Source organism: Paramisgurnus dabryanus, chromosome 4 (assembly GCF_030506205.2).
Source record: "Paramisgurnus dabryanus chromosome 4, PD_genome_1.1, whole genome shotgun sequence".
Taxonomy (NCBI): Eukaryota; Metazoa; Chordata; class Actinopteri; order Cypriniformes; family Cobitidae; genus Paramisgurnus; species Paramisgurnus dabryanus.
Genome location: NC_133340.1, coordinates 33,536,818 through 33,789,253, shown reverse-complemented (window position 1 = coordinate 33,789,253; position 252,436 = coordinate 33,536,818). Strand labels below are relative to the sequence as shown.

The 252,436-nt window shown below is 37.3% G+C and overlaps 7 protein-coding genes and 2 long non-coding RNA genes across 13 annotated transcripts; 4 read left to right on the top strand and 5 right to left on the bottom strand.

Annotated features, from left to right (window-relative positions):
• Positions 1 to 11,701: 11,701 nt before the first annotated feature.
• On the top strand, positions 11,702 to 16,205 carry LOC135735758 (uncharacterized). 2 transcript variants are annotated; one of them, XR_010527697.1, is made up of 5 exons: positions 11,702 to 11,995; positions 12,257 to 12,350; positions 13,168 to 13,234; positions 14,191 to 14,367; positions 15,339 to 16,205. It is a non-coding gene; the product is annotated as an uncharacterized lncRNA (long non-coding RNA). The 2 variants fall into 2 exon arrangements; XR_010527696.2 differs by having other exon boundaries at positions 11,702 to 12,350.
• Positions 16,206 to 16,215: 10 nt separating this feature from the next.
• On the bottom strand, positions 16,216 to 23,607 carry LOC135735756 (endonuclease domain-containing 1 protein-like). The gene is made up of 3 exons (XM_065254273.1): positions 23,548 to 23,607; positions 18,213 to 18,533; positions 16,216 to 17,750 (listed from the first exon to the last, which is right to left on the bottom strand). Exons 2-3 carry the CDS (start codon positions 18,507 to 18,509, stop codon positions 17,121 to 17,123), a joined length of 927 nt encoding a protein of 308 aa, XP_065110345.1. The 5' UTR covers positions 18,510 to 18,533; positions 23,548 to 23,607; the 3' UTR covers positions 16,216 to 17,120.
• Positions 20,143 to 22,581, top strand: LOC135735487 (uncharacterized). Its single transcript, XR_010527614.2, has 5 exons — positions 20,143 to 21,028; positions 21,366 to 21,463; positions 21,604 to 21,688; positions 21,769 to 21,884; positions 22,022 to 22,581. It is a non-coding gene; the product is annotated as an uncharacterized lncRNA (long non-coding RNA).
• Positions 23,608 to 28,479: 4,872 nt separating the features above from the next.
• On the bottom strand, positions 28,480 to 40,880 carry fbxl18 (F-box and leucine-rich repeat protein 18). 2 transcript variants are annotated; one of them, XM_073814387.1, is made up of 7 exons: positions 40,697 to 40,880; positions 40,100 to 40,297; positions 36,863 to 38,433; positions 35,149 to 35,367; positions 31,830 to 32,974; positions 31,249 to 31,547; positions 28,480 to 29,606 (listed from the first exon to the last, which is right to left on the bottom strand). In XM_073814387.1, exons 1-5 carry the CDS (start codon positions 40,742 to 40,744, stop codon positions 32,824 to 32,826), a joined length of 2,187 nt encoding a protein of 728 aa, XP_073670488.1. In that variant the 5' UTR covers positions 40,745 to 40,880; the 3' UTR covers positions 28,480 to 29,606; positions 31,249 to 31,547; positions 31,830 to 32,823. The 2 variants fall into 2 exon arrangements, with proteins under 2 accessions (XP_073670488.1, XP_065110343.1); XM_065254271.2 differs by having other exon boundaries at positions 31,852 to 32,974.
• Positions 40,881 to 42,247: 1,367 nt separating this feature from the next.
• On the bottom strand, positions 42,248 to 45,757 carry actb1 (actin, beta 1). The gene is made up of 6 exons (XM_065254272.1): positions 45,640 to 45,757; positions 44,475 to 44,599; positions 44,011 to 44,250; positions 43,249 to 43,687; positions 42,966 to 43,147; positions 42,248 to 42,884 (listed from the first exon to the last, which is right to left on the bottom strand). Exons 2-6 carry the CDS (start codon positions 44,595 to 44,597, stop codon positions 42,741 to 42,743), a joined length of 1,128 nt encoding a protein of 375 aa, XP_065110344.1. The 5' UTR covers positions 44,598 to 44,599; positions 45,640 to 45,757; the 3' UTR covers positions 42,248 to 42,740.
• A 7,547-nt stretch (positions 45,758 to 53,304) lies between these two features.
• fscn1b (fascin actin-bundling protein 1b) lies at positions 53,305 to 59,708 on the top strand. The gene is made up of 5 exons (XM_065254270.2): positions 53,305 to 54,229; positions 54,659 to 54,815; positions 55,765 to 55,886; positions 58,066 to 58,236; positions 58,500 to 59,708. The coding sequence occupies exons 1-5, from the start codon at positions 53,404 to 53,406 to the stop codon at positions 58,703 to 58,705; spliced, it is 1,482 nt and encodes a 493-aa protein (XP_065110342.1). The 5' UTR covers positions 53,305 to 53,403; the 3' UTR covers positions 58,706 to 59,708.
• Positions 59,709 to 62,555: 2,847 nt separating this feature from the next.
• On the bottom strand, positions 62,556 to 73,564 carry abcg2b (ATP-binding cassette, sub-family G (WHITE), member 2b). The gene is made up of 15 exons (XM_065254268.1): positions 73,388 to 73,564; positions 71,661 to 71,720; positions 71,465 to 71,582; positions 71,111 to 71,266; positions 70,765 to 70,922; positions 70,482 to 70,633; positions 68,743 to 68,826; positions 68,512 to 68,654; positions 68,116 to 68,267; positions 67,846 to 67,935; positions 67,077 to 67,201; positions 66,794 to 66,948; positions 66,628 to 66,717; positions 66,435 to 66,478; positions 62,556 to 62,703 (listed from the first exon to the last, which is right to left on the bottom strand). Exons 1-15 carry the CDS (start codon positions 73,558 to 73,560, stop codon positions 62,556 to 62,558), a joined length of 1,848 nt encoding a protein of 615 aa, XP_065110340.1. The 5' UTR covers positions 73,561 to 73,564.
• Positions 73,565 to 76,659: 3,095 nt separating this feature from the next.
• hapstr1b (HUWE1 associated protein modifying stress responses b) lies at positions 76,660 to 84,714 on the top strand. The gene is made up of 4 exons (XM_065254269.2): positions 76,660 to 77,048; positions 78,182 to 78,262; positions 81,944 to 82,219; positions 83,538 to 84,714. The coding sequence occupies exons 1-4, from the start codon at positions 76,853 to 76,855 to the stop codon at positions 83,777 to 83,779; spliced, it is 795 nt and encodes a 264-aa protein (XP_065110341.1). The 5' UTR covers positions 76,660 to 76,852; the 3' UTR covers positions 83,780 to 84,714.
• A 26,479-nt stretch (positions 84,715 to 111,193) lies between these two features.
• On the bottom strand, positions 111,194 to 243,985 carry grin2ab (glutamate receptor, ionotropic, N-methyl D-aspartate 2A, b). 3 transcript variants are annotated; one of them, XR_010527692.2, is made up of 15 exons: positions 243,062 to 243,985; positions 242,319 to 242,502; positions 235,925 to 236,320; positions 151,557 to 152,152; positions 131,044 to 131,158; positions 124,915 to 125,117; positions 124,460 to 124,625; positions 124,208 to 124,361; positions 123,983 to 124,108; positions 123,582 to 123,811; positions 122,574 to 122,734; positions 121,296 to 121,483; positions 120,682 to 120,920; positions 118,116 to 120,257; positions 111,194 to 111,952 (listed from the first exon to the last, which is right to left on the bottom strand). XR_010527692.2 is itself a non-coding variant. In XM_065254267.2 (14 exons), exons 3-14 carry the CDS (start codon positions 236,303 to 236,305, stop codon positions 118,473 to 118,475), a joined length of 4,344 nt encoding a protein of 1,447 aa, XP_065110339.1. In that variant the 5' UTR covers positions 236,306 to 236,320; positions 242,319 to 242,502; positions 243,062 to 243,985; the 3' UTR covers positions 116,629 to 118,472. The 3 variants fall into 3 exon arrangements, 1 of the variants encoding a protein (XP_065110339.1); XR_010527693.2 differs by lacking the exon at positions 111,194 to 111,952 and adding an exon at positions 116,304 to 116,600; XM_065254267.2 differs by lacking the exon at positions 111,194 to 111,952 and having other exon boundaries at positions 116,629 to 120,257.
• Positions 243,986 to 252,436: the final 8,451 nt, after the last annotated feature.

Here is a 252,436-nt window from a genome sequence, read left to right as displayed (position 1 = left end):
TGGATAATTACAACAAGGACTAATCTTCAATCACCTAAAGGATTATTAGGAAAACCATACTAATACTGTGTTTGACCCCCTTTCGCCTTCAGAACTGCCTTAATTCTATTCAACAAGCTGATGAAAGCATTCTTTAGAAATGTTGGCCCATATTGATAGGACAGCATCTTGCAGTTGATGGAGATTTGTGGGATGCACATCCAAGGCACAAAGCTCCCGTTTCACCACATCCCAAAGATGCTCTATTGGGTTGAGATCTGGTGACTGTGGGGGCCATTTTAATACAGTGAACTCATTGTCATGTTCAAGAAACCAATTTGAAATGATTCGAGCTTTGTGACATAGTACATTATCCTGCTGGAAGGTTAGGGTTAGGGATGGACATGGTCAGAAACAATGCTCAGGTAGGCCGTGGCATTTAAATGATGCCCAATTGGCACTAAGGGGCCTGAAATGTGCCAAGAAAACATCCCCTATTACACCACCAGCAGCAGCCTGCACAGTGGTAATAAAGCATGATGGATTATAATAATTGGAATAATTCCTTACATTTATATAGCGCTTTTCTCAGTACTCAAAGCGCTTTACATATGAACGGGGGAATCTCCTCAACCACCACCAATGTGCAGCATCCACCTGGATGATGCGACGGCAGCCATATTGCACCAGAACGCTCACCACACATCAGCTTATTAGTGGAGAGGAGATAGAGTGATATAGCCAATTAGGATGAGGGGATGATTAGTAGGCCAATGGGCAAGTTTGGCCAGGGCACACCCCTACTCTTTTCGAAGGACATCCTGGGATTTTTAATGACCACAGAGAGTCAGGACCTCGGTTTAACGTCTCATCCAAAGGACGGTGCTTTTTGACAGTATAGTGTCGCCATCACTATACTGGGGTGTTAGGACCCACACAGACCACAGGGTGAGCACCCCCTGCTGGTCTCACTAACACCACTACCAGCAGCAACCTGGTTTTCCCAGGTGGTCTCCCATCCAAGTACTGACCAGGCTCAGTCCTGCTTAGCTACAGTGGGCAAGCTGTCTTGGGCTACAGGGTGATATGTCTGCTGGTATCCATGGATCCATGTTCTCATTCTGTTTACGCCAAAGTCTGATCTACCATCTGAATATCTCAACAGAAATCAAGACTCATCAGACCACGCATTTTTCCAGTCTTCAACTGTCCAATTTTGGTGAGCTCATGCAAATTGTAGCCTCTTTTTCGTATTTGTAGTGGAGATGAGTGGTACCGGTGGGGTCTTCTGCTGTTGTAGCCCATCCGCCTCAAGGTTGTGCATGTTGTGGCTTCACAAATGCTTTGCTGCATACCTCGGTTGTAACGAGTGGCTATTTCAGTCAAAGTTGCTCTTCTATCAGCTTGAATCAGTCGGCCCATTCTCCTCTGACCTCTAGCATCAACAAGGCATTTTCGCCCACAGGACTGCCACAAACTGGATGTTTTTCTCTTTTCACACCATTCTTTGTAAACCCTAGAAATGGTTGTGCGTGAAAATCCCAGTAGCTGAGCAGATTGTGAAATACTGAGACCGGCCTGTCTGGAACCAACAACCGTGCCACGCTAAAAATTGCTTAAATCACCCCAATAATTCCCATTCTGACATTCAGTTTGGAGTTTAGGAGATCGTCTTGACCAGGACCACACCCCTAAATGCATTGAAGCAACTGCTATATGATTGGTTGATTAGATAATTGCATTAATGAGAAATTGAACAGGTGTTCCTAAAAATCTGTTAGGTGGGTTTAGAACCCTTTTTTTGATGGTTCTTTATAGAACATTGCCTATTTTCTCTATACATCTCATGGCTGTGGTCATCATTTAGTGGACTGTACAAGGTTGAGCATCAGGCCAAACAAGATTTGGGTCTGTCAGTCATGGGTGATAGAAAAGACATGGAGGCCAATAGTTAATATTAGCCTGCATGGAGTTTTCTTACATACTTTATGTAAAGCATGATTTGACACAAGTTTTACAGTTTTTTTCAATTGTTTACACGCAATTTTGAAAACCAGGTTCTTTTTTTCACAATATAATCACAGTTATCCAAACACCACACTCAATTTGCATAATTCCTAGATTGTTTGCAAAATGACACATTTCAGTCAAAACATATACACATATTTGTGAAAATGCTATTAGTTTTCATTTAACCAACACAGTCCTCAATGATCAGACACTATTGCAGCCAGTTTCACACTGCTGTGATAAATAAAAAACATAATCAGTAATAATCAACCAACAGTAATCATTGAAACAAATAACATCTATAGACCAATTTAGAGTAGACGTCACAGTTACGTCACTGCAAGCTGCGCGCGCAATGCGGTTGCAGAAAAACAGTGGAAATGAATTAGACACGAGTGAAAAGAGCAAGATAACTCACTGGAAAATGTCCGGTTGTGCTGTTAAGTGTCAGAATAAGAATGCAAAAAAAGATGGCTTTCATTTTTATAGAATACCATCGTCAAAGACATCATTTGAAGATAAACGTAGGTGTTTATGATTACAATAAGCCCTTAAACGGACAGAATGGAGCGAGGAAATCATCTGGAAATCTTTTAATAATTAGATTAGAAAATAAGTAGAGAAGATGTCCGGTGTTCTGTCGAAGTCTGTTCCCTCCATGTGTTTCTTATAGCGTTTTTATCATGTTACAATTATAATTTATTAAGGAAGAAATAATAAAAAACAGGAAAATTATGAAATATTTAATAAACGCTATTATATATAATACATGATAGTATTGCTTTTACATGTACTTTAGCGATTCAGACCGTAAAAATATTTGATTTAGCAAAAAAGAACAATACATATACATTACATACATGCATATCAGTAGCCAAGCCATTTAAACTTTTTATCTATCTAAAAAAATAAACGTAATGTGATTAAAACGCTATAAGAAACATTGCACTAAAGGGAAACATAAAGGAATCAGACTTCGACAGAACACCGGATCCATAAAGATCACGGTTTAATGCTAAAACACTTCACAACCCTACTGCGGAGCAGTCACTTTCTGCAACCAGTTTGGCTCCGCCCACAAAAAACGTCATCTCTGTTTGCAAACACGAAATTGGTCTATAGAGAAATAAAAAATAATGTATGAAGTACATACACTTTGACTATGAAGAAAAACTACTGTAAAAGCAACAAGTATACTGTAACTACTCATCATCTCTCAGTCTGGCTGCATCAGGCCATAAGATTTCATCCACATCACAGGCTATATCTTTATTGGGAAGGCACCTTTGGAAGAATCGCCTAATGTGACGAATCCACCCCTGCACAGAAGCTGCTTATGATCACAGGCCTCCTCCATGGCCTGAATGAAGGGCACACGGTAATAGGGCCACAGGTCATATACCTTCCACCGCCATGCTGAAAAAAAACTCTTTTATTGGATTCAGGAAGGGGGAGTATGGGGGAAGGTATAAGACTTTAAATTCAGGGTGCTCATGGAACCAATTATGGACCAGAGCAGCCGGATGTTCCAAATGAAAATCTTGTGCAATCTGTTAAGAAATGCAAGTACTAGATTGCATTATAGGATCCCATATTTGCATGGTGGTGGAGGACCCCATTTTATGTGGTAGCAGCGCAAAGGGTGATGTTACCCCCTCGCTGCCCTGGCACATTGGTGATTGTCCTGTGTCCAATTACATTTCTTTCTTTTCTTCTTTTTCTTCTTCTTCTTCTTCTAGTCTTTCCATTTTTATTAAAGTTTCCTTTTATAGCACAACTGAGTGCTGCGTTTTCAAATTTGCACATATGTGCTTCCACACTTGGTGGATGTGACTTTCCAATTCATTCATTGGTGTTGTAATTGGCAATCCAGGGCTTTGTAATGACAAGGAAGTAACCTTACAATCCTTATCTGTGTATAAGGTGTGAAAATGTGTGTGGAGTTTTACAAATCACTGTGTGTAATGTTTTGCAAAAAGGGTGAAGCAAACATTGTGTGTAATGTTGTGCAAATCTGTGGAGGTGTTTTGCTCATTGGAGTAGAATTTTGCAAACTGTGTGGAAATGTACATTTTAGTGTGTAAACAATCATAAAAAAAACTGTAATATGATTCTGGTCAAGCTACCTGTTTTTGAGTAAATTAGGTGCTTGGTGAAAGATATATTTATAAATTTCCTTGACCTCTCTCTTACATGTGAATGTGTCACTTAATTCACATAAACCACTGTTTTCAAGCCAATGGCCAACCTGTTGCTATCCAACAATTTTTAAAGCTTCACTCATGATTCACCTACAACAGATAGACAAAAATAATAAGTAATGCTGCTTTTACATGTAAATGTGCCATAAGAACACACACACACACACACACAAAATCTCAAAAATGTTTAAACAGTAAATAACTATTATTATTTTAATGGCAGCATTGAAAGAAACATGCATGCATCAACTTTAAAAACAGGATGTGTCTCTCATATCAAGTGATCATACGCACTGCCTTCACTTCCAGCATAAGCAAGATTACCTCATATATGAAAACTCTGATCAATAAAAAAACCTAAACACATGTTGTACCACATTCTTTTCATAATTAGTTTAATAAACTTTATGTAAAATGTACATGTATATGCTTTTTAACACTTTAACAAATCATTACCCTAAGTTAAAGTCCCTTAAATATATCATTTAAAACAGAAGCTTACCTGTTATAAAGGGAATGAAGCTTACAGTATAAGGTTAACCTGTAATAAAAGAAATAAAGTAAAATAAGATCACACATAACTTTAGTTTTTAAAATGTTTTTAACATTAAATGATGATAATTTTACTCTCTTACCTGTTTGTCTTGTTAGTCTGCAGGCGGTTTAGCAGGACTGATGATTCAGGGATTTTACAGGTGAAAATTATCAGGAGGCAGCTTGAAAAGAACTGACTATATTTAAAATAAAAAAGACGGGAATTAAAGAACCATTTAGCAGAATCAAAGAATCATTTCAGGAAAAAAAAGGGTTCTTCATTAAGCTATGGTTCTATATAGAACCATTATCATTGTTTAAGAACCTTTGAAGAACCATTTTTCTTAGGAGTGTAGAGGACATTTATTAACAATATGGTTGGATAGTGCAGATTAAGGTGCGGTATTATTATAATAAGATCCCCTTATGACATAACAAGGGGAGCCAAATGTCAATGACCTAATTTTTCACGTGCCTGCAGAGAATGCTTTACCAAAACTAAGTTACTAGGTTGATCTTGTTCACATTTTCTAGGTTACTAGAAACACTGGGGACCCAATTAAATCACTTAAACATGGAAAAGTCAGATTTTCATGGTTTGTCCCCTTTAAGATAACTGCGGACCCTGAATGTACACCAGTTACTCTGTCAATACAGTAAACATTATGGTGCTGCCCTCTACTGGAAAGCTAAATAAGTCTAAATCTAAACCAACAGAACTAGAACTACATTGCACTTTGTAAGTCTGAGATGATTTGTTTTATGTTGTAAATTTTGTTTGACATTCTGAAATATTTGAGAGCCATTGGTGTATTGTTGAACCAAAAATAAAAATAAACCATTCTTTCATTCAAAAGTCATTATTTACTTACCCTCATGTTGTTCTAAACCTGTTTGAATTTTTATTCTGATGAATTTTGATAAATGATGGTAAGCACAATTGCCCACAGACTTCCATATATTTGGATCTTTCTGGTGAAGCCAATACAGAAGTGATGTAAACTGCAATTCATCGACTGGCCGCTAGAGGCTGGCTCCAAAAGGGAGTCAATTCTCATGACCCAACTTAAGAGCAGAAAAAAAAATGTTTACAGACTGGTACCAAATTGGTTTTTGGTCTGTTTAGATAATTTTGCCCTTCATGACAACTGTGAGGGGGGTGAATTTTTTGTAACTTATCCGTTTAAATTATACTTACTTACTTATCTCCTTGGATTCCCCGTGGAACAAAGGGCCTCAACAACAGCTCTCCAACGCAGTCTATTCTGGACAGCCTTTTTCAGTTCACCCCACGACAGGTTGCACTTCTTCATTTCCTCTTCGCAGGATCGTCTCCAGGTGGTCTTAGGGCGACCAACCCGTCTCTTTCCCTGAGGATTCCACTGCAAAGCCTGCCGGGTGATGGGGGCTTCCGCAGGGTGTGTCCTATCCATCGCCATTTACGCCTGGCAATCTGCTGCTTGATGGGATCTTGGTTTGTCCGCTGCCACAAATCAGTGTTTGTTAGTTTGTCTGTCCACCTAATCTTCAGTAAGCTGCGAAGGCAGCCATTGACAAATACTTGGAGTTTGTTGGTTAGGGTGTTGGTGACTCTCCAGTAGAGATGCGCGGATGGGCTATTATTTCATCCGCAACCGCATCACAAAACTCATCATCCGTCCGCCATCCATCCGCACCAACGTTTCTGACCAGTTTTCAAAACCGCACCCGCCCGCCATCCGCTGAATGGGCGATGCAAGACGCTGATGATGACAGCCGCGAGACTAGAAAGCTCTAGAATATCAGCAGTGAGCTCAGTCTCCGATCGGCGCACACGGGACAAAAATAAATAAGTAATGCCTAAATTAAACGCACAAATTACATAGTCTGCACTGGTGTCATCCTGATTTACCACTTTGTAAAACTTATTCCAGGCAAACCTTTTCTGACCTTCTATTTCCTTTGTTTTTAATTCTCATTTTTTGAGTTTGCCACGTACCTCGCCGGCGTTGATAAGAGCTACTGTATGTCAAAATGCGTCCTCATTTCTCTGCGCTGTTAATGATAGAACGAATGGATTCTTAACATGCCGAGGCTATCCCAAACAATTAAAACCTTTATTAAATAAAAGTGTATTAGAAAACTTTTTCTTGTCACTGTTTTAGTATTATAAGTTATGTTTTGTGTTAATATTATTCTGTTTATGTTTCGTTTATTTCTAAGGTTGATTATTTGATATACTGTTGAATAGTTTAATCTACATCAATGTGTCATATTTTCTAAAATAAATTAATATTTTTGATTACATATTTATTTTAATAAGTCAGAAATGTCTCCGCTGTTTTCTGCTGACAGGCGCGGTGGGGGCTACTGGGGGCGCGTGCAACAGGTGACGCAAATTATGGGTCCTCAGAAGGCTAGACCGTCTCATTTCAGTTCTCTTTGAGAACTTCTGAGGCTGTCACCCTGAAAGCCAGAGTGCTCACCTTTTAAGGTTGCATGCTTAGAAGGACACAGCTAAGAAGCAGTCGATCCGCCACCCGCCCGAATTTAATTAAAATATTATTTTTCGTCACGTCATCCGCCCGATCCGCGGTTTATCCGCGGAGTCCGCGGCTGTAACCGCCAACCGCGCATCTCTACTCTCCAGGTCTCTGAGCCATAAAGGAGGACAGATTTAACGTTGCTGTTGAAAATTCGTATTTTGTTACGGACAGATAGGGATGTTGACCTCCAGACTGGTCTCAAGGTAATAAAGGCGTATCTAGCTTTCCCAATTCTGGCTTTGATGTCCTCATCAGAACCTCCTCTTGCAGATACCATGCTGCCCAGGTAGGTGAAAGAAGTGACTTCTTTCAGCTCGCTGTCTCCAAGGGTGATTGGCTGCTGCTGCTTTTTAAACAGTGTCATGATAACAGTCTTTTCTAAGTTGATCTGCAGTCCAGTCTTGGATGCTTCATGGACTAGGTTATCGGTTTTCTGTTGCATATGTTGGCATTTCTGTGACATTAGGCACAAGTCATCTGCAAAGTCCAAGTCTTCAAGAGATTGATTAATGGACCACTGGATTCCGGTTTTTCCTGTTTTAGTTGTCTGATGCATCACCCAGTCGACCACTAACAGAAAGATCATTGGGGAGAGCATGCATCCTTGCCGGACTCCTGTTCTCACCTCAAATTCCTCTGTCAATTTGCCGTTATGGATAATTTGGCACGTGGCGCCTTCATAAAGTTGCTGGATCAGTGTGATGAAACTTTGAGGGATTCCATAATGGTTAAGGAGCTGCCAGATGGTTTCCCTGTCCACACTGTCGAACGCTTGACGAAAGTCAATGAAGTTAAGGTACAATGGTGACTGCCACTCCAAGGATTGTTCGATAATGATTCGGAGTGTGGCTATCTGATCTGTACATGACTTTTCTTTCCTGAAGCCGGCTTGTTCTGGCCTAAGTTTTTCTTCCACTGCGTCTTTCAGCCGGTCAAGAATAATGCGGGTCAGTACTTTGCTCGGTACTGAAAGTAGCATGATGCCTCGCCAATTATTGCAGGATCCTAGATCTCCTTTTTTGGGAAGTTTTACCATGTGTCCTTTTTTCCAGTCTGCTGGTACTCTTCCTACCCTCCAAACCTTCTGCAGTAGAGGCAGCAGCATGTTGACTGTGGTTGAAAGGTCTGCCTTGAGCGCCTCTGGGGGAATTTCATCTGGGCCGGCTGCTTTCCCATTTTTTCAAGATCTTCAAGGCTTTTAGGATTTCTGCTTTCGTAGGTGGGTTGGTGTTGACTTTGAGCGGTGAGTCTGCAGGGGGGATGTCTGGCCTTTCTGATGGCAGGGGTTGATTTAGGAGTTCTTTAAAGTGATCAGCCCATCGTTGCCTCTGGTCTTTCTCTTTACTGATGGGGTTTCCTACTCTGTCTTTAACCGGTTTGTCCACATTTGTTTTCTTAGTCGAGAGAGTCTTAGTGACCTTATACAGAGTACTGAGGTCCCTCTTTCCTGCTGCCTGTTCTGCCTCCGTTGCTAGCGCATCATAAAAGAGCCTCTTGTCTTTTCTGGCACTTTTCTTAACTTTCTTGTTTATTTGGGTATATTTATCTCGAAGAACTTTCTTTTCCTCTTCGTTCTTGTTGCTGTTAATCTGCTGTTTGATGTCTTTTCTGCTCTTTATCAGTTGCCATGTGTCACTGGAGAGCCATTCCTTGGTTGTCCATTCTCTTTTGCCCAGCACTTCTTGGCACGTGTCTGTCAATGTGTCTCTTAGGGAGCTCCAGTGTTCTTCCAATGGTGTTTCTTCTGTCACCAAGTTCAAGGCTTCAAATCTGTTTTTCAGGGAGGCTGAAAAGGTGTCTCTGTAGTCTTTCTCTTTCAGCCACTGGGTGTTAAACTTGATGTGAGGTCGGTTGGCTATGTCTCTGAAGGCTCGTAGCTTGACTTTGATAGTTCCAATCACCAAGTGATGGTCTGAGGCTACATCTGCCCCTCGTTGGGATCTTGTGTCTTGCAGGCTTCTTCTCCCGTTTAAATTATATTAACCCTTAAAGTTCTGCATAATTAAGGGCGTGGCCACTTGAGTGACGGTTGAACAGCCACTTCTGTCACTAGAGAGTTGAGCTTGGTGGTTTCAGCAACTTAATTTTCTACCGATTTCCAAACGGTTTGGTTTGTTATAAACGTCAAAGATGTAGCTGTGAGCTGCATATAAAGCATCCAGAATTATTGAATTATAGCCACGTTAATAACGTTTGTAAGAAACCAAACCATTTGAAAATCAGTAGAAAATTTAGCAAGTTATGGTCATTTAAAAGTGCATGCATTATTAAAACACAATAGGTGTGTTCGACTTTATGCGGCGCTGCGCAGACCGATCGGCGGCTGACTTGAAGCAGTGCATTCCGGTTAGTATTTTTGTCCGACTTCAGCTGGCGCTGCAGGCATGTGACTGTGTCATATGGTTTTTAAGTACTGCAAGAGCGTTTCGAGAGTAGCCGGCTAGCTCAGTCGGTGCAGCTTCTCCAGAGCGGCAGCACAGCGTTGTGATGACGTAACAGCTTAACGTGATTGGTCGCCTCCCTGATGACAACGATCACGTGCGTTTCAAGTTTAATCCAACCTTTATTTCCACTAATAAACATTATCAATTCATGTTTTAAAAAAGGAAAAAAACACTTTAATATGCTTAAATATGTTATATTGTGTCGTGTAATAAAATAAAAATGAAAATAACAAACTCTATTGGTATTTTAATAAAATAGGCTTGTTTCCCGTTATTTTCGGGTATACAGTATAATCAGCAATTAAAATATTCGATATAAAATGTTTCTGGTTGCAACTTTTTATTAAAAGGTTTGTTTTTATCAAATTCAGCATCTAATTCACTTCATTTGCGATTAAAAACAAGGAAACACGGCGCACACGTCACTACGGCAAGCAGCAGGTGCCTGGCTTGACGGCTCCGTCTTCAGTTCCTCCCTCGACTGCAAGCGGCAAACCTCGCCGATCGGTCTGCGCAGCGCCGGATGATCTCGAAAACACCTAGGCTGCATATGAAACCGCATACTGTATAGTAGGTACTGAATTAGATGAAGTACCTACTTACTTGGCGTTAAAACAGTAGGTACTGTATAGTATGAATCCGGGTAGTATGAATGAGATTCGGACGTACTACATCCGCCATGTTGCTACATCACGTGACATATAGTGAAGCGTCCATCGTATGCACACTGCAAAATCAAACCGGAAGTAGTAGGTCATCCGGGTACTTTTCGCATACTGTTTTTCGAATACTATGTATTCGGACATACTATTCGCCTCGCCTACTGCTTTTCGCGACCTATATAGTATGTAGTAGGCGGTTTCGGACGCAGCACTAATGCTACGAGTGAGCGAGTGCCCTGTGGTAGATGGCCGCCACGTGATGACGTTAGAGACGGAACACATCTAGTTCCACTCCAGTTTTAGACACACACTCGCAAACTTCCCTAAACACTTCCCCTCGGTGGAATCCCTGTCGCCATTTTGAAGTGCGTTCCACTTCGTAAAGTGGACGAGGGAAGTTTGTATGGACAGTATCGATTTTGACAGAGGGAGCGAGTCTGCTTCATATGTACACTTCATGCAGCTTCATATCCCATAATGCAACACGATTGTGACGTCACTTCAGCAACTCGCGCTTTGCACAATTTAAATGATTGAGGGGGCGGTCTCCACTTTCCATGTGATCAAGGGCTTAGGGTGATCCATTTGAACCTACTTCAAGTGTTCCAGCAGTAGCGGGCACTTGTACAACGTAAGCAATGACGTACATCCGAGTGAACAAGAAAAAAACGAACTGTAATGCAGGGCTAGTCTTTATACATATTTATGGTCTCCAGCAGGGCCTGTGTGTAATTCATGGTCTTTATGGATCCAAGATTTGCCAGCGACAACAACTGAAGTTCAATCAACCCTGTCCTCTTCAATACTCAAGGTAAGTGCGCAAGGGTGAGCTTGCGTAAAAATGTCATTCCTCCTAAAGCAACCAGCTCGCTATTTCTGACACTGTAAGAGGGTGTCCTAACTTTTAGCTAAAGGGGGAAACACTAGGGTATCCTAACATTTTCCTCATTCGAAATATGCATTTTCGTTTATTTATTTTGTTTAATAAGTGGAAACTGCTCTATAGAGCACGTCTTGTTACTACGTTGTCTCAGACATGACATGTTTGTCTTGTGGCAGCTACTGTAGCTGTTGTTGGTTGTATTTCACACCAACCACTAGATGCCGCTAAAAATCTATACAGTGAACCTTGAATAGTTTTCATGACAATTCAGCTCATTTATACCAAAGTGCAGATTTTCACAAGTCGAGTCTGACTTAAATTAGACACACACTGACTTTTTAAAATTGCTTATGTTTTATTTCAAAGCTTTAATTTGTAGCTAGCAAACAACCAATCAATGAAATAGTACATAAAATTAAGCAAATCACTTGCCTCCTATAAAATTCTTTAAAGCACAACACAACACTGTAACAAATTGCTGTAGTTTCTACAGCAAAATTTTACAGGAAATTCCTGTTTTAACATTTTACAAGATTTTAGTGTAGTTCACAATGCATTATGGGTAAAAGAAAGTATTACAGCTGTTAACAGTATATTTTCATTTAAACTGTAATTGAATTTACAGGCAGGAGGTGTTGCCACTGTATATCATATGTTTTTACAAAAATTAATTGTGAAATGGCATCATGGGATTGCGTGGGTGTATTTACGTTTGAAATGGACTTGAACACTGAAGAGTCATCATTCAAAATTGTTGGTAAGTTCACGTAAATCATTCAAAAATAGTACAGTATTAAACTAATATAGTACTATTATGGTCATTTAAATAGTGATATCTGGTATGCGACCGCTATACCAGATATTATTAACATAACAGATGTTAATAATTTGTATTTCACAACAGCGTGTCATTAAGACATGTAGCAAAATATAAAATTAAATTCTTTACATTATTTTAAATGTTACATTTGGTAGTTATGTGTCATTAACTTTATAACGTTTCAGATGTTTGTTTCAGGCATGAGCGAGGCAGCAAAAAGCGCGAGGGGTCCGTAACGGCTGGACTGCATGGTGGCAAAGAGTGGTGGGGAGACGAATCTTCGAACTTACAGGTAAAAAACATTGTACATGCTGTGCATTTTATCATGGATGCGTGCTAAAGTGTTTTTAAACCATTGCTGTTAATTAAACGCGACACTGAATTGCTTGTTAAAGAAAACTACGTTATAAACGCGTACGTTATTTGCTGCCAGTTTAAAAAATAAGATATGGTTGGATATCATGCAAATTTCTAGTTTATTTCGCCAGCTTATACTCCTTACTAAGGGCACGTCAACATGTTTAACATAATACCCGCGTTATATCTGAGTTGAATGTGCAGGAGTTCAGGCGCAAGGCAGCAAAGATGTCACGTCATACGGGTCAACTTCAGGGTGGTGGTGAGACTAAAGAAGCACCAACAGAAACATCATACAGGACGTTTTATTTTTGCATACGGCTGTAGTTTGTTGCCATTTTGTTAAAGTATTTTGGATTGCTGTTAAATGAACGTGATATTTAAACGGAATTGCTTGTGAAAGAAAACGAACGTAAGGTTACACGATAAATGCGTATTTGCTCTCATCTTAGAAAATATGTTAACATGGTTGGATGCTGCGATTTTCTATTCTAGTTTACTTCGTCAGTTTATTTTCCTTACTTAAGGTAGTGTTTAACATATTGTGTCATACTTAAGTTAATGTGAAGCAATTTGATGCCTGTTATTTCGACCAGAAATATTTTATAACATTAGCCAACATAGTCAGATGTAATTAATTTTCCAGTTTGTAGTTCACTTTTTACATGTAAGTATAGGTGCTTTTGCAGTGTTGTTTTAAACGTGAAATTTGGTTAGGTTGGAGTGTAATTAAGTTTAACATTGTTTTTCAGGCACGAGACAGCAAAGATTGCAACTCTTAACCTGATAGGACTGGTGGTGTGAGACAAATGAGAAAAGGTGAAAAACCCACTGTGTACACTGCACTTTTTCATGGATGGATGCTATACTTCACTGTTGACTTTGCTATTTTATAAAGTATTTTTAGACATGTATCACTGCAAGTTGTGTCAGCATGAGAGCAATACTTTACTCAGCATATGAAAGTACACAGTAATGTTCGTAACTTGTTCCTTTACATGTGGAGTACCTGAATGCTCCAGTGCATTCAAAAAATTTCAGCATTCAAGTCTCATTTAAACAGAGACCTAAGAGGGTATCGTAGAAGTGTCAGATTTGACCAAACAGGCACCACATTGACTTGACAAATTTAAGTTTGTAATTTCACATGTACAAGCCTAAAGGACTTTATTGGACAATTAAAGGAACGCGCCCAAATTTTGGGAATTTAGCCTATTCACCGTATCCCCCAGAGTTAGATAAGTCCATACATACCTTTCTCATCTCTGTGCGTGCTGTAACTCTGTCTGACGAGTATATTGTATACTGTTAAAAGATAGTTGTGTCTCATATCACCTTGTTATTTATACAAATCACAACACATAAATAGGAAAATGTTTGCGTTATTTTGTCACTTATTAGAAGCAGTATACTAGCTGGAGCCATTTGCTTCCAGTCTTTGTGCTAAGCTTAGCTAGCGGGGGCTGCGTCAAACAGAGTTACAGCACGCATAAAAATGATAAAGGTATTTATGGACTTATCTAACTCTGGGGGATACGGTGAATAAGCTAAATTCCCAAAATCTGGGCGTGTTCCTTTAAAAGACCATATAGATGAAGGCAGGGAGATAAAATGCCCTTTTAAGAGCTGTGAGAGGACATTTAGTGTTAACTTCATATTTGCTTCTCATGTCTCAAGAATACATAAAAACAACAATGTTTTGAAATCTGTTGTATTTGTTCAATAAATGTTGACTGTTATATTTTCTCTTACATTTTATATTTCTTGTTTTCAAGATTATTTTTAGGTGAAATCCTCAATGCAACTCAGTGGATGCCGAGTATGGACGGTCAGGTGGTTGTGAATCCACACCCCAACCTTGTGGCTGGATTTGCAGCTTTGTTCGCATCATACTACAACTTCAACCTGGTTTATTAGGAGGAGGCATCCTCCACACTTGAATTTGTTCTAAGGTAATTATATTCACATAGGTAGCTATTTGTTTTATAGCAGTGTTTCTCAACCAGGGGGATGGGACCCCCCAAGTAGGCCTTAAGACTTTTAAATGACAGAATGACAAAATACAACGAAACAAGCATGATAAGCTAAAACAATCAAAAATCATGAGATTTCTTACTGTTTGGATGTTTTTGTAACAAATTTACATTGTGTAGACACGCCAAGCTCTAGTACAGAGGTGCCCAACCCTGCTCCTGGAGGGCTACCGTCCTACAGACTTCAGTTCCAACCCAGCTCCAACACCAATACCTGTCTGTAATTATCAAGCAACCCTGAACACCTTGATTAGCTGCTTCAGCTGTGTTTGATTGGGGTTTGAGCTAAAATCTACAGAATGGTAGCCCTCCAGGAACAGGGTTGGGCACCCCTGCTCTAGTATATTTTATTTGGTAGAAATAAGACTTTTGACATTGTTTTGGACAATAGGTTGAAAAGAAAAAAGGTTGACAACCACTTTTTTAAAATGTGTACTTTCCTGGTGTATATGTTGTATTTATAGATAAATATGGTAACATAAGGTTCTTACTTTAGAGTATGAACAGGTTAATTAAAAGAGACCATTCTTGTCCTCAGATAAACAAAACAGTGCTGTGGCTGCGTTTGTAATTATTTTTGTTGGTGAAAAAACAGGAAATATGCTGTCTAAAATGTAAGCCTTTTAATACTAACTTCTTCACAATTTTTGTTTAATTTTTTCTTACTGGATTTCATCACGTAACGTAACGTTATGTGGGCACTCTGTAGATGTGTTTTTTTCCTGCATTATACTTTTCTCATTTGAAAAATAAAATTATATATACACACACACCAGGAAAGTACCCATGCCACCATATGATATTTAAGTGTTTATATGTACATTTGTCTGTAAATGTACATATATGTACATGTATATTCTAAAATTTATTTTTGTTTGTTCTTTGTGCAGATGTTTTGTTGGAATCACACCTACCACTGGCATCAAGACAGCCAAAACAAAGGTTGGAGGCAAAAAAGTGGAAACGCCTCTGAGAAGAGAAACAACACCATCAACCCTCATGTGTGTACTCTTTTCAGAAAATTATTGGACTTTGAATGGTTACGCATGTAAGTTCTTGTTCATGTATTAAGACCAAAACATATTGTAAATAGGCCAGTTCTGTGATTGAGCACTTGTGTTTCTAGACATACAAGTTATGTTATGTTCTAACACAGATTCAACAAGATCTTAAATGTAACACAAACCGTGTTTAGATGTTTTATAGATGCCATTGTTTTAGAATATTAAGGATTGAGTGGAATATTTGCTGAAACAACATAATTTTTTTGAAAATACTTTGCTGTCAGTTTTAATAAATGTTGTTCTTGAAGCACCTTTGACTTTGGTTGCATTATTCTGTAAATTACATTTAATTCAGTTTTCATTCTCATGTATTTACAGGAATAGATTTGGTAAATATATTACAGTGTAATAATGTAGTAAAAATTCTTTACAGCATTTGAATGTAAAACTATTACAATATCATCTTGGGTTTTGGGGAATTTACAGGATTTTATTGGCAACTCTAGTTGCCAACTATATACTGTAATTTATTGGAATTACAAAAAAATACTGTAACTTATAATACAAGTATAATTCATTATAACTGTAAAATAAACAACAAAGTACTGTATTTTACAAACAACAATTAGCTGTAAATTGCTTTACAGTATAATGCTGCAGTCCATTTTACAGCAATTAATAATTTTTTTACAGAACTTTATTGGCAACTTTTTTGCCAGCTAAATCCTGTAAATTCTACAGTCAATTTTTTACAGTGAATATAACAGTTTGTAATTTGTTAACCAGGTTGCTATTTTGCTTGAATTTGTATGAAACTGTATGTATTTTTCAGCATGATCTCTATACGCCCCAGTGACGTTGGGTGGTGGAGTCACATTCTTGCCATTTATTTTTATTGCTAAATGGATAGACTATATACAAATGTTATCTAATAATCATACACCTTTGTATTTACGTCACACAAATTCATATAAAATTGCCATTTCGTAAAACAGTATACGTTTAACTGTGAGATTGGGTTACAAATACATGTCACTTTTTTCGTTCTCTGTTCTTTGTGATATAAGACATGGCTTTTCAACTACAATGTAAAAAAAATGCATGCAACATTAAGTAAAAACAACTTGGTTTTGTAAGTCAATTCAGCCTATTTTAAGTTTTGACCTGTGACAAGTTGACATAAAAATATGTTCATTTGACAAAAATGCTGCTTTTTTACAGTGTAAAATCTCAGTTTACAGATGCTGCTAAAATACATAGCGAACTCACCAGTTCGAACACCACTTTTGATTGTTATATTTCTTAAAGTACATAAAAGTCAAATGCATCCTTTAACTCAATGAAAAACACATGTTGCCTAAGAATGTATATGCACCAATATAAAAAGTTAAACAATTTGCTTTAAAAACAAACATAAGAATTAGAGGCTATATCAGAATTAAATCATCCCTGTGCACAAAGTGATAATAAAGAAAGACCAAAACCCCATTGAACACCTATGGGATAAATTTTGATGTTGACTGGCTATCAATTTAAATGGTAGTAGGCAATGTAATATGTACATGCATATTGCCCAGATGCTTGGTTTGAAAATGTATACAGGTTTGAAACAACTTGAGGGTGAGTAAATGATGACAGATTTCTCATTTTTGGGTGAACAATTAGACCTTAAAATAAAAGGTCTTTATGTCGACTGCACGGCATTGAACTTAATATACAATGCTGAGATATGTTAGGTCTTCGTTGTTTGGGAATTGTCACTGGAACATAGTAGGCATTTCTGCAACCATCATAAAACAAACTGAAAGACTGAACATTGTAAAGGTATTTCAACCTACGTTCTAAACGTTTCACAGACCTTTGGTGAGGAGTAACGTTGTCCTCAGAGTTGACCCCAATGACACCCCCTGAGATTAGTCTGTTTGTTATGAGCTCCTTGCAACAGTATGCGGTCCAGAAATGACTAGGCACGCTCACTCTATTGTTAATGACATTATTACCTGGTACAACTCCTGTTACAATGAAAGCAGTACTATCCTCACAACGTCCCTCCACAGTTGATGCCATATCATTTTCTACCTTCTTCCATTGACCTCTGTTAAATGATCTGTATTGAGGAGCAGCATTAGTAAGAGTGAATGTGGCATCTGAACATCCCTGTGAATTTGCTTGATAGACTGGAGCCAAGTGTCCTTTGTCAAAGATATTGCTTACTGTCCTATAGTCTTCATTGGAAGCTTGGTAAGTTACCCATCTGTCCCATCGTTCCATGTTTATTCCTTGATTATTATCCTCAAGCTGCAATATAAAATCAAATTAAAAGTTGAACCTGAGAACCATTCAATTCACAAAAAAGTATATAGAGCTTTGTCAGAGTATTTGTATGTCTGTTTGTATGTTCATTATGTGTTAATAACTGAAAAAGCTGAAACTGAAAAGCAACTTTTCTATCATACTGTTAAATGTTACAATTTAAAGTAGATAAATGTTGATCATTTAATTATAAAATAAGTTCCAAACAAAAAAGTATAAAAATATATAATCAAAGAAAAATCAGCAAATTTTACAAAATGTTGATTTTAAACATTTTCACTAAAAATATAATGTCCCAATTCAACACAGTTTCATTAATCGGACAACATCAAAAGGTAGCCTACAGTAGGCGTAGATTTTTGTTCCTGTTTTCCAGTGACAAGCTAAAATTACACGTTTTGCACATTTGTTTTTCTGACACTGTTACACAGAGTAATATTCACTTACCTGAGGTTCAATGTACCAGTAGCTTTTTCTTCTGCAGTCCATCCACCCTTCAAACACATAGGCTGAGTACACAGGGATCTTGTTGGTGGTATCATAAAGCGTGGCATAATACTGTGTGTCATATAGAGTCTGGCAGATCTGTGTGTACCGTTCTGGGAACTCAGGATCATAAAGTACTGTTGGTGCTATTCCATAATAAAAAAAATCACCAAATTCACCACATTCCATTTCGAAATTCTGCACAACTTCAGTCGAACCACCAGAGAGAAGTGACAGCATCACCAGAAGAAGAATCATGATGAATGTGAGATGAAGAATTCTCTGCAAGTAAAGGAACCAAAATGATATATCTGAATAGGTTAAATCTAAAGTTTTTATATTGTGCTGCTCATATTATAAAATAACATGTTTTACAAAAAATATACATTTGAATTCAGTTACTGTTATAAAAGTTAAAGCAAATCATAAATCTGTGTAAACGAAAGAAAAGAAAATTCAGATCAATTATAATAAAATTAGCTGAGGACAAGCAATAAAAAACACAGATGCATCTATTAAAATGATATACTCTACAGTAGCAAATTTGTTTTCTCACTTCTCTTAACAACAGGTTATACAGTAGGTCTTTGGTTCGCCCTTCTTTATCCAGTGCTTGTATCCCTCCCTTAACCTGCATATATATATATAACATTGAAATAAATAAAATGTGCTCCGCCTACTGTTTCATTTTTATTGACACTGCTAAAATACAAACAGAACTATTTTTTTAATACTCACTATTCAATTTGTTATGTTTTAAGTTCGTTAAGGACTTCTGTTTTATCCTTCTGATTTCCTAAAAGTACATACTGCATAAAGTTCAATGCATGCTTTAATCATATCAGGAAATATAACATAAGTTTTCACTGCTATGCAGATGATATATAAATATATACCTGTACTGCTTTGGTGAATTTCTCAGTAAAAATGTGACTCTGTCTGTGAAATCCAGGCTAAAGTCTCATAATGTAATTATGAGATTAGGACAATGAAAGTTTGATTTCATTTATAAATTTCAAATTGATTTTAACCTTGACCAAACATGACCTTAGTCAATGTTTAATATATTAAGGTTATATTTTCACAGGATGTTCTTTACATCACACTCAAAAAATGTTGGGTTATTTTTAACCCATGGTCAAAAAGGGATGAACCCAGACCATAATTTTAGACCAATCTCAAATCTCCCTTTTCTTTCTAAAATATTAGAAAAAGAAAGTTGTAATGGCAAGCTAGATTTGCACATTCTTATTGAATAATAATACGTATCTTCATCTCCTCACATGCTAGCAAAACACACCAGTTTTCTATGCTAACAGACTATATTAGTGATATTAGTGGCTGGATAGCAAATAACCTCTTATGCTAAACTGCAATAAGACAGAGATACTTATTATTGAACTGAATTGCTCCAAACTAAATATGTCAGATTACTGGTCACTTAATTATCTCTAGATAGAATATCAAAAGTAAGTGTCTAAGATCATTTTCCTTTTTAGCCCCTAAGCTCTGGAATGATTTACCAAAAAATTTTTGAGAATCAGACTTAGTTGATCACTTTAAGTCTTAACATAAATATGTCATATATTCTGTCTGCTATTTGGGAGTTCATTTAATTTGAAGAGTGAACTTGACAATTTACACAGCCAAATCGCTAGGATTAAATGTACACAGACCTGGTGATACACAGCAAAATCACCAGTGTTAAATTTTCAGGGATGGTGTTAAATACACAGTGTTGATGCTGTTTTAACACTATCTGGTAATAAAATAACACTGCCATTGCTAGGCCAGTGTTATATTCACGACAGTGTCAGTGTTAAACAAGGGTGTTATCAGATTTCACTCTGAGCGGTGTAAATCAAGCCACGCCTCCAAATTTCCTGTCAGGGATTTTACCGCCATTTTCTTTCACAGGAGGACTGAAGAGATCAGGTAAATCAGTCTCATAATATTCACATGGTTTAGCTAAATTAAACTGTTATTTCTCTGTCTGACTCTACGCAGCCATATGCCAAAAAACCTAAATAAGATATTTTTCCCATTTTATTTCCCCTTTGTTCGTTATTTGGTTCAGTTTAATCAGAGCTACCTTGTGTTACGTTGTTCCCTTGTTAGTTTAGTATAAAGTTAAACTGCTAGCTAAAAGTTTAAAACCAAGAAGGGTAATTTTAACAGGAGATATGAACGAAAAAATTGAACCATGATAAAATGCGACATGCACTACAAATTGAAGGTATGAAATTAAGTTAAATGAAAGCTCGTTTATTCACCATATGATGCTCGTTATAAGGTAATCATATAGGCTAGATACCGTGAGTTAACGAGGTGGTTTACATGCACGTGAGTGCACGGATATCGGTTAATTATTCAAATTACTGAAAAACACGGAGAAAACCGCAACCGCATCGTCATGTGTTTTTCTAAGATGTATGCAAACAGGGGAAATATCGCCAAACCAACAATTAATTTGACCAAAACCTCACAATATATCATCATTTGTATGCACAGATTGGATGCATTGTGTGTTGTAAGCTTTTCGTGGTGCTAGATGTCAGACAGATGCAAATGGCAAATACATACGGAAGTGTAAAACGTGTATGGCGAACATTTGTTTTTCTGTCATTATAGATGCTAGTTTGGTGAAAGTACACACTGAGTGCTTCAAATCATTCAGACGAGATGCTGTTTTTAGGGCAGTTTATTAAAGAAGACCTGACATGGATGACTTCCAATGAGAAACGACTGCTAATACTTATATAAATTCATTACAGAAGGTAAGTTTATATATTTATACATATAAATCATTTTATTTGACATAACTGAACAGTTAACCAATCTTTTTAGTATATGTAGTTTTGTACATATTATTATTATTATTATTATTATTATTATTATTAATCTGGAAAGAAACTCACATGACCTGCTGCCAACTTTAATTAAAATATATTATCTTCTCATACATCGTTTTGCTATTGATGTCATATTAAATAGCAATCAAATTGATTACTATTTTGAAAATGTATAAATGAAGATTCATATTGTCTTGAGTGCTGTTTTTAATATAAAAAGAATGTTGAGTTTTCAGAGTCTTTATTGTCATTTTTGTGATAGGACCCTACCAGACTATATTTGAATACGGCATACCCATGAATTCTGGAACTGTTATTCCTTAACCCAGTTTGGAGGATTAGAGCTTACCAACTAGTTATGTGAGTACACACAGTACATTTGTACTGTACACTGTCTCTAACATGATTTATTATACTGAGATGATTTTGATTCAAATAACGGTTAAAACTGCACCCTTTTTGGTATTTTCTTGACTCTTTTTGTCTTTGAAAATCTGCAGAAATATGCTGAGGTGATGTATTGCAAAATAGCCAACTACAACAATATGGATGACCCTCTGTCTGGTCAACAGGAGTTTAAATATGGTAAGTGTACATGGGTTTGCTACTTTTACGGTTTTAAAGTTTAACTGTATACTCATGGTGTTTAAATTCTGTTTTGCTAGGACGGGACAGTGATGTGGCAGCTCTTCCCTGGCTCATTCACCTCTTGCCTTTCATTTGTGAAAGGAAGAAAGAAGAAAGAGGGTCAATGTGCAACTGAAGCTACTGATTGTGCTGTGTAAGTTTTTTAGTATTTTGTTCTAGTTATTTATTCAGCAGTTAGTTTGCTTGCATTGTTCACCCCATGTAAATGCATACAAGTTCATAAATACACATCAAATACATTCATCAAATACACTCTTTTAAAACACTTAGGTGATGAGCATCAATCCATGCTTTGAGGGGGATGAATCAGCACAGCCCTGCCTGCACTGCGTTGGGAACAGAAGTTGCATCCAGAATTTTTGCATCATTCTGGACCAAAAAGCCATTCCCTCCATGATGAAGACCACTGATGCAGCCTTCCACTACATCATGAGTAAAACAACTACAGAACTAAATACCAGGTTGGAACGTATTTAAGAAAAATGAAACGTCTTTTGAATTGAAATGTCTGTTTTGTTATGGAAAAATCTTTAGTATTGTGAAGGATAAGCATTTCTGCCTGCCAGTAAGGTAATTGCAGTGTATTTTAATGTTCAAGTTTTGAGTAGGGTGGCTAATTTTTTTTTAACTCTCATTTGATTTATTAAAGACCTTTATAATAAGTGGTTTTCATGTCACTGCGCTGTGGTATAAGATAACTTTCATTATTCCATACTGTATTCTGTTTCTAATTGTAGCTGAGGTATTTAAATAAGCAGTGTTAAATGCGTGTTGTGTGTATCAATGTAAATATTAAATGTGATGTACTTTAATAAAAAGAGGTTTTGCAATATTTCTTGTCATTTGTCTTTTATAGAAACAACCCATTAGCAACAAAAGTGGCTATTAATCAGTATTTTAACACTTAACATTGTTGAATTCACATTACACCGGTGTTGACTTTAAATTAGGAGTGTTAATTTTTAACACTGTATTTCTGTGCCAACACCAGTGTAGTGTGGAAACAACAATGAACAGTGTTGAACAAAGTGTAAAATTTAACAATATTGAGTGTTAAATTAACATATAATGAGTGTTGTTAAATTAACACTACACTTTTGACTAAATTAACACAGTGTAGTGTGGACACATATACACACTTTTCCAGTGTTAAATTTGACACCCTGGGTGTTATTTTAACACCAGTGATTTTGCTGTGTACCCATATATACACCAGCAGTGTACATTTAACACTGGTGATTTTGCTGTGTACCATATCTACTCTAACGAATTAAATCAATAATTTTGGAAACAAACTAACAGAACGATTATACCCTCAATAGTGTATTTATTGATAATGTACTGCTAAGTTTTCACCATTCGCCCTATCTTCTTGCGAAGGGTTGTCTTCACTGATTTCCTTAAGTAAATTGTATACAGAAAAATTGTGATTGATTTACAGTATACAGATGCAGTTAATCTCTTAATGATTTTGATAACTTTGTTAATTTTCATAAATGATGTGACTGGTGTGAAGTCTGCAGAAGTCTGCAAATGAGTTTTTCAAAAATTACAACAAAAACAAAACAATAATACAGTAACTCAATACAGAAAATAATAGCAAAAAAGTATCAAAACCAAAAGATAAAATATCATAGTATTGACATAACAAAATACTGTACAAATCAATTAAAATTCATAAAATTTTTGATATCAGTTCTAAAATTTTCATCCGATAAACAAGCAAAAGGTTAAACATACAAAAACACAGATGTGTTAAGGTATATACAGTAGCAAAACAAATTTTGTTTTCTTACCTCTCTTTATCACTGATTATACAGTCTGTGTTTGCCCTTCTTCATTAAGTGTCAATTCCCTCCCTTTACTAGCACATATAAATCCATAAAATAAAAAAAGAAGCTACGCCTACCAACCAATTGTTTTTTTTTATGTTGCAAAACGATGTGGAACTAAAACCAGCTTAGTTTGTTTTGTTTTATCCTTCCCTTTTCCTGAAAGTGTAAAACAAACTGCCGAAGGTCTAAAAATGTACTTTTCCACAAAGTGATAAAATTGAAAGGCCGATAGGGTCAACTTTGCTGAAATGTGTTTTTTTGCCGTTTTTATTCTTAAAATGTATTAAATTGTACAATATTATGCCTTAAAGGTAATATTAAATGTATGGTTTTAAAACCAAATTATAAGTAAACTGTTTGTGTTTCTTAAAAAATATTGATTTAATGAATGTTTTGCAGCTTATAAGACGAAAGTGATTTTCTAGAATTAGAAGCTTCTATCTGCAGTTCACCTCTTCCAAAAATCTCCATTAAAAATGTAAGAGAATTTTTAATATTCTACATTTATAATACATTTAGGGTCTCATGGCATTTTCATGTAAAAAAAACAAACTTGTTCCTCTTATAATTTTTGCCATAGCCTAGAATTCAAAACTACTCAGAATGTTTGAAAATGGTAGCGTAACTTTACTTTAATGTTCAGACAACCCAGAAACGTTCTTTGAACATTTTAAAAACTGGACACTTTTCATGTTGGTAGAATGTTTTTGGGAACGTTGGGAACTTTTAAGGAACGTTCTTAGAACTTTTTTCTGTTAGCTGGATGGACACCATAACAGAGAGCATATGTTTGGCGTAAACCAAAAGCATTTCAGCAAAAGAACTGTAAAGCATGGTGGTGGTTGTTTGAGGATGCTTTGCTGCAGCAGGACAAGGCCCGATCACCATCCCCACTTTGAATTCTGCAGTGTCAGAATGTGCTTGAGGCACATCTCAAAGCTGTGAGGCCATCTGTAAAAAACCTAAAGTCAAAACTTAATGGGCCTTGCAACATGACAATGAGCGCAATAATAAAAGTTAATCCATCTATGACTGTGGCTGAAAATGAGTTTTAAAAAGTTTTCCAGGCGATGACAAAAACCTCTCATTAAAGCATGAGTGGGGAACCCTGGGTCCTGGAGGGCCACTGTCCTGCAGAGTTTAGTTCCAACCCTAATCAAACACACCTGAATTTCATTTCCAAGTAATCCTGAAGACTTGAATTAGATTTTTCAGGTGTGTTTAATTAGGGTTGGAACTAAACTCTGAAGGACAGTGGCCCTCCAGGATCAGGGTTCCCCACCCCTGCATTAAAGGGACAGTAAGTAGGATTTACCCCCAAACGAATAGTGCTCTCTAGCGCCTCGCCTTTCCAAATGCGTGTTTCAACTACGGTAGCCGTTATGTAATCACTAATCTCCTTGTCCTTTTCAGCTAGTTCATGTGTTCTGAATGAAAATGCGTTGTGGAAACGCGTTGGTAGGCTAGTGCTTTTTGTCCCTCTCTGCTATTATAGTTTATCAATATGGCGGAACAACATGGAAGCCTCCTTGGACTTACCCGTTCAATGTAAGTAAAGAGAAAAAATTCTAAGCTTAAGAAAAGTCATTTAACTGGCAGAGGTCATTTGACACCACCGAGGACATATTTAGACATTGATTTTGATTAATAAAACACTTAAAATCCTACTTACAGTCCCTTTAAGGATATTTTAGCTATAGGGGAAACTAGGTTGTCCTAACTTTTTACATATTTGAAAAGTTTTTTTTGTTTAATAATAAAAAAAGAGAATTTTCTTTGTTGTTTACATGCTTTTCATAATATTCATCTTCATGCACAAATTAAAGCAAGATCAGAAATTGATATGTTGACATTAAAGATCCCGGTTGCATGAAACTCCTTAAGTGAGGGTTTCCCTGAGGGAGAAAAAATCCCTGAGGTAAGTGATTTATTTAAGAGCGTTGCAACAAAGGTCTTAACTGTCACCCTTACCTAGTGTTTATACTAAGTATTTTACAGTAGTCTCTGCCAAAACACGGCAGCGGAGAAGCGGTTGCTATAGTTACAAAATCTCACAGCGTACACAAATCAACGCACGCAGCTCAACAGACGGCGGATTTGTGTACAATGAAACATTGCAAATAACAGACTGTAAAGTACCGCATGTATAAAACCTCAAAGCAATTCAAACTTAAAGCACTTTAGATTGACGGATGATCAAACCGCTATTCTCACTTTTCTCTAAGGGATTATTTTGATCATTAGAAATGCGCGTTGGTACTTAATTTTCTTAAATAACCATAAAATCAGCCATCGCGTGTGACGTTAAGGGACCTCTTATAGTCCCTTAAGTTTTTAAGGGAAAATGGGACTTAAATACTTTGTTGCAACGCATATCAGAACTTAAAGTATACTTTAGCATTTAAGGGTAAATACTTATTGACAGCCTTAAGGTTCACTTAAGGTTTTTTCTTGCAACCCATTTTTTATTAAGGGCACCCTTAACCTTATATTTAAGGGATTTCTTAGCTTAAGGACTTTCATGCAACCGGGCACAGGATATATAATGGTATGTCCTAATCTTTTCACATGACTGTATTTAAAGACTTATCTGATTTAAGTTTTTTTAATAAAATGTGATCTTTTGTTGGCCAAAACATTACCGGTTACTTGTATTTCCCAGAATTCATGTGATCAGTAACTTTGCATTTACTTCATAAACAGTCAAGAGAAAACAGGAATTAAAGCACTTATTTATGTGGTAATTATTTAAAATGCCATATTTTTAATACTTGGAAATGTGTTCACTTCTGTTTCTATGTTCCTTATATCAAAAATCTGCGTATTTTACAGATTTCTTATTTTAGAAGTGCAGCTCTGTGCAGTAAATTCCTTGAAGCACTTTTCTTTGTATACTTTGTATTTTAAACCCTTTAGCTTACATAAGCAGATTGCAACATTAGTGAAATGGCATCAAAACAAAGTTTATTTTTTTAGTACACACTCAAGTTTACTAACTGATGTTTAGGATTCTGTTATAACATTTGTCTTTAAGGCACAAGTACTGTAGACACCCAACTTTTTCAAAACTAGTATCTTTTAGAATATACGAAACATTTGATCTACTTTATTTCTGAATAATCATATCAGAAAACATTTCTCTTCACATTTAATAGTTTCCCCGTTTCTTTTCTATATGTAAACGAGAGTTTAGCTGGTGTTTTACATTTTTCATGTATAGTGTTTTCTTTATCTGTGTTCTATTTAATTTGCCTTTCCTTTTAATCGTGTTACTCAATTTGTTCTATTATGCTCTATTTTTTATTTTTTCTGTACAGCACTTTGAGAAGCACCTTTTAATGGTGCTACATTTTAATAAAAAAATAGCCCACTGCATGAAGTTAAAACAACTTGATTTTGCATTCAACCTACTATTTTAATTTTTGATAAGTAGACTTATAAAAACGAGTTGAAATGGTTAAACTTATATTTCTATGTTACATCAACTTAAGAAATTATGTTAATTTGACAAAATGTTGCATTTTTTACGGTGTATATAAAATAAGGTTTATAATTATTTTTAAATTAGTGTCAACTTTTGTTTGAATATTCTGATAATAATATGTAATATACATGATATAACATGTTTCTTCATATGTTATCTGGCATTATACAATAGGGTTTGTGATTATAAATACTGTTTCCATTTCCTCATTTTAACTGAATTGACTCAAGTTTAGAAAAGATAACGCAGAGCACAGAGGTAAAATAATCATAAACTACACCTGTCTGTTTTTAAGTAATACCTACATTTCAAAATTATTTCATATGACATATTTCCCAACAGAAAGAGAATTAAATATCAACAATGGGGACAAAAAAATGTAAAGTTTCATGCTGCAATGCATGCTGGGTATCGATAAATTACAAATCACACAGGATTCCCAGCATGCTATGCGTTGTGAATAAATTAGCTTTATTACCATTTTCTTTGTCACCATTGTTGAGATCCATACTCTGATTCTTGATGTTTCTGTGTCTGAATGGCACAGTGGTTTCTTTTTTATGTGCAAATTGTCTTAAAACCTGTCAACAACTGATATGGGAGCGCTGGATCTCCTACTGTAGTATCACAAACATCAGTAACAGAAAGAGATACTTTTGGTTGATCAAACAGTGAATGAAGAAATCAACTCACTAGATGACGATCTTAAACATCAGATATAACTACCACTGTGATTATTAGATTATTGGCTTCTTTTTACCACAACAAACCTGTTTAAACACAAAGTTGTAGGAGCCAAAGGATAAGCTAGCAAACTCAAAGTCAAGAGTCCAACTAAAACAAACACTGATCACCAAAATGGTGGTTTTAAATGAAACAAAACCAAAATTTAAACCTAATACGTGAATAGTGTTTTCTACAGCAATGTTTTACAGAACATTAAGAAATTTATAACCGTTGGAAAATAATAAAATGTAACATTCCTCTAACGTTCACATCAACAAACGAAACTCGACTAAAATTACATATAAGGCACTTTCTTCAACAAGAATAAAAAACTTTTAGCCAGGTTTTCGTAGACATAGAAAATTATTTAGGGCAACTTGTCTATTTTTCATTAGCTCAAGTTTTAAAATATAGATGTGAATGGTTTTTTTTATTAAATAAAGGAAAAACATTTTAACAGAATGAAAATTTGTTTTTGTACATGAGACAGTAAAAGCTTAAAATTTTACGTTGAAATGAACAAATAAAGAAATTGCAAGTTGTGGCAACTTAAAAATAAATTAAGCTGAAACAGCAGCACCACAAAATCCTTTTAAGGGTAGTCGGATGAGGACACGGGTGATTCCTTCTTTAAATGCTAAATTTCTTCATAATATGGATGACAATAAATACAATAATATACGCTTGTTCATATATTTATTACTATTGCCAGTTTACAATTTACATATTTTAAATCATTGTGAACATATTCAGCATAAAAACATTCCATGAAAAAAGCAGACAATGTTAATACAATACTAAAATATAAAATGTGATGTAACATCTCAATCAGCAGACTTGTTTAATTTGAAACACAGCATTTACTAAACATAAATGTTTAAAAATACATCAGATGGGTTATATTAACACTTAAAGATTGTATGAAATAAAGGCAGTGCAACTGTTACTGAATATGCAGACTTTATATTGTGTTTTGTTCAATTGCCCATTTTTGATTTTTTTGTTTAATTTAATTAGAATATTGAGAGTGCAGGAGTTTTAGTCATTTTCTACTCTTTGCCAGACACGGACCACAATCCTAAAAATTCCCCAAACTGTAAACTAGATAGTAAAGCTTGTAGACAAACTTTATGTTGGCTTGACAAAGCCTGGCCTGAGTGTTTAAAACATTCAGAAAAATGTGGTCTTAGAATAATAATAATAAGAAGAAGAAGCTTAAATACAACAACAGTATGTTGGCTTTGTTCAAGCCAACATAATTATTCTCAGTATTTTGTATCACAGGAACATAGCCAGCATCTCTGCAATTATTATCAAATAGAAAGAAAGACTCAACTTGATAAAGGTTTTTCAACTCTGTCTCTAAATCTTTCACAGTCTTTGAGTCAATAATACTGCCCTTAGAGTTTTCTCCAATGAAACCCCCTGAGATCAGTTGGTTTGTTTCATTCTTGCAACAGTATGCAGACCAGAAATGACTAGGCACTCTCACTCTATTTTTTATGATATTATTACCTGGAACAACACCTGTAACAATGTGAGAATTATTTAGTGCACCATGTTTTTTCAAAGTTTCCACCATAATTCTTTCTACCTTCTGATACCATTTGCTGTTAAATGATCCATCTTGAGGAGCAGCATTAGTAAGAGTGAATGTGGCATTAACACATGCCTGTGAAACTGCATGACAGACTGGAGCCAAGTGTCCTTTATGATAGCCCGAGTTCTCATAGTCATCATTGGAAGCTTGGTTGTTTAAAACACGCCTGCCCTTCAGTTCCATGTTTATTCCTGCCTTATTATCCTCAAGCTGCAACATTACATCAAACAGAAAGAACTTATAATTTTACAGTCTTGAAGTACATAAATGTTGATAAAAAAAAATGAAGTTACACACACAAAATAAAAAATATCGAATGAATGTGAAATTAATTATTTTCCAATTACCTATAGCTTGTGACTCGGGCAGTAACATGAAAAGCAACACCTTTTATCTACCCATAAGGGTTTAGTTTCATACATCTTAAAGGGATATGATTCACCCAAAAATAAAAAATGTCATTAAAATTTAACAAAGATTTTATTGTTGAAGAGGGTCCATTTATAATTTTGTGTTTAATGAATGAAATAAGCATCCAGTTAACAAATATTATTTTGTTGACCTTTCTGTGTGGAGTTTGCTGGTTCACTCACACAGTCCAAAACATGTATAGGTTAGCGGAACTGGCTATACTAAATTGCTTTTTACCCAACTTGCGTGTGGTTAACATAGACTGTAAAAAAAGATGGACGACACCCGTTCGCTCACTTCCATTGGTGAAAAGTGAAGCTGCCGGTGTCCCGATACGGCACTTCGGATTTCGGGACCAGTCTTGTGCAGTAGTGAGCAGGAAGTAAAGCCGCGAAATAAAGACCCCGCCCTCGCAGAATGCGCATATCACAGCTGTCAATCATGATGTGACACCACCGTTTTTAGAGCATTAAATAACTAACTAAACACAAAACAAACATTTTAATTTACATCAGCGTGATAAAAACTACAGTAAATGACAGAAACCAGCTTCGAATAAAAGATAATTGAAGTGTAATTAAATTGTTTAGTTGGTCTCAAGTCCCATTGAATAACATGGAGAGGCGGGGTTTATGACCTATACTGGGACCAGTCACTGGGGGGCGATCGAGACGTTTTGGCTTCACTTTCAGGGCTTGTGCGGCACACTTGGTGGTTAACTTTATAGATAGATGCTGGAATGGTGTTCATACAGTTGTAATCTTAGTTGAGAGGACTTAGGGGGTGTGCACACCAAAACTTTTAAACGCGGCTGAAAACACATGGAGGACACCAATTCCCAGCTGTTTTTCAGCTGAGTGCCAGCTTTCTTGATCTGGGTGCTTTGGTAGCTGTGATACTTCAGATGTGAACCGGTTGATTGGTGTGGTAATGTCCCGCCCCTCCTCCACTGTGATTGGACGCCCGTGTGAGAACTGACATTGACGAGCGGAGCTTTTCTCCCAAAGTTGATTCTCTTTTAACTCTCGATACTCAGCATGGAAAAAACCCGCTGGCTGCTGGCTTATTTGAAAAACGCAGAGCTTCCATTGGAAACAACTGAAAACATGCGCCGGCCGCGGGCGTAAAAGCTTTGGTGTGCACGCCCCCTTAAGTCACTACTTGAGTTAAGTCAGAAATTTGCTTATTGCCTAATAAGTTTAAGCTGGCATTACTTAGTAAACTGAGTTAGGTGAACTACATCACCCAAGAGTTCAGTAATTAGTTTTCTTAAATGTTTACATCACAAAAAAGAAATGTATACAGGCTTGTAACAACAAAAATTTTCATTTTTGGGTGAACTATCCCTTTAAGGTGTTAAAAAACACAGCAGGCGTAGCTTGTTAGCAGTCACAAGCAAAAGGGAAAAATATTGTACAATATTGAGTAATGTTTCACATACCTGAGGCTCAATGTACCAGCTGCCCGGTCTTTTGCACTGCTCTTTTCCTATATACTTATAAGCAGAATAGACAGGGATCTTATTGTTGGTATCATAAAGTGTGGCATAATATTTTGTGTCATTTAGAGTCTGGCAGATCTGTTTGTACTGAGCTCCACGTAGGACTGTCGGTGGTATTCCGTTCATGAAATACTGAGGACATTTACTTTTAAAATTATCCACAACTTCAGCCGAACCACCAGAGAAAACCGCCAGCATCACCGGAAGAAGAAACATGATGAATGTAAGATGAAAATTCTCTAAAAGTACACAAAACATAAAATGATCTTTGAGTGAATCTAACATTTCTAGACTGTGCTTATAAAAAAATTACAAGAATATTTTACAAATGATATCAATTTTAATTCATTAACTATATTTAGTATAGATAAAGTGGAAGCAAACAAATACAAAAAAACAAATACCAAAATTGCTGTTCAAAATACAATTATTATCTCTTTTCCAGTTTTCATCTGAAGCCAGCAAAGGTACAACCATACAAAAAACAGTAAACTTATACTATGCAGTAGCAAAATACCAACCTGTACCAATCATATTACCAACCTGGTAAAAAAAGCTCTTCAGCGTCTTTACCACCTCACGCTCTTTAAAGACTTTAAACTGCCCTTCAAAGTACTGACTTTACACCTGCACCATCGGAAGCACACTGACGGAAAACATCCCAGCCCGGTTCGGGAGGGTGGTGCGATCAGCTGAGCGCATCATCTGCAATGCAGACCTCTCTGACTTGCAATCCATTTACGGGAAACGATGCTGAACCAAAGCCAGAATATCCTGATAACTGTTAGAACAAGGACTTAACCAGGAAGTGTCTACAATCACAAAGATGTATCAATGTGCCACACAAAACCAATGTAAGGTCACTTAGCAACACATGTAGAGGACATTTATTAAGAATATCCATGAAGTAAAAGACACTTATGGTTTTATTGGATATACCATATCACCCCTTTTCCAACCTGTGTGTGAATTAACCTGTGTATATCGCCATGAATATAGCAATAGATTCTGGAATGGCGTGAAGAATAAAGAAAGAAAATGTGAACTCTCTAAATTGAAAATATTTGGTAATTTGCTAATGATATTTGGATATTTTAATGCAAAAATCTTACATATTGTGCCTTTAATTGTGAAACAATGGCTGTCTGATGACTGAAAGGGCCAAAGATCCAATAAAAGTTTAAGTACAGTTTAAAGTTTAAGATTAAACTGAGGTAGAGATTGTAATGTACACAATGCATTGAGATGTAAAGTGGGTTTAATTTTGGCACATTCACAAAGATGACATTTCAAATAGGTGCAGAGTTTGTTCATACGGGCTCTTTACTGGAAAACATAGACCTTGGGATTTTCGGTTTGCGTTGAGGATATCTCGTGCTTACACAACCCTGACCAGACCACTAATATTTCACTTTTTAAACAACATGAGAGTTCCTACAATGCCAAATATTTGTGTTAAAGATATCCCTGGTCATGCATTTCCCAAGTAAAATCACCAGGAAATGAATAGTTCAATCAAAGTTTCACTGGCTCCTCGGCAATGCGGCTTTTGAAAAGCGTGATCTCGTCCAAGTGACACAGTGGCATTCCTCTGATCACATTGGCCAGGTCCTCGTGCAGTAAAGGGTAAATCACAACACTGAGGGCTGGACGAGATGATGAATAACTGCAGGAATGGGGAAGAGAAAGAACAGGTAAACATTACAGATGAAATTTATAAAACAAATCACTACTGTTCAAAGGAGGAGGAAATGTATTTTAAAGGGCACCTATTATGCAATTTTGTAAATAAATGTGTATTGGCAGTGTGTGAACAAAACGATCCTACAATGAAAAACTCAATCCACTTCTTTTTTAATCTCCATTAAACCAAAGCAGTCTTGTTAGACATGCAGTTTTGATTCTCTTGTTAATGTGACATCACACTGATAAAGCCCCGCACACATCCACTGACTGACTGGTTGATTTTACACAAAAGCTTGTCTAAATGTCTCTGTTAGCATGCTGTAGCGCTAATGCGGCTAAAGGTATTATTACTAATAAAGACACTAGTGCTCACCGTCTGTTGTTTAAGAAGTGAGCGCAGTAGCACATTTGCATTTAAAGGTACACACATTAAAACAGCGTGCGTGTGCTCCCACCAAAATTGGGGCATTTTGAACATGTAATAATTAATTATCTGTGGGGTATTTTGAGCTGAAACCACACAAAAACATTCTAGAGACACCTGAGACTTATATTACATCTTGTAAAAATTTACATAATATGTGCCCTTTAAAATGAATGCATAGGGCAGCTTTGTGTCCCTAAGGGGGCGTGCACACCAAATCATTTAAACGCTTCTAAAAAAAATAGAGCTGGGCATAGATTAATCTAGATTAATCTCATACAAAATAAAAGTATTTTTTTAAATTTAGAATATAATTTAGATTAATCTCATTAATCTAGATTAATCTCATACAAAATAATAGTAATTTGTATAATTTAGAATATATAAAAATATAAATAAATATATATACACATGTAAATGTTTCTTAAATACATACATGAATGTGTGTGTATTTATATATACATAATAATTACACACAGCACAAACTCATATGTTATGCAAAAAAAATACTTTTATTTTTGCATGAGATTAATTTAGATTAATCCATGCACAGCTCTAAAAAAAACCCAGGTGGATCCGACTGTAAACGCTTGCCAGCTTTTTACAGCTGAGCGCTTTGGTTGCTATGATACTTCTGCTATGTTTATCAGTTGTTGAACGATACACCAGTTGGTTGTTGTGATATTTGACCCGCCCCTACTCGACTGTGATTTGAAGACCGAGTGAGAAGTGACATTTTTGAAAAGCTGAGCATTTCACCCAAAGTTGAACATTTGTCAACTTCCGGCGCTCATTGCTGAGTGCGTAAAAACCGCCAAATGTGCCAGCGCTCAGCGTGAACAAAACCTGCCAGCTGCTGCCATTTTTTTTTTAAGTGCTGCGCTTTCATTTGAAACAATTGATAATATACGCAAGCCACTAGCGTAAACGGCTTGGTGTGGACGCTAGGGCTGTCAAGATTATTAAATAATCGTCTCATGCGATTATATGACCTCATCGCAGTAATTTCAGATCACCACAATGATTGCACATCTCTCTAAAAAACACAAGGGGGAGCTGCAGCGCCTGTATAAACGAGACCGTATCAGATGGCGTTGCCTACTGACAGTGTAACGCGATACATTGCAAAGGTAATGCAGCCATTCAATACAGTAGAAAAAAACATTTAAATAAATGTTGCAAAACTTCCATAAGCAGTATGAAATAAAAGGTAAAACATGCCTACATCCCAAAATACAAGTGAATAATGCTATTCTTAAGGATTTGTAAGGAATTAATTTTTTTGCAGCCACTACAGACATATGGTCCAGTACTTATATGACCTTAGTAGGAATGGCTACTATTTAAGGCCTGTTCTGGTATAGTCAGTTTATTTTGATTGCATTTTTATTTTCTGTTATCTTACAGACACTTTATTTGTGTTTCACCGTTCTAATGAAGAATGTTCAGTTTTTGAAAGATATATTCATTAAAAAATTACTTTTAAATATGTGTTGTGTCTATTAATATGTACTTCCAGGAAAAACTTGCAAAAGATTTAATCATTGAATTAAATTATTTAATGAACATAAAATATATGAGAATTCATAATTGTCATGATTTATTAGACAACTAACTGTCAGCCAAATTTCATAATCGTGACAGCCCTAGTGCAAGCCCCCTTAGAGTCGAACCCATGACATTGGCAGTGTTACTGTCATTCTCTACCAGTTTAGCTACAGTATACTAACCTGTCCAACAGGGTTTTCTGCAGCAATTTACAGGTGACAAGGGTCCCGCTCATGAACATGTGACACATGATGACATCAGCGCAGCTCTGCATAAAAGCAATCACAGAGGACGGCTGGAAGGTTCCCTGTCGAGAAACTAAACACAGACGCCGCAGCCGCTGACACTTACTGAGTGCTTCGAAAAACGCAGCGCTCGCATTAAAGTAAGGCTGCTCCAGCCTGTAAAGTTAAACATACACAAAGATAAATACATGAATAAATCACAAATGTATTTGCACCACAAGCCAAATTGCACAATCCTCTCGTTTTTTAGCAAAATAATTTTTTTTGTTTATGATTTTTTAATTTGACCCATACCTGACACTGAAAATAAATGTATTCCTCCCTGGCAAGTTTGTAATAACTTTACATAATAATTATTAAATAATAATTTTTATATAAAATATTACACAATTATACTATAGCAGAATAAAAGTTTTTGTTTACATCATATATGTGTGTAAACTGTATATAATAATTATGTATAAATATGCACACATGCATGTATAATTTTAAGAAAAAAAAATATTTATAAATTAAGTATTTATATATTACCGGTATATAAATTATACATTAACATACAAATGTTTATACACACGTAAACATTTCTTAAATATTAATTTATAGCAGAATAAAAGTTTTTGTTAACATCATATATGGGTGTAAACGGTGTATAATAATTAAGTATAAATATGCACACATGCATGTATAATTTTAAGAAAAAAAATACAATTATATATATTAAGTATTTATATTTATATATAATATAAATTATACATTAATGTACAAATGTATATACACATGTAAATATTTCCTAAATATAAACATGCATGTGTGTGCACTGTGCATTTATCTATACCAAGTTATATTATACACATTTCACACAAATATATGATGTAAACAAAAACTTTTATTCTTCTATAGATTCATTGTTATCCATCCCTAGGTATACATTTTAATATTTAAGAGACAGAAAATCTCTCTGTCAAAGGTCTATGCAACAGTAGTAACATTTTAACTAGTTTTGTCACCAAGTGGTTAAAACCAAGTGCCACAAAATATAAGACCTGGCAAACATAAAGTATCAATTTGAATGTAATCTCAAACATCATTTTGAATATGAAAATAACCAACTTCGTTATCTAGCAAAAATATGTAATGTCTTCAATTATATTTCCTCCACTGGATACTTTTAAGATAACTGTATTCAGATACTGCCCTCTACTGGAAAGCTAAATAAGTTTAAATCTAAACAGATTTGTGAAATTTTAAAGGTATAGTCACCAAAAAATGTAAATCATTTTCATTTTCTCATCCTCATGTTGTTCTAAATCTGTATGAATTTTTTTTTCTGATGAACACAAAAGAAGATATTTTGATCAATGAAGGTAAGCACACATCTGATTGTAACCATTGACTTCCATAGTAGGAAAAACTAATATTATGGAGGTATTGTTGTGATAAATGCAAATTTTTTGGACTTTAAGGACGTGGACCCCGTAACTTTACATTTTATTAAGTGAAAGATCCGAAACACTTTCTAAAATAACTAAAAATGTGTTTGTCTGAAAACTGATGGACATCTCAGACGGCTTAGGGGTGAGTAAATCATGGGTTTAATATCATTTTTGGGTGATCTATCCCTTTAAGAGTATGTTTTGGAGTGCGTGTTCACCTCAAGTCCCTGAGTTGTGTGCAGTATGTGAGGGTCTCCAGCAGGGCCTGTGTGTAATTCATGGTCTTTAAGGATCCAAGATTTGCCAGCGACAACAACTGAAGGTCCTTGCACCCCTGAACAAGTTCAATCAAACCCGTCCCCTTCAATACTCCAGGTAAGTGCGCAAGGGTGAGCTTGCGTAAAAATTTCAGTCCTCCTAAAGCAGCTAGTTCGCCATCTCCGACACTGTAAGACCATGGACAAGCAGCAGGATCCTTGCGCATGGCCGGCTCATTTCGTGGCATGGCGGAGGAAAAGCCTGCGCCGATAAGCTCCAGCTCTACCAGGTGTGGGCAACCTTTAAGCAGTGGTTGAATGCACAGTCCCCTCTCCTGTTGATCTTCACCCAGACCCCCCGAGACATCGGTTTTGGGTCGATATGTGGGCACACCGATGCGGTTGCTCTTCTTAAGTCCAAGCAGTAGCGACCCCGAAGTGACATTCGTGTTGGAGTCGGTTGTGTTCATAGGTGTTGGTGAGGATTGCGCCAAGGCACAGACAGGAAGTGCCAGTGTGCGCAAAAAGGCAAGACGTCCTAAAGCTCCACATAGGTGCCCATCCTGTCCTGCAGGAACAGTATGATGGTAGTGTGTGGCAGAGAGATTGAGATGAATTAGATGAGGACAACATTCAGTAATTGCTTTGACGCTCTCCGCGTCCATTTCCTCCTCGGCCTTCCCACAGCTGTCCGGGACAGGGCCTCTGCCGCAGCCTCTTAGGTTGAGAGTCCGTAGGGGTGAGAGATCGCGACCCGCACTAAGCAACACATGTAGAGGGTTGAACCCAGGAGCAGAACACCGTGAGACGTTTAGGTAAGCGGGACAGCCGTGCGCAAGCACCCGCCCTAACATAGCACCGTCCAACCACGTACGTGGAAGCTGAAGTGCACTAACCGTATTTCTTGACACCATGCTCTCCATCAGTGCCATCATGGCAACTGGCCTAGGTGGGGCGGGCCCTGGCACAAACAGAACCAGTCCTGCAAGACCCTCTGGCACTCTCATACTGAACACCGCCAAGTAGAGCGCCAAAAGAGTACGATTTACCTCACCGGGTGCCAGGCGTGCAGAAAACCAGCGCAGGTTTTGGTAGTGTGGCACGCTGCTTTGTCCCACCATCAGCTGCGTGCAGCCACCCGCTTCACTCCAGCTCTCGCTGGCCTCCAGATAGAGCCGCAAACTGCGCAGCGCACTGCAGCATGGCACCACGCCATACGAGGGTGTCAGCAATGTCTGCTTAAGCTCCAGCAGGCGTGACAATGCAGCCTTCCCCTCGGCGCTAACCAGATGGAGGTCGAAACCCGGGCCCACATCCAGAGCCAGGGAGCGCAGAAATCGGAGGGTGGTCAGCAGATGCGACAGACGAACTGGTGTCAGGCGACAGCCCGAAAGGTCCAGATTGACCAGGTTCTTACAGCGAGTAACCTGGTCCACTGTAGAGCCAGCCAACCAGTAACAGCCATTTAGGTCCAATGTCTGGATGTCACTGGAAAGGTTCTTCAAGATCTGTTTCACAGCATCATCGTTTGCCTGAGAACGAGAGAGGAATTCAAATGTAAGGAAAGGGCTGAACAATAATTCATTATTTTTCAATAACGGTGATATGGTTTCTAAACACATTTATATTTTGATAAAAAATTACAGCATCCCATGGCCATTCACGTCATGTCTAAACGTGTTAAATGCGGGCGAAGGCACTTCTTCCTTGCAAAATGCGCTTTCGTATGAACCATGCTCACCGGGACGGAGAGGAAAACATAATGCCTGATTATGTCAAATCATATCATAAAAATTTATTTTTATTTGACGGTTTTACATTTATATATGAAGTTATGTATGAAGTTATACATTTATTGTATGAAAGGTATAAGATAACCATCCATTTATTTATACAATTTTTAAATATTATATTGTTTCATAGGAGGAGCTTTCATAGACGTGGCAAATGTATTTGTTAGTTGTGGGCATTCTTTGCAGTTTATCCCAAGGCTTTTATAACATTCATATCGTAATCGAATTTATATCATATTGACCGAAAATGAATTGGTGATAGAAAGTTTGGCCTTATTGTCCAGTCCAAGGATTTTTGCGTTCTTTCTCTTCACTTTGGCGAGGAAAATGCTGTTTCACCTGTCCACTAGTCTCATATAAAACCTTTCAATACCTATAACTTAAAGGCACTATATGTAAGATATTTGCATAAAAAAAAAACACTATCACACACTGCAAAAATGATTTTCAAGAAAATATGTTCTTAGTAGTTTGTCTTGTTTTCAGTAAAAATATCTACAAATTCTTAAATTAAGATGCTTTTCTTTGATGAGCAAAAAAATCAATGGGGGTTAGCAAAAAATCTTGAACATTTTTCTTAAACACTAAATTCAAGAAAATTTCAAGAAAAATGTGCTTACCCCATAGGCAGATTTGTTTGCTTGTTTAATGCACAAAATCACTTAAATTTGATATTTTTGGTCTAAAAACTAGACTTATTTTCTTGGGTCGTTTTGCTCATCAAGAAAAAGCTTCTTAATTTAAGAATTTTTTATATATTTTTACTGAAAACAAGACAAAAATACTAATAAAATATTTTCTTGAAAATCATTTTTGCAGTGCAGTATTATATTTTTTCAAAGTATTGTGAGAGCAATTTAAAAGTACTGTTGCTTTGCTCTCGTGATACTTCGATGTCATACGCTGATCGATCTGCGCAGTATCGCATGCAGAAGTAGCGATTGAAGCGTCTAGCAAAATTTTGATTTTGGGCTGAGACCTTTAACAGTATGTATAACATTGGCTGATAAGTAGGGTGACCATACGTGCCATTCTTCCCAGACGCATCCCGTCCAGGATTTCGGTGTGTCTTCCGGAAGTCGTATTTGTTGACCGCATACGCCATTCAGTTAAAAACATAAGCTATACAATCATAGTTTCATTTTTACCTTAAAATGTAACGGTTGCTTTTCTGTAATAATAATAATAATCCTCTATGATGTATGCGGTCGACAAATACGACTTCCGGAAGACGAACCCAAAATCCTAGATGGGATGCATCCGGGAATAATGGCACGTATGGTCACCCTACTGATAAGAGTCTGTGATATATCATCTATCTTTACAGGTGGTTGTAAATTCACTACTCTGTGTATTTCAGAAACACCCTAAAGAGAAGGTCAAAGGGTGTGCTGTCCATCCTCACCGTGTAATTTTTATGCAGGTGTATATGGGCTGTCAAGCTCTTATCCAGACACAGTGTTCTGAACTTCCGGCAAACTCTGTTCACACTGAGCATCAGATCATGGCTCGGGATGAATCGCAGAATGTTCAATAAAATCTCATCTGAGAAGTCTGATATGCTGACAGAGGTCTGAGACACACTGGCTGAGCAGCACTGAGCCTGTAGGGCAACAAGAAGAAAGTCATTCATACTTGCTCCCATACTGACTTAAATGATGATAAAAGTTATTGATTGTAAACATATATTTCATTACATCAAGCAGCATTTTTACAGTTTAACATGAGCTATGCCAATTCACATATCATTTCAGTTACTATTACTTTTCGCATTGTAGTTTTTGTTAAGATATTTTAGTAAACTGCTTTATATGTGCTTGTCGCGTCCTGAATAGCTCTGTGTCATAAAAATAAAACAATAAATGATTTAAAACATAATCTCTCATTCTTATCAAAACACCATTACTGACATTTGTAAATTATTTGTTTTACGCAACAAAATACATAAGATTGCTAGCCTGTCAAGTAGCATGCCTTATATCAGTCCTCTGCTTCAACTTACCGATTCGATTTGATAATCCATGCTGTTTCGTCGAAATGTTTTGGACATTTACTTCGGTAATATGTTTAATAAAAACTCTTGCCATGTCAATGAATTTATTATCATTTATCCATTGACAACTATGTGGTCTAGCTGCAGCACACCGCAGCACACACATAGCGGGAACAAGGTACAGCAATTTAGTACCGTCGGAACTTTTGAGTGTCGTACTCGTTTCCGGTACGATGCAACTCAAATAAAAGTCCCTGGGCGCGGTCCATTCGATAAAAATGATTTCTTTATTATAATATTTATATGTTTCGGGTTTTATTAAACACACATATTAGGACATACTTGGATTAATAAACATCAGATATTGCATTTAATTGCAGCCTGACGTATATACTTTGTTTCAGCAATGTATGCGTTTCAAGCCAAGTTTTTTTTTTTTTTTTTACCGTCAATGCACCAACTGCCCAAAGCCACACCAATCTATCACAAATCTACACACAGTTTAGGCTTTTTTTAATACACCTAATACACAGTACGTATCAACTTCAATTTTACAAGTGATTAAAAGGCAATAATATCCATATTATCGCCTACTACAGATAGCATAGTGCTACCAATACGGAAGTAAGATGGCAAACTGCCTGCAGTCCATCCGATTTAAAAATGGTCATGATGTCGGATAACTGAAGCCATGAACAGTTTAAAGGAGTAATCAGAACATAAATGCCTTTAGTTTACTGTAACGCATAACATTGACTATTCATCATGCTCTTTCAACAGGAATTCAAAGTCTAAATACAGTAAAAGCATGACCATGAGGGTATTGTGAAAAGAGAAATGGGTCAGATGCAAATTAAAAGTCATGTTATGTACATTAGCTATATAGCCTGTGATTTAGAATTGCAAACTATTTATTGGAAACCTCATAGATGTCCCACATAAACACCATTTCTGGTAGAATGTTCCCCCACAAGCAAACTTGTAACAATAGGAACTGTCAAAAAGGAATCCATTTTAGTATATACAGATTTTTTATTTTTGGGAGATAATTTTACTAAAATATGACCATGTCTGTGAAACTAAGGCTTTAGTTTAAATTTGAGAGATTAGGAGCATGAAAGTGATTTTAATCTGAGACATAACCTTAAGTCAGTTTTAAAGATATCCAGGTTATTTTTCAATGGGATTTTATATTATGTAGTATGATTATGTAAAAATAATTAACCCTTAGTAGAGGTCTCAAGGTTAAGGTCACAAATAGTAGCTGTGGTAGTGTTAATTTACTATAAACAAAGACCAGTAGAGGAAAATGCAGATACCATAACAAACAATCACATTGAAATTTTATATTTTCATAGTTTATTAATACAAATCATACAGTTCTGAAACAGGAACATTGCTGAAGTTTTTATGTTTATGACATATGCAAATATACTCAATGATTTAGCTACCCAAATTCCTAAAGCCCTTTGCTAAGGTAGTCACTCCACTTCATTCAAAGCAGTTTCACTGCAGTCAATTTAACCCCTCAGCCCAACCCCAAAAAGACAGTAGTCAGTGTGTGGTTTTTCATGTGCACGTTTTATTTGGGTTCACTTGTCAGTGTACAGAAACACCCTGGCTTACATAGGCAAGGGATACCCCTCATTCACATAGCCTAGGGGACTCCTGCAAGATCTTCACTAAAAGGTAAAGCTTTCCCCATCATTGCAACAATAACAAACTGGGCCAAGATTAAGGCTGAAGTACAAAAAAGAAAAAACAAATGTATCGAGTACATAACTTACATAAACACTATAACAAGTCATGTAAGCCCACTGTGACGAGGGCAAAGTGGCAGACGCTCTGGAATGACTAAAAGAAGAAATGTACATTGAAGTCCTCTCGGGGAAAGCTCATCCTCCTGTAAGACAACTACCTCCCTTTCCAGTTTCCGCATCCTAAGTCAATGCGTCAGAGCAAAAGCCATGCTGATGTCATCTTTTCCGAGAGGTTTAGGTTGGTCGTTTGTTTAAATCCTGCTGCATGGCCAGGTATGGTGGTAAGAGTTCGTTTAGAAGCACTTCCTGTGGACGATGGATGGGCCGGACTCATCGTACTCCTGCTTGCTGATCCACATCTGCTGGAAGGTGGAGAGGGAAGCCAGGATAGAGCCACCAATCCAGACGGAGTATTTACGCTCAGGGGGAGCAATGATCTGCAAGAGAACAAGACGTTAGCACACAAAATCAAATAAATGCAACTGCATGTATACTGTGCAACCGCTATGGGCATTCACCTTGATCTTCATGGTGGAGGGAGCCAGGGAAGTGATCTCCTTCTGCATACGATCAGCAATGCCAGGGTACATGGTGGTACCACCAGACAGCACTGTGTTGGCATACAGATCCTTACGGATGTCCACATCACACTTCATGATTGAGTTGAAGGTGGTTTCGTGGATACCGCAAGACTCCATACCTACAAGAAGGGACAATTAATTTAGTATGCGTCTGACAAAAGTGCAGGAATCTGCTAAAAAGAAAGCACTTAAAAATATGTGCATTAACAAGAAAACCCACCCAGGAAGGAAGGCTGGAAGAGAGCCTCAGGGCAACGGAAACGCTCATTGCCAATGGTGATGACCTGTCCGTCAGGAAGCTCGTAGCTCTTCTCCAGGGATGAAGAGGAGGCAGCGGTACCCATCTCCTGCTCGAAGTCCAGGGCAACATAGCACAGCTTCTCCTTGATGTCACGGACAATTTCTCTCTCAGCTGTGGTGGTGAAGCTGTAGCCACGCTCGGTCAAGATCTTCATCAGGTAGTCTGTCAGGTCACGACCAGCCAGATCCAGACGCAGGATGGCGTGGGGAAGAGCATAACCCTCGTAGATGGGCACGGTGTGGGTAACACCATCACCAGAGTCCATCACGATACCGGTAGTACGACCAGAAGCGTACAGAGAGAGCACAGCCTGGATGGCCACGTACATGGCAGGGGTGTTGAAGGTCTCGAACATGATCTGCATGAAGAGAATCAGTTTCCAGTTAGTTAAACACGCTTTTGAAGTGGTCACTAAATCAATCAACACACGTGTGGTTAAAAGGAGAAAAACTGTGCAAGCAGGTCTCCTTAACACACCATGCTAAAAACTTTAAACCAGTGTTAAAAGAGCTGCCATGCAGGAAAATAAAGTAGAAAGGATGAACCTTTTGAACCTCTTAACAGGAAATCAAGGTAGAAAACAGAGAGCCTGAGAGGAAAATGTATAGGAAGGAAATGAACAAAGGGAAAAAAAGTGGAACAGAATGGTATAATCATAACTAGAGAAATGTGAAGTCACACCTGTGTCATCTTCTCTCTGTTGGCTTTGGGATTAAGGGGGGCTTCTGTCAGCAGGACAGGGTGCTCCTCGGGGGCAACACGCAGCTCGTTGTAGAAGGTGTGATGCCAGATCTTCTCCATGTCATCCCAGTTGGTCACAATACCGTGCTCAATGGGATACTTGAGGGTCAGGATACCTCTCTTGCTCTGTGCCTCATCTCCAACATAGGAATCCTTCTGTCCCATACCAACCATCACTCCCTGGAAAAGATAGATACAATTAGGCACCCACTCACAGCACAAGAAATTAAAGTAACTCCTAAAAAAGATTACTAAATGGCATTAAAAGCATAGCTTAAACCTAAATCATACAAGCAAAATAAGTGGTTTGGAATTTTACTATTATTATTATAAAAGTACCACTTAAATTGCATAAAACTTTTAGATATTCAAAAATTTTAATTCTGTAAAAAACCTGATCATACCTGATGTCTGGGTCTGCCAACAATGGAGGGGAACACAGCACGAGGGGCGTCATCTCCAGCGAAACCGGCTTTGCACATACCGGAGCCGTTATCAACGACGAGGGCGGCGATATCATCATCCATGGCTGTAAAGCGAATAAAATCGTTAAATTGATGGTAATCTCCCTCCTTGAGTGTTGCAAGACTACAAACGCACTTCTGTAGTGTCACGGTCTGCCAGTAGGCGGCGCAAAAGCGCAACCGAGCGATCTGAGACAAAGGAAGTAGTCAGGGAGACTCAGTATTGCCTTATATGGCAATAAGTACGAAAGGCTCAATGCCGCCGATTCAGCGCGTGGACTCAGCCCAACAGACACGACCACTCCCTATTTCAAAGGCCGAGATATGCGCGTTACAAAACTACCTTCCCTATGACCAAACAAATCGCAAAATTTAACCCTTATTTAGCCTTAATGCTAGAGTAAATGAAATAATGTGAGCAAATGCACTTAGTATGCGAAGTACAAAAGCAGAAAGTATGAATGACCCCTCGAGTGTCTGACGCATATTTTTCACTGTTGCAATAAAGCCCTTCCCTACTGAAAAATCCAGCTAAGACCAGCATGGCCTCCCAGCTTGGTTTTAGCTGGTATTGCTCCTCAAAATAATCTTAACAATTGCAATGTTTAGTACCGTAATACATTTAACATTTTACACGTTAAGGATAACTTCAATAGGCTGTGAAGGGCAGAGACGCCGGTTAGTGTGGTACGTTAGTAACCACACCCACAATTCATAATGCCAGGAGCCATTGAGACGCTTAATATTTTAAATATCCATTTAAATAAAAATAACAAACACATTAACTCGAAATAATTACAAATGCCACAAACTACTAGTTGTTAAATCGCATTTCGTTTCAAAGCTGTACAAGTTAATTCAATACAACAGCTGATAGGAAGTTATTTTAAAAGCATATTAATAACCAAACGTGTATTAAATGCATGATTTAAATCTTAACAAGTACTATTAAAACTTAGCATCACCAGAAATTAAACAAAATCACAAGAATCAAAATGTACGCATGTTAAGTTTGTGTAAAATAAACTTGTATATCAAAATAAACATTTCCTCTATTGTAGAGTAGAAATATTACTCATTGTATAGCTGATAAATTGATTCTCACCTGTGATTTAGTAGGTTATTGTGAACAAGGAAAGGAAAGCTCTTCTCAGCGTGCACTGAAAACTCACAATACCGAGCGTGAGGCGGGTCACTATTTTTATACCCGGTGCGGCGGTCGACTCCTTCCATATAAGGTAAACTTTCGGCATCGAGCGATGTGATTGGCCAGTCGTCGTCCACTTGGCGAGTTACAAGCTTATTGCCTGAAATTCAAGTTTCGAGTTGAAATAACGTATGACAGGGTCAATCGAACAGGCAATATTAAAAGATAAATGAATAACTGAGCAGTCGATTTTACACAGCACAGTACTATATTTCCTTGCATTTAGGATATTTCACTAACTGGGAACAGGGCACAGTTCAGTTATCATTCGTAAGCTAAGGAGTGTGAAATACTCAGTTGACTTTGTTTTAGGTTATCAGTATCATTTAGCGATTGTATAACTAACCAAACTAACAGTAATCGAAGGTTAAAGTGCATTTCTGTACTTTCTTATTCAGGTTACAGACGTGGTAAACAATGACAACATGTTGCCTTATTTTACAGTGATATAGAAACATCTGAACTATTTAAAGTATTTACTATAATCGATCATTCTACCTGCATGTCTACGTAAAATTTGTAATATTAATAACGTAACACTGACGCAAATATTTTTAGAGGATTGAGCTGGTCAATGATCTATGGTTATTTTGCATGCTACCTTACAAGTGATTCATTAAGATTTAATAAATAAAATATACTTTTAGATCGCCTATGCATATATGACTTAATTTGGACATTTATTACAGTTTAAGGTTCAACGAACTGGGTGGGCGTAGCACTATGCGGATGTCTCAGTGCAGGAATGAATGAGACATGCACGATGCATTGTCAGGTCGTTTTCATCTGGATGCATCATTATCCATTATTGTACTCGATATTGTGTTTATTATTGGCATTATACCGGTTATCGATATGACAGTAAAGCTGCTGGACACAAAAGAACTGCCTGAACTGCCTGGACTTGCTTGCTAAGGACCACTTCCGGTGAACCCGGCTTTGCGTATTACGTCATAGCTGATTACGTTTTACACAATACACATCCTTTGCCCTGCTGCATGCACTGCGGCTTTAGATAGATATAAAAAAATGTTATTTCGCATTTACTTTGTGACATTTTTTTATATTGTTACACATTGCATTGTAGGAATGCAATTACAAAATACCGTGACTACAATTTAAAGGATATAACTTAGTAAAGGCTACTACTGACATAAAAACAAAGACAACTTTTTTTTACACAATAGATTCCATATTTATTTTTTGTTATTTTTACTAAAAACTATGATTATACCATGGGGAGCTGTTATAAAGGCGTGGTGATAGGGCTAATCCTTAATAAATGTAAAGCCTGGTTGTCAAAAGCAGCAATAATCCCTGCACATGACATGCAGAAACAGGTCTTGGTTGAATACAGCTAAAACTAAAAAAAAAAAGTTTTTAAAGTAATTTGCTATTCATAAGTTGGTCATCAAGCAACACATCTTCACAATATTCATATATGTGTCCAGATTCCCAACTTTTACATTTGGTCAGCCTATACTGAATTTGTGATAATATCATTATATTGGTATGTTGCCACAGTGCAGTGATTGGTCAACAGACTTTATCTGATTGATGTATTATGTGTTGTCAAGAATGATCCTCCTAACTGCAATGACATCCAATTCGTCCCCCCACCTCCCAAAATACACTGACAATGGCAAGCACGTGCCTAGGCATGCAACATCATTTATAGTGAATTTTGTCCATATGGACTATTTCCCACAGTGTACATGTGACACAACCATGTATTTTTTATATAAACAGCTTCTTTTCATATCTGAAACTCAGCGAGTCATTGATAATAGATAACTGTAGTCACAGAGGTTAATGAGTCATAGTTACACCTCATTACCACACAATTTAACAAATTTACTATGATCCATTACACATTCCTAGCATACAGCATGGGTATGGCATTTTTATCTTATTTTCTGGGTGTGTATGAGTGAGTATCTGCTGTATTTGGGGGGAGGGGTTCCTTTGTTATTATAAATAAGATTCGCATATGGTGTTATGTTTATCAGTTTTGGTTTTCATCATGTTTCTTTCATCAGCAGATGTCCAAAGACCTTATAAGGATGTTTCAAACAAAAAGAGGAAGAGGAAAAGCGACAAGTCTCACAGCCACGGCACAATGTGACAAATCTGAGAGGAAGTCTTACTTGTGTAAGCAGAATGGAGCTTAGTGCACTTTGAAATATTACAAACACATTAACTTTGGTGGTAGACTTCTAACTCATTCACTTTTTAATTCATTAATTATCTAAAGGATAAATATACACAGACAAAAAAAACAATAAACTAACTTTTCCTCTATATAGCCATATATGGGAGAAAATATACAGTAGCTGCCTCATTTTAATGAAATTAGAGCTTTGTGTTGTGTCTTGTTAACAGGGACACTTTATTCAGAGGCTGTGCCCCTTTAAGAGATATTCAGCCCATCTCCTTATATGGAAATCTTTGGGTGCGTCACGTGGTGCTTTGGACCGCTTAAGCTGTGTCATGTGACTCATATAGCGGAAATTAGTGAGTGAGTGGTTGAGTGATTGAAAATATCTCTCTCTCTCTCTCTTTCTCTCCGTTGTATATTTTTCAGTAAGTTTCTCTTTCGTTATTGTTATATTATTTAACCATTTTGTAATATAGAATGACACTATATACACATATTACATACAGAACCACTCTCTCTTATTGTTCTACTGATATACTGTCTCCACCCATCAGACCTAAAGGACCCTATAAGGAAACAGAGACAGGTAGTACACTCATATGCAAAAACCTGATAAGATTGACTGATGGATACTCCTCACTCTGAACAACAGCAACAGGTAGACTCCTAATATGGAAATATAAGCAAAATGGCTGAGTTTGACTTAGGGCAATTCAGATTGACTTTGTAAGGTAAACTAACTATATAATGCAATGTAAGCTATAATGTATTTCCAATACAGCTCTATTAAAGCTTTCAGAGTTGGGTTGAATCAAACTTTACATTCCCTAACTTGGCTACATTTTGACAATGTAGGCTAACTTAAAATAATAAGAAATGCTCATTATGCAACACAATGTACGCATTATGCACCAGGTGAGCTCTCTGTTTTTAGCATACTAAATAAGGAAAGGCGGGTGGATCCTTACTTGGATGCCATGTCAGGAATGTATATGTGTTGGAACACGCACAAACACACATTTATAAGGATAGCTCTTTACCTTGCACGCTTGAACATAATCTTAAAATCTGATTTGAACTTATATGAAATATAAGTTTTTATTTTATCTAGAGCAGGTGTTTTATAACTTTATGATTTCAAGGACCCCCAAACAGCAGCTTTACAAGTAATCCTGCCTTATAAACCCCAATATGTGAGATAAAGGCGACTGTTATAACACACACACACACTAAAATGTATGTAGCAAGAAATGAGAAATAAACTATTAAAAATAAAAATCTTCACTTTTCTGGGGACCCCCTACCTTATAGAGGCCCCCTGGGTCTCCCCGTACCCTGAAAACCGCTGTTCTTGAGGAGAATTGTGTTTAACTTATACAGGATCATCAGCAGAGAGAGCTGTTGAGTCTGAGAGGAAAAATCTGATATAATTCAAGATTTATGCAAAATAAATGTGACCTTTATGACACAACGATGGATTCGGTTCCACTACTGAACTACAGGGTGAAACAGTCCAGGCACATTTCTGACCTTCAGATCAAACATCCCTGCATGGAAACTCACTTAACACTTAGGCCAGAAGCTCAAGAATACACCACATTGTTTATAGTGGGCGGGGCTCGTGACTGCTCATCCGAGGGGCGCAAATTCAAAATATGTGCCGGGGTGTCATGTGTGTTGCTCGTGTTTTCAAAATATGTGTTTGTTTCATCATGTGAACCGTGTGCATCAAGTGTTTTGTCAAAATAAGGGCCTGCTGCACACATGTCAAAATCGTTTATGATAAAAAAGACGCTCACATTTACAAAATACACGCAAGACACTCCCTTAACAGTAAACTCTGATTATGCATAAGATTATGTAAGTATCTGACAAACACTAGCGTCTCTTTTATCATAAACCATTTAGACGCATCTGCAGCAGGCACTTATTTTGACAAGAAATGTGATGCACATGGTTCACATGACGCGCAGAAAACATATTTTAAAATTACGAACCACACACATGAAATGCTATAGACATGTTGTGACGAACTTCGCATCGAGCGTCCTCGAAAAAAGAAGTCACCGGCCGCCACTGATTGTTTCTATAAAGAGAGCAAATTTAAGAGAAAAGGGAAATCTGGCTTGCAGCATTTTACTAAATGATCCTTTTGGTTGACTCTTGTAGATGAAGCTCATCAATTCAACACATTGTCCATTACTTACGATTCATTAGACAATGGTTTAAGGCGCGTTTAGTCAAATCTTTTTTTGAACTTATTTTGACAGAATCTAAATGCAAATGTACAGTATAGCTTTGGGCTGCGTAAGTATTTGGTTCATTAAGATAATAATGGAGATTTGATTGGTGTTATGTATATAAAGGCAACATTAACTGTTTTTTAAATTACTTATGGAAGGCTGTGTCATCTTGGGGCAAATGACTATGTAAAGTGTAATGCTTTGCTTTAATAAATTTTAGTGCAACTTGTGCTTTCCTCACAGTTCACTAAGATTGTCATTCTTTATCCTCACAAGAAGAAAGGCACTGCAAACTGGTGACCCAGGACCACAAAAGGGGTCATTTTTTATTGAGATTTATACATCATATGACAATATTTGGGAGAGATACAACTTACCTCAACCTCAGCACTTCAACCTCTGCGTGCAGTAACATCATGACTCCTGACTTCTCCCCCCTCCCATCAATATTACTGCGCCCAAGGTCGAAGTGCTGCAAACTAAAAACTTTTAAAATCCCCATGTTTTATTTTGTGCCACCATACTTACTCGTGTAACTACTCATGTAACAGTCTTTAAATAGGGAAAACATGAAAGTTTTTGGTGACTTCTAAATTCATCCCTGTTTGGATCCTAAGGAATGAATGGGGCTAGGCTAAATGCTAACACATTCACAATGCGCTGTACAAAGGTTAAGTGCACACATTGATAAAAGAGAGGTATGTATTAATTTGTCTAAGTTGAGGTAAGAACACAGTAAAATGTTAAAAAGCTGTGGTGTTTTCCTTTGAAGCTGTCTAAATGAAGTCCTTAGCAAATGCACCACTCACAAAAATAATGTTTTTATATATTTATGGTAGGAAATTTACTAAATATCTTTAAAAAGATCTTTACTATCCTAATGATTTTTGGGATAAATGAATAATCAATCATTTTGACCCATCAAATCTATTTTTGGCTTTTGCTACAAATATACCTGTGCATCTTAAGACTTTAAGGTTTTTTTTTTTTTTTTTTTTTAGATATATTTTGGGCCATTTTTGCCTTTATTGGATAGTAATTTAGGAGACGACAGGAAAGTATAGGGTGAAGAGAGGGGTATGGGATTGGCAAAGGACCTCGAGTCGGGATTCGAACTCGGGTCGCCAGAAGTGCGTCTGCACCATATGTCGGAGCACCGTCCACTACACCATCGGCTCCGACAGACTTTAAGGTTTTGTGGTCAAGGGTCACATATATATTATACTTTATTCAAAATGTTTACTATACCCATTCACCTAATCTTTATTGTTTCAGGATCTGAATTAATTGGCGGAATTATCAAGGGCAAAAGAAAATACAGATCCGTGAAGATGGGAAAACGTTTTTAATCAATAAAAATTAGAGAAAAAATACAGAAAACTAATTTATACATCAATAAGATTTTTTTGATAGGATACATTGGTGTTAGCTCAAATAAGCCAAAATAAAGTAATAAGTATAAGTATCAAGTTGAGTGTATAATTTTTTTATTTTGAAATAGGCATTGTAATTTGCTGTTTTTTAGACTAAACATATTAAGTACATAAACATATTGCATAACCTATTTGTCTTTTGCAGGCAGCAATGTCTGTGACTTTATTTGCATACTACACTGTTATCTTTTCTATGGAGTTGTGTATTGTATGTGTAGTAGTACATCTTTGTTTTTTATGAGTCAGAGACACCAAATTGTGACCATGGACCACAGTCATCCGGGTCAATTTTTTAAATGTAATTTATACATCATCTGAAAGCTGAGTAAAAAAGATTTCTATTGATGTATGGTTTGTTAAGACAACTATTTGAAGATATACAACTATTTGAAATCTTAGGGTGCAAAAAATTTCCTGTAAAGTTGTCCAAATAAAGTCAGCAAATGCATCCACTCACAAAAATAAAGTTTTGCTATATTTAAATAGGAAATTTACAAAATGTCTTCATGGAACATGATCTTTACTATCCTAATGATTTTTGGCATAAAAGAAAAATCTATAATTTTGACCCATTAAAATTATTTTATTTGCTACAAATGTGCTACTTATGACTGGTTTGGTGGTCCAGGGTCACAAATGTGATTTATCAAAATAAATATAAACACATCAATAATAAACATGGTGTTTGTAAACACATGTGGAGAAATGGAGATCACATAATGGAGAGATTTATTTAAACAATCAGCGTAGAAGACTCATTCAGTATCCTGGCCTTTAGAAGAGGAAGAGGAAAGCTGTTGTTTGCCCTGAAAATAACCTTTGCAACTTCCTGCTTCCTTCATCCTTTCTTAATTTCAGCTAAACAGACAAACTGTTTTGGTTTACCTATATTATAAATATTTTCCTCAGCCTTTTTTAAAGTTATAAATAAAGAGAGTTATAGCCGTTCTGCAAGTACTGATTCATCACATACACTTTTAAAAATAAAGGTGCTTAGTTCACCCAAAAAATAAATTTCTGTCATATTTTTTCATTCTCATGTTGTTCTAAACCTGTATGAATTGATGAAAACAAAAGCATATATTTTGATAAATGATAATAAGCACACAGGTGATCCATTGACGTGCACGGGGAAAACAACATGAGGATGAGAAAATAATGACAATTTTGGGGTGAACTATCTCTTAAAAAGGTTCTTCATAGCAAAAAACGATTTTTGGTTCTCCAAAGAACCTTTCAGTTAAAGATTCTTAAAAAGCCATTTCTTTCATACGTTTTCATAGTCTGAAGAACCTTTCAAAGGACCTTTTGTGCAACAGATGTAAACGATTATTTATTGAGCCATATAACCAGCCTATGTTTGGGACCTTTATTAGCCTATTTAAAGGTATCAGGTGCTTTGCCTTTCAGATCAGCTTCTTCCCATAGCAACAGTGGTTATGCTGATGTGAGTAACTGTAGTCTGCATTTCATTTTACTATGGTAAATTAAGTAGAACAGACAGGTAACCAGAACTGCTTTTAAGTGGAAAAATTTAATTAAAAAATTCAAAGAGGTTTACATATAGCCTAGGCTTTTTTCCCACCAGAACGCTCTCTCTCTCTTTCTCTCTCTTTCTCTCTCTCTCACTCTCTCTCTCTCTCTCTCTCTCTGTGCTCTCTCTCTCTGTGTGCTCTCTCTCTCTCTCTCTCTCTCTCTCTCTCTCTCTCTCTCTCTCTCTTTGCGTCTCGGTCTCTCTCTCACGCGCCATCCTGTATCACTTGACACACCCACCCAGAACCGTTCGTTACTGATTCCCACCGAACTGTAAAGCCCAAACAATAAAGCCATGTCTTCTGAAGGTTTAGGTGAAACCCTGGTGATCCGGTTCGGCCTCATAAATGCCGGTAACAAATATCTCACAGCGGAGACGTTCGGCTTTAAAATCAACGCCTCTGCATCCTCCATGAAGAAAAAGCAGGTGTGGACCCTCGAACAGTCTGGGGATCACGGAGACTCCAATGCAGTGTTCATCAAAAGCCACCTGGGTCGATTTCTCGCCACCGACAAGGACGGCAACGTGACCGCAGACAGCGAGCATCCCGACCCGGATTGTCGGTTCCTAGTCATCGCTCACGACGACGGCCGGTGGTCCCTGCAGTCCGAGCCCCACGCGCGGTACCTAGGCGGGACCGAGGACCGAATCTCGTGCTTTGCGCAGAGCATCACGCCCGCGGAAAAGTGGAACGTGCACCTGGCGGTCCATCCTCAGGTGAACATCTACAGCGTCGCGCGCAAACGGTACGCGCATCTGTCCGAGCGCAACGAGCTCTCCGTGGACCGGGACGTACCGTGGGGCGTGGATTCGCTCCTCACGCTCGTGTACCTGGATCACCGGTACCATCTGCAGACCGCCGACAACCGCTTTCTGTCGTGCAGCGGTGCCCTGGTTGGCAAACCGGACACCGTGACCGGTTTTACGCTTGAGTTTCGGGCGGGTAAGGTCGCTTTCCGCGATGCCACGGGAAAATACATCGCGCCCACTGGACCCACCGGGACCATGAAGTCCGGCAAGAGCGCGCGTGTCGGCAAAGACGAGCTTTTTGTCCTCGAGCAAAGTCACGGGCAAGTGGTGCTGACAGCCAGCAATGAGAGAAACATTTCCATGCGTCAGGGTATGAATGGATTTAACAAACATTTGTATCTTTTTAAATTATAAATGATGTCTTAATTTATATTAAAACACACATGCATATGCAGAATTTTTAAATAGCCCACGTAGTGATATTAAAATAGGCCTACATGCACGTGTCGTGCATCCTTATTGAATAAGTCATAAGTTTGTAAGTTTTCAGTCCTAATGCAGAACAGATTTTCATTTTTTCCTTTTCCTTTTTTTTTTTTTGAATAAACAAAATTTCCTTCAGTCCTTAACTTTTGTTTCGTATTCTGCTGTTGGCCCATTACAGAATAGCCACATGTATTTCAAAAACGTATGTGGTCCGTGAAACATCTGGTTTCATGTGGCTTTTCTTTGAAAACTGAGTAACTACAGTGTTACAGTGTGTAAGATGAAAGCACTTTCTGTTTGAATGGTGTTTTAGGGGTTGATTTATCAGCCAATCAGGATGAGGAGTCAGACCTGGAGGTGTTTCAGATGGAGATGGATAGCCAGACAAAGCATTGTTCCTTCCGATCTTGCAATGGGAAGTATTGGAGCCTCACCCCTAGTGGAGCTATCCAGTGTACTGCCTCCACCAAGTAAGAGAGGCTAAATATGCTTTTTAAACAGTTCACCACAAAATATAAATCTATGCATAATTCATAATGTATTCTAAATATTGAAATGACATCATGATTTTTGCAGTTTTTATGATTTGTGGTGGGATGCAGAGAAAACTGGCATGGGATATCCTAAAATTTGGAAGATTATATCAGTACGTTCCTGTCAAACTTTAGTAACTTATTTTGTATACTTTCAAACGACTGAATATTTACATTTATTTACTTAGCACATGCTTTTTTGATTTCATTTTCGTCTAAAATATGTGCCCCAACATTGAAAACATAAGTCATAAAATCATAAAAAAATTACATAAAAATCATCCTAAATAAAAATAACATTCTGTGAAAAATATAACCTTGATATGTTAAATATTGACTGAGTAAGGTCATATTAAAGATTAAAATCAATGGATGAAATCAAACTTTGATGCTCCTAAACTTATAATTAGATTATGATAATTTTAGCCTGGATTTCACAGGGTGAAAGCTAGCCATTTAAGTGTTGAAAAAACAGATAATACATCCTGTAACTAAGCCAAGGACATTAAAATAAATCAGTCAGAATATATCTGAAAGATACCTACTGCAGAAAGTATTTGTATGCATGTTTTACAAGGTTAAGTTCAAATAGTTTAGCACCCTAAAGATTGTGGGATCGAACTGGAAAAAATGCAGCATGTTAAGTTATATCAACTTGGTTTTGCAACCAACTATTTAAAATTTTGGCTTGTAACAAATTGACATAACTTATAAATTCAAGTCGAAATTGTTTAACTTAATTTTTTAAGGTAAAGTTACATAAACATATATGTTGATTTGACAATAATGCTGCACAGGGAACATACTGATAAAATGAACAGCTTGGAAGGCCGCTTTGGATAAAAGTGTCTGCTAGGTGTATAAATGCACAACTTTTTTAAACCAGGTCACCCAGCTGTTTCTTTGACCTTGAGTGGAAGGGGACAAAAGTTGCACTGAAGGCCATTAATGGGAAATACCTGGCAGCCAAGAAAAACGGACAGCTGGCAGCTGCTGTGGACACTGCAGGTTAGTGTTTGAGGCTTTGCTAAGCTTTCTCTATTTTTTTTTTATATTTGTTACAATCTTCTTGCCTTTAGGTTTCATATAAAATAGTTTTTTTCATTAAAGCATTAGGCAGAAAAAAACATAAAAATACTAAGTGGTTCTTTTGTATACACTGTTAATGTTATAGGTGCAATGTCGGACTAGAAGGATCTCTTGACCGAAATGCAATATAATAAACCAAACTCAAACAGTTATATCTTTAAATCTGAAAGTCATAGTGACATGGGGGATGGTTTATATCATTCATACTGGCAAGCAGCTTATGGAGTCTCATCATTGGCAGCTACCAAGCCACTATAGCAGGGGTGGGGAACCCTGGTCCTGGAGGGCCATTGTCCTACAGAGTTTAGTTCCAACCCTAAATAAACACACCTGAAAAATCTAATTAAAGCCTTCAGGATTACTTGGAAATGAAATTCAGGTGTGTTTGATTAGGGTTGGAACTAAACTCTGCAGGACAGTGGCCCTCCAGGACCCAGGGTTCCCCACTCCTGCACTATAGCAACCAAAGTCAGCTAAGCTAGCAACTGATTAACAAAGCCTATATCTCTGCATCAGAGCATTGTAGAGGCATGATGGGTGGGTCTTTTAATAATGCTAGCTTTATGTGTTAAATCATGTTAGCTTCATGTTAGTTTCATGTTAAAACAGGCCAACATTATGCTAACTATCATCTTGATAAATAACATTATGCTATCGTCATGGTAGCATCATGTTAGCTTAATGTTAAATCATACTAACATCATGCTAGCTTCAAGCAGAATCATGCTAATTTCAAGCTAAATCATGTTAGCTTCATGCTATATCATACAAGCATCATGCTAGCTTTAAGCTAAATTATGTTAGCTTCAAGCTAAACCATGCTAGCTTCAAGCTAAATCAAGCTAGCTTCAAGCTAAATCATGCTAGCCAAATGTTAAATTGTGCTAATCTCATGTTAAATCATGCTAGCTTTACGCTAAATAATGTTGGCTATGTTAGCATCATGTTAAATCTTCCTAGCATCATGTTAGCTTCATGTTAAATCGTGTTAACATCATATTAGCTTCATGTTAAATCATGTTAACTTTATGTTAAATCATACAAGCATCATGCTAGCTTCAAGATGAATCATGTTAATTTCAAGCTAAATCATGTTATCCTCATGCTAAATCATACTAGCATCATGTTAGCTTCAAGCTAAATTATGCTAGCTTCAAGCTAAATTATGCTAGCTTCAAGCTAAACCATGCTAGCTTCAAGCTTAATCATACTTGCATCATGCTAGATTCCAGCTAAATCATGCTAGCTTCAAGCTAAATCAAGCTAGCTTCAAGCTAAAGCATGCTAGCTTCATGCTAAATCATGCTAGCCAAATGTTAAATTGTGCTAATCTTATGTTAAATCATGCTAGCTTTACGCTAAATAATGTTGGCTATGTTAACATCATGTTAAATCCTCCTAGCATCATGTTAGCTTCATGTTAAATCGTGTTAACATCATATTAGCTTCATGTTAAATCATGTTAACTTTATGTTAAATCATACAAGCATCATGCTAGCTTCAAGATGAATCATGTTAATTTCAAGCTAAATGTTATCCTCATGCTAAATCATACTAGCATCATGTTAGCTTCAAGCTAAATTATGTTAGCTTCAAGCTTAACCATGCTAGCTTCAAGCTAAATCAAGCTAGCTTCAAGCTAAATCATGCTAGCTTGCTAAATCATGCTAGCCAAATGTTAAATTGTGCTAACCTCATAAATCATGCTAGCTTTACTATCAATAATGTTGGCTATGTTAGCATCATGTTAAATCTTCCTAGCATCATGTTAGCTTCATGTTAAATCATGCTAACATCCTGCTAGCTTTACGTTAAATAATGTTAACTTCATGTTAACATAATGTAATATCTTCCTAGCATCATGTTAGCTTCATGTTAAATCGTGTTAACATCATATTAGCTTCATGTTAAATCATGTTACCTTTATGTTAAATCATGCTAGCATCATGTTAAATCATATTAGCTTCATGCTAAATCTTGCTAGCTTCATGCTAAATAATGTTAACTTCATGCTAAATTGCCATTGTAGCAGCCCTCATAAACATTTTATAATGTGAAAATGAGCAATCAGATAAGCGGATCTGGTTTTCTTTTACAGGCGAGCAGGAGGAGTTTGTGTTGAAGCTCATTAACAGACCATTGATCGTATTGCGAGGTGAACACGGCTTCATAGGTTGTCGCAAACAAGGAACTGGGACCCTTGATTCCAATCGCTCATCTTATGACGTCTTCCAGTTGGAGTACAATAACAATGCTTACAGCCTAAGAGGTGAGTGAGACAATCCAGCTCTATAATGACTACATTCCCATAAAGTTGTTTTTACTGTCAGAAAAAATAGTCACAAGCGTCACTGGGGCAGTACCCTTTAAAGATGTACCATTTAGTTACAGAAATGGTACCACTATGCATCTCTGTGGTACTTATATAAACTCCATAGGTGCAAATGTGCACTTTTTTAAAGGGTGTCGCCCCCAATAGTGACTGCAAGGGACCAATTTTTTAAACTATTTTTCTTTTATTCCCCTCCTCAGACTCAGTTGGAAAGTATTGGACAGTGGAGGCAGACGGTTCTGTGGTTAGCAGCAGTGACGCGCCCATCTTCTTCCACTTTGAGTTCTGCGATTATAATAAAGTAGCCATTAAGACAAAGGATGGCAAGTATCTTAAGGGAGATCACGCTGGGGTGTTAAAAGCCAGTGGTCAGCGCATCGCAGACGCCACATTGTGGGAATACTGAGTATACAGCGTAACACCTTTTACATCCACACATACTAAATAAACAACGTGTGTCTGTAAACTATCTTTAAACGTAAGCAAAAAGCATCGTCTGCGGCATAAGCACAAGATAATAACATGCATTGTATAGCACACAACACCCTTAAGCATCTCTGAATAATCTAATGGTTCAAAAACACATAGTTGAGTTAAGAAAGAGATGTTTTGCACAAAATGCACAAAGACTTAAGAGAAGCACAAATGAATATTAAGGATATAAACTGGATTATTGTTGGATAAACTTGATAGACACATCGACGTCCAAATGGATGTCCCGGTTGTCTCAATGATTTGATAACGTGTAGTAATATTAATGGGGTAAAATACAACTCACAGGCATCTAAGATGTTTTCTTTTTTCTGATTTTAATAGTTCTTACTAAGAAATCGGTAGTGTTACATAATATCCAATCATTTGTTTATGCTAAAAAAGCACACTGACGTATCTGTCACAAGCTGAGCCCTCGAGTTATAGAGTTTGTTCCTAGTGATGATCCAAAAACAGTTTTAGATTGAACTGTGCTTCTGTAATGAGGCCAAGGTTTTAAATAGCAGCTCTGTGTTAAAAATTCATTGTTCATATAAGAGAGGCTCTCATTTTCAAAGACATAAAAGTCTCTTTCACCCGCACACACATCCATACAAAGTGAGTCCAAAGCAAACTTGATTTGTTTGTCAAATTGTCATGTATCGTGTTTGCCATGTTTGGTTGTGCTTGGCAAGGACCAAATACAACCATTACAGAAATAACAGTGTTTTTAATGCAACTCTAGCTTAATATTCATGTGATTTGCACTTTTTCGGCTAAAGCTTTTTCATGTGAATGTGTTTTGAAGGAAAAGATGAAATATTGCTTGTGCCTTTTTTGAGTGGGATAATGCTTATTTAAAAGTCATTTGATTGTCATTATGTGCCATTTGCAACTGGACATCAAGAGAAAATGAATGAATAAAATGTTGTCAAATAGTAAAAGACTGGTTTCTTATGTAATCTTTTTATTTTTAGATGTAATTTGATCTCAATACAATAATAAAACCATCAGTTAGTGAGCCATGGAGATATGATTTATTGGGGGGGAGTGGCAATCTGGAGAGTCGGGACTTTTCCCGGTGGGCCAGTAGTGTTTGAGGCCGCGAGGGCCGGTCTGATAATAGCCGGGTTTTCAGTTTTTTGTCATGCACTCCCGCCACACATTATATTTATCACGCAGAAAAAAATATAATATATTTAATATGCTGCAGTGCCCAAAATGTATTTGGTCGCACCGCTCTGTCTATCATACCCATACAGTTCTAGTCGAGCGTGCCACTTAACAGCCAATCAAAAAAAAAGGAAGAGGCTACACAATAGCCAATCAGAAAATAGAACTGTTGTATCTGGGTAAGATTTAACGCAACAACCAATAAAAAAGCTGTTGGTCTACGTAATTTCCCGGTAGATTTTTGGTCCCACTCCGCCCCTGTAATTATTAGTCAGTGTTTGTTTTAATGTAACAAAAATTGTATGATGCTAATACAAATCTGCATTTTATATATGTAAACAACTTTTCATAACACTAACAGGATTGAAAATATTAAAATGAAAAAAGAACAGATGAATACAAAATGAATACCAAAGTTGTTACTGGGGCAGTACCTTTTTAAAAAGAATACTTTTGTACCTAAAAGGTGCATATTGGTACCTCAAAGGTACATATTAGGACGTTTTAAAAGGTCCCACCCCAGTAGTAAATTTAGTACACGTTTTTCTGAGAGAGTAGACAATGTAAATATTAATACAATATTCACTGTATTAATATTGAAGGGGTTGTACATTTAGGTCTTTTTTGGGTGGGTGGGGGTTAATAATCTACACCACTGGTTCATATCACATTTAGCTGACCTGCTGAAATTGATGATCAGTGTTTTCTTCCCTAAGTATAAAAAAATATTTTATCAGTAATATTAAATATTATATAGCGATACTTTTCGCTCTCTTTTGTTTTTTTACTTTAATTCTATTCTTTCTCTGTTTTGGTATATTAACTTTGTTTAATTCTCTTCATCCCAACCTTGCAGAATTTCTACAATTTCACATGGTGACAGTGACTGGCCGTAACTCAATAAGACTGCAATACATACACAGACACCCACTCTCTCACACACTTACACACTTATACACACAGAAACTAACATCTCACAGATGTGAATGTAACTGTGTGGCAGAGAAGCTGCTTTCTGACCTTATGGCAACAATTAAAAGGAGAAAATTACCATTTTACAAAAAATATTCAAACAAAGCAAGTTGAACTGAGAACTAAGGGTGTGAGAGATTAAAGCGAAGCTGATTTTATATCTTTAGGACATTTCAGGTACGGTATAACTGATATCCTCCTGTAGTATAGCCTTTGTGGGTTTTTTACACATGTGCATCCTATATAAAGTCAAGCACAGTAGAACAGTGGTTCCCAAACTTTTTCAGCGTGTGGCCCCCATTGTGTACAAAAATTTGTGGCAAAAAACATGGTAATAAAAAAAAATGAAATTATATAATAGTAGTGCTTTTGGTTAGTAGCCTTATTTTTTAAGGTTTAATTACACAGAATTCATGATAAATTAATATATTTCATAAAATGTCATAAAACTGGGGACCCCCTGGGACACCATCTCGCGGCCCCCAGTTTGAAAACCACTGCAGTAGAATACAATGCAGACACAATTGTAGTACCATGGTGTATATCAAAGTACTATGATATTGCCAACCAATATTATCAATGGTATATACACAGTTTTTTATTGGAAAGCTTGCTGTTAATGTCTCGGCGTTTAAGAGAGAGAAAGAGATGGAGAGATTCAACAGTTTGAAACATTTATTAGGAAATTATTACTGTCTATACTTTATAACAGGGCAATGGAAAAAAACAAAGGGTTATGAATATAAATCACATTGGTTAGACTTAGATCAGTGCTGCCACCTAGTGGTTAGAACACACAGGTGTAAATACAGCATATCAGACTTTACCTACACGATTATTGTGGTCAAAATAAATCCTGATCAATATTATTGGGATAGCCACTGAACTGTTCTTTAAACATAAATAAACAATACTATGAGGAAAATATATCTTTTATTTGGTTAATTTGGTTTTATTCTGGGTTTTGGCAATTAATAATATTATTTATAATATTATTGTATATGTGTAGTACTGACATGATTTTTTTAATGAATATCAGGGTTAATGCCAATATCAGTATACTGTGAAAACCCTATTTTTGGAGAACACAGATTTTCATTATCGTGACCAAAACATATAGATTTAAAAAAAAAATTGTATTAAAAATATTTACAATTTACATAGAAGAGCATTTTGTTAAATACAACAAACTCTATTATGAAAATAATGTGGTGGTACCATATAAATTAAATTATTTTATTCAAGTAAAAAATATACATTTGCATTACTTAATCAACATAAATACTATTTTGTTTGTGGCGCAAAATCATTCAATGCCCATGAAGAGTTATACACATAACATTATGTAATAAACTGGACACTGGGGCTAGTTGTCACATGGGTCATATCTATATCTAAGTAAGGGATAGGTTTTAAGTCAAAAGTCTGATGCACAAGTGCCTGTTTATTATTATTATTTTTTAGTTTGTATAGTTTCATACAAGTAGTTTATCAAATATCATTTCCACAGCAGTGTTAGGGTTAAAATAAATATTACAATGTAATATTTATTGTTAAAATATGTTAAACTTTATGTTAAAATTTTACAATGTACAGTGTAATAAATATACAACAAAAATGCACAATTACAATTAAAAATGCTATTTCCAGCGGTTAATTCTACGTAGCTGTACGTATGCCAACGTCATACATATGAGTATAATGCCCAGCAGAGCCACCTGATTTTGCCAGAAGCCCCATGTGCTGTAATCGATTCCCTGAGATTCGAGATACATCTCTCCTGTCATTCTGATGATGAGAAAAAGAGAGACAGACAGTGTGACTTGAATTTCAATTTATATCAAGAGTTAAATTATTACCATTTGTCAGTGGTGTTTGCCAAAACAAGCATCACTTTAAATATGTCTCAGGAATAATCAAGGGCAGTCATTTGTTGTAAACCCTTAAATGTGAGATATTGTCATTAATCTTACTATGATGAATAATCGAGGTGCCATATTATTTTCTAAGCATTTATTTTAATGGTCCTGCTGTGTCATCTTTAAAGGTGCCATAGAAAGTAAAACTGTATTTACCTAGGCATAGATGAATAATAAGAGTTCAGTACATGGTAATTACATATTGTGAGCCTCAAACACGATTGTTTCCTCCTTCTTTCAAAAGACTGCTGGAAAACAGACCAATCTCAACATAACACCAACTGTTACGTTACAGTCGAGATGTATGACCCAACATTAAAATACATATAAAATTTATTACAATGTTGTTACAATGCTAAAAACAAAGTTGTGACTGCTAAGTTAGCGCTATATGCTAGTTAATACTATATGCTAGCGTTTAGACCAGGGGTCTCCAACGTGGTCCCCTCAATTGCCAGAGCAGACCTCAACATTATTATTCATGACCCTTTCAAATAAGGTAATAATAGACCGTTTCATTCTAAGGGCAAATCCTATGGTTGTGAATGGACATGTAAAACCCTCTTTGGATATTTTTGGCACTTAAAGGCGGGGTGAATGATCTCTGAAAGCCAATGTTGACATTTGAAAATGCTTAAACAAACACGCCCCTACCCCAATAGAATCTGGACCTTCTTTTGATAGACCCACCCCACACATATGCAACCAGGCAACGATGTGGGTTAGTAGACACGCCCCTTATTGCTGATTGGCTACAAGTGTGTTCTGGTAGTCGGCCCAACTCCATTTCCAAAGTGTTTTTCAATGGAAATCACGCACCTCACCTTTAATAAAGTCACACACCTTCTATGTAGATATCAGAGAACAATTGTACATATTATTTTAATGCATTCTTTGGCACCTTTAATATAAATAAATAATGTAATTTAATGACAAAATGTGTAATGCTCTCTTATTTGTAAGTCGCTTTGGAATAAATATAAATGTCATAAAAGCTATACTGCCCTACAAAGCCAAAGCGCAGTAACTACGCATTTGGTCAAAATTGAATTAAGGGTTGAAATGGGCTTTGTAAGATCTGTTGTGTCTTGTGACAAAGTCTCCTGGTTCAATTTTGTCCCATTTCAGAGAAACGTTTGTGCCAAAATTGCAGTAACATGTTTGACTGGCTGGTGTAAAAAACTTTAAGGGCGTTTTTCTGTTTCAGTTGTTGCGTAGTTACTGCACTTAGCCTTTGTAGGGCAGTATACATTAATAATACCATGGGAAAATAAGTCAAAAATGGTCCCTGGGTGTCACTAGTGCTCTTTAAAATGGTCCTTAAATACCATTTAGGTACAGATATGCATACATTTGGTACCTCTGAGGCACTTATATGAACTCTTTAGGTATAAAACAGCTAGGGAACATTTTTGTCTGACAGTGTAATAATTCCTACGGAAAATTTTCAAAATAATTTGGATAAAATATTGGATGTTTCGTCAGTACAGGGGCGCCGTAAGGGGGGGAAAAGTTAGGACGATTCTAAGGGCCCATGAACTTTTGAGGGCCCCAGCCAAGGACTGTGCCGCAAACGCAACCCCCTTAAGCTGAGCCCTCTTAGCTCCGCCCCGTCTTTACTCTCTGCGTGTTAGCGCCGTCTTCAATCCACGGTCTCACAGTGCGCGTGAACTTCACAAGAGAGCAAGGTGTGTGTATTTACTGCTATTTGCTATGATATCTGCATATGTGCACTTCCTTACTATAAATGCAGTTTACACAATGTGACGCTGAAGCAATACAATGCAGTTTTCTTTCCACTGTAAAGTCTTCGCTCTGTCCACCTCAGTTTAAAAATAAACAAGGTGATTTACGTTCCCTGTTTTATGTTATGATTCTAACGCGAAGTCAGCCCTTATAAGCTGTTTTAATCAACGTAGCCCGTATTAATTAACATAAACTAGAAATGCGATCGGTTACACACTGTTTTGTTTTGTAACGCAATATGCCAAGGAAGGATTTTTATGCAGTCGTAAATCGAGTTGATTGTGATAAAAATGAAATGCAACTAAGGCTAAACTAGTCCAGTTATGTGTATTAAAGCTTCTCACCTTGCAACAGGTTTAAGAAATCAATGGAAATCTGTCGTAATCTGTTATAGTTGTTCATTTTAGAGCCCCGTTGATTAATAAACAGTCTGAAGACTCATTTAATAACAGTAAAGCTGTTTTCTCAAGTTCACAGTTTCAATGATCTGTTGTTATTTTTGCTTTAATGAAGCTGCTGGTGTGTGAAACTTGTTCTTTACCTTATAAATAATGCTAATAATTATAATACAAGCTTTGGTCAAGCATTGTTGACCCAGTCTTATTTGAGGCAGAATGTAAATGTATAGAAAAGATGCATTGTTGTTGTTCGCCATTTTTAAATGTTACAATGTTATTGGTGTGTGTAACAGCTCAAGTATACAGTATGTCACTGAGACTGCCTGTGAAAATCAGACTAAAGTCTCAAATCTTATTGTTAGATAAAAAGCATCACAGTTTAATTTCAAGCATTAATTTCACTATGATTTCAATCGCTGACATGACATTACTCAGTCAATATTAAAGATATCAAGTTTATATTTTCACAAAATGTTCTTTACATTATGTAGGATGAATTTACGTGGAAAACAGTAAATCACAAAGAAATACTTCAGCTGGGTTTTCACAGGCATGGTCACATTTATCTTTAATCTTTAAGAACATTGCATTTTCTCTGAATATTCGATTAATGTAATGTATTTTTCAATTAAATTTATATTGCACAATAAATTATCTTAGCTGCAGACATTGTAGGTGTCTATAAATACTGATAATTGTGGTCATAACAATAGCAAAATAAATAGTTCTGTATTATTAAATTACAGACAAAGATTTTGAATAGCTACAGTAGGTTGGATTGTATGTTTGGTGCGAAATGGGTTTGGTGGGGGCCTGACCCCTATTCTTTCATAGGGCCCAAAATTGCTAGCGGCGCCCCTGCGTCAGTAGGACATATTAACATGCCCAATGCAAAACAAAAATGTTATGCACTGTAAAAAAGATCTGTTCAACTTAAACCTGGCTGTTACCTGGTTGCCTTAAAATCTTTAGTTAATTTAACTTGAAAAATATTAGCTAAGCATTTGTAATATTTCATTCTACAGCTAGAGGTCATTATATCTTAAGTTACAGACACTGTGAACTTATATTGAACTATCATTAAACAATAATCTCACCTTTATCCTACTTTCTGTTTTTATAGGTGTAAAGGGCATCTGCTTTTTTCAGAAAAATAGACAGTAGATGATGGTGTGGAGGGGGTGGGACTCGAATTGGGACTTGCAAAGCAACTTTAAACCTGCATTTCTTGGCTATAAGCAATGGTTTGCTTGTCTATGCATGGTCTCTATTTTATCTGTGCCAGGTCTTTGTTACTCTTTGCCGTACGTAAATAAATTTGTGGTTTTTAATTTGTATTTGTGATTATTTACGTATTCATATTGTTCTGTAACTGAATCCAACCTCTGCCTTATCATCAGAAACATTACAAAACCAGTTGTTACATAAGCCTCTTATGGTTGTATAATCAACTTACGTAGCATTGAAGACCAGCCCTTTCATTTCATTTATAGTCACAGCCTACAAAAAAACAGCACACTATTATAATCAGCACTGCTGATATGAACTGATATGAATTTAAAGTGCACATAAACAACAAATTACATCTTGTCGAAAGCAAGTATGTTGTATTTTGTTCCTCTTTATAATACCAGTTTGGTTGTTCTTACATTTAGCCCGTATTTAAAGATACTGGCCCACTGGAGCCAGGACAACCAGCTGAGCATGGAGTTGAGGTTCACGAGGAACCCGCCGAAAACCTGCAATATAGAAAAAGATAGTTAAGCAGAGGAATACTTTACATAAAGACTTCAGAGGAGATGTTTATAATCTAACCATCATGAAGATAAAAGGAATGGCGATGAGAGCGTTGGCCATGGCGAACGAGTTCACGCTGGCACTGACCAGAAACGCCAAACTGACTCCTGCCAGGCTGACCAAAGACAAGGTCAATGCAAAGCACAGGAACGCTGTAAATGCCGGCTTCAACCCTGTTTACATACACACACACACACAGATACAGAACATGCACTTACTATAGTTGGGAAGGTTAGGATGTCCTATGAGTCAATAGATATGCATTCAAGATTTGTTTAACTACTGTTCAAAATGTTCTCACCCATCATATAATATGCAATGGAAGCGAAGGCGAGAAGTGGTATGATGCGATTTGGTAACAAATCCACAAACACCTTAGACAGGAAATACACAGATGTCCGGTAATATCCTCCAGAGTTCTCGTGTCTTGAACACACACACAAAAACCCACAATATAATTTGTAAAATTAAAAGGATGGGATCTTCTTTTATACATACAGAATGGACACTTGATACACAAAATCTTTTATTATAATCATAAATGAAGAGTTTTGTTGCAAAACGAGATAAATCCGTTTTTTAACATTTTTGTCAATACATGTTTATTATTATGTTATCATGTTATTATTTTGTTTTATGGTGTTACTTAGCTGTATTTTAAGTTATAAATGTTTAAATCCAACTGCAGTTGAATTGATATTAATTGGAATGCACAACCAAAAAACAAGATTTCTGAAAAATTTAAAAACGAAGTTATCTCGTTTTGCAATGAAACTCTTTAAATATTTTGTATAGAAAGTATCATAAATGAATCTGTAATTATGCACTGGAAAAAGGTTGCTGTAAATTTTACAGTAACTACTGCCAGTTATGCCAGTAAGTTACTGTAAAATCATATACTGTAATTTCACTTTATTTTTTAACTTACAGTACCATTGCTGTATATTCATTAACATTACAAGAAAACCTACTGTATTTTCTTCTGTATTTTCTACTGTATATTCTCCTATTTCTGAAATTAAATATTACACATAAATATATTTAATTCTAATTTATAATAATATACTCACACAAAGATCTTTCTTTCATTGATGAAGAGCTCCACCGCTGATAGGTTGCCAAACACCATATTGATGATGAGGAAGAAGAAAGCTCCGATCCTACAAACACACACACACAGTAATACAAAAACATTGCCCATTTCACAAATGCATTTACCTTCAAAATAGCCTAATTCTTTTCACATGAATGTATGCGGTGAATGTAAAGCTACACAACCTTAATTGTAAGTGATGGATAAACAAATGGATGGATGGATGGATGTATAGATATGTCAGTACCTGTTTTGTATGGCTTCAGGAAGAGTTTTGGGCATTTGGTAGTAGATGAGGCCGATCAAAATAGCAAAGATAATGTTCAGACCAAATTGAGCATACGAGGTCTGAGGATTCCTGATAATGTTCAGTGCTGTCCTCCAACACACCACCTTCATCTAAACACAAAAACACACATGCCATGTTAACAAAATCCCACACACAAATATACTGCACACAAAAGACAAAAAACATCCAACAGACATAGTTTATGGATATAATCTGCAATTCACCCATAACTGACCTGATAACAGCTGCGTGACTAAGTTGAACAGCGGGTCAATTTAACATTACAAATTAACCATTTACTAGCATGCACAGGGAACCACACATGATTGAAAACTGTTTGCTTATGGCACGCACCTGGTAAAAAAAAGGTGTGACATAGGATGGTGCCTTTTTGTTGGTTTCAAATGAGGAACCCGATGGGCCGGTAATACATTTCAATTCCTCTACGACGGCATCACAGAACTGAGATTCTCTGTACTGCTCAGCCAACGACTTCTCTAAAGAAGAGATCAAACAGTATCATCGCCCATATCGCATCAACTGTTTTATGTAAGCCTCGGTTTAAAGATCACTGGTTTGTTTTACCTGTTGGCGTGGACAGAAAAGTTTCCCCGTTTGTTATGTCCAGAAAAAAATCTGCAGGATTGTTGAAAGCCTCACATGTGTAACCTTAACAACAAAAAAGTATTTCAATTATTTGCCATTAGTCATTTTAGTTGTCTATTGTCTAAGATGACAATAATTGATATTGGAGTATTTACTGTACACATTCTTTACAGACAGACCAACCGACAGACAGACAGGCAGATGGATAGACAGGCAGACAGATGAACAGACAAACAGATAGACAGGTAGATGAACAGGCAGACAGATAGATGGATAGATAGATAAATAAATAGACAGACAAAGACAGGCAGGCAAACAGATAGATAAACGGACAGACAGGCAGATGGATAGACAGACAGACATGTAGATGGATAGACAAACAGACAGGTAGATGGATAGATAGACAGACGGATAGATAAATAGATAGACAGATGGAAAAAAGGATAGACAGAAAGACAGACAGACAGATCAACAGGTAGATGAACAAACAGACAGGCAGATGGGTAGACAGGTAGACAGACAGGCAGATGGGTAGACAGGTAGACAGACAGGCAGATGGGTAGACAGGTAGACAGACAAATAGATAGATAGATAGATAGATAGATAGATAGATAGATAGATAGATAGATAGATAGATAGATAGATAGATAGATAGATAGATAGATAGATAGATAGATGGACAGATGGATAGATGGACAGACAGACATGCAGATGGATAGACAGATAGACAGGTTGATGAACAGAAAGACAGGTCGACATATAGATAGTATTTATCTAGACAGACAGACAGACAGACAGAAAGACAAACAGGCAGGCAGGCAGACAGATAGATAAACAAACGGGGAAGTGGATAGACAGACAGATAGACAGGCAGTCAGACAGACAGGTAGATGGATAGTCAGACAGACAGACACATAGACACGCAGACAGACAGACAGACAGATAGATAAACAAACAAACAAACGGGGAAGTGGATAGACAGACAGATAGACAGGCAGTCAGACAGACAGACAGGTAGATGGATGGTCAGACAGACAGACAGACAGACAGACAGACAGACAGACAGACAGACAGACAGACAGACAGACACATAGACACGCAGACAGACAGACAGACAGACAGACAGACAGACAGACAGACAGACAGACAGAAAGTAGATAGATAGATAGATAGATAGATAGATAGATAGATAGATAGATAGATAGATAGATAGATAGATAGATAGATAGATAGATAGATAGATAGATAAACAGATAGTTGGCAGATGGATAGTTAGACAGACAGATAGACATACAGACAGACAGACAGATAGATAAACAGACAGACAGGCAGGCAGATAGACAGGTAGATAAACAGAAAATAAACAGACAGACCGGCAGACAGGAAAATGGATAGACAGGGAGGCAGGCAGACAGACAGGTAGATAGATAGAGAAATAGACAGGTAGATGAACAGATAGACAGGCAGACAGATAGATAGATAAATAGATAGACAGACAGACAGGGAAGTGAATAGACAGACAGATAGACAGGCAGTCAGACAGACAGACAGGTAGATGGATAGGCAGACAGACAGACAGACACATAGACAGGCAGACAGACAGATAGACAGATAAACAGATAGACAGGCAGATTGAAAGTTAGACAGACAGACAGACAGACAATGATGGTTTATTGATTTTATTTTATTTGTAACCAATAACGTGGAACATATTGTACCCAGACTCTGAAAGTAGTCCATGGCTTTGCCAGCAGGGCCGGCATAAACCATCTCGCCTTTATGGAGGAGCGTCAGGTGATCAAACAGCTTGAAAATGGAATAACGTGGCTGGTGGATGGAGAAAATGATAGTTTTACCACCCCGTGACAACCTGAAGAAGTCAGAAGAGATGAAATCAAATTAGATCAGAATAAAAGTCACACATTCTTCTGGCTATGTAAAGGTTATGTAGGCACTATAGAATCAGTCAGAGGTGTAATTAAATCAGGCATGAGTTTGTACCTGTGCAATAGACCAATGATGCTGTTGGCTGTATTGGAGTCAAGGCCTGTGGTCGGCTCATCCAGGAACAGAAGAGTAGGAGATGTAATGAGCTCCATACCGATGCTACAACGCTTTCTTTCTCCTCCTGATACACCCCTTAAAAACTCTGTACCAATCTGGAGAAAAGGCAATATACAATACTGCAGTTTAAAGGTGCCATAGAATATTTAAAAAAAAAAAAAATTCTTTAAAAACTGATTAAATGTATATGTAGGAGAGGTAAATTTAAGTAAAACTGCAAATATATCTGAACACAAAAATGCGTTAATTAATCGTTATTAACCCAGTAGCATTTTTGACCAACCTTTGTGTCTGCGCAGTCCTCCAGCCCAAGCTCATGGATGATGCTCTCCACTTTCTTTTTCTTATCACCAGTGGAATACTGTTGCCTTGGCAACCGCAAATTTCCAGAGAATGAGAGATTCTCTCGCACAGTAAGCGTGCCCATCAGGATATCATCCTACAGACAAACAGACAACATTGTCTGACAGCAAAACATTTTTTTAAATGAAACCAAATAAATGCAACCTAGTAAATCTTTTGATTTGTAAACAACAACAACAAATTATAGTACACTTTGATCTGTCCTTTTAACATAGAGTGCCAAAACCCACATTTAACCTTAATGAAAGACTGCCAGAGAGCTCAGCATACTGACCTGCACAACATAGGCCGACATAAGCCGGAGTTCAGAGGTCACAACCTTGTTGTCAACCAGAACTTGACCTGAACGCAAACCACGTGGATCCTTTCTCCCAGAAATCACGTCCAACAACCTTCACAAGCAGATCAGTATTAGAAATTCTACTTCGATGCTGTTATATAGTTTTCAGGTAATTTTGTGGATGTCTTACGATGTTTTGCCGCTTCCTGTTGCTCCCATGATAGCGTTTAATCCCGTCTTCATGATGCCACTGACATTAGCAATTAAAGGAACAGATGTGTAAAGTAGTAAAGTATTTTTACTCAAGTATTTGTACTTTATCAGAGTGGTTTTCTTTGGCATACTTCTACTTCACTAGATTCCAATGCATTATATTGTACTTTTTACTCCACTACATTTAAATAAATACAAGCTGTTTCTTACTCTTAATACTTAAAGGTGCCATACAATGTAAAACTGTATTGACCTAGGCATAGATTAATAATAAGAGTTTTGTATAGGACATATTATGAGCCTCAAACACGATTGTTTCCTCCTTTTTATCTAAACCTTGTGCAAAGATTGCTGGAAAACCGACCAATCTCAACATAACACCGACTGTAACGTTACAGTCGAGATGTACACCCCAACATTAAATTGCATTTTAAATTAATTAAAATTTTGTTTCAATACCAAAAACTGCTTGTTAATGCTACATGCTAGCGTTTAGGCTAAAATTCTACTATTGGCATTAACGTTTTGCAGGTACATACTGAAAAAACACAAACTTACCCTCAGAAAAGTCCATTAATATTAAAGAAAAAGTAATTAACTAGATTTTTTATGTAATTAACTATTAAGTGAAATTTAATATGAAGTGGATTCAAAAGTTAAAAATTATTCAAAATGTACTTGTTTAAAAATGTTATTAATTAAAGTAAAAAGGAGTACTTTACACTTCTGAAAATAAATATTTAATAAAATAAATAAAACAATTTGGTCAGTATTTGAGAGTTGATAGTATTATGTGAACTTAAAAGGTTGTCAACCATGTAATTCAAATGAAATATGACTCATACCTTTAAAAGTGTGAGAACAAAAATTCCAGTCAATGTTATATATACAATTCATATTAAATTACATATAAATATATATGTTATGTGTGTATAAAATTGATAATCATATACACACATAATTTACCATATTTTACCACATTTATTTACCATATGTGACCCTGGACCACAAAGTCATAAGGGTATTTTTTTATTATTTAGATTTATTCATCCTCTGAAAGCTGAATAAATAAGTTTCCATTGGATAAGACAATATTTTGTTGAGATACAACTATTTAAAAATCTGGACTCTAAGGGTTCAAAAAAATCTAAATATTGAGAAAAATCACCTTTAAAGTCCTTAACAACACATAATGATATATACATTTTTATATATTTATGGTAGGAAATGTACCAAATATCTTCATGGAACATGATCTTCACTTGATATATTTATATATATTTTCGACATAAAATTAATAAATTTGAACCATGTATTTTTGGCTATTGCTACACTTTTGTGACTGGTTTTGTGGTCCAGGGTCACATATGATCAAAAACATTGTCAGGGTCATTGAAATATCATTAAACAATTGTTTATATTGCTTGTGTTCTTAAAAGCATAACTTATACCCAACCACTATAAATAAGAAAGCGATTGCTGCATGCAATTCAAATAAGCAAATATAAAGTAACAACTAATCCTGGAGATGTACCAATTTAACACTTCTTTCCTTATTTGTAAACACAAGCTTTTTGTTATCCCTTGATTCCAATAATCCATTCAAATCTAGTTAAAAACTAAAACAACATAGTTTTACCATCTTGTCCAAACACTCCAAAACCAATACCTGAACCAGAGTAAGCTTTCTGAACAAATGTATACCTGACATTTTTTAGGATGTCTTTCTCAGGTCCTCTCTTACGGCAAAGTCCACGGCTTTCTCTAACACAATAGTGAATGTTCTGGAATGTCAAAGTTGGACCAGGTACCTCTACATGCACCATTTTATCCCCATTCTCCCCAGATGAGAACATTTTCATCTGACATACGTCCATGGAGAGACTGAGACAGAAGAAAGCACAGAAAAAATGATAACGAAAATGACAAACTCCCAGGTAGAATGTATATTCAGAAGTATATAGATGCCCCTCCCTTTCAGGGCCTTTTCAAGCCGTTAATTATCCGACGAGTTATATCACTGTATGACCTTACCAAAGTCCTTCTGAGTATTTTGCATGGTCAGATGCTATGTAACACACGCTGCTATTGTATGTAACACCTTCACTAAGGTAAGAACATATAAGGGCAGTTTCAAATACTAGGATAAGATCTTAGTTACATTAGGATATTTAAGTAGTTTTTACAAACATACAAAAAAACATTACTGGCATGCATTTTGAGAAAAAACAATAGCACTGATATATTTTCAGTTAAAACAGCTCAAGTTAGGACTAGATTTAAGCATACTGAAACAGACTGAAAAAGTTAATTTCGATAAAGCCCAAAGTTTTGCATGTATGAAATATTTCATACTGAGTAATTTTTGTGTTTTCCTCTTCAGATGCTAGCTTGTTTATGCATACTTAAGGGATTCAAGAAAGTTTGGGGGTTGTTGTTGGGTCTTTTTGCGTTATTCCACAATATAGTTTGATTTATTTATTAATATTAATATTTAATAATAAAACTTTTGTAGCAATAATAATATAACTGTTATACTAAGAATAACTTAGAATACATAACACTATCAAATTTTGAATATGTTACCTATGATAGTAATATTGATAACTTTAAATAGCATACACTGCATATACAGTAAAGTATCCATCTATATTGACATCTGGTGCAACTGAGGGCAGGTAGTCTGACAAAGGGAGTAAACAACAAGTATATTTAATTCAAGCATAACTCAACCAGTTATCTAACAAGAAATTCAAAACTCTGCCATCTAGTGGAAATCATGGCACATCTCATGTCATTGCCAACATGGGTTGAGCTGAACTTTATATTGATTCTACAAAATTCTCTTTATTTATTTATTTATTTAAGTTTATTTGTATAGGGACAGATACAATAAACATAGACAAACTGGAGATACAGTCCTCAAATGCATGTCCCATATTGCTTGTAGCTGAAACTAATTTGCAGCACTTGTCCCTTTAAAGCAAAAGGCACTGAAAACTTTGAAAAATCTGTACTTTATTTAATATTTTATTGTAAATTCCCCCTAGCATACTTTGTATTTGTATTGTTACTGTCAAGTTTTTTTTATTGATGTTTGTGGTAAATTTAATTCAATAAAAAAGAAAAAAAAACATGGGTTGAGCTTCTATTAATTCATCTATAAAATAAATTAACAAGTATTGCAAGACATCCTCTTAAGCAATCTTTTAAACTATGCAGGATGGGTTAAATGTCTATTTATTGAATATAATTTCATATATAAAGATGGCATGTTATACACTAAAAGTATATATTTTAATATTATCAGTAAATATTAAACTGATAGTTCACCAAAAACTGAAAATTGGATTGAAATTATATACTATATGCTTCCTGGTTAGCTACAAATATTTACATTTTACACAGGTAGAACAGAATTTAAGGGTGGTAAATGATGACGCATTCATTTTTGGGGGAACTATCCCTAATAATAATGAATAAAACTTGAAATATTTTTCCTGCATCCTGTTTGCAGTGATTGACTAGTCACAACAACATTATGACTGGCTGTTAAAACATCTTAATATGTTTTTTGTTTTTTTTTTGGTCACTGATGTTATGAAATAAAGAATATAAATGAATCAATGTACAGTGTGTATAATTAATTCAATTGAAGAATAATTGTATGATGTTTTAATAAGATGAATGATCTTACACATTGTGAAAATATGTTGTATATCACATTAAAATAAAGCCATCAAGTTAAAGGGGCCATGGCACAAGACTTTTTTAAGATGTCAAATAAATATTTGGTGTCCCCAGAAACATATGTGAAGTTTTAGCTCAAAATACAATATAAATAATTTATTATAGCATTTTAAAATTGCCACTTTGTAGGTGTGTGCAAAAATGTGCCGTTTTGGGTGCGTCCTTTAAAATGCAAATGAGCGGATTAAGTGCAAACACTGATCACAATGATGGTGGTTTGTTGCAATTGAAACTCAATTGTGCTTTGAATTACTTTCTCTCTCTCTCTTTTTCTCTGCACTAAATGGCTGTGATTTGATTGGATAGTGCAGATTAAGGGGTGGTACTATTATAATAAGAGCTCCTTATGACATCATAAGGAGAGACAAATTTCAACAACCTATTTTTTCATGTGCTTGTAGAGAATGGTTTACCAAAAATTAAAGTACTGGGTTGATCTTTTTCACATTTTCTAGGTTGATAGAAGCACTGGGGACCTAATAGCACCTAAACATGGAAAAAGTCCGATTTTCATGCCATGGCCCCTTTATAGTCTATACATTTTTCACTAAATTAGTTTAGCTCCTATAACATCCGTAGCCTTAATTTAATTTCCACCATGGATTATAGTAGATGCATTAAAAGTTATATTAAAGCTTAAATGTATTTAAAGCAAGTAAAAAAATATGTTGATAGCTCTCTAAACACATACTTCTGGTCTATATGCACAGTTTATGTGTATTCTAATTCACAATTATTAGTCACCAACATAAAAGTAACATGTAATGGGCTAATAACAACCATTTCTGTAATGGTTTCTATTGTTATTTTCTGCTGAACTACTGCGGTTGAAAGGTGTTTATAAAATTCTGACGCCCCCTGTAGGCTACTGAAAGTAATCACAACAGGCTGTAAAAAACAAATTCAGTACTCTTTGTTCAAGTGACGCCTACTTTAATGAATCGAAGTAACCGGAAAACACTATGTAAAAGGTTTCATCGCACGAACAGCGGTTTATTATGGACTTGCGCAATCCAGCATTCCTAGTGTGCTTCACGGTCAAGTATTTGGTGTGGCACTTCACATCCACATAGGCGTGGTCTGCATTCATTGTCGCCCCATGACAGATGACATACAGTTGACACATCTAATAAACAGTCGAGCTTGTGTCGCCAAGGCACGCCCCGCACTCCAACGGCCAATGAGAGTCGAGTATAACTCAAAAAGGCGGGGCATGAGGGCAGTCAACGTTAAGTTGTTTTCATCGACTGTGTGGCGTCGCAGGTCGCGGAGAAGTGCACGGTTCGCTATGCAGACGTAAACTAACAGCTGTCGATGAGGCCGCCGCCGACAAACGACCACGGTCGGGTTTAATCGTCACGGAGAACTTAAAGAAGCACTTTGCAACGTTATAGCAGCCGTTTTAGCTTTTTTGCGGCCATGGAGGAGAAGAAGGAGGAGGGGGAAGCGGAGATCCAGGAACACGGACCCGAGCACTGGTTCTCCAAATGGGAGCGGCAGTGCCTAGCGGAGGCCGAGCAGGAGGAACCGAGCGAGGAGGAAACCGAGCAGAGCCAACAAAAACTCTGGCATCTCTTCCAAAATTCCGCCACAGCCGTCGCCCAATTGTATAAAGGTGTGAAATATATAACAGTTAATGGTGCGTCGCTATAGCGAGCTAACCAGCTAATTGTGACATACTGGCAAACAAAGGACACTAACTCGTATGCCAAACGGTTAATCAGCGCAATTTAGTTTAACATAACTGTGTTAAGACGATAAGGAAGTGTTTTGTAACAAAACACGTTTAGTGTTCATTTTGTTTGTTTTTTTCTATTTTTTTGTTGTTTTGAAGGTCGGTGGCGTTTACGAGATTAGCATCGATGCTAGGTGTCTGTGAAGTGACAATACTGGCGGATCAGTCCGCTTTATGTGGCGATAAAGTACAAAATATCACATTTTCTTATTCACTGTCCTTAATAATACGTCTTATGGCGTATCTAAACACTTTTGGTGATATTTGGTTGTTTGGTTAAGCTTTCCCCGGCAGGTTGTCTGTCGGCAAAACAAAATGGCGAAGCGCAGGGAGGAGTTCGTCTCATGAAAATAACTCTCTTTATTCCCTAAAGCCTCATTGTTTTAAAGTCTCGTGCCATGCGTGACTATAAACAACAATTTAGATACCGTAGGTTTAATAGACGTTTAAAACATGACGTTTTTAAAAAACAATAATGGGATGCGAAACAAAATGGCGAGCGAAGGCAGGATTAGCAAGCTAAGTTTAAAGACTTGAGTTATTGTGTCAGCGCTGTACACTTAACAGTGCTTTTATATTGTGTGTTTGTCATAAACTACACATAAAATGTAATAAAGTTGACGTAAATTATGAGTATTACAATGATTTATAGAAGTTGGTGCAATCAGATAAACGAAAGGTAGTCAACAAAATGGCGTAGTCTTCTAGCAACATATCAAATATAGACGTCGTGTCTAATTTATGACTGTGACTCAAAACTTGTGTGCTGTCTATATAAGTAGCATTTCTGGGCATCATGGACTCGTAGACAAAATCTTAAAAGCAAGCTTGTGATGTCTATAAGTGCTTTATAGGATGACAGCTCACTGGGTTTTGATACAAACTGTGTAGGGTTGTAAAGATACCTAAAACTTGAAGCTGAAAGTTCAGATCTTTGTTATGAACGTGTTTTGGACGGGATATGACGTGTGTCTAAATGTAATGTAAACATTTCCTTTGCTTTCTGTTCACAGATAGAGTATGTCAACAACAGGGGCTTTCCTTGTGGGTTCCCTTTCAAAATGCTGCAACTGCCGTTACTAACCTATACAAAGGTAAGTTATTGTTGTATGTCTTGAAAACCTTTGTGTTTAATCTGAGTTTCTCCCTTTGTTTTGACTCAAAGCATGACCATGTGAGGGTGATGGTAAACATTTGTATGTCAAGGTTTTGTGGTATTTATCCTTGCAATACGCCATTTTCTGTTCACCAGGAATTTATAGGAAAGTTGAGAGCCATTAGCCTGCAGATTTACGCTAAACTTTTTCAATATTTATTAAAAAGTTAGGTTGATATGATGGCTTTCCATTACCAGAAAGTATATTTTCTTCTCACGATAAAGAGGCGGTCACACTACACTTCCATTCATTCGCACACGAATGCGTGAGGCTAAAAACGCAAGCTCACGAGAAGATATTTCGCTGAGTACTAAACTTCAAGTCTGGTGAACTCTGACCTGCGAATTTGTCTCACATGGAGATGTGACCAGTAGAAAACTGATTCTTCACAGTGAGATCTTTTTACTAAAAAATCAAAGATGGATGGAGCCAAATAACTTACATTGTCTAGCTTATGAAAGCTTAGGAAGAGGCAATGAAATCCGGACACGAAGGCAGCTCCAGGAAATGCATTCGGACAGACTTCACAGGCAGCAAAATGGAGCACCTTTGGAGTGCGTTTGTGATAACTAATCCCCTAATTGAAAACTACAATAATAATTTCTCGTATTGTAAAAAAAAGTGTAAAAAATGAAAATTTAACTAGTTACACTAAATTTGTGCTCCAGCTGCTTCGTTAGCCGCCATTTTATTTTTTTCAAACTCAACCAGGCCCGACCAATCACATTCTCTGTGCATGCCCATGCATAGAATTGTGGGACAAAGACCATGAAGGTATCTCAGGAAGTAGGAAGTAAACAAACTTTGTATTCGGAAGTGTCGTCATGCCTGGAAATGAGCTTCCCGCCCATATTCGCATTAATATCTGAAAAATATTTGCATGCGGAAAATCATGAAGATGGATGTTTTACATGTATCGCAGCCACTGCGAAAGCCATTATTTTAATCGAAGCAGACGCATCCAAGCGTTATGGGAAAGGAAAGCCCCTAAAACTTGGGAGTGGCCATGTATGAGGCGTTTAAGTGTATGGTTTCTCATCTTTGGCGAGTAATCAGGTTCCTGACCTGTGAATGTGAAAAAAATACTTTTCAGTTTCCACTGCAGTGTTGTGATATGCCTTTATTTTAATTTGAAAAAGCACCTCAAGCATAATTTTTTGCGATACTGGTATATGGTTTTTGAGAAGTTGACGAATTTTTCAAATTGCAATTTCAGTTATGTAATGGAAAAGCAACTATTGTGATTTCGGCTAACTTTTTTTTCTACAGACATCTAGTATCAGCAAAATACAGCAAAACGGTATTCAGTAGCTTGTTCACAAGTTAAAAACATGTTGGACAATGGGCTTCAGCCACTTTTCATATTTCTATCGATTTCTTTCCGTTTGCAGCACTGCAGTTCAGTTGTAGCATTGTGTTAGCAACACAAACGTCTTGAGTTTAAGCCCCAGGGAAAATGCATACTGACAAAAAATGTATAGCTTGAATGCAATAAAAGTCGTTTCGGATAGAAGTGTCTGCTAGATGCATAAATGTAATGTAATGTAAATGATGGATATAGTTCTGATGTTGAACATAGGAACTGCAGCGGTTGCTGGTGTTAATGCAAAATAATGAATGGAGAAATGTTTGGTGTGTCATGGGTGATTTGTCTTGTTATTAGAAGCTGTCAAAAACAGGGAGGTGTTTACTGGACGTGACTGCTTGTGTATTGACTGTTTTGGTATTTTTTCATCTTCAGCTTATATAAGCAAGTTTGACAGGATGTGGTGACACTGGTGAGTGGTGTTTGTTATCCCCCGATAGGGACTTGCGTGTTGGATACATGCAGCTCGAGTATGTTTCATTCTGTCCCCAGATGATGATCAACTTTCTAGTTGATTCATCTCTTCCTCACAGATAACAGCACCGCCGACATGTCCTTGAGGTCTCTAGTACGTTATTTATATTATGTTCTCGGCGAGATGTTTTAGTACCAGACTGTTTAGTTAGTACCTGCCTGTTAGTAATTGGGTTGTGAATTTCCCCGGTGAAGTACAGATCCTTATATTCAAACAGAGTGGGGACAGACCAGAAATACAAGCTTTTTTTATAGAAATGTTGTACGCTTGATGAAAGTTCAAGTTTGGTGAATTCAAATGCCAAGCTATTCGTTTATCGCTGTGTCCGTAAAAAGTTAGCATTCACGCAGACTAGTGTGACTGTGGCTTTATTTAAGTAACACTTAAGCTGTGTTGTGTAGGGCTGGACCAAAAAATTCGAATATTCGAATATTCGTTCCGTGGGTTGACATTCGATTTTCAGTTTTGAGATTCGAATATATATATATATATAAATATTTTTCAGCGTTAATGCAGAGCTTTTGCCAAGCAGGAAGTGCGCTTCACGCTCCCGCTCTGTAGGTGGCGCAGAGAGACCAACATCCATAGTCAACAGCCATCAAACAGCACCAGTGGAAGAGATCGCCTCGAACGAGAGATCGCCTCTGCTTTGGCATTCACGCTAATAGTGTTGTAAATAACGTTCAGTTTCTTGCAAAAACTGATTGATTTGCTTCACAAGACGTCAATATGTCACACAGAGTTATGGGGGATTACTTTTGTATTGGATATATATGCTTTAGCTCTTAAAGTGTGCGGATCGGTTGACTTGCATGACGGAGCACTGGGGTTTCTGCAAAATATCTTCTTTATTGTTCTGCTGATGAAAAAAAACATATTGATGGTGTAAGTGTTATAAATAAACTTGATTTTGAAAGTATGCTACCGTTTTATTACAGTTTGTTGAACTTCGTTCATTTATTTTCGTTGTTTTATTTAAATAGCCTACCCTACGTTGTCAGTAATTACTGTGCTGCTAATTTCTGATACGGGAATGTTTATTTGTTAAAAAAATGTTAGGCTACCTTATTAAAAGTATTGCTTTGTGTTTTGTTTCACTAATGCTGTTCTCGCAGGACGCGTGACAGGCACGCCGCTTCCAGCTTGCGCTGTTCTGTAGTATTTTTAAAGTTTATTTCTTAAAGTTTATTCTTAACGTGTCACATGTCCATATTGCACGAAAAAAAGGCACTACACTCCCTTGAGTCCGCAGCAACACATCCGCCACATAATAAAACTGTGGATAAACAGACACACACACACAGATTCCTGCCTTTATTAAAGAGAAAAATATGTTCAGCCCCTCCTTCCGAAGCTTCGAATATTCGATTTTATTTCTACTAGAGCTTCGAAGCTCAAAAAATGGTATTCGGAACAGCCCTAGTGTTGTGAAGTTTTATTTATAACCAGGAATATTTAGGACACGAGTTAATCAATGCCAATGTCTATTATGATGATATTATAGCTTTTTCATGATTACCAACTTGAAGAATTTCTCTGTAGTAAGTCCCTGCTTTTACGCTTCATAGCTTTTTATCTTCTTGATTGTGTCATTTGCATATTTACATTATTTAAAGCTTGATGGCGGGATAATAATTAATGGCAGCTTTTGAGTTTAGAAATTGTCATGTGAGACCTTCGGCACGAAACGCAGTGGCATTGATAAAGATCTGTAGTGTATGGGCACAAATTATGTCTCACCTGCAAAGAAACGCTCACACATGTTTCTGTCTTACAGAGAGCGTTGATGCCCATCAGCGCAGTTACGAGCTGGGTATCCAGATTGGTCATCAGCGACGAAACAAAGACGTCCTGGCATGGGTGAAGAAAAGGAGGCGGACGATTCGACGCGAGGATCTCATCAGCTTCCTTTGTGGTAAAGCCCCACCACCACGTAGCTCCAGAGCTCCTCCAAGACTTACAGTGGTGTCGCCAAGCCGACCCGCTTCCTCCGAGACGAGTTCATCTGTAGAAACTGATCTGCAGCCCTTCAGGGAGGCCATTGCTCTTCATGGTGAGTGTAGTCCGTTGCTGTCGTTCTGTAAGATGCAAATGTTTGTACTAATAAGTATGATAGTATTTAATATGAAGTGCTTGCTTGCTTTGAGCTACTTTATATTTCATGTACTACCACAAAATGATGTCACTGAGAGTACAGAACTGGAACAGACCCTTTCTCTACATGATGAATTGTCTAGAGGTATTAGCAATTAGGGGTGCACGGGACAAAAACTCAGGGTTAGTTGTAACACGGACTGTTTACATTGTTGCAAAAGGTTGAGCCCTCAAATTGTTGGAAATGTATAATGTTTTTCCAGAGAGTTATTGATGAACGAGTGTTTTGGTGGCATGTAAGTAAATTTTTTCATCATATGTTTTTTTGTTTTGTTTCTAAGTCGGGTTTTTAAGATACCAAATCCAATCCTATGTCATATTAATTAGTGTCTTGCTGACTAAAACATAGCATAGTTAGTTTTGAAATATATCTGCAGCCCAACTTTTTTGGTGGGCTTGGAAATATTTTGACCCAGCAGGGTTAATTGTAACGCTGTGTTACAACTAACCCCTAAGCACTTACGATACGTAAACCCCTAATGTTAGCGTTCTCCTTGCCGTTGTTTTAAATAGGCTACACACAAATGATTGCTGGCTGCCAAGAAAATAAATGTGCCTGTCTTATCAAAAATCGTGTGTCGAATTTATTTTTGTTCATATCTTTAATATTGATCGAATAAGGTCACGTCAAAGATTGAAATCATAATAAAATGAATGGCTTAAATCAGATTTTGATGCTCATTTTCTCAGAATTTGATTTTGAAACTGTAGTATGGTTATTACAGACTGGGTCACATATAAAAAAAAATTTTTTATTGCTTTTTCTCACATATTTAGACATTTGTATCCATTTATAATTGAACTGTTGTTAGAAAAGGGCTGGATGAATAAATACAATGTGGATATCTGTCTATTACAGACAGATATATAAACAATATCCACTTCAAGTATATAGACAAAATAGTGTTGAAATATTTGCCTGCAAACTTAATTTTTTGCAAGTGTTACAACTAATCCCCTGCCTGTTACAATGAACCCCACCTATGTGATAAGTTGTAACGTTTGCACTTCTGTCACGTTTGGTGTAATTGTCCAAGAATGGTAAGTACTAGAAACAAACTTCAAATGTTCATTTGTAGCAGAGATGTGTGTAAAATTATAATAAATCAAACTCAAATTTTTTTTGAATGATTGAGCCAAAAAGCGTTAGGTTGTGCCCCGCTCTCCCCTAATACTTGAATCATTTATACAATGTCTTTGTTTCTGCGCATTTAAAGGTCTAAGCGGTGCAATGGCAAGTATCAGCATGCGCTCCGGAGCCCCTGGTTCACCTACACACCTGAGCGCCGGCTCTGCTCCTGGCCGTCGCAGAAACGGCCTTCACGATGTGGACCTCAACACTTTCATTGCCGAGGAGATGGCGCTCCACCTCGACAACGGAACTCGGAAACGAAGCTCCGCCCAGTGCAATGACGTCATAACAGACTCGCCCACTCACAAACGCAATAGGATGATCTGAGCTCTTAAGAAAAGTGAAATGCAACTGCGAAATGAGAAAACGCCACTCCTCACTCATCCTCGCATCTTTATTCAGACCAGGAAATGAAAGCAACCAATAACAGTGCTCACACCACAGCCCAGCACATTCTCCGATTTCGTCACAAGAGCCCAGTGAGGTCGTCAGTGGGAGGCGGTGCTCAGTGCAGAGGCCTAAGTGCCCTTCCATAGGATTCTGTCAACAAACACACGACACCGTTCACTATATTGTTGTGTGAGTTGACTGTTTGTGTGTGTGTGTGTGTGTGTGCGTGTAAGGTTTGTGTTAAAGGCCGAACTGACACAGTTGAACGCAGGAACAAGAAAAGAAACATCTTTGTGTGCATGTTCGCAATATAATGAGCTACATTTGTTCGATTGTGCGTGTATGTAGGAGACTGACATGTGTGTATGTGACTGATGCGTGCAAGGGTGCAAATGGTCAGTTTTGTGTTGGTGTGTCTGCGTGTGGTACCTGCCTCTTCCTCCAGCATCTGTCACTGCCCGAGCTCTCCGTTACCACACACAGCGGCTTCAAAGCAACAAGTTTTATTTTTAAATATTATTGACAATGTTATTCATGATTTTCTTTTGCCTTCTCTTAATTCTGCTCAAGTAGCAGGCACAAGTGCTGCAATAGCCGTACGTCTGCTGTCATGCACATCTTATTTTTCTTCAGTACTTGCTTCAATGTCTCAGCATTCTTCCTGAGCATCTCTCTCTCTTTTGTTCATTTTTCCTGTTTCGACACACTTTCCCCAGCACCTTTGTCTCCAGTGTAACATTATGTAATGTAAATACCTGTAGGTGCTGACATAGACTTGTGGTACATATTGTAAAAAAAGCTGTGCAGAGACCATTGAATTGTTAATGTACAATAATGATTCTTGCATTAAAGAAATCAAGCTTTTAACTACATCTTTTTCTGCCATCTTATGTCATTGCACATTGTTCACTTTTATGGCCAATTATCTATTTTTTTTTTTTCTCTGTAAAATGGGATTAAGATGGCAGTATGCTGAACACACACAATGTTGTGTTGAATGTACAATCTGTTACTGTTTAATGGACAGCCTGTCAACAACAGCTGTTAATAACAATGATTTTAAAATGGCTGCCATCACTTGTGTTCAGCTTTTATTTAGCATTTAATGAAAGTATCTGCAGAAGTAAAAAAGCACTTAAACTTGACTAGAAGCTATGTTTTACAACAATAAATGAGTTAAGCTAGAGAGAGATGAACAATATGTGGCAGTTTCCTGAATGGGGCTCATCCTAGTCCTAGCTACTATAGTTTAAAAACGCATATCTTAACACATTTCTGTGCCATTGGTTTGGCTCTCTGAGACAAAACAATGGCACAGACATATGTTAAGATATACCTTAAAAAACATTACTGGTGTCTCAAGATGCACACCAGTAATTTTTTTTTTTAAGGTATGTTTGTAAAAACTAATTTGAATGTCCTAATATAACTCTGGCTTAGTCGTGAATTAAACTAAACCCTGTCCGGGAAACTGCCTCATAAGTGTTTAAACAAAGGAGAGTTTAAGGGTTACAGAAGTGAATGCAGGTTCATCATGCAAAACTGGTAGAAAAACAAAATTTTTCTAGTTCTTGTTTAATTATGCATGCAAGTTTAATAAGCTTATATTAATAGTCTAATTCAATGAATATATCTAAAAATCATATAACAGGACTTTTAAAGAAAACTGAGTGGCCTGCACACATTTTCTTGATAAGAAAGAAGCCAGTGTTCATCTTTAAATTAAATTAAATTTGCTTGATAACAAGGCAAAAACAAAAAAAAAAACTTTAAAAAAAAATACATTTTTGGAAGAGCATACACATATTTAATACTAACCCTTGGTTTCACAGACAAGGCTTAAAGGAAAACACCACCGTTTTTTTATATTTTACTATGTTCTTAAATCAACTTAGACAAATTAAACCATACCTATCTTTTTTCAATGCGTGCAATTAATCTTTGTACAGCGTGTCGTGAATGTGTTAGCATTTAGCCTAGCCCCATTCATTCCTTAGGATCCAAACAGGGATGAATTCAGAAGCCACCAAACACTTCCATGTTTTCCCTATTTAAAGACATTTAATTTCTGTAAATTCCCTATTTAAAGATTTACAAGGGTAAGTATGGTGGCACAAAATAAAACCGGGCGATATTGTATGGCGGAAGAGCACTTAGTTTGCAGCACTTAGATCTCGGGCGCAGTAATCGCAGCCATGTTTTATTTTGTGCCACCGTACTTACTCGTGTAACTCTTTAAATAGGGAAAACATGGAAGTGTTTAGTGGCTTCCAAATTGATCCCTGTTTGGATCCTACATAATGAACGGGGCTAGGCTAAATGCTAACACATTCACGACGCGCTGTACAATAATTAAGTGCACGCATGGAAAACAGATAGGTATGTGTTAATTTGTCTAAGTTGAGGTAAGAACATAGTAAAATATTTAAAAAACGGTGATGTTTTCCTTTAATGCTAGTCCTTAACTAAGACACATATTTAGCTGTCTCTACTGAAAATAACTTGCACTGACAGATCTTAAAATAAGCCAGTGCCATTGATTTGTCTTGGGATCAACACAGCAATGTCTTTTTCTAAGGCATAATTATTAAAGATGCTTAAACATCTTAGTTTAACTGAGGCCTAGTCCTAGCCTTTTCTGTGAAACAGGCCTAAATCTTTTGTTGAAGCAAAACATTTTGCCATTTAATCACATCATCTATCATTCGATGCTAGTTAAATTCTGTAAAGTCGTCTAGAAGAGTTCAATTGGTTCAGTTCAACTGATCCTTTGCGGAAGTTTGATTGACAGGCGACCTGACCAATGACGCGATTTATTATTTTGTCCGACATTCAAACTACAGAGTAGAGTTAAAGGGGACCTATTGTGATACTTTTTTAAAGATGTAAAATAAATATTGGTGTCCCCAGAAAACATATGTGAAGTTTTGGCTCAAAATAGCCAACAGATAATTTAACATATTAAAATGGCCTCTCTGTAGGTGTGAGCAAAAATGTGCCGTTCCCTTTTGATGCAAATGAGCTGATGAAATGCAATGAAATGGTGGTTTGTTGAAATTGAAACTCAATTATTTTTTTTCTCTATGGCCGTTTCTCAATCTGAAGGCTGCAGCCTCCGGAGGTCGTATTTGTAGGCTGCATACGTCATCAAGTCTTATTTCAGAAAATTAACAATTATAAAGTTGACTATTATTCTTAGTTAATCATAAATTGTTATAATATACTTATGACTTGCGAATGTAATGCTCAGTTAACTTAAATAAACCAGGCTTGATGACGTACGAAGCCTGCATAGGCTACCTCTGCAGGCTGCACAACAGGAGCGAAATGACCTAATTTTTCCCATGCTTGCAGGGAATGGTTTACCAAAACTAAGTTGACTTACTGAGTTGTTCTTTTTCACGTTTTCTAGGTTGAAAAAGCCTGTAGTCCTACCCTGTGACTTGTAGGAATAGCTGCAATTTATTTATTTATTCAAATTACGCTCACATCCTGAATAATCTCTCAAATGCAAATCGCAGATCTTCCAATTTTCCAAAAATGTGTCACTATTGTATTTACCCAGGGAGTGCGCAAATTGACGATGAGACTGAGAGCCCCATGGATGATATTGTAGTTTATGAAGGGGCGGGGTTTTGCGAAAGGTCAATGATTCTTTCTGATTCGCCGGCTGATTTCAAAGAATGCTAGGGACAGGACAAAAACATTTTTTTTTATAGTTTATTTGGTAACCCCAGGTTTAAGAGCATGAAGTAAAACTAATACACATCTGCCAAACAACATGGTTACACGTTTACTATGTAGTAAAACTTTAGTTAATTTTCCGAAAAGATAATTTCAGAGACTGCAGAAACTATACTAAGTTACTATACAGTTGGTTTTTCCGAATTATCATTTGGATTTAAACGTAATTTAAAGAAAATACTCTTTGACAAAACACCAGTATTTAAAAATGAGTTTTTAAACAATGTTCTACCCACCTTTAATTTCCTCTGTACGTCTGAATCCGATTTTTTTATTAATTTGATTTGATTTATTTCAGACAGACAACACAGTTTAGCTAACAACACATATTTACATCAGTCTGAAACAGGTGTAGGCTGAAGCCCTTGCTTTTAAAACATCTCAAATTTTAACAAATAAAAAAAGTATTGCCTTACAATATAAGGTTGTCAAACAAATATAAATAGATATAAACATTAATTTTGCCTATGTAATACAGTTGCACAATCCAAAATACAACAGAAGCAGCTTGTTCATTTATTACTCTTTAAATAGTTTCATATAGTTGCAATGCATTACTTTTAAAATAATTTATTTAATTTACTAAGTGTCCCACATTTTTTTAATTCCTCATGACAGCTGTTCCATAGGTTTACACCTTTAACTGAAAGACAATAGTTTTTTGAATTAGTCCTCACTTGTTTCTTTTTAAACAATTTTTTTCTCCACATATTTACTTCCCACCGTGTCAACCTGTTGTTTCATTGATAAAATACCCGTTCACGTTCGTCGTGGGCGCGCATCAGGGGCGTAACGATCCTCTATCACTATGGCAACAGTCCGCCGCTCCGTGCGATGTCATCGGCTCTGCATTCCTTTACACCGCCATCCTCTGAATCATCTTTAGTTTCAGTCTCTGTAAAGAGGATAGCGAGCCCGTCGCCATAGCAACACGTTACATATCAAGCTATAATATTTATCATTTACAGCAAAGCGAATCTGACGGCGTTTTTTGTCTGTAATGTTGACGGATCACCGCTAGGGGGCAGCAGTTAACAACACAAAGACGCGTGACGAAGACGGCGTGAAAAATCACATACGTATAAAATTGACCGTGCTGATTGCTTCTCGACGACATAGGTAGGGTGTAAATGAGCTAATAGAGTCTTTTGTGAGTAGTTTGTGTAAAAAGGGAATTAGAGGTGAGGTTGAACCTTTTTGAAGGAAAATGTGAACGAGAGAGAGAGAGAGAGATTAGAGAGCTACATTTCTGTAAAGATTATGAGCTCACTGGTGCTGTGCTGAATGAGAAAAATCATAAACAAAGCTTTATGAGTGGGTAGAGAGAGAGAAAGAGGGAGAGAGACTGTTTAGCCTTTATATAAACTTTTTGCTATCTTGTTATTTTATATTTTCCACCCTTAAGCATCCTATTTTTTACTATAGTAAAATACTACAGAAATTGACATTCACGTCTGCTTGAGAGAACGAGAAAGAGAGAGAGAGAAGAAAGAGAGAGAGAGAGAGAGAGAGAGAGAGAGAGAGAGAGAGAGATTCTCTGATTGCGACTATAGCCTTCCCTAATGAAAAATCCAGTAAAGACCAGCATAAGCTGGTTTAAGGTGGTCCCCCCAGCCTGGCAAGGGTGATGGGTCAGCTGGTCTTCCAGCCTGATAAGCCAAGTCCAGCTAGACCAGCTTAAAAAGTGACAAAAACATAGTTAGATCAGCTTACTACATCAGCAAAAGCTAAACGCACCAAGCTGGGAGACCAGCTTAAACCAGCTCACCAGCTTATGATGGTCTTAGCTGGATTTTTACTAGGATTTGTGTAAACTTTTGCAGTCTTGTTATTTTATATTTTCAATAAGCATCCTATTTTTTACTATAGTAAAATGTACTACAGAAATGGAAAATCATGTCAACTTCACCTATGAGAGAGAGAGAGAGAGTCTCAGTTCTGATTGTGACAAGTAGCCTTTGTGTAAACTTTTGCAATCTTTTTTCCACCCACAAGCATCCTTCTTTCCCTCTGTCTGCAAAACTCATTTTTACTATAGTAAAATGACATGGGAATATAGTACACGCAAAAAAAGAATGAAACTTCTGCCATCATTTACTCACCTTGGCTTGGAATGCAGAATGAGATTTTAGGCTGCATGTCCTGCATAATATTTTTCTTGCAATGAAATCTGTGGAGACTGAGGATGTCTAACTCAACAAATGAGATAAAAGGACATTAAAATGTGTCATGACAAGATTGACACGCCACTACGGGTGCAATGTGTCTAGAGGTGCCATATCTAAATGTATTTGAATATAACTGGGATTTGAGAGATGTATTGAAAAGAAAAATGACTCATTCGAATGACTTTTGAAGACATGGAATGTAGGACATGGACTATTGTGTGGACTATCTTTATGGTTATTATTGTGCCATTTTTTAAGCTCAGCAGGCTCAGTCCCTATTCAATTCCATTGAATGATTCATGACTGTTTTTATTATTTTTACTTTTGAAAAAAAAAAAGGTTTGCAACAAAACAAGGATGATTGAATGATGACAGAACTTTCATGTTTCTTAAACCTCAGGATGGCCTCATCTTTCCTCCCAAATGTTTCTTCCTCCATCTTTCATTCATACCCGGGGTCCTTTCATCCATCTTGGCTGTGGTCCAGCTGCAAACACACATACAAACAAACACTATCGCTCCTCTTGTGTATTGAATGGTCTGTTAGACCAAGCCCCGAGGCGCATCCAAAATATTATTATGTCTGTCTAAAGTCTGACTCTATCTCTGCCATACAGACAAGACAAGGACCTGAGGCCGGTTCTGTGAAATTACTTGCATGTCAGAAAGAAAGAGTGAACATAAGACAACAGGATCTTTCCAGGTCCATATCTACATGTAGGACACAGTTGTTGTGTCTATTTACAAAAAACAATATGTTTAATATCATGTAAAGTCAAAATGTAATTTCTATTTCTATGTACTTTATAATAGTTTTTATCAGTGGCGGCTTGTGACTGCTCATCCGCAAATTCAAAATATGAGTGTCATGTGTGTTGCTCGTGTTTTCACAAAATTTATTTTATGTAAATAATAATTAAAATGTTTTCATAAGAAACCTTAATGTATATGAACTTGATTTGTAAGTGTACTTTGGGGTTGGACCTTGCTTGCGTTTCTTGGGTCCGATTTCAAAGCCCCCAAACCCTTTCAGCGGGTGGACGCAGCGATGTCCTCTGCTGGCGTCAGGTCCTGAGGCAGATCCACCTCCCGTTACATGGCGTGGCCGATATATGCTGGCAAGCTTGGGATTCCCCCGTCCCCTGACATCATTGTAGCGCTTGGTGCAACGATGGGGATGCCAGCTGATGAGACTGTGGCTATTTCCTCTCACGCCTGTTTAACCTACGCTGATTTGGGCGGGTTTCTCCTATCCCCATACAAAACAACTTCTCTGTGTTTGACTGCTCTTACAAGAACGTCGGTCTCCTCGGCTGTGAACAGCTTCTGGCGTGTTCCTGGTAAATCCGTCATAATAATAGCAACCCGCCATGGAACTTGTGCCCTTGCGTTTAAAGGGAATGTTGGATAGCGTTCTGATTGGTTTATTTGACGTTACGCCCAAACCACACCTATGAATAATGAACCTACTTCAGACCAACCCCTTATTGATTTGCGCCTGGCGCAAGAGTTATTTCTCCCGCCGGGAAAATAGCAACAGCGCCCAAGATCCGCCCACAAAGTCACTTGCGTTTTGCGCTTCGCACTTGGGTTTCAGATCGTTAAAATAGGGCCCCATATGTTTTGTCAAAATAAGTAACTTTCAAAGGCAGGGTGCTATTCTCGGGCACTGCGTAATATCATTGCGCCTTCTGCAGCCATGTTACAGCAGCAAAGTCCTTGATTATTACGCCAGAATAAGAGTTTAGTCCTAACCATATCTGCCTAGAAAATTGCAACTTTTAATTTTTGGCGGTCTTAGTAGTACAAGATGTTACTACAGAAGAGTCAAGTTTTAAATAGGAACATTTTCCAAACTCTTTGGTTATTATTTAGCGCATTTATTATTTAGTGTCCCTTTAACGGTAAACTCTGATTACGCATGAGATTATGCGAGTAAACCCTTTAGACGCGTCTGCAGCAGGCACTTATTTTGACAAGACACGTGATGCACATAGGATCACTCGACGCGCAGAACACATATTTTGAAATGACGAACCACACACATGACGGGCTACATACATGTTGTGACGAACTTCACATCGTGCGCCCTCGAAAAAAGAAGTCACCGGCCGCCACTGGTCAGCACAGTGATTGTGCTAAAGTACGGCGATAATATTTTAAGTCTTACCACAATCTCAAGGGTGAACTTGACCTTCAGCCTCTATGTCCGAGTCTCTTCAAAAGTGTATGACAGCTGGGTTGCAGGAGGGGGGTAGATTACCACAATCCGCACTCACGTTACCCACTATCACAATCTGATCACTTTCTAATGAACATAATCAAGCTGAATTTGAGTTTTAGTTTATTCTTGTATGCTTTTACCAAACCTGTAGTGACAGTTATGGTCACAGAGCGGCTTTTCGTGGATTTATTATTCTTATAATTTAAAACCGACCGATTTGCGACTGCTAGATTCAGGCCATTCGGCTGTTCTATCCGAGACAAAGTTTTTCTCTGCAATCTGGGTTAGCAGAGCTGGCCAACACACACACACACACACACACACACACACACACACACACACACACACACACACACACACACACACACACATGCACACACTATAGAGGGTGGGCACTTATCAGAATAGACAGAAAATAACTTTGAGTTTTGCATTCTCTCTCTCTCTCTCTCTCTCTCTCTCTCTCTCTCTTCCCTTATCTCCCGCAGGGTGTGCTGTCTGGGATGAGAGCTCTCGCAGCAAGAACATTCCCTCTCTTTCTTTCTCTCTCTCACACACACACACATTCACCAGACTCAGCATGAACCTATGCACTATATTTTGAATAATATATGTTGACCACGGGAGCAGCCTGAGATGATCATCCTGCGTTTAGCAGAGAGGAAAAATAAGCAAGTCTGACCTCATAACGCTTCCGGGGCCATCGTAGGCTGGATGTGGAGTTTTAGATGCTGTAATACGATTTGACCCTGTATTGCTCATCATAGGAGTGTAGTTTATATCTGACAGTTTAGGAATGCCTTTTAAAGCCTTTTTCATCATATAAACAAAACGTTTTATTTGTCTTCTTTTTTGTAAGGGAAACTGTACATCAAATACAATGCACTTGTTGAACTACTTATACATATATATCTATCCATGTGTTTATACTAGTGCATTCAAGCTATAGCTTTTATAAGTATGTGTGTTCAATGGGGATGCAACGCTCTACCAACTGAGCTTCAGCAAGACTGTAACACAATTAATGCAAATAAATATTAAGTAAATAAATACAAAGTGATGCACTTTATATAACATTTCCCCTAGAGCAGTGGTTCTCAAACGGGGTTGTGCGATGGTGCCAAGGGGGCCGAGGAAGGGCACACGGCAGAAAGTTTGAGAACCACTGAGAGCGGCTTGCAGTTTGTTGGCTTGCTTAAGGGCACAATGGTTTATTCACCACCCCATTACAGGTCTGAATCTGCAAATTATCTTTATCCACTCTCAAAACAATAGCTATTTCTGTTCAATAGCTATTAAAAAAAATGTGTCTTCTGCTCTTCTTTCAAATTCATAATTTTTCAAGACACACATAAATAGGCACAAACTACAGTATATTCTTCAATGATATTTACATGGTAATAGCAAGAATACCATGGCTTTACTCTGAAACATGGAGCATGGCACATGCTTTATGATTCCTATAAATGTTGAAAATGCAAAATTTGTGAAAGAGTATAACAGCTTGACAAAAAACAGAGAAGACAGGAACCATAAAACTGCCAATGGCCGTCGGCTGCTGATGGTTTTGTATAATGAAGGCCCCAGTGCAAATTCAGGTTTACTTATTGAAGCTGGGATTTCATAGATTACAACAAATCCCGAAAGCACTGGCACATATTGAAGGCTGTGTCGGCCCCTATGATTTCTGATCCATTTTAATCGAATTCAAGAATTAGGAATTCTGGTTAAAGAATAATTATAGCATAAAGAGACGGGCAGCTGGTGATCCTACAAGCTCTTCCTGGTTGGCCAGATAAAACTGCCTCAGACAACAGGCAGAAGTATAATTTAAAAGTGGGAAAAACTAATAATAATTTTCTATAATGCGCAAAGAATAAACATTGCAATTTCATTTTGTGTTCGACATATCCCCTGCAGTAGAAATCATAGATACGTTCCTGCCAAACCTCCCAATCTGGAGGAAGCAGGAAAAACCATAAATACTGCGTTCTGAAGTATTTTATCCCGGCTAAGGCGCTACATGGGTGCAACTGCATCTTTTAGACATTTATGCCTCTCATTTGGTATGAATGGAAGTGATTTGAATCTTTTTGAAATGGGATGGTGAAATTCAGCCAAACAGCTGGTCTTGGGGAGATGCTGGTGATTCTGACCCAGTGTGAACCCTCAAGGAAGGAAGGCAACTTTTCAAATTATATTTCTCTGTTGGAGCCGTGGCATACTGGGTAGTGCACATGCTCAAGAGGAAGCAGGTTCAAGTTTGATTCTTTCTCATGTGTTCATTTTAATAATATAATTTTAATCATAATAGTAAAAAGTAAAAGTACCAAGGGTCAAATGTTTTTACAAGAGCCTTTCACTGACCTTGACAATGCTTTTTTGTTGTTACAATCTCGGGATGTTTTCACCCAAGTTGACATTTATTACTTTTGTTACACAAAATGTTTTTTATTTTTTATTTAAAAAAATCACTATACACATGCTCATAAGAGGTGACCAAGTCCATATTTGTGTAAATTGCATTTTTATAATAAAATCCCACAAAAGTGCCATTAACCCATATCTTGCTTTTTACCAAAGTACCTTTAGGAAAGTCGGGTTGTGTCTAGAAGGGATACAGCTATGGCCAAAATCTTGTGAAATCTTGCCATATAAGCACTGTTTTTATCCTAATCCTAAACCCAACATTTCACGTATTGTGGCCGTAGCTGTATCCGGTCTAGCCAGAACCGCTGTTTTCATCCTAAACCCAACATCTTGTGAGATTTGGCCATAGCTTTATCCACTCTAGCCAGAACCAGGAAGTCATGCCACTACCACTGGTTCTGGTCAGTTATTTTAGTCCAAGGGGCAATCTTTCGATCTCTATCATGAAGCCAACATGAAAGTGACTCAAATTGCAATTAATCGACTGGCCGCTAGAGGCTGGCTACAAAATAGAGTCAAGCCCATAGATCCCCATGCCCAACCTTAAATCAGAAATAAATGTGTTTATAGCCTGGTACAAAAAAGTGTTTTTGGTCTTTATAGCTAATTTTGCCCTTCATGACAACTGTGAGGGTTTGAATATTTTTGTAACTTATCCGTTTAAATTTTATAAAGCCTTAAAGTTTTGCATAATTAAGCGCATGTCCACTTGCAGTGTTGGGGAAAGTAACTTTTAAAAGTAATGCATTACAATATTTAGTTACTCCCCTAAAAAGTAACTAAATGCGTTACTTAGTTACTTATCATGGAAAGTAATACATGCATTACTTTTAAGTTACTTTTAAGTTACTTTTTCTTACTTAGGCTAAGGCTTGATCTCTTTTAGTTTTATGACTTAGAAGTTCTGCATTCAGAAATTCTCATATTTCCATCACAAAAATGTCAAGCTCTGGCCTGCCATCTCCGTTTTCTGTTTCTCAAACGTGACTACATTCAGTTTAATTCAGTACATTATTTTTTTATTAATATTTTTTTTGAATTAATTAACATGAAAAGTAACTTGCATTACTTTTTAAAAAAAAGTAACTAAAATATTAATGTGTATATTTATAAAGTAATGCGTTACTTTACTCGTTACTTTAGAAAAGTAATATTATTACTTAATGCACGTTACTTGTAATGCGTTACCCCCAACACTGTCCACTTGAGTGAGCAACCAGCCACTTCAGCTTCACCAATGTCCCGCCTCGTTTACCATTTGCGGTTATCCACGGGTGATGCGTGGCGATGCGATGCAAAGATGCCGACGTCAGGCTCTGCCAACTATTAGGCTTGTTCGACTTCATGCGGCGCCACAAAACCGACAGGCGACAGCCATATGATGTCTAAGTTCTGCAATAGCAATTTTAAAGCAAACTCCTTTGTTGGATTTCGCGAATCGCTCTCGCGGTACTTTGACGTCACCCGACTGTCGATTCTTGCGGCGCCGCATGAAGTCGAACAAGCCTATTGGCTTCAAAAAGGCTCTTCACAAACCTATGGGTGACGTCACTGGAACTACATCAATTTTTGTTTCAGTCATGCAAGACTAAAGTCCTATCTGCTTGAATGGGCAAAGACAGATATCATAAAATTGCATGCTAAATAATCATAATTGAACAACATAATTCTGACCAACAATAAAACCGGACATCAGCTGTACCATAACTTTTGTTTCTTAAGCTCAAATTTTGCTAAATCACCTTTTATTGAAGTGATTGTTTAAGCTTCAGCGCATACACGTGACTTTGTACAGAGCTCCTCTCCCAGAAAATCATCAGTCTTTCTTTATTGATTAATGATTGGTTCTTTTAACTGGAAGGCGGGACTTCCATCACATCATCCCTTATTGCATTGCTCAATCTTGTTATATCTAATATCTTTGTTTTTACTTTGTGAGCAATTCATGTCATCGAATTACAGTTCATTCTTTTAACTTTTTTAACTTCCTGGTACATTATGTTTTTATAGTATAATTAGATTATTTTCATTACTGTTAAATAGTTTAGACTTGCAAATCTAATCTAACTTGAAGTTGAAACTTTGTACTTTTCCATTATTAACTTATTAATACCCAACCAAAAAAAACTATATTATTTAACATAATGGAAAGTCAGTAAAATACACTACATATACATAAAACCAGAGATTAGTATGCAGGCTAATGGGTTTGAGAAACAATGATAACACTGAATACTGTATGTGTCTAAAACTTTATGTACCTTTTCATAAATACGTTAATGTGCATTTAAGCATGTGAAAGCTTGTAGGTGTGGGAATTTGTGTCCGTCTTTCATAAATATATAATTACATGTCAAAGTCTGTGTGCTCATGTATGTGTAGGAGCAGAGTCCATCATAAATATGTGACTATGTGTCTAAAATGAGTGTGCATAGTATTATGAATAATGTAGTTAGATGGTGTCCGACTGAATAAATATCATTCTGTTAACGGTTCATGCAATGTATGTGCGTGTGCTTGTTAAAGCAGTGCTCGGTCTGTTTATTAAAATACAACCAGAAAATATGGAAATTTGTATGCAGTATTACAAAACAGAGTAAAAGTATAAGCTAAAGTGTTATTTATATAGTATGAGCACATTGAGCAATAGCAGGAACCTGCAGGATCTCTTAAACCTAGATTAAATGAAATCATTATTTCTAATCTAATGACATCAAAACTTCAGTCTCCTCATGAAGAGTTCAAAATGTACCAAGAGAAAAAATTATTAATTTCATTAGAAATGTTTGAATACATATTTAAAATGTATATTTCTTATCTTTCACATTTTTAGACTCTCAATCTTTGGATGACCCACTGATGGAGGTTGCAGAAGAAAATCCAGTGTTTCGACTTTTTGGGCAAGTCAACATGACATACTTACGGTTGTCTTTACATCCCATACGGACAGTAAGGTGTTTTCCCTCCACTAAAACCACTTGCTTTCTAGGAGGAACCAATAAGATTTCTTTGTGATATTTCGTTCTCATAGGAAGCAAACAGAACTGATCTAAGAAAACCCCACTTTTATCTCTCCCAAGTCCACTGTCAATAAAATCTTAAAACAGGGTTTTACCTTTTATAACACAACTTCGACATTCGAAATCCAGCTTTATACCGTATGTTGCGCTGGACTGGTTTTGTTCATTGTTGGTGCAAAATCCAGCTCCATTTCCAGTGACAGAAAAAGCCTCCATCAAGTTCTCCCACGCATACGTTTTTCCCATCCAAATGTCTCCGAAACCCCACAGTAATCTCAAACTCTAATATATGTTTAATGATTTAGCGCGACTGAGACAACCTCTAACTTTAGTACAGTAATTGCCCACTGCCAATTAAAGAAGTACAGGCTTCCCAAGGGTCTGATTCCTCACTCGGGTTGTGCTCATCGTGCCTCTCAATGGGAATCAATCCTCCCACAGGTCGCTTAAAGGTACCCTGCAGCATTCTCCGAGGGTTTCTGGCCCATCGTTCTGTGAAGTTGCTCTCTGACAAGATCCATTTGAAGATGCATCGCACTAGGAAGAAATTTAATAATGCATGCAGTGGAATTGTTGGAAACAAGCTGTTGTATAGGGCCAGACGTCTGACTGAGGTGACCCACCTCAATTTTATGTGAGGGGACGTCATTCTGAACAAACATTTTGTGAAAGTATAACTTTGATATCTTTAATATTGACTGAGTAAGGTCATGCTTTGATGCTCCTAATCTTATGGTACAGTCACACGAAGCGTAAGCGATAAAGGTGCAGTGTGTAGATTTTAGCGGCATCTAGCAGTGAGATTGTGAATTGCAACCAACGGCTCAGTCCACCATTCACTGAAACGCATAGAAAATCTACGGTAGCCGCCACAGGACAAACATGTTGTTGTCTAAGACAAAATAGGCTAAAGTAGTGATAAAACGTGCTCTGTACAACAGTTTGTCCATTTAGGGCACCTGTAGAAACATGATGGCACAAAATGGCGACTTTCATATAAGGGCACCCGCAGTGTATGTAGATAAAAACAGCTCATTTCAAGGTAATAAACACATAAGAGTTCATTATGTGTGTTCTTTATACACCACTGATTATATAGGTATGTATTTTATATTGCATTTCTGTCATTAGATCCTTCTAAAAGTTACACACTGCACCTTTAATGCTTCCCATTCACTTTTAATTGGTGACGTCAAAAGTTGCTGAACTGAATTGTGGATCCATCGGCGCGGCGTCACTGCCGTTGCTCACGGCAGAAGTTGAACATTTCTCAACTTTTCAAGCGGCGATGCGAGCATCAGCCAATCAGATCGCCATATGCATATAACCTAGGCAGAGTCAGCCAATTACGTTTATGGAAGACCGGAGCATGTGTTACGGCCACTGTGATTGTCTGTTGGCCACGCTTCAGACAAGCTTCCGTCAAGCGTTAACGCTTCCGTCCCGTGTGAATGTAACGTTAGGGTCCACTAACTGTGCGTTCACACCAGACGCGGGAGAGGCATCAAAAATGCGCTATTTGCGCGTAGTTGGATGCTTAAACATGAGACATTGAGTTTATTTGCTTCATTTTTGCGCATGAAATTCTAGTCATTCAAGACATTCACGCGTAAATACGCGTCATGGGAGTGGCTTATATAGCTCAATATACTAATTGACTTACCAGATTGTTCGACCTCCTCACTCACTTTCTTCCAAACAAGATCCTTTTAATTCCTGTAAAAGTACGAAGATGTGTCGTATAGCGATGATGATTATCCTTCATTGTTGTTGTTTTTTTGCCTCCTCTCGCTTCCTGTAATCACGTCACTGCTAGAGCAAGCTCCCGATTGGTTAACGCAGGGCGAAAATCTGCCAAAGTTCAGATTTTTCAACTCAATTTGCACAGAGTGCCATCCACGCCATAGGATGCCTATTTGTGTCTTTGCATTGACTTAACATGTAAATCCCTTGGCCTTGCTGCCTCTTCCGCATCTGGTGTGAACGCACCATTACACTATGCATACTGTATAGGCCGAAGTGTAGTCAATTTTTTACACGTATACGAAGGTCCATGTACAGTTTGCGCGGTGCCACATTTTTAAAATCCCATGTACATTGTATGCGAGAGTCGGCAATGCGCCTACAGGTGAATGTAGTATGGAACCCAGGATGTGCAATGCGCATGCACTGAACGTCTGTGTACACGTACAAGCCAAATAAACTATACTTTGCAAGGACGTCAGAGCTATTCAGGCCAATCACAATGTACAGATTAGCTGGTCAATCAGGGACACAGCGCTTTTTAAATCCGTGCGTTTTAAGGAAGAGAGAGAAATCTGGAGCTACAAAAATGTACGGTATGTGAAAAATAATGTGTTGTTTAACCATAAACCACGCAAACACATTGTATTATACCAAATACACAAAATAACGTTGCACTTTAACTCGGCGTAAGCGTACGGATCATAGAGTGTAGTGTAAGTGCAGACCAGCGGGGTATACAATCATATCTATACAATTAGATCTGTATTTCACAGACAGGATCACATATTTATTAATCGCTTTAGGGCCAAAAGTATAAATTAGGGAATACACATTAAAATACACGTTGGTGAGCACCTAACAAACTTGAAAATCACACTGCAATAAAACTGGAAATTTAGTGTGTGTTCTCATTTTCAGCCTTACGTCAGGTTGTCCTACATAAGTGTCCGTGTGTGTGTGTGTGTGTGTGTGTGTGTGTGTGTGTGTGTGTGTGTGTGTTTGGGCCAGTATTGCAGACCAGTAATCCAGAAATGTTGGTCCATCTGTTTATAAAATGTGTTCTCTACACAATTAGGTCTAATAGAGACTCTCTGCAAGAGAAGTTCTAAGTGCTGACCTCGGCTCTGCCCTATTAAAGCCTGCTTAAACACACACACACACACACACACACACACACACACACCACTACCACCACCAGAAGTAATTAGCTGTGACCAATGCTTCACACTAGTCAAATTACTGATAGACCTTTATTTCGTCCCGTACTCCAGGACGGGATTCACTCATTATAGGTAAGTCTGAATAAATGAACTAAAAGTGAACTCAGGGGTTAGATATCTATCCACCAGAGAACAATTAGTGAGACTTTTATGGAATTTTAAGCAGAAATCATAAGGGGGATATTTAAGAAATAAGTTATCTGGATCAAAACCCCTTGCCTGACTGTTTCCAAATTACAACATTTTGGAAAGTTAAAAAAGTCACTTTAATGTTGAGAAATGCATCCTATAGCATCAATGCAAAAATTCTTAGCAGCCGATCGCACCAAATGTGTTTTAAATGCTTGAAAACGTGATGCGGACAACACTGCATTTATTTAAAGGGATAGTTCGGCCAAAAATGATATTAAACCCATGATTTACTCACCCCCAAGCTGTCCGAGTTGCATATGTCCATCGTTTTTCAGACAAACACATTTTCCGATATTTTAGAAAATGTTTTAGATCTTTCAGTTGATTAAATGTAAAGTTACGGGGTCCACGACCTTCAAGTCCAAAAAAAGTGCGTCCATCCTTCACAAATTAAATCCAAACGGCTCCAGGATGATAAACAAAGGTCTTCTGAGGGTAATCCGCACGGTGTTGTTGTAGAAATATCCATATTTAAAACTTTATTAACGAAAATAAATACCTTCCGGTAGCGCCGCCATCTTAGTCGCGTACGCATTCAGGATGAGAGCTTACGCAGCCTACGGAGGCTACTCTGCTGCTGCTCTGTGCCCCCGCCCTCCGAATTTGTCATACGTCACTAAGAAAAGTGCGTACACTACGCTAATAGTCTCTCCTGAATACAGAGGAGTCTAAGATGGCAGCGCTACCGGAAGTGACTTCAGAAAAGAGCAGTGCGCTGCGTTTTTTAGGCAAACAACGAGGCAGCTGTCCTGTCAATTAAATATTGAGGCGTGAGCACTCTTTTGCTGTTAACTGTCATATTAGCAACTTTGACCTTGATCGAGCGTGAGAGGTGCACAAACACGCAGGAGACAGCAGCAGCATTTCCATTGCAGATTTGAACAAAAATATTTTCTAAATGTTGACAAAATTATTTTTTTCCTCTGGCAATAAGTCATTTCAAACATCACGTTGACTGATGTTCGTAAGTTTACTAATATCACATCCAAAGCACTAGGCCAGGGGTCTTCAACTATTCTTCTTCGGCGGCCAGATTTTAAAATAGGAAATATGATGCGGGCCAAACTTTTACCCCGATTTTAAAGGTGACATAGAATGATTGAACGGGATATTTATCCGTGTTCTGTGATGTGACATGTAGACAAAACATTTTTTGTTTGGGTCTGTAATGCCTTAGAAGCTTCCTAAAAACCTCTCTCAGATAGCTCTATTAGGGTGGGGGATTTTAAACAAGTGGTTTTGCACCTATTTGGCTCCCCCTACTGGTTTAACTTGCAATCTCATTACTGATTGGCTGACTTTGCTGCCACTCAAAAAATGTAGCCAATTATTTTAAAGTGGAGGGGCAGTTAGATGCCTGTGATGTCATAAGCATAATTTTTTCAGATTGGGCTGTTTTCTGGCTGACATTTCTAAAAGAGGAATTTCTATGAGACTGAGATGTTTAGCATGTCTAGCTCTTTTTGTATGTTTGTGAATGCGGGTAGACTACCATTATTCAACAAAGACAAGGTAAAAATGGTTTTTCATTCTCTGTCCCCTTTAACCTATTTTTTACTGATAAAGTCAAACAAAAAGGATTAATAATTTTCACCTTGCACACAGTGTTTTGACTAGAACACACTGACATACATTACTTTCAGTGCGGAGTAGTCGCACAAGATTATTTTATTAAGCATCTAAAGCTCGAATTGGATCACATAATTATGCACATACATGCTTGGCACCCCACGCAGCCACTTTACGACTATCTTTCTGTGTTTCCGGCCGCTTTTGTCATGTGTGTAAAGGTAAAAGTAACCACGGTGACTTTAAATCAGACAAAGATGACCGGTGGGCCGGATAGATTTGATTGTAGGGCCACACTTGGCCTGCGGGCCGGCCGTTTACTAGCCATGCACTAGGCATTATTTTTAACCGAAGGATACATAAGAGTATTATCCAAACAATAATGCCAAGGAAAGCCCCTTATACTTAGGATTGGCAACGTATAGGTGTTTCTTGGAGGTAATGGTACATTATTTTAAATTAAAAGAGATGTAGAAGTGTTACCGCATTGTCTTCAAATAATAATTATGCGGCTTACTTGCATCAGGTGACTTGAAAATGTTTCCATTGCAGTTTTGCCAAATACACAATTTTCGAATTGCCTAAACAACCATGATATATGGGAGTTTTTGCAAAATGTACATGTTTCCATTGGTCATATTTTCAATTTGCAATGTCAATTTGCGCAAATTAAAGGGTAATGGAAATGCAGCTAGTAAGTGAATGCAGTCTCCAGTTGTTCCAAGCAATTAAGAAAATTTAAGAAAAGCCCACCTCTCTTTGTATTCAACTGGACAATGAAGAAATGCGAATGACGTTGGGCGCTTTTCCTCCTGCAAAAACTTGTGGCGCAGGACACAGCCAAAGTGCGAGGCGCTTAGCGCAGATAAACACTGCGCATAACGCACACTGCCTATAGAAAATCATTCAAAAAAGGCGCCTGCCACTGCCATAAACGCATTCTGTGTGATCTGCCCCAACTTTTCTAAAAATAAAGATGCTACATGATAAGCCGTAGAAGAACCGTTTTTGGTTCCACAATGAATCTTTAACATCAGAAGAACCTTTCTGTTTTACAAAAGGTTCTTTAGATTATACAAAGAAAAAACAGTTAAAGGGTCCTTTGAGGAACCAAAAATGGTTGTTCGCTGTGAAGAACCTTTCAAGCCCCTTTTTACTTATTATTTTTAAGAGTGTAGAGTGCTCTTGTGGGGATTCAGGATCGAGTCTGGCGTGTTTTGTGCTCTCAAGTCCATTTTGTGCTCTCAAGCTAAATACATAAATATATTAAACATGGAACGCTTGTAGAAAAGCTGTCAGTCATCCCACAACCGCTTCTGCCCATGTAACCGAATACTTTTTTCATTTGCCATGTACCTCGCCTGTGTTGTCGGGATGTCAAGATGACATCATCACCACAGCCCACACTCAAGTCAACGCTCAGGAGATGCATATTAAATCTTAAGATATCACATTAAAAAATTAATGTATAACGCTCGTCATGAATTAAACACGTTGGGGGGCACCTGTGTAAAACTCCAGACATTTCCACGGTCTCATCACATCCCTCAACATCTTTTCTTTCTTTTATGAGAGAGAAAAACAAGGCTTTGGCATCTGCTGATGGATACGTGAAATGCCCGATTTTGCACAGCAAATAGCAACAAGAATTATTGCTTACTTATCCCCAAAAGGCATGAGGAAAAAAGCCATAACAAGTAAGAGTAATGAAGTGTGAGATGAAATCTTTATATCTTTATACAGTAGCAGAAAAAGCTGTTTCTCTTGATCCAATAAAGTTATCTGTTTGCACGTTGCAGGCTTACCTATCAAACACACACACATCCGCTTATGGCAGGCTTGTATACGTATGCCTATACCATTTCACAATGCATTAGTCTTTTGTAGCATGTCTAATGGTGCTATATTTAACCTAAACATTTTGACTTCTTCCTTCAACTGGGAACTCACCTAAAATAACGCTCATTTGCATGCGCATTTGCATAAATAGTTCCCATTTGCTATGTTTTTGAACCCATAATTAGAGTCATAACTTTGCTTTATTTCTGCAGTCCCTTCCCAAGTGACTTTTATGAATGAACATGGACTGACATTCTCCTGGTGCTGCACAACAGTCACATATACTTTTTGAAGAGGGCATTGAAAACAAACAAACAAATAAATAAATAAATAAATACTTGTAAGAACATGAGAGTCTATTCTGATGTCATATTGACTCATATGATCCAATGTCCTGTCTTTTGATTCATCACATAAAGTGACGTGGGATTTTGGTTACACGCATTTTTGGAGCCTGAATGGAAAGTCGCACGCACACATGCACAAGACCACAATTTAAAAGCAGAACCCTTACGCAGAACCCTTGCGTTCCACGTGTGTGATGGTCTTCCTCTCTTTCTTTCTCTCTCATCCTCTCTTCCTCTTCTGCCTCCAACTATCTCCTCTTTATTTTTAGTATTGGCGAGTAGGCGTCGCGCCCTTATGAATTTTCATGGTTTCTTCTCTGTGTAGGCAGAGCGCGCTCTTCTGGCAAAAGCTCAGAAATACTCGCGCGCAAACGCGTGCGCGCGTATACGCGCTTATTCATTCGCACCGCAGCCCAGATCACTCATCATGATCATCAACTCTTACTTGGCACAAACACACACATACACCCACACGAGTTACAGTACACACCTAACCCTACATGAACGTTCGGTGTCTCACAGTGAATTAAGCCAATGAGAAATGACTTCTGTTTAAATATGGATAGATCTGGTGCTGCGCGTCCTAATTCGCCTACTTATAATATCCGTTAAAAGTATACTGATTTTGTTATGGGAAAGTACATGTGTTTTAGTGTGTAGCAGTATGCACGTACTGGGACATACTAAATGCGCAATGGACGCGAACTTTGTTGCGCAGACGCACACTGATTCTGTGATTGTTAAAATATCCAAAGCAAAATACATTTCAGTGTTTTTTCTCTTATGTAGTTTTTAGTATATATTTTCATTTATTAATTCAGTAAGAAATCATTTTTTTCCACTTAATTGCTTCATATAATTCACTTATTAATTCAGTGAAGCATCACTAAAATAAAAAAAGATTTTTGTATTAAAATGTCTAAAAACCACTTGCACAGTGATATATATTTAATTTGTAAATCTAGAGAAATTCCTATTTTAAATAATGCCTTGTCTCCCTTAATTGTCACACTTTTTAGTGACTTAACATCTGCGCTATCCTCAGTTTGTGGTTGTAGAAACTATGGCAACATAAGTGGACAAATGCGGTAGTGGTGGTTATACAGCATCTAACAAGCAGCTGTTGTGCCTTGCAGCTAATTCATTACAATGGCATACAATAATGTAAAGGGATAGTTCACCCCAAAATGATAATTTTATCATAAATCACTTACCCCTGTGTCGTTCTAAATCACAAAGTGCGCCGATTGTCTTCAGAACACATTTTTTAGAAATTTTTGATAAAACCCGGGAGGCTTTTGTCTGTCCCATCGACAGAAAGTTCCCCAGAAAAAATAAAAGACATCCCCAAAAAGGTCCATATGTTCCATCAGTCGTTCAATAATAATATTATGAAGCGACGAGAACACTTTTGTGAAAACAAAACAAATGATTTTATTCAACAATTTGTTCTCCTCACGACCAGACTATGGCACATGCTGCTGACATCACCTGCTGATGTAATTGCCAATGCTTATAGTTTTTTTTCTGTTTGTTATTTCCGGTTTCTGTTTGTTTAATGGTCTGACTAGTTATAAAAACTGAACTCTTGAACAAATACCTTTTAGAAAATAACAAATGTTTTGGTTTTCTAGGTAATCTACGTGTTGTTTATTTTGCTTCTTATATAAATAAACTATACATCAAAAGCACTTTGTTGTTATTTATTCTTCGCAGAAGTTGCGTGTTTCCACGAAAGCCGTTTCTTTTTGTCGTTACTGCTGAAACTGTCTATACACTACGTCATATGCGCGATAGTCTGGTCGCGAACGCGCTATGAACTACCAAATTGTTAAATACAATTTTTATTTGTTTTTCTTTATGCACAAAGTGTTCTCATTGCTTCATAGTACCGGTATTATTATTAAACGACTGATGGAACATGGACCTTTTTGGCGATGTCTTTTATTCTTTTCTGGGAAATGGATTGTAAACCTAACTGAAGTCAATGGGACAAACAGAATTCAGTCTTGCTTAAGCCTCCTGGTTTTCATCAAAAATATCTAACAATGTGTTCTGAAGACAATCGAAGCACTTGGTGGTTTAGAACCACACAATGGTAAGTGATTTATAATAAAATTATCATTTTGGGGTGAATTAACCCTTTAAATCATTACCTCATGAACATGATTAGCTAATTCCATACGTCTCTCTGGATGGTGAAATCAACATCTTTCCACTATCCTTAATAACGTCATTAAACTTCGCCTTCGTTACTGTTATTGTGAATATAGCGACCCCTAGTGGTGACAATCTAAAAATTGTGGCTTTAAAGGCGGGGTGCACGATCTCTGAAAGCCAATGTTGATATTTGAAATCATCTAACAAACCCCAAGAGAATCTGGACCCACAACCCAGGCAACGATGTTGGTTAGTAGACACGCCCCTTACTGCTGATTGGCTACAAGTCTGTTTTGGTACTCGGCCGGACTCCCTTTTTTCAAAGTGTTTTTCAAAAATCATGCACCCCACCTTTAACTGTCCAAAAAACGTACGATTATTAGAAAAAATACAGTAATGAAACCCCACCCACAGGGGGGAAAGTAGATCGTACAAAAACATAAGGATTTGTTCATACGAATTTACACAATCTTGTAAATTGCGAATTGCGCTGACCAGATTGTGTTGACGTTCTAATTTCGAAAACACTATTCTTGGGCGAATAGTAGATCTGTATAAGAAAATAATATTTTTTCCTTCTTTATAAGCTTCATGTTAGTGACATGATGGTAATGGAGTTGTACAGCACACTTCTGAGATTCATTGACCTCTCATTTAAGATCAAACGCGTGTGCACTTGCACATACTCGATTACACGCAGTATGAACATGCTTCGTATTAAATGATCACGATTTGGCATGCGAAATCGATGTCTGTGTGTATAAATTATCATGCGTTATGGATGTTATTTTGCTCAAGGGCACATTACATATGACTTTAGTTGCTCCAATTCCTCACATATGATTCGTTTGTAAAAACACAGCTCAAAAAGTCATTTTTGTGATTTTACATAAAATCATCTTACATAATGTAAAGAACATATAACCTTTGTATCTTTAATACTGACCTGTGACTGAATTTAAACTTTGATGCTCCTAATCTCATCATTAGATTATGAGACCCTAGCCTTGATTTCACAGACAGGGTCACATTTAGTAATTCTGAGTATGTGGCTTTGTGAAATTAATAACATCATTGTAAATGTGCTTATAATTCCTACAGAAAAACTATAGAATGGTTATAACGGTTATTTTATTAAATTTGACAGGAATGGTCTCAGTGTGTCTCTACTAGTAATGTGTTGGGTTCTATTGGTGGGATAAGAATCAATAGCAACACTAAATCCTACTGGAATAAGGCCCAAAACAAACAAAGGAATTTTGTAATGGCTTTATTGATAAACAGCTGATGATACATAATTGTATTTCTATAGGAAACCAATGAAATGTGTGTTGTTTATTCAGCAGTGTGTGTGTGTGCATTCTGTTACTGTGCATATGGATTATGTCAGAATTCATCAGATTAGCAAGATTTGACAGGGCATTAACTCTTGTGTATTTGTGCATGTTTATTTAAACCAGTACACACGATGCGAACTTACTTGATGGACCGTCTTCAAATTTTATTCTCCATTGCACCGCCTCGGCCGACTCGCTACATCTGGACCTTTTAGTGCCCAGTGATGAGTAAAAGCAATGCTTTCACCCGTGTTCATAACTAAACACGCTCTGACACATGCGTGTGCAGCGAGCGAGAGACAGACTCCAGATTTCCTGAGTGAGAACGTTTGTATGGAGGCATAAAGTGTAAAAAATTCCTGTAGTTATGCAGCTGTTTGCCAGTAACTTACCGTAGATTTAAATTTATGATATTTACTGGCAACAGTTTGTTTAAAGTTAAATGAACATTAAACTGCACCTGTTTCATTGCTAAAAAACATTATTTTGTGTATTTGGGATAATACAATGTGGTTTATGGTTAAAAAACTAATTATTTTCCACATACCGTACATTTTTGTAGCTCCAGATATCCTGCCTTCCTCAAATGCTTTGATTTTGTACAAAACTCATTGATCTGAAAAGCTCTGTGTGCCTGTTTGACCAGATAATCTGTACGTTTGGATTGGCCTGAATACCACTGACGTCAGATGGACATGTGACGCTCCTTACCATGTTTGAAAGATTCGCTCACACTGCAATGCTAAGAGGAGTTAACTTACAGGCTGTGAGTTAAAGCGGGAAAAATTAGGATAATGTCGGTCTTGTCTACATCACCAATCCAAGAAGTAAACTGTTGCCTACAATCTGTAGTCCAAGAAAAGAGATTTACGTTGGGGACGATAACTCGCGTCATTTTTTACTTTGGGGTTTGTACCTTTTGCATATCGTTAACATGTACTAATACACACTTACACGCCAAAGGAAATGTACAATTGTAAATTGCACCATAGTTGTTCTTTAAACATTAACAATTATTTGTTATTACAGAATAAAACTATAAAATACCAGTCTTCAGATTTTATTTCCCAGAATGCTTTGCATGAGGCTCTTATTTTAGTTTCATTCTGTAAAGATGAAGACTTGTTAATGTTTAAAGGTCATTTAACTTTAACTGTTGGCAGTAAATAATAGTTAAAGGGATTGTTCGGCAAAAATGATTTTAAACCCATGATTTACTCACCCCCAAGCTGTCTGAGTTGCATATGTCCATCGTTTTTCAGACAAACACATTTTCGGATATTTTAGAAAATGTTTTAGATCTTTCAGTTGATTAAATGTAATGTTACGGGGTTCACGACCTTCAAGTCCAAAAAAAGTGCGTCCATCCTTCACAAATTAAATCCAAACGGCTCCAGGATGATAAACAAAGGTCTTCTGAGGGTAATCCGCGCGGTGTTGTTGTAGAAATATCCATATTTAAAACTTTATTAACGAAAATAACTACCTTCCGGTAGCGCCGCCATCTTAGACTCCTCTGTATTGAGGAGAGACTATTAGCGTAGTGTACGCACTTTTCTTAGTGACGTATGACAAATTCGGAGGGCGGGGGCACAGAGCAGCAGCAGAGTAACGTCCGTAGGCTGCGTAAGCTCTCATCCTGAATGCGGACGCGACTAAGATGGGGGCGCTACCGGAAGGTATTTATTTTAGTTAATAAAGTTTTAAATATGGATATTTCTACAACAACACAGCGCGGATTACCCTCAGAAGACCTTTGTTTATCATCCTGGAGCCGTTTGGATTTAATTTGTGAAGGATGGACGCACTTTTTTTGGACTTGAAGGTCGTGGACCCTGTAACCTTACATTTAATCAACTGAAAGATCTAAAACATTTTCTAAAATATCCGAAAATGTGTTTGTCTGAAAAATGATGGACATATGCAACTCGGACAGCTTGGGAGTGAGTAAATCATGGGTTTAATATCGTTTTTGGCCGAACTATCCCTTTAAAGGCGGGGTGCATGACCTCTGAAAGCCAATGCTGATATCTGAAATCACCTAAACAAACACACCCCTACCCCAATAGAATCTGGACCTTCTTTTGATAGACCCGCCCCACACATACGCAACCCAGGCAACGATGTCGGTTAGTAAACACGCCCCTTACTGCTGATTGGCTACAAGTGTGTTTTGGTACTCAGCCCGACTCCCTTTTCCGAAGTGTTTTTCAAAAATCATGCACCCTGCCTTTAACAGTTTTAAACAGTGAGGTCCTTGATTTGCATTCAAACATAACAGAGATTATAAATAAAACTGTCGAAATTAAGAAAACATGAGAATTAAAAAAATATATAACAGAAAGGGAATAGATAACCAGACCGGGCTAGTTGTCACACTTCACACTCCATCCCAGATAGCAGACGACTTTGGTGCAGATCCGGTTCGGAGTCGTCTGCTGTCTAGAATCTAACATTTCTTATCAATTTAAGTATGAGGCCTTGGCCTAAATAAGCTATTGAACATTTATACTCTTATTGCCCTGAAATCAACATACAGTTCACTGCATTGCCCTTTTGTGATAACTTGCCCTCAATCGGTTGTCTACTCAAAATAGGATACAAATTATTTATGATATCATGATTTTTTTATGATATAAAAACCTTACTCGGATATAATGTAGTATTTTTACAAGCCCCAGTCTGTCCTATTTATATATAAATGTAAATCATACGCTACAAAAAAAAAATGTTGGGTGGTTTTATCCAGTAGTTTTTTTTAGCCTGGGTTGTTTCAGTTGGGTTTTTCCTTATTTGACCCAAATATGAGTTGAATCAACACAATACTTTTTTGTTTAAGTGTTTATAAATGTAACTTTGAAAAGTAACTGATCTGAATACACAATCACAAATTTAAAAGCATTAAAATATTTCTGAATATATAAACATAATTTTATGCTCAGTAATGTTTTACTCATTTTCCATCTTTCATTAAAACAGTAGGCATGTTTCGTATCATTAGGTATGTGGGCTGAAATCCTATCATCCTTCAGTATGACCTACTATGTGTCAAATGACAAGTCGACTTCCATTATTAAATCATCTGAATTATAGCATTTAAAATCAGGTAGTGCACTTACTGCCTCCCATTAACGTACTCTCACGAAGTCAGTTCTCTGCCATTAAAGTGCTCTCGAGAAATACTAGGTCACGTCTCATCGCAATCTTTAAAGCATCCATTAAAAACATTGAAGAAATACTGCTACCAATTGTCACCCTTCTTTATTTATCCGACCAAAGGGTCTCAATAAATACAAAAACATGCATGTAGACATTATGAAGGAAAATAGAGGTCATTACATGGCATAAATTCGGTCAAAGGCAACAGAATGCTCATCACAACATTCAAAAAATCTTAAGTCTGCCTTTCACTGAATGTCGATGGGAAAAATACAAATGTAGTAGTTACATTGTGCATATAAATCTTGATTTAAAATAAAATATATATTTGATCATGATCTAAACGTAGTGTAAATGGCTGGATTTCATGCAGAAAAAATGATAAATGCACAAAATTGGATTGTTTAGTGAAATCATGGTCCTCCTACGACACACATACTGTACTTTTTTTTATATATGACACACGCTTTTGTATTTATCCACACACACACACAGTGCACACATACTCTGAAGTATTTAGGAAGTTGAGGCACGTACACAGTGAACTACATAAACAGCATCTGTCAACTGCCAGTGTATACACACACACACACACACACACAATACAGTCTCTAAGACACTAACCTATACTTATACAGTATATATACACACACTACCTGGCACAAACACACACTTTCTGACCGTTATGTGTAGTATAACAAAGATTGACATCTTTCCTTTATTGCACACGACGAGAATTAACATACAAGTGACCCAATGTTATTTCCAGCAATTTTGCATCCGGACGATTTATATCTGTGCGAAATTGCTGCTATTCTCCATACGACAGTGTTGAAAGTGCTGATACAGTCACTATTAAGGACAGAAGTGCTTGTGCTGGATTCAAAGCGTCGCTTGGTTTTCGGAGCCAATTGTTGTGCCACGAGATGCCAGATTTGTCAGGGTCTTTTGGCAACTAGAAATTACAGAAAAGTTGTTTTGAAAGATCTGCCAAAACCTCACGGCATAGCTGTTATGATTCTGTTTAATTTAAAGTGAATGGGTTGTTTCGAATCATACGGTTCTCTGTAACAACATGACCGTGCGAATGATAGGATCGTATGAGGCAATGCAACTTTAGCTGCAATGCTGATGCAGGAAAAAAGTGCTTTAGGTGACTCGTGCTATTATTTTTCTAAGCCATCAAACTTGCCTGAAGAAAAGTTGGGCGGAAATGTATAGATGCCTGGAGAAAGAGACAACAACAAAAACACAAGAGACTCATAGGGTTGAGTTGACTTGGGTAAGCAGACGCACAGAACATCTTATCAACTGCATAGAAAAAACCCTATCACTACAATGTGTTTTTATTTATCATGATTATCTGTTTGACAGTATCCTGATTTATTTGTATCACCTCAAAGAGTGAAACATATCAGGGGCACAGTTCACCCAAAAACTCATCATTTACTCGAATGACATTCGAAACTTATTTGACTTTCTTTCAAGGGGAAAACTGAGAAACGTTTTCACTGTTCTTTTATCGTGCACAAAAACTGAATAGAGACATATTGTTTCTGTTTCACAAAAGAAGTCAATTTTGATTTTTGGATAAATCTCTTTCATCTTAACAGTGCATGCATTGTTGTCTTCGTGATGAATAATGCCATCCCTCCCTTCCTTTAAAAACTTTAAAGGAACACTCCACTTTTTTGAAAATAGGCTCATTTTTCAGCTCCCCTACAGTTTTACCATTTGGAATCCATTCAACCAATCTCCGGGTCTGGTGGTACCACTTTTAGCATAGCCAAGCATAATCCATTGAATCGAATTAGACCATTAGCATCGTGCTCAAAAATGACCAAAGAGGTTTGAAATTTTACTATATTACTTCTGTAGTTACTTTGTGTACTAAGAACGACGGAACATTAAAAGTTGTGATTTTCTTGGCTGATATGGCTAGAAACAATACTCCCATTTCGGCGTAATAATCAAGTAACTTTGCTGCCGGACCATGGGTGCAGCAGGCGCAGTGATATTATGCAGGGCACGAAAAAGTACCCAGCTAGATAACATAAAGTAGGGATGCACCGAATATTCGGCCACTGAAAATTTTCGGCCGAAAATAGCCCAAAAGAGAAAGACTTTTATCACCGAAACAATACGGCCGAAATGTTGTGATGACGCAAACAGAAACCGCGACCTGCACGTGCTTGTCTGAGCAACATGTACATGTATGCGGGGTGGATGTATTTAACCGCAAAAAGGCGCTAAAGTACGCACAGAGGCACATGCGGTTGTGTCCGGTCCAGACGTGATCATCACAGTGAGTACGCCCTTCAAAGATCAGAACTCTTGATATGTAAACTTTAGAGAGAGTCGCGCAAATGTGTCTCATACTGTATAGTCCATTAACATACATGTGCCGAATAAAGCAATGAAAAACAACGTAACGTTTTTATGCTGCGCTGTTTGGGATTCGCCTTCGTTCTCTGTCTGCGCGCGCGTTTAAGTGCCCTCAATAGTGCACACACGAGTGAGACGCAAACAAGCGAACGTAAAATCTTTCTGTTATTAACAGGGCACATATAAACAAAATTATCTCCAAAGTATTCTTTTTCTAATAAAAACATTTGTTTATGTCTTAAGTGTATGTATAGATTACAGTCATAAACCAGTCTCTGCTTTTTTGAAGAGACCTCAATTAACCTACTTAAGTCTAACAAAGAGACAAATAGCTCTAAAAATAATAATTATGTTTAATTTATACAATAAAGACAGTGTTATGACTCATTTAATTCGATTTCTGTACCTAATGCTAATGTTAGCCCTTATTAATGTGCAGCTTTGTTCTTTTTTATAAATGTTTGTGCTTTATTTGTTATTAGATTTTCCCCACCCCCTTTTTGCTGATCTGAAAAATAATCCGATCCGTGCCTCAAAAACTGTAATGTGGTCGGAGCCGATGGTGTAGTGGGCAGCGCTCCGACATATGTGCAAACGCACTTCCGGCGACCCGAGTTCGAATCCCGGCTCGAGGTCCTTTGCCGATCCCATACCCCTCTCTCCACCCTCTACTTTCCTGTCGTCTCTCAAAACTACTGTGTATCAATAAAGGCAAAAATGGCCCAAAAAAAATTATATATAAAAAAAAAAAAACTGTAATGTGATCTGAACCGTGAGTTTTGTGATCTGTCACACACCCCTAGTAAAGTTAGTACACAGTGATAGCCATAAATGCGTTTGTACTAATAATTGGCATAATAATTTATTTCGGTGTTTCGGTTTCAGTTTTTCACCTTGGTTTCCTCATTTTCGGTTTTCGGCCAAGAATTTTCATTTCGGTGCATCCTTAATAGAAAGGACTATTTCGGGCATTCCAAAATATGTAACTACAGAAGAGTCAAGTTTTAAAGGGGCCATGGCATTAAAATCTGACTTTTTCCATGTTTCAGTGCTATAATTGGGTTCCCAGTGCTTATATCAACCTTAGAAAATGTGATAAAGATCAACCCAGTAACTTAGTTTGGTAAACCATTCTCTGCAAACACATGAAAAATTAGGTCATTGAAATTTGGCTCTCCTTATGATGTCATAAGGAGCTTTTATTATAATAATACAGCCTCTTAAAGGCATTTTTGCTCACACCAACAAAGTGGCAATTTTAACATGCTATAATAAATTATCTTATGGTATTTTGAGCTAAAACTTCACATGCTCTGGGGACACCAAAGATTTAGCTTATTTTCAAAAACGTGGAGTGTTCCTTTAAGCATGTTTGAATATTGTGTTCCATTTCACATCTTGTACTAACATTTCTACATGTGCTTTTAGTAAACACACATTTCATAATTTTAAAACACAATACCTTTTGGATTTCGTGAGAAACTATAATTCAACATGGGAAAATGAAGGAAAACAAAGCAACATTTGTGAAGAATAAAAGATAAACGTTAATATAAAGAATGCACAGACATTTCAGCCTATAATCGGTATTGGCAAATAAAAGCATTTTTTCCAACTAACGGACAGCGGGCGCTGTAAAATCATCACTCCTGACTTTGGAAGTTTGAGCGAGGGAGTAGTGATGATGTTACTGCCCCCGAGGTCGAAGTGCTGCGAAGGGCTTTTCCACCATACAATAGTTCTCATTTTTTATCCGCCATGTTTTATTTTGTGCCACCATATTAACTTGTATGTAACAGTCTTTAAAAAGGGAAAACATGGAAGTGTTTGGTGGCATCTAAAGTCATCCCTGTTTGGATCCTAATAAATGGACGCGGTGTTCAACGATTAAGTTCACGCATTGAGAAAAGAGAGGTATGTATTAATTCTTCTAAGTCGAGGGAAGAACATTGAAAAACGGTTGCATAAAAATGTTGGCAATTTCGCAAAATTCCCATTTATCGCAAAAATGTTTTGAAGCCTCATTTGAGATGGTTTTTCAAGCAATTTGAAAAAGGAATATAATGCAAAACTATTTTTTTCACATTTACAGTTCACCTGACATGCATAAAAGTAACATGATCATTCTTTAAATATGGCGCGGTATGTTTGGTTGGAGGACAAAACAGGAGAGGTGTGTCCAACTTCATGTGGCGTCACAAGAACCGACAACCAAAATACCGCGATTCATCTGCTCTGTATGCTTTCGAGTCACTCTCGTTGTTTTTGATGTCATCTGCATGTCGGTCTGCAAAGTGTCGTATGAAGTCGAACACACTCGTCACCATGGTTTTTGGCATGATGTTTTAGATGCGTAACATTGGTTAAATAATTTTATGCCGAAAATAACGCTAAAGTTTTGCGGAAATCTTTAATGGAAACGCAGCTAATAACAACGCAATTGCAGTTTGTACGCTCTGCACTTCTACGATTTTATGACATAATACTGTAATTTGGAACGAAGAGTTAAAAGTAGTGCTGGGCATAGATTAATCTCATACAAAATAAAAGTAATTTTTTGCATGTATGTATTTAAGAAACATTTACATGTGTATATATATTTATTTATATTTTTATATATTTTATATTATATATAAATAAAAAAATTATATATTATATATATATATATATATATATATATATATATATATATATATATATGTGTGTGTGTATGTGTGTGTGTGTGTGTGTGTTTAAATATACATAATAATTACACACAGCACAAACTCATATATTATGCAAAAAAGTACTTTTATTTTGTATGAGATTAATCTAGATTAATCTATGCCCAGCACTAGTTTAAAGCAAAACTATCAGTATCTATCGGTATTGGTAGATGTATATTTTGTATCAATGCATTCCTAATTAACATAATTCAACATTACAAAACAACAGTTTTATATAATCTTTTGGTGATCAAGCAGATGTAAATGAGTCTAACTTGTATAATGAAAGTGATGTAAATGATGTAAAACAGATCAATGTGCAAATAGATTTATTCAGATGAAAGTCAAATCTACCTGTAAATACAAAGTCATACAGGTTGCATAAATCACAACCATCTAGCCACAACCCATCTACTCATGACATAAAATGTACGACAGCGTCTTGGATCCGGATGGTGTCTACATTCAAGCGAGATGTTGATGAACACGTCTGCGCGGCCTACTCCATGGATGCTGATGTAGACAATAAGAAAATTATGAATATGCATTTCATGTTTATTAAGTAGGTTAAAAACAACCAGCTGATCGGAAAGTTTCTAATGTTGATAGAAAAGCTGGACTGATATGTTTTGAGGCAAACATGTCGCATATGATACAGACCGGGCCTGAGTGATAGACTGACCATCTGCAAAAGGCTTTATCAATAGCCACACTGTATACTCCAGTATTGATTTCAAGCCACTCGAGTTAAAAACCCAGTATATACCCTGAAATATAGACACGGAAAAAAACGTACAATCCAGTCGACAGTTTTCGATACGACAGTTTTATGTTTGTATTCAAATGAGAATCAAAAATCACATCTGAGATGAATCCATATTTTCACATTCACTGTAAACATATACTCCCATTCACATCGAAATCAAAAAGAACAATTCTAAAAGTTCGACCATAGAGAAGATTAACATGCTGTTATCTTTTGTTTTTAAATATATACGCAATTAAATCACATTTATAAATGAATTCCACGTGTATAACAATTCATAAATAAAGGAACTAATAATAAAACTAGGAAATTTCATACATAAATATAATATTGCAACCTGATATTGTGCATATCGCTGGAACGACCATAATATTTCAAAACGACCCAAATAATCGTGAAGTATGACCGCGTGGTTGGATTCTACAGGAAGTGATGTGCTTGTGTGTTCGAGGCAAACAGGTACGTTTTTATATCTCTGCATTGACATCATTAAGTTGGTGTGGGGTTTTAAATTATTTTTTTGTCCTCCGACGAGTCCCTCTTTCCTTCACCTCTTTCCTATTTATATTTTCCATAACACTACAGATATGCTTCGCACACCCTTCCGAATATTTGGCAGTGTATAAAACTGTAAAAATTGACTATCACACTTCAATATTCTAGACAACTATAGAAATATGCTCGAGATGATACAATTTGGATGAATTAACACTGACACTTTACTACACTGTTGTGCTGTGAGCAGAGGAGTGCCGTTCTGCGCTTTGCATGCCGCTTAGGTCAGATTCAAATGTGGGGAGGGGCGAAGACCTTTTCCTCCGTTGATGTCCTCGAACAAGTCCAAGCAATCGCAGGTCTTGTCTGGGGTTTCCTTCTTCTGAAACTCTCTAACGTACTTGATTTCACCCAAGGCTAATCAATCAGGTAGTGCATTTTATCACAGTTCAGGCTGGAATGGAAATCTAATCTTTGAACTCTCTAAGCAGTCTTTGTGGTTCGTGCCTCAGTGCAGATTCGACACCGAAATGCATTTGTACATGCATTTATAAGTCGTTTGAACACAATGACAAACGTTCTTCCGCCTCTCCAAAAACTCGGATCTGATCGAATTATGTGTACGCCTGTCGTTTATTTTACTGTACGCTGCTTTCGTTTTTTGGTCAGGAGAGATTTTATTCTTACATCTAACTTTGTGCCTCTTGTGTACGAGTGTGTTTGTGTGTAAAAGTGCAGAATGTGGATACTCGTTTATTTCAATTTACTTTTTGGTTGCTCGTGTTGGTTGAAAAAGGAAACTCTTTGGAGCTGCCCCTGTTCTTCCAAACAGCTTCCGCTGCTCTTTCTTTGCTCTGAGGCGCAAGAGCGTCCTGCCCACCAACGTCAATGTTTTCTGGAAGACGCAGAGCTGCTGCTCGACTAGAGGGGACCTGATGTAAAAACTGAACTCTGACTTTTGTTTAGACAGATAAGTCCAAGAAGGAAAACGAAGTTACTTTCTCGCCCTACAGTCACAGAGCTTTAGAAGCCGGCGAACAGTTCCGGTTTTGAATCATATCCCGTTGGAAGTATCCATGCATGTCTTTTCAGAGTTTTTTATACTCTCTGTCAAGCGCTCTCTATCAGACATCAGATTCGATGCTCGGCATCCTCTTGTAGATACGTCGAGCGCCCCCAGCACTCAATGCTCTAGGGGCGGTGTACGTGCCGACGGGTGGAGGGGCTACATAAGGCATGACATGCTCGGTGTAATAGAGGTCAGGGGTCACCATCCCCATGCCGAGCACGTTGCCGTCAACCTGGCCTAATGTGAGCGGCACCAGCTGCTTATAAATGTCTGTGGAGCTGCGGCCATGGGCCAGACGCTGGTCGTCACGGAGCGTCTGCAGAAAAGGATTATCTGTAGGTTGGGCTGGATACATCGACTTGCTGCGACGGCCGATCCCCAGCCCGCTGACGCCCACCCCGGCAAGTGTGTGGTTTAGATGCGCCGACTGTTTTTTGGGGTGCTTGTCCGGGATCAAAGTCGAGGAGGGAATGTTGGCGTATGGAGTGTTGTCTTGGAGGCTGACGCGTCGTGACGAACTCTTCTGGGGCAGGTTCTCGTAAGAGTGCTGGCGGTGAATGATCACGCCTTCATTCTGGTAGTGGCTAATAAGACCGTCACCTTCCTGGTCACTCTGGGGAAGATAGGCTGTAAAGGAAGCATCAGGCTGGGGAAGAAAAGGAGAGAAGGCCCTGTCAACACTTCCACCTCCGATTCCCCTTCCATCTGGACGGAGGAATTGATCTTCGCTGATGTCATAGAGGTTTCCGGAGTGCAGACAAGCCTCGCAACGATACTGAGGAGACCGTACAGTGTAAAGTCCAGAGTAATTGGACATCTTCGACAAGCAACTACGGCAGTGTGTCTGTCGTGGATCCTGAGTAGAAGCAGGCCCACCGGTGATGCCCCCCACTCCCCCAGGCTTGCAGTACGTGTTGTACTTTTTATCCTTAGCAATTGCAGTTTGCATTACATCTGGTTCATGGGCCTGGGAAAGCAGACTGCTGTTGAGCTGCAGGATTGGCTGTTGCTCAGAGGAAGAGGAAGGCCGGTGCTTGTTGTCACGGTGATCACTGAAGATATCCGGGTAGTGAAGTCCATTCTCGTGATCAATGGAGTCAATTGTATATATTTGACTTCCCTGGCTGCTCTGAGAGAATATCTGAGCGCTGTGATTGCTCTGCTGGCTGGGCTGACTCCTCAGAGTCGACAGCTCCACATCGCTCAGGTCTCGCGGTAGGCGGTTCCTTTTTCTAAGAGTCTCTTTCAATTTCTGCTGCTTCTGCAAGTCCACTCGGCCAGAGCAATCTGACACATCGGAGCGGGCGGGTGCATCTTCGGGTAGGTATCGCTGACTCTTCATAGGCAGGGTCTCAACAGCCGGCACTGCTGCAGACGGAGGGGAACTTTCTCCCGGGCCTTGGGTCTGTCGGAGCGTCTCAACTGATTTCTTCCACAGAGCACGTGGTTTGGAAGCAGGAGGTCGTGCTGTCTCACCTCCACCTCCCGAGCCACCGTTCCCAGCCACACCTGGCTGAGCATCCGTCAAGCTCAGGGCACGTTGCCCTGGCAACAGAGTATTGTTAAGTGGCTCTTTGTGACGGTTGCTGATCATGGTGCTGGCGTTGTTATAGGGTGCATTTTTCTGAGACAGGTTGTTGCCTTTACCTCCACCCATTAAATCCAACAGGCCCGAACTGTTGGGGAGAAGACTAGTCGGGCGTTTGGGCGAGGTAACTCCGAGGGTGGTGATCTCTTTTGCTGATTTCAGAAGGTGCAACATGTTGGCCTGAGGGCTAAAGTCTAACTCTGGGGATTTTTTCATCTCGATGTGGACGCCGTGAATACAGCTCCAAATTCCCTGTGGGCAGAACGGAGGAGGAGAGGTTAAAGGAAAGAGGTTGAGTAACACATAAGTGGAATGTAACAACAAAAGATATATTAGAGCAATATTTCTCAATATAGTCTCGCCCCATTTTTTACTTGATGTTATGAGCCGAGTTCCGAAACGCTGTAAACCGATGGAATAAAATTATACATCCTGCTGTGACAAACAACCGTGCCCTATAACTTTATTCAAGAGACAGTGGCTGGTGCTTTTATATTGTGTTTTATGAGCTCCGTCTTATTTTGCTGCAAAAAAGATGCTTGTAAGCATATAAACAGCAATTCCTACACAGATGAAGGGCAAACAGGCACCGTGACACGTTAATACGTCAAGATAACGGTCGCCTTCAGCAACTAAATCTCCGTAGTTAATTTACCATAATGTTTACGTCACATACCCTGCTGATAGTGAAGAGCATTCCTGGTCGACCAGAACACAGACCAGTGAAACAGTATCGTAGCCTCCAGTAGAAGAGGTGCTCCCAGACAAAAGTAATTAGCGACAGAGCCATGGCTGCCGCTAGCATATAGAACACACCAGCCATATTATCCACATCCAGCTGACTGCTCATCACTTCGTTCTTCTCATTATGACAGATACCAGTGAGCCACTGGGCCTCCAGCTCCTCCATCTCACCTAATGCACAACACAAAAATCACACAGTTAACATTCACAGCGCACATTCACACACACACACACACACACACACACACACACACACACACACACACACACACACACACACACACACACAGATAAACACTGACTGACATACTGGCTGTGTACCAAACTCCGGTGAGCTGCCTACGTTCTAGCTCATATGTGCACTTCTGATGCTCTGGCTGCTCAAGGCAGCAACAATATTCTGGTTTAATAAGATACCCAATTAGAGCACTATAGGAAGATTGCATATATTCTTGGCTCATATGGCAATCCCACAAAGCATTGTGGCTGTAAAAATATTCTATAATCGAGACAATAGTAAAACAAAAGCCAAAACAACAGGTATACCATCTCCAATTATCCCAAGGATAGCGAGGTCGACCAGGCGTTTCCAGTAGGATCCCTTTTGCAGAGCAATTCCATATCCTGTTGTGGCAAAGATGTAGCCGCTGCCGATAGTTACCAGCTTACAGCCGTCATCACGTCCCGCCATATAGTTGAGCACAGCGGCATCGTATATGAAAGCATCCAGCTTTCTGTATAAATCAACAAGGAACAGTTAACCTCGTATGTTCTTGACACAACAAAAAATCAACATTAAAACAACCTATAGCAAGTAAAGATTGAGAGTTTATAAAGTAGATATGGGTGATTCTTGCGAAATTAGACTTATGAGGTGTCATGAAACATTTTGATAAAAAAAAGTAAATGCAAAGAGTATCAAAATATGAAACATACAGTTAGAAACATCTCTTCATGTACTATTTTGCACATGATTTCAAATGACATCATACAAACAAATTTTGTTGTTTTTCCACATTTAAGGAGGAAATTTTCATTACCGCAATGTGGCCATGACTGGATTTGGGTTCTTTGACATGGAAATATTTATAATTAAAAAAATCTAAAAAAGAAAAAGCTTCAGTGCATGTTATACTATAAACATTTACAGTAAAGAAACATGTGGTATTTGGTGATCATTAGTAAATGTAGAGACAATAATAAGAAATATAAATGTGTCCAAGACCAATTTTCTCATCATCCGCAACAATTTTCAATCATTGTTTAAGCCCTCAAGGAACTAAAATTTTCAGAAAAAAATTGTTGGAAGGGACATAATTGACTGTGACACTCAAGATGGCTACCAGGTAGGCAGTTCTTATTTTTTTCTCCAGATAAAAGTTGAAATTTTGTTTGTAATAGTACCTAGACAACTTTTTAGTTCTCATTACCGAAACATGAGTTTGTAAATGCATATATTTAATGTAATATCATGTTGCGGTAATGACAATTTTTGATAATGATAATTTAAAAAATTTAAATAAATCTAAAGAAATATTTTTAAAATCCTCTAAAAAGAATGGTTATAGTAAGTTCAGACCTTAATCTTATAATTATGTGCAAAAAAAAACTTGGCTTTTTAAAAATTCTGAAGCTGGACACCTTCTAAATTTCGATTTTGTGAGAATTACCCATATGCAGTGGGATTGTGGATTAAAATCTGGTAAAAAAATATTTTAATTTAAGAAACAAAATAATTACAATGTAAGGGAAAAAGTGTTTTCTACGTGTGACCTCACACCCCAGTAAATACACAAATAAACTGCATTACAATTCCAGCCGTACCCAGTTTTAAGGCTGACCAGTGCATCCTGAACTCCAGTTTGATGGTATTTGACCATGTACTGGTGCATGTCAGGGTAGTTCTTCCTGATGTTTCGTTCTGTGCTCCCGTTGGGGACCGTCCCAAAGCGAAATGGTGGCGAGTAAGAATAGGGACTTTGAAACTATGAAGAAAGTAAAAATAAATGCAGCAATTATATCGAAGGACTGTGAAGGCATAAAATAAAGATACAGTATACTCAGAGTTAAACCTCAAAACCACATCAGACATTCTGTCGTAAATATATAATGATGGAAGGGCCCTGGTGAACTGCCAATCAATACAGCACAGTGTAAAAATTGTTTTTGTCAGGTAGCTTAAAATACGTGCCTCTAGTGGTAACATCTAAGTGAACTGGTAGTATTCAAGTTTAAGAAATAATTTATTATGAGGCATGGTTAAAATGACAGATGGAGCTGAGTTAAATGCAGAAGATATTTTAACTCTAAAGCGAGTTACATAAAGAGGCATTATTTCGCGTGATATGCTTAAATCATAGGTTGGGCTCACACTAAAATCCTGGCCGATTATGAAATCTGGTTGCAGCACACACATAATCTTGACAGATTTTCTTAAACATGCTCACACTTCAAGATTTGAAAAACAAAACATGCTGCATTACACATTAAAAGACATTACTACAAGATATTATTAAGATTATTGTGCCAATTAGCAACTTTCTACACTCCCCCATGTGTTTAAAACCGAGGCGATTTCTTCTCAGCCATTGTTTATGAGCCAACAGTTATGATACGTTTTCACAGACGTGTTATTTAGCCAGTCGTGTTGTTTCCACACTTCCACAAGCCGTTTCTTCATCTCCGCTCCTTACTGGACCCGTACAGCAGCTTGTTTTGTGGTCAATGTTTTAAAAGGTCATTCACCTCTGTCTCATTAGCTATTGTGAAAGTACTGATGTAATCATCCTGATTTAAAAACCTACAGCATATTTTACACAATGCAAAAATTACCTTTCGATCACTAAGGCCTGTGACTTGGTCCACAAATTCTTCCTGGATCATAAAGGCGGCCAAGTTGGCAGTGTAGCTAGCCAGGAAGATCACAGCGAAAAAGGCCCACACGGACACAATGAATTTACTTGTGGTGCCCCTCGGGTTCTGTACGGGGACGGAGTTGTTGAACACCAGACCCCACAGTAGCCAGATGGCCTTACCGATGGTGAAGGAGGGCCCGTGGGGGTCTGTTAGAAAATGAAAAGAAAATGTTAGCGAGAAGCGAGTTGAAAGTGTAAAAGCTCTGTGGTTTCACAGCGCTTGTTTCTTAAATGTTCACATTTTTAAACTGTAACCACGATTTGTTTAGGATTAAAGCAGAGGTTTGTTGATTGTGTGGATGAGGTTGCGTTTCGTACCTTTGCCCTGTGCCAAGTTTCTATTGAAACCGAGAGGACTGATGAATTCAAAGAGAAAAACAGCGATTGCCGTCACGATGAGCAACATGACAAACATCATAACCCACACCGAAGCACTGAAGGGTTCTGAGGGAGAAAAGAGAGACCAAAGGATTTATTGGTGACAGCAGAGCTAAAAAAACAAAATCCAGAGGGAATTCAAAGGGAATGTCATTTATTTATTACCTAGAAATGCTGACGGTGACACCGTTCCGTTGCTACGGGACACCATCACGCTGATGCCCGTCTCCACGAATGGGACGGAGAAGTCTATGGCCTCTGAACGTTCTTCGTTTATGGTCAATGAGCCGACGGCCATTATGGCCTTTTTATAGACAACCTGCAGAGATAGACACAAAAAGAGATGGATAAATGGAAAAATTATTATATAGTTGATTGATAGATGTTAGTAAAGCATAGATAGACAGACAGACTAACCTCCCCCACCATGCCATTCCATACGTTATTGATCTTTTTGCCATGTTTACCGTTAGTGACCAAGTAAAGGTCATAGGTAAATTTCACATTCCTTGCAATCTTCTTCAATATGTCTATACAGAAGCCCTTGCAGCACTGCTTGATGTAGGAACCCTCCGTGGTGTTACTGCGGCAAACAGAGTTATTGAAACACAGCTGATGCTGTACAAGTTTTAAGATATAAACATTTATTGTGTTTGGAAAGCTCAATCTAATACAGTCCAAGTATTACATCCAAAACTGAGCGTTAACCGCATTAGAGACAGCACAATAATTCCCGTCTTCCCAGAAAAGTAAGCTCCCCGGCTAAAGGTTAACAAAGATAGAATGCACGATGCCTGGGGTGCAAGCTAGTTTATTCAAAGCTGGTGTTATCTTCCCGGGTCCTTCTGTAATGTTGCTGTAATAAAACTCACTCTTTAATGTGCTTCCTGCATGGTACCGAGTTACGCATGCAGGTGCCTGTGAGAATGTCCACGTCATCCACTATGACGAAGGGTCTTTCCTCAAGAGTCACAATGCTCAAGTGGTTCTCATCCGCGTCCATGTCCCCGAACGAGTTGTAACGTGGCCACACCGGAAACTTCAACTTCAATGAGTGGTGCTCCCATCGTCCCATCTGAAATCACATTTACACAAGCATTGGCTCATGCAAGCTTATGGTTCGTCAAACACGGCATTTTGTGTAAGTTTTGGGAGAAACATGGGATTCTTTGCGCATCAAAACCTTTTCCTTAAAATAACATATTGAGACTTTTAAAGAGACTTTCAGACCTGCTTGCCGGCAGCGTAATTGTTCCCAAAGATTATACCCTTCTACACTAACTGCATATAGAGACTAGGGATGGGCATTCGATTAAGTTTTCTTTGTCGATCGTCGGGAGAATTAACGATCGACTATCGATTAATCATTAATATTTTTATAATAAAATTTGTTATTTAACTTTTATACTTAAAAAATGCAATGAATACAAACATACAGCGTGCTTTTCCTCGATGAGACCTTTATTACAAGATCAACTTGTGGCAGACAGTTAAACTATGTTTCAAACATATATGTGCGTGCATGTGCGGTGCTGTAAAGCAGCGGAACCTGCAGCTGCGAGCCAGCGTTCTTAAACAGAGACCTCATTATTTCCAAAATAAATAAAAAAACAGATTCATGTTTAACATTAAATTAAACAAAAAACATAATACTTAGATCTGAAAGGTTTTGTCAAAATGTAACTCAAAATTATTCAAGCCAGAAGAAAGTGCAAGATATTAGCCTTTCTAACATTATGGCTATAACAAATTAGGCATTAAAGCCTCGTGAAAAATAACTAACTTTAGTAACTCGCATAAAACTTCTGCACCAGTCTATTGATTTTTTTTTTGAGAAATAAAAGCATGTTTTGGGGTCAGACGCGACCGCAACCCATGGTGACCGTCAGTCCAGCCGCCGCCGAAAACAGCTGCTCAGAGAAGACTGGCCGGGATGCACAGGTACCTCAGCGCTAACTTGGCTTATTCCGCATACAGAGTATGTGTGAAACAGCGTGCGTTTTGTGAGCTCCATTCACAATTGTTTAATTATACTAACATAGTCTTTTAGTTTTTATTCGTTGTAAAACAACAGTAGACACAAATTTACTATGGTCTCCAACTCCACAATATACCATAACCATGGTATTTGTAGTAAAATTGCGGAAATACAAATCGTTTTTAATCTGCAAAAAAAAAAAAACATTTTCACAATGATAAAATCATGGCTAATTTTCCTAAGGTAGTAATTACAAAATTATATATGTTTGAAAGACGGGGATGCGCAGCTGTCAATCTATTACATAACAGAGCGAGGCCAGAGACAAACGTGCTCATAAACGGGAGTAATATGGAATAATGTGTGCATCTTTGAATAACTGTAAGTATACATTTCTTTAAAATATATTTTGTCATATAAAGTTTTGAGACATGGCCTAATAATGTTTGTTTCACTTTTATTGCTCATTTAGACTTATTGTGCGGGTAACATCGTTTTTGACGCATTTACCTCAGAGATTATTTTAGCAATATTGCTTTTTTCCGGTAATAATAATACAATTTATATTTCAATCCTGTTTCATTGTCTGTTTATTCATTTCATTGTGCTGTTATGTTAATGTGAGGATATTTATTTTCCATATGAGACGTGCCGTTATATGAATACTTTTGTATAATATTTAAATATATGCGGAATAATGTGTGCATCTTTGAATAACTGTAGGAATACAGTTGCTTATTTTTGTCATAAAGTTTTGAGAAATAATAATATTGTGAGGATTTATTTCCATATGATACGCTTTTTTGTCGTTGAATACTCTCGTTTATTATTTGGAAATCATATACATACATAGTAGGAAATATATAATGTGGAAGGGTAGACTTGCAAAGTTACTCTGCTTATTTTTATTTATGATATGTGGAGATAAATAAAGCATTGCAAAACTGCAACGGGTGCTTGACGGATTCCGCACACGTACGCAAACGCACTGCATACGGAGTATTTGTGAAACAGGAGTTAGATAAAAAAAATGCATTCGATTAATTGATAACAAATTAACGTTATCGACGAAATTCTTAACAATCAATTGTCGATCGTCGATTAATTATGCCCATCCCTAATAGAGACGTTGCTCAAGTGGTTCATAAAATTGCAAAACACTAATAATGAAATGCAACTATGCATATAATCGTACATAGTTAAGATAGAACAATAAATAGGCTCATAAAATTTTAAAAAGGGACAAGAAAACTGTGTTTTTTGGTAATTATTAGTCAATAACAGCATTGGATGGCATTTTTTATACACACTGAAATATGTTTGTATTATATATATAAGTAATTATATAAATTCATCTTTTTAAAGGACAAGTTCGGTATTTTAGACTTAAAGCCCTGTTTTCAGATTGTTTATGGTGAAATAGAATGGTTTTGACTGAAATTTCGACATTTTCGGCTGCCCTGAGAATTTTCGCTTGTTTGTGTTTCAGCTCAGACCTCTACAATGGGTTTAATGGTGCACTGGAACAATCCTTCCTAAAATGCATTAAACTTTCGTTTACAAAGACGTGAAACTCACCGAGTGGTCAGGGGTGTTCACTGGTATGCTCACACAAAAATCGCTCCAAAAGACGCATTCCAACAGGTTTTATCGTAGTTTTTACCAACTCCATTGACTGTATTAGACGTCCTGTGAGGTACGGTATTACTCCGAGCCGGAAACTTTGTTTCTATTCTTGCAATTGGCAAAGGCGGATTAGCGCCACTACCTGGGCTGGAGTGTTTATTATTCAAGCTCTAAGCGGAAGAATGTACGGGTGTGAGGCGTTTGGGGAAATAGGTCCACAAGTTAACAACGAATGCTAAAACAGCTGTTGGAAAGCATCTTTTGCAGCGATTTTTGTGTGAGCATATCAGTGAACACCCCTGACCACTCGGTGAGTTTCTCGTCTTTGTAAACGAAAGTTTAATGCATTTTAGGAAGGATTGTTCCAGTGCACCATTAAACCCATTGTAGAGGTCTGAGCTGAAACACAAACACGCGAAAATTCTCAGGGCAGCCAAAAATGTCGAAATTTCAGTCAAAACCATTCTATTTGACCATAAACAATCTGAAAACAGGGCTTTAAGTCTAAAATACCGAACTTGTCCTTTAAGTGAAATCTGCTAATATGTGAGAATTAGGCAGGTGTTACCTGTCTTGTTAACATTTTAGACTTTAAATCAATTTACAATTTCTATACTATGGACAAAAGTATTGGAATGCTACACTCTAAAAAACAAACGGTGCTATATAGCACCAAAACAGTTGCTTTGGATCGTAACGATAGAAGAACCATTTTTAGTGCCATATAGCACCGTTGAAGAACCAGTGAAGCACCAGTGAAGCACCAGTGAAGCACCTGTGTAGAACCATATAGTGCTATGTAGAACCATATGTGGTGCTATATGGCCCCTATATGGTTCTACACTGGTGCTTCACTGGTGCTTCACTGGTGCTTCACTGGTTCTTCACCGGTGCTATATGGCACTAAAATGGTTCTTCTATCGTTACGATCCAAAGCAACTGTTTTGGTGCTATATAGCACCGTTTGTTTTTTTAGAGTGTACCTGTACAGATTTAACCACTTTAGTTATTTCTGTGAGCACAAATTTTAATACTACAACATAGGTAATTCCTCAAGGGGTCCCCCACAAGGTATTAAGAGGGTCCCCAGAAAATTTCAAGAGATGAAAGTAAAAAAAAAAATGTAGTTCACTGTGCGGCCAATTAATTAAGTTTGTAAACGATTTGCTCTCTTTAAAATATCACATTTACTACATTCAAAGTAGAAATAGTTCCTTAAAGTCTCCCTGTAGTCATGTTTGAGTATCATAATAGCATACATAAAAGTTTTACCTGTCACAATAATTTCTTCATGCTTTAAAACAGCTTTAATGCAACTCTACACTCTTGCCTCATTTAGTATATGCAGATCTATAAATATGCAAATTACGCGGACCATAAATATGAATATGTGGATTAGTCGCCGCCTCCACTTTTTCGCACCACCTCGGACCATAGATATACAATGCTGTGCAAAAGTCTTAGGCCACCACCACCAGCAGCTTTGTTGTTTTAGCAAAGATTTAATGTCCATCCATATTTATGTTTCACTTTTTTTTAAGATACAAACAGAAAATATGAACACAAAATTAAAAACAAAAAAATTTCTTCTTCAGGCATCAGTCAGTATTTAGTGTGACCTCTCTTGGCACGATGCATACGTGAACTGCGCCTTTGCAGCTCTTATCTTTTAATGCTGATGTTAAAGGAAAACTACACCATTTTTCAATATTTTACTATGTTCTTACCTCAACTTAGGTTAATTAATTCATGCCTATCTTTTTATCTTTTTTCAATGCGTGCACTTTTAATCTTTATACAGCGTTTCTTGAATGTGTTAGCATTTAGCCTAGCCCCATTCATTTCTATGGCTCCAAACGAAAGTTTTATTGTGTGCCACCAAACTTACTCATGTAACAGTCTTTAAATAGGGAAAACATGCAAGTTTTTGGTGGCTTCTAAATTCATTCCTGTTTGGAGCCATAGGAATGAATGGGGCTAGGCTAAATGCTAAAACATTCAAGAAGCGCCATACAAAGATTAAAAGTGCACGCATTGAAAAAATATAGGTATGTATTAATTAGTCTAAGTTGAGGTAAGAACATAGTAAAATATTGAAAAACGGTGGTGTTTTCAGGTGTGAGCATAGGAAGAGCTGAAGCAGCTGTGGTGAAATTGTACCGAGTCTATGCATCATCCATACATAACATCTATGACTCGAACTGATCCAAGCGTTCAACTGTTGATGTGATTGGTTAGATGTTTGTGGAAACCAAGGCGACTGGAAACCAAAATCTCCAATTATACGGAGAAAAGACTCAGCAGTGGTGTTGAATAATGAATTTGGCTTGTCTTATCATATTAGAAACAGCACATAGACATATAAACAACAATAAAAACCTGATTTTCCCCACAGGTGGACTTACGATTAAGATTACAAAATTGTCAATATTCCCATTCAGCCTCACAACACTTTTCTAATTCTTGTAAAATTATATCATATTGAACTCTAAAACACAGCTGTCTAGTTAAGATCTGAGTTTTTTAAGTGTATTATCTGAGAAGTGTTCTGGCATATAACAATGTTGGAAATGTCATTTCATCTACCCATGTAACATCAAGTAAGGCAGGTATGTTTACCCCATGTAAAAATGATCTTTTGTCACAAGTCGTGCGTTCTGTTCATCTATAAGCTCCGACAACGCGATCTGCTCGCACCCTTTTCTAGCCACGCTGCAGTGAGAAATGATTAGTGTCACACATTTCACACAATCACTGCAGGATTTTTATGTGTGTGTGTCTTTTCACGCACACTGCGGGCCATTGTCAAAACACACTGCATCTAACGCACCTTAGAGAAATAACAACTCATTAAACGAACGCGTGAGTGAGCAAACCATTAAGAAAACGAGTGTGTGAAGCTCCGAGATAAAGTTGGAGAACATGTGAAGCTAATTAAAGAAAGCGAGTGAAAGAAAGGGCAACTAGATGAGTGTAAAGGAAACAAGCAAATTGTTTATGTTAATAGCCTAAATAGAAATACAAATAAAAAGGAACAAGTCGCACGTTTCGATATGACAGAGACACATTGCTCTGCTCCGGTTTAGTGGTGGAAATAATTTTGTTATACCATAATAGTTTAATAAGGGAAGGGACATTTTCGCCGCTTTAGACTAAGTAAACAATGTTTGAAGTTATAAAGCATTAAAAAAACCTGAGGCTGTGAAATGAAAAGTATAAATGAAATGTCCTTTTTTCTTATAGTGAAGGCCACTGCATTTTCACTGACAGCCACGAAAAGCTTCGAGCTAGAAAACAGAATATTGATTGCTTATGGTCTCCAAAGCCCCTTACAGGCGAAGGCATGGAAGAAAATTAAGATTCAGGGGATATAGAGATTAAAAGCTCTTTATCTTACCTTCTCCCATTCCCTCTGTGTGTTCAGAACAATGACAACCAGTTTGGGGTTGACTTGGTAGCCATCGTCCATGAATGAATGATCTTTACCCCCTAGACGTACTCCCATCATATATCTGTAACAAACAAATTCCACAGTAGATCAATATCAAATACGGTAAAAAGATGCTTTGAGGTTATAATATTGTTATAAGATGCAAATTTTGCCAAATTTTAAGGAAGCAATGCACATATGTACACTGAAAAAAATTTATCATTCAATTGACTAAATTTTTTAAGGTAAGTGGTTACTATCAATATATTTAAGCTACCTTTCAACAAAAGTTTTTTTTTTTGTATTTCTAATTTTTTTGTTTAAATGTAGCTTAAATAAATTGATTGCGACAACTTACCTTAAAAAAATTTGTAAATTGAATGAATCATTTTTTTTTCAGTGTATAGCATTTCTTTTAAAATGCTAAAATAAATGACTTCCCAAAAATGCATCACAATAAATTGAAATCACCTAAACAAACATGCCCCTACCCCAATAAAATGTAGATCTTCTTTTGATAGACCCGCCCCATACATATGCAACCCAGGCAACGATGTCGTTTAGTAGACACGGCCCTTACTGCTGATTGGCTACAATTGTGTTTTGATAGTCGGCCTGACTCCCTTGTCCAAAGTGTTTTTCAAAAATCACGCACCCCGCCTTTAAAGATCCTTCAATTCTTGCCTGACTGCCAAACCATTCTTCACACTGTGGTCTATGGACGCTCTCTCCTCGTCTTTATTTTCAACAAAGGATTTGTTCCAAAGGTCAGTTTTGCCCCTAACCAAACCGATAACAGACATAGAACACAAGTTAACTTACGGCCAGCCGCGCATAACCATGTCAACATGTGTGCATCCTATGTAACGGTCTATAAGGAGCAATGGTGATTATAAAGATAATAATTTATTTATTATTATACATTATGTTTTCTAAAATGTAAAAATGAATAAATTCCCATAATGCATTGTGATAAAATGTGTACAAGAATATAGAATTGGTGATTAAAATGAACATTTATGTAGCAACATTCTAATGGTGAACTCTGTATTGAAATCAATTGCGGCTTTTTGCAACAGAGCTATAGTATGGTTTCTGGACACAAAGTTGTTTTTGTTTACTAAAAGTGCTTTCATACAGCTGTGGACCAGCATAAAAGCCTTTTAATGAAATTAAAAGTGAAACGTGCTCTAAGTGAGGTAAACACCCATGCAACATCAACCAAATAACGTCTGATTTAACCCCATTAGCCGCATTATCTTTTTTCTTGAGACATTAAAATGCCTTGGTGAACTAAAATGACTAACACAAATCAATCTATTACAGCGTTACAAGCATCTGTACCCATAACAGAAAACTTAAATGAGCCAGTAAAAACATATGCACTGGCGCGGACAGTGTCTTACAAACAAATTAAAGCCTGCGATTTATTCATTTGAATGGACAAATTCTGCATAATATTTATTTGCTGCTATCCATCAAAGCACTAAAACTTCAAATTTTCATCATGAGGAGAATATTCTGAAAGACAATAAAAAACTCAGATGTGTAATCTGGATGTTATCTAGCTGTTAAAAATTCTGCTAATATTTTTTATGAACACTTTTGGTGTTATTTTGCCTTGTTTGTTCAGGCAGACGTGTTCCAGGTTGTTCAGATTAATAGGATGATACAGATTGCTATTTGAGAACCACAGACTCTGAGTGGTTTATTTCACTTTGGGTTTTGGGATCAATCTGTTCCTGAAAATTAAACCTTCTTCCAAACTTCTTTTTTTTAACTTGTATTTTGCATCATCTGTTCCATTATTATATCTTTCAAATATATGTTTTTTGGATACTATGAATTCACACATACTACTCACCTTGCCTACTACTATATAGTTTGGAAGTACAGTAGGTGGTTTCAGATGGAGAGGCTGTCTAAAACCATTCAATCATTCCCTATATAGAGAATGACATATGGTGAAGAAGTGAACAAAAATGAGTGCGTCAGAGAGCTGTCGCAGAGATTCGTCATAAACCCGTACACGTGTGGATTTATGGATTGTACTGTTGATAATAAAGACAACAACACAACTGCTTGTCATATTTATTTACTATTATGTTTATTTATTATATTTAATAAAATCTGTATTATATTTTAAATAATAAGTATTTCATTTTTTTATTTGTTTATTTTTGAAAAGTAGTAAATAACTGACAACAAGAATTAGCAAGAGTGTATAAACGTAAACTTGTGGTATACTGTCAGTATCCTTTAGCTGGATCCAGTTATGTTGTATCATGGGAAACAGTAAGTGAGCGAGTTTACAGGTGTTTCTTAAACGCGAGGATGTGTCCTAGAAATGCTGCATAACTCAGCTACGACATCATCACGCATCATTGAAGGACATCTCAATCCAAAGGATGCTTTCTAAAGCTGCAGTCACACCAAAAGCGCTTTAAACGCTTGCAAACGCAAGGCGTGACGCACTGCCTTTTTAAAAAAAAGAGCAGTGCGACGCGGCTTTTCATATTGCTAAGCAACCACCGAGTCAGCTGTCTTGTCAATCAAATATTGAAGCGTGAGCGCTCTTTTGCTGTTAACTATCATATTAGCAGAAACTTTAAAGGGCGCTTGCTCTGACCTTGTTTGAGGGTGAGAGGTGCACAAACACACAGGAGAGAGTGAGCGAGTGGTGTCCGGTTCTTCAAAGCAACTGTAAACTTCCCTCACCACAACGTAAGGCCCGCCTCTCCCCTCATTCGATTGGACAATGGAAAGACACGAATGACGTCGGGCGCTTCTCCGCTCTCAGTGCTCCTTCAAAAACACGTGCGCGGCAGGCGGCAAAAAACCGCAAGGCGCTCGGCGCGCATAAACAGCACGCAAACGCGCCCTGCCCATAGAATATCATTCAAAAAAGGCGCCTGCAACTGCCATAAACGCTTTTGGTGTGACTGGCCCCTAAGGCAGCCCCTTGCCCTTCATTTGGCCACTTTTAAAGGATGCCTGAACTGTATCCTTCATGCCCTCAAATCACCCAAAATCCTTTACACACATTCAAAAAACATTGCGAGAATCAAATTGGCACTTTTGTCATCCAATTTCATTCTAAAATATAATACAAACATTAGTAGGAAACGAGTGGACACAGAGCTCACCCAATTTCAGTATGAAATGTAAGACAAAAACATGTTTTACACCGTGAACACCACAAACCACTCGGTGAGTAGCTAGCACAGTTTTGAAAATGAACGTTAAGTGTTGTTTTAATGACATGTTTGTGCCTGGCCCTTGACTTCCATTCTGAAGCAGTCAAGAGACGCTTCTAAACGAGTCAAAAAGTCAAGGCACGACCCATTGTCAAAATTTCTGTGTCCATCACTGTAGTTCATCCAAAACAAACAAGAAATGAGACTCAAAGGGCCCTATTTTAACGATCTGAAACGCAAGTGCGAAGCGCAAAGCGCAAGTGACTTTGTGGGCTGATCTTGGCAGCTGTTGCTATTTTCCCGTCGGGAGAAATAGCTTTTGCGCCAGGCACAAATCAGTAAGGGGTTGGTCTGAAGTAGGTACATTATTCATAGGTGTGGTTTGGGCGTAACGTCAAATAAACCAATCAGAACGTCATCCAACATTCCCTTTAAACGCACGTGCGCAAGTTCCATGGCGGGTTGCTATTATTATGACGGATTTACCAGGCGCACGCCAGGAGCGGTTCACAGCCGAGGAGACCGACGTTCTTGTAAGAGCAGTCAAAGACAGAGAAGTTGTTTTGTATGGGGATGGGAGAAACCCGCCCAAATCAGCGTCGGTTAAACAGGCATGGGAGGAAATATCCACAATTGTCTCATCAGCTGGCATCCCCAGGACGTTGCGCCGCAAGCGCTACAATGATGTCAGGAGACGGGGGAATCCCAAGCTTGCCAGCATAAATCGGGCACGCCATGTAACGGGAGGTGGATCTGCCTCTACACAGGACCTGACGCCAGCAGAGGACATCGCTGCGTCCACCCTCACCGCTGAAAGCCAAGAAACGCAAGCATTCCAACCCCATCAAGTTAACATACATTAAGGTTTCTTATGAAAACATTTTAATTATGATTTACATAAAATAAACGTAATACAGGCACACAACAAACTTATGAAAATATTTTAATCGTTATTTGCATGAGAATTTTTTAACGCCGCCACACAATAAATAAAAACTATCACCACAATGCTCACCACTATGATTCCCCTTATCTCATGTGTTAATATTTTTTATTGTAACAATTTATGACTTGCAAAAATAACTGTTGCATCTGTGTAGATTAGATAAGCAAAGTGTGTGCGCGTTGTGCACGCTATACATTATGGTCAAGCATGCGCCCTTAAAATAGCATAATGAACAACGCACAACGCGCCACTAACTTTAAACTTTTTTTTTCTGGTCAGTGGCGCAATTGTTTTTTGAAACTGTAAAATAGCATCAAGGGATGGTTTGCGCTGGAACACGCCTCTTTTTTTGCGCTGAACCGCCTAGGGAGCGCAAGTTGATTCCCTAGTTTGCCGACGTTCGTCTGTGGAGGGAAAATACGAATGATACATGCGTCACTGACAAAGTCAATTGCGCTGGGTGCAAGATAGGGACCTTTGAGTCTCATTTCTGGTTTGTTTTGGATGAACTACAGTGATGGACACAGAAATTTTGACAATGGGTCGTGTCTTGAGTTTTTGACTCGTTTAGAAGCGTCTCTTGACTGCTTCAGAATGGAAGTCAATGATCATGCACAAACATGTAATTAAAACAACACTTAATGTTAATTTTCAAAACTGTGCTACTCACCGAGTGGTTTGTGGTGTTCGTTGATGATTAAAAACAAATATATCGGGGCAATGTATGATTTCAATCTGTGTTATTTGCTATAGTGGAACTATTTTTTCAGATACCTCACAACCGCGTATATACTTCCGCTCTATATTTGAGTCTGAAGCGTTAGCACACTCCCGACCACTTGATGGCGACAACCACATTGCCATACAAGGACGCTGAACGGAAACGTGGAGTGATATATCAGTATCAGCGCGCAATGAGTCTTCCAAGAGAAGAATGGAATTTTACAAAATGCCAAATAAAACACGACAGAAACTGTGTTTCGCTACACTACTTGTTTTTAATCATCAACGAACACCACGAACCACTCGGTGAGTAGCACAGTTTTGAAAATGAACGTTAAGTGTTGTTTTAATGACATGTTTGTGCATGGTCATTGACTTCCATTCTGAAGCAGTCAAGAGACGCTTCTAAACGAGTCAAAAACTCAAGACACGACCCATTGTCAAAATTTCTGTGTCCATCACTGTAGTTCATCCAAAACAAACAAGAAATGAGACTCAAAGTGTTAAATACCGGAATTATCCTTTAACTTAAAAATTCATTATGAACACGTTTTTAATGCAAATGTTTTCTCTTAATTCACAAGATAACTCATCAATGGTGGGGAAAGAATTAAACTACAAATTCTGTCTAGAACTGGGAGACCACAAACGGTTGAAAAATGATTCTCATTCACAGTTCTGAATTAATGGAAAGTAAATAACTTTCTATGGTGATACATTGCATTATCTTCAACTTCTCACTTTGAAGTTGTCATGACAAGACCATGGGGGCGGGAACCGTTATGACGTTGCCATGGGCACTTATAAGACCGTCTCATTCTAGCATTTAAAATTGTGGAGGACTCTAACCTTGAACTGTCTGAAGGACTGTACTAAAAAGGAAACAGGGTAAAAAGTAGTGAACGAATGTAGGGGAATGAAGTTGTTCACTCAGGTTTCGAAACAGCACTAAAAATGGGTGGATGCCAAATATAGTGCACTACTGTATAGGGAGTGATTTCAAACACAGTCAGTGTTTGGGTTCAGGTGTGTCTTGTTACCCTTGATAGCCATGTTTATATATACACACCTCTGTTTTGCCATTGTCTCTTGTTGATTATTTCTTATTGTCCTCATGTTTTGGATTATGGTCTTCATGTCGTGTTTATTAAACTTAATATCTGCACTTAGATTCATGTTTTGGACAGCTACAATACAATATGGTATTCACCTGGGATTATTTCTAAACCCTGCTTGAATGAGTTCCCAAAATCTGTGTGTTGTGTGAGAACAAAATATCATTAAAATATTTGAAAAAAGATTCATACACAGTCACTACTACATGCAAAAAGAAACAGTGATGCGCCAAAAAGAATCATTTTGGCTGAAATTGCTGGGCACAAATTTCAATTGGCCCAATTCGAAGGGTAATAAAACGCAATCATTAAAACACTGGTTATTGTTTTTGGTTATATTTGACTCAAAATACAGATACCCTGTTAGGCTGTATGAGAGACTTAAAAATAAATAAATAAAAGAATTATAATACAAATCCACAATCAAAAGCCTTTAAATGCATATTTTCCTTCTGCTGTACCTTCTGTACTACTTTTTCGAACCGTGGCATTGAAGTATTGCGAGTATTGTTACATATTATGTGATAAATGGCCAGCGATGTTTTTCATTTGCAAGCCGCTTTGGATAAAAGTGTCTGCTAAATGACTAAACATAAAAGTTCAATTGAATTCAATATCGCAATTATTACATTCATAGTGTTTATGGCCCTGAAGCTGTGAGCCTGAGGTTATGTTAATTTAATATTTTTTTTAAACTATTCAGACTTTTTCTGCTTTTCATTTCCCAAGAATGGTCACGTCCCGGTCTCATTTGCCCGTGTAACACTCTTCCACATAGCAGCTGGCTCACCATTACTGTTTGCTTGTTTGGCAAATGCCAGATGTCCTTTGACACAATGCGTTTTGAATTGCGCCTTCTCCCATATGGTGCTATGCAAAGCTTTTAATAATGTTGTTTGTTTCACCTTATAGTCTATTCTCAACCGCTGGACTCTGTGTCTCGTTCGAAGTGATCATTGGACCCCTCTGTGACTTCGCTCACAAATCTCCTTGTTTGTGCAGAGTTTTGAGGGATGACCTTTTCTCGACAGCGTCTGGGGGGTTTGCAGTAGTTTCCACTTCCTAATAATTGAACCAACACCGCTGGGACGAGCAAAGACTTGAATATTGTTCAGTAACCTTTTCCTAAAGCATTTGTTTAACATTATCTCTGACATATATAGAATGCTCTTTAGTCTTCATTGTCACAGTTGTCCTTTAGATTAACAACCATAATAATTATTCATCTGTATGAGCAATAGCAACCCTCCCCTAAGCAACCACTGGCTAAGATTTGAGGCAAAGCACATTTTTGTGCCTGTGCCTCGTTTGCGATCGTACGCTTCCGCGCACAGAAAGATTAATAACAATCGCGGCTCCACGTGAAACTATTAACACCTAATACGCATTTAACTTCATCTAATCTCTGGATACCAATTAACCGTTAATTGAGATCATGCGAAAAGGAGCTCTGTGTACAAAAAGTCATTTGAATCGCCACTTATGACATTTTACAAACCATGAACTCAATACGGCATAATTAGAATTAAGCTTTCAATTATTTCCAAAAGACCAGGAGAAAAGGTTACCTCTAGTATATTAAACTCAGTTTCTTTATTTTTCAATCATTGAGATTAGATACACAGATTTATGCGTTTATTTGAGACAGCTGTGGGAAAAAAATCAATTTTCATTTTTCTGCTGTGGAAATCTTTAATATATAAATAAGACACACTTACAACAGAAGTTGTATCCGAGTAGCAGGTGTAGCTCTGACCCCGTTCTCTATATTTCTGCCTGAAGCCAAACCCCATTTCCTTGTTATGTTTCTGTTTCTTAATTAAATCCCAACAAGAGATTGTGTGTGTTTGTGCCATCTGAGTAGCGCACAGCTGAGCTAATCTTTCTTGTGCACTTTATAGTGAAGACAGAGATACAATATTGTGCTAATGTTTTTCTGGAGTGTATTTGATTTGGACAGTAGTTCAAGACGATTCATTTTTACTCAATTACAGACCTTTATATAGTTATCTGTGATAACTGTGATGAGGCAAATGTTTATATAAACTAATAATAGATGCTCTCTGCAAAGCAATGATACGCTTACTGTACCCTGTAAAAATGCTGCATGAACTTAATTATGCAAGTCAATTCAACCTACTTTTTTAAGTTTTGACTTGGTCAAAAAGGTTGAGATTGTTTAACTTTCAAAATTTGTTAAAGTAACTATTAAAATATATGTTGTTATGACATAATTTTTTACTGTGTACTTTCGATGACGTACAGGTCTACTGTAAATAAAACCAACAATATATATGAAGCACTTATAGTAACGTTTGGTAATAAAAATTTGACTTTACTTTGGGGATTTTCTTCACAAATATGTGATTACTCACAATTACTTTGATTAAATTGCACATCGCATAATGAATTCGCTTAAAATTAATTGACAGTCCTAACAAACAAACTGTCCACACAAGGATATAATTACCATACAATTAGATTCCTACTGTGAGTCATTATAACCTTTCTTAAAGGGACAGTTCCCCCCAAAAGATGAATTTTCCCATCACTCACCCTCATGTTGTTACAAACCTGGATACATTTTTTTGCTTTAAAGAACATGGAGGAAGATATTTTGAGGAATGTTTGTAACCAAACCGTTAGCCCCATTCACTTTAATAGTAGTACTTCCTACTATGGAAGTAAATGGGGTTCATAATCAGTTAGGTGATTCTCACGAAATTTTGCACATGATTTCAAATGACATCATACAAACCAAATATTTTTTTTTCACATTTAATGGGAAAATTTTAATTACCGCAACGTGTCCATGACTGGATTTGGGTTCTTTGAAATGGAAATATTTATAATAAAAAAATCTAAAAAAATAAAAAGCTTCAGTGCATGTTATACTTTAAACATTTACAGTAAAGAAACATGTGGTATTTGGTGATCATTGGTAAATGTAGAGACAATAATAAGAAATATAAATGTGTCCAATAAATTTTTTTTTCATCCTCCGCAACAATTTTCAATCTTTGTTTAAGCCCTTAAGGAACTAACATTTTCAAAAAAAAAAGTTGGACATAATTGACTGTGACACTCAAGATGGCTATAAGGTAAGCAGTTCTTATTTTTCTCTCCAGATAAAGTTGAACTTTTTATTGTCATAGTACCTAGACAACTTTTTAGTTCTCATTACCGAAACATGGGTTTGTAAATGCATATATTTAATGAAAAATCATGTTGCGGTAATGATAATTTTTGATAATGATAATCTAAAAAATGTAAATTAATCTAAGTAAATATTTTTAAAATCCTCTAAAAATAATGATTATAGTAAGTTCAGACCTTAATCTTATATGTGCAAAAAAAAAATTGGCTTCAAGAGCTTTGTTAAAAAATCTGATGCTGGACACCTTGGATTTCGTGAGAATCACCCAGTTTGGTTACAAACATTCCTTAAAATATTTTCATACAGAAATTTATACAGGTTTTTAACAACATCAGGGTGAGTAAATGATGACAGAATTTTCATTTAATTTCAACAATATGATTTCAACAAAAAAATGTTGTAAGGGTTTAGAGATTTGAATGCATAACTCATCAGGGGCTGTTTGTGCAATGCACCTGAATCACACATTTGTGCAGTTTGCAGAATCAAACATAAAAAATTTTTTTTTGATTTACTTAAGTGCACCTATTTAATTGCTAAACAACAACGTTATATGCGTGTATTTGGTATAATATAATGTGTTTGCGTGGTTTATGGTTAAAAAAAAACATTATTTTCCACATACTGTTAATATTTTGTATCTCCAGATTTCCCTCTCTTCCTGAAACGCACAGATTTTGTACAAAACTCATGGATTTGAAAAGCTCTGTGTCCCTTATTGGCCAGCTATTCTGTACGTTGTGATTGGCCTGAATACCTCTGATGTCATGCGGAAATGTGATGCTTCTTACCATGTTTGAAAGATTAGTTCACAATGCAATGCTAAGAGGAGGCTGTGAGTCAAAGCAGAAGGAATTATGATAATGTCTGTCTTTACTACATCACCAATCCCAGGAAGTAAACTGTTGCCTACAATCCGTGTGTTTGTTGTAGTCCAAAAAAAGAGATTTATGTGGGAGACAATAACTCGTGTCATCTTTTACTTTGGGGTATGTACCTTTTGCATATCGTTAACATGTACTAATACACAAAGGAAATGTAAAGTTGTGAATCAGACCATTGATGCATTGATTTAACCGCATGTCATTCCAAAACCGTACAACTGTCTTCAAATCTAAGCAAAATGAGACATTTTGAAAGATTCTGCTCCATATAATTAAAGTGAATGGTGACTGGAGCTGTCAATCACTTACATTCAACATTATCTTCTCCACAGAAGGAAGTCACATGGGTCTGAAAAAACATGAAAGTGAGGACATGATGACAGTTTTCATTTTGGCCTGAACTACCCTTTGACACTGAGAGGGGGTCATGTGCCAACCTAGGAAACAGACTAATATAGTGACTTGACGCCTTAGGGACTACACATCAATACCATTGCAATACCTTAGTAATTTTTTTTTTTTTACAAATTGTTTGGATTAATGTATTGTGTTGTATTTGAAACAGGATTTACAATCATCAACAAATATATATAAATTAAAACTTACGAGACTCCATCAAATCAGAAATGACAACAAATGCTGAATTATTAACTGAATAGCATGAACCTTTAAATGGCATTTTGATAACACCTAAGATTTATGTTATGTAATCACACCGGGGCTGACATCTCCAATGCATCCAAAAGAACTACCCCAGCAGTTATTATGTTGTTTTGAGTGCTGGAAGACAATAAATAGGAGGTCAACAACAAGGGAGGGCTACAACATAATGCTTCAGAATCGATTTTCAGCAATCTTGACTTGTGAAGCAAATAAACAAGGCTCGAATCAAAGGACACGAAACGTCTCATGGAAAACAGATTTGTGCTCACATAACACGGTGCTCACAACGCCGAGGTGTTTAATGTTTTATAAGTATATCAAACACGGAAAATACCCTTAGATGAAATCCTCGCAGAATTAGCATCTGCGTCACACCATACAGTAAGAAATGCAGTTTTTGATATAATATGACATCGAGCACTACATTAGCAGACCGCATGAGTTCGATTTTAAAGGGAATGCACATTGGGATCAAATGTATAGCTTGAATGAACTATAAGTCACTTTGGAGAAAGGTGGCATATGCATATGTAAATACCATATAAAATTGATATTTTGAACACCTTGAAGATCCTTGCTTAAAAGGATAGATCACCAAAAAATACAAATTTGCTGATATTTACTCACCCTCAGGCCATCCGATATGTTGCTGACATTATTTCTTCAGTAGAACAATAAAGAAGATATTTAGCAGAAACCACAGTGCTGTGAGATTCATATAATGCAGGTAAGTGGTTTCCGCCACTTTGAGAGTTCAAAAAACAGATATGAAGAGTTTAGTTCCAAAATGCAATAAATCCATTTTGACTAATTGTGGTAAAAACAAGTTTTCTATACCAAGAAAGTGACAAGATGAACACCACAATTTTCTGTTACAAACTTTCACATAGCATCTTTAGGTTATAAATACATAAAAATTTAAATCCATTATTTGATTTTCAAATATTTATTATAAAAACTGATATTATTTTATGCAATGAATCCAAATGTTTTTTTTAAATGTTATTAATCTGTTAAATCAATATATAAATGTGCATTCATTTTTGCCATGTCATATTCATTTGGATGGCTAGTGGTATACACTGATTTTACGAGTTCGCATTAACATGTAATCGATAGGGAATGAGATAAAGCATCTTTGGCGTGCTGTCTGAGGAGAGGGCTCCGAGCTCGGAATTTTAGCTCGAACCAATAGTCCTCCCCCCTCTTTAACTGGGATAAATGAAACTAGATGAGAGTAAGGTGAGGAGGTGGAGGAGGGATGCTGCAAAAAATCTGTCACGGCACAGAGGTGAGGGACTGCTATTTATAGGCACCTCTTTGCACTGATTGGTGGATTACATTAGCATGCTCCTCCTGAACTTAGTTAAATAAACTTCTTTAAAAAAATAAACATTAATGGCATTAATCCAAACCCTTACTTTGTCATATTACGAACACTGTCATTGCTGCTGTCATCCTTGGGACGTCATCGCTGAACTTTTTTGACAGCGATCAGCTGGAAAATGTTTTGGTCCTGCTCGATTTTCATTGACTTTGAGTAAAATAATGGTACATTTTTCATAAGATCCCCTGGGGTCAATGTGTTGGCATGACAGAAGCTTGATGCTGTTTGGAGAATAAGCAACAGCCGGCATTTTTCCTTCACCGGAGTGCCTCTCACATAAATTATTCGATTTTGATGGCTTACATTTCTTCCCGGCCACAGAAAACCACCACAGGTTTATCAATGCCATCAAAATTACTATTTTGTTTTTGTTTGTTTGTTGATCACGAAGTAAAAAGTAGATGAGGAAAACTACGATTCTGTGTGTATTCAAAGCACCGCACTTACTGTTTACAATGCGTGGAATGGTGATTTGTTAAGCGTATTTATTGCTTCTGCAGAGAAGGAGGACTTGCGGTTTGGAAAAAAGGGATAAAAGATGACAGAATAACACAACTGATATCGGATTTTGCGTAAAATGAAGAATTGACTTTTTAATACCGACCGATACAATACTGATTTTGGCGGTAACAAAAAATGTTTAAATGCTGTTTATTGCGTTTTTGAACCAAACTCTTTACAGGGCTTGACATTAACTTTTTGAGGAACTTGTCATTCGGACAAGTACATTTATGTTTCACTTGTCCATGCACAAAAGTCACTTGTCCGGGTAAAGATTTATAATATAATATATTTTTTGTGTTTTGCTAATCAGTGGCGGAGCCAGGGATTTTTCATAGGGGTGGCCAGGCAGGTGCCAGCAGTAACTCTGGGGTGGCACATAAAATCTCTATCCAACCTTAAAATACTTTTAAGTATTATAGGTGCGTTAATCACAATGATGTATAACATACAATTGCTACAATACTTTAATTTCAATTAAAAATGAATTGAGATTAACATACAATTTATACTCATAATTCAACCTAATTTTTTAACTATTTAATCAAATAAAACTTTTGAAATTTACTTTGAAACCAGAATTTATATCTCCAATTGCTGGAAAAAAACTATAGAGACCAGAAATTCACCAGTGAATTTTTAGGCCACTGAAATGTATTTTACTAAGATTCATTTGGCTGCTTCTTGCTACTATTTTTCCCACATTTCAATGATTGTCTGACATTAAAACACTAAAGCAAAACATTAAAACATTACCATGTTTTAAAAAACGTATTGGGGTAAATGTATCTAGATTACCTGTTATATATAAAATCAATCTTAATTCTAGCATTTACGCTGTAATGTTTGTGTGGGATTTTTTAATGTACAGTGACGAACTCTGTCAGATTCAAATCGGCTGTCGCGCGGCGCACACACACACACACATAGGCGCGCTGAAAGAGAGATTCTCATTATAAAACAGATTCTTAAAAAAGATTTTAAGCCCATTATGTGTTTTTACCGAACTTTAGAAGAGAAAAAATACGGACTTAAATCGGCTTTTTTGACGAAAACGCGGTTGAAGTGTCTGTCATTTATACACTTCAATATTCCGCTCGGTGTTTGCGCTGCGTGTTCTGCACTGTCGTTAACCACACATAACGCTAAGTAACATTGTTTGAAATTTAACTTGTCCAGTCGGACAACAAATTTTCTCTTACACTTGTCCTTCAAAAAATCCACAAGCGGACAAGCCTTAATGTCGAGCCCTGCTTTATATATATTTAATACAAAAGTATTCCCCACGACTCTTGGTGATATATTGACATCTTGTAAAGCCAATCCATCATGTAATTTACAACATTATTAGTCTTAATGCAGAGACGGTTGGCAAACCAGCCTCTCACTGCCACATGAACAGCAGAAGGGGAAAGAGAGGGCGCCACAAAACACCAAAAGAAGAAGATCGCATTCATGTTTGGCAGAAGCTCGGCATTAATGCTAATACTGTTGTAAATAACATACAACTTCTTGCAAAAAATGTTGGATTGGCTTAACAAGACACCAATATGTCACCAATATGTAACCAGGAGTCGTAAGGATTATTGCGTATCTACTTTTTGAACTCTTAAAGTCGTGGAAACCATTTACTTGCATTATAGTTTACTTGCATAATAAAATGTCTCCTGAAAAACAAATTTTCATTTTTGGGTAAACTATCCCTTGAATGCATAAATTTAACTTTAATGTAGTATAGTTGAGTTGCATTCAGAAGTGAGCATCGCTATTTTGTATACACATCGGAGAGCAAAACAATTACAGTGAATAATCTGAATTATTGTCTCATATGCATTCATCTAAACGCTATACAAAAGAAATCGTAATGTTGCTTTGAAAAAGTAGTTGAAGAAGTCACGTATAGCTTTTTTAAACTAGATTTCAACTTGTTTGCTGTCTTAAAAACAAACAAACATGAAAGGAAGCAAGGAAAATTTCCCACTGAGTCTTTGGGTACATGAGCGCAAATTAAGATTAAAATTGAAAAGCATATTAAATCTTAAATAAGATCTTGAATAAATTTCAAATTAGGTTTGAAAATGAATCATAAAGATGTGCCACCCAGGAGATCCCATTATGATAAATGGCAAAATGACTTTCTTTGAAGTGATTATGCTATATAGACGCATTCTTTCGTGAAGTTTCTAAGTTTCGACCTTACGAGTAGCTTCGCCTTTCAAGGTCACAAAAGCGCCATTTAGATTTCGCCCCGCGTGCGACTACATTAAGCCTGAGCGAGACAATAACAAAACACAACAGCGTTGATGATGATACTATCTCGATGCTATTAACAGTTAATGTGTCAGACTGTGAATAATTTCGACTGAAGGAGTCACCACAGCTCTGGCATAACAAAAGGATGCCTTAGGCTGCGAAATCAGTCAAGCGCTTTGAAGACGAGACCTGTCGATGGCATGGGAGCGTCTTCTGTGTAAAGGTGATAATGTTGCAGGAAGAGCTCATGAAAGGAGCTGTTATGTTTGCGCTCGAATAGATACGGCAAGTCTGTTGGGCTCACAACACACAGCAAAAGGTCTCGGATAAACATAAACCTAGGCAGAGCTTTCCAAATAACTACAGTTTAACCCATCACAACCAGGACTGCACAAATTATTAATGACTATATTGGCATTAGTCAACATATAACACATAGGCCTATTTCCATATTATTATTATATTGCCATACTCTATTTGTTTTAAAATGAATGTTATTTCTGTATGAACATGAAATGAGCTTAGTTAGAGTGCATGGCAGATTTAATTTAAGTGAAAAACACAGCTATGAGCAGGGTACAAACTGTGCCAAGGGCAAAATGTTTGCAAAAATGGGCACTGGCAAGTAACAGGCTTATGGCCAGTTTGCCCGCAGCTTCAAAAGGACCATAATACATTGATAATGTGACCTTTGATAATCTGAACATTAAGGGCTCGACAATAAGCAGTGCACAAAGGCCCAGGGCCAGCGTGAATGATGCTCGGGACAGTTGACAGAACTGTCACGTGTCTGACTGGGCCAAAAAGTCCATGTGCACAAGATAAATGATTTTAGGCCTTGGCCATTTTTAATATTCAAGCAAAGAAGACGCAATAGATATTTTAATATGCTACCCATACTTATCTGTTTGAGACCTTTTTTTTGGCCGGAAAGCCAAGGTTTCAGGCAGCACATGAATGCGCACAAATAATTCAGACGATGCGTAAATACTAAGTTTACATGCTTGGACGGATACATTTACACAAAATGATCTTAAAATGCTGTGAATAATCACTTAAATCATAGTCTGTTATGCCTTAAATAAATGGGAACAATTTTTAGCAGTAACAACATAAACAAGCGGCTTTTGTGGAAAACACATAACTTTCGGTAAACTCCGCGAAGAATAAATAACAACAAAGTCCTTTTAAAGTAGTTTAATTATATAACAAGCAAAATAAACAAAATGTAGACTACCTAGGAAACCAAAACATTTGTTATTTTCCACAAGGTATTTGTTTAAAGGAGACATATCATGCTAAATCCACTTTCTTAGCTCTTAAATGCATTTTGTTGTATATTTGTAGTGTTTAGAAGTACATAAAAGTTGAAATTAGTCTCTTCAGGTGCTTTGTTGATATCTTTTTATTCTGTTTTGGTCATATTTTCCAACCTGTTCTGATTTTTCTATGATCTATTACGTTTTTTGAACAATTACGTCACAGTATTTGCAGCGGAACTGCCAAATAAGGACATCGACTCCCAGCCCAATACTTCGCGCAATCCGCCATTTTTTATTTCTCGCTGCGATATTGTAGTCCAAGCTCAAGGATGCAGGAGTTACGAGAGAGTAAGAAATGTACCCACATCTGTGGGTAAAGTCATTTTTGTGTGCCCGAAGCACTTCAAGGATAACTACTTCACCAATCTCCGCCAGTATAAAGAAGGATTTGCCGATAGACTTCGTCTGATTGAGGGGTCAATTACTTCTATCTTTGGAGACGACGAGCAGAGCACTTCGTTAAGCTGTAAATAACTTAAAGTAAAAAAAGTAAAGTGCACGATGGTCATGGTTTAGCAGTGCCGTTTCTCAATCCGAAAGCTGCAGCCTGCGGAGATCGCTTTTGGTCATCAAGCCTGGTTTAAGTTAACTGAGCATTACATTTGCAAGTCATGAGCATAATACAGCAACTTACGATTAACTAAGAATAATAGTCAACTTTATAATTCTTAATAATCTGAAATATGACCGTCTTGATGACGTGTGCAGCCTAGAAATGCGACCTCCGGAGCATGCAGCCTTCCGATTGACAAACGGCAGTAACACACCATTGTGATACCTCCATGAAGACATTGTTCTGCAGGTTCGTTGTCTTCATTATCATCTCGCTCCGTTTCCGACTCTGGCTCGAACATGTAAGACTAGATTGACAAGTCTTCCGTTGTTGACATTTTGTGAATAACGAGTGAATAAAAAGTTTCTGTGCCGCTAGATATTCATATCTCTGCTATAAAACTACAAAAATGGCCGAAAGGGGTGGAGTTTAACCGAGTGTCACCTCTGCAACCTGGAGAGGGGGCAGGGTATGACGTGCATTTAAAAAGACAGTACCAAAACGAGTTGCTCTCAGATGCACATCAGAAAAGGGGTAGAAAGGGGGCCTGTGGGGCTATAATAATGAGGAATTCAGACCCAAGCATTGCAGTTTCGCTTTATATAGACCACAAATAGATGATTTATATGTAAAAAGGACAGATTTAAAATCATGATATGTCTGCTTTAAGACTTCAGTTTCAGCAACTAGTCAGACCATTAAACAAAGAGAAACAGGAAGTAAAGTTCCAACCAGACGCGTAATTGCGTCACTGCACGTGCGTCCGATGAAACGGTCTATACAGCAAAGTGTAAATAAGTGGCCGTGGCTAACTCAGCACTGCATGTTATACTGAATGTGACAGAGAAACATGCAAAATAATCTACACATAACAAATGAATGAGTAATTACTCGTAAATTCATAATAAGCGCAAATGAATCCACAGTGTCTCTCTTTCTCTATGCGCTCGTGTTATTATATTCACTGTTATTGTCTGATTAACTTTTGTAACTTTAATAAGGATTAATCTGTATTTCATTTATACAGTGAAGACTGCAGTATTACTTTACATTTGATTACTTCATTTCATTTCTGTACCTGAATAACAGGATACTGTTAGATCAATCTGAAAAACCCAAACAGCACTGTTTATTTTATTTATTTATGTTGGTTCTGTTGCATTTATTTGTGCTATTCCTCCTAATTTTATTACCTTTATCATTACTTGACTTTAACAATTATATGTGGGTAAAAAGCAATGAAAATAATATTCAGGCAGGCCTACTTCATTTTAATGCTTTTTTGTGGCATTGCAAGTAAAAATCTGAACCAGTGGCCTAACACCTAGAAAAAGGTCCTTAGCGTCGAGCCAATACTATATCGTGGGAATTAATACGTATTTTACGAGGTGGCTATTTCGTAATTTGCACGACCACATTCGTACATTTTGTCCGATTTGCATTTGCCCCAGTGACGTAAGGGTTAGGGGCGGGGTTTCAATATCGTTTTTATAATAATAGTATGTTTGGTACGATTAACTTTGTACAAATTAGCCAACTTGTAAAATACATATAAATTCTCGTAAGATCAGGCTGGTCGAGCCCTGACATTGGCAAACAATTTGCATTTACTTGTAAGCAATGTGAGCATAGAAAACGCAGATAGAAAATTGACTGATATTTTTTCTTTTACAGTACATTCATGTTACAATAAATATGGTGTCTATTCTTGCTACGCTGTCATCACAGGTAGTGTCTGCCAGTAGAATTACATAAAGACTCATCCAAATCCAGTTTTTATATAACATCCTTTCTACAGTACTATGATGCCTCCATCTCTTCGTGTTTTTTCACAGCAAAGATGTCTCCTTTTTTGCCTATGCTGCACTATGATAATCCTCTGGTTGGTTGAATAAATGAAATGTTAAAAAATATTAATGCCCATTTCTTTACTGTAGGCTTTATTATCGCAGATGCTCACTTGAATAATTGAATCCGATACTGTTTGAGTGCAGCTGTGTAGTATGTATACATATGTGTGTCTATTGGGAAGACTAACAGACTTAATTAAGCCAACACATACATTTGTCAGAAATTGGGTTTAGCCCCTGGGCGAGCAGAAGGAACGCACTCCGAACTACACCTGCTACTCATAAACAGTCTTGGGGTTTATGCATATGATTGCCTTAAGACGTATATCTGATATACAGCCAACTAATGTGGTACTGTATAATAATCTGCAGCTTTAACTGTAATCTTTATGTGAACACGAGTCATTGCAACATTCTTTATGAAAAATAAAGCTGCTTACAATTTTAAATTCGTGTCCTCTGCTATAACAACCAGCACAATGCATCTATGCATCGATGTTTCAGGCATTAAGAAGGTTAATTCTGGCTCATTTGGATGGTGGCGTCATGCAAAATGTTCTCACATTGAAGAGTCTGCAGTGTCCCAGATACAGACAGCCTTAGCAACGAGGGAGAGATCAAAAGGAACACCTACTCGGAGCAGACGGATACCAACACTGCAAACAGCTACTGATGGTAACCCATGGCAACTCCTGATAACTGTGCGTTCCGGAAAATAGCCAAAGTGAGCGCTGTTCCAATCTAAACTAACAGTAGCTTATGTTTCAGTCTACCGGGTTGATATGGACATCTTCCTGGCCGGAACAGACTTCACAATGTTACCCGGAATTGAAATCAATCCGATAGCCGAGATATAAAAAGGAATCAGGGAGAAGGAATTATATGGGCCCCGAAATAGAAATCTTTGTGTCTTTTTATATATCCAGCATCTCTCAAATGAAACAAGCAATCTGTTGCCTGAAAGTGCTCCTTGTTTATCGCTGCTTAGGCTATTAAGATGCAGAAAGATTTGCAGAGATCAGAAAAACTCATTCAAAGAAAAATGCAACATCTATTTGACTTTTTTCAAAAACATCATATAAAAGTGCTAAGGTTTAGCCTGAATGCTACCCAGATAGCAAACAGCCACTGAATCAAAGTTAAATACTGTTTGCACCCTCCATTAATGAAAGAATATAGAAATTTAAACAAACCACCATTATGGTGATCAGTGTTTGCTTAAGTTGGGCTGTTGACATTGATTTAATGGTTTCTGTCTTGTCTCCTGCTATCTGGGTAGTGCACGGCATTAGCAGCGCAAAGGTGGTGGGTTCGATTACCAAGGAACAGACATACTGATAAGAAATCCATACCTTGAATGCACTGCAAGTCACTTCTGATAAAAGCGGCAGCTTGCAAATGTAATGTTTATTAACTATGCATTGCAAAACTCCTGGATATGTGATTTCAATCTAATGAACACCGTTAAAGAGAGCCATACCCTTAATTTAAAAACAGCTTTTTATAGATACATCACTTATATGACTGGATTCATCACCCACATTTTTCAAAAGTACTATTCATTTAAGTACTATGCTCATTTCTAAGTGCTCCCTCAATCCTATAGCTAACTAACAAATAGCACTCTTGAAAGCTTAGCCTGCTCCTTTGTGTTATAGATCTGTTAGCCAGTGAAAAACACTTGTACAAGCAACTGTTGCCCAGAGAAGTAGGTGGCCAAGCTGTAGTACGACTTGACAAGCCAAAAGACACAGCATGTAGGCCCTGCACTACTAAGCTGTGATCACACAGTCTAAAAATGATTGTCGTTTATCATGTCAAGACTAATGAAATCAGTAGGTGTCAAAGTTAATCCATGAGAACATACAGGATCAGTTTGTGGTATGTATAAAGGCATTACTACTTTTAAGTGCACAAGGTATAGCTTACCTTCGTAGAGCACTTGGTGGCACTTCCGGCTTCTCTGACTGGCTGCTGCAGCTAGCTGTTCCATCAGGTATCCGACCTTCCTCCCGAAACATGGCAGCGGCTGCAGAACTGATGATTCCCACAGCATCCTGCACACGCGTCTCCAAGGGATAATCCCACTCGTCGTATGCCACAGATATCATCCCAGTTGGAAAAGCTTCTGGGGTATGTTCGATATTTCCTGTTGTGAGGCTAGGAACAATCCACACGAAACCAGCCCCAGTGAGACCCAACGAACGAGCTTCATCTAAGACCAACGCCGCTTCGTCTTTGGAACAGTATAGAAGTATGACGGGCGACTGGATGCGTTTCAGCTGTACGTGGGCTCGGTCCTCGGGCTCGCCGACCCCATCCAGCGTCACTACGCTCTGAAGGTCCCAACGTACAAAGCTGTGGTCCACCGTGACACGTACAGTGGCTATGAACTCCTGGAAACCTGGGAACTTGGTGGTGACCACAGAAAAGACGTGCCAGTCGTACTCCTCCATAATGGCAAGCATCAACAGTGCCTCCTGCTGGAGGGAGGCTCCAAACTGGAAAAATGAAGAACCGGCATCCTAGAAGAGATGAGAGAAAGAGATGGCAAAAGAGAAAGGTGGCAGAAGAGACAAAGAGAAAGGTTAACATTTTAAAATGGGAAAATATTAACATAAATTCAAGATAACACATAGATCAGTGGTTTTTTAAACTTCCAACCACCTCTTGTGTAGGGTGCATCCCTTCGCGCCCCCCCTTAAGAAAATTAATGACATAAAAAATCTCAAACTTAGAATTAAAATTAAACAAAACATATTAAATAATACAATGTAGTGCTGCTGGTTAGTAGCCTAATTAATGTTTTTAAACATTTCATAAAACTGGGGCCCCATGGCACCATATGGTCCCCCCTAGGGAGTCCCCCCAGTTTGAGAACTACTGACATAGATACACAGTATATTTGCAATAAATACACAAAATTGACTAATCATTATAGACATCAAACCAAACTAGATTGGGTCAGCAACCCATGTGGGGTTGGCACCAAGGGGCAACCTTCCGGTCTCTATCGTTATGCCAGTAAATCCTATAGACCTCAATGTTAAAATGCCCAACTTACAGCAGAAATAAATATGTTTGGGTCCATATAGTTAATTTTTACCCTCATGACAACTGTTAGGGGTGTGAATTTTTTTGTAACAAATAAATAAATTATATTAAGCCTTAACGTTCGGCATAATTAATGGCATGTCCATTAGAGTGACAGGTGAACTGCCGTTGCTGTCACTACCGTTGAGCTAGGCGGGCGTGGTTTCAGCAACTAGGCACCTGAGTTTCACCCACGTCCCGCCTCTTTGCCCATTTATCCGCAAGCGATGTGCAGTGATGCGCTGCCAAGATGGTGACAGCAGGCTATGGGTGAGGTTATGGACACTATGTCTATATTTTTTACAGTCTATGGTTGGCACAAATGTGGACAGGGTTGTCAGAGATTTCTATGAACTTTATTATGTAATAATAAATAAATATTTTAAGCATAACTTTTATAGTTATATAGGAGCCATATACAGTAGGCCATTACTGTTATGTAGCAAACTTTTAAAGGATTAGCCATGTCATCCAAAATGTTGATGTCTTTCTTTGTTCAGTCGAGAAGAAATTATGTTTTTTGAGGAAAACATTCCAAGATTTTTCTCATTTTAATGGACTTTAATGGACCCCAACACTTAACAGTTTTAATGCAGTTTAAAATTGCAGTTTCAAAGGACTCTAAATGATGTCAAACGAGGCATAAGGCTCTTATCTAGTGAAACGATTTATTTTGGCAATAAAAATAAAAATATGTACTTTTAAACCACAACTTCTCGTCTTCCTCTGGTCCTGTGATGCGCCAGTGCGACCTCACGTAATTGCGTAATGACGTCGAAAGGTCACATGTTACATATATGAAACGCACATTTGGAGACCATATTAAACAATAAACTGACAGAAAGACATTAATTAGTATCATTCCACATACAACAACGTCGGAATGGTCATCTTTCTCCACACTTGTAAACACTGGGGCGTAGTTTCGCATACGTCATCCGTCACCTCTTAACGTGATGACGTATTACGTGAGGTCGTGTTGGCTTGTCACACGACCGGAGGAAGACGAGAAGTTGTGGTTTAAAAGTGCAAGTGCATATTTTAAAGTGCATATTTTTTTATTTTTCTTGCCAAAAATGCTAATCGTTTGCTAGATAAGACCCTTATCCCTCGTTTGGGATCGTTTAGAGTCCTTTGAAACTGCAATTTTAAACTGCATTAAAACTGTTAAGTTTTGGGGTCCAATAAAGTCCATAAAAATCCTGTTATGTTTTTCTCATAAAACATAATTTCTTCTCACCTGAACGAAGAAAGACATCAACATTTTGGATGACATAGTGGTGATTAAATTATCTGAATTTTTTTAAAGAAAATTGAATAATCCTTTAAGCTTTTTGAAAGGAAATATTTCTATAAAAGGATATATTAGACTTAAAACTTCGTCAATTAAACTTTGACTTTTAACACAAAGGCAAGAGGATCTAAGCATCATGGGCTTGTGAGTCAGATTAGGAAATGTTGACAACATCGTACAGATTTCTATCATTTTAACACGACGAAACGAATGAAAAATGAGTTACCCAAATCATGGCAATATCCCATCCATTTTTTACTATGTGCTGTTGTTTTCCCACCAAAAATGGTCTCTTCCTAAAAAGAGTGATGTCATTAAGCGCCTAGCTTTGTTTTATACAAAAAAGAGATAATGAAAGTCTAACAGGATGAAAAGAGAACACAAGAAAAACCTTTTAAATGATTACTCTCATGCAAGAAAACATGTTGTTTTAAAATAGTGATGCCATATGGTAAACTACAATGCCTGCCATTCACAAAGCTGCCTTTGAGCAAATACTACCGGCGAATGTTACCTCACCCAATTAATATTCATGAGCCGAGTCCATAAGGATTATAATGCCAGCCATGCAATTCCACTCCATCTTAAATGTTTTCACGAATGTAATTTTGGAAGCAAAAAATGGGTCATGGATCAAAAAAGGTCGAGAACCCCTAAAATAGAGAAGGAAATAGGAAGAGCAGGAAAAGAAGACGTATCAGCAGCAGACAGGGAGCAGTTGAATACAGAGAGAGGAAGAAATTACTGCACACTGTCACCAGCAGTCACTGAGTGAGTTAAGAATAATGTCTGCCTCCTCACGAGCTGACAGCTTGATATCTGAGAATACACAAACGCATAAACGAACGACAATGGGGCTTATGAATATCACAATTCACATGCTGTGCAAACACAAGCGAGTTGATCTGTCCACCACTGCGCTGTGACAGGTGCCACTACCCAAACAGTGGCACGCAGGTAACCAGGTGTTTCACAAGGAATAACATTGCACCTCTCAAGCTTAAAAAAAAAAGAGGCCAAGCACAATTTCATTTGCATGAGGGAATCATACGCTCATCTAGTTCAACTAAACTGTACCTCACTGTAACCGAACCTACGGAGAAAATTTAATCTATGGCACGTAACTGAGTCACGAGGCAATCCATCTCTCCACACATTCAAGACCGAGCGAGCACCAAACTTCACGTAAAGCAATTATTTCAGGTCCTAGAAATATATGAAACACAAACATTTTAAGAAACATTAAAACTGTGTCCTAGATACACTCAGGAGTTAATAAATCAATGCAAATACAGTGGTTGCACTTAACACTTTTATTTGATGGACTGAATGTGAATGCAGCACTTTAGGAAGTACCAGGATGCAATCGGATTATGGATATGCACACACGCCAAAAATCTTTATATCTCAGATGTAAATGCATGCATGCATAAGATGCACACCATAGCTAATCGAAAATACCTGCTCTCAGACCAGATGTGACAGAGTCACAAAAAAATCATTTTTTGGTACTTGAGGTGCTCAGGGGTTTTCCTGTTTGGCAGGAGGTTGATAAGCAAGTAAAGAGGGTTGGGATTTAGCTGGAGAGCTAGAGGCATCCGGTTAAGCACACAAACAAACACACAAATAGATGTACTTTTGTACCTAGAAAGTGCTTTAATCAGAAAAGAGGTGAGGTCAGAGCTCTGGAATATTTTTGTATTCAAGTGCATCTTCAATCCTGTCACCTGTTTATCAGTGCACCCTGACCTGGAAGCGATAATTTTCTTGCATTTCAGCATATGCACATTGCATAATGAAAACACTCTTCGAATGCTAAAATATTTCATAATACTGTACGCTGCAATCATAATGCACTTTTTTGTTTGCCCAGCTCATGCAAATTTATAAATGGAACAAATGAAAGAATCATATCAATAATTCAGTAAGCTCATGAATCTTTTCAAGTACTCTCAGATGGGATGGACAGAAACCAGAGTTAATCTTATATAACATCCACACATAGTTTTCATGCACACAAATATGCCATTTAGACAATATTTTAAATTAAATGTTTGGTTTATTTGTTTTAAATTTGCACTAGTAACAACTTATTAGCACTGCATACGTCTGTGGCGCGCTATGGCTCCGATTAGGTTTTCTTCCGCCCTCCACGCTGTGCCAACTTACAGGAGCATTTCAGACGCAAACTGGATTTGCAAGACTACGAGATTTGCCCATCCAACGTTGTTGTTGTTTTTGTAAGATTTTGACTGTACTAAATCAAGAAAAATACTATAATATATTTGTAGATATTTATTAAACATGCTAACACTGCTGTTATTATCTTGGTACTTGCTGGTTGGAATGTTTTTGTTTTGGTCTGTGTGATTCTGCCACAGCTAATTTACCCAATAGGGTATTTCCACAGCTTGGTTGCCAGTTACGACACCGCAATGTACCATAAATGCGACCTGCGAAATGAGCCGCAGACTGAGTTATAAAAATCCACATGAGCGGGTTTGTAATTTGCAATCAACAAAAACATTGCAAACGTAACATTTAGCAGATAAACTTATGCTTTCCATCGTCAGTTGCGCTCCTTTATATTTCTGGCAACCTGAGGGGGGGCCGAGAATAAATCATCACAGATATTACGAATTTAGACTGCTATACCAAGTTCAGCCACTGTTCAAATATCAAAATTACCCCATGATTTATTCACCCTCAAGCAATTCGAGATGTCCATCATCTTTCAGACGAACACATTTGGAGTTATTTTAACATTACTTTATAATGGTAGAAAACAGGGATCAGGGAACAACTTCTGACCCCCAAAACGTGCATTTATCCTTCAAAGAGTTAATCCAGACAGCTCCAAGGGGTTAATAAAGGTCTTTGGCGGGTAATCGATATGATTTTCTAAGAAAAATATCCACATTTCAAACTTTATAAACTGTAATAACAAGGTTCTGGTAAACGATGGCATCTTGTCCTAACGTGATTCACGAGAGAGTTTAAATGCAGTGAGCGTAGGTTGCCATAGGTACTAGGGATGTTAACAATTAATTAATCTTTGATTCATTGTCGTTAATAATTAAATCTATAAAACTTGACATAACTTGACAAACATATCCAGCAGGAGAAAAAAATAAAGCGTGCACGCAGTAGTTAAACTAGCCATGATCACAACGATGCTAGATGCCAAGCACACCTGGGCTTTTTAAAGTCATGCAAGACGAGGCTATCTGCCAACGCAATGAAATGGCATCCGCAGTGGATCTGATTGGATCCGATACAAAAAAATGCAAATACGGTAAGCCCAATAAAAGCAAAGAACTGGGAAGCTGGCAAAAACCCTGCTAACGCTGCTACACACAGAGAGGGAGACCGGAGGCTGTTTATTAATAAACTGATTTAAATGTAATCTTAAATTCTGGCAAGAAACTGTAAAATGTAAACTGTAACTGACTGACATAACACTCTAATCACCCGCAACAAATATCAATGATCATTATTGACTGACTGAGGTGCTGCACGCTAGTCTAGTTCACCGTTATGGGTTTTCTAATGGTAGAATACTGAAGGTTGCTATCTCCATAATTAAAGTATCTCACCGCAGGTTCAAGCTGAAGGTGACGACGGGAAAAGTGCCCTTCGTATGCTTCTAGGATATAATTACAACAAACAGTGTATCAACGACTTGGAAAGCGAGGTGAACAACTACAAAAATAATGAAACTTTTATTCTGACATGGACACATGGACATAAATGTGACTGTTGCCAAAGTAGGCATGTGAGGCAGAGTTATACACTGTCTATTAGTCATTATATTTCATTATGAGATAAGTAAATATTGATGATTTTATAGAAACACCCACTACATTGACTCATTTGACAATCCCACTAGCGTAGGGTGACCATACGTGCCATTTTCCCTGGACACGTCCTGGTCAGGATTTCCGTGGGGCCTCCGGAAGTCGCATTTCTCGACCGCATACGTCATCGAGGTACTCACATTTCAGTTAAAAACATTATAAAATTTAAGTTTTATTCTTACCTTAAAAATATAAGAGTTGCTTTTCTGAAATAGAAGCCTGAATATTAAACCTCGATGCCGTATGCGGTCGACAAATCTACCCAAAATCCTGGCCAGGATGTGTTACTGTAGCTTATGAAAACATGACGAAACTAATCGCGTGGCGTCACCTAGACTTTTGAATGCGGTTGTGCGCGGATGAACGCAAAGACGCGCGCGGACATGGATTTGTGCATGAACGTGTCAGTGCGACTGCTGCCACGCTTTTAACAACACTCCGACCGAAACGCGGGATTTATATACACAGACCATGTTTGAATTTCTATGTTTCTGGCCAGAAATACCAACTTGTTCACTTTGTCTGGTTTTAATAAGAAGACCCGCTCTGATGGAGTACTGGAGTCATTAGTTGGGTTAGTAAAAGAACAAAACTATAGCTTTTAAGTACAAAAAAGTATTTATGTAAAGATATATATTAAAATAAAAAGTGCACAACTCTTTAAGTGGATGTAATGAAGTAAAATGATTAATAATAATTATATAATAACAAATAATACAGAAAAATAAAAATTTTACTCGCCTAACGATATCATCGTCCATCGCGATGGCTTAACGTAACCATCGACAACTGCCAATTTAGGGGACAATGCCCAACTCTACCATCATCAAATATGGGGGAACTGCATAAATTGGCATCCCTAATAGGTTTGTCGCACAGTGACCCTTGTGAAACGCGTAAGTTCAACATGGCGTCGTTACAGGAAGCTAGTTATTATAGTTTATAAAGTTTAAAATATGGATAATTTTCGCATAAATTACACGCAAATACCTTTATTAACCCATTGTAGCCATGTGGATTACTCCTATGAAGGATGAATGCACTTTTTTAGGCTTCAAAAACAGAAGTTGTTCCCTGCTTTCTATCGTTATAGGCTTGAAAAAGCAAGGACATTTACTTAAAAAACTCCAAATGTGTTCAAGGTTAAGTTGGCTAAATTGTTATGTTTTGTCCGGTTTAATAAAATTTATGCTATGTCAAACAGTGCTTAATAGCACAAAAAGTGGTTCACTGGCTCGTAATCATAGGGGAACCATTTTAAGTGCACTTATGTACCACCTGTGTAGAACCATATTGTGCTATACTGTATAGAACCATATCTGGTGCTATAGTGGTGCTATATCACCCCCATATGGTTCTTCATAGATGCTATATAGCACTAAAAATGGTTCCTCTAAGATAACGAGCTTTTAGGGCTATTCAGCACAATTTTTGGGGTGTACCGGCAAGGTTTGCAGTGTTTATGTAAGGGGTTAATGCTGTGAAGATAAACCCTCTGTACAAGTCTCTCTGCAGCTCGATCCACAATAAAAAAGAAACACTCTTTTATGGCTCTTTTAATGGGGTGATAGTACTTTTGACTTAAATCTTCCTTAAAAGCAACGTTGCGCTTAAATGAGGATGCATGCATTTGGCATAGGCTATGCTTAATCTTTTATCACTTACAGTATATTTTACAGCTAAACATTTTTTCAGTTTGTGTATGTGTCACTGGGACTCTAACCTGTGACCTTGGTGTTGCTTATACAGTGCATACTGACAGAGATACACAAATTCACTCTATGTGTAATTTAATATCTTTCAAGGAGCAATTCTTCTCAACCACCTCTCACATCTGATTAAGAATGTGATGAAAAACCACATCACTAAGCCGCCCGCCCTGAGAGTCTTGAACTTCAACCTACCCTTGATTATAAAGAGATGCATTACAACCTTGAGATATCTTTGTCAAAAACTGACCCTGGAAAAATCTAGAACAAGGTAACTTTAATAATATCTGCAGGGCCACCCGCTCACCGTGATCCAAGTTCATGCATTGCATTCAAACAGTGTGCTGAAAACCATAAAAGCTTCGCCTCTATGCCATGCTGTCAAATGTATGTACTGTAGTACCATGCCTCCTTTTATTTGTTTCTCACCTGTTCTTTCAGGTCCAGAAACAAGGTGGGCCTTCATGCAAGCATCAAAAAACAGGAGCAAAACAAAGGGAGAATTTCAGCATTTGGAGAAAAAAACAGACAGAATTTATTTCGTATCCAAGAAGTTGAGTATGCCAAAGCCTCCATTTCTCTTTATCTTTGAGTTAAAAACACCAGAACTCTACCCATCTGAGCCACCTGGCATCCCTTGACCTCCCAACCCGTGTTACAGCCAAAATCCTAGCAGCTTTCCACTATACATTTAGCATTCTCAGCCATACCACTTCATCGCTCCGAGAACTTCACACATGAGTGACAACTTGGCATGATTCCTGACAACCTGCAGGCTAAAATCCCACCTTCCCTTCACGACTGACTCAAACACCCGATCCATGATACTTAAAAATCAACTCACTCCTCATTTTCCTGTTATAAATACAGTAGCGCATTCTACTTTTGTTTTTTTATGGCTTGCATCTTAAATTTGCATTTGACTTTGAAGAATTTTGCTGGAATCCGTCAGCTAGAGGTCCATGGGGGGTGCCAGTGGCTCACAAGTCACCATGATATTAAATCAACCCAAGTATACCCAGGTACCCCTACTGGAACTAGTGCATTATTATCTTGCATTACCATTTTGCATAAATTCATTAGACAGGGCAATTAATTTTTTCTTCAAGCTAAAACCGTCATGATAAATGCCGTGACGGTAACTGTGTCAGAAGCGAACTGAAATGCCCCATCTGCATTCGCATTCATATGCAGATTAACGTTGTTGTTTTTTACCGCAGTACACAGAAAAACAAGCCGAATATGAGCCGTTCGGATTGGTGATGGCATACGAAGGTCTGTCTTACTGCATTCAAGATAAAACAAAACTAATAAATCACATTGTAATGCAATAGTTGTTCTATTGCAGCACATAAACAATACTGAGACGTGCATGGGTATTTTGACCCGACTATGAAAATAATATCGTGTCTAGGGATTTATCCTGATTCTTGCCTTTAGAAAAAAAAAACTTTGAGGCTGATGGCAGACATGGAAAATTTAAGCATTATAAAATTACTCTTGCATACAACACATGATGAAATCTCAGGAGTGGGAGATAATGAGCCAGTTAAGTTAGCCAAACAAAGATGGATAGATTAGATAAAGCCAGAAACAGAGTGACAAAGAGGGAAAATGTGCACCGAGAACGAAATTGAACAGTATCCAAACCTAACAATTTCATCAGTGAATAATGGTCCGCAGATCAATTGTATATGGGCACAACCGGTTCAGACCAATGCATCATTGTTGATGATTAAACTGCTGGCTCTAATCCACTTTAATGCCTTCAAACTTATTGGATGAGTCTTCATTAGGTAGCATGACTAAAATAACCCTACAGCATTGAGGGCATGACAATGAAAAATGTTGTTTTCTTTAAACAAATGTTTAATCTAAATCCAAATGAGTGTGTTTGAGTTAAACATTTCAGGAAATAAGGAGCTACTGAAAGTGGCAACTTTACATGCCTAGCAGAGCATCACAAAAAGGAGATGTTGTCTGATCTTTAAGACTTCAGGCAATGATTAACTGCTAAACTATAGTGACACATTTGCTTTTCATTATAGCATACGTCAAACTACATTTGAGGTTTGAAATGGTTTGGGATTACTGTGTCTATATCATTTAACAATTCCCCACATCGTATTCTTTGCTTTAAAAGGACAGGTCCCTCAAAAATGAAACATATATTATTAACTCACCAAAATATTGCTCCATCCCTGTGTGTGCTTTTGTTTTTAGGTGTTGGGTTTTGGATCAATATACTGGAAAGGGCTATTAAAAATAACCCAGATAGAATGCAACCATTGAAACAATATTGAAAACAGTTGATTTGTCAATGTTAATACTATTGAATCAATATCAGGTTTGCACCCTCCATTAATATTGTTTTTTTATCACTTATTGTGATCAGTGTTTGCTCTAGTTGGGCCCTTGACTCTTGACATACACTAAGTTAAATCTTCTCTTTTTTAGTGTTTGTATGTGTGTCATTCATGATGTCAGAGATAGATTCAGTAGTTTAACCTTCTAAGTATTTTTATAATCCTCAAAATAACAGACCTGACACTGCTTCCAACTAGTACTGTAATATCCATTTCTAACACATCTTTAACAGTATTTCATAAATATTATTTAGGTATATTTACAAAAATTAAACTCCTTGATAACATTAGAGCATTGTTTTCTTTTCAACAGCAATGTATTTTAAAACACTGATTCAACAGCCAAAGAAAACTTACCATTAAAACACAAGAGTCAAGGGCTCAACTAAAGCAAACACTGATCACGATAATGGTGATTTGTTGAAATTTCAAAAATGTTTCAATATAAATGGAGGGTGCAATCCTGATATTGATTCAATGGTATTAACATTGACAAATCAACAATTTTTAACATTGTTTCAATGGTTCCATGCTATTTGGGTAACCATTGACAGCCATTGCTTGAGGATGAGTAAATCATGGGGCAATTTCTTTTTTATTTAATTTAAAATCTTAATTTTTGGGAGCACTGTCTCTTTAAATAGTGTCTAAATCTGCCACCAGACTTTCATGCAGACTTTAAGGGGTTGTGCACACCAAAACATTTAAACGCGGCTGAAAACGCCTGGAGGACGCCTAATGTCAGCTGTTTCTTCAGCTGAGCGCTTTGGAAGCTGTGATACTTCAGCTGTGAGCCGGTTGGATGCGGTTGTAATGTCCCGCCTCTCCTCCACTGGGATTGGACAACCGTGTGAGAACTGACATTGACGAGCGGAGCTTTTCACCCAAAGTTGAATATTTTTCAACTCTCGGTGCTCAGCGTGGAAAATCCGCCGAGTGCCGGTTTTTGGCGCGGAAGAAAACCGCTAGCTGCTGGCTTAATTGAAAAACGCAGAGCTTCCATTGGAAACAATTGAAAACATGCACCGGCCACCGGAGTAAAAGCTTTGGTGTGCACGCCTCCTAAAGGTGCACTGTGCAAGATTTTTAGTTACTGTAATAAACACAACATTCATACTTGGCTCCTCCTCACCACAAAAAGCACACAAAATGACAAAATATTAATAGCTTGTATGTATATGTAAACTTAATTTATACTTTATATTTACCCACACAACTCCCTCTTTTCAGGTCGCAGACAATGGATTTTCTACTTTCTGTTTGGTTTGTGGCAGCTGTTGTTGCGTGTTAGACAATATTAATCAAAGCCCATAGTCAGATCTACCAACCTCAAGTGCTATTTTTCTCTAATAGTAGGATTTAGTGCGTACATAAACTGCTTAGTATGTTTATTGCAAGCTACTGAGGCAATAGCACACATCTGTCCAACAGAACTCATGCCAACACTCAGACCCAGGCTCTTCTTCAGCACTCGACTACTTTTATGAGACTTCTCTGCCCGGCGTTTAGCCTCTGTATATTTGCAGTTTTTATTGTGCCATGTTATTTTTGTAGCTGCTACCCACTAAGGTCGCCTCCCAGAAATACACCAAGCACCTCAAAACAATACATAAATAAGAAAATACAGGCAGAGGACAGTGTTTCTGTAGACACAACACTACACACCTTTATTATATCATGAATAATGAATGATAGGGATTATTTTTTGATTAGGGATCTGCAGAGTTTAGCTTCAATCTTGGAGTGGCCTGTAATTTGCATGCAATCTTGAAAAACTGATAAGATGCTTCAGATTTGTTTGATTTATGCTGGAGCTAAGCTTTACAAAACCGTATTTGGAAATGAATTTCATATATTACAATATCAAACCAACCGGTTCCTGCTAACATACGATACCTTTTGAATATCCTAACTTTTTGTGACATGTTTGCTTTAAACCAACTGATCTTAAGGTTATTTTTAATGGTGGTACGTTCCTTGCCCTCAAGTTTGCATGTGTTTGTAAATATTATTCTTGCATTGACTTTTGTCTTTCGTCCTTGTTTGTTTTTATTTTAAAGTACTAAGTCTAACTTGTTGAAGTCTCTTGCTTTATATTTTTGCTCTTGACTTGATGCACCTCTGGATTCTTGTAAGAAGAAACACAGCTCTTGGGTTTTAACATTCAGCTCGCCTGAGCTAAATCCTTAAAGAATGCTAAACCCATATTCTCGGGTCAGGTCTGTAACATGCATTAATAGGATCTCAGCAATAGGAGCACAGCTTTATTTATTAAAGGCAAAAATAAACAGCAAAAAACACCATGAACAACAGGCAAACAAGATTCAACAAAAAACTATGAAGGTTATTTATAAACAGAACAACAAACAAGAAAGGACAAGAAAACCCATACATTATAAAGGGCAGTGGCGGCTTGTGACTGCTCTTCTGAGAGGAGCAAATTCAAAATATGTGTTTGTTGCGTCATGTGAACCATGTATCACGTGTTTTTTAAAAAAAAGTGCCTGCTGCACACGCCTCTAAACTGTTTATGATAAAAGAGACGCTCATGTTCACAAAATACGCAAGACACTCCCTTAACAGTAAACTGTTACGCATGAGATTATGCGAGTATCTGGCAAATGCGAGCATCTCTTTATCATAAACCCTTTAGACGCGTCTGCACCAGGCACTTATTTTGTGCTGCATCCTTGTCACTTTTCGGAGATTTTCACCGTTTTGATAGTGTTTTGATCGTGTTACATTACTCTGGCAGCAGGCGCTGCAGACAGCACAGTCGCAGACGTCATCAGCGTCTGAGCGCGCTCACAAGCTGTTTGATGCTGTTGCTGCTGCATTTTGCTATCGGAGGAACTAAAACGTGTAAGAAACACTCACAACATTTCCAAACCCTAGTACGGCAATGTGCAGTTAACCTCCTCTGTGTAGAAAATGTATGGTTTAAAATGTGACCGTCTCAACGTTATATTAGTAGAGATTTCTAGATTCATCTTGGTACAACGCCAAAGTTCACGATGGCGCGGAATCACACATGTTCACATATGAGGTAAAATTTGATGCAATAATGTGTTCCTCTAATAATTTTATCTACACATTTTTTAAATCATTATTGAACATTACAATCACGTGGCTATGGCTTATGTCATTTTCGTTGTTTATATACTTTATGGATTTAAAATTACATTAATGCATTTTGCACAACAACTGCATTATCATATAAAATTAATGACACAATTAAACAAGTCATTTATTAAAACTTAAATAAATAAAACATGCCGTTTCAGATGAAAATATGATACCAATATGTCATTATTCCGATTGAATAGTATTTGATATGAAAGTTAGTCAACACTTTTATTTTGGCAGTTTTTGCATGAAAGCAGGGGTGTTCAGATTGTTAGAAATGTAAGTGCCATGGAAAAGACTGAAAGCTTTATAATATTTCTTTTGATGTATGTATATGCACAAATTTCTGTGAGCTGTGAACACTGTGCCCCCTTAAAAAAAATGGTGCATGACGCCCCTGCACACACATGATGGGCTACATACATGTTGTGATGAACTTCATATCAAGCGCCCTCGTAAAAAAAAGTCACCAGCCGCCAATGACAAACGGTTTAGATAAATAAATAATTACAGGGTTTAGATTAATCCAGGACTAGACCTCAGTTAGATTAGACATTTAAGTAGTTTTTACAAACATACCTTACAAATACATTACTGGTGTGCATCTTGACACAAAACAATGATATATGTTAAGATACGTCAGTGCAAGATGTTTTTAAATTAAGGCAGGTCCAACTTGCATGTTAGTCTTGGAGTAGGATAAGCCCTGTCCAGAAAACTGCCCCTTACTGTACACACATATATATATACAGTGTTGATGTTAATGAGATAATGAAGTAATGATTGAGTGATTAATGATGAACACCTGCTTTTAACAAACACAATGACTGAAGAAAAGAAACAAACACAACAGATACAACTGATTTACAGTCCCAAAGTTTTAGATGAACATCAATTGCAAATAACAGATGAACACAATAAATCTGTCAAGATCTCACCAGATGAGGATGAAACACAAACGTTATTATTTTCACATATTACAAACCACTTTGACTTTATTTCATACATGTACAAAAGATCTTATTGAGAATTAACAGAACTTTATATTTTATTAAAAACAAGTTTTGTTTGAAGTCATCATTACGGTGATCAGTGTTTCTGTTAGTTGGGCTCTTGACCCTAGCAATCATTAAATCGATTATTTTGTTCTCTTTTAGCAATTTTACTGCAATTACTAAAAGAGAACAAAATAATCAATTTACTCCAAATTTTGTGCATTGAATAAGAAAGAGCTTAATGAAATAGTAGTTGAACTGCAGTCGATAGCTTCAACAACAAAATAAAGATGTGTTTGAGAAAATGTTGGGGTGATTTGTCAAAAAAAATGTATTAAGCAAATGATGTTCTTAAGATAGATCAGGTAAAAATTTTTCATCTGCAAGGAATGGAGGCGTTATTACTCATCATACAAACCTAAACAATGGTGACAATAGTAAAGCACAATTGCTTAATTTATTCATGCTGCAATGCATGCTGGGAGTCATGGATGACTTTTTTACTATTTTTATACCCAACATGCATTGCAGCATGAAGCTTTTTATTGTTGAATGTCACAGCTGTTGAGGCTCATAATCTGCCAAGTGTTTTACTTTTTTAAACTTTAAAAGATTTTATTCACAGGGAACTATACTGCGGTACTGATTTTACTATCAACAAAGCAGACAATATAATTTTGGATTCTTTGCCTCTTATAAATGTGCTTTAGAAAAACACTATTACCGCAAAATTAAATCAGTGTTTAATTGGTATTTATCAATATAATCTAGGATGGAGTACATGGAGGTTTTCAAATGTGTTACTAATATATAGAATAATGCAATAAGTAATACTACAATTCCAAACTATATATTTAAATCTTGTCCAGAAATTGAAAACATAGAGAATGCAAAATGATTTTGATGTATTAGGTAATAATATAATGAAGTAGTGAGATCTGTAAGATTCTAATAGGACCATAATACTGAAAGCAGTATTAAAGTAATGTTTAAAAGAAAGTCCTAAGTTAAGCTAATATCATTATACTAAAGAATGTATTATATGCCATACTATAAATATATTATAAAGAATATAATAAATACTACATTATAGAATTTAACAGAGGAAGTAGTAGCTGGACAGTCATCAATTTGGCAGCATGAGGATGGGCATCAGGCGAATCGGTGGTGGGATGAGCATCACACCAAACTGGAACTGAGCCTATCTGTCTCAGATGTCCTCGGGGAACCGAGGATGAGACAGGGAAACAGAAACAAGTTGCTATTAGCGTAGAGGCAGCTTACATGTAACGTTAAAGGCATACAGTCATAAAGTATAATGGATGTGCTTATGCTCGGTTCCGATCAAGCTAACTATCGCTGTATAAGTATGTATTTGGAGCTGAATTAGGTAAATGTTTGGTTAAAAAATAGATGATCGAATGCGTCTGAACTCCGAATATTGCTGGGAAGGTCATACCACACAGCTTAGGTGCTAGGTAGGAAAAAGACCTACCACCTTTTGATATTTGAGGGATTATTAAGAGACCAGCCACTATATTAACTATTATACAGTTGCCATATGAGCATCTTTTATTGCTACTATTTTATTTATTAATCCTGATTCATCAAAAATGTCTTTAGATGTTTGAAAGTTAAATCCTTTTAACACTTTTTAAAAACTTTATTTCTCAGTTCCTCAAATCTATTAAACAAACATCTCTTTATTCTTGTCATTTTACTATCAAACATCTATCAGAAGGGTCTTTTCTTTCTATCAGCTTTCCATCTCTGTAAAGCAATCGTGTTTTCCTTCCACTGTACTTCACAAACATCCTTTCATCACAACACTGCACTTGTTTATTTTATCCATCCATCATCCAACTAACCATCAGCTACCAAAATGTTTCTCACTTCACACGCACACCTCCACCCTGACACCTCTCCGTTCCCAAAGCCCTTTATCACAACAACCACTCATCCATCAAATATCTCCATAATTCGCACACACTGAGCATAAGTGAGATTTGCTTTAGATTTTTCCATACATGAAATTAATGACGTATGTGTTCTTCTTTTGAGAAAAAGTTGGATATATTATATAATTTAGTATGCATGAAAGTATGTGTGCGTGTGTGTACATTGCCATTCAGTGCAGATTCTCTCTTTTGGAGCGGAAACACATTATGTTGTTTCTGCTTGCAATGCCTTTTTAATGTCTTGATTATTCTCCCCCTTAGGCTATTCAAAGCCCAAAATACTCAAAATCCCAGAATTCATTAGAAGTTCATTACATTGGGAAAACTCATAGTCCAATAAACTTACAAGACTTTGAGCATCATGCAACTTAAGCAAGACTTTTTGCTGTGATGTGCCATTCAACCAAAATAAGCATTTCTTCCGATCTCTTCCCTTATTAGATCAAGAGTAATTGGAGCTTGATGGAAAAATCTAATTCAAATCCCATATTAGATACAATAGTACCAATGCCTGGAACCAAAGGAAATCTGCATTTTCTGCACCAATTATTGGGGAAAAGCGGTGGAATGTTGTGGAGTCTACATGAAACTGCTTGCAACACATTTTATTTTTTGTAATGTTTAATAACCAAAACTAAGAATATGCATTTTGATAAAATGCTAGGTAATAATTCACTTTTTCTCTACACTCTAAGAAAAAAGGTATAAAAGGTCAGTATTAAAAATTTAATTCTTCATTTTACGCAAAATCCCATATTCGCTGTGTTATTCTGTCATCTTTTCTCCCTTTTTTCCAAAACACAATAATAGCCAGTCCTCCTTCCTTGTGAATCTTATGAAAAACTTTCCACTATTTTACTCAAAGTTAACGAAAATTAAGCAGGACCAAAACATTTTACAGCAAAAGTCCATATCAGTACCCCATAAAGGTACCTACTGGTGCCAAATGTATTCTTATCTGCAGGGGTGGGCGATAAATCGTTAGGTATCTGTATGATAAACTGGTGGAAATTTTGGACTATTGTCTCTATCGAGGTTATGTGCGCACGGTGCTGTGCGCATGATCACGAAAACACAACATTTGTACATGTATTTAAGCACAGCAGTTTTAAAACAAGTGATTGATTTTAAGCCATTAAAACATAAACAACAGTGCTAAATGCACGCACTATTTCTGTGTGAGAAAAACGCGAAAGCCGTGCAAGCTGCTCATTGAGCTCATAAGTATTTTGGCCACTTTATTGGCCTTACAGTTACATTTAGTCATTAAGCAGACTTTTTTATCCAAAGCGACTTACAAATGAGGTAAACAATACAAGCAATTAGAATAACACAAGACCGGCAACACATAAGTGCACTAAAACTGGTCTCATCAAGCCTAACACAGTATACATAGCCAAGTTTTTGTTGTTGTTAAATACATATGCGTCAAAATTGCTTTCTTTGCAAGTATCCCCATAAACACAACCATTTAGGTCTTAAGAGAAAGTAAACAGCTGAAAAAGAAAATGCATGTACAGTATATTACATCCGGAAAATCTTATCCTTATTTCATCACTGACTTTTTTTCTTCAGTTGAGTTTTGTTTCTTTGTTTACATTCTTTTTTATGCTTGTATAAGTTTTTTGTGAGAGTTATGAAAATTTGATGGCAAAGAGAATAGAAAGAAACAACGTAGTTGGCGGAAAGTTGTCGATAAAAGCGATAGATGACATCAGCTAAAAAAAGAAACATTATTTTTGAATGATGGTGTGCGTGCATCGATAAATAGTGCCCGAAGGCAACAGTTATGTCGTATTTTGAATGCAAGTAGGGTCAGTTTTAATTTCACGTTGAATTTCAAATGCTAATCAAAACTGCGAATCCTTCACTTTTAAATTTACATTCATTTACACAATGGTTAAATCACTGAAGCTTGCAATAACTGTTGAACCTAAGCAGACGTTTCCACTCGACTGCTGTATCAAACCGTATCCGTCTCCTTTGAAGTGTAAAACTCAAGCCAGTGGGCCCGTATCCAGGGTAGTTTGGGAATAGAAAAGAGGGTTGTGGGAGGGAAAGAGACGAAAAAGCACCCTTTTACGATTTCTGTGACTCTGTGCCTCTGCTATGCTACTTCAAAATGGTTTTTATCTGGCTGGCTAGAGGGGTCGGGTTAAAATGTATTTGGCTGTAGCATTACGCAGCCTCACATTATGTCAAAGAGACAGGGTTACAGCGGAAGAGCTAGTCATAGTTTGATTAAGGATAACTAACAAGAAATATTGAAGTAGATATAAAATATTAACATGCATGTATCACTTATAATGAAACCAGGAATGCAAATGAGGCAATTTCAATTTTGTGTCGACTGCAAGCAAATAAATCAAATATATGTAGAAACAAATATGTAAAGAATTGGGAATGTGTAGAACTTGGTAAATGATACTGCAGGTGTTTAGATTATGAGAGCCTCCTGCAGGGATGCAAACTCATGAGAGGGGAAATTTATGTTTTATTTACTCTCAGAATAAAGGTACTAAAGCTGCTGCATGATACTAGAAAAAATTGCATTGTGATTTTATATATATATATATATATATAGTAATGTGAACAATACAGGATGACCTCATCAGATTAAATACCGTGGTGGGCCGTGGATTTCACACCAGTGCTGTCCTACATGAATTACCGTTAAATTGCAAAGTAAAATAGAAATTGCTGTATTTTACACCTCAAGGAATAACAAATTTCAAAAACTGAAAATCGAATGTCAACCCATTTGAATATTCTGGTCCAGCCCTACACTGTTGTACAGGTTAACAATAAGTCCTTTTCTATGCTATAGGGTAATGCTGAAAGTCGAGACTGTAGTGCTTCTGGCATAAGTTTTAATTCATTTTAGGGCTGAGAATGTCCATTCCACCAAAGCAGAAGACACAGGAATAATCACCGCCAAACATGTCAACGTGTACAGCTGCCAGATTTTTATGATGAAGAAAATCAAGAATTTCAATGGGATGTTTAACTGCATTAAGCTGGAGGACGCTGTATTCCCAGTTTGTTTGAAACTGCTGGGGGTCAATCCAGTCAAATGACGTGAAAACGCTGACGTTATTGTATGCCTTCTAGATGGCAACGCCAACTCGAAATCTGATTGGTTAATGCAATGATTTAACACAGTCTCACCCCATGTCGTCAATATTTGACGACACTTGACCATTCGTCAATATGTGACGCGGAGGGTATACCTTTCGCGTCATTTTTTGACGAACTGGGGACTTCAATACTATTACGTCCGTTGCATTCTCTTCTCCTATTTTCTTACCAATTTCGCGTCGGTTTAGGGTTAGATTACGCAAAATTAAACAGTGTACGCGAAATTAAACAGTTGTCACCTGGCGTTGGGGTTAGAAACAGTTGTCACCTGGCGTTGGGGTTAGAGTTAGGTTTGGGTAGGGATGTCATTATGTAAATCTAACCCTAAACCGACGCGAAATTGGTAAGAAAATAAGAAAGCTGCTCAGGGCCATTTATCTTAAGGTGAAGGTGTCCTCACTGTTCGTTCTGAAGGCCTAAGTAGATTTCTTTGACCCTGGCAACACATGATGTCAGCCGCTAGCTGAAATATGATTGGATAAATGCTGTAAAATAATAAATTATCATAAATATACACTACTGGAAGCAGCGCAGCCAAGGGAAAAGCTATGAAATGAAGATATAAGACTATTATGGGATTCATTTAATACACATTATGGAAAAATATATTAAAATGTAAATCAGTGATTCAGATAGTGTTGAGGACAGCAGAGAAGGCTTTGCTCTCCCTGACGGCCCACCAATGCTTAAATAGCTCACTATGACAAAAAATATGTTTTGGTAACTGAACCTTCATTTAAAATGTAAAGCTCGGTTTCAGTTCTAGCATGACAATTGAAGAAAAAAAAAACAACTTGATCTGGAATATGAGTATATATATATATATATATGAGTATATATATATATATATATATATATATATATATATATATATATATATATATATATATATATATATATATATATATATATATATATATATATACAGTGTAATGTTGGCTATTTCTACAAATACTTGTGCGGCTTATGACTGGTTTTGTGGTCCAGGGTCACGTATGATATAACAGACCTATTTTATACTTATTCTTTTATTGTATTAATGAACCTCAATGTAGGTTATTTTAACAATAATACTAGAAAATGTCCTAAACAAATTTGGCAATTTAGTTTCAAAAAAGGCAAATATAGCTGAAAGGCGTGTAGTTTGTATCTCTGGTGGTTTGGTTAAAATTCTGCAACTGCAGGTTCTGTTCAGGTCTACACCTCTGACCAGCCCTGTTATGCTCTTAACCCCTGTCTACATCACGAACACCATTTACGGCTGACTGCACCTGTGCTGTTGCTCTTTTTTTCAGTTTCTGTCAGGAGACCATTGACATGTCAGGGGATATTCGCAGGCAGGTAAACTACACTCAAGTCGCACAACTGACCCAGAATGCCATACAATAGAAAACAGTGCTGCCTACAGTACACTGCAAGGATATTTATATAAAAATTGACAGTTTTCTTGATTACATTTCACCTCATACCTGCAATTGTTATTGTACTAATGATAGTCACATTGTTGTTGCATCACTAACCCTAAATATTTGACAGAACACGGGTTAATAAATAAACCTATGCTGGGTTGTTTCAATGCAATGCTGGGTTGTTTCAACTCATGGTTGGGTTAACAACAACCCAGCATACAGTAGGTTAATTTATAACCAAACATGTTTTCTGTCCACACTCAAAAAAATTATTAATTGGATTAACTCAATTTAATTAGTGTAGTTTTAATAACTCAATTTAGTGTAGTATTAATAACTCAATTTAGTTTAGTATGGATAACTCAATTTAGATTAGTTTAAATAACTCAATGTAGAACTCAATTCAGTTATTCTATATAAAGCGTTTCTATGTCATACTAATCAGCATAAGCACATGTTAGCATGCTAACAATAATAACATATGATACATTGTGACAAGAGACTGATCTTCAGACAGACATTAACACAGTTAGTGCGCATTGAGAGAAGTACGCACATCCACAACCTAACCACAAGCGCCACTCTTCTGCACGATGGTAACCAAACAATTTGAACAAAATATAACACAAACTCTTCTAAATCAATAAGATAAAAGATAAACGAACATTAAACACTATAAAGTCTTTCTTTTTACATAAAAATGCATAAAATAAGACTTAATTTTAGTACTGGGAAAAGATTAATTGTGATTTATCGCAAACAAAATAAAAGTGATTTTTAGGATAATATACAAGTGTGTGCTGTGTGTAATTATTATGTATATATATAAATACACACACACACATTCATTCATGTATGTATTTAAGAAACATTATTTATATTTGTATATAAAAAATATATATATAAATAAAATGTTTCTGAAATTTATATATGTATGTGAGTGTGTTTAAATATACATAATAATTACACACAGCACAAACACATATATTATGAAAAAAACCTTAATCTTAATCTTTTCCCAGCACTACTTAAAGGGGACAGAGAATGAAAAACCATTTTTACCTTGTCTTTGTTGAATAATGGTAGTCTACCAGCATTCACAAACATACAAAAAGTGCTAAACATGCTAAACATCTCAGTCTCATAGAAATTCCTCTTTTAGAAATGTCAGCCAGAAAACGGCCCAATCTGAAAAACTGATGCTTATGACATCACAGGCATCTAACTGCCCCTCCACTTTAAAATAATTGGCTACATTTTTTGAGTGGCAGCAAAGTCAGCCAATCAGTAATGAGATTGCAAGTTAAGCCAGTAGGGGGAGCCAAATAAGTGCAAAACCACTTGTTTAAAATCCCCCACCCTAATAGAGCTTCTGAGAGAGGTTTTTAGAAAGCTTCTAAGGCATTTACAGACCCAAACAAAAAAATGTTGTCTACATGTCACATCACAGAACAAGGATAAATACTCTGTTTAATCATTCCATGTCACCTTTAATTTTAAAAATTACTCTCCAAAGGCAGTTGCATGCAAAGCATGCTGGGAAATACAGAACCATGGCCAGTTAGTAATAGCAATAAAATCATTCATGTGGTCCCAACATAAAATTATTAAGTCAATTGAACATGATAAAATTAGGTTGAGATAAAAAAATGTGTTGTATTAACTATTAAAAAAATTGCAAAAATATTTTTTGAGCGCAGCATTGGGTTAAAAATAACCCGGCAGAATTTAGAGTGCTTGCAGTGTAGATATGAGGTTAAAGTTCAAGTAACTCTGCACTTTTACAGTATATGTCCTCTATTATGTATTAGTCCTCTACCAGGTTTTCCCAATTTTAAATCATTCAATTGAAATGTTCTTAATCAATGTAGTAACGTTATTTAAAATATTCAACTTATTTTAGATGTAAATAACAGACAATCCTCTATGATTTGTCACCTCATAAATATAATTACTAAGAATGGAATTAAAACGAATATACAAAGTTAATAAAAATGTGCCCAGGCAAAACAAATTAAACTGCACCATTAAACTACTAATAAACTTGAATAGTAAACCACTTTTAAACTTTCTAACACTCTAATGCAAATATAAACACACTTCGTCACTACAGCCCAAATGTATGCCAAAATCAAATCACATTAGGTCAAACACAGTTTTATGTTTGTTTACCTTACTCAGAGTAATGATCTGTCTAGAAAAACAAGACCCCATCCACTTCATTTGAGACATAAACAAATACAAAACATTAACACTGTGGCTAAACAGACTGAATCAAAGAATCTGATCTAATCAAAATCATTCACACCCACATACACATTTAGTTATGACACACTTAACAAACCTTTCATCATACACAGACCATGACATGCAAATTAATTAATTACAATCTCGCACAATGAATAAAAATTGCAAGATGCAAAAAGATAAAAGGACAGCTGTCGTATTATGTGCGTGTAAAACGACTAGTAAACTAAACGTTCGCTTGCTGAAATCGAAGATACATTTGCTGAATCACTGCAAGTGCTGTTTGTGGGTTCGCTGAGGCCAAGAGAGTCTGTGCCAACAGCCTGCTTCAGCAATGTAAGCAAAATGTATATTAAGTTTGATTAAAAAAACTCATTAGGACGCACTTTCACCAAACATCCAGGTCCAATATCTGAACCTCTTATGAAGGAGTATTTCTTTTTATAGCAAACACTTCATGTAATTTACATATCCAGCTCTTTTCTCAATGCTTATTGAATGGTTAAGAATAGTGTGCATATTCCAATGTGCAGAAAGAAGACATCTACTGAAGAATTACTGGTGGCTAAAAACATTATAAAAGCAATAAAAGAATTTACAGGTAATTACAAGCCAAGCTCTGCTCACAGCATTTGTGTACTGTATGTTCTTACAAAATAAAGGTGCTAAAAAGTATTCTTTACAGCAATGCCCTAGAAAAACCAGCTTTGGTTCCCCAAAGAACCTTTTAGTCAAATAACTTTCAGAACTGTTTCTTTCTTACATTTTTTATGTGTAGTCTAGGGATCTTTTCCAACAACAAAGAACCTTTTGTGCAAGTATTTAAGGAGTATAATGTACTTTGCAAGTGTGTAACCATTAAAACTGTTTTTAGTGTAAAGCAAAAGCAATGTAAAGGAAATTGGATTAAAAGCATCTGCAAATGTACAGTGCATTCAAAAGGTATTCAGACCCCCTTCACGTCTCTCAATTTTGTTATTTTGCAGCTTGATACTACAATTATTTAAATATTTTTTCCACAGGACTGTGGAATGCTTTATTATGATTGGTTGAGATTTTCCACTAATTCTCAAAAAAAAACAAAAAAACAAAAACGCACACACCTATCCTGTCAAATGTTTTAAAATAACCACCAGAGCAATGTCTGCAAGGGCACAAGGGCCGGCGCCACGGGGGGCATGAGCCACCTCACCGGCACTATCCCGCCCCCTCAGATCACCATTACTGTTAAATGGGATTTTAATGATAAAACGTGCTATTTAAAAATCACATTTGCCTAGTGTATTGTCTTCCTAGAGTGAATAATAGCAATATTTTAGTTCAGGGCGGTCAGTGAGGCAAGGTTGAATTTTGATTGGTCGCTCCAATCAAAAGGCCCCCACCCTAATAACAATACGTAAAATTTCTTCAACTACGGAAAGCAAACATGAAGGCTACGAACATTCAATAATTTCAAAGTTGTGTTTTGCATTTACTTATTTTACCATGGACATTCGAAAATGGATTTAAAAGAAATATAACTGCAGTTTTTGTAGTTGTATTACCAAGATGTTTGTTTATAACGCATTAAAACGAAAAAACATACCAAGGAACCTACCAAAGCTATATTTTCTACCTGGCGCTCGAACTGAAATAAGTGTAATAATTGACTTCGGTCCATTGAATTATTTGAAAATAATGCACACCTCTGGTGTATCGACACAACACTAGGGTGTGCATTATTTTTAAATAATCCATATACTCAGTACCCCATAATCACAAAGTGAAAACAGAATTTTAGAAATTTCTGAAAATTTATTTAAAGGGGCCATGGCACAAGACTTTTTTTAAGATGTCAAATAAATCTTTGGTGTCCCCAGAGCACATATGTGAAGTTTTAGCTCAAAATACCATATAAATAATTTATTATAGCATGTTAAAATTGCCACTTTGTAGGTGTGTGCAAAAATGTGCTGTTTTGGGTGTGTCCTTTAAAATGCAAATGAGCTGATGAAATTCAAACACTGATCACAATGATGGTGGTTTGTTGCAATTAAAACTCAATTGTGCTTTTCTCTGCACAAAATGGCAGTGATGTGGTTGGATAGTGCAGATTAAGGGGTGGTATTGTTATAATAAGAGCTCCTTATGACATCATAAGGAGAGCCGAATTTCAACAACCTATTTTTTCATGTGCTTGTAGAGAATGGTTTACCAAAACTAAGTTACTGGGTTGATCTTTTTCACATTTTCTAGGTTGATAGAAGCACTGGGGACCCAATCATAGCACTTAAACATGGAAAAAAGTCAGATTTTCATGCCATGGCCCCTTTAAATAAAAACTGAAATATTACATTTACATAAATATTCAGACCCTTTACTCATTGCTTAGTTTAAGCACATTTGGCAGAAATTACCGCCTTTATTTTTGGGTATGATGCAACAAGCTTTACCCACCTGGATTGGAGGATTTTCTGATTTTTTTTGCAAATCCTCTCAAGCTCAGTCAGGTTGGATGGGGACGTTAGTGAACAGCCATTTTTAGGTCTCTGCAAATGTTCGTTAGGGTTCAAGATAGAGGGATACTTTATGTTTGAATACTTTATGAATGAATACTTTATGAATGAACTGTGAATATAATACATGTTTGGTAGGGCTGTGACGGTAGCAGTATTTTACCACAGTGATTGGTTATGCACCAAATCACTGCGGTAGTGCGGTGGTTATATAATGTGTGTGTGTGGGTGTTGTATAAAGGCTTATATATAATGTATACATATATTTTGTATTTTAAAAATGTAAACAATGTTTACATATACGTTTCTTAACAAACGTGCATGTTAATAGATTCCTCGACCATCACGCCTTCCAGGACGGCCAAAAACCTGGGAGTGGTCATTGATGATCGGCTTAGCTTCACGGAGCATGTTGCCAGCACCGCTCGCTCTTGTAGATTCATCCTCTATAATATTAGGAAAATTAGACCTTTCCTAAATGAGCACGCTACGCAGGTCCTAGTCCAAGCTCTTGTCCAGGCTGGACTACTGCAATACGCTACTAGCAGGGCTTCCAGCCTGCACGACCAAACCCCTAAAGATGATTCAGAACGCAGCGGCAAGAGTGGTCTTCAATGAGCCAAAGAGGGCGCACGTCACTCCTCTCTTTGTCAAGTTACACTGGCTTCCTATAGCAGCTCGCATCAAATTTAAGGCTCTGCTCTCGACCTTTAAAACCACCACTGGGTCAGCAACCCCCTTACCTTCACTTACTTATAGAGCCCTATGTACCCTCTCGATCCCTGCACTCTGCCACCAAGTGACGGCTTGTGGTGCCATCTCAAAAAGGGAAAAAAACACTAGCGCGTACCTTTTCAGGAGCTGTTCCACAACTGTGGAATGATCTGCCGACCTGCTGACACTTTAAGACTCGGCTAAAATCCCATCTCTTCCGGCATTACCTCACTTCCTAATAACAGACTTACTATCTTTCTCTATTTCCCTTTCTCTTTATCTCTACAAAAAAAAAAAAAAACAATCCCTATGTATACTGTTTTGGACTTGATGAGACTTTTTTCAGTGCACTTATGTATTGCTGTTCTTGTGTTGCTATAATTGCTTCTATTGTTTACCTCACTTGTAAGTCGCTTTGGACAAAAGCGTCTGCTAAATGACTAAATGTAAATGTCATAGGAGACGATTTCGTTTTCCGCTGGTGGGTGTTTGTCACAACATTACGCAATGCTTAGGTTACTAGGCAACGGCAGATGCTTTGGAGTGCCAAAGCGATAAGTGTCGCGGTTACGTTTCCTGCATGGTTTTAGACGCGAAATGTGAAGCAAATGAGCATATGGCCATTTCGGTGTGTGCTTGAGCCAAGGCCTGGAGCACCCACGGGATCAGTTCCTTTGTGCTTGTTTATTGTAGCACTTCCATCTGTGAAACAACACACGGTTCTATTAAGGAACCTTTTTGGGGTTATAATGTTTCCAGCCCAGCTAAAATCTGATGGTGTACTGTTAGTGCAGATTGATACTTTTTCACAACCTTGAGTAACCAAGAGAGAATATCTTGCCTCATTGTTCCGCCCCCAAGCCAACGGGTCATCACTGATATCGGTTGCCTCCCCTTGCAAACAGCGCACTCTTGATTTTGCTGCCCGTTTGCGTTCACAAGAACTTGAAGACATTTTGCCGGGTGAGATTGTACTTTATATTTTTCATTGTTTGTGATATGCACACCACCGCAGGTTGCACTTTATCACCGCAATGGTGCGATAGTTATGAACTGTCACAGCCCTAATGTTTGGTACTACAAATTATTTCTCAAATCAATTTAACAGGAACATTTCTGTGGAGGCAGATTCTGTAGAGGACTACCAATGACTTAAAACACCTGTTAAAGCTGAAACCCCTGGAAGTTTTAAATGAAAGTGATTATCACAAGCCTCATTGATTGTTTACCTGGTGAGACACTCTGCCAGTGTGATATTGACAGAAATTAAGACAGGCCCTGCTTTAGCGGCTCAAGCTTTTGGCTAGAATAATGCCTTGTCACCATCAGCAAGCAAACCCCAAGCAATACAAGAAAATTCACTTAACAGTGCACTGGGACAACCGACAAGAAAGATTATCACCAGTAATGCTTCACACTAAGTGGAATGAAAGAAAGATAACAAAGACTGAGCTGTGGAGTAGACGATTACCACTATCAGGAACCAGCTGGCTCAGTTTAGGCTTGAATAAACACATTGGAGAAGCAGGTGCATGAAATAAATCATACTAATGTTTTGGTAAACCAAAAGGTTTACTGATGCATGTTAGGGATTGGTTGAGTAGTCAAATACTCGTCCAATGAATGACTGAATTATGTGACTTTTCCCATTTGATACTTGGTACAGCTCAGTTTTGGTTTTCCACTATGTACACTTTTTTGAGTACCAGCTCGGTTGAGGTTCCTAGAGAGCCGTATTGATACTAAAATGTTATGTGTAAACACTGCAGATTACTGATTGGTCAGAAAGAAACGTCACTACCATATGGTTCCCACACCTTAGTTAACTTCAAATTCAAGGACCTTTCAAGGACTTTCCAGGTCCAATACCCTCAAATTCAAGGACTAAATGTGAGGACACATTTCAAGTGAGAGCAAGGTTACATCATGTTACCTTAAAAGATACATTGTTACAGTTCCCTTTCGAGGGAACTCGAGCTGCATCACTGCGACGACACTTTGGGGACGCCTCCAAGGGGAGGTGCGCCTGAATGTGTATATCAAATTCAACCAATGGTGAGGCTTAACGACAAAGACATGGTGACGCGGGAGTCAGGAAGTATATCGCTATCTGAAATATTGCCAAAGACAGCGTTAAAGGGCTGAAGGAAGTATGGCAAGGAAGACGCAGCGCCTCGTTCCCTTCTCAGGGAACAACAGTTACATACGTAACCCGAGATGTTTTCATGTGTCAAACACAAGTATGCAAAAAAGCATTTTGGAATGAATCAACATTCGCATACAGAAGATTTTAGCATTTAAAGCGAACAGTTTAGCATGTGTGCTTAAAAAGTCTAGAATTTTTATGATGTTTTCCTACACTACACAGGGAATAATATGAATTTTTTTCCAGAAAACTTCTTGCATAAAATAGATTCAAGCACTTTCAATGACCTGTATCTATGTATGTATATTTTTTAAAACTTCCCAAGACCTTAATTTTCCCCCAGATGCACAAACTTTCAAGGAGCCGTGGGAACCCTGCTACCAGCATCACTGCTAAGTTTAGCCCGTGTGCTGTCGAGCAAACCAAGTGTCCTTTGATTGTAAATTTTTCTTGTGAACTGTCATGTTTCATGCAGTTTTGTATAGTGTGGACGCAGATCTTTTCTGAAAGCAGGTATAGAAGAGGATACTTTTTATTTTAAAATGAAAACACACTAATTTAAACAAGGCCTAAGTTTGTTCTGGAGCATATGGTGAGACCTGAAAACAGGACACAGTTTATACATTTTCCAACTGTTCGGAGTAAAACACAATTATTTACACTGTTTTATTCAAGAGTTTCACCTCAAATAAAAATTCTGCAATCACAAAAAAGCATAAATTCTTCTATTTCTCATCTAAAGCTAACATATGGTTTCATAAAACATCAAATAGAGTGCACAAATCTTATAAAGGGTTTCCTGCACCACTGTGTTAATATAAACATTATCCACAACATTCATCACAAACTAAAGCCAGCTATGGCAAAAAAATGAAACATCTAAATCACTCTGCTAATGAAGCATCAGTCTTTGTAATAATTCGAGCAAATTATTTAGTTTATGGGTCTGCTGAAAGCCTTTTATCACTTCACAGTGAATAATCACAACACGTACACATGCTGGCAGAAAGAAGTCAATCATTTGACTTCCATTCGCCCACATTAGTCGAGCCGACTCCACGACGGTCTAAGAGAGAGGGGGAAATTAAATCGGGGGCGACTCACGTCATTTCCCAATCAAAGAAATGAGATTTATTTATAGCTTTGGGCAGCCGCAGGGTGGAGCTCTTTATCTTGAACACAGTCGTACCTCTTCTGGTTTAAAGTGACCTCACTGTCTCTCTCTCCCCGTCTCCTGTCTGTCATGGTTTTTGTGCTTTGCTGTGGCTAAGATGTAATCTAATGTCCTGCCGTGTAAAATATAGCAAATCCTCTCAGCTGACGCAGCCTGTTTCTTTGAATTTCACTTCCTCTCACGCATGAGCACTTGATTTAGATTTAACAGGTTGGCAACACCTGTTCATCATTAAACAAGTTATTTGAGCTACTGTACCTGGCATCTACAGTATTTGTAAGTTACGATTGTCTAAACTCGGCATACTGCAACTAAGCTTCAAGTCCTCCTTGAAATGAATTTGAAATGACATTGTCCTTTAAAATGGTCCTAATATGTATAATTTGGGTATATATGTGTATACATTTGGTACCAATATGTACCTTTAAGGTACTACTATGAACTTTTTGGTACCAATATGTACTCTCATCCCAGATAAAAGTAAGAACTGAATAAGTATGGAGTCTATTGTGAAAAAACATCCCTTGTTTCTACTTTTGAAGAGAATTTTAACCTGTATGAAGGTTAAGTTCATTCACAAAAGCTCAACTTCTAATCGTAACTAGGTGTGGAAATTTGGGGACTCGAGGGGAATGAGGCATTAAATTTCAAGTGAGGACAGAGTTCCAGTTCAAAACATTTTCCATATTTTATCCACATAAACCCCTCTAAAAGCTATGCAAATTTCATACAGAAATAAAGTGGGATTTTCTGCAAGTGTGTTTAAAAATAAAAATGTTCTCAACTAGGGTCACCTTAGTGAATCTCTGCCATTTTCCCCACTAAACAATTAACTTTGGTGTTAATGCTGTAACCTTTATTATTCTACAGTATGTGAACTGACATTCAGTCACTGCTTTAAAAGATTTGAGAAAGTTTGCATTACATTTAGCACCCTAAAACATATTAATCTATTGTTTTTAATGAATTTATAAATAATAATGAACGTTACATGACATCAGCCAAAAAGGAAAATCTGTATCAGACAAAGCAAGTTTTTATATTTTGATTTGAAGCTTATTTTTATTTATAATAATGTATGAAGAATCATGGAAAATAAGAGCAAGCATTAATAAGATAAGCAATACGATGACCAAGTAATGCTATAATTTAGACCGATATTAAATTTTTCCACCCATAGCCGATTATTCAGACTGATATCTCTACCCTATCTCATGGAAATTCTTAGTCACAAAATATTTGATTAATGGTTTTGTGTTATAGATACGTTTTTCCGCTGTTTTTCGTGACACTGGATCACGAATGTCTTTGTCCTGTCTCCCACACGAATTTCGATACATAGGGCCTTATCTTGCAGCCAGCGCAATTGACTTTGTCAGTGACGCATGTATCATTCGTATTTTGCACCGGCGCACAGCGGGTTTTTCCCTCCACAAACGCACGTCCCTGGTGCTATTTTGCAGTTTCAAAAAACAATTGCGCCACTGACCAGAAAAAAAAGTTTAAAGTCAGTGGCGCTTTGCGCGTTGTTCATTATGCTATTTTAAGGGCGCATGCTTGACCATAATGTATAGCGTGCACAACGCGCACACACTTTGCTTATCTAATCTACACAGATGCAACAGTTATTTTTGCAAATCATAAATTGTTACACTAAAAAATATTAAATAACGAGATAAGGGAAATCATAGTGTTGAGCATTGGTGATAGTTTTTATTTATTGTGTGGCTGCGTTAAAAAATTCTCATGCAAATAACGATTAAAATATTTTCATAAGTTTGTTGTGTGGCTGTATTACGTTTATTTTATGTAAATACTAATTAAAATGTTTTCATAAGAAACCTTAATGTATATGAACTTGATTTGTAAGAGTACTTTGGGGTTGGACCTTGGTGGATGCAGCGATGTCCTCTGCTGGCGTCAGGTCCTGAGGCAGATCCACCTCCCGTTACATGGCGTGCCCGATTTATGCTGGCAAGCTTGGGATTGCCCCGTCCCCTGCAATCATTGTAGTGCTTGGCGCAACGATGGGGATGCCAGCTGATGAGACTGTGGCTATTTCCTCTCACGCCTGTTTAACCTACGCTGATTTGGGCGGGTTTCTCCTATCCCCATACAAAACAACTTCTCTGTCTTTGACTGCTCTTACAAGAACGTCGGTCTCCTCGGCTGTGAACCGCTCCTGGCGTGCGCCTGGTAAATCCGTCGTAATAATAGCAACCCGCCATGGAACCTGCGCCCTTGCATTTAAAGGGAATGTTGGATAGCGTTCTGATTGGTTTATTTGACGTTACGCCCAAACCACACCTATGAATAATGAACCTACTTCAGACCAACCTCTTATTGATTTGCGCCCGGCGCAAGAGTTATTTCTCACGCCGGGAAAATAGCAACAGCACCCAAGATCCGCCCACAAACTCACTTGCGCTTTGCGCTTCGTACTTGCGATTCAGATCGTTAAAATAGGGCCCATAGTGTTTCGTGTGTGCGCAGTCATTACCGCGTCATTTTATATTCCATTTTCTTATTGCTTTTTCCTATTTTTAAATCAGTGTCGCGTGAGGTTAGGGTTAGATTCAAGGTTTGCGGTAGGACGTAATTTAGTGCGTTGATTTCTACATGTTTTTCGTCCGCTTTTAAAATTACAGTAGTCTTGTCTGGAGTTGGGGTTAGAGTTGGGGTTTGGGTTAGTATATCTCCTGATACCAATACCGATACTGATCATTTTGTGGTTATATTAAATTACATTAACTAAATTCTGAAGATAAAATTTTCTGAATGTTATCCATTCATATAATAACCATTAATATTGAAAATTAAACTTGTGATGTTTTTTTATTTTCTACAGTATACACAGAGCTTACATTCATTGCATTTTCCTGTTTTCTTTTGATTGACAGGATATATCGGCTATGACTATCGGCTGTTTTATTAACTGATAACTGATTAACTATTAACTGATAGCCAATAGTGCTGGATTATTTTTTTTCTCGACCAATACCGATTATTGTCCGACATATCGGTACATCTCTGTTATCTTTATTAAAATTCGCAATAACAAAAATACTGCATATCATTCATTATCTGATCTGAGTATTACTGTGCTATAGACGTTTTTATCAGATGCATGCATGTTGCGGTTACGTGGCTGGCCGATGTTAACCTTCGTTTTGTATGTGTTTATCGGACTGACTAGTGGCTGAAATGACCTCTGGAACAAACACCTTGTCGAAAATAAAATGTTTTGGTTTCTTAAACATGAGGGGAGATGGTGAAGCATGGATCACCGCTGTGAAGAGAGGTTTGACAGCCAGCCAAGATTTCAAGGATCTGTAGTTCAGGGTTGCTGCAGGTTTCACCAAGTAAAATTCAAGACTTTTTAAGACCATTATGAGTGAAATTTAAGACCAACGCGACACAATGATCTAAGAAATTCTCAAAACATTATATTTTTTATTTTTATTATATCATTTTTTTTTACAAATAAAATCCACGAATATGGGAAGATCAGTATGGTCAGCTGCCTTGTTAACATGTTTTACACTTTCTCCACCCATACGTTATATGCATAAATATGCACTATAACGCCATCGCATTTTTTCTCCTCTCTAATTACACAATAACTAAATGAAAATTAAATTTACCATTAAAAGGCTGTTTGTGGTTTGTTGTGTGTTGCTAACAAGGCCGTTTCTAAATCTGAAGGCTGTAGCCTCCAGAGGTCGCATTTGTTGCCTGCATACGTCATCAAGATCAAGGGAGTAACCGCGCATGGAGCAGTAAAGTTAACAAAAGCTTCCTAAGTCAAAACTGTGTAACACTAAAGTTGACTCGTTGTTGGTGGCTTGGGACTCGACGGCCTGACTGTTTTTAAGTTGATTTTCAATAAAGCAGTGTTGATTTTTTCGCTTCTGGGTCCTCTGTTTCAGAATCTGGCAAATGCTCAGGTAAGCCACAGGCTAGTTGGTTAAATTAACACAGAAAAAGATTTGTGCTTATACAAAACTGCATTTAAAGTTTGTTTCTCGCCAAACCTACAGTATACTGTACAGTCAGATCACAACTAATGAAATATAGCTTATGGCATGAATTGCATTGATTATAATAGCCTACATTTGTATCCATTGAATGATTAAAAACTGGATTGAAGTGCGATTCAGTGACGCGCGAAGTGCAGAACTTTTCTTTTTAGAGGCCCGCCCATCAAACACTTTCTTCATCTGTCACTGATTAGTTCTAAAGCATTTGAAATTACTATTTTATTTTTTGCGGACAACGCTTTTTGGGAATAAACGGAGGTAAAAAAAATTGAGAGTTTATTAAATTTAAGACCTAGGATGAAAATCTGGCAGTTTTTAAGACTTTTTATGGCCTTAAATGTAACTTTCTGAATTTTAGACTTTTTAAGACTTTTTAAGACCCCGCGGGAACCCTGTAGTTAACATTGTATACATTCATTTTACACAGTAACGTTACGTCAATGTAGTAGTTGACCAGATAATCTACTTGTCCTTTATTTTGCTGATTATCAGAAATAAATTACTCACTAATAGAGTGTTATTGATTCTATGCAAGTATACGGAAGTCTACCGGAAGTTAATTTTGGTCCACAAAAGCCGTTTGTTTATGTTGTTGCTGCTGAAACAGTCTATATTAGCTGAACTCTACACTGTAAAAAAAATCCGTAGAAATTGCAGCTGGGTTGCCGGTAATTTACCGTAGATTTAAATTAATGTTATTTACTGGCAACATTTTGTTCAAAGTTAAATTAACATTTAACATTTACAAGTCTTTGTCTTTACAGAGTAAAACTAAAAAAACAGCATCAAGCAAAACATTCTGGGAAACAAAATCTGAAGCAAAAAACAGAAAAAGGTTGATGATGATTTCTGATTCCCAGAATGCTTTGCATGCGGCTGTTATTGTATAGTTTTATTCTGTAAAGATAAAGACTTGTTAATATTTCAAATTTATTTAACTTTGAACAAACTCTTGCCAGTAAATAACATAAATGTAAATATACGGTAAATTACCGGCAACCCAGCTGCAATAACATTGTAATTTCTACGGATTTTTTTTACAGTGTAATGATCAATTGGGATTTTACCGTCCGTGTAAATACATGTAAGATCTGAGGATTTCTGCAATCTGTGAAGTACAAAATATATGTTTGTGTGGATGAACATGGGCCGTTACTCTTAGAGCACCAAGCCTCTGCTGATGGAGAGAAATAGCTGCTGCAGGGAACTCATGAATAAAACACCAAAGTTGCTCAAGAGCATATCTATTCACACACACATGCACACATACTCAATCTAATGGAATCTACATGACTTAATGGTCTGACATACTTTTTACACACGTAAGCCCATAGAGAGAAGGAATACAAACTATGAAGAACCTCGTTGGCCCGAAAACTGTTTTGCAAAATCTCTCTGGCTTCTATTGTTGTAGTATTTACCCGCCTTGTGTTGCATTTAAACATTAAATGCACTTAAAAGCATCTGTGTTTGTCTAATCTTTGGCTTGTCTTTTTAAATTTGCTCAAGCTCCCCACAAGTCTACCAACATAACGTCTGCAAGACAGTCTTCACTAAGTGACCCCACAGTTACTAAATAATTCACAAAGCTCTGGGGTGCTCTGAAATGCTATTCAGACTTGACCATTGCTATTGCAGCTTCAAAGACAAGCTGACACGCTTGGTCGTGGTGTGTATGAAAACTTTGGAGGTCAGGATTTGTGGTCACTCACTTGGACCGAATGACACAATCGTACAAATGGCCTATCAAGGGATGGAAGGAAATTGGAAGTGACGTTTAGCAGATACACTCCACAGACTATGTGGAGGAATCCATAAAAAGGTCTCTGCAAATAATTTGGTTAATTCAGATTATCCAGAGCTCTTCAAGGTGCTCCAGAAATCCCTCCCACTGGGTAAACTCCAAACCAGATTAGGCAATAAATCCATTATTCTGCTGCCATAACATCATACGGCATTGGAAAATTTAATCAGTGTCGAGGATAAAATTACAGGCTCCAAACACTGCTTATTTAAAAAATATTTCACACCATACTAAATACACTCTTACCTACTTTACTCTCAATAAGCAGCTAAAATTAAAAAAAGCTTTTCAAATGGGTCAAATGTTTGTTTGGCATGTTCACCCACTGTAAGTGTATGTTACGGCATAATGAATTATAATTTGATGACAATTTTATGCATTCTAAACCCTCCATATTCATACAGCAATACCATACATGATATGCGATGAATAATGTTGTGAATCACTTCCAACAACTTATTCCGTCTGGATTAAATGTACCAAGAAATGGGGATAAACTTCTCTCATTAACATACATGCCTTCTAAAATATCAAGCTTATTAAGTCATAAGCTTAGTAAATTTAGAAAATAATGTCTTTTATGCACTTTTTGTGCCTGTTCAAAATTTTCTCACAAATACAATTACATTTATTCATATAATAGATGCCTTCATCCAAAGCAACTTTTAGTCTGGTTCTTGAAGGTTGTGGTGGTCTCAACAGATCATGTGAAGGGTGGCAGCTAATTTCACTAGACAAGGGCAAAAGGGGTAAATGTTTTTAAGAGTGAAAAAGGCTTTGAAGTATCAAATATGCATTACAAACCACGATTATGGCTTCTGTCAGCACTTGTCTACAAGGATCATTTTTAGGTAAAATACAGATAACCATCTTTTGTATACTGACTGCACAAGTTGCTTAAATCACAACCCAGTCTTGTGCTATATTCACAAAATGTAAATATTGATTGGGTTTATGGATCCGAATTTCCACTTTTTTGTATCACTCAGCATAACAGTTTTATCTGGTGTGTTTACCATAATGTCGATTAAACAGTGGTACTGTAGTGATTACTGTACTGTAAAAAAAATTGGTTTAACTTTAAAAGGTAAGTTACCTGGTTGCCTTAAAATTTTGAGTTAATTTAACAAAAAAAATATTAGTTGACACAATATTTTCAAACAACTATTTTTTGAGTCAACTGATATGTTTTAAGACATGGATTAAGCGTCAAGCATGAGTGATTTACATGTTAAGTCAATGCAATGATGCGATAGACATCCTGCGGCGTGATATGCACAAATGAAGTAGCACCCAATTTAGTGTTTCGGGCGTCTGACACGGGTAACAAGTGATACGCACTTGTTTAGAAATCTTAACTATGGTGGATATTCGAGCCGTGTTGAGCGAGCTGAGGCAGAAATACAAAGGGACAAAATCATTGTTGCTGTAAGTGGACACCCGGAGCTGTACAACACATCTTTATACTTCTATAGAAACTATATAAAGGATCAGACAATCTGGTGAGTTGTAAAAAATGCTCTTTACTCAATTTGAGCTATATATATTTAACCTCCTAAGACCCGGGTTTTTGTTTGTCGATCAGACGTGATCAGACGCGTCTTTGCGTGGGGCGATGCGAATGACGGATATGGGCGGCACATTTGCCGCAAAAACACACATATTTAGCCTCAAACGTGTAATCTAGAGCAAGTAAAGGGCTCGTTATAGTTGTGCGTAGGTCCTAAGGCCTAGCCGCGACAGCGTAGGTTCCGCGTCAGTTTTCATTTATACTTTTGCGCCGGTGTCCACGTCGACGTGCAAACACACGCGCAGACCGCTGGTAGGCAGTATCCACGCGTGTAACCACAGTAGCAGCGCAAACGAAGTTAACCCACAAACGAAGAAGGAACAGCAACTTGTTGTGTATGATTTAAGAAGACGAGCAATGATGGAAGTAAATAAACATTGACTTTTGTTGCAGTTTGAGTTAACCCTCTGGGGTCTAAGGGGTTTTTAGGGCCCTTGGGAAGTTTTGACATGCACTGACATTTGTGCTTTTTTCAGTTGCTTAAAAACATATTAATGGCAAAAGTCTCATAACACTGTGTTCATCACAAACTGGGCTACAATATCATATAATCAACATGTATGTACATGTTTGTATTTTTGAGAGAAAAATGTTTATGCGTGGTTTTTGAAAAAGCAAAATTTTTAAGTCACTGATATAACTCCACAAAACTCATTCTAAACATGTTTTCCCAAGACTTTCCAAACTGGATCTAGTAGTCTAGAGTTTTTTCTTCAAAATGATGTGAAAATCATATGGCCTACTCAATCACATAAAGCAAGATATTGATTTACAATTTCTAAGACACTTTTGCTTGGGAAAGGCTGTATGCATGGAGGCGGGAAAGCTCCTGAATAATCAGTGATTGACAGCTGAGAGACAAAAGAGTTGAATAATGAGCCACTAATGAGCCTTGTGTGGATGTTCAACAGGAATAACTTTCTCTGTAGTAAAACCATGATAAGGTTTACTTTTCAATATAATGTAAATACACACACACACACATTATATATATTTATATATATTTCTATTGAAATATTTTTCTATTAATTTCACAAGTATAAGTTACCTTTTAAAAACCATAGTAGCTTAATCATGGTAAAGATACTGTTTGGCCATCTTAACATGAACACACTTCAACCCAGGGTTAGTGTTTGGTTGGCCAGCGAGAGGTTTACTTTTGTGCAGTAAAAAGCTCAAAAGAACAACTGCCTATCGTTGTCTGGACTCTTATTTGTGTATTTGTAATCATTATAGTAGAAACACAACAAGGGACACGCGTGGTAAACGTATCAATGTTTGTTTACAACCGCCGCCATTACCTCACGTGTTGATCATGAAAGCAGTGAATGTGTGCACACGCGAGTGATCCTGTGTTTAATAAACTTGCTGTGCGGAGATATGCGCTTAGACGCAACTAAATAAGGATTGTACTGTTTGGAATCGCGCATTATATAAGAATACCAAAAAGCGCGTCGAGTTTCCTGACTCGCGTGTTTGTGTATGTGTGTTCCAATCGCGTGAACTGTTTGACGGAAGAACAAAGAAAACACTCGCGTCTGGAGATACTGACACACATACGCAAGGAAATAAGGATTTATGTCATGTTTGGTGCAATCGGATGGAACAACAAGGAATGGAGAGACTGGATTGTGGATTGCATATCCATTGACTGCAGGAGGCACGAGTCATGCATATGGATGTTTCTGCTCATTCACTTCAATGGCGCGGGGGTGTGGCGATCCGATCTCATTACAGATAATGAGGTAACTGGCGAAATACGGTACTTCTCCTCCTTCTTATACAGTTTACACCGAATGACAATATCTGTTTTCAATTTCACTTATATCATTTAAAAGGAGACATTCCAAGCATTATGTAGACATTTATCTTTTGTTTCTACACCAAGTATTCGTTAAGTTATAGTTTGTTTTTCTGACGCGTTTCTGAAAGGACTTCACTGAGGGAGAGAGAACAGAACGTGCATCATGTTTATTTTCTTAATTTTGCGAAAAACACAACATTCTGTTTTTATTGGGAGTGGACAGAAAAAAACTAGACACTTTAACGTTTGAAATGAAGTATAAATCATATATGTATGTCAAAAATCAGCAGAGTAATTTAAGTCTCTTTGCGGAGTGATTGAAAAATAAAGAGTTTGCGGCGCCCGCGCCACCGTCGACCCCAGAGTGTTAAATCACTCCTCAACTTGGTTCATCTTTGTTTTTACGGTCGCAAACGAAAATATCTATGACGCAATTTTTTTACCTGACGGGAGGGGTTCTGGGGGACCAATCACAGAGCTTGTGGTCCGCGTAGAACTGACGCGCTGTTAAAAATTTTGAGAGGTGCACTTCAGGCTACGCAGCGCTAGGCTTGCCGCGATAGTCGGTGAAACGGTGATAACTGGTGCTTCAGCCTCTCACCGGTTATATCACTTGCCCACCGCGACACCGTCTTTCACCGTCGTTTTGATATTTTCGTGTAATTAAATCATTTAGTTTCGTTAGAGAGAGCAAACACTTACAACTGAATGTGTCTGTTGTCTGAATTCGGCTGAGCTGAACGCGCGTCATCACAGAGCAGTGGCTGCGGGTGTCAGATTTAATTTATTCCTGTCAGAGTTTGCGAGGCGAGCTGACTGACCAGACGATGGCAGAAGCCGCGTGCTTACTTGTTTTTGTTATAATATACATATACCTGCGCACATAAACAAGCTGTTGCACTCGCATTGCACGCAAATTCATACGCAATTTAACGCAGCTTACGGAAGCACTGCATTTAAACAGTTGCGTAATTCAAAAGTGAAAGTAAAATGTGCACGTCTGCATGCACATTTATAAGCCCCTCCCACTAGGTGATATCGGGATCACCGAGTTTGTTACGCGCCGATTAACCTGTGGGAAAATTACGTCACCGCGGCAACCCTACGCAGAGCTACGCACAGGCTACGGGTAACCTATGGTGTAGAAACTATGCACGACTATAAATCGGGCTTAACGCGATGCCCTGCATTTGGTGTGTAAGTAGCATAAGTCAAATCAACTCAAGCTTTTTGGGCATTTAGGTAAATTACTTTTTTAACTTGAACCACAAATCTTTTTTTACAGTGTGGTGAATTTTACATATCAAACCGATAAACTGTATTTCTAAGGTAAAAAACGGCAACATTTAGAAGTGACAATAATTTACAAAGATAAGTATACAGCCTACAGAATATAAAGCAAAATAAAAAAACAATGACTAAAACATTCATGCACTGCAAAAATTACTTTCTTGAGTAGTAATTTTGTCTTGTTTCTAGTACAAATCAAACAGGCAAAAACAATTTGCCAATGGGTTGAGAATTTTTTTCTTGAATTAAGTGTTAACCCTCTGGGGTCTAAGGGGTTTTTAGGGCCCTGGGGACGTTTTGACATGCACTGACATTTGCGCTTTTTTCAGTTGCTTAAAACATATTAATGGCAAAAGTCTCATAACACTGTGTTCATCACAAACTGGGCTACAATATCATATAATCAACATGTATATACATGTTTGTATTTTTGAGAGAAAAATGTTTATGCGTGGTTTTTGAAAAAGCACAATTTTTAAGTCACTGATATAAGTCCACAAAACTCATTCTAAACATGTTTTCCCAAGACTTTTCAAAACAGGATCTAGTAGTCTAGAGTTTTTTCTTCAAAATGATGTGAAAATCATATGGCCTACTCAATCACATAAAGCAATACATTGATTTACAATTTCTAAGACACTTTTGCTTGGGAAAGGCTGTATGCGTGGAGGCGGGAAAGCTCCTGAATAATCAGTGATTGACAGCTGAGAGACAAAAGAGTTGAATAATGAGCCACATAATGAGCCTTGTGTGGATGTTCAACAGGAATGTAACTTTCTCTGTAGTAAAACCATGATACGGTTTACTTTTCAATATAATGTAAATACACACACACACACACATTATGTATATATATTTCTATTATTTTCTATTAATTTCACAAGTATAAGTTACCTTTTAAAAACCATAGTAGCCTAATCATGGTAAAGATACTGTTTGGCCATCGTAAAATGAACACACTTCAACACAGGGTTAGTGTTTGGTTGGCCAGCGAGAGGTTTACTTTTGTGCAGTAAAAAGCTCAAAAGAACAACTAACTGCCTATCGTTGTCTGGACTTTTATTTGTGTTTTGTAATCATTATAGTAGAAACACAACAAGGGACACGCGTGGTAAACTTATCAATGTTAGAGAGAGCCGCCGCCGCCATTACCTCACGTGTTGATCATGAAAGCAGTGAATGTGTGCACATGCGAGTGATACTGTGTTTAATAAACTTGCTATGCGGAGATATGCGCTTAGACGCAACTAAATAAGGATTGTACTGTTTGCAATCGCCTATTTTATAAGAATACCAAAAAGCGCGTCGAGTTTCCTGACTCGCGTGTTTGTGTATGTGCGTTCCAATCGCGTGAACTGTTTGACGGAAGAACAAAGAAAACACTCGCGTCTGGAGATACTGACACACATACGCAAGTAAATAAGGATTTAGATGTCATGTTTGGTGCAATCGGATGGAAATACAAGGAATGGAGAGACTGGATTGTGGATTGCATATCCATTGACTGCAGGAGGCACGAGTCATGCATATGGATGTTTCTGCTCGTTTACTTCAATGGCGCGGGGGTGTGGCGATCTCATCTCATTAGAGATAATGAGGTAACAGAAGAAAGACGCTACCTATCCTCCTTCTCATGCAGTTTACACCGAATGACAATATCTGTTTTCGATTTCACTTATATCATTTAAAAGGAGACATTCCAAGCATTATGTAGACATTTATCTTTTGTTTCTACACCAAGTATTTGTTAAGTTACAGTTAATTTTTCTGACGCGTTTCTGAAAGGACTTCACTGAGGGAGAGAGAACAAAATGCGCATAATGTTTATTTTCTTAATTTTGCGAAAAGTACAACATTCTGTTTTTATTGGGAGTGGACAGAAAAAAACTAGACACTTTAACGTTTTAAATGATGTATAAATCATATCTGTATGTCAAAAATCAGATGAGTAATTTAAGTCTCTTTGCGGAGTGATTGAAAAATAAAGAGTTTGTGGTGCCCGCGCCACCGTCGACCCCAGAGTGTTAATATTTATTCTCACCCTATTGACAGAGATTTTTGCTTGTTTCAAGCACAAATTCATAAAAAAAAATTGTTTAAAAACTAGACTTATTATCTTAGGTAATTTTGCTTATCAAGAAAATACATCTTAATTTAATAATGTTTAAATATTTGTACTGAAAACAAGACAAAAATACTAAGTAAGAAAGTGCAGTGTGATGTAAAGTAATGAAGCAACAGAAAGAAAAACGTGGAGGCACGAAAGACACTTCCGAATAAAATACATAGGATGGAAAGTCGGGCTGAGTGAAATGAAAAAGGTGAAAATCGTGTCCATGAAAATAAATCAATAGTTTTAAATTTCACTGTGAGACGTCAGGGCAGTAAATGAATAAGATCCCACATGTCAAGCCCTTCTGATGGGATTTATTTAGAGGAATCCGGAAACCACACAGGGTAACAGGTTCTGCTTTGCTTTCATCTGCTGCTTCTAATAACCCTATAAAGCCGCTTTCATCTTCAACCTATGACATGGTGAAATTGGTATGCGAAGGTTGTTGCAGGAGACCTTAGTTTATAGCTGACCAGCCAATAGCAGCGTGGGATAAAAGCGAAAACAGGGACATGAAAAATTTCTTGAGAATTAAAATTTCCTATTAATTCTTTCAGACCATCTCTAAAAGTACCCCGTTGTGTGGAAGATTTTGAAGCTTATTATCCTTATTCTTTGGAGGTCAAAACTTTTTTTAGAATCACTCTCTTGGGCTGAATAATTTACACATTTAAGTACACATCAGAACACCTTCAGCACAACATCAACCATCGTTATAATCACATAGCATCACTGATAACATCAAACTATACTAATTTTCTATTACATTCAATAAAAACATGGTTCGCTTTTGACCAAACGTTCAAATGCAATTACAGTGTATGTTTGAGAAAGGTGATATATATGAAATCCATATCAGTATGAGTGTCGATCAATATAAGTGTCTTCAATATAAGTGTCAGTCATATAGCATTAGTCGGAAATAACCAATTCTTCTTCCTCAACATTATTCAATCATATTTCTAATAATTTAAACTAACAGAGCCAGTGCCTTTCATTTGACCTTTACATTTTCCTGGCTAGCAAAACCTAATGCTCAAAATGTATTCGAGTTCAGTTCAATAGTAAAGATTTTAAGCCGTAGTAATGTATTGTTAATCAGTCTAAACCAATTTACGCTATTTAATAAACAGTTTAATCAAATGCCTTTGGACAAGTACTACAATATTAGACTGACACGGCTGTGTGTGTGAGACTGGAGCTATGCATGTGATCAATATTTCATTGGATTTGTGCAGTGACAGTAAGCATATCGCTCTGGCACATGCTGTTGCCTTTCAATGTATTTGTATGGCATTGATAAGCACAGTACGAGACCAGCCATTAGAACAAAGCCCCGCTGCTGCTAAAACACACACACCGTTTTTTTCCTCTACTTATTTCTCCTTTTTACCCCTATTCTTTTACTCCATGTCTCTCTCTCTCTCTCTCTTACACACACAGACACACACACACTCCACCATGCCATTACGGCACTGTTGGTTGCTGAATTATGCCTAAACACACTCAGCGGTGAACCAAAGGATTATACAAACACTGTAAGCATGTTAGAACTATCACTCATGTTCATTCTGTGAGGGATATATATATTTAAAAGAATAATTTGGTGGGTGAATATTTCGCTGGTGAGCTCTCTAATAAATCTTCTGTAAGAAGCGGCATACAAAAATCCTTATTTAAATTCATGCTACTACAGAGAAAGAAAAGAATCAGATGGTGTTACCATTCACTGGCTGATGCAGAGACATGGCTACTGACCGCAGCTGTCAGACGGCAATCAAAAAAGCAGTTTTGTCACCCTTCGGTGATTTCGAAGGTTTGGAATCTAAATGAATGTGGATCCAAATCGCATCGAAGTCCGCACCTGGGCTGAACATACAGTACAGGTCTCTTTTGGAATAGAAAGGAATGCAGTATAAAAAAAACTACAGCATTAAAACAGATGGAAAATGTGACAGGCCACAGGCTAACGTAAAAATCTATTTAAGCACAAGGAATAGTGACAAAAATACAAACTACTGTAAATATTTTACTCAAATGAGAACACTGTAAAAAAAGGTAAATATGTAGGGGAGAGCGGGGTACAACCTAACGCTTTTTGCTTTTGGCTCAATCATTAAAAAAATATTTGAGTTTGATTAATTATATTTTTACACAAGCAACACACACATCTCTGCTAAAAATAAACATTTGAAGTTTGTTTCTAGTACTTACCATTTATGGACAATTACACCAAATGTGACAGAAGTGCAAACGTTACAACTTACCCCATAGGTGGGATTAATTGTAACAAGTAGAGGGGTTAGTTGTAACACTTGCTAAAAATTAAGTTTGCAGGCAAATATTTCAATACTATTTTGTCTATATACTTGAAGTGGATATTGTTTATATATATATATATATATATATATATATATGTCTGTAATAGACAGGTATCCACACTGTATTCATTCATCCAGCCCTTTTCTAACAATAGTTCAATTATAAATAGATACAAATGTCTAAATTTGTGAGAAAAAGCAGCATAATTATGACAAAACATTTTTTTATATATGTGACCCAGTCTGTAATAACCATACTACAGTTTCAAAATCAAATTCTGAGATAATTAGCATCAAAGTTTGATTTTAGCCATTCATTTCATTATGATTTCAATATTTGACGTGACCTTATTCAATCAATATTAAAGATACATTTGACACATAATTTTTGATAAGACAGGCACATTTATTTAGCCAGCAATCATTCGTATGTAGCCTATTTAAAACAACAGCAAGAATTCCGCTAACCTTAGCTGTTTTTATATCGTAAGTGCTGAGGGGTTAGTTGTAACACAGCGTTACAATTAACCCCGCTGCGTCAAAATATTTTCAAGCCCACCAAAAAAGTTGCAAAGAGCTGCAGACATATTTCAAAACGATGCTATGTTTTAGTTAACAAGACACTGATTAATATGACATAACATTGGATTTGGTATCTTACACACCCCACTTAGAAACCGAAAAAAAAACATATGATGAAAAAATGTCACCCAAACACTCATTCATCATTAACTATATGGAAAAACATTATACATTTCCAATAATTTGCGGAAGATCGTCTTTTGGCAGCGTAAAAAATACAGGAAAAACACAATGCTCAACCTTGTGCAACAATGTAAACAGTCCGTGTTACAACTAACCCCACTTTAGTTTTTGCCCTGCTCACCCCTACATTGTACAGGTACCATATTTCTATAAGGATTTTTCATAAGCAGGTTATGTCATATAAAGACAGCGCTCGTGTGCCCATATGTTGCACTGCACATTAAAGGAGAAATGTACCGTACAGAAAAGTTCCCATGATGCCGTGTGTGTTTGGCTTGCACCCATGAGGGCTTCATTAAAAGATCAAACTATCAAAACCAACAAATTCTCCCTCTCTTTCATTTTCCTTCTGCTATTTCTTCTTTATTTATGTCTTCTTCGTTTTATCTTTCTTCATTTATATCCCCTGTGTGTATGTGTGTTTAACAACAAAAATGGCACACTTTTGTCAGATTGTTCCCTTTAAATTTCTGCTGCTTATTTGAGCCATTCAGTAGCCACTACGTGTTCAAAGGGAGTGCAAGCGTATTAGGATGTGCACATGTTGCATGTTATCTCTTTCCTGTGGAAAACACCTCCAGAATCTTCACAGCAACAGCTGGGGTTACCGTGACAACACCTTATTACTGTGGTGCTAACCCTCCGGTAGCCTTGGCAACACCATAGCGACACCATGGCAACAGAGCGGTTTCACCGAGATAAGAGAGGTGGTTACGCCACAACATTTAAATTCATAGGCTCTCCCCTCTCGCATCCCAAATTGGATTCAATTCATTGCGTGCAATTCAAAAGCCTTACAGTCGAACAATTTGATCAACTGGAAATGTGGCCTTTGAGAGTCAATCCAAATACGGGGTGATGTTATGAAGATGATGATGCTGCCACGCGCAGTGTCTGTGTTCGGAGATCAGCTAATATTCATCTTCATCTATAGATATTCATCTGCATCTCTGCCTCTCTCGTGCGGAGGAGAGCCGAACAGTCAAGCTTACTTTGTCAGGCTGTAATTAGTTTTCAGATTCGATGACACCTCCTTTTGTTTATTCATCTTTCGCTGTGTCTTTTCTTTCATTGAAGTGTGGCTTGGAGGAGTAACATCCTTTATATCAGATAAGAAATCAAACCGTGTTTCATATTCTCAGAACACTCCTTCAGAATTTTCCCATTTTCCCTCACGCTATTCTTCTCAAAGACTTTATCTCGCAACACAGTAGTTTCCTTCCTTTCGTTTTTGTTATTTTAAACGTCCCAGATGTCTTGTTCTTTAATTCCCTCTCTCCCTCTTTCCGTCCACGTGCTTTTCTTCTAAACTCGTGCTTAGATCTTTCTCTTTCTTCTTTACTGTTTCTCTTTGCTGATACTAATGTGCATTCGCTGTTTTTGTAGCTTAATGTTACCAAAGCCAATCTTCTTCAGATATAGGAGTGTCAAGGAAATAAAGCTAATAATTTACATTGTCACTTAAAATCAAGGTAAATGGTAAGCTTGCTAATGCTATTTCTGAGCTGAAAATCACTAAAGCACATGACGTGTGTACTTTCAGACCCAATATATTACATACAGTACCAGTAAAGACTATGGGCTCTATTTTAATGATCTAAGCAATGACTACAGTGTATGACACAGCTTCACTTTGGGCATTTCTGAATCCACTTTTGCTATTTTAACAACGGAAAAACGGTCAGCGCACGAGGCGTATACTCCAATGAAATTGATAATGAAAAACTTTCTTTTGAGTATTGTGGTATTTTTTTTTACAAATTACTTATCTGTAGGCTTCATTATTTTTTAATAATTAATGTGCCCTCATAAACTTTACTAGAAAATGCCAATTTCCTTCCCTCCTCAAGACAATCTCTCTTTAGGTCTGGTCACGGGGAATGGCAGGTGGCCAGGGGCAGGAAAAGTTCACAGTGATTAGCAAAAAGCAACATGACCCAACTTCCAACAATCCAATTAATTCTCATTGGACAAATTCAAGTCCAAGCCCTACCTTTTTCATTTCAGAAGTCCGTGGAGAAAATAAGACAATTGCTACTTCTGTTTCATTAGGTACGTTTACATGCATCCATATAATCAGTTTGTAATCGTACTGATGGCCTTTATGTAAACACCTTAATCAATAAGATAGAGGTCGATGGGACGCAAATTTCGTATCGAAAGGGGTGGTGTAGTCCAATCTGTGATCCGATCATCAGGAGAAAAGTAACCCTGGAAACGTGTGCACATACATTGTGCACATGTGCAGAAGAATTGGGCTTAAGTTCAACTCATATTTACGTATCACATGATTCTCGTCACAGAAACATGCAATAGCAAGAAAATGGCACACCCATTATTAACTCTTTCACCGCAAGCGTTTTTTTAAAAAGTTGCCAGCCAGCGCCAGTGTTTTTCATGATTTTCACCAAAGTTTAATGCCTTCCAGAAAATGTTCTTCTTTAAATATATAAACATACAATATACCAAATGAAGGAACAGACCCTCTGCTTTCAAACAAAAAAAAAAAAAAACGTTTCATCCTACCTTCAGTGGTTCTTTTGTAATCAGCTTTTGAATATGGGTAGGTTTCTGCAAAAACACCACATTTTGAGCAAAAAGCAGAGATAATTCCATTTTTGTGACAGACTTTTCATAGAGATCCCATTCAGAGCGATCTTCAAAACAGACACGGACATGCAGCCGCTTGCCATAGGGCAATACTTTCGGGTTTAAAACGTTGCGGAAGGGCGCCACCTGGTGGATAATATTGAGGAAAGACGGAAAATCTCGTCATTGGCGGGGAAGCGTTTTCTCTTAATTGACGAGATATCTCGTCAATGGCGGTGAAAGAGTTAAGGTAATGGGGTCACACCATGTATTCTGCATCGTTCACTTTCACAACATTAGCCTACATAAAGCAATAAATAGTTTTGTGCCTATGGAAAAGTGTTTTTTTTCAGGGACATTCTACTTTTTTTGAAAATATACTCATTTTCCAGCTCCCCTAGGGTTAAACATTTAATTAAAGTTTTGGAATCCATTCAGTCGATCTCCGGGTCTGGCGGTACCACTTTTAGCATAGCCTAGCACAATCCATTGAATCTGATTAGACCATTTAGCATTGCTGAAAAATAACCAAAGAGTTTTGATATTTTTCCTATTCAAAACTTGACTCTTCTGTGTTACATCGTGTACTTAGAACGACAGAAAATTAAAACTCTCAAGTTATTTTTGAGCGTGATGCTAATGGTCTAATCAGATTCAATAGATTATGCTAAGCTATGCTAAAAGTGGTACCGCCAGACCTGGAGATCAGCTGAATGGATTCCAAAACAATAAAATTAAAATGTTTTACTCTAGGGGAGCTGGAAAATGAGCATATTTTCAAAAAAGTGGAGTGTCTTTAAATGTGTTTCTAGCTGAAAATGAGTCGCCAGTGTTTTTATAAAAATATATTTATTCTTCATGTTATCTCCTTTAAACCGCAACAGTCACAAAACAGGCCGTTGGGGAGACGCTTCCTTTGCATTTAAAGAATCAAACAAAAATAGCAAGTTTTTCATTGCAGCCACAAATGGCCATGTACAACATCATATAATTGGGTGATTTTTATACGCAAATCTGGCACCCTTGGCTGTGTGCTTGCGCAGATGTTTGGTTCGCCTTATATAGAATGAACATGCAAACAAACATTTTAATCAGATTGCAATTTTTAGGGTATATGTAAACTGTATTGTTGTAACCTGCAATCGGATTAAATTCAATCAGATTGACAAAATTTTGTGCATGTAAACATAGCCATTGTGACTTTAATGGTGTAACATGCGATAACCCATTTAGAGTCTCATCTCTCATTCCCTTACAAGCCAGTTGCGCTTGCACCATGGCAAATTTGCTATTTACATGGCCGAATTTGGAAAAAGCAAAGACTAAACACTTCTCCAGAGAGGAAACAGATCTGCATTCGTCATTACTTTGAATAGATAATTCTGATTCATGCAATTATATTCATTATGACATAGGCATTTTTATCATTATGAACACAATAATAATCCTTTACATTGTAAGCCTGTTAAGTTTTAATATTTGGCATGTTTGTGTGCTGCTGAGGATCCATGTGTGTATGTTATAAGCAGAGTGTATATTGTGCACCTGCCTATAGGTGATCACTGACTTTTCGCAATCGTTTTCAGTTGCCTTAAAATAGCAATGTGCCAACAATAAGCCATAACACCCCTCATTTTCATGTGAATTTGCTATTTAAACAACGTGGCACTGGACGTGAAAATGATAACTGCATCAGGCTGAGACTACTACTGTAGTAAGAAATACTTGCGTCACGCCTGGCGATGCATTGCAATCTTTCACAAATATTGTTTCTTTTAAAACATAATAAAGAACCTGGCAGTGCAATCAAAGGAATGAAAATTTAGACATGAGAAGTGGCTACGTTGGAGAGCTAGGGAGAAGTGACAAGAATGATTGATCCTAAAAACACAGTGATTGGTTACGGTGTCATTTTTGGTGGCACGATGCGGTGCAATTCATCAGACAGCAATTTGTGTCAACAGTGTTCATGATGAACTTCATCACGGTACATCAGCAGCATACTACACCCCAGAAAGGATAAGATAACTCTTATGCAAGACATTTTTACTTTCAAATGGTAGATGGGAGAACGGCAAGGACCATGAGATGGATTTTTTTTTTTAAAACACCCTTTTTCATTTGCCACAGCATGTGGAAAAAAGACACATAGCCAAACATATTCAAAAATATAGCAGATGAAACTTGATGATTTTCAGCTGAGCTGACAAAACAGCCAAAACTTCCACCCTTACTAAAACGCTTTTAGCCTTTGCTTCTATGTAGCAATATATATAAATCTGACAACTTTATCCTCATCCACATAAACAAGAGTTTAATTCTGCATTGCCATAAAATGTGGCTTACAATCTTCATTACTGCGAAAGTTAGAAAGTAGTGATACTGTAAAGTGTTTATCAATAAACTGTTTATCAAACAATTCAACACTTTTTGCATTCTGTTGGCAAACAACTTCCTACTGAAAATACCAGTTGATGATGCCTGGTAACACTTAGCATTCATGATGCAGACGCATAATTGGTCTGTCCTCAGTGAAAGGGAAATTACTCTGTGACACGGCACAATCACAGCCAATCAAAACACATGGTTATGTGGAGTGTGATTTAGTCATTAAAGACATTAGAAGACAATTGTACGATGGAAGAATAAACCGTGTAATAATGAAAGGCAAAATTGCAGTATGTCAGCTTTAGGAATAAGTCCCATTTTTTGTCAAAAGAGTCCAAAGTTTTTTTAATGAAGTTACCATTTGTCTAAAATGTGCTTTTTAATTAGCAACACATCAGAAATATGCTGTAGTTTTGTAAAGGATTATTAGGAACACCTGTTCAATTTCTCATTGATGCAATTATCTAATCGACCAATCACATGGCAGTTGCTTCAATGCATTTAGGAGTGTGGTCCTGGTCAAGACAAGAAAGGTGATTTAAGCAATTTTGAGCATGGCACGGTTGTTGGTGCCAGACGGGCCGGTCTGAGTATTTCACAATCTGCTCAGTTACTGGGATTTTCACGCACAACTATTTCTATGGTTTACAAAGAATGCTGTGAAAACGGAAAAACATCCAGTATGAGGCAGTCCTGTGGGCGAAAATGCCTTGTTGATGCTAGAGGTCAGAGGAGAATGGGCCAACTGCTTCAAGCTGATAGAAGAGCAACTTTGACTGAAATAACCACTCGTTACAACCGAGGTATGCAGCAAAGCATTTGTGAAGCCACAACACGCACAACCTTGAGGTGGATGGGCTCCAACAGCAAAAGACCCCACCGGGTACCACTCATCTCCACTACTAATAGGAAAAAGAGGCTACAATTTACACAAGCTTACCAAAATTGGACAGCTCAAGACTGGAAAAATGTTGCCTGGTCTGACGAGTCTCGATTTCTGTTGAGACATTCAGATTGTAGAGTCAGAATTTGGCGTAAACAGAATGGGAACATGGATCCATCATGCCTTGTTACCACTGTGCAGGCTGGTGGTGGTGGTGTAATGGTGTGGGGGATGTTTTCTTGGCACACTTCATGCTCCTTAGTGCCAATTAGGCATAGTTTAAATGCCACGGCCTACCTGAGCATTGTTTCTGCACCATGTACCCATCCTCTGATGGCTACTTCCAGCAGGATAATGGACCATGTCACAAAGCTTGAATAATTTCAAATTGGTTTCTTGAACATGACAATGAGTTCACTGTACTAAAATGGCCCCCACAGTCACCAGATCTCAACCCAATAGAGCATTATTGGGATGTGGTGGAACGGGGACTTGCATAAACAAGTTTTTCCCGGTGTACAGACAAAATAAACAAGTTTTTAAAACCAAGAATTGAGCTAAATGTTCTATTGTATTGGTAATTTAAAAAGTTTTTAAAATCAATTATATTGATGATATAGATCTTTGTTTTTCTCCATTCAAGTGGATAGGAGCTGAACTTGCACATCTATTACCTTTAAAGAAGACAGAGGCGTTATTAGGATACCCGCTCAGTGAACCGACTTGCCTTAAAGGGACTTTTTAGACAAATGAGACTTCACTTAAGGCAGAAACTGAAACGAAGTTACTGATAAAATGACCTGTGGCAGAAACAGAAAAGCTTTTATTGCTCATCGCTTTTTCATTCCACCTGGTAGGAAGAACATAATGTCAAATCTTTTAGGGAAAAACCTGATATATTACTACATGCTATACATTTGAATAAAAAATACATTAAATTGAAATTTTTAAAAATATGCAGTAAACTGTAATACACACTCTTAAATACATACAAACACAATCACACACACATATTTCCATACACGCTTGATTACAAACATCCTCATTCAAGACAAATCACTAGGAAATACTATGTTAACTGTTACATACACACAAACATACAGTATGTATAAACACACATGCAGTATTTATCTACATTGTATATTTAAACACCTATAGTCACAATCTAAAAATGAGATTAGAAGCATAAAATTGTATCTCAGTCATTGATTTCAATCTTTGACATGACCTTGTTCAGTCAATATTACAGTACAGATATAAAGGTTATATTTTCACAGAATTTTCTATACATTTTACAGGATGGTTATAGGTAGAAAACAATAAATAACAAAAAATGAGCTTTAGCTGGGTTTTCACAGGCCTGGTCACATACGTTGCATACTGTATGTAGATGTTAAAAAATAAACGAAAAATGAATGAGAAATTAAAACTGATATTACAGAAGTTAATTAAAGTAATTAATTAGCACAGAAAACTAATCTCAAACATTTAGGCAGAAGGTTGAGATCATAAAACTGTTTAATTAAAGTGACCCTAAACCTTTGACTGGCCCTATATACAGTATATAGCAAAACTGTTTATGTCTATGCAGTGCTAATGTACTCATATTAAAGTGTTACTAACAACAGAAACTGAAAGCACAGTGTTACTGAACTACAAAGTGTTTAAAAGCTGCATCATATTGGGTGGGTGTCAATATCCCACGCATGAGAAGACAAGCGATTGAGCAAAGCAGTGGTCAGCCATTAAAAATCCTTAAATGGGTGCAGTCTCTGGTCTAAAAACGTGCGGCTTGCAAGAACTTTAAATGGACCAGGGGTCAGTCACTAATGAACTGTGTGATATTATTGAGTCACCCATCCATGAAAGTTAAGAGATCTACATTTCTGTGCAGTTTAGTTGGTATGAACTTATCTTTTTATATTGCCTAGAGGAGTTGTTTCATTATATAAGAAAGCATTCTTATTTCTAGGGCACAGCTGGATATCATTTGAGATCCCTTTGACCCCATACGTTTTCAAGGACCCACTTTTACCATTAATTTAAGTTCGAATTATGTTCGAATATAAGTTTGCATCATTATAGCATGGTATTTTGATATTACTGATATTCATTTTATTGAGTAATACTGATTTTGCCATTGTACTATTAGAGCTGAAAAATTCTGGGAATTTTGGAAAAATTTCATGGAAATTACACAGAAATATAGTATATGGGAATTTTGGCACACGGATAAAGATAAGTCAGATGTCGAGGAAGCTAATGTTTTAATGTAAAAATATCAAATTTTATGAATAATTTAATTCATTAGGTTTCCACATTGGAATATTTCCAAACTTCCAGAGCTTTGCAACCTTATGTACTATACAGTGTAAAGATACCAGTTGCAAGGGTAACAGCTTATGAAAGCCCTATAGGTTCCCTAATTGCATTGTTTTGAACCTTTCAATGACAACGCTATGAGTGAAACTATTGGTCTTTAACATTCAATGTAAACCAACAGTTTTTATGCAATATCATTCGTCTATACAATTTGTCTGACACTACATATAGAGGTTCAATGTTAAAAAAAGAGCTCTGTTTATATCACTTCCTCTCTCTATCTATGTACAGTACTGTATGTGTGGAGATCATGTCAAACCCACTTGATGACGTAGGAGTAAAGACCACAGCACAGAGTTTTTCTGTGAGTCACAAACTCTTATGGAGAATCAATACTGATTCATAGCATTAACATTTGTACATTTTGTATGCATGTGTGAATTGTCAAAAATGACCTTTCTACAGAACTGTAAAAATAACCCCACAAGAAAACCCCCAACATTTCAATGCCACCTCAGCCATGAATGATAACTTTAAAAGTGATCTGATTTATGCAAACATAAAAATATAGATCATGTGCAAAAGAATCACATTGATATAAATATATATATATGACCCATGCTGTTTAAATTATTCGGAAGTTTTCATAAAAATAAGAACATTGAGCACTTGTCTAGCGAATCCAATGCTCTTTAAATAGTCGTTGAACTTTTACTGTAAAGTGATATTTTTTTGTAAATTTTCTGAGAGGTGTACCATCCTAAATGCTTAACTAATACACGAAGGATGCATGCGTCTCATTTTGGTTTCTGTTTTTAAAAACATGCAGGAATTAGAAAATAGAGTGCAGGACTTGCTTAATGTTAAAATAGTTATTAATCTTAATAATACTTTTAGCATAGCTTAGCGTAATCCATTGAATGTGATTAGACCATTAGCACAGAGCTTAAAAAATAACCAAAGAGTTTGGATATTTTTCCTATTTAAAACTTGACTCTTCTGTAGTTACATTGTGCACTAAGAAGCGACGGAAAATTAAAAGTTGTGATTTTGAAAATAGTCCCCTGCAATTGAAAGTAACCAAAGGGACTATTTTCGGGCAATAAGTAATATCATTGCACCTCCTGCAGCCATGTCTGCCTAGAAAATTGCAACTTTTAATTTTCCGTCGATCTTAGTACACGATTTAACTACAGAAGAGTCAAGTTTTAAATGGGCAAAATATCCAAACTCTTTGGTTATTTTTTAGCACGATGCTAATGGTTTAATCCGATTCAATGGATTGTGCTAAGCTATGTTAAAAGTGGTACCACCAGATCAAATGTTTAAATCTAGGGGAGCTGGAAAATTAGCATATTTTCTAAAAAGTGTAAAGTAAATGTTTGATTAACTGTTGAGGAAAAATATCTGATGTGAAACATTATATTAGATCCTTGAATTACAGTAGATCTAAAGCTGTCTGTCTCAATATCAATCAAACAATAAAATAAAGTTTAACATATATTGATATTGTTTTTGACTTATATTGATGTGATTTTAATGTATGGATGTTGTGATTTTTGTGGTAATTTTGGATTGTTAAAACAGGTGTACTTCTGTCATGTTTTGTCAGACTCCTACAAATCAAACATTGTTTTGAAGTTTTTTAATAGAGAATTTCATAATATAAACAACTCCTTTATAAAAATTAGCTCATTGAGACTCCGTTTTCTCAGCACGGGTCACAAATAATGCAGCAGCAAACAGAAATGGAGAAAGAAAAGGGTCTTCTGAAAGGAAAATTCATATACAAAACAATGGCTGATGGTTCTGTCGAAAATGTAAACAGGCTGGTGTAAACAGTGGCGTGTTTACCATTTTGGGGGCCCTATGCAAAGTCCAAGAACCAAGGCCCCCCATGCCCCAGCATTGCCCCAGGTTTTTCAATTGAATTGCACAACAATAATATTCAGTATAGAATTAAGTGAGATATGTATAAACCGGGTTTATTTTGTTTTACACTGCTTAAAATAACACTAAATTGTTACAGTTTGGCATGACAAAAATTCTTGGTTTTAAAAAAAATGTTTTTCTCAGATATTTATTTTGCTTGCAAATGTATTATAGGATGTATTTAAAACAATGTAATTAATACTGCAACTTCAGTGTCTGACATCTTACTAAAAAAAACTAAATGAGGAAAAAGAGGAAGCATTAGATTCTGATTCATACTGATCTAACAAACTGAACTAACAAACACCAGCAAACAACATTGTAAGTTGGTTATTGCTTGAATTTATGGATGGGAATCACATAACTCTCATGTTCATATTGTAAAAACAAACTTACTGTGAGATACAACAAGCATATAGACTAGACATACAGTAAAGATGAGATTTTAATGACAATAATGAGATACAGAATATGATTTATGTATTTTAGACATTATTTAAACCCCTGCGTGGTGTCTTTATCATGTTTATACCTGTATGAGTGTGGAACAAAAGATGCGTGTCACCGATCAAACCAAACCACCAATCACAAGTGTGAAGCCCAAAGTCTTTAAAGTAAACTTGACCATCGAGTGAATGTTGTGCAGTTACGAGAGCACAAAGAGAGTCGAGCGAGCGCTCATTCCAGCACTTATGTGGCTGCTTTTGTGCGCGCTGTGCAGAGGTGCGCTGTCCCGTAGAGTTCGCTCATCTGTGCGCTCGTGAGGACGCTTGTCCACGCGCGAATAGTGTTCTGTGCGCTCGTATCTCTCGCTCGCGCGTTGTTTTTGTGCGCGTGACTTTTGGGTCTGATTAAACGCCATAGCCGCGCATATAATTGGTTCGCGCAGCGCAGATCACTCGAGTGGCGCAGTTTCGTCCTTCTTTTGATGAGTTCGGCTTCCCATATTATATGTGCCCTCGCGAGGATGCGCGCATATATTATTCTGCATGCATACTTGCACATCTCTCGCTCGCGCGTGCTTCATCCGTGCCTTAGATTTGGGTCCGAATAAACGTGACATACTTTCGCACACCTTGTGGCCAGTAGGGGGCCCCCCAAGCCCTCGAGGCCCTACGCAATTGCGTGGTTTGCGTGGTGGGTAAACACACCACTGGGTGTAAACATACATTTGCATAAAGCATCTATATTCGTTCACACTAATGTTGATTAGAGTATTTAATACTTGAAAAGTGTTCAATTTAGTATAAAAATGCGCGATTAATTTGCGATTAATCGCAAGTTAACTCATGACAATAATGTGATTAATCATTTTTCACAGTGATTACATTCTGCCTTTAATGCCAGAATGATTTGCCCAAATTAAAATGTAATAAATATACCTCAATTATTCTTCCTTTTTCTAATAAGTGCTACGCTAACCATTCTAAGCTTCTGGCAAACTTTGTTTAATATCCGAACATTTACAACGTTCACCATTGATAGTAATAAACTCAGTAGAAATGTTGGCAAAATGGCACCTCTAACACAAATAAATGAAGAATTTTCTTGTTGTGAAATGGAACAGAGCTCCCTCTCCCCCTCTCCTAACCCTGATTTGTGTGTTTGTGTGGATGCGTGTGTGTGTATACTGCACACTTCCCACGCGCAGTGAGCCTATGACTTGCATAAGAGGACCTCACCTCTTTAGCTTTCTCTCTCTCTCATACACATACACACACACACATATCTTTTTCTTCACTTATTACTAACCAGACTGATATTTCATTAGAACAGATAAAAAAGGCCATTTTTCAAAATGTTAAGGAATGTCGGAGAGCTAATTGCTGATTTTACTCAATTGCACACAAATTCTACATGCAGGAAAAAGATATTAAAACCAAACCATGAGCAAAGAAAGATCCTCATGCACAATCCTCATATTTGTAATATACTGTTTTCTAAATAAAATGATCCTACATCGTGTAAAAGCCATTTAGTGGAAATATAACCTTGGTATATTTATATAATATTGACTAAGATCTAGTCAAAGATTTAAATCATGTCAAATCGATGACTGAAATCCAACTATTAATCTCTTATTCCTTTGTGATACACAGGCTACGTTTACACAGCCTTAGGATTCATAACCCCATTTGTTAAACATGCACAGTTTAAGGGAAAAAATACAGAAATACACTACTGTTTCATAGATTCGAGGGCCAGGTGCCATTTACAGTAAATGCAACCAGCTAGTCTACTAGTTAGGCTACTTAAAGGATTCTTAGGGTATTTTAACACTTGAGTCCTCTTTGAAGGAAGCAAACAAAGAAGTTGTTATCTTATTAATGAAATTTCATTTTATTTGCAATATCAAAATACCCTATGGTAGCCTGGCTAACACCAGACCAGTCTCATAGAGAATGAGACGTGGTCTGGGAACCAAATGCTCATCTTCTCATATTTGAGTCGTGGTTTACGAATGCCCAGAGCCGTTTATTGGGTGCTACGAATGTCTATCAAATGCGTCTGTTCGTAGCTCATAGCCAATCGTTTCAATTATACCAGATGACGTATGTAGAGCGACATCAAATCAAACGTAAATTACTTTAATCAGTTTGTGTGCACACAGCTGAAAGCTATGCAACTAAACCGGTAGCTGTATATTGTATTGAAAAGCAACACAATTTAACCACAGTACAGGCATAATGACAACATGATATTAATAAATACCACTTACCATTTATAAGTTAATTGTACTTCGTCAATGACGACGCCTAACAGGTAAGTCCTATAAAACTCCCTGGTTATCATGTCTTGCAATTTCCAAACATCCTTCTTGGATATGAAATTGTTTAACGCCAAAAGTTGCTATTTTTTCAAATAAACTTGGGTTCAAAAATACTTAGAACACTATCTAAGACTGAATCGAAAAGTAACATAGACGTCGTCATTGTCTTGCTGCCCCCTCCCCGTTCTGTGATTGGTTCTCTATTTCAGGGGCAAAAAAGGGCCATAGTTTCCATGCTAGACTTGCAGCATGAATAAATCTGCGTGCAAGGCAGCATGGGGAAACCCAGGCTTACCCTATGGTATATTATATCAAAATTCTTGCCATTGCTATTCATTAGATAAACAGTTTTTGTACCATTCACTGCAACAGCCAAGCAACTTTGCGTGACCCACCTTATTCCACTGTGTGGCACACAAGTAGGTCCCAACCCACAGTTTGAAAGCCCCATACACCTAACCAATACACTGTTGTGTTTATGTCCAGTTCATGTTTTTCCCCATCATGTACCTTAGACCACAAAACACAATAATTGCTATTTGCCACAACCTGACAGGGCAAACATCAGTGATTGACAGTAAAGCCTACAATAAGTGCATGCTAATGTCATACGTACAGTACAGCATGTCAATGATGTGACAGGCAAGTCAACAGTGGCAACACCGATCATATCAACTTACAAAACTTACAAATTCCATAACAAAAAACTGCATATACAGTAAACAACCGCTTTATCGCACCAAATATGACTGTCAACTGTATTCTGCTGTAAAAACTTTTTATTAGTGGACTGATGATGCAGTCTGACAATTTTTTTTTTTTTATTCAATAGGACATTTTTCTATTTGAATGTGGTTAGTATTTTTAAATGTCCACTTGTCAATAAATACCAGATTCCTGCCTGAGGCATTCTAAACTTTTCCACCTTACACTCCTAAAGATATTTATACTCCACCTGCTTTGAATGGACAAATGTAGCTGATGTTTGTTTATTCTTCACACCATTCCAGCATCTATAGCTATATTCCTGGTTAATCTACACACACATTGGGAGAGGGGCAATTTGGCATCTCCAATTCACCTAACCTGCTTGTTTTTGGCTTGTGGGAGGAAACCAGAGTACCCAGAATAAACCCACGCTGACACAGGGAGAACATGCAAGCTCCACACAGAAAGGCCATCTGACCTAGCCGGGGCTCAAACTGGGGAGGCAACAGTGTTACCCACTGAGCCACTGTGCCACCCCCTATAGCTGTTATAGTTACACCCACTTATTCAAACTGTTATAGCTTAATCATGTACATCCTACTTGCACTACAAACATCTATTAACAATTAAGGAGCTCAAATGCAAAAGCCGCTATACACCATCTCAGGCATTAATGAGATAATGATATTGACTAAATGGTCTCAGCATGTATTATATGTTCATCAAATACCTTCGCATCAAATCCGCTTAATCCCAGCCTCAGGCCATTCAGAAATAACATTAAACGGCACATTTATTTTTCAGCAAAGTGCATAGAAGACAAATTGAATGAATGATGAAGATTTTATTAAAGGGACCATGTCACAGGACTTTTTTAAGATGTCATATAAATCTTTGGTGTCCCCAGAGCACATATGTGAAGTTTTAGCTCAAAATAGATAATTACCATATAACATGTTGAAATTGCCACTTTGTAGGTGTGTGCAAAAATGTTCCGTTTTGGGTGTGTCCTTTAAAATGCAAATGGGCGGATGAAGTGCAAACACTGATCACAATAGAGACAGAGCGCAGTTATGCAAATTTGAAAACCACGCCCACAATCTGTCGACCCCAAAAAACGAGCGTATAAAGACACAAAACTGGAAACAGGCAACTTTTCATAGTAGGCCTACTCATATTATTAGAACTGCATCCACAAGGGGGAAACATAGTCGGCGATCCACTTTTTTCTCCTTAAAAGCTGGGTTTTACGGCTCGACAGCTTATAAAAACTTATTTCTGGGTTCTTTGGCTTGTTAGCTGTACATCTTGTCACACAGCAGCTTTTGGGCATTATTCTGTTTTTTGTTATAAGCCAGAAATGACAAGGAGGCAGCCTCTCGCAATACAAAGACAATGGAGACGGTTGGATTGTTTTCCCCCCGGTGGGCGTGGTTTTCAGGTTATGACGCGCTGCGCTCTGTCTCTATGATGGTGGTTTGTTGAATTTTTTTTGTGTAATGCATTGCAAACAATTACAAGAGTTGCCTCATCCGAGCGCAAGCAGGTTTTGTCAAAGCCCGGGACGCAGCAGACAAAAAAGGTACAGTATACTTTCTTCCCTTCCCCGCCTTGCGCCCACACAGCTTTAAAGTATTAAAGGACATTCACAAATTCAGGATAGATGAAGAAAAGTAACGAATCCACCACTGCAAACTAAGTTTAAAACAAACAACAAAAAACAAAGACCAGGAATGTAACACTCTTCACATATATTTACCAGCGTATAGCTTCTTGTTTATGTTCTCAGACGTGAGGGCTCACGAAGCGCACACACAGGAGCATCGGCAGTCACCATACGCGTGATCACATGAAGTTTTTTTTTCATGTTTAAAGGGGGAGTTCAATGGTATTTCAAACATTCTGACTGTTATAAACACAGTTATAAAGTTGTTTCCTCATGCTAAACGTAGGCAAAGTGTGAGTTTACACCAAACGCGGTTTGGGCGTCAAAATCGCGTCTACCGCGCGTGGTTTGCCGCTTGAACAATTTGGATGCATTCGCGCGTGTAGAGCGGAGTAGACGCGCGGAAAAACTGGAAAAACTGCTGTGCGAGTGTCTGTTTGCAAGATGACTGATGTTACTTGTGCATTTATCAAGAGAGTTACCAGTTTTGTATTGGGTAACCTTACTATGGGGAAAAATAAACGGCGCGGGTAGATAAACGTCACGTGACTCAAAAGTGAAGCGTGTATTACAACTTACCAAGTTGCCCAAAGTCCATACTGACACTCTTCCAAGCGAGGTCCTTTTTATTCCTGTCTCCTCTATAGAAATAACAACTTGTGTCATATAGCTTCGAGTGACTGCTTGAGTGAGTGACTCCGGGCGGGGCTGCCACCACAGCAGCAAGCAGGCTCCTGATTGGTTAACGCAGCGCGAAATTCCGCCAAAGTTCAAATTTTTCAACTCGGGCGTCAGCCGCAAATTCGCTTTCGCCCGAGCTTCACGCGCGAAAGAGGCGGAAACGCGTCTTCCGCGCTGCGCCGAACGCCTCTTCCGCGCCACGGGACCTCCTGACGCGCGTCAACGCGTCTTCACATTGACTTAACATTGAAATCACTCGCGCTTCACGCCCTTACCGCGGTTGGTGTAAATGCAGCATGACAGAGTATTTCTGTGCTGAGTGCACTTCGCCAGGGTTCGTACAAGTTGTGGAAAGTTTTTTCGATTACAGGTCCAACTGACGTTTCAGGGGTTTTCTATACGTATCACTTCTTTATATGGGCACTTCCCCCGGAAAACCCCGCCCACCTGTCAATCAGCCGGAGACGCTAGAACTTGCAAACATCTTATCACGCGAGACAGCTTTGTTTAATTTCAAAAATCAACAATGACACGAAAGAAGAATTGTGTTTTTGGATGTAAGGAGAAGAAAGCCAGCCTTTTGGAAACAACGGATATAGTTTATTTTCCGGGGGAGCAGCAGAGTTTTGCGTGTGTGTTTGATGCGCTGGATTTTCCCAACCGGGTCATGAGTTGCATGCGGTAAGTAAGACTTCTGTCTTATGTTGGAAATAGGCGCATGCATATTATATAAATGACACGAACATGTAGTGAATCATAAGTTAAAACAGTGTTGTATAGTGTTGCAATTTCATAACTAATATATTTACACTTAATACCACTTTTAGCATAGCTTAGCACAATCCATTGAATCTGATTAGACCATTAGCATGGTGCTAAATAACCAAAGAGTTTCAATATTTTTCCTATTTAAAACTTGACGATTCTGTACATCGTGTACTAAGACCGACGGAAAATTAAAAGTTGCGATTTTCTAGGCCGATATGGCAAGGAACTATACTCTTATTCTGGCGTAATAATCATGGACTTTGCTGTTAAATTTTTTTTTTAAATGGACTGCATTTATATAGCGCTTTTAACAGACCTATGGCCATCCAAAGCACTTTACAATTAGCCTCACATTCACCCACCGACAGCGGTATCATGCAAGGCGCCAGCCAGCTCGTCGGGAGCAGCTGGGGTTAGGTGTCTTGCTCAAGGACACCTCGACACTTGGTCCGGTGGAGCCGGGGATCAAACCACCAACCTTTCGGTTTGTAGACAACCTACACGAACCACTAGGCCACTGCCGCCCCTGTGCTGCTGTAACATGGCTGCAGGAGGTGCAACGATATTTTGCAGCAGCTGAAAATAGTCCCCTTAGTAACTTTTATTGGCAGGGGACTATTTTCAGGCACTGCGTAATATCATTGCTCTTTGGTCAACTCTTTGGTCAACTTCCATGAATTATGCTAAGCTATGCTAAAAGTGATACCACCAGACCCAGGGACCGGCTGAATGGATTACAAAACGATAAAACTCTAGGGGAGCTGTAAAATGAGTATAGTTAAAAAACCATGGAGTGTCCCTTTAATGTTTTCACTTGATAAAATATGCTTTTTGATTACTGACATTAAATTTAATCATTAAAACCAAAATCCAAAAAATATTTTTTTTTGAGAATAAATACAACAGAATTTGGGGAAAAATAAAACAGAGTTCATAGGGCCATAATTTATGCATGGATTCTTTAATGTGCTTCACATCAGGCAAGTGATGCACTAATACTGAATACATAATCATCAATTAATACTTGTTGACACTACCATGCTGCAACACAGCCAGTTGATGGTTAATTAAGAGAAATTGCTTTCTGTTGAACGTGCACTGCAATGACGATAATGACTTGTCATATAAATGTAACGTGGATGAAATGTTCAGTTCTGTGAATCTCTGGCAGACATACACGGAGAGTGCACAGGGATGAGGGACAAGGTCAGCCAAACCACAGACTGCCTGAAGCAGATGAGGCTCAAGTGCTTTGCTCGAGGGCACAATTGTGTAAGATTGTACAGCGCAGGGTTTTTCAGATCATCTCTTAAAAATGAAGGTTCTTCGGTGGTCCTTTGCAGCACTGTAGATCCAGTAAATAACCTTCTGCTGATCAAGAATCATTTTTCACTCTACTGGGTTATTGAGTTGGCTGTGTGATTCAATCATTTTGTGATGTTAACATTAAAGGGTCTTTAGATCAAATTTCAGTATTGGTTTTCTAAGCTCTTTAAAGCACTGGTCCATGGATGGTTTTGTAAAGAACTAAAACATACATCTGCACTACTAGCATCAGCAAAATTATGACTCTACTTAAATAAACTATCCCATTTTTCCATTAGTCGGCCAAACAGATCCCACTCCAAACTTTTGTCGGCTTGGTATGGTTAGCAAAATGTTGATAAATCTTAGCGCATATGTCACACATTCTTGAGATCTCATCAGAAGGTCTACAGGAGACATTTTACTGAGCTAGGTGTAAGCCCTTACGGTTTCTTTTGCTTTTCCACCTGATAAATATGATATCCAGAACCAAAAAACACATACTGACATGCAGTTTGGTAAGAGAAGGTGAGAAATCCGATACAGCCTGAACAGACAAGAGTACACGTGTACAAGTGATTCATTGGAAACGATGAGTCCCACACACAGCAACCATGGCCCATTGCTTTGAACAGCTACACATTTCAACATCTAATCCTACGCCAGGCGGTCTTTGATCGTGCGATGACTGCTAGACCGTTATGACCAAATATGGACATTCTCTAAATTTATCACTGTTTTATCAAACACATCTAAGCCAAAAGCAGCCCTGCAGCTGTTAACAAACGATGCGATTTCTGGAATAATCGGAAGTTTAACTGACCTTCATCTAACACTTGCTATTAACGCCATTTTCGAGAGATCTGGTTATAGGTGCGCATGCGTTAAATGCATGTGCAAAAAGGCTCCTAAATTGTCAAATAAATCAAACAATGTTTAGTGGTGGTCATTTTAAATCACCATATCAGAAATAACCATTTCCATTATACTCTAACATCTGGTGGCTCAACTGGTAGAGCATTGCATTAGCACTGCAGGGGTCATGGGTTTGATTCCCAGGGAACACACTAATAAAATGTATATTTTGAATGCACTGCACTGTAAGTCACTTTGAATAAAGCACTTGTCGAATGCATACATAGATGTAAATTAAGCCATTATTATTATGAGCTTGAAGAGGTTTATTTTGCAATAATGAGTGGTTGACTACATGATTCCTTTCTCAGTGAAAAATAATCAATAATGATCGTAAACCTCTGAAGCCCTCACATTTAACATGTATTTTCTATCACACTGAGCAGTGGTGTTCATGGAGGCAATGCTCCTGAAACCAATTTATGGGAATGCCTGATACGGTTGTTGTCCTCCTCCTCCTCCTCTCTACCGTACCATCTATCTGTGCAAGACTAAAACACTGCTATAGTGTCATTTTTACCTCACTTTAGAGGATTCTGCCAAGCCTAGACAATCTTTAGGTGCTATAACCTGTTTAAATAACGCAGAGGACAGAAATGGTGATATGTTGAAGTATTTTTAGTTACAGTACTGAAGGACTTACATGTCATGCCATGATAGAATATAGAATAATAGATTATATAATGCAACAAGCAGTAGGTTTTCTGTATTAGATTCGGCTTGTATTGATAAGGTAGTAATAATATAAATCAGGGGTTCTCAAAGTTTACATTCAAAGGTCAAAATCTGAATTCTCATCATTTTCATAGGTTCGGAAAAACTGGTTATTACAAAAATTGTCAAGGACGGTAATAACTTTATTTAAATCATTTGTTTATATAACAAATCAACACAAATAGTTGGGGGAAAGTATTTTCAATTAAAGTGCATTCATAACAAGTGTATTTTGCATTTAAAGTAAAAACATTTTTTAAACATGAAACACAAGAAGTATGCCAAAAGTAACCAGGTGCAAAATACAGAGCAACCTAAATAGAGAAATGGCACAGTTTGTCTTCCATCAGATGCATAAACCGTGGCAAAAAAGGTGTGGTTGGTATACAGAGACACTGACCTAAATTAGGGGTGCACAAATAAATTGGCCGATGATGCTTGCTATGCCAGAGGGCGCTCTCGTGCAGAAACTCAATATGCGCTGCAGACAAAAAACCATACACACGTAGCTATGAAACGCAGCTCCAGGAAATGGCTTAAGGATGTATTTATATTGCTGTCCTTCAAACCTTTTTAGGTATTTTCATGATAATATCAAAGAATATGTATAATGATTATGTTTGATGAGAGTTGCTTTTTCAAATGCATGTAAGGAGTTACTGAACAAAAGTCGTAGTACATAAAATAGCTGTGCATAATAGAGATCGACCGATACTCATTTTTTAAAACCGATACCGATAACAAATATGTGGATGCTTATGTGCCCGATAACCGATATGCTGAACCGATTTTTATTTACTGTTATACTTCTGATTTTGACATAATTATTACAACACGACTGAACTGAACAAACCCTTATAATAATAATAATCATAATAATCACTCCCTCTTTGCATACAAAGTCATAAATAGAGGGGTCTGAAAAAGTGAAGAATAATATTAATTTAATGAATAATGTAGAAACTATATTCCCAATACATGGACCATTCCAAACACCCCTATCATTTAGTCAGAAATGGACTGATCCAAAGTTCGCGCTGCGGTTTTGACGGAGCGGGAGAGAGAACAGCATAGCGGAGTTGGCTGCATATTGTACATAGTTTATAGAGTAAAACAGGTGGATTAAGTGCCTTTTTTGAGATATAATATCATTGTCTTGACCAGCAACCTGTAGCCTTCAGCAATCCAACCAGTAGTTAGCAAAGCGATTTTACACATAATATCACTGACTGGAATACATTCAGGAAAGTAACAAACAAAACTGCTTATATATCATTGAATTTCTTAACTGGTATTGTTATTTGATGTCAGAATAATTAATATTTTGTTGTTATAGCTTATGAAATGGCTGTTGAAAGCGCTGTTTATCTATGCATTTACTCGCACATTAACTGTATCAAACTGTGACCGCTTGCGAAGGTAATAAATAATTAATTAATATCCACAGACTTTTATTTAGATATTTTAGCAAAATAATGTTTATCTGGTAAATGTTAATATAACTTAGTGTAAATCTTGTTAAAAGTTAGTTACATGTGGTGGCTAACACAGTCTCACCCCATGTCGTCAATATTTGACGACACTTGACCATTCGTCATATGTTGACGCGAAGGGTATACCTTTCGCGTCATTTTTTGACGAACTGGGGACTTCAATACTATTACGTCCGTTGCATTCTCTTTCCTATTTTCTTACCATTTTCGCGTCGGTTTAGGGTTAGATTACGCAAAATTAAACAGTCTACGCGAAATTAAACAGTTGTCACCTGGCGTTGGGGTTAGAGTTAGGTACGCGAAATGAAACAGTTGTCACCTGGCGTTGGGGTTAGAGTTAGGTTTGGGTAGGGATGTCATTATGTAAATCTAACCCTAAACCGACGCGGAAATGGTAAGAAAATAGGAAAGAGAATGCAACGGACGTAATAGTATTGAAGTCCCCAGTTCGTCAAAAAATGACGCGAAAGGTATACCCTTCGCGTCAACATATGACGAATGGTCAAGTGTCGTCAAATATTGACGACATGGGGTGAGACTGGGTTGTGGTGGCTGTGCTTCAGCCTTCAACCCCGGTAAGTGAACAGCAATATGAACCTGATTTTACGATGCTAATGATAAGCATAAATAACAGAAAACAAATTTAATTTAGCGTTTTTAATTCCACAAAGCATTAATTCATGGCTGTTTTATTCATGCAACGCTACGTCGTTATTGGGACCGGTTTTTATGGATCAGCGTTACTCTGTGAGTTCGTCTTTATTCTTGGACAGGCTACATACATTGCTTTTAATAAATCAACTTATTTAACATAACATACATTAATGCACAATAAGATGTGTTATAAATGCCTCATATGCAAAGTAAGTATACTCAAAGACCTTTTAATGAAGTTGCGTCACTCCGCCTTCATACAGTATTTTCTGTGCACGCTGCTGCTGTGAGCTCCTCTCCTCAGATGCGTTCAGCGCGCAATTCTCAATTCTCTCGTTTATCGGTCAATCCGATATTACAAACCCGATATCCGATCATCGGAAAATGCTCAAATATCGGGGAAAATATCGGAAAACAGATATACCGGTCGATCTCTAGTGCATAATATCTGGGTGTGATGGCTACAGCGTCACACAGGACATTTTTAAATAACTCGTTTTATTTTCAGACTAGGAATACTCTTAAATCTAAAAAGAAAGTTTAATATGCATTTTTAAAGTATGAAGTGGACGCGGGTCCGGATAAAATTCCCCAGGGGTCCGAATCTTTGAGAACCCCTGATATAAATTATAATAAAAATTATAACACAGTAAGGTGCGACAAATTTTCGGCTGACGGGTGAGGTATTCAGGTCAATCACAACATACTGGTTAGCTGGCCAATCAGAGGACACAGCGCCCTTTCAGAACAAAGAGCTTTGTACAAAATCAATGCGTTTTAGGGATGCAGGGCAGAAAGGAGGAACAATAATATACGGTAGGTAAACCACGTGAACACGCATTAAATCAAATACACAAAATAATGCTGTTTTGAGCAACGTAATGGGTGCTCTTTAATACCCTCTTTTACACAGTAATTTTAGTAAATTACGATAAATTTACAAGAATGGCATTTACCAGTACATACAAAAATGACTTTATATCTTTTAACCAGTAAGATATCATTCACACATCAGTGCCAAAATACCAGTAAACTGTCAGAGAGCGGATGTTTCTGCACAGCGAGGTTGGTGTTGTGTTGTAAAAAATGGTGGGTTATGACTTTATATCTGCGGTCCGTATTTTAGTTGTTTCTACCTCTGTGGCAAATGCTGACAGTCGGGCACAGTTGCTCCTGACAAAACAACATTGTATTAAATGACTTCAAACTGACATGTAGGAAAAAAGTCGCTAACCTGACAGTAATGTCTAAACATAAAGCTTTACAGAGAGTGTGCACTTAGACTCGGGCTATTCGGCAAATAGATAGTTAACCACTCTGGTGAAGAGATTTACCCGATCTAGCACTTTAGATGTCTTCAACTTTAAGCAGCGTATGGAGAGAAACTTCAGTAAACAGCACAAGAGGAAAACGCATCATCTGAGTCAGAATGTTATGATTGACCCCGAAGCTGTCAGTGTACTTTGACATCGTCCGTTAAAGGGATAGTTCGGCCAAAAATGATATTAAACCCATGATTTACTCACCCCCAAGCTGTCCGAGTTGCATATGTCCATCGTTTTTCAGACAAACACATTTTCGGATATTTTAGAAAATGTTTTAGATCTTTCAGTTGATTAAATGTAATGTTATGGGGTCCACGACCTTCAAGTCCAAAAAAAGTGCGTCCATTCTTCACAAAATAAATCCAAACGGCTCCAGGATGATAAACAAAGGTCTTCTGAGGGTAATCCGCGTGGTGTTGTTGTAGAAATATCCATATTTAAAACTTTATTAACGTAAATAGCTAGCTTCCGGTAGCGCCGCAATCATTAGACTCCTCTGTATTCAGGAGAGAGTATTAACGTAGTGTACGCACTTTTCTTAGTGACGTATGACAAATTCGGAGGGCGGGGGCACAGAGCAGCAGCAGAGTAGCTTCCGTAGGCTGCGTAAGCTCTCATCCTGAATGCGGACGCAACTAAGATGGTGGCGCTGCCGGAAGGTAGTTATTTACGTTAATAAAGTAAATCATGGGTTTAATATCATTTTTGGCCGAACTATCCCTTTAATACTCCTATTCTCTATTAAAACTAAGCATACCTAATGCTGAATAGGGGTGTAAGAAAATATATGTGAGTATCATAATATTTTGTTTGGCAATACTCTATCAACCCCCCCTCTCCAAAAAAAAAGCAATATCGATATAAACAAGATTCATTGGAGTAGTTTCGTTTGAAGTTTATCTGTGAACTTTAACAATGACAGGAAGTACTAGCATAGGGACACACCACAAAAAAGTTTTGTATATGGTGGTGTATTCTCAATTACAGCTTTCCTAAAATTATATTCTATTAAATTCCTTAAATAGGAAATATCCCAATATATTGGCTCGCTTTACAGGATTGCAATGCATTGCAAAAGATTGCACCGCAACCCGTTTCTTGCCGATACAAAGCCCTAATGCAGATATGATCAAGACAGAGATAGCGATCAATAGAGACTATGGGTGCTTCTCAATTCTTATTTGTGCATCCTTGTTTCCTTTCTTCGCTTTCTTTCCTTGGGTCTTAGCTCCGCCTTTCTAGGATGCAAGCAAGGAAAGTCGCGTGAGGACAGAGGAGACGAAGCATTAGGTGAAATGGCATATCCTCATTCCTCACTCTCTGTATGAAATACATTCTCTATTTTCAAATTATCAAGTGCATTTAAAACCCAAAATATTTAACAAGAAAAATAAAGTGATCCTCACGTAATGACGTATGCGAATCTACGCCCCAGTGTTTACAAGTGTGGAGAAAGAGGACTGGTACGACATTGTTGTATGTTGAATAATAGTAATAAATGTCTTTGTGTCAGTTTATTGTTTAAAATGGTCCGCAAATGTGCGTTTCATTTATGTAACGTGATCTTTCGACATCATTACGCAATTACGTGAGGTCGCGCTGGCACATTACAGGACCGGAGGAAGACGAGAAGTTGTTGTTTTAATGTGCATATTTTTAACCAAAAATGACAATCGTTTTACTAGATAAGACCCTTATGCCTCGTTTGAGATCGTTTAGAGTCCTTTGAAACTGCCATTTTAAACTGCATTAAAACTGTTAAGTGTTGGGGTCCATAAAAGTCCATTAAAATTAGAAAAATCCTGAAATGTTTTCCTCAAAAAACATAATTTCTTCTCGACTGAACAAAGAAAAACATTTTGGATGACATGGTGGTGAGTAAATTATCTGGATTTTTTTTTTTAAGAAAATTGACTAATCCTTTAAAGATGTGACGATGTGAATTGGGAGGGGATTTATACAGTATGTGCGTCAGGTTTAACGATTAAACATTTCCACACATGACACTTATGTATCCTCGCTCATGAATCCTCAGGAATCCTCCTAAATGCTCGTTCCTCATGGTGCGATTAAAGAAATGAGATGTCTTTTAAGATGGCAAAGCTTGATTGGTTTCCAGGTTGTAGGATGTAGGATCAAGGAATTGAGGAAGGATATTAAAAAGCATCATATATATTAAATGATTCAGGCAGCATTAATTGCAGATGTTTAATACTTATTGTTATGAAATTAAACAAAATCCCTAACCATAACTCTCCAGGAATATCAATAAACACTGCCTTGCAAAATAATAAAGACAAATCAATTTCCCAGAGCTCATTTACAACGTGAGAGATCAGCAGTCGAAATAAAACTATATTAATCCAACAACTCCCCCTGTGTTGAATATTCATCAGACATATAAGCTTTACGTAGATATTTATCAAGTAGATTTGTTACCAATTTGCTGGCTTGATATAATCCATACATCAATATACAGCAGTGACTTGCCTTCCTGGGAAAACAAGCTGCATATATATGATCACATTCACCAAATCTGATGGCTTGATAAATCCAAACATCAATATACAGCAGTGACTATCTTCCCTAAGAAACAAGCTGCGAAAATATGATCAGATTCAGCGAATTTTCATAATCTTTCGAATTCCCATTGTCAGTCATAATCATTTTTTCTTCCACGCTCACAAATGCACACACAATGAAAGCCTCTGGTCCAAGACAAATCCGAGAAAACAATTTGAATTATGAGGTTAACGTTTCGCTCTAAATGAATTAGCCCGCTCGACTATACAATATTCATAAAGTTAGTGTCTCACAAAACGCAAAAGACTTGCGGAATAGTGAATCTAAACATAGCTCTTAAAAGCTGCTTTCAAAGGTTTTTTCTCTTGTTCCTCTCCCAAATAGACTGTCATCTCCGGTGAAGGCAGAACTCTGAGGAAAATGACCTCATTCGGTCCTGAATGCAGCCACCAATCTCCATGTTTCCCGATTGTCCTTTACAACCCGCGGGAAAGAAGCAGTGAGAGGAACAGCAGGGAAAAAATAAGTGAGGACATGTTGGTGGTCTGCCAGGGAGAAGTATCTTTTGTGTAGACCCTCTATTCTGATAAACCCTGAGGGAAGAAAGAGGAAGAAAATAAAAGGGAACGAGTGAAAGAGATATGGATGGGAGAATCAAGGTTCACATACAGAGGGATTGCAGAGATTAAAAGAAAAGACTGAAACTTGACAAAAAAGGTCTAAAAGCTTTATCTTCTAAGAAAAGACCAGTACAGCACTTTTTCATCCTACAGTTCAAAGCGCCACACGTAATATGGGCACTTTCCTGTGAACCCGCCCAAAGTGACATCTACTTTGCGAGGGATTTGATCTCCTAATGATTCCGACACCGGCTGAATTCATTTCTAATCTCATATCTCTGTAATCAAAGGTACTGTGCATCAAAGTCAATCTATAGCAGCATCTGAGGACAGCTATGACTCACTCAAAAATAACTATGTGGACATGAAAGTGTTATTGTCGGGGCTAGAATAGATATAATACTATAGTATATGACTACGGCATATTGATTGATCAAGGTTTGCCAAGGTCTTTTTAAAGGGGTCATATGATGTTGCTAAAATAACATTATTTTGAGTGTTCCTTCAAGAAAAACGCAGAATTTTTTGTGATTGGTGAGGGCAAAAATCCTTGATCTTGCATCACGTTTTCTTAAAAAATGAGATGGAATATGCAGGATATTTATGCAATTTTATGCGATGAAATTGAGGGAACTTGCAAAAATTGCGGGAACTTGGGAAAAACTGCGGGAACTTGGAAAAACTGTTTGCAGCTTTTCAATGATGTTCACATCACATAATCACGTCACTTCATAACGTTCCCATGGCAACAGGGGACATGGCTGCGCTTGTGTGAAGTAAATGCTAAATTTTTCAACTTTCTGCTAAGATATATGTGATTTTTCCTACGAAAATGCTGGGATTATGAAATCATGCAAGCCCCACATATTTTGCGCACAGAAATCTGCAATTGATGCTGCAATAGTGCGGCATATTTGAAAAAATGCAGCCCCCGCATAAATATGCTGGCTGATTATGCATTGAACCATGCGATTGCATAATCGCGTTTTTCTAGAGGGACTGTTTAGTGTAATGCAATGGGCCCTATATTGAACCCAGCGCAATTGACTTTGTCAGTGAAGCATGTATCATTCGTATTTTGCACCGGCGCACATTGGGTTTTTCCCTCCACAGATGCACGTCGGCAAACTAGGGAATGAACTTGCGCTCCCTGGGCGGTTAAGCGCAAAAAAGGCGCAAACCATCCCTGATGCTATTTTGCAGTTTCAAAAAAAATTGCACCACTGACCAGAAAAAACTAGTCTAAAGTCAGTGGCGCGTTGCTCGTTGTTCATTCTGCTATTTTAAGGGCGCATGCTTGATCATAATGTATAGCGTCCACAACGATCTACACATCATAAATTGTTACAATAAAAAATATTAACAAATGAGATAAGGGAAATCATTGTGGTGATAGTTTTTATTTATTTTGTGTGACTGCGTTAAAAAATTATCATGCAAATAACAATTAAAATATTTTTTCACAACAATAAGTTTGTTGTGTGGCTGTATTACGTTTATTTTATGTAAATAATAATTAAAATGTTTTCATAAGAAACCTTAATGTATGTGAACTTGATTTGTAAGTGTACTTTGGGGTTGGGCTGCTTGCGTTTCTTGGCTTTCAGCTGTGAGGGTGGACGCAGCGATGTCCTCTGCTGGCGTCAGGTCCTGTGTAGAGGCAGATCCCCCTCCCGTTACACGGCGTGCCCGATTTATGCTGGCAAGCTTGGGATTCCCCCGTCTTCTTGTAGCACTTGCGGCGCAACGTCCTGGAGATGCCAGCTGATGAGACAATTGTGGATATTTCCTCCCACGCCTGTTTAACCGACGCTGATTTGGGTGGATTTCTCCCATCCCCATACAAAACAACTTCTCTGTCTTTGACTGCTCTTACAAGAACGTCGGTCTCCTCGGCTGTGAACCGCTCCTGGCGTGCGCCTGGTAAATCCGTCATAATAATAGCAACCCGCTATGGAACTTGCGCACTTGCGTTTAAAGGGAAGGTTGGATGACGTTCTGATTGGTTTATTTGACGTTACGCCCAAACCACACCTATGAATAATGAACCTACTTCAGACCAACCCCTTATTGATTTGGGCCTGGCGCAAGAGTTATTTCTCCCACCAGGAAAATAGCAACAGCCCCCAAGATCCGCCCACAAAGTCACTTGCGCTTTGCGCTTCGCACTTGTGTTTCAGATTGTAAAAAAAGGGCCCAATGTGTTTATTTGGTTTAAGTTTTAAAAAACATTTTCAACATACTGTACATAATTGTTGCTCCTCTATGCCCTGCCTTTCTAAAATGCGGCGATTTTTACAAAGCTGTTCGCTCTGTAAAGTGCGTCATGCTCTGATTGACCATCCAGTGCGTTGTTTTGGCTAAATATCTTAAGCGTGTGAAATGTTACGCCCATTACCATATTTGGAATATCAGCTCCAAAAGCACAGCTTCTCCACAGCATTGCAGCAGCGACGGCAACAGAACTACAGTGAAAATACAAGTTATTACGATTAATCGTGTGTCCCATTAAAAATGATTCTAAAAATGATCTAAAATAGATTCTGAATCGCAAGGCTGTGATTCTGTGTTTCATGCATTTGGTCAGTAGGAAGTCCTTATCAATCTAAAATCATTTTGAGTCAGAGTCGTTTATAACGTGCATTTAAAAAAGCAACACTCGTCAAACGAAATCATTCAAAATATTCTTTATTATCATGAAAATACCTGAAACAATTTGAAAAAGAACAGCGATATGAATATTCCTTTAGACATTTCCTGGAATAGCGTTCGTAATGCTACTTTTTCTGTGTCACAAAGGGAGTTTCTGCACGAGAGCGCCCCCTGGCTTTGGGATGTGCCGGGATTTCTCCACAATTCATTAACATTCATTAATTGAGAAAACGCACATTTGCGCATTTAATTGTTACAGCCCTAAAAGTTATGCCTTTTTTCTTTGCGCATACATTGGGGTGGTGCTATGGAAATCTTCCCACATAGTGATGTAGATATGTGTGGAGGGGGGTTTAGATGAGGCATTTTAGGAAGGCGTGGATGAGCCTTCACCTTTAAAAAGAATATCTCTTTACACTGCAAATCTTGATGCCCAATTCCGATTTGTTGCTGGTTTTCCGATTTTATTTGAAGACCCGCTTACATCATCTTTTAAATGCGTCTCATATTCAATATCTGTTACAAGATTATAAAGCTCTATTTCTGTAACAAAACTTCAACATTACTCCACTTAGGGGGGCCTTCATCCTCCATTGCGCTGCTAAAAAGAGTCATGTGATCGCGGGTGGTGTGCACCTGAGTTGACGTCATTTGCCAGTGTCGCATTTTTAATGACGCACAAAACGTCTTAAGATGATAATATCTGATCTGTCCGCTTACATTGTGGGCGCAAATGCTATCCAATTCTTATCCGATTTATATCCACATATGAATGAGGCCTGAAATCGGAATCTATGCGTTTATTTATTTTTTGCTTACACATCCATGGGTCATATCTAACCTGTGCCATTGGAGGGGGAAAAATCAGAATTGAATCCATTCAAACAGGCAGTGTAAATAAAGCCTTTGAGACTTATCGATTCTTTACGATTTTACGGATCTTCATTATGTACAAACAGCTTTTAACAGGCCAAAGACAAAGAAAAAACATGAAATCCCATCATATGCCCCTTTAAATCTTGCACTGAAACTTAGGTCTGGCACTGTAACATTATTTTGGCACCTGCTTCAATATATACTACACACATACAGTTTATTCTGGCTCATTCCGAAATGAATGCGAACACTAGGAGGCTGAAAGCCTTCTTATTAGTGAACTGGCCAACCAATAAATAGATATTTAAATCATGCCGTGTCGTTTGCTTCCACCCAAACTGCGCCAGTAAAATTGGCAAGCGAAAGGAAGGTCAAATTAAATTTACCTTCTTTTGCATAAATAACCAATCATTATCAGCAGTGACCTTTCGAGCCAATTAGCTTTTAGTATCACTTTAATGTGTCATTAAGCCTGCTTATAGTCAACACAACAGGTGATAATAGACTGTTTTTGGCAAAAAAACAACAAAATCTTTATTCATTTATACATTTTTCTACTGGTCAAAGTATGTAGATACTGTAGCACTGCTATATTTGTATGGCTCGTTTACTTGACTGACAGGTGTTGGACTGTTAATGGAAACATTATAATGCATCATTACATACACTACAATTTAAATATTCCCACAGTAAAGAAAGGGGAGTAAATAAAGTAAAAAATAACGCCTCTGCAAAAACAGATTGCGAAAAAGATGTGAGGATTTGTACATTAAATCATGGTAAATCGGCTTACTAGACTGCAAGACCGCAGTTGTTTATTTGTCTATTGTAGTTGTATTTCAAATTGCGAAAGCAGTACAAAAATAAGGCAGAAGCTTACAACACACAGCTGGGTAAGACTATAGAAGTAATATCGGTGACACTTAGGGTTAGTGTTTATTATTTCTCATTATACCCCTCAAGCAAAAAGTGTGGGTATAAAATTGTCAGAATTTACAGGATTGTGAGAAAACGAACACTCGCCCAACGTGAACTCTGTCTCTTATTAATAAAAAATCTGACAGATTTATTCGCTATGAAGTAATGAAGCTGTTTGGGTGTTTCGAATGAGTCACTGGTTAAAAAAAGGGTCACAGCTAAAGGCCTCTTCGAGAAAAAAGGCCCGTGGGCTGTGGCGCAATGTTTAATTTATGCCTGAACATAAAAAATATATAATCATGTATTTTACTTCTGGAAAACATATGACAAGCACAGAGCCAGGGCACTAAGTAGGTAGGTTACTATGGGTGATATACTCAAACTGTCACTACTGGGTGCTTCTCGTGAAATTAGACTTATGAGGTGTCATGAAACATTTTGATAAAAAAAGTAAATGCTATCAAAATAAGAAGCTTACAGTTACAAACATCTCTTCATGTACTATTTTGCACATGATTTCAAATGACATCATACAAACCAATTTTGTTGTTTTTCCACATTTAAGGGGAAATTTTTCATTACCGCATGTCCATGACTGGATTTAGGTTATTTGACATGGAAATATTTATAAAAAATCGAAAAAATAAAAAGCTTCAGTGCATGTTATACTATAAACCTTTACAGTAAAGAAACATGTGGTATTTGGTGATCATTGGCAAATGAAGAGACAATAATAAGGAATATAAATGTGTCCAAGACCAATTTTCTCATCCTCCGCAACAATTTTCAATCATTGTTAAAGCTCTTAAAGTGCGTGTTGCAGGTTAACCACCACTGTCGATTAATGGGTACATAAATCACTCAAGATATGTGTATAATTTTTAAAATGTCTCAAAAATGGTCTTAAAGACCACTTTTTTTACGTTTTTGGTATTAACGGTTATTTTAACGCAATTCTGCGATGACGTCACGTTGGGTAGAAGTGGAGAAAGACTCAGCCAGAGCCATAGAGATAGATGAGACATTTATTGCTGTTTAATACTTACGTATATAATTTGGAAATCATATATACATCGTAGGAAATATATAATGTGTTATACTGCAAAGTTACCATGCTAATTATTATTTATGATATATGTGGAGATAAATAAAACTTCGCAAATCTGCTGATTTGATCCATTCATGTCCTGACCACCAGGCTAGAGATTTTTAAACATCCTTAATCCACACTTACTAGTCTATCAAATAATATCTCAAATATATTGTTTTGTGAAATAAAAGGATGCTTTGTTATATTGTTTATGTGATTATAACGAATCACACGATCATTTTATACGCAGCAGTCAGCAGCTGCAGCACACTCGGATCCGACCGCATACATACTGTAATAAACAGGCGTTCGGCGGCTTTTTACATCACGACAGACTATGCCATTTGAGGAGGAACCGCTCATTGATCACCGTATTTTTATAAATCCTGCACATGTTTGGACCTGCCGAACAGGTTGAGCACTTTCATATACTTTGTTGAGCAGAGAGGCTGCACTTTGACCAGCGGGCTGCGGGAACCGGCGCACATCACGCCGCCAGACGGTGTTGTTAACTCGAAATGTATAACTATTATCAGATCGACCCACCGGGAAAGTCCCGACTCTCTCGATTGCCATTTCGCTACTGGCTGTAAGTAAGTGAGTGCGTTTGGGTCGCTGGTCCCCGCGAACAGATGTGACGTGCTTCACTCACCTTCCAGGATTAGAGACATGCTGCCAAAACCGTTTGTGCTGAAGATCGCATAAAAGTTACACCCACTTCAGGCAGGATCATGGATCCCCTCAAGCCAGCATGCACGAGTATGTTAATTGTTTGTTTACTTTCTACAGGAAGAAATGCTAACGTTATGCTATCTGGCTGTCTGCCTATCTCTCTATACTAGCCTATCCATCTGTCTGTCTATCTATCTGTCTATCTATCTATCTGTCTGTCTGTCTGTCTGTCTGTCTGTCTGTCTGTCTGTCTGTCTGTCTATCTATCTATCTATCTATCTATCTATCTATCTATCTATCTATCTATCTATGTAAATAATCTGCGCTATCAGAACTGTACTTTACTCGTCTTTCTATAGTCATTCTCAATGCTCTCAAGGCTGCTTTGGTAAATTCTCTCCCCAGCGTGACGTCATACAGTGCGTTGTGGGGGAAAGGAGAATCATTGCAAACCGCTGTACTTTTTCATACTTTTTCGGGTTTTGTGATACTCAACAACATAAAATACAATGGATAACAGTTTAAATGTTTATTATTAACAAGCAAATTGCACAAATTCGTTGAAAAATTTTACCTGCAAAACGCCCTTTAAGGAACTAACATTTAAAAAAAAAAAATTAGTTGGAAGGGACATAATTGACTGTGACACTCAAGATGGCTACCAGCTTAGCAGTTCTTATTGTTTCTCTCCGGATAAAAGTTGAAATTTTGTCTGTCATAGTACCCAGGCAACTTTTTAGTTCTCATTACCGAAACATGAGTTTGTAAATGCATATATTTAATGTAATATCATGTTGTGGTAATGATAATTTTGATAATGATAGTCTAAAAAATGTAAATAATTCTATAGGAAATATTTCTAAATCCTCTAAAAATAATGGTTATAAAGTTCAGACCTTAATCTTATATGTGCAAAAAAAAAATTGGCTTCAAGGGCTTCTGATGCGGGACACCTTCTAAGTCTAGATTTCGGGAGAATCACCCTACTGTGACATCAGCAAATGTCTTATAAACATGTCAGATAGATTGCTCTCCCTTCAAATGGGTTTTGGGTCCATGGCAGTGTATTAATAAGCTATTATTAGGCACAGTTGGTGACATCATCTTATCTAATCTGCCAATGAAAACCTCAGCCTATTGTTCAATGAACAAAAAGAAAATTTAAGGGTGTGTGGGAGACGGATAAGAAAGGGACTTTGTGAGCGTTTCCGCGCATGCGAGTGTGTGAGTGCATGTTAATATTTAATGTATGTCAGTGCCTTTATTTTGTTCTGTCCTCCCATAATGCACCTTTCTAATACAGGCGGAATAAAAGCAGCTTCAATGGGGCAGAAAACAGCTTTAGTGTTTAACTGTGCAGTCTTGGCTTTCCCTCCATCGCTCTCATTTTCCCTCACCTCCTTCATATGCACCCTAAACACATTTCCACACTTTCCCAGACCTCATTCCAGAAGTTGAGCATGCAAACCACATAAAGAAGTTCATCAAATATTCCGTCCTGCCCCCTCGGCGCATGTTCGTGGTAGTGTGAGTGCTCTCTGCCCTTTCCTTCCATATGGCAGGGGGAAACATAAAAGACATGTCCCTGCATGTTCATTTTTTATAATGTGAAAAGAGAAAATTTGTGTGCACGGCAGAAGCAAGCATCCTCCAGGACCCTCATACACACTTTCAAAACACGCTCGCAAGCCCCCCCAGAGCGTACAGCAAAGGAACATGCTGTGGAACTTGAACAAAGCAGGATGAGAAACACAGAGGTACATCAGACAGCGAGAGAGAGCTTAACCCATTCTCCACTTTAAGTACATTACATTTACATTAAATGGGACATATCATGAAAATCTGACTTTTTCCATGTTTAAGTGCTATAATTGGGTCCCCAGTGCTTCTATGTAGGGATCGACCGATATGGATTTTTCAGTGCCGATGCCGATACCAACTTTTGTTTCATCAGCCTTAGCCGATGACCGATACAGGCTGCCAATTTTCTTGAGCCGATATTTGGACCCGATACTGCTTTTGCTCACTCAATTTACATCATAAAAATTATGTAAAAAAAATGGCATGTTGTTAAAAAGAGATGTTATTAGTTAGGACAGTTCTTACATTTATTTTAGTCTAGGACTAGTCTAATCCCTGTCCGGGAAACCGCCCCATAGAGATGAGAAATGAAAACCCGTTTTGTTCAGATCAGCTGTTAGGCCGGGCTTTCGATGTTGTCATGGAAAGGTTGGTTGTTTTTAGTCACATGACCTGCAATCGTTTGCGGCTTCCAGCACTTTGTCTGTAAATAATGCCGGAAAAAAAATCGGTGAACACGGAAACCATGTATCGGCCGATATATTGGTCTATCACTACTTCTATGAACCTAGAAAATATGAAAAAGATCAACCAACTTACTTTGTTTTGGTAAACCATCTCTGCAAGCATGTGACAAAATTGGTAATTGAAATTTGGCTCCCCTTGTGATGTCAAGAGGGGATCCTATTATAATAATACTGCCACTTAATCTGCACTATGCAACCACGCCACTGCCATTTAATGCATAGATAGAGACAAAGAGAGAAGATATTTGACAGCACAATTGAGTTTCAATTTCAACAAACGACTATCATGGCAATCAGTGTTTGCATTTCATCAACTCATTTGCATTTTAAAGGACACACCCAAAACGCCACATTTTTGCTTGCACCTACAAAGTGGCAACTTTAACATGCTATAATAAATGATCCGTGGGGTGTTTTGAGATAAAACTTCATATATACGTTCTCTGGGGACACCAAAGATTTATTTTACATCTTAAAAAAGTCTTATGAAATGTCCCCTTTAAATAACTCATTCAAAATAGGGACTTAGACCGGCAAATCCACTCAGCCTGGAATATTATTGCACTTCCAATACAGAAATACCTATATCAACTTGAGGATCGAAAGCAATTCTGGGACATGATTTAAAGATGGGATGAGATGTGTTAGGGGAAACGGCTAGCGGGGGATCTTAATGTTTGAGTTTCATTCACATCAGCCTCAGTGTTTGACTCCCATTGCACCATTTCCATCCATAAGAGTCTTTTCAGTTATTACCCTACAGGCTCTCCAGCAGCACTGGGCATAGTGTGTCAAAATAGAGGAAATATTAAACAATCAAGATTGTATGAATTCTAAGCATTTATCAAAACTCTGGATTGCAAAAAAAAAATAAACACAACAATTAAGCAAATCTAGTAATCATACCAAATTCAACATGTTGCTGGGGAATGAACACATCAAAACCAATTTGTGGTTTAAGCTCATCTTCAAGAATCACTCCTAATGAAGTGCTTTGACAGAACAGCACAAGCCACGCACTTTGAGGTTATTACATCACAGTTTAAAATAATCACATCAGTATTTGAAAAGGTATTTTAAAGAGAACTCAACTAGATGATGCAACGCGATGACATGGTCGCCTGAGAGGTTTCGGCGGTTTATGGGGATGAACCCTTTAGAAACAGCATACTAGTTAAATGTACTATTTGTTACCATAATTAACATTAAAGGAATATTCCATTTTCTTAAAAGAAAAATCCAGATAATTTACTCACCACCATGTCATCCAAAATGTTGATATCTTTCTTTGTTCAGTCGAGAAGAAATTATGTTTTTTGAGGAAAACATTGCAGGATTTTTCTCATTTTAATGGACTTTAATAGAGCCCAACATTTAATACTTAACTCAACACTTAACAGTTTTTTTCAACTGAGTTTCAAAGGACTATAAACGATCCCAAACGAGGCATAAGGGTCTTATCTAGCAAAACGATTGTCATTTTTGACAATAAAAATAACAAATATACACTTTTAAAGCACAACTTCTCGTTTAAATCCGGTCGTGATGCGCCAACGTGACCCCACGCAATACGTCATGACGTCAAGAGGTCACAGAGGACGAACGCGAAACTCCGCCCCAGTGTTTACAAGTGTTGAGAACGAGGACCGTTCCTACGTTGTTGTATGTCAACTGATACTAATTAATGTCTTTGTGTCAGTTTATTGTTTACAATGGTCCGCTAATGTGCGTTTTATATATGTAACACGTGACCTCCCTACGTCACTACGCATTAACGTTAGGTCGCGCTGGACCGGATTTAGACTAGAAGTTGTGCTTTAAAAGTGTATATTTGTTATTTTTATTGTCAAAAATGACAATCGTTTTGCTAGATAAGACCCTTATGCCTCGTTTGGGATCGTTTAGAGTCTTTTGAAACTCCGTTGAAAAAAACTGTTACGTGTTGAGTTAAGTATTAAATGTTGGGCTCTATTAAAGTCCATTAAAATGAGAAAAATCCTGCAATGTTTTCCTCAAAAAACATAATTTCTTCTCGACTGAACAAAGAAAGAAATCAACATTTTGGATGACATGGTGGTGAGTAAATTATCTGGATTTTTCTTTTAAGAATATGGAATATTCCTTTAAGTAGGGATGGGTGTGGCAAAAACTAATGCGTGGTTAGTTGTAACATGGACTGTTTACATTGTTGCACAAGGTTGAGCGTTTCGTTTTTCCAGTATGTTTTTCACGCTGCCAAAAGACAATCTCCCGCAAATTATTGGAAATGTATAATGTTTTTCCAGAGAGTTATTGATGAACGAGTGTTTTGGTGGCATGTAAGTAAATTTTTTCATCATTTGTTTTTTCGGTTTCTAAGTTGGGTGTGTAAGATACCAAATCCAATATTATGTCATATTAATCAGTGTCTTGTGGATTAAAACATAGCATCGTTTTGAAATATGTCTGCAGCTCTTAGCAACTTTTTTGCTAGGTTTAAAAAAAATTTGACCCAGCGGGGTTAATTGTAACGCTGTGTTACAACTAACCCCTTTACACTTACGATATGAAAATCGCTCACGTTAGCGTAATTCTTGCCGTTGTTTTAAATAGGCTATACACGAATGATTGCTGGCTGCCAACAAAATAAATGTGTCTTTTTTTATCAAAAATCGTGTGTGAAATGTATTTTTTTTCATATCTTTAATATTGATTGAATAAGGTCATGTCAAAAATTGAAATCATAATGTAATGAATGGCTAAAATCATTATCTCAGTATTTGATTTTAAAACTGTAGTATGGTTATTACAGACTGGGTCATATATAAAAAAAAAATGTTTTGTCATAATTGTGCTGCTTTTTCTGACATATTTAGACATTTGTATCCATTTATAATTGAACTATTGTTAGAAAAGGGCTGGATGAATGAATACAGTGTGGATACCTGTCTACTATAGACAAATATATAAACAATATCCACTTCAAATATATAGACAAAATAGTATTGAAATTTTTGCCTGCAAACTTAATTTTTAGCAAGTGTTACAACTAACCCCCCGCCTGTTACAATGAACCCCACCTATGGGGTAAGTTGTAACGTTTGCACTTCTGTCATGTTTGGTGTAATTGTCCAAGAATGGTAAGTACTAGAAACAAACTTCAAATATTCATTTGTAGCAGAGATGTGTGTGTTGCTTGTGTAAAAATATAATTAATCAAACTCAAAAAAAATTTGAATGACTGAGCCAAAACCAAAAAGCGTTGCCCCGCTCTCCCCTACACACCAGCAGCATCACGTTTAAAATAAAGACAGAACTGATGATTCAACACACAATAATAAAGTTTGCTGGCTTCTGCACTGAACTCTCAGCGACAGGTCTGTCAGTAATCCGGCCACAGGTACTCTGTCACACCCCCACATCTGTGACTACACACACACACACACACAGCTCCCTGCCAACGTTTCACAAAACAAATAGATGAGGGACAGTGACAGAAAGACTGGCAACCCAACAGGCTGTGTCTGATGCAGATGGCATCAGTAATAAAGAAAATCTGCCAGGTATCTGAATTGTGTGTCATTTTAATGGCACATAGCTGGACAACCCGAAACATGGCACCGAATGTTTCATATCACATTTTCTGTTTGTCGAAAATATAAGAGATGTGATAAATGTTTTTGTGGTGGTCCAAGCGGTTTGTTTGTTTATAACACCATGCCTGTTTCTGTGTTTATTTCACTGCTAAATCCAGTTTAAAATACAATAAGATGATGGGAAATTAAACAAAACTAATGAAAAAAAATGAAAATGTGGTCATCATTTACTCACCCTCATGTTGTTTTATACCTTGTATGAGTTTGAACACAAAGATATTTTGATTGTTGATGGTAGTGTTTGTTTTTCCTAATATGGAAATCAATGGGTAATGTCAACTGTGTGCTTACCATCATTTATCAAAATATATTCTTGTGTGTTCACCAGAATAAATAAACCCAAACAGGTTTTATGCAACGTAAAGGTGAGTAAATGATGCCAGAATTTTCATTTTTGGCTAACCTATCACATCTAATTTAACAAGCAAGGGATGCAGTCTTACCTTCTCCGCCATGGTCATCGCAGAGCCGCCATGAATTCCCAGTATGGGCATGGATGTCTGAGAAGAAACAAAGTCCAGCATCTGCGCCACGGCTTCCTGATCCGTGCCGTCTCCGTACACCAACCCGTGCAGTCTCTGACGGGACATGAGCTCACACAAGTGAGTAAGCATGCTTCCTGGGTCCGTCTGGTTCACCTGGACACTGAGTACGGTCACGTCCAGCGGCGCACCTACACCGCGAACTGGACGCAGGGCAGATTCGGATACGGTGGGGGTCTGGCCCAGAATCACAGCCACACTTAGGGATGGAGGTTTCTCTGCAGCCTGTGACCAACCCAGGAAAGCCAATAAGACCATGAACCAGACTACAGCTCCCATCATTCCTGGCTTCAACCCCTGTGTGGATGGGAAATTTGAAAACAAGCTATATTTAGCCGGTCACAACACCTCTAAATGCAAACACTCTCAATGTATTAAAAGCATTTTAGCCAATCAGGCTCAGAGCAGTAAACTATACTAAATCGAATAATCCACTGACATAATTTACAATCACCCCATTACTTTGCTTACAAAGATTTAGGGAGTGGACTGAAAAGAAATGGGAAGCGAAACCGGAAGATGAGCCTTTAAAGGTTAAGATGGTATGGCAACTACTAGTACTCAATCATTACCAGTCAATACTTTTCAATTAGTCTAAATAGTTTAATGGAACAGTGGTTCACTTATTACCAATTAACATTGATGTACCGTCTTACCATCTTACCAATATATCAGTGCAGTTGTATTTCAATGTCCTGCCTATAGGACTCTTCAATAGTTTATCAAAATTCTGGGCTGTATTTGATGCTTGGATGATTCCAGATGGCAAGTGTGACTGTCTTTTAAATTAAAGTAATAATTGATGAAACCATGCACTAACCAAAATGAATTATAACTTCATGAGTGAAGAACAGCTTACACATGGTTAAATTTAAGTGTGCTTTTGTCAGCACTTTAAAGATGGTTCAATTTCAAGAGATCGAAGTCGTCTTCGTTATGGAGGTAGCTGTGTTTGAACCATTGTGCTTTTTAAGAGCACATTTTGCAGGTCTCTCTTATTTAACATAGCTGATTTAAATCATCTGCTTGGTAAAAGATCCACAAACTGAACGAAATGAGTGGCATATCTGAAACCTCAAAAATGCGAAAAAATAACCAGATGTTCAAAACTTTTGGATATGCATTGAATGATCTCGTGAGAGCACGAAGGAGACATCAAATACAAAAAGGTATTAAAATAAATATGCTGGAAAACTGTCAATCAGTCGGACCTTTTCAAGTGTAAGGGGGCGTGCACACCAAAGAGTTTAAACACGGCTGAAAACGCCAGGTGGATGCCAACTGTGGGTGTTTGCCAGATTTTTTTAGCTGAGCGCTTTGGTCGCTATGATACTTCTGCTTTGTTTATCAGTCATTTAAAGGTGCAGTGTGTAATTTTTTGAAGTATCTCTTGACAGAAATGCAAAAAAATATACAAAACTATATAATCAGGGGTGTATAAAGACCTTTTATAATGAACCGTTATGTGTTTATTACCTTAGAACAAGACCTTTTTATCTACATACAAAGAGGGTCCCCTTACATGGAAGTCGCCATTTTGTGCCGCCATTTTTTTTACAGAAGCCCTTAATGGACATTTTTTTTACTTAGTTGTCTCAGACGATGACGTGTTTGTCCATTGGCAGCTACTTAGCCATATGTCATTTTAAATTAAAGATTTTTTTAAATAAAACTCTTTTAAAATTAAACATTGCTTTTGTAATATGTAAAAACTAATGCAGTATAAGCTTCTGTATGTGTTTCGAAAGCGAGGGGTGAGCAGTGAACTAATGCTGCGTTCCAGGCAACCGGTAACCCGTAACTCACGAGTTCAAATTCACGACTCACGACTCTGAACTGGGAGTACATCGATCTAGTACGAGTTCACGGGTGGGAAGTCACGGGTTTGACTGCCGTTCCAGTGCACTTTCACCGGTAGAAGGTTGTAAAAACACGAGTTACAGGCTGCCTGGAACGCATAGGGTCGTGAGTCGTGGTTTTGAAGTCGTAACTCACGGGTTTAAAAGCCTGCCTGGAACGCAGCATAAGCCATTGATTGCAATTTGCAACCTCACCACTAGATGCTGCTAAAATTTACACACTGCACCTTTAAGGATGCGCCAGTTGGTTGTTTTAATATTTGTGTCTCTAATACGAGTGTCTCTTTAATCATAAACGGTTTTGACACATGTGCAGCAGGCACTTATTTTGACAAAACACGTTATGCACAAATGATCACTCGATGTGCAGAACACATATTTTGAAAACACAGGCAACACACATGACACCCCGAACACTTATTTTGAATTTGCGCCACTAGGATGAGCAGTCATGAGCCACCACTGTTGGTTATTGGTTTTCTACTTCTTCAACAAAAGTAAATAATTTTTGTGTTAGTACATCATAAGTGAACGAACATTCAGATGACAGAGAAAACATCCTGGATGTCAAAAATGTATGCACACTGTATTAACACAAACTAAAGTATTAACTCTTTTCCTGCCAGCGTTTTTTTAAAAAGGTTGCCAGGCAGCATTTTTCATGATTTTCACAAAAGTGTAATGCCTTCCAGAAAATGTTCTTCATGTTCTTAAAATATATAAACATACAATATATCAAATAAAAGAACAGACCCTCTGCCATCAGTTCTCTTGTAATCACCTCTCAAATACGGGTAGGTTTCTTCAAAAACACAAAATTTTGAGCAAAAAGCTGAGATAATAAAATTTTTGTGAAGGACTTTTGACAGAGATCAGATTCAGAGCGATCCTCAAAACATACACGGACATACAGCTGTTTGCCCTAGTGCGATACTTTTTTAAGTTTTATAAGTTGTGGAAGTTGTATAAGGTATCCGCCACCTGGTGGATAATAGTGGTATTGCGGAAAGCCGGAAATACTCGTCACTGGCAGGGAAGCTTTTTCTCCGTCAATAGCAGGGAAAGAGTTAAAAACTCTTAGTACTGTTTAATGCTGCATTCAAGCCGTATCGTAATTACCGTTATTTCAAGATTATAACACGTAATGCTCAACTTGAAGCCCTCGGGCTGGGAATTATGCATTTCTATTGACAGTTTCAGCAGTGACAACATAAACTAACAGCTTTGTAAACTAAACACAACTTCCACACAAAGTCCTTTTACAGTAGTTTTTTCTAATGAAAAATGACAAGTAAATGACCTTCAATCATATATCATATCTAATGCGTATCAACTATAACACTGAGCAAATTTACTTTGTAAAATTAATGTATACAGCTAAAGGTCCTTGAATTCTTGCCTGGCTGTCTTCTCCCCTTGTCTTTAGCAAACTAAAACATTTTATTTTCAACAATGTATTTGTTTTAGAGATCAGTTTACCCACTTGCCAGACCAATAAATAAATACACATTGGAAGTTCACTGTAGTCCAGGTGTGTAACTGCGACTACATGTGTGCGTAAAATGAAACACTCTATAGTAACAGTAACAAAAACAAAATTAATTTGCATGAAGTAATATTGTTGGAAGCTGTAAATACATAATTACAACATTAAATTACAATTTGATGGTACTGCACAGACAGCGCAAGGTAAAACTAATAACATATTAACTCATTTGAAGTGGTTCTGCGTGAGGTTGCAGTGGTCATGTGGTAGCTCTCAGAAAACTCCCAGTCTATAAGATGAAATTTCCAGGGCATAAACAGTTTTTACACATTAAAATCTTAAAATATGGCATGAACCCACCTTTAACGGTCAAGCTGGTACTTCATTTAATGCGATTTTGGAAGTGGGAATGTGTCAGATAAGGAAGACTTTTCAAAGGTTAACTGTTTCACACCTGTGTAACTTCACAATAATAAAACCAAATGATTTCTACAATCTTGAACACATCAATATACGCTCTTAAAAAATGCTAGGTTATTTTCAACCCAAACTTGTGTCAAAAAGGGACGAACCCAACCTATTGGGTTGTAATTTAATCTACAGTATGTTTGGTTGTTTATAATACAAAACTGCTGGGTTGTTTTAACCCATTATTGTTGTTGTTTTTTACATTTTTCCCCTTGTGACTCAAAGCTGGATTGAAAATAACACAGCAATTTTTTTAAGAGTGTATGGACTTAAAAGGAGTAGTTTAAATTTTGTTTGTTGCTAATTTAACCATGGTTGCATTCCTTTGCCATCAAATGTAAGCTCTTGATACCAAGGTCAAATTCACTCTTTTATTGAACGCTTTTCTAGAAATGTCACTGAGTACAGTACGTCTTTCATTCCTGAAATTCAGTCATCAGTCATATTTTCACCTCTATTTCATTCACCGACAAGCTTTTGACAAGAGCAGTTCTGACCTGTAGCCACCAACCAAAGATGATAAAGTACTCTGAAGACTATACAGTATAAACCAAACACCAAAGCCCAACACTTATAAAGGGATATATTAACTATATTCAAATATCCTGCTGTTTATATATGCAAACTCTGTTACCACTGACTAAAACAGAACTCACAAGTATATAGTGTATATTATATTGCTGTATAGCATCAGTTACCGAGGGTATGTCATTTATCAGTATTTATCATGACAGAAAAATCAATGAAATGAAATAAACCTCACAGGCTTGCTTGAATTTTTAAAGTTTATTTGGGTTCTCAGTACTAAAAAATGCGATAAGAATGAGCTACCATCAGCTGCTGTGAGTACAAATATTTTATATCGCCAGTCCTCAAAAAGAGATACAGCTCATCACAAAACCTAATAAATATCCTTACTAATAGAAACATTCTTTCCAAACACCCATCTTTACCCCGGAGTAATACATAAAATGTATTATGAAAGTATGCATTTACATACATATAAGTAGTTGAAAAATGCCTGCAATTTTGCATCAGTAGCAATAAAGATGTCTGCATATTTAGTTAAGCAAAGTGTTTATATATAAAATACAATACACAAGCAAATGATTACAGACTAGTCTATTGCATAATCCTGCCAAAATGCAATATTTGCATTATGAAGCAATGGCTTTGTTTAACATTTGACAATGCTGATGCGTTGCCAGTTGTTGGCAAACAATAACGGCAGACACCAAATTGGTTAGCTGTGACAACTAAAACATTTGGATGTATTGTGAAGCATACTAATTAGTACCAATCACATAATTACCCTAATTGCATTCTTGATGGTTGCATCGGTTGTTTGTGAGGGTCCAAAAGCAGTACGTGCCTTGATGGCCACGTTACAGTTTCAAGAGACAGACAGTGCACGGTTGCCCTTGCAACTTTTTCTATTTGTATACGTACTAACATCCATAATTGCCATACTTGCAGAGCTATCCCATGCCCTTAAGCCCAACCCGGGGTAGCACTTAGCATTTGCAAATTTTATTGCATCTCCTCTACTTGCTTTTATATGATTTGTTGCAGTGTATCAAGCTTTCAAGCACATTATTGGTCAACCTATAACTATAACCTTAGCTTGCAGGATGCAGTTGAAAGGCAGCCAAATGTTCAATATAACGACAGTTCAGCACAAGGAAAAATTTGCCTTTTTTTATGCATCAAAAATTTAGCAATGCTGTCAGAAAGGTCTTGTCACGAGTGTTCGTACGAGCAAGGTTTAGATGTTGCATCCGAGTATATGCCCAAAAGTATACAGAGCACAGTTTTGATGGTCTGTCACTGTCTATATTTCATAATTCAAAACCAGAGCGTAAAGTGCCAAGCGCAGATCGGACCCTCTGTTAGCACAACATCACCGCTGAGATCACTTCGCAAGCGAGCGCGAAGGCTGTGGGTGGATTTCTGATTTTGACTGTGTGTGTGGATGGTTGGGAGGGTCAGCTGTTATACTCTGAGTGTACTCTCAAAATAAGCACCTGTACTACTTGTAGGTCCTTCTTCCCACCATTATTACTTTTACTGACCAACGCATTCGTCCTCATGGAAAGATGAGTTGTGAAAATGAGTTGACCCAATACTGAAAATACACAAATGAATAACATTTTGCCTTTAAAATAAGGTAATCGTATCGTTTGTTTACAGGCATACACAGCATGTGAGCCTCTGTTTGTGCATGTGTGCATAAAGAAGGGGCAGTTTTTTATTATTTCAGCTTTTAAAAAATGTATCATCCTATGTAGGAAAGACTATTTCAGGCCTGGTCCTGTAAGCAAGAGGAAAACATCAAAAATGTGTTTGGACAACGTGACTGCACCCAAATCTGCAAGTCCCTTTATTTCGGCGGAACCCGCGAACCAACGGCGCCCCCTGTCGGATTGTCCCTAAATCGCTTCGCACCTATGACTAAACATTCAATATTTTTAACGTATCTTACCTTGCGTGTCACGAGGTGTCAGTGAAGAAAACTCGCCGAGGTTGAAATGTGCCATCTGCGAAACCCAGCGACGTTTTGTGAATTTGATCCACGAAGATTTCCTGACAGAGAAGAAGGCGCGTGCCCGGGCGCATTTTCAGACCTTCGGTGAGACACCTTGACAGGAGCTTAAGTGTGCAATGTTCTGAAAGAAAGTCAACCAAGGTCCATATACCAGGTTAACATAAATGTGACAACTGATCATTCAATGTATTTTTCATAACTTGTCGAATTGTGTAGTCTGTGAGAAAAATGCCACACAAACAGGCTCCGCGAGTATGCCTCGCGGGCAAAACTGATCCGCGAGGACGCGTAACGGTTCTCCCGCACGGAACCAAATATCTCATAAGTGACTGACAACACCATTAAATAACTGGGTCTTGGATGATCAGTCAGGTTTGAGGAGACAGTAAGTGATACGCAGGTGTGCCAGAGACCCGGCGTGTTTAAATCACGGCTAGTGTGGTATTCCCCTCACGCGCGCTGGGTTTGTCTCTATGTAGGGCGCTCGTTCGCGCAGCAGGTGTTGCGCATCAAGGCGGTTGAAATAATTTTAACCGTCACAAATTTAAACCGACACTTTAGTCAACGTCAAGGTCCAACGACTTATTTTCTTTGGCTACGAGAGCGTGAGCACACATTTGTAATGATGATAACAACAACATTTTCCATATTTTATCGAAAGTCAAAAGAGAACAACTCACCTGATATCCCTGTCATACATTCCCAACATTCCTGCCAGGATTTACGCCGTGTCCCCACTCTTCATTGTATAACCTTGCTTTTTCTTTATAAACAAATCCGTCAAGTTCAGCGTTCTCAACGGCGTAATTCCATCGGTGCCCTTGCGTTCACCGTGTCCATTCCTGGAAGCGATTCGCCAAAAAGGAAAGGGAAAAAAGGTTCAATGGTTCGGTCGAAATTCAACGATCCAAACGGATTTACCCCTTCGATTTTTTCTTTCTTTTATATTTGAGTCTGGAGCGCTTTCTGCAGTGGAGCTGGTGGAACAGGTCCGCGTGCCTCTTCTGAGGGGCTTCCGTCAATATTGCATCCTTTTGGAGAAAACAACAATTCGCCGCTTTATTCGTCGATAATGGGGATGGGGTCTATTTTGGATAGAGGTTCCTCTGCGGCACCGTCGACTGAACTCGAGAGATCAGCGCAGTCAAAACTGTCGTGCGCGTATTCGCTCCTTAACATTTCAGCGCGGAATTGAGACGGTTCTCGCCAATGCCTCCCACGCGCTGCGCGCCAAATACAACTCAATTCGCTCACCTTACACGCTATAATTAAACGTGCACGTATGCTTTAGAGAGCTATTGTTGTATGTAAATGAAAAAACAAGTATTTCATTCTTATATTGCACTGTTAATTTCAATGAAAAACAAAACATTTGATTCCTCAGGCGCGTTAATAAATGCACCCAACTTTAAAAAACAATGGTATCGGATGCAGCCTCACTAAATCAGTAAACTTTACACTGACTCTTCCAAACCTTTCCTCTACAAACTCTGTCACTCACTGCCTCTCACACATCGCGTTGCACAAGCACAAAGTCATAAATGATAATGAGAACCATTAACAGCCCATGCGCGCGACGGGCGCGTCAAAACTGTGGAAAATTCTCAATCACGCCTCAGTAAACAAGTCGTTTTCCGGCTAGATGTGGCAGAACCACTATCGCCTCCACGTGTTTAAGAGAGCAAAACAATTCAACGAACCGACTCCTGTCTTTCTCAATGAAAACGGCGATTTTGGGCTTGCTCTGTTTGCCCCAAAATTGGTGGTTCGTTATGAGTCAGACGCTCCCAGCTGTGTAATTTCCCTGTAGGAAATCTACAAGAGCCTCTGGTGATCCCCAGCTCATGCAATTAAATCAAATGATTTTATGGCTTTCACTGCTGTGATCATTCAGTCAATCACAAGAAAACAGTTTGAAGCGAGTCTATTTAAGTCATTCAAACTTCACAACACATTAGGTGCAATTGGAGCAGAGTGCATTGGCTATGAAATATTATAATGAATATTACGTGCATGTACATTACATAACCTTACATAGGCTTACATAAATAGGACATTATACTTATCATTATTTGACTAAAACCATATACATTGTTTTAAAAGGTGCACTCTGAAAATAATAACCTCAACTGCTATAAAGTATTTTGAATTATGGACTGAATTGCTAGGCTGGAAAAGCACTTTTACAGTCCAGTGACAAATTTAAATGATTCCCACACTTTACTATCTTTATGAGTTTGCACAGGGACCATTGACAATCCACGTCTGTCTATTTAAGTTTGGAAACCTATGCCTATTATCTGCTTGCTTGAGCGACTAACACAGATTTATGACTGAAGGTATGCTCTGATTCATTCTGGCAAGGAGAGATTTTCTTTTAAAGTTCAAAATGCATTTCTTGTCTAGTTCAAAGAACTTGCATGAGTGATTCAGAATAGTGGTTAGTTTTGCTTTGATGATGGCCAAACACATCCTTGACAATATACATATAAAAGCATCACCCCGTAGTATAAAAATGCCCTCAACGATTATGGGGTGTTTAACTTGTTCTTTTTAAAATATGATGTTTTCTTTTGACAGCGTTTAGATCCGTCACAGGATAAAGTGAAGGGCTCTTATTTTTATGTCACTGTTTTTAGTATAACATCAATTACTTTCACAGTTTAAAGAACATAGTGATTATGTATTAAAGAACTGTGACAGTATGACATCTGAACCAAGAGAAATCAGCGAGACAGTTTAGTTAGTGTAATATAATTTTATTAGCAGTTCTTATTTTGTAATTATTATCAATAATAAAACATTTAAAATCGTGGCTAACACATTTAGTTGACATTTTACATAATAAAGTTATATGGTATGCAATAACTATCAACAAGCAGAACTTACTATCTAAACGATTTGGAAGGTTATTTCGGAAACGGTTGTAATTACCATTAGTTAATGCATTTGCTAACATGAACTACAATAACAATTAGCAATATCGTTTTTCAGTAATCTTTGTTAATGCTAGTTAATGCCAATTGTTTATGTTCATTGTGCATAATGTTAACATGTAAATGCTGATATTAACATGAAGATTAATAAATGTTTATTAATGTGCTAATATACAACCTTATTGTAACATGTTACCGTTATTGCTTATACAGTAACTGTTCATTTTATTCAGTAATACTTGAGTAATAAATAGACATTTTTATGATAATACTATATGTGTGGGCATGGGAACAGTATAGGAGCTCCAGAGTATACTTATTAATAAATCATGTTTTATGTGTTAATCCCCCAAATGCACAACCACTTTTTTGCAATGTATTAAATCAGCCATCGTTGCAAAGTTAAACCGGGTCAAATTAGGTGTTATTAAATGAGATCTTGAAAGAAAATCACAGGTGATTATCTAAAACATCTATAATAAAATACATTTATAATTGAGATTTGCTTACACATTTCCGGCAGCCTTTTTTGAAGACAGTTACTGTACACTGTCTTGGCAACAGACACAGCGAGATACTTCATTAGTTAACAATAGCCATTTTCTTAGACTGTTTGGATTTACAACACACATCATTATTTCACATCCGTAAAGAACGACCTTATTTGTATGATAAAATAAACATGCTTACGGCAACAAAATAAACCAAATTATTGCAATATACAGTAAAGCAACAATTTTTGCCAAAAAAATATGCAGAACTGGATACGTAAATGGAGACGAAATTAAGAAATGAATGAGTAAAGAAGAAATGGAAGAGAGGCTTGCATGAGTCTGTCATGTGCACAAAAAGTGGGAAAATTCTGTCTCCATGGTAACCCAATTTTCAGTGTCACCACTTTTGTTACCAAACAGACCATGCTACATTACATAAAACACACATTTACACCCCTCTTCACACACAGACAAATGTGCTCTCACACACGCGCACATACACAACGACACACACGTAAACATACTTTCACCTAATAGGGAAGCAGCGATTCACACTAACGATTGAATTCGCATTGATCGCCGTGGCCAGACTTTGATGCATCAATACAGAAGACAAAATTGTCATCTAACTTAATTATTTTATAAGTACTTTAAAGTGTCCCACAGAGATTTCGAGTGCAAGAACACAATTAAGATCAAAACACTAAGGCAATATTTACTTTTAATTTTGCAATTATGCAAATTTGCTTTATTAGTAATAATTAATCCTAATCTCACTGCTAAGACATTCTGCATCTATCTTTGCACAAAGCACTGCACGTGAGCCCTCAAGTACATTTATGGCCTCACATGGCATGCATATAAATATGGTATATTACTATATACCTTATAACTATTCCTACACTTATTATATTTAGTTTGATTTAAAATGTGAATACATCTTCATTGTGAGCCATGTTGACAGTGAAAAGTGATTCACTAGAAATTTAAGATATGTTTTAATGCATATGTGATGCCAGCTATTTTATTGGTTTTTCCTTATTTAATACCCTACTTGTACACTGTTCTCTATTTAAAACCCTTAATGCAGTCAAGTATAGCGTGGTAATGATGTTGACTAATGGATGCAATATTATTACAAGGCTACAGAATACTAACAATTCAGGGACATTTTATACCTTTACACATTTGACTTTTATCCAAAGCGACATACAAGGTACATATTTTTATAAGTAGTGTTTCCTGGGTTCACATACTAATATAGAGAATTGCTTGTTAAAAATGACAAAATTGTTGAAGATTGGCAGAGTTTCTCTGCGCTCATAATAATTACATGTGATGCTTTTTTTCCAGGACTGTGAGACCCTTTTTATTCAGATTTGTTTGACATTTGTGTCATGTTTTAAAACATCTACTGTTCTACAATACTACGGTTTTGGCAAAATGTGACTACTAGTAAACAATACTAGCATAACATTCTAGGAAGTTGCAACAGCAATTGAAGTCAGATGATCCAATTAATGAGATGAATGGGGAGAGAATTTGAGAGCCCTTGTGAATATTAATGATCAAGGGCAAGTGTAAGGTGTATAATATTGAATATAAAAGCTCAGAAAGCACAGCATATCATCTGAAACTGTGCAGGCATCTTTTGATTGGACAGTGTTGAAATATAAGAATACCATGCTTTATAAAAAGAGCTGGCTGTCACAGGTTCGTCCAAGTCAAACTAAAACAATCCGAAGGAGATAATGAATTCCCTGACATTACTAACCAGACCATATACTGGGTGTATTTCCCACACTGGCAAAGTTAAATATAATAAGAAAAAGTGCAAAAAATGTGACTGTCACTCTTTTTGACTGTATAGCCCAACCTGATATCACAAATTTTATGAGTTAGATAATTTGTAAAAATTTTAGAGCTGGGAAAAGATTAATCACGATTAATCGCATACAAAATAAAAGTGATTTTTTTTTTTGCATAATATATGAGTGTGTGCTGTGTGTAATTATTATGTATATATAAATACACACCCATCCATGTATGTATTTAAGAAACATTTACATGTGTATATATATTTATTTTTATATTTTTTATTTTTATATTTTTTATATTTTTATATATTCTATATTATATATAAATAAAAAAAGTCTATATAAATAAAAAAATCTGAAATGACTATATATATGTGTGTGTGTGGTTAAATATACATAATAATTACACTCAGTACACACACACATATTATGCAAAAAATCCCTTTTATTTTGAATGCGATTAATCGCGATTAATCTTTTCCCAGCACTAATACATTTATATTAAGCGAATCTTAATTATTAATTATTAGAAAGTAACCCAAAAATGATACACATCCCCTAACCTTGTCCCCAAACCAAATGTTACATGGGGTGAAAGCAAATCATACAAAAACATACATATTTGGTCGTTTCGAATTCATGCGAACTATCGTTAAATGTTTATTGTGAAATGTGCCATGAGAAATACGAATTGCCATGAGATTGTGTTGCAAAGCCTAATATTTATTTATTTTAAGGTATCTAAAGTATATTGACATCATTTAATATCTATATTTATTTTTTATTCAAAATAAACAAAACGTAATCCAATCAAATAATAAATTATTCACATTATTATACATATTGTATCTGACATGAATATTTGACATATTACACATCTTTAAAAAACAATATATTACACTTATTATGTCTTCTAAATGCCTTGAATAATTGCTTGTTTCAGAATAAAATGTTCAGTTTTTTGGTCGGAGATACCTCCTGGACAAAATTTTGTAAATCATGCACCTTGTCTGCACTATGTCATGTAATATCCTCTCTGCTAGGACAACAACATGACAGATGACAGGAAAGATTATTGCGCAATGCGGGCAGTTCAGCGTTTTTGGTAGACTTGACGGTCGAGTGGCATAACAAGGGCCTTTGCTGACCCACCTTGTAACGTATCAGACTTAAGACACAGAGCGAGAATCTATTAGAGGGTTTAGTAGCCATGATCCATTAATGATACCGTTAAAGCAGCTTGAGTCAAGAAGAGTAATCAGTCCAATCAGACCGATAAAAAACAAACAAGGCCAAGAGACTGATCTGAATTGCAAATCAACCTTTAAGACTTGGCAATAACTGTAAAACCCAAGCAGGTCTATCATACCTAAAGAGTTTATTTACATTCTAATTTACATTACATTATCTCAGTAGCAGCTGGTTGGCTGGCACCGGCAGCTCCGAGTATACATGACCTGGACATTGCCATCTTAAAGTCCCTGTGAACCGGAAGTTGCGATCGACTTTACTTCCAAGTTTTTACATATTTCCAAGTAAAAGAGCCTGTGTCCGAAACCGAAGGCAGCTGACTTGTTGCCTCGCTGCCTAATGGGGCATTGATTTTGTGGGCATGAAGGCAGCTCAGAGAAACGCATTCGGACAGCCTTCATATGCAGCATAATAAAATTCTGTTTGAAATATAAACAGAGAGGGCCTTTCTTTGAGATAACTAATCCCATATTTGAAAGTGTATGTTCTGCTTTTTCAATGGTTTGTCTCAGTTCATTTTTAGCATTAATAATCGCGGTGATATTCAAACAGTTTAGCACTATAGATTTCGTGTTCTAGTTTGTGCTCACCTTTCTTTGAAAAGAAGTCAGTCACAAATCATTTCCACTCGTTTCCTTCTCCTGTCTTTTCTTTCTTTTTTGGTGGCCTTATTTAGCTTTCTTTAAGAAAGAGAATTCAACCGCACCGCACTGCAGAAATTTGTGCTCCACCAGACGCTCAAAAACATAAACAAAATGTGCGTGAGTTGGACCAAACCATTTGGCGCATTAGCAAGGGGTGGGACCGTCCGTGGGACTTTAGATACATTACAAAATGTAGTCAATCAAACAGTAATTCAGCCAATACACTAACTTTACATTTCATCTGACATTCATTATGAAATTTAATTAGGAAATAAAATTATCCAGCTAAAATAAAATATTTTCCAGACTTTTCGAGGGCCCTCTCTCCCCTTGGGGCTCTGGTAATCAGTACTGGTTTTACCCCCAATCCGACGCCCCCGGTGACTCAGGAGGAGTCAGGTTTATTTCCTGACTCCTGAGATATCTTCAGGACGTGCCTTGAAGCCTTCCTGCTTTGGAATGCTGCCACCGAAGGCATGTGTTTCTCGGATGCTCCCGCCCAAAGATGTGATTTTTTTGATGAGCAAAATAACCTAAGAAATAGGTTAGTAATAAGTCCAGTTTTAAGACAAAAATATCAAATTAAACAAGCAAAAAAAAATCTGCCAATGGGGTAAGCAAAAAAATCTTGAAAGTTTTTTAAACACTTAATTTAAGAAAAATTCTTTTTGCTTGTTTTATCCACAAATTCACTTAAATTTGATACATTTTGTCTAAAAACTAGACTTATTTTCTGGGGTCATTTTGCTCATCAAGAAAAAACATCTTAATTTAAGAATTTTTAGATATTTGTACTAAAAACAAGACAAAAATAGTAAGTAGGAAAGTAATTTTTTTGCACCGCATACTCTGTAAAATAAAATACTGTAAAAAATTTCTGTAGAAATTACAGTATTACTGGCAACAGTATTACTTCCACACTGGAAAAATGTTTTTCAAGAAAAAAATCTTAGTTTTCAATAAAAATATCTAAAAATTCTTAAATTTAGATGCTTTTTCTTGATGAGCAAAACGACCCGAGAAAATAAGTCTAGTTTTTAGATTTTTTTTTTTGCTTACCCCATTGGCAGATTTTTTTGTGTGCTTATTTTATGCACAAAATCACTTAAATTTGATATTGTTGGTCTTTATTTTCTTGGTTCGTTTTGCTGATCAAGAAAAAGCATCTTAATTTAAGAATTTTTTGATATTTTTACCGAAAACAAGACAAAAATTCTAAGAATTTTTTTCTTGAAAATGATTTTACATTTATGTTATTTACTGGCAACAGTTTGTACAAAGTTAATGAACATGAAACATTTTCAGTCTTTATCTTCTACAGCAGTGTTTCTCAAACTTTTTCAGCCCAAGGACCACTTTATCTTCCAAATTTTTTCTGAGGACCACCTAACAGAATCCCACTCGAACACTCATCGCAAAAACAACAAACAAGGAAGGATAAGCTAAGTTTAAGTTTAATATGCAACTGTTTCAAGTCAAAAACTAATTTGAAAAACAAATGCTATGTTCAGAAATTATTATATGAATTTTATTTCATTTGAAAAAATAAATGTGAAATGAGTTGCAGCTTAATATGAACAACAAACTGAACATGTGAAAAAAATGCAATTAAACATACTATAACAGCCTAGGTCCCACTTAATGTCATTCCAAAGAGCCATTAGTTTAAAACTGAGATCGTGGGTATATGAAGTCTATGTAACTATTGTAACAATAAAATACTGAAAAAAATGTTCCCCTTTATGTCCAAAATCACTGAAATTACAAGGATTTTACACATGAAACAAAAACTAGTACATTACAAAACTAATAAATCTGTGGATTTTAGCTGTTTTCAGTTGACGCTTCACTCTAAAAACAAACGGTGCTATATAGCACCAAAAGTGGTTCTTTGCTCGTAATCATAGAAGAACCGTTTTTAGTGCCATATAGCACCGGTGAAGCACCAGTAAAGCACCTATATAGTGCTTTGTAGAACCATATGTGGTGCTATAGTGGTGCTATATGGCTCCTATATGGTTCTACACAGGTGCTTCACTGGTGCTTCACCGGTGCTATATGGCACTAAAAACGGTTCTTCTATGATTACGATCCAAAGCAACAGTTTTGGTGCTATATAGCACCGTTTGTTTTTTTAGAGTGTTGATCTTTTATTTTGACTCCTCTTTGGTTTAGCCAACCGATCCATTTTGACGTTATTAAAACAGAAAGGCAAGAACTGATATCACAGTTTCGCAAGTGTTATTTAAATTAAAAATCTACTTAAATAAGTGAAGACTGTATAAACACTTGCCTAGTTTAGGTCATCTTTTGGCGGACCACTGGGGGGGTTTGGCGGACCACTAGTGGTCTGCGGACCACACTTTGAGAATTACTGTTCTACAGTAAGTTACTGGCAACCAGCTGCATAATTACAGTGAATTTTTACAGTATAGTTTTTATACAAAAAATATACAATTTGGTGAATTTGTGCTTAAAACAAGCAAAAAAATCTGTACTTTTTCTTTAATTAAGTATTTAAGAAAAAAGTAAGATTTTTTTCCTCACCCAATTGGCAGATTTTTTGCTTATTTTAAGCACAAATTCACTTAAATTATATGTTTTTGGCTGAGGTCTTTTTGCTCATCAAGTAAATACATCTTATTTTAAGAATTTTTCGATATTTGTACTGAAAACATGACAAAAATACTAATAAAGAAAGGAATTTTTTCCAGAGCTCCTAATAATGAAATGTTTCTTTATATGTTGCCTGTCAAAAAATACTGTTTTGTCAGAAAACGGGTACTCTTAAATAGCCGTTATTGGAAGAAGACATTTTCACCCACATAATGGTGTTTTTAAGGCATCTTCGGTAACAGAAGCCATGCTAACCAGCCAAACTTTGATCCCTTGGTTAAATCAGTCTAATCAAAC

Excerpts from the sequence above, each read along its gene's own strand:
- LOC135735756 (XM_065254273.1), bottom strand. The coding sequence starts at position 18,509 with ATGATTCTTCTTCTGGTGATGCTGTCACTTCTCTCTGGTGGTTCGACT. Across the intron at positions 17,751-18,212 it reads ACTGGTACATTGAACCTCAG|CTTGAGGATAATAATCAAGG; the intron begins GTAAGTGAATAT and ends TTTATATTGCAG.
- fbxl18 (XM_073814387.1), bottom strand. The coding sequence starts at position 40,744 with ATGTCCAAAACATTTCGACGAAACAGCATGGATTATCAAATCGAATCG. Across the intron at positions 35,368-36,862 it reads ACACAACTCAGGGACTTGAG|GCTGGAGCAGCCTTACTTTA; the intron begins GTGAACACGCAC and ends TTAACTTTACAG. Across the intron at positions 32,975-35,148 it reads CAGAAAACCCTGTTGGACAG|TTATTCATCATCTCGTCCAG; the intron begins GTTAGTATACTG and ends CCATTCCTGCAG.
- actb1 (XM_065254272.1), bottom strand. The coding sequence starts at position 44,597 with ATGGATGATGATATCGCCGCCCTCGTCGTTGATAACGGCTCCGGTATG. Across the intron at positions 43,148-43,248 it reads CTTCCAGCCTTCCTTCCTGG|GTATGGAGTCTTGCGGTATC; the intron begins GTGGGTTTTCTT and ends CCCTTCTTGTAG. Across the intron at positions 42,885-42,965 it reads CCTCCACCATGAAGATCAAG|ATCATTGCTCCCCCTGAGCG; the intron begins GTGAATGCCCAT and ends GTTCTCTTGCAG.
- fscn1b (XM_065254270.2), top strand. The coding sequence starts at position 53,404 with ATGTCTTCTGAAGGTTTAGGTGAAACCCTGGTGATCCGGTTCGGCCTC. Across the intron at positions 54,816-55,764 it reads CAGTGTACTGCCTCCACCAA|GTCACCCAGCTGTTTCTTTG; the intron begins GTAAGAGAGGCT and ends TTTTTAAACCAG. Across the intron at positions 55,887-58,065 it reads AGCTGCTGTGGACACTGCAG|GCGAGCAGGAGGAGTTTGTG; the intron begins GTTAGTGTTTGA and ends TTTCTTTTACAG.
- abcg2b (XM_065254268.1), bottom strand. The coding sequence starts at position 73,560 with ATGGACGTATGTCAGATGAAAATGTTCTCATCTGGGGAGAATGGGGAT. Across the intron at positions 68,655-68,742 it reads TTTTCTGTCCACGCCAACAG|AGAAGTCGTTGGCTGAGCAG; the intron begins GTAAAACAAACC and ends TCTCTTCTTTAG. Across the intron at positions 68,268-68,511 it reads TCACACCTTTTTTTTACCAG|ATGAAGGTGGTGTGTTGGAG; the intron begins GTGCGTGCCATA and ends TTTTGTGTTTAG.
- hapstr1b (XM_065254269.2), top strand. The coding sequence starts at position 76,853 with ATGGAGGAGAAGAAGGAGGAGGGGGAAGCGGAGATCCAGGAACACGGA. Across the intron at positions 78,263-81,943 it reads CGTTACTAACCTATACAAAG|AGAGCGTTGATGCCCATCAG; the intron begins GTAAGTTATTGT and ends TCTGTCTTACAG. Across the intron at positions 82,220-83,537 it reads GGAGGCCATTGCTCTTCATG|GTCTAAGCGGTGCAATGGCA; the intron begins GTGAGTGTAGTC and ends GCGCATTTAAAG.
- grin2ab (XM_065254267.2), bottom strand. The coding sequence starts at position 236,305 with ATGATGGGAGCTGTAGTCTGGTTCATGGTCTTATTGGCTTTCCTGGGT. Across the intron at positions 124,109-124,207 it reads GTCACCGTCAGCATTTCTAG|AACCCTTCAGTGCTTCGGTG; the intron begins GTAATAAATAAA and ends TTTCTCCCTCAG. Across the intron at positions 123,812-123,982 it reads AAACTTGGCACAGGGCAAAG|ACCCCCACGGGCCCTCCTTC; the intron begins GTACGAAACGCA and ends ATTTTCTAACAG.